Raw genomic sequence first — 288,358 nt, 5'->3', positions numbered from 1 at the left:
CTCCTCAAAGTTGCTCCAGCTGCCACTCCAGTGCCACGCCTAAAAGAAACTGGGTCTCTAGAAATTTCAAGCTGCCCAAATACTGTGCCAAACACAATTCATTCTTGTCCACAAATGCTTATTAGGGACTAACCACGTGACCAAGGATTGCACTAAGCATTGTTTTGTGCACTGCATAAAACAGACAATCTCTCCTTCCCAGAGCTTGCCCTGAACTCCCATAATACAAGTCCCAGCCGGGTCTCTACTAGTCCATATAGTGCTTTCCTGTGAAGTATAAAAAAAATCCCCACCCAGGAAGTGGTGCATAGGCTACATTTAAACTCCTCCTACACCCTGGGTTGGTCCCTTTTACAGTATAGGACCTGTATAAACAGTCACCCAGAGACTTGTTTATACAAAGCCCTTATGTTTAAACTTTGTCTTGTTTATTTCTATTTAATATGCAGTTCTCAAACTCAATTATAGGTTGTCAAATCCCACAGCATATTTCAAGGTTTTAGAGACCTTTACAAGGTTGAAGGGAAACTCAGGTACAAAGCTTGGACAATCATACTCCTCTATCCATGGGATTACTCCTCTATCCATCATGATTACTCTGTAGCAGATTCATGTTTGTATTTTGCCTCTTCATCACTGGTTTTCTCCTCTCCCCTCCCTTACAGGAAATATACTGTATTTAACAGTAATTATATGCATGTATCATTTTAATGTATGTGTATAGAAAATGTACAAACCTGTATTTCTTTAAATATAATGCATTCATGTTATTTTAAGGTCAATGTGCTTTTAATTTCCTACACTTACATTATGCTGTGGGCTTAGCCCTACTTATGTTTTTCACTCAATGCTAAATTTTTTAATTCTAATAATACAGTTAAGTGTACATCTAATTCATTACTTCTAGCTGCAGCAAAGTATTCCATGGAGTATACCCACCATATTTTGTTTTTCCATTCCCCAAGTGATGAACACTGAGTTTACCACCAACGCCCCCAATTACTTCCAACAATGTTATAATGAAAATTCTGATACACATCTCTTAGTGGACTATTTCAGGATGAAATAATTACAAAGTGAGAAGTGATGGTGGGAAACAGGTGGAAAAGACAAGAAAATTCACAACCTAGGCAGAAAATAAATTTTCAATGATTTTAGAATAAGTGTTGCTGGAGTTACCTTTTTATGGGAAGCAAAGGAAAGGCAATAAAAATTTCTTCAAGGACTGATAAATGCTTCATCACAGATGTGCTCTAATAACCACTCATAAAGAATAAACCAGAAGTATTAGAGTTCAGGGCAAGTCACTTAATGAGAAGAATTATATAAATTTAGAAAAGTGGTCATGGTAACCTAGCAAGGATTATTTTAGTATCAGCTGTGTAAGGGGAAAAAAAGCACTATTCCACTTCCTATAAGGACACTGCCCAACTGCTCCATAGGTCATAAACTTCTCACTCTGGAATAGTTCAGGAATGTTAGAAGAAAAACTGTTTTTATTACTTAGAAAAACAGAATCAATAATTGTTGTTACCAACGGTTCTTAGTGCTTGCTGCCTCACTTCAAAATCACCTATGAAAAATTCCATTGCCAGGGCTCCATGCTGGACTACTCAGCTCAAATTCTCTAAAAGTGAATTCAAGAGTGGTATATTTTTAAAAAGTGAATTCAAGGGTGGTATGTTTTTAAACTGTTCATATAACCCACATGTGCTGATAGGATCGGTAACAATCACTGAACCAACCACTTGAAGTTACAAATACTCAGTTTTCAAATCAGGATATCAACAGCAAGTAAGAGAAAACATTGCTTCAAACTGGCCTAAGTAATAAGGGAATTTATCAGCTCACCCAGCCACAAGTTCATAATGCAGACTCCTGTGAAGACACACCCAGGGCACAGCTACACATCTCCAAAGTTCTGCCACTCCTGCTCTAATGGACGCCTTCCTCCTCAGGCTGGTAACAAGATGGCTTACAGCCACCTCAATGCCACACATCCCAACATAGCCAGTAACTGTTGCTTCTGGGGGGAGGGAAAAAAAACCGTTCCTAGCAATCCCCAATGCATATATACTCATGGCTAATTGTACGAGCTGATAATAGTAACTGAATTATCAAGACCAGCTGAGACTGATCATTCTCAAATGTGAGTGTGCATTAGAATCACCTGGGAAGCTAGTTGATTCAGATCACTGCCCTCCTCCCAAGGTTTCTTTCTTAGTTCTTCTAGGGTTGTTGTCGGAGAAGGCAAGGCACCCCACTCCAGTACTCTTGCTTGGAAAATCCCATGGATGGAGGAGCCTGGTAGGCTGCAGTCCATGGGGTCGCTGAGTCAGACATGACTGAGTGACTTCACTTTCACTTTTCACTTTCATGCATTGGAGAAGGAAATGGCAACCCACTCCAGTGTTCTTGCCTGGAGAATCCCAGGGACGGCAGACCCTGGTAGGCTGCCTTCTATGGGGTCGCACAGAGTCCGACACGACTGATGTGACTTAGCAGCAGCAGCTGCAGCAGGGTTGTTGTTGTTTAGTTGCTAAGTCATATCCTACTCTTTTGTGACCCCATGGATGGCAGCCTACCAGGCTCCAAAATGGAGCAGATTGCCATTTCCTACTCCAGGGAATCTTCCCAACCCAGGGATGGAACCCACATGTTCTGCATTGGCAGGCAGATTCTTTACCACTGAGCCAACAGGAATCCCTCTTCAAAGGTAGGGCCCAAGTATTTACTTACACAGTACCCACAGCAATTGTGATGTACTTTGAAAACCATTCTGAGAAACTGCTGACAATATAAGCAGCTTTCCTTAAAACACATGGCTATGTCAAAGAGTAAACACCTGTGGTTATTTAAATATGACCACAGATTCTTGGACCCTCCTTTCAAAAGCTGGACTCTAATTTCCCTTCCTTTGTGAGTTGCACTTAGTGGCTCACTTATAACAAATAGAATAAGGTAGAAGTGATGGTGTATGACATAAATCATGAGTCATAAAACACACTGCAGTTCCCATCTTGGTCAGTGTCTCTTCTGAATTATCCACTCCAAAGGAAGCAAATGGCCATGTCATGAGGACTCTGATGAGCATCCCATATGGTAAAGAACCTCCAGACCATAGTCATGTGAACCAGTCTTCTTGGAAGCAGATGCCCCAGCTCCAGTCAGGTCATCAAATGACTGCAGACCCTGCCGTTATCCTGATTCAAACTACTAAAAGATCCTAAGCCAGAACTCCCCAAACAGACTGCTTCTGAATTCCTGATCCACAGAAATATAAGATTATAAATGTTTGTTGTCTGAAGCCACTAAATTTTGAGGATAATCTGTTATGCTGCAATAGACAACTAAGTAATAAATGAACAAAATTGTATGAGGGAAAAGAGAAACCATCTTGAGTGTCTGGTGCAGCTTGCTTCAGTTAATCAAAGTTTAGTGTAACAACAAACATACCAAGAAACTCAGGAAATCCAAACTAGATTTTTAGAAACAATGGGAAGTTAAAGGTCTGTCTATATTCAAGCAACCTCTAGGAATCTCAGCCTCAGGAGCTCAGGGATCTTTATTACAGTGCTGTTCCAAGGTTAATTAAAGAAATATTTATTCCAGGAGTTTGGGGGAGAATGGATACATGTATATGTATGACTGAGTCCCTTTGCTGTCCATCTGAAACTATCACAACATTGTTGATTGGCCATTTTCCAATATAAAATTAAAAGTTTTAAAAAAATTTGTTCAATTCTCTTCTTCCTATAGACCAGCCATCTCATTTCTATCCCATATCTTTTGTTATTAATCTCATAATCTCCATTCCTTCCTCCCGGTTTGTGCCTTCACCCAGGGCTCCTTAGACTCTCTTACTGCTATTTAAAGTGTGCTCTATGGACCAGCATCATTGGTTTCACCTGTGAACTTGTTAGACCCTGTGGATTGTAGCCCATCAGGCTCCTCTGTCCATGGGATACCCCAGGCAAGAATACTGGAGTGGGTTGCATTGCCTAGTCCAGGGGGGTCTTCCTGACCCAGGGATTGACAGGTAGATTCTTCAACATTCAGCCACCTGGGAAGCCCCAATAAATAACTTTAAAAGAGAAAGAGAGAGAAAGCATTTGATTAACCTGTGTTATCTTTTAGTACAAAAGCATGTCATAGGCAATTAACCATTCAATTGTGGGGAAGAGTGAGTATTGCAGGATTACATGACCCAAAGCATAACCCCTGCTGCTAAGAAAGGCTGTGAGGAATGTAGTTTCCTGTAGTGCAATGTTTCTCAATCTTGACTACATTAGAATAATCTGGGGATCTTAGAAATCTCAATGACTAAACCCCTCTTGAGAAAGTTGTATGCAGGTCAGGAAGCAACAGTTAGAACTGGACATGGAACAACAGACTGGTTCCAAATAGGAAAAGGAGTACGTCAAGGCTGTATATTGTCACCCTGTTTATTTAACTTATATGCAGAGTACATCATGAGAAATGCTGGACTGGAAGAAACACAAGCTAGAATCAAGATTGCCGGGAAAAATATCAATAACCTCAGATATGCAGATGACACCACCCTTATGGCAGAAAGTGAAGAGGAACTAAAAAGCCTCTTGATGAAGGTGAAAGTGGAGAGTGAAAAAGTTGGCTTAAAGCCCAACATTCAGAAAACAAAGATCATGGCATCTGGTCCCATCACTTCATGGGAAATAGATGGGGAAACAGTGGAAACAGTGTCAGACTTTATTTTTCTGGGCTCCAAAATCACTGCAGATGGTGACTGCAGCCATGAAATTAAAAGACGCTTACTCCTTGGAAGGAAAGTTATGACCAACCTAGATAGCATATTCAAAAGCAGAGACATTACTTTGCCAACAAAGGTTCGTCTAGTCAAGGCTATGGTTTTTCCAGTGGTTATGTATGGATGTGAGAGTTGGACTGTGAAGAAGGCTGAGCGCCGAAGAATTGATGCTTTTGAACTGTGGTGTTGGAGAAGACTCTTGAGAGTCCCTTGGACTACAAGGAGGTCCAACCAGTCCATTCTAAAGGAGATCAGCCCTGGGATTTCTTTGGAAGGAATGATGCTAAAGCCGAAACCCCAGTACTTTGGCCACCTCATGCAAAGAGTTGACTCATTGGAAAAGACTCTGATGCTGGGAGGGATTGGGGGCAGGAGGAGAAGGGAATGACAAAGGATGCGATGGCTGGATGACATCACTGACTCGATGGACGTGAGTCTGAGTGAACTCTGGGAGTTGGTAATGGACAGGGAGGCCTGGCGTGCTGCAATTCATGGGGTCGCAAAGAGTCAGACACGACTGAGCGACTGATCTGATCTGATCTGAAACCCCACAGAACAATCAATTCAGAATCTCTGGGTTAGATTCAGACAGTAATGGTTAATCCACCCTTGGGACTTCCCTTGTGGTCCAGTGGCTGGAGCTCCATTCTCCCCGTGCAGAGGACTCAGGCTTAATCCCTGGTTGGGGAGCTGAATACCACATGCAGCAACTGAGAGTTCATGTGCCATAACTAAAAAGATTCTACATGCTGCAGCTAAGGGATCCCACGCACAGTAACTGAAGACCCCGTGTGCCCCAACCAAGACTCAGTGCAGCTAAGTAAATAAATAATATATATTACATATATTAACTATATATGTACATACAGCTAATCCACCTAGAGTATTACAATTTGCAGCCAATATTGGAAAACACTTTTAAAATAAAGAGTGGACACAGCAGGTGACATGTCTATATAAACAGTATTACAAAACCAACACAAATCAAAATGATGTTAGCTTTAAAATCATGGTTATTTATTTTTCACCTCAATGCAAAATTAGCTGAATGAATGGAAGTATCATGTAATGAAAAGAACACAGGTTTTGAATCAAACAGACCTAATTAAATGGGGTTTAATTAACCCCTTGGTTGAGTGAATGGGGGCAAGTTTTTTAATCTTGATAAACTTCAGTTGCCTCATCCATAAAATAGACCAAAAAAACCAACTAACTCATGGGTTCTAAGAATAATAAATTTTATAATGCACATAAGACACTTTTGACATTGTGGGTAATAAAAGTTTTTTCTTTCTCTTCTATTTATGGGAAAATATTTTTTTTAGTGTAATTAGGTGTATTATTGGATGTAGACCTCTCATCAACCCCATAGGGTAGGAGAACTGTTGTTTTTCTCATTTTATAGCCAAGAAAACCCAAACTCAAATAAAGGTTAAATAATGAGCAGTGGCACTAGTGGTAAAGAACCCATCTGACAATGCGGAGGCCATAAGAGACATGGGTTCAATCCCTGGATTGGGAAGGTCCCCTGTGGGAGGGCAAGGCAACCCACTCCAGTATTCATGCCTGGAGAATCCCATGGACAGAGGAGCCCAGTGGGCTACAGTCCATGGGGTTACAGAGAGTCAGACACAACTGAAGCGACTTAGCACACACGCAATAAGCAATAAAACTGAGATTCAAACACAGGCTACCTAACCCCAAAGTCTAAATTCTTTAACATCCCATTCTACTACCTTTCAAAAGTAGCTACCCCTGGTCATGAAAGACAAATATCAGTGTGCAGACAAGGTGGAAGGAGACACTGGGCAGAGGAGAATCACATCTTAGTGATGGGGTGCGGCTCTTGTGCTACCAGCATCCTACTAATTGTTCTGCTCCTTGTCTTCCCTCAGGCCAAGTTGTCAAGTGTGGACATTTCGTCCTGCCCCAGAAGGTCACAGTGCAAGTCTTCAGAGGTGGCGCTGTCAGTACAGTTCTGAAAAATCACTAGGATGTGCTTATTGTTTCATAGACAATTCTTGCCTACACAAGCATAACACAGACTGTGCTTTCATAAACTAAAGAGTGGAAGAGATACAAACCTATAAATAACTATTGCCAATTAACCTTCTTCTAACTCTTCCCATCTTTCAATTTGATCTGAGTTCTCTTCTTCCAGAAGCCAATTACAGTTGTCACTTGATTTTTTCAGACATGTTTCTTTTATTGTTTATACTGCTTCTTCTATCTTGTAGCTAATTCCTGCAATCTCCCATGGTAAAATTCATTGACCAGACTGGTTATCAATTTAACTAAATTTTATTTCTATTTTTCTGCATCTTTTCAACACACTCATCTCTCCATAACCCTTTAGTTTAATATGCATGCAGAAAAGATGTCTATCAACACTTGAAACTAACACAATACTATAAATCAACTATCTTTCCAAATTTAAAAAGTGAGTTTGGATAGCAATGAAAGTGAAAGTGAAAGTTGCTTAGTCATGCCTGATTCTCTGCAACCCCATGGATATATAGTCCATTCAATTCTCCAGGCCAGAATACTGAAGTAGGTAGCCTTTCCCTTCTCCAGGGAATCTTCCCAACCCAGGGATCAAACCAGGGTCTCCTGCATTGCAGGTGGATTCGTTACCAACTGAGCTATCAGGGAAGCCCCTTGGATAGCAATGGATGTCTATATTTAAAATCAATTAAATCACCATTTTCTTAATAATAATATAAAAAAAAAAAAACTCAGATATAGATTTAAGAGTCAGAACTGAAGCAGGCCCAAGTCCTAAATTTCAGTTTACGTTAAAACATTGTATGTTTGGCATACTTCACTTACTCTCTTTAGTTACTAAGATCTCACATATTTCAGAACTTTTCCTATTTCTCTTTGTTGAAATGTAACCATCCCTTACTAACGCTTCTTGATTCTCTGCTAAATAACAATTATCTTCTCTGTTTTCTACATTTCTATACTCCTCTCAACTGATTCATTCCCACTGACATACAGGTAAAACAGGAGGGAAGAGGACGGGACACAGCCTTTAAAAGAATAACACAGGACAGGAGAAGATTAAACCAGTTAGAATCAACTAGGTCCAAGATGGTGGAGTATTCACAGCTAGATCTAGAGCTCATCGTATGCTTATTGTAACAAATTAGCACAAGCTAAATTGCACAACCACCAGAGCCATGACAGTTCTGATGCTGACCATCAGAGAACAAAAAGTAGACAGTGGCCCAATTCCTGAAAATCTCTGCCTGTTCCCCAAAATAGTCAGAATAATCTTCTCACTCATTAGCCTTTGAAATTACCCAGCCCATAAAAATTAATCACACCATATTTCGAGGTTGCTCTCCCCTTCTGAGACATCCCTGTAGAGTATGTTTCTCTCAAGGCCTCTTCCCTTCTGAGATGGCCCACTCTCTATCTGGAGTGTGTTACTCTCTAAATAAATCCACTTTTTTCCTATCACTCTGTCTCTAACTGAATTCTTTCTGTGATGAGACATCAAGAACCTGAGCTTCATTAAATCCTAAGACCAGATGTGTCTCAGTTAAAAGAACCTGAGTTCAAGTTACAATTTGAGTTATATATTCAATTATTTCCCATCTTAAAAAGAAATCTTCCTTGAGCCCACATTATCTTGAACCTGCTATCCCAGATTTAACACCCTGTACAATAAAATCAATTTGGAGTTGTCCATAGTCATTCTCGCCTTATTCACTCTCTAGTCTCTCTGAAACCAGTCTGAGTCAGGTAATATCTGGGCTCCAGGCTAGGCATTTACAACTAGCCTCCTGTTTACATTTTCTGAGGAAGGAGGCAGGTGGGCTCTAGGGTAGATATTTACAGCCTTCTGTTTGCACTTCAAGATGGAAATAACAAGAACAGAGTAAATAGCCAGGCTGCCTCCTTTGGACACTTTCTAAGATAACAGCTATGGCAGGAACAGTTCAGTTCAGTTGTCACTCAGTCATACCCGACTCTTTATGACCCCATGGACTGCACCACACCAGGCTTCCCTATCCATCACCAACTCCCAGAGCTTGTTCAAACTCATCTCCATCAAGTCAGAGATGCCATTCAACCATCTCATCCTCTGTCATCCCCATCTCCTCCCGCCTTCAATCTTTCCCAGCATCAGGGTCTTTTCAAATGAGTCAGCTCTTCCCATCAGGTGGCCAAAGTATTGGAGTTTCAGCTTCAATATCAGTCCTTCCAATGAATATTCAGGACCGATTTCTTTTAGGATGGACTCGTTGGATCTCCTTGCAGTTCAAAGGACTCTCAAGAGTCTTCTGCAACACCACACTTCAAAAGCATCAATTCTTTAGCACTCAGCTTTCTTTATAGTCCAGCTCTCACATCCATACATGTCTACTGGAAAAACAATAGCTTTGACTAGATGAACCTTTGTTGGCAAAGTAATGTCTCTGCTTTTTAATATGCTGTCTAGGTTGGTCATAACTTTCCTTCCAAGGAGCAAGCGTCTTTTAATTTCATGGCTGCAGTCACCATCTGCAGTGATTTTGGAGCCCAAGAAAATAAAGTCTGTCACTGTTTCCATTGTTTCCCCATCTATTTGCCATGAAGTGATGGGACTGGATGCCATGATCTTAGTTTTCTGAATGTTGAATTTTAAGCCAACATTTTTGACAGGGACAGAGAGGGGCTAAACCCTGTTTGAGTAAAAGATCAAGAGGTCACATATTTCCCATCCTTGGGAAAAGGGAGACATTGTACATGTGCAATGTCAAAATGGGATCAAAAAGGAGAGGGTGCCACCCCATAATAGGTGATGCCAATGCCCTCCATAGGCCTCTGAGGTGGAATCCATCTTGGAAAAAAGTTGTGCATGTATGCTGGGGAGGCTTCCTAGGGCAGATTAGGTGTGAAAAAGGAAGCCAGGTAATCAGCCAAAGGTAAATAAAGACCTGGAAGAACTTCCCTATATAAATGATTTACCTGTCTCTTTACCACGCATATCCTCATTAGGCAGGACCCCCACACCCTTTCTCTCTGGGTATGTATCTCTGCCTCATTTCTGTCTTAAATAAACTATTTCTCCATGTGCTCTCCCGCTTGTTGCTCTATGCTTCTAATAATAAACTTTGCACCTGTTTTTACAGTTTTTGCCTCCTTAAAACATTCTTGCTTCAAATAGAGGCAGTTCAGTTCAGTCACTCAGTCGTGTCTGACTCTGCAACCCCATGGACTACAGCACACCAGGCTTCCCTGTCCATCACCAACTTCTGGAGCTTGCTCATATCCAAACTCATATCCATTGAGTCGATGATGCCATCCAACCATCTCATCCTCTGTCATCCCCTGGCAAGAGCCATGGAAATTTTGCTTCTAGCTTCTATCTCTTGCTGGTTTAGTGGCTAGGGTTCCTGATTTTCATCCAGACTGCTAAGTCACTTCAGTCATGTCCGACTCTGTGCGACCCCATAGACGGCAGCCCACCAGACTCTGCCGTCCCTGGGATTCTCCAGGCAAGAACACTGGAGTGGGTTGCCATTTCCTTCTCCAATACATGAAAGTGAAAAGTGAAACTGAAGTAGCTCAGTCGTGTCCGACTCTTAGTGACCCCATGGACTGCAGCCCACCAGGTTCCTCCATCCATGTGATTTTTCAGGCAAGAGTACTGGAGTGGGGTGCCATTGCCTTCTCCATTCATCCAGACTACCCATGTTCAAATCCTGAACAGGGAGCTAAGATCTTGCTTCAAGCCACCCCTCACTGCTGCCTCTCTGAAATCAAGTTCAACAAACTTTCATCCCCACCACTCCACAAAACAACTCCTCTACAAAATTACCAGTTACCTCTTTCTTGCCAAATTCAATGGACAGTTATCTGCTTTCATCTTCCTCCATCTCTCAGCAGCATTTTACAGCATTATGACTACCTCCTCCCTGAAAAACATTCTGACCTTGGCTTCCATGATACCAGGCCAGGCTCCATGTGGTTTTATTTCTTCCATTAGTTGCGCTTTCATAATCTCCTTTCTAGTGTCTTCTTCCTCTGCCTAACTTCTGAGTGCTATTCTTCATGCACTTCTCTACTCAAATTCTCCCCAAAGCTATTATCATGAGAATAATATTTACATGAGAATACTATAATAGCTAGATGCTAAGCACTCCCATATTTACATCTCCAATCCTGACCTCCGCCCAGTTCAAACCTGCATATCTAATTGCAAAACTGTAAGCAGTCCACTTGATGTGAATTGTATGTTTAACAAGCATCTCAAATTTAACATCCAACACAAAACTCTAAATTTTCAAACCCAAAACCTGCACCTCTGCAAGCATTTCTATTCCACCTGGTAGCACCACCAATAGCCCTTTGCTCTTGATTCATTGACTCTTTCATCCTTCGCCTTTATCCTTGATTTGTCTCCTCATTCCCTTCATCTCCCTACCTCATCCCACATACCACTCATCAGTCCATCAGCTGATACTTTGCTTCTACCTCTGAAACATATTCCAAATCCAGCCGTCTCTCATATCTACACTGCTACCCACATTACTTCAAGCCTTTGTCAGTTTTATACAGAGTAAGTGCAGTTCAGTTCAGTTCAATCGCTCAGTCATATCCAGCTCTTTGAGACACCATGGACCACAGCACACCAGGCCTCCTTGTCCATCACCAACTCCCAGAATTTACTCAGGCTCATGTCCATTGAATTGGTGATGCCATCGAACCGTCTCATCCTCTGTCATCCCCTTCTCCTGCCTTCAATCTTTTCCAGAATCAGGGTCTCTTCAAATGAGTCAGTTTGTCACATCAGGTGGCCAAAGTATTGGAGTCTCAGCTTCAACCTCAGTCCTTCCAATGAACATTCAGGACTGACTTCCTTTAGGATGGACTGGTTGGATCTCCTTGCAGTCCAAGGGACTCCCAAGAGTCTTCTCCAACACCACACTTTAAAAGCATCAATTCTTCAGCACTCAGCTTTCTTTATGGTCCAACTCCCACATCCATACATGATACTGGGAAAACCATAGCCTTGACGAGATGGACCTTTGTTGGCAAAGTAATGTCTCTGCTTTTTAATATGCCATCTAGGTTGGTCATAACTTTTCTTCCAAGGAGTAAGCGTATTTTAATTTCATGGCTGCAATCACCATCTACAGCGATTTTGGAGCCCCAAAAATAAAGTCTGTCACTGTGTCCACTGTTTTCCCATCTATTTGCCATGAAGTGATGGGACCAGATGCCATGATCTTTGTTTTCTGAATGTTGAGCTTTAACCCAACTTTTCCACTCTCCTCTTTCACTTTCATCAAGAGACTCTTTAGTTCTTCTTTGCTTTCTCATAAGGGTAGTGTCATCCGCATATCTGAGGTCATTGATATTTCTCCTGGCAATCTTGATTCCAGCTTGCGCTTCATCCAGCCCAGCATTTCTCATGATGTAGTCTGCATTTAAGTTAATAAGCAGGGTGACAATATACAAAGTTGATGTATTCCTTTCCCTATTTGGAACCAGTCTGTTGTTCCATGTCCAGTTCTAAATGTTACTTCATGACCTGCATACAGATTTCTCAAGAGGCAGGTCAGGTGGCCTGATATTACCATGTCTTTAAGAATTATCCACAGTTTGTTGTGATTCACACAGTCAAATCTTTGGCATAGTCAATAAAGCAGAAGTAAATATTTTTCTGGAACTCTCTTGCTTTTTCAATGATCCAACAGATGTTGACAATTTCACCTCTGGTTCCTCTGCCTTTTCTAAATCCAGCTTGAACATCTGGAAGTTCATAGTTCACGTACTGTTGAAGCCTGGCTTGGAGAATTTTGAGCATTACTTTGCTAGCATGTGAGAGGAGTACAATTGTGTGGTAGTTTGAGCATTTTTTGACATTGCCTTTCTTTGAGATTGGAATGAAAACTGACCTTATCCAGTCCTGTGGCCACTGCTGAGTTTTCCAAATTTGCTGGCATATTGAATGCAGCACTTTCACAGTATCATCTTTTAGGATTTGAAATAGCTCAACTGGAATTCCATCACCTCCACTAGCTTTGTTTGTAGTGATGTGTCCTAAGGCCCACTTGACTTCACATTCCAGGATGTCTGGCTCTAGGTAAGTGATCATACCATCATGATTATCTGGGTTGTGAAGATCTTTTTTGTATAGTTCTTCTGTATTCTTGCCACCTCTTCTTAATATCTTCTGCTTTTGTTAGGTCCGTATCATTTCTGTCCTTTTTTGTGCCCATCTGTGCATGAAATATTCCCTTGCTATCTCTAATTTTCTTGAAGAGATCTCTAGTCTTTCCCATTCTGTTGTTTTCCTCTATTTCTTTGCATTGATCACTGAGGAAGGCTATCTTATCTCTCCTTGCTATTCTTGGAACTCTGCATTCAAATGGGTATATCTTTCCTTTGTGCAATGGCCTCCTAACTTGTCTCTCTGCTTTTGCTCTTGTTTCCTTCACAATCTACACTCAATTTAGCAGAGACATCAAAGAATCACTCTCCCCTGACTAAAGCCAGTGGCATTTAATTACACTTGGTATAACATTTAACTCTTTACTTTGGCCTACATCTCTGATGGTCTGATTCCTATGGTGGCCTTTTCTGCTTTTCTCCCTTACATATATTCTTTCTTCATATGACTGGCCTAAAGCCATGGCTGTCAAACTTGGGTGTCAAATCGCTGATTCTAGGACAGAAACAGGAAATATTCAAGATGATCCTGGAGCATCTTGCAGTATCATAAAGTAAGGAAGCGCTAACAGACACACACACACACTGATAGAGGCATATCAAAAAGGCACAGGAGCCACCTGAAAGATCTCCCAATGACCAACATTGGGATAATCTGAGCAAGAAAATACATTAAGTAGTATTGGGTTATAATCCAAAGAATAATATCCATGAGTCCACACCAATATAAATAAATGACTGAATAAATTAATAAATGGGGAGAAGAAACAATCTCACATGAAGAAGGATTCCAAATAAATTACAGATAACCATAAAGGAGAAATCTGAGAAGCACTACTTCAGCCAGATGATCAAGGTCAACATCAACAGTCATGAATCATTTTGATAGTATGTACTCATAATGGAAAATGGCACTTCTGTGATCTTCCAAAAACTCATAACTGCAATATAATCATGAGAAAAACATCCGACAAATTGTAGTAGCAGGGCATCCTACAATATACCTAAAAGTACTCCTCAAAATTGTCAATCAACAAAAACAAGAAAGTGTGAGAAACACAACTGGGGGCTTCAAAGGTGGCTCAGTGGTAAAAGAACCCACTTGCCAATGCAGGAAACTCAAGAGATTCTATCCCTGGGTCAGGAAGATCCCCTGGGATAGGAAATGGCAACCCCCTCCAGTATTCTTGCCTGGAAAATTCCATAGACACAGGAGGCTGGTGGGCTACAGTCCATGGAGTCCCAAAGAGTCAGACATGACTGAGCATACAGGTGCATGCAAGAAACTATCATATCCAAGAGGAACCCAACAAGACAAAAATTAATTGTAATATCAATCTGGGAACAGGAAATGGGATCCTGGAACAGGAAAAAATATTAGATAAACATAAGAAAATGTGAATAAACTATGAACTTTAGTTAACAATAATGTATCAAAACACTTCACTAGTTAAAACAAATATAGTGAACTAATGTCAATAAGAGAATAAAAGGTCAATAATAGAAGAATTTGGAGGGTGGTATATGGAAACTATCTGTACTCTGTCTTCAGTTTTCCCATAAATTTAAAATTGTTCTAAAAAATAATAACTGTCTTTTTAAGTTTTCTTTTTTTTTTTTTTTTTTTAAGAAAAAAAGAAAGATAAACCTTCTGGGGAAATTATAAACTTTCTGAGTAGGCAGTGGATTGCTCCAGGGCTTGAAATAGGAATATAAGTCAATCTTATTCAAATCCCGGGTAACTTCTGATTTACACCACAAACTCACTAGAGATGAAACACAGCTTTAATGCTCTAGGCAAAAATAAAAATCTGCTTTCCTCTCTCTGTCTCTTCAAAAGCATTGTAAAATTGGTCTGAAGTTTCCTAGACTGTGTTTACCTGAAGAAGTTCTGAAATCACTCTTCTTTGGCTTTCTCAAACTTAGGACGATGACACTATTGTCAATAAATCTCACAAGTTTATACCCTGTTCCGCTTTGAATCATTGTTGTTTAGTTGCTATGTCATGTCTGACTCTTGTGACCCCTGTGGACTCTAGCCCACCAGACTACTCTATCAGTGGGGTTTCCCAGGCAAGAAAGCTGGAATGGGTTGCCATTTCCTTCTCCAGGTGATCTTCCCATCCCAGGGATCGAACCTGAGTCTCCAGCATTGGCAGGTGGATTCTTTACCAATGAGCCACCAGGGAAGCCCTCCACTAAAATATATGTGCTTAAAACAAAAACTTGAGCAGAAATCAGAATCACCTGGTGGGCTTATGAAAACTTTGATAACTGGATGCCACCTTGAAAATTTCTGATTCCTTCAGTTCATTTCAGTTCAGTTCAGTCACTCAGTCATATCTGACTCTTTGCAACCCTATGAACCGCAGCACGCCAGGCCTCCCTGTCCATCACCAACTCCCAGAGTCCACCCAAACCCATGTCCATCAAGTTGGTGATGCCATCCAACCATCTCATCCTCTGTCATCCCCTTCTCCTCCTGCCCTCAGTCTTTCCCAGCATCAGGGTCTTTTCAAATGAGACAGCTCTTCACATCAGATGGCCAAAGTATTGGAGTTTCAGCTTCAGCATCAGTCCATCCAGTGAACACCCAGGACTGATCTCCTTTAGAATGGACTGGTTGGATCTCCTTGCAGTCCAAGGGACTCTCAAGAGTCTTCTCCAACACCACAGTTCAAAAGCATCAATTCTTCAGCACTCAGCCTTCGTCACAGTCCAACTCTCACATCCATACATGACCACTGGAAAAACCATAGCCTTGACTAGACAGACCTTTGTTGGCAAAGTAACATCTCTGCTTTTTTATATGCTGTCTAGGTTGGTCATAACTTTGCTTCCAAGGAGCAAGCATCTTCTAATTTCATGGCTGCAGTTCACCATCTGCAGTGATTTTGGAGCCCAGAAAAATAAAGTCAGCCACTGTGTCCACTGTTTCCCCATCTATTTCCCATGAAGTGATGGGACCAAATGCCATGATCTTAGTTTTCTGAATATTGAGCTTTACGCCAACTTTTTCACTCTCCTCTTTCACTTTCATCAAGAGGCTCGTTAGTTCTTCACTTTCTGCCATTAGGGTGGTGTCATCTGCATATCTGAGGTTATTGATATTTCTCCTGGCAATCTTGATTCCAGCTTGTGCTTCCTCCAGCCCAGCATTTCTCATGATGTACTCTGCATATAAGTTAAATAAGCAGGGTGACAATATACAGTCTTGATGTACTCCTTTTCCTATTTGGAACCAGTCTGTTGTTCCATGTCCAGTTCTAACTGTTGCTTCCTGGCCTGCATACAGATTTCTCAAAAGGCAGGTCAGGTGGTCTGGTATTCCCATCTCTTTCAGAATTTTCCACAGTTTATTGTGATCCACACAGTCAAAGGCTTTGGCATAGTCAATAAAGCAGAAATAGATGTTTTTCTGGAACTCTCTTGCTTTTTCCATGATCCAGCAAATGTTGGCAATTTGATCTCTGGTTCCTCTGTCTTTTCTAAAACCAGCTGGAACATCAGGAAGTTCACAGTTCACGTATTGCTGAAGCCTGGCTTGGAGAATTTTGAGCATTACCTTACTAGTGTGTGAGATGAGTGCAATTGTGCGGTAGTAGTTCGAGCATTCTTTGGCATTGCCTTTCTTTGGGATTGGAATGAAAACTGACCTTTTCCAGTCCTGCGGCCACTGCTGAGTTTTCCAAATTTGCTGGCATATTGAGTGCAACACTTTCACAGCACCATCTGATTCCTGAAGTCTTGTATTTCTGAGTGCCTACGTAACATTCATACCACTGTTACACTTTGAGAACCACTTAACAAAACCAAGCATGGTAACTCCATTGTTACCCTAGCTTTTTTAACAAAAGGATGTGAGACCAAACTTAACCAATGATATCTGAAAGGAAAATAGATGAATTGCTTCTGAGAAAGCCTTCCTCATATTGAAAGGAAGGCACAGACTCCTCTCTTCTCGTGCAAGTATTGTGCTGAAATATAGCAACCAGCTTGAGGTTAAGAGGGAAACTGCGAAAAGATGGCCTAGCAAAAGATGGGGAAACCTGACATCATTGAGCTACTGAATCAACTAACCTTGGAGTCCACCCTCGCTCCAAACATCCCACATGAGATAGATTATTTCTTAATTCTCTATGCCAACTTGAATCATAATGCTTTGTTTCTGATAATAAAGATCATCCTGAGACACTACTTCCCAAATTCTATCCCTTTCCACTCTCCTCATTGTTTACTAGTTCCAGCCACAATGGTGTTCAGCTTCTCAAACCTACAAAGCTCATTCTACATCAGGTTCTGCCATTGCTAGTCCCTCTCCCTGGACACTGGAGGAGGGCATGTCAACCCACTCCAATACTCCTGCCTGAAGAATCCCATGGACAGAGGAGCCTGGCAGGCCGCAGTCCATAGTGTCGCACAGAGTTGGACACGACTGAAGCGACTTAGCACACATGCATACTCACTCGTCACTCTGCTACTTTATATATTTTCTTGCTCAGATTATTTCAGTATTGGTCTTTGGGAGCTCTTTCAGTTGGCTCCTTGATGTGAGTCTATCAGTGTGTATCACCTTGAATGTTTCCTGTTTCCTTCAGAACAGTTACATCATCCTAAATTATGTTCTTATCTTTGTTCCATTTCAACCTCTACCACTCTCTTTTCTTTCTATTACGTTAGGTCCATGAGAATTGTGACCATCATTATCTTGTTCATCTCTGCATCTCCAGTGCCTGGAAGAGTGCCTGCTGCTGCTGCTGCTGCTAAGTCGCTTCAGTCGTGTCCGACTCTGTGCAACCCTATAGATGGCAGCCCACCAGGCTCCCCCATCCCTGGGATTCTCCAGGCAAGAATACTGGAGTGGGTTGCCATTTCCTTCTCCAATGCATGAAAGTGAAAAGTGAAAGTGAAGTCGCTCAGTCGTGTCCGATTCTTCGTGACCCCATGGACTGCAGCCTACCAGGCTCCTCCATCCATGGGATTTTCCAGGCAAGAGTACTGGAGTGGGGTGCCACTGCCTTCTCTGGGAAGAGTGCCTAGGAATGGTGTAATTAACAGATATTTGTTCAATGAGTAAAATCACCAAAAGAGCTAACATATGCTCATTTTTATATAAATATGGACTTTTTCCAAATGTGAGAATTTCAGAAAGCTTGCTAAGAGAAGATATTTAAAGGTAATTCTCATAGATTCCCTTCAAAAAGAAATGACTCCATGTAGAGACCTATGTATTGCATCTGTGTATATGGCTCAGATGGTAAAGAATCTGTGTGTAATGTGGGAGACCCACATTTAATCCCTGGGTCAGGAAGATCCCCTGGAGAAGGGACAGGCTACCCACTCCAGTATTCTTGCCTGGAGAATTCCATGGACAAAGGAGCCTGGCAGTCTACAGTCCATGAGGTCGCAAAATGTCAGACATGACTGAGAGACCAACACCTTCACAGTGCATCCACATTCTTAATGAGATCAAGCAGAGATGCCATCAAAGCTCCTGGTGTACAAAGAGAGTTGACAATGTATTCATACACCAGACTGCAGCAATGCCAGCAAAAGAAAGGAAAGTGACTTTCAAAGACAAGAGTCACTAAGAGCAGAGGAAATATCCTATCTCTAACCCAGGGAACATCCTGTAATTAACAAGATAAGGGATTATTTCATATGCTTGTGTTTTTAATAGTGATATACATTTCTATATAAGTCAGAAAGTGGAATCACTACCATTCACATGACCTGGCCCAGAAATTCAAGTCAGTTTCTTACAAGAGGAGGTAAGAGACAGGCTTAGAAAGGAGGACAGCCCAGGGGAGCTGACAAGCTTCATTCTTACTTGTTTTCAGAGAAAAACTCCATCCAAAGGGCACCCTGAGGAGCATCTGGAGCACGGTGGTGGGATCATCTGTTTCTTCCTCCAACACCTGTGAGTTCCCTGTTTCCTGGATTGATTGTCTACTTTGAACTCACAGGAAGCACCCTCCCTGACGCCTTCTGGGATATCATCACACAGGTCAGACAAATGGATTCTTCCCATATTCTGTTTTCATCTTCCTTTTGCAATTGGAAAAGCCTCTTTATCAAGGCCAGGCTGTCCTGATGAACGAGCAGAACCAGCAGCTACTGATGATGTAGAATTCATAGTTGAGAGATGATGCCTTTGACTCTTTTTGACAAATTTTTATTTGCTCCTGATTCCTATAAACACACCTACATTAGTCCTGTTTGGTCTTTGTCTCTGTTTGTCTAATGATTCGGAGCTGCTTGCCTTGTTTTCACTACTAAATTAGTTATTTTGGTTCTTTATCTGCCTGACTACTCTATTAAACGTTAACAAGAGAAAAATTTATTTTTAAAGATTAGTCTTATGTTAGTTAATTTATTAGGACTAACAGGCTTTGCCCTCACTTGTTTATTTATAGTTATCAATCACCTATGTATCGAACATTATGTTAGGCACCATAGGGAAAAATTAAAATGAAGACAGTTTCTACCCATATGTTAGTTGGAGCATGGTAAGAAATGTATGAAAACAAGTGTTTTATGAGGTAGAAAGTGGTAAATATGCTCCAGAAACTTCACTAAAATTTGACGAGAGGTCACAGATAGAATGGGTTTCCCAGGTGGCACGGTGGTAAAGATGCCACTGATCTGGATGCCAGAGATGTGGGTTTGATCCCTGGGTTGAGAAGATCCCCCCAAGTAGGAAATGGCAACCCGTTCCAGTATTCTTGCCTGGAAAATTCCATGGACAGAGGAGCCTGGTGGGTTATAGTCCATGGGGTTGCAATGAATCGGACACAACTGAGCAAGAGAGAACACAGCTAGAATATAACAGAGGAAAGAGAGACCATATTCAAGAGAAACAGCTCATTAGGACGCTAATAAAAAAATTTAAACCAACAGGAAAATTGGAGACTAGAAAGAAGCTGCTGAGCATTTGATTTTTGTAAAATACAGACTTGGAGGAGGAGTGAAAAAACTGGAAAATTATACAATAGACCACATAGCAAGCTCAGAAAATATATGAGCTATTAAATCTTGATGCATATTATAAACTTTACAGGTACAAGTTATACAAGTGACACAGACGATCAACAATCAAGACACCACATTTGGTCAAAACCTTATCTGAGAAATTCTGGACTTTGCTTCCAAAATGTGTTTCTCTCTGAAAGTATAGTCATCTGTGGAAACTGCTTACGTAACAGGAAATAAGGAGTTAATTAAATGAAAATGTCAAAACCTTGAGGAAAAGTAATCATATAACCTTGGAGTTTTGCAACAGACAGAAAAAGAGAAACTTGGCCAAATCAAGAGTATACATTATCTAGGAAGCCAGATTCCAAGACATTCAAAAGAAAGGCAAGATTGAACCCATACTCTGGTCTCCCTAAAAGAAAATTACTCACAAAGTTGGAAGATAATTTAAAATAATTTTCATTATATAGCATCAAGTCTTCATTAAAAGGACAAGAAATGTATTGAAATAAGTGTTATATGGGATTTTTTTTCAAAGTCAAAATAGGTAGGAGGAAGGCTATGTAATGAGAGAATAGATGCCCAAGAGGTTCCCTGGGGAGCTCATATTCTCACAAATTAACTTCATATTAATTTGAAAAAGTATACAAAAATTGGAAATAAGAAACATAATCAGGAATGAATAGAAAAGAAGTCTCAGAACTAGAAAAAAAGAGTGAGACATTGGCTAAATCCTGTAGTAAACTAAGGATTGAAGAAAAATTGGGACAAAGGGAAGAATAAATATAGAAAGAATGAAAGAAAACTATATAATGAAATATTTTTAATGGCAAAGGAAAGGAATCAAATAATATCAGTTGCAGCTCATAGACAAAGGGAACAGTAATAGAGTGGTGAGTTGAGTTTCAGCGAAATTGGTTTCTTGCTCCTGGAAGTATACGTTGACTTCCCTGAGTGTCCATGTTCATCTTGGTCCTACAGTATTCTTTAGACCAGAAAGTCTATTTGGATCTATACACAGGTGAGACATGTACTTGATCCACCGCCTTCTTCCCAAGACCTCCTTCCTCTAGGTAGATTGTTTTCTGTTCTCAGTCTGGCTCTTAGGCAGTCCTGATCAACCTTCTTAGAGTCCTTCTACTCAAAAGTGTTTAGGTGAAAAAGGACAAACACTGGGTTGGCCAAAGTGTTCATTCCTTAACATCCTACAGAAAAACCTGGACAAACTCTTTGGCCAACTCAACACAGCTTAAAAATAAGACAACTGACCTGGTTGAAAATGGGAGAAGAGATTTCCTTCTCCTTTTTCTTTGAGAATTTGGAATTGTAAGTATTTTCTCATCTCTTTGAAATGTATATCTATTCTTTTGAAGGCCAGATGGGCCTTTTGTCAGCAAGCCTTTTGTCTATTTTATGATTTTCTCAAGGACAGGGAAGCCATCTGTTTGAAATGCAAACATCAAAGAGGCAGCACTCTTATCTCTTAGTTTTTATTAGAAGGTATGAGCCTAATTTCAGTGGGCACCTTACTCCGAGTTACAAAACTACCTCCTTATCATAAAGAGATGAGAAGTTTGCTTTTCCTCTGAATAAAGCAATTTGGCTAATACAGATGGTCACCCCAATTATCAGGTGAAGTTAGAATGAATTGTGTGTGACAAATGGTGTTGTTGAGTCCTCTCATTTGAGGACCAATTATTCATTATCTTAAAAACATATATGTAAAGGGTTATACCTGCTTTGCTGTATAAGGAGATATGATTCCTTTCTGTCCTGAAATCTCTCAAAGCTGATTGCATGTGACACACAGGGCATTTCTAGTTTAATGCTTATTCAATAATAAAAGTGTTTTCTTTGTTTTATTACCTTTGTGAAGAGAATTTCTGGGTTGAGAGAAGATTTTGTTTTTAATCATATTCCTTCCAAAGATACCAACCTTTGCTTTCTTGATGGCTCATTGAAAATTAACATAAAAACATCCTTCAAAAGACATGTTTATGTCTACAGGGAAAGAGCTAAATTTAAAATACACATAGTTTGGGAGTATTGCTTTTTTCCTGTCAGCAGTCAACATCTTCAATGTTGTATTTATTATTGTTGGATAAAAAATTTAGAACAACTTTTTTCCCCCTTGATTCTAAGTAAATAAAGATCAAAAGTGACCTAAAGTTGAATTTCTGTCCTAAAAAAAAAAATTCTGATCCATTTATTAACATTGAAATGACAACTGGAAATTTTTCCAAATGGAAAAAAGGAATAGTCTTCAGGTATTTTCATTGGTATATCTGAATACTACTAAACATTTGCAGGCTATATAGCAGGAGAACCATTGTGTTCTACTAAAATCACCATCTTTCTATAACAAAACATTTCATTAGGTTATTGAAACCATAGAAACCATTTGGCAGCATATTCTCTCCCACCAGCTGCTATGTACTGATATCAATTTGGCCTTTGACAGATATTTGCTAGTGGAAGTGGTATGTTTCCCCATGGTGTAGGGACTAGCAGTCACATTGGAAACAGGCATCATTCTCATGCATAGTCAACAGCAAAGCAGAGATGGTCATGTGGCGACAGATACAGAGGAAATTTTAGTGAGGGTTACAAAGGGCTGAGTTCCCTGTGGTCTGTAAACAGTATGTTTTATGAATACAGAGTTAAACAGAATTGTCAGAGGTGTCATTGCAATGCTAAGATGAAGACTACAGAGGACACATGCGTTTAATTCCATGAGCCAAATTTAACTGGGAATGATTGATTGGAATGCTGTGCTGAGGAAGATTCTGAGGTTGTGCCATCATGAATGTAGAATCAGGGAACAGCAGCACATGGATTACATACTTACTTTTCTTTATATAAAGCTTCTTTTGTACTTTCTAGATGAGACCTTGTACTTAATGACCACTCTACAAAAGAGACCCAGGAAATGACTACAATTGGTTGGATGACAAATTCTGACACAGGCTAGAGCATGAGGAATGATTGGTAAGTTTTGACCATAAGAATTCAACTCACCCAAAGTCGTAATTTGGGAAAGAGACGACTGCTCAGCAATTCACCCAATTTAAGACCTGAACGGCTTAGCTTAGGGGAAAAAAAAAAAATATACATATAACATAATTCAACTAAGTTCTAAGAGAGCAAAGGGCTGTGCTAATCAGTGATCATGCAGGGCTTTTTTAAATCTCCTGGCTTGTTGATTTTTAACTTTTTCTTTGAATCCCAACAGCCTCTATTTATTGAATCCTAGACCTGGAAAGTATCCTGGAAGTTATAATTCCATCATTTTCCAGGAAAGAAAGGTGAGGTCCAGAAATGTAAACTTTTTAAAATCACACAGCTTCCAAGTGGCAGAACTAGGTCTAAAGCCCTAAGATCAGAAGAGTCCAGTGTTCCTTCAATTCACTATTCTGTGGAACTGATTCTCCTTTCTTCACTCAACCTGGAGTTCTTTTCCCAAGCAAACCCTCACCTCATGGAAGGGCTCCACAGGGTCCAGCACAGAGACTTGAAGACATGTCTTAAGTGAATACTGTTGAGCACAGGGACCTACATGGCTTAACCTCATGGGCTTCTTCTATGATTCTTGTAAGAACTAGGTACTTGTTATCTCCCAGGTGTTCTTTATTGATGCCTGCAATCCCATCAAGAGGTTGAATTTGGCTTCCATGCTAGGAAAAGGCCCCATCCCACATCTCACATATAGGGTCAATCCCATAAATAGTAGGTCCCTTCTCTCAGGGATCTCTCCATTCCTTGAGACTTTCAGTTTAGCATATCCTCAACTGTAGTCCTAATGAGTCCCATCTCCTATTCCTGACAGCTTCTGAGCAAAGGGAAAAAAAGAAATGTAGCATTCTTATTGTGCTTAGTTGCTCTATTGTGTCCAACTCTTTGCAGCCTCACAGACTAGCTCACCAGACTCCTCTGTTCATGGAACTCTCCAGGCAAGAATACTGGAGTGTGTAGCCATTCCCTTCTCCAGGGGATCTTCCTGACCCAGGGATCAAACCCAGGTCTCCTACATTGCAGGCAGGTTCTTTATTGTCTAAGCCAAGAGGGAAGCCCACAGCACTCTTATTACCTGTTATGATTTCTAGTTTCTTCTTCCTTCTTAATGAGGCTGACTAAATTAAACACTCTTGACACGGTGCTCAAGATTCTCAAGTCAAAGCCTATGAAATGGAGCTCGGTGATCAGAGACAGAAGCCGAATAGCCTGACTTCTTCCCAAGACAGGATAATGCTTTGGGGAAGAGTTTCACACTCTTTTTTAACCCGTCTTAGCTGCTTAGCAAGCTGAGGCCTCGTGGGACTTTGCACTTATTTCAAAAGATCAGGATGAGAGAACAACTTCAGATCAGACCATTCCTCTCTTTGGTCAGGTTCTGGGATCAGTGCCAAGGAGACTATTTCACACCTCTTCTGGTGCTTTACATTTGTAAAATATTTATTCTTCTCCAAGTTTATCTAAAACACAATGCTGTGTACCTTTTATCACATTGCCCACATTATGGAACAATTCAGAGCACAAGCATGAAAAGGTCAGTTTGTTAATATTTCATGATTATTCTCAGTGTATATTGGCAACCAAGACACCGTGGAATTTCAGTGCATACAAGGAGACCAATAACCACATAAATAATATCAGCAACAGGAACTCTCTTGGAAGGTGAACATTTTAAAAGTCTTATACCACATCATAGACAACAAAATTTTCTCTACTTCTATTAAGACTTTTTCAGGGTAGGCAGGGTTCTCTTGGGGCCCTAACAGAGCCAGAGTCAACAGCAGGTTATACTCGACCGTAAAGCAAACCAGGACCCCAGAGGCCCTCTACCAGGCTTCAGCCTGACAGTGTCAGAACACCTTAACTTCCTAAGTTCACCGCTGCAAGGGGGCATCAGAGAGGAGAAACAGCTGAAAGGACAGCAGTGAAGAATTACAAGCAGACAGTCCTACTACCGGAGAAGGCAATGGCACCCCACTCCAGTACTCTTGCCTGGAAAATCCCATGGACGGAGGAGCCTGGTAGGCTGCAGTCCATGGGGTCGCCAAGAGTCGGGCACGACTGAGCGACTTCACTTTCACTTTTCACTTTCATGCATTGGAGAAGGAAATGGCAACCCACTCCAGTATTCTTGCCTGGAGAATTCCAGGGACAGAGGAGCCTAGTGGGCTGCCATCTATGGGGTCGCACAATGTCGGACACAACTGAAGCGACTTAGCAGCAGCAGCAGTCCTTCTACAGCTGCTAACAGTCAGGGGTTGACACACTCCCTTTGATCTCATCTTTAAAAGTTGCTTTGAAATGAAAAGACTCAGAAATATCCTAGCAGTCATGATTTTAAAGGTCATTAATAGGAGCCCAAATATTTCACTCTAACATTATGGTTATATTGAGAGAAACAAATTGCCATTTACTTCTTGTGGATTTTGTTAAGAAGAGAGCCTCAGGACCATTATCTATATGCGTGCTTTGTCCTGAGAAGCAAAATAGAAAAACTACCTGAAGTGTGGATCATGAGAAATCAGACCCACAACAGAAATAGCACCAATGGTATGGATGAACTGACAGCTTAACATTACAATAGTACGAGGAAGAGCAAAGGGAGCAGAAGAGACCCTGCCCAAGTGAAGACAGAGCAGACATGAAATTGCCCCAAAGAAAAGAGCACACCAAGAACAAATTTGAAATTGGGTCATTTGTAGAGATGTGGATGGACCTTGAGTCTGTCATACAGAGTGAATTAAGTCAGAAAGAGAAAAACAAATGTTGTGTATTTATATATATGTAAATACATGGAATCTAGAAAAATGGTAAGATGAGCCTCTTTGCAGGGCAGGAATAGAGATGCAGACATAGAGAATGGGTGTGTGGGCATGGGACGGGGTAAAGGGAGGGGGAGATAAATTGGGAGCTCAGGTTTGACGCATATTTGCTACCACGTGTAAAACACACAGCTAGTGGGAACCTGCTGTATAGTGCAGGTCCTCAATGCTCTGTGACCTACAAGAGTAAGACTGGGGGGTGGGTAAGGTCTCAAATGGAAGGGATTATATGTACCTGCCTGACAGTGCAGGAGACGTAAGGGACATGGGTTCGACCCCTGGATTGGGAAGATGCCCTGAAGGAGGGCATGGAAACTCTAGTATTCTTGCCTGAAGAACCCCCACGGACAGAGGAGCCTGGTGGGCTATAGTCCATGGGGTCACAAAGAGTCAGACTGAGCACGCACACGTGCATAGTTGATTCACTTCATTGTACAGAAGAAAATAACACCATATTGGAAAGCAACTGTACCCTGTAAAAATGCTTCAGGATAAAAAATTGATTAAAAACCATAAGCACTTTTAAAAAAATGTTCAAATGATGAGTTTGGCAAGGAGGTCAGCAAAGCCACAGCCATACAGACATCACAGAGAAATGCTATAAACCCTTTGCAAGATCCACAGGAAAATGACAAATGAAGAGATGCCACAGCAGCTAAATGGATGCTGGCCTGGCTTTGCCTGACCCAAGTTCCTCATCTATTCAGTGTGAGGAGGTTATGCTGGTAACAACTAAATTCACTTTTGTATAACATGCCCAAAGTAAAGCTCATTCGTTAAAATTTTTAACCGTTTGACTGAATTTATTAGTCACACATCTCCCCAAAGAAGAGGTATGATTGGTCCTCTGTAGCTAATGGAAGCCCTCAGCTGTAGTATCAGCCTTTCACACCAGTATAGCTAGAGCCATCATGAGAAACCACTGGAAGCACTCGAGTGTAGAGGACGTCTCTGTTCCAGGCAGGCATTGGCTGGTGGAGCCCCAGATGGCTACCAGTTTTACTCCAATCCTTCCCTCCTTCTTGAAAACAGGGGTCAGCAAACTATAGTATCGTGTGGTCCAGGCCAGGTCAGCTGCTTGATTTTGTAAATAAGCCTTTATTGGGACACTGCCATATCAATTTGTTTACATGTTGTCTGGGCTCCTTTATTTCTCTAAGAGCAGAGTTAAGTAGCTGCAACCATCAGGACACTTTCTCCATCACTTGCCTCCCTCCTCCTCCTCATCTTTCCTCTTTCCCTTTTTTAGGACGATTATTCAGCCACAGTCTTAACATCAGGAAGTGTCTGGATCCCCATATAATCAAGCGATCTAGAACCCAGCTGCCACTAGTGTTTTGTTCTACTTTTGTTTTGGCATTTGGAGAATTTCCATTGCTATTGCTTTGAATTCATTGAATTTATTAAGTTAAAAAAATGTCTTTTGGTAGCAATCAAAAAAGGAAGAGTTAAGAATCTACACCTTGCCCTCCATTCTACCTCTTGAAACAATCCATATTAATGTTTCAATCCTTACACACTTTTCTCTAGGGGTGACTTCTAAAAATAATCTTTATTATTAAAATAAAGTTGATAGGATAAAACATTTAGTATGCAGAGCACATTTTGTCACTCAAGAAATATTTTTGAATACCTGTCTGTTTCAAGCACTATGTTAAGCACTGAAAAATCAGTGCTCTGGGCCAGATACTTGAATATCAAATAGCATCAACTGTTTCTTCTCAGAGAATGGCTAAAGAACTCCACCATGCCCCATAAAGTGATGACAGTTTGATTGCACACACCAGCTAGTCAAGTCAAAGATGGGTAACATTAGGCAAAGGGAGGACTAATAAATAGTTGAAGGCAACTCATTCTCCAGATTGAGAAAGACAATCAACTCATAATCCACAGTGATAATGAACCAGTAGATATCTTCTTATATAGTTGACCCTTGAACAACACAGGGCCACTTATACACAGATATTTTTTCAATAAATATTTTAGAAAAAAATTTGGAGATTCGCAGCAGTTTGAAAAAATCCACAGATGAACCACATAGCCAGGAAACATCAAAAAACATTAAGATTAGGTATGTCATGACTGCATAAAATATATATAGATATTAGTCTGTTTTATCGCTGTGGCTTCCCTGGTGGCTCAGACAGTAAAGAATCTGCCTGCAATGCAGAGTTCAATCCCTGGTTTGGGAAGATCCCCTGGAGAAGGAAATGGCAACCCACTCCAGTATTCTTGCCTAGGGAATTCCTTGGACAGAGGAGCCTGGCGGGCTACAGTCCAAGGGGTCTCAAAGAGTCGGACATGACTAAGTGACTAATATACACAAATGATAAAATAATGCCTTCCCTGATAGCTCAGTCGGTAAAAAATCCACCTGCAATGCAGGAGACCCCGATTCGATTCCTGGGTTGTGAAGACCCACTGGATAAACGATAGAGTACCCACTCCAGTATTCTTAGGCTGCCCTTATGGCTCAGCTGGTAAAGAATCCACTTGCAATGCGGGAGGCATGGGTTCAATCCCTGGGTTGGGAAGATCCCCTGGAGGAGGGCATGGCAACCCATTCCAGTATTCTTGCCTGGAGAATCCCCATGGACAAAGGAGCCTGGCTGGTTATAGTCCATGGGGTCACAAAGAGTCAGACACCACTGAGCGAATAAGCACATAGCACATGATAAAATATACACAAATCCATTATATAAAGTTGAAATTTATCAAAACTTACACAAACATTCAACAGATCATACATGGCACCATTCAAAGTCAAGACAAATGTAAATGTAAAGATACAGTATTTAATCATAACTGCATAAAATAAACTGCAGTACATATTGTACTACTGTACTAATTTCATGGCCACCTCATGTTATTGCTATGCTGAGCTCAAGTGTTGTGAGTATCCACTTAAGATGCCATATGACACCAGTCATCTCTATGTAAGCATTTTACCCTTTCAATAAATTGAGTACTGCAGTAAAAACTGATCTCTCACAGTTCTTTTGTATTTTTCCTTGTGCTTAGTGCATTACCGTGAACCTCAAATAACACCAGGAGATGCGTATAGAATGACACTAGTGAAGCTAGAAGTGCACCCAGGAAGCAGAGGAAAGTCTGACATTACAAGACAAGGTTGAGTTGCTTGTTATGTTCTGTAGATTGAGGTCTGTAGCTGTGGTTGCCCATCATATCAAGATAAATGAACCCAGTGTAAGGATTATTATAAAAAGATAAAAAAAAAATTTGTGAAGCCATCACAAAAGCTACACCAGCAGGCATAAAAAACTTGCACATTTCACAAAATATTTTTTATCTTGTATTGAAAATATAGTTTTTACGTGTGTGCTGGATTGTTATAAGAAAGGCATTGTTTTTGTTGTTGTTGTTTAGTTGCTAAATTGTGCATGACTCTTTTGCAACCCTTGACTGTAGCCTGCCTTGCTCCTCTGTCCATGGGATTTCCTAAGGCAAGAATACTGGAGTGGGTTGCCATTTTCTGACCCGGCGATCTAACCCACGTCTCCTGCATTGCAGGCAGATTCTTTACCACTGAGCTACCTGGGAAGCCCTAAAAAAGGCATACCTACAGACTAATACTATTTGAGAAAAAGCAAGGTTATTATATGAAAACTTAAAGCAAAAAGAAGGTGAAGGTTCTAAAGCTGGAGAATTTAATGCCAGCACAGGGTGGTTTGATATTTTTACAGAAAGGTTTAGCTTTAAAAAAAAAAAAAAGTAAAGATAACAGGAAAAGCAGCTTCTGCCAACTGAAAGGCAGCAGACGAGTTCTCGGATACCATTAAGAAAATCACTGAGAAGAAAGGATATCTCCCTGACAGGTTTTAAACGCAGATAAAAGTGCCTTATTCTTGGGGAAAAAATGCCACAGAGGACATTTATTAGTAAAGGAAGAGAAGTGAGCACCAGGATTTAAGGCAGGAACAGATAGGCTCACTCTACTGATTTGTGCAAATACAGTTGGGTTTATGATCAAGATTTGCCCTCATCTATAAAACTGCTAACATCTGAGCCCTTACAAGTAAAGATAAATGACAATGCCAGACTTCTGATTGTACAACAAGAAGGCCTGGACAACAAGAACACTTTGCGTGGATTGGTTCCATCAATGCTTTATTCCTAAAGTCAGGAAGTACCTTGCCAGTAGGGACTGCCTTTTGATAATGGACAATGACCCTGGCTACCCAGAACCCCATGAATTCGACACCTAAGGCAGTTTATTGATCTACTTGACCCCAAATACAATATCTCTAATTCAGCCTCCAGGTCAGAGAGTCATAAGGACCTTCAAGGCTCATTGCATATGGTATTCTATGGAAAGGATTATCAACACTATGGAATGAACCCCAACAGAGAGAACATAATGGAAATCTGGAAGGATTACACCATTGAAAACGCCATCTTTGTTATAGAAAATGCCATGAAAGTCATTAAGCTCAAAACAATAAATTCCTGCTGGAGAAAACTATCCAGATATGATTTCAGAGGATTTACAACAGATCCAGTCAAAGAAATCATGTAAGAAATTGTAGACATGGCAAAAAAAAAAAAATGTGGAAGGGAAGGTTTTCAAGATATCGATCTTCAGAGAACTCAAGAGTTAATAGACATGACACGGGAGAAAATAACATAGGAGTTTGATAGAGATGATAGCTTCCAAACCAGTGCCAGACGCTGATGAACAAGATGTAGAAGAATCAATGCAAAAACAAATTGACTTCTGACCATCTGGCAGAAAGGTTCTGAATATTCAAGACTGTGACTTCTTTTATGACATAGACCTTTCTACGATACAGGTACTGAAAGCAAAGCAAACAGGGGCAGAAGGATTGGTGCCACACAAAAACATTTTTAGAGAAATGAAAAAGCAAAACCCTAGACAGAAGTTACAATGTATTCCCATAAGGTTACACCAAGGACACCTGCTTCTCCTGCCTCCCCATCTCCTCTCCTCCTCCTCCTCCTCCTCCTCCTCCACCACCCCTGAGACCACAAGACCAACCCCTCCTCCTGCTCCTCTGCCTATTTAATGTGAAGATGATGAGAATGAACATCTTTATAATGACTCACATTCACTTAAAAATAGTAAATAATTATCTTGCCATACAGTTAATAAATGTGTCTGCTGCACTTGTTTGTGAAATCTATGTGAAAAACTAACAACTGTAAGGCAAGAACTGTATTCTTGTCTCATTGTTTTTATCATCACTTGAGTAGCCATTCTTTAGAATATTACATGCAAGACTTGTATTAAAGCCTATCCTTACAAAGGATAAAATATAAAATTAATAATATATATGCCTTACAATTTTATAACTTTGCTTTCCAAGAACTACATTACTATACAGTATGCCATTTCTTTCATCACTGGAGAAACTGCATATCAGACTATCATCACAGGTAAGTAGTTTTTAAAATGTAACACTGTTCCCTATACTGTACCATGAATACGACTGTAATACTGTGTGCCACAAAAATGGCATTAACAATTCATTCATTACTGTAGAGGCTAGGCTACCATGAAGCAACTGGAAAGATTATACTAGGCTACCATAAAACAATTGTATGTTATTTTATTATCTATGCATGAATTGTTATACCTGTAAATAAATATGCATTTTCTTTTCATACTAGTTTTTCATTTTTTATGTCTAGTGTTAGCAATACACATAATATCTTACAGTGCTTTGTGTCCTATAAGACATTATTGATGTAGATACTGACAAACTATTCATCTTATAAATAGATGATATGAACTTTATGATATCAATAAATATAGTACAGTATTATAAATATATTTTCTCTTCTTTACGATTTTCATAAAAACATTTTTCTCTAGTTTACTTTATTATGATTATATATACTATATAGTATATATAACGTACAAAATATGTGTTAATCAAATGTTTACGTTATCAGTGAGGCTTCTGATCAACAGAGGGCTATTGGTAGTTAAACTGGGGAAGAGTCAAAAGTTGTATGCAGATTTTTAACAGCTTTATAGTTGGTGCCCCTAACCTCCACATGTTTCAAGGGTCAACTGTACTTTTTGATAGTCATTAGTAATATTCAGCATCAAGTTTGGTTCTCTTCCTTGCAGGATCTTGGTAGGACTCCAGTATTCCACATCCTTCAAGTTAGATGGTACTGTAGCACTTTCGTTGGAGGTAGGAAATTGGGAAGAGAGAGACCTGTTATGCCTACACAGGAATTAGGTATATAACAAAGAAGCAATTAAGACAGAAAAAGGGGTGTTCTGGTAGAACATGTGTCTACTAGCAATTTTAAGATGAGAACTCTGTGCTGATAGGATGAGACACTGAGTGAGAGCAAATGTCCAGTTTCTGGCCTGCATAATTGGGTAGAAGTAGATGATGCCATTCACTAAGAGAAAGAACAGGATCATAACTGGGCAGAAGAAGGACCCTACTAAGTTGAATTTGACACAAAATGCATTTGAGGTACCATGTAAAGACACACAAAAGTTGGCTATACAGGACTAGAATGCTGGAAAGAAATCTATAAATCTATATTTACATAAGTAATAAAGTCACAAGCTTGAGTTCATTCTCTCAAAGAGAGTCTCTAGAGCAGCACAATGTAAATTTCTGTGCTGACAGAAATAGTCTGTATTTTCCAAGTCCAGTACTGTAGCAAATAGACACATGTGGCCATGGAACACTTGAAATGTGACTGGTGCAACTAAGGCACTGAATTTTTTATTCTAACTTTGATTTATTTAAATTTAAATGGCCATATGCAGCCATTGGATCCCATAATGTACCCCACAATTCTTGAATGAATAGTCTCAAGGAACATTGACAAGCCTACTCCATAAGTGTATATCTGCACATGTGCCCATATATGCACTCAGAGTTTATCTGTGTTAATAGTTTCAACTTCTGCTTCCAGCCAAGATAGAGTAACAGAGACCAGATTTACCTTCCCACTTGAAACATCTTTTAACGATGCAAATGCATATAACAATATTTTTCAAGATATTAGATCTCAGGCAGTGAAAGAACACTGATCCCTGAAAAATGAAAGAGATGAGGTGAGCTTTTTGATTACTCCCAGTTTACTGCTTGGAGGAAGTCACCAGGCAGTGATACAAAATTAGGGAATGTAGGTAGACCCTGGATGACTCTGTTAGTTAAAAGCAGACAGAGCTAGGAGGCCTGAAAGCCATGGCACCTAAAATTTACAGAGCAAAATACCAAAGAGGACAGAGCTGCCCAGAGAGACAGAGACAAAGTCAGAGAGCAAGAGCCCTCTAGAGATTAGCAGTGTTGCCTTCAGTTTTAAGTAATCAGCCCACTCATGTGAAGAAACCACGTGAGGTCAGGATTAAAAATCTGAGAGGGTTAGAAGGAACTATTCTTTGGGCTCAGACAGAGCCAGAAATAGTTTCTGTTCCCATTAACCAGAGCAGAAAACCACGTAATTCCTGAGCATTGGATGGAGTACTCAGAAAAGCTTGGCCTCAGTAGTGGAAAAAAATGAGCCCTAGATGAGAACTTCTCAATCATGTGTGCTTTTTGTCCCAGGGGACATATGGCAATGTCAGGAGACAATTTTATTTGTCACACTATGGAGATTATGTATACGGAGTATATATGTATGCATGTAGATATGTATACGGAGACTGTGTATACCACAACACTGGCATACAGTTAGTAGAGACCAGTCATTCTGCCAAACATCTCAAATAGCACCATCCTCCACAGCAAAGAATTATACAACCCAAAATGCCAAGTGACAAGGTTGAGAAAGACTCCCCTAGACTAAATGCTGCTCTTGCCCCACCTAACAAAGCTTAAAAGAAAGACCTGAAAGGATCACACTGTTTCCAAATAACTACATTCCACAACAAAGCTCAAGAATACTCATAGGAATACAAACATATACAACACCCAACAATTTAAAAATGCTTGGCATCCAATCAAAGATTATCAGGAATGTAAGCAAACAGGAAAATAGAATTCAAATGAAAAGAAAAAGCAATAAATTGAAACCAATGGAGAAAAGACACAGATAATAAAAGTAGTAGACAAGGATATTAAAGGTTAATATAACTGTATTTCATATGTTCAAGAAGCCAGAAGATTGAATATGTTAAGACATGGAGAAATAAAAAAAGACACAAATAGAATTTCTAGAGATGAAAGCTATGACTAAAATGAAAAGTGCACTACATAGGATTAACAGCAGATTAGCTATTGCAAAAGAAAAGATCAGTAAGCTTGAAGATAAAACAATAGAGTATCCAAAATGGAAAACAGAAGAGAAAAAAGCTAAAAAAAAAAAAATTAATAAAGGGTCAGTGAGCTATGGAACTCAAGTGATCTAAAGCACATATAATTCAAGTCTCTTAAAAATAGAAGAGGGGTGAATGCAAAAAGTATTTGAGGAAATAAAAGCCAAATGTTTTCCACGTCTAATGAAAGTTATAAACCCACTGATCCAAGAAGCTTGATAAATCTCAATATGAATAAAATGCAATTATTTCTGTCCAGATTTTGATACAAGCACCAAGACTGTGGATGCCAACCTTACCTACCAAACCCATCTGTCATAAGCTGATATATGTCCTCTCAAAATATCTGTTGAGTTCCTAACACTCTACTTATGAATATGACCATATTTGGAATAGGGTCCTTCAGATGGAATCAAGCTAAAATGAAGTGATGCTCAAATAGGGTAAGCCCCGATCCAGTATGATGGATGTCCTTTAAGAAGGTGAAACAGAGACACAGAGACCCACAGGAAGAATGCCATGTTACGACAGAGCCAGAGATTGAAGTAGAATCCAAGCTAAGAAACTCCAAGGACTGTTGGCAACACTAGAAAGTAAGAAAAAGTACTGGAACAGAATCTTCCCTGGATCCTTCCGAGAGAGCATGGACCTGCTAAGACCTTGTTTTTGGACTTTTTGCCTCCACAAGTGTGAGAGAGTAACTTTTTCTTATTTTAAGCCACCCAATGTATGTAATTTGTAATGGCAGCCCTAGGAAGTCAATACACTCACTATCCATGCAAGACCTGTAAGAACTGGCCCAAACTGCTTCGTCACACCCTACCCCTGCCTTGGGGGCTTCCTAGATAATGCTAGTGGTAAAGAATCTGCCTGCTAATGCAGGAGATGAAAGAGATGTGGGTTCAATCACTGGGTCTCGAAGATCCCCTGGCATAGGAAATGGCAACCCATTCCAGGATTCTTGCCTGGAGAATCCCATGGACAAAGGAGCCTGGTGGGCTACAGTCCAGAGGGTCTCACAGAGTCAGACACAACTGAAGCAACTTAGCACACATGTACCCCTGCCTTGAGAGCATAAAACTGTTTAAACTAAAAAGTGCAGGATGTGGGAGGGGAGTGAGGTTCAAGAGAAGGTGATATATATATAATCATGGCTGATTTGTATTATTGTATAGCAGAAACCATCACACATTGCAAAGCAATTTTCCTCCAATTAAAAACAAAACAAACAAACAAAAAATAGTGCAATATCTTTCCCATGTGCTCTGAGTCTCATTTCTATCATCCCTCACTCAATATCTGATGAATGAAGTGATGCAGAATAAGACTGCCTTCATGTCCAGGGTGGCATTATATCTCACCTGCCACCTACACACAGCCCCAAACCCACAAAGCTGGGCTACCAAGGCAACTGTATCAAAATGACAAGGAGTTAACATTTCTAGGAAGAGATCTACTTATTTGAGTCTCCTAAAAAAGTGCCCTCAAGTACAAGAGGACCCAGCTGATGAAACTCCTAGAAGAAATGTCAGTCAATCAGGAAAGCTAAATAATTTGTCAGGCAGCACTGCTAGAGTCAGATGCAGGGTTCAGAAAATCACAGGAGAGTGGACCCAATTGACCTCCGGCTGCCTCTCAAACACAGCGTAATTCATACCAGGCTGTGGTGGAGAGTTTTACAGCACAAAGACCCTTTAATTCTCAACAGGAATTCAATGGTAGACTCTGAGCTCTGTGATAACAAAGACCTAGAGAACAGAGGACAAGCAGGAACATATCCAGAAATGTGGGCCGCCTACAGGTCCCTAAGAGCAACTCGGCTGCCCTGTTTAGCTGCCATTGCCAGCAGGCCTCCTACTGCACACACGGCTGCTCAGCGAGGTAGCATATCTCTCAGTCCCTCTGTATGTGAGGTGTGTGTATGAGTGGGGTGAGTGTGTGATGTGTGTGGTGTGGAATGGGTGTGTGACTGTGTGTGTTCTGTGGTATGTAATGTGTGGTGTATGTTTATGTGAGCGGTATTGTGTGTGGTGTATTGGGGGAGGATTATGTACAGTGTGTGAGGTGGAAGAGTGCTGGGAGGCAGGGAAGGGGCTTTGTATGCCTGGCTTCAGGCTTCTCTAGGTTCAGATGGAGCGAAGCAAGCCTTGAGTACGTAGCTGCAACGTAAGCAGTGACTTGGAGCTGATCCACTGTCTCCACTATTTTTAGCAATGACGCCCCATGACTTTGCACTCTTCCCTAGTATAACTGACGGCAGCAGGATCCCACCGGGAGCAACTGCAGCTAAGCACTCTCTGCTTTCCAGATCACATCGTCTCATAATGCTTTTGAACAAGTCATGAAGCATTTCAGGACCCTCTGAGACATTTCAAACACTACATAATATTTTCCAAAATTTGCGGAGCTAAAGAAAAAATGATTCAATATTTCAACGCTAACTCTATGTGGGAACTTTCAACCAGTCTCTCGAGTCAACTTAAAATTTGGAAGCTAACTAAACAAATGCCAACCTAGTACAAAATCATGTGCTGGCCAAGCATCAATAAAGAAAGGAAAATGGTGCCATAATTAGCATAAATTCATTAGCCTCTAGGCCCACTGTAAAACTATAGGGCATGCAGTGAGTAAATAAAATATAATAGCTAGTATTAGTGTCCTTTTATAAAAGGATGCTGTATCACAGATATTATAAGAATCACATCAAGATTGCTAAGAGATAATAGTTGCCCCAGGAACTCTAGCTATTTCCTCTTTAGAAATGAAGTGGAAAAAAATATTACAGACAAGTTCAGGAACTCCTAGAATGCCAATCTGATAAAAAATGCAAGTCTGCACTTTAATTGCATTAATAATTAGAAAATGCCTGTGAGAATCACAGGTTAATAATGAACGCTGTAGGAGACATAGAGGTTGAGATTTTTATTTTACAGGCAAGGAAATAAATTGTCTGAGAGGTTAAATGACTTGGCTAAGGTCATATTCAATGTTAAGTGGCAGCTCTTGAATTAATCCAAATCTTCTAACTTCTTGCCAAAAGTTCTTTACACTTCCTGGACTATCTTAGAACTCTCTATGCCTGACCAATTCTAGGAGCTGTAGAAACTACAAAAATTAATAAAACCCAATTATGGCCAACTAGGAATTTACTAGAACTCTCTTGCTAGTATGGGCATCCTTAAAGAAAGAATTCTGAACTATAACCACATTATTCCCCAGGAAGAGTTGAAGTCAAATCTCCAGAATACACAAACATTAGAAAATGCTTCATGAATGGAACTTGTTGGTGACTACTTCCTGTTCCTAAGAGTATACCATGCTAGAATCCTACCACTCAAAGCCTAAATAATGAGTTGGTCTGCTCTCATAGCTCCAACTAGAGAAGGAGTTTTCTCTGGGTGAAGGAAAGCCAAATATGTAGCTAAGAGGCAAGAGGGAAAATAATTTATTTCATTTTCATTATAAATATATACTGGTCTAAGCACTAAGAATACTAACTTGAATAGCCTTTAAAGATTTTAACTAACTGATAGTTAAATGTAGTAGGTGCTATGCCAGAGGTAGGTAATAAGTCCTAATCTAAGAAGCTTTTCTGATACTGAATAGAAGCCCAAGAATACTGGAGTGGGTAGCCTATTCCCTCTCCAGGTGATCTTCCCAACCCAGGAATCGAACTGGGGTCTCCTGCATTGCAGATGGATTCCTTACCAACTGAGCTACCAGAGAAGCCCCAAAAAAGAGGAAGACATCATAAAAGACACAATCAACAGTGTGAAAAGGCACCTGGTGGAATGAGAAAAAATAGTTGCCAAACATATACCTATAAGGGGATAATACTCACAATATATAAAGAAGTTCTACGACTCAACAATGACAACTAACCTTTAAAATAGGCATACAATTTGAATAGACATTTCTCCAAATCTGTTATGCAAATGACCAACATGCATACAAAAAGATCCTGAACATCATTAATCACTATAGAAATACAAGTCAAAACCACAATGAGATATGATCTCATATCCCTTAAAACGGCTATCACTAAATAAGCAAAAAATAAGTGTTGATGAGGATGTGGAGAAGTTGGAATCTTGTGCACTGTTGGGAATGCTACAGCCACTGTAGAGGTTTATTGAAGTCTCTCAAACTAAGTAAAAATAGAATTACCATATGATTCAGCAACCCTACTTTGGGATATTTATCTAAAAGAATTAAAAGTAGGATCTCAAGAGATAATTGAGCATCCATATTCGTAGTGTGGCTTTCCTGGTGGCTCAGTGGTAAAGAATCTGTCTGCCAATGCAGGAGACACAGGTTTGATTCCTGGGTCGAGAAGATACCCTGAAGAAAGAAATAGCCACCCACTCCAGGGATGGGGGAGTCTGGTGGGCTGCCATCTATGGGGTCGCACAGAGTCAGATATGACTGACGTGACTTACCAGCAGCAGCAGCCAGTATTCTTGCCTAGAAAATCCCATGGACAGAGGAACCTGGCAAGCTACAGTCCATGGGGTTGCAAAGAGTCAGATGCTACTTAGCAACTAAACAACTGACAGCATCATTTTTCCAAACAGCCAAGGGATAGAAGCAACCCAAATGCCAGTTGACAAATACGTGGATAAATAAAATACAGTATTCACATACAATGGAATATCATTCAGCATTAAAAAGGAAGGGAATGTTGTCATATGCTACCACATGGTCAAACCTTGAAGACATTATGTTATGTGAAATCAGTTAGTCACAGAAAGATGAATTCTGTAAAATATGATATGATATGAATAATATAATATGAGGTATCTAAGGTAGTCCTACTCATAAAAACAAGCTACCAGGGACTGGGAGGTAGGAAAAATAAGGAGTTGATGTTTAACAAGTATATATATTCAGTTTTGCAAAATAAAAAAGTTCTGAAGATCTGTTGCACAATAATGTGAGTATACTTGGCACTATTCAACTGTGCACTTAGTAGTAAAAGAAGGTATATTTCATGTTATGTGTCTTTAATCATGATTAAGAAAAGAAAAAAAGAGGCAGATATAAATCTCTCAGAAGTAACAAGCTCTCCTTATTTCTTCCCACCTTCTATCACCAAAGAAATAAAGTTCACACAGAAATTGAGAGTAAAGACCTCAAGCATAATCTAATCTAACCTCAAGCCCGTAATCTAACCTTATTACTAAGACACGAGCACTGGGAAAGTGCTGTAGTCCCTGGTGAGGTTGGAGAATCTTCAGGGCTTCTTATGCTTTGATCAGGAAGGGTGGTGAGTGGGAAGGAATACTGTTGGTGAACAGAGGCAAGTCAGATCAGCCAAGGTCAGACCAGGAGACAGATGAGATGCATAACTAGGCCAGCAACAACACATCTGCAGACTTGCCCAAGAGGGAAATTGTTTCTCACCGATGCCCACAGACTGAAAAGAACATTGGATAATTGCTACCATGGGACTAGGAGATCCTATAATTTGTTTATTAGAAGAGACATAATTCTGTTGATTTTCTTTGCTTCAGTAACACTTTCTTCTGAAGCACTGCAGATTGCAAGGGGTAGAGTAAGTATCAGCTTTGGGCAACAGCCAATGAAGGAGAAAGAGCATTGTTCCTAGACTGTAAATCCAGTGGTAACACCTCCCCGTAAAGTAATTCAAGCAAATGACTTACATTTTCTCGTACACAATATGCACATTAGAAAAATGGGAGTAGTAAGGTCAACTCAAAGGTCTACTGTGAAGATAACAAGAGAGAAAGAATATAGATAAAATCACTAGTAAAGTAACTGCACACTTAGAAAAATGGATAAATTAAGCCTAGAAACTTCAGTCAGTTCAGTCACTCAGTCATGTCCAACTCTTTGCCGCCCCATGGACTGCAGCATGCCAGGCCTCCCTGTCCATCCCCAACTCCCAGAGTTTACTCAAACTCATGTCCATTGAGTCAGTGATGCCATCCAACCATCTCATCCTCTGTCGTCCCCTTCTCCTCCTGCCTTCAATCTTTCCCAGCATCAGGGTCTTTTCCAATGAGTCAGTTCTTCACATCAGGTGGCCAAAGTATTGGAGTTTCAGCTTTAGTATCAGTCCTTCCAATGAATATTCAACACTGATTTCCTTTAGGATGGACTGGTTGGATTACCGTGCTGTCCAAGGGACTCTCAAGAGTCTTCTCCAACACCACAGTTCAAAAGCATCAATTCTTCAGCGCTCAGCTTTCTTCACAGTCCAACTCTCACATCCATACATGACCACTGGAAAAACAATAGCTTTGACTAGATGAACCTTTGTTGGCAAAGTAATATCTCTGATTTTTAGTATGCTGTCTAGGTTGGTCATAAATTTTCTTTCAAGGAGTAAGTGTCTTTTAATTTCATGGCTGCAGTCACCATCTGCAGTGATTTTGGAGCCCAAAAAATAAAGACTGTCACAGTTTCCACTGTTTCCCCATCTATTTCCCATGAAGTGATGGGACCAGATGCCATGATCTTCGTTTTCTGAATGTTGAGTTTTAAGCCAACCTTTTCACTCTCCTCTTTCACTTTCATCAAGAGGCTTTTTAGTTTTTCTTTGCTTTCTGCCATAAGGGTGGTATCATCTGCATATCTGAGGTTATTAATATTTCTCCTGACAATCTTGACTCCAGCTTGTGCTTCATCCAGCCCAGCGTTTCTCATGATGTACTTTGTATATAAGTTAAATAAGCAGGGACAATATGCAGCTTTGACATACTCCTTTCCCAATATGGAGGCAGTCTGTTGTTCCATGTCCAGTTCTAACTGTTGCTTCCTGACGCATACAGCTTTCTCAGGAGGCAGGTCAGGTAGTCTGGTATTCCCATCTCTTTAAGAATTTTCCACAGTTTGTTGTGTCCCCATGGTCAAAGGCTTTGGCATAGTCAATGAAGCAGAAGTAGATGTTTTTCTGGAACTCTCTTGCTTTTTTGATGATACAATGGATACAAATATTATCTTTTCAATACATGTATGAATGTACATGACTGTATAGATCAGCACCATCCTTACTTCTGGCATTCAGTTTATGGAAACTGTCTGTGCTTCCCATCACATTAGTCAATGACTGATTGTCCTAAAAATAAGAGAAGGAAGGACAGTGAGAAGGGCACACTCACCAGGACCAGCACCATCACATCCACATTTTCATTGAAAATATTTGCATAAAATACAGCTTGAGCCTTATTATATCCTAGCTCAAAAACTTCCCATGGTTTCTGATTTGCATGCTCAAGCATTTAGGGAGAACAGTAAGATGGATTGACCCACAGACAGAAGAATAGATGTGTTTAGATATGTAATTATACATACCAGTTGCTGGTTATAAAATTATTTCAACTTTTCTCTATGGTTGAATATTTTCATAATAAAATGTTGAGGGGAAAAAAGCTGTCCACAGTTTGCTAACACAGCAGTTTATCTATAGAAGATGCTCAATACATGTTCGACTGAATAAACCACAAGTGAGTGATAAATACTTCGACAGTGACAATGCCCAGTGATGAAAACAACACAAAGCCCAAAAGGATTTAAACCCGGGTGCAGAATATAAGATCTGAGGGACATGATAACCTCTGATCCTTTTTCCAAATCTTGCCAGTATCCACTGTGAGTGGATTTGTCTTTTATCTGGTACAAGTCCTCTGGAAAGCCACTACCTAAACCCACAACCATCCACACAGATGTTACCACAGAGCTATATGTGTTTATGCCAACTTGAATTTCATATTCACTCTCTTATCACTGGTTGACTAACCAGGACACAGGAATGTGTTCAGTATAAGTTGTAGTCTCAAGTCTATTTTCAACCTTCTATAGGACATTCATCAAGTTATTCATCAGTATTGTTCTTTGGGCCCCAAAGTCACCAAACAGGAGTCATGCTGAGGATATTAGACAGCGGTGTAGCCAAAATCAACAGTGCTGCCTTGGTGACACCGCCCATGAGGCCCCTTGCTGGATGTGGTCATCAGGATCCCTGTAAGTATTACCCATATATGCACCCAGTAACAGATATGGGGTGATCACTTTGACTCCTAATCTTCAGACAGTAGTTCACCGTTCACAAAGTATTTTTCACATATATTATCTTCTCTAATACACATAACATTGCTCTTAGGTAATGTTGTCCCTGTCTTGTAGATGAATAAACTGAGGATCAGCAACATTATAAACTTCTGTCAAAGTACATATTAAAGTCAAGGACCAAGCCCAGGTCATCCCATTCTGAATCTCACTATGCTTTCCTTGCTTTGTTGTCTATCCCACTCCTTAAACCACCAGGCTGTCCCATTAGACACGGCTCTCAGAGTGATCTCTCAGGTCACAAACTTAGGGCCTTTTATCATCTCTGTACCCGATTCCTAGCTGCCATTTTTACTCCATAGCAAATGAAGAATGAACACCACTGAGGCAGGACACTGGAAAATTTTCTTCCCCTTGCTGAGGCTATCCGATCATTTATCTTTCCCACATGTCCAACTCAGCAGAGGAGAAGTTTAAACTGTACTCCAAGACCTCCTTCTAATTAAAAAGTGCAAATAGGCATCTCCATCATGCAAACAGGTACTTGTCAAAAGCTAAAATGGATCTTCAACACATGTCCTATAAAATATTGAAAGACATTTGTGCAAAGTGATGCCCACAGAACTTCAAATAAATAAACATCTGATACTTCTGAAGATATAATGAACATGTTAAACAGGAAAAATGCATCATAGGAATTTCAAAATAGATAGAAACTAAAGGGGACAGGTTTGACAGTAACTTTAACTATAGACAAAGCCTTGGTTTTTCCAGTAGTTACATACAGATGTGAGAGTTGGACCTTAAGAAAGGAAGAGCACTGAAGAGTTGATGCCTTTAAATTGTGGTGCTGGAGAAGGTCCTTTGGACAGCAAGGAGATCCAACCAGTCAATCCTAAATGAAATCAATCCTGGATATTCATTGGAATGACTGATGCTGAACCTGAAGTGTCAATATTTTGGCCACCTGATGCCAAGAGTTGACTCATTGGCAAAGACCCTGATGCTGGGAAAGATTGAAGGCAAAAGAAGAGGACAGCAGAGTATGAGATGATTAGATAGCATCACTGACTCAATGACACGAATCTGAGCAAACTCTGGGACATAGTGAAGGACAGGGAAGCCTGGAATGCTGCATGCAGTCCATGGTGTCACAAAGAGTCAAACACAAATGAGTGACTAAACAACAACAACAAAGGAAACAGGAGATGAGGAGGGTGGAATGAGAAAGAAGCAAGTGCCAAGTATTTCACATGCTTCATCTCAACAATCCTTACAACCACCTGGCCAAGTAGGTGTTATTATTCCATTTTACAATCAAAGAAACTGAGGATGAGTCCTTAGGGTATATGCCCACGGTCAACTAGTAGATGACTTGGGAATCAAACACAGGTCTGTCTGCAGTTAGTAATCATCTTACCCCTGAGGACTAGGAGAGGAAAATAGAGACATCAGGCCCCTTCTTTTAGAAAGAGACATATGTCACTTGCATGTAGAAGCATTTACTCACTATGCCTGACACTGGTGTTCTTTTTCCTTAGTATGATCATCATGGGAGTATGTACAAGAGGGAGCCTCTGTTAGTCTGGGTCCCTCAGGGGTCAATGAAGAGATGCTCATAGTCTTTCTCACCCAGCCAAACCATCAGTATCTCTACAGGCTGCACTATGTCTATTAACAGTTCTTTGCCCAACTTCTGAAACACCATCATGCTCACTAACAGGACTTCTCAGTCTCTCCCCTGTAGAGGTCACTTGAGTCCACGCAAGCATCAGTGAAGGAATTCAGCGGTAGATCTTCAGCATCATCTGCCAGTCACATTCCTGGTTCCCCAGCCAGGGATAGGTCACCTTAGCTGCCTTTGTCTTGGGGCGTCAAGGGGAAACCAGAAAGCTACATAAGATAGGCTGCACAGATTGTTCTCTAACAAGAAGCACAATGCTCACCTTACCCAGAAGTGCAAAACAGGTTTGTGAAACTGAAATTCATACTAGTCAGATTTGCTCCAGTGAGAGAGAACTTGACCAACCTGACCAGAATTAGCAGACTCTGAGCCATCCAAGAGACTTATAACATGCTAGGGCTGGACAAAACATCAGAGGTCTCCTTCCAGTGGTTTTCACTGAGAGCATCTGTCTACACACATTTACACTTTAGGTTTACTGGTGGATTTCTTTTGAAATTTACTGCTAGAAAAGAAAAATTCTTGAAAACAATCTATTCTAAATCTTTCATCTTACCCATGGGAAACTGGGGCTTCCACACATGAAGGCAATTGTTCAAGATCACCCTAATCAGCAAGATGGGCAGGGGTATAACACTGTCACAAGAACTCCAAAACTCCAAGTGGCTTAACACTGCAAAGGTATATTTTTGTCTCACACTCTTTGCCCAGCATATCTTTTCATAACCCCTGAGGGACCCAGACTAACAGAGGCTTCCTCTTTGTACATGCTTGTAGGATGACCACACCAAGGAGAAAGAAAGCCAGTTTAATTTCAGTTTAAAAGGCAAAATCCCAAGCTTAAGAGGAGATAGTACAAACTGAGCCAGGCAATGCATTTTAGCCCTATGAAGCAATGTTTGTTAAAGTGAAAATGAAAGTGAAGTCGCTCAGTCATGTTCGACTCTTTGCAACCACATGGACTGTAGCCTACCAGGCTCCTCCATCCATGGAATTTTCCAGGCAAGAGTACTGGAGTACTGGTTGCCATTTCCTTCTCTAGGGGATCTTTCTGACCCAGGGATCGAACCAGGTCTCCCGCATTGCAGGCAAACACTTGACCAACTGTTTGTTAGGTTGGATATTATTTAGTCTGTCCTGTTTTGCTTTGCTTTGTTCTACAATCAGCATTGATTCCTATTCTTCTGCTATGCTCTCTCCGTATCACAAGAGCAGGTCACCCAGAACTACAGTTTATAGGTTTCCTTGCCTGCAGAGAGATGGATGTGAATTATGTTCTGCCTCTGAGATGCATTAACATAAAATCTGAGAGGAGTAAAGGAGGCACAAGTCATTTCTTTGTCCCTCCAGCGGTAGCGCCAGATATGTGGGCTTCGCACAAACAAGTTTTTCAACAGCCTGTGCATTTCCCTGCTATTCATTCATCTCAGGATATGAAAATTCTGTGAAGTCAGCAGCAATTTCCTGCAGGTTCCTGACTCTCTCGGGTAACAGCCCTCTGACTCTGGAACATGGACATGGCAAAATTAAAAACTGATGGCTGATTCTCTTTCACTCCTCCAGGCTCCAGAGTGATTTGTAGGCACCCAAATAGCAACACAAAATTATTAAATTCCTGTTTTCCTCACTGAACTCCAACAGAAACAATCACTTACTTCTGATAATAAAAGTAAAACACAAAGTATAAGTAATAAAGCAAGTATAACCCATGACCTAGATATTATACTGTATATATATTGATATTTTTACTCTTTCTTTTCTATACAACACTGCTGTACTCAGTCACTTCAGTTGTGTCCAACTCTTTGCAAACCGCATGGACTGTAGACCGCCAGGCTCCTTTGTCCATGGGATTCTCCAGGCAAGAATACTGGAGTGGGTGCCATTTCTTCCTCCAGGGGATCTTCCCAACCCAGGGATAAAACCCATGTCTCTTATGTCTCCTGCATTGGCAGGTGGGTCCTCTTATCAACACTATTCCAGTCCTAATTCAAGGAGAATCCCATATACACACAGACAATTCCAACATCCTTAGCCTTTCAGTTCCTAGAACTCCTCTTCTCAAATGACCTTGTCCTCTGCCTTGCCTCAGTCATTCACTCCCATGATCATGTCCATAATGACCCCAACATGACTAATAACTGCTACCCCTCCATGAGCTCATTTTCATACATCTCACTCCCTGACCACCATGTTCCTTTTCTGCTCACACCCTCTGGTACCAGACTCCATCTATACTAAGACCCCAGATAAGACCTCCCATTCATTGGTCCTATCTTACTTACTCTGCCTCATCCACTGATACCCCCTCTTCCCTCCTTACCCAGCTTATTCCTTGGCAAATAATTATAATCAATCCATTCCTTTGTATTCCTTCATCTCCCTTGCCCCTCTCTCACGTTATTACACTTGTTCTGGCAAAACCACACTAGTTAAACCCAACTTGCTTCTACACTATGCCTGCTCCATGCAGCTGCATGTGACTGAAGAAAAACATACAACACATGATAACCAGTCTCACTTTAAATCCACTCCCTGGGATCACCTCTTGATAAACATCTTGTATTCTTGTCACAGAGTATGCCTTTTTAAGGAACCAAAGCCAAGAGAAGGAATTTAGATCAATGTTTGTCAAAATTGTGTGTTACATAATCCCTTAAAGTTTCCCCAAAGGTACACATGAGCACTCATAAAGTGAAATTCAGTAGGAATTCAGAAGTATCTCAAAAACCACCCAATGAGGTTTCATTTTTACCTGTTTTATGCATACTGTGGCCCCTTATAAGATCTCTAAATATTAGACATACTAAACCTTACAAAATAGAAAATTTTGGATACTGTGAAACCAGAAGATCTCTAGTGATTCCTAAGGCCCCTCTTTGTTCTAATATTTGGTCCTTCTATCAAGACACTTGTGAGTATTCACATCCAGGGAAGTTTTCCACATTCAGCCTTTGCTATAAGGTTGTTACAAGCTTCTTGGGGAGGTACCAGAAACAGGTAAATTTGGAAGGTTTCCCAGTAAACTAGTAATGCATCTATCTGGGAGCATTGCAGCACCTCATACCTGGCTGAGTGCAATTGCCTAGAGATGATCGCCTTCCTCCTGGAGAGTTCAGTGTCACTCATACCCACACAACTTGTTTCTCTCCTGTTACCTCTTACCTAAACATCACAGGCAATGATAACCTGGCCATGGGATGAATGGATTGAAAGTCAAGGAATGGGATGAAAGTCGAGGAAACTCCACTTTCCTGCTTTTTCCCCAGTCAGAATCTGGTCAAGTATTTGACATTTTGCTAGGGAGCTGAGCCACTGGTGACTTTCCACTGGGGAGTTGGCATTTCCAACAGACTCCTACTCTGCAAATGAGGGTTGTTTGTTTGATGTAATTTACATAAATTACATCATGTTTAGCTTGGCTGCAGGGTGTACCAATAAGGACAGAAATAAGTTAATAATTGCATTCCCTATTCCCCAGCACTCACAGCCTTACTGCTGATATTTGCTTGAATCCACATGCAAAAATCTAATTAAACTCTTTATCCCTGATTATATAAACCATTATAAGAATCCCCAGATTGCAAGATTGTCCCTTATTGCCAACATTCTAGTCCTAAGGCTCTACACATCTATTTCTCCCCACTTCCCATCCCGGCCATGCTCTCTGGAATTCAATCAGTCATTCTCAAAATGCCCTTGCTCGACTTTCTACCTATCATTATTATCTTGTTTTAACTAAAATAGATCTTCCATGAGGATGCTACTTCTGTGAAGCTCTCCCAATGGAGCCTATTTTTTCTTCCAGAGCCATCAAGCCACTGGACCTGGGGGTGTAGTACGTGCTATACTTGCTCTTCATTGCTATTCTAATTCTCCCTCACTCTTCCCTAAAAATCTCCAACTTTGAATCTCAAGTCATCAGATTACATCACCTCTTATACCCCACTGTCACTGCTATCAGCAACACCCAGGCCTATCTCACCTGTTTCTCACTGATGTTAGCTCTTGGTTCATTGCTATTCTAGTCTTGTTTTAATCTTTGATAATTTTAACAAATTTATAAACAATTTCCCAAATACCCTGGCCACTGTGTTCCTCAACTACCTCGTCCTCATCCCCTGTCCTTCATCCTACCTAAACCACAGACTCCCAAGATCATATGCTGGACCTTGTTGTTATCGATTGCTGAAATATTCAGACTCTATAACTTTTCAATCCGCCTGATGGCATCTCCCCTAATGGTCTTGCCTTTCACCTATTAAGAGAGTTAAACATATTTCTATCTAAAGTTTCTCCCCCAATTTCACATTAAATTCCACTCCACTCTCCAGAATTCCCCTCTCATTAATTTTTCCAAAGAGAACACACACATATCGTTAATTTCCCATCTTAAAAGAAACAGTCTATGTCAACTCACTTTCCCCACAAGTTAGTGCCTAATCCTTTACACCCTTTTTCAGCAAAATTCCTCAAAGAAGTGCTCCATAATTTGTGTCTCTAATTTGTGTCTCTAATCCTACAACTTTCTTTTTAATCCACTCCAATAAACCTTTCTAGGCCACAAAATAAGTCTCAAAAATAAGAAGACAGAAACTACATCAAGCATCTTTTCTGACCACAATGGTATGAAACTAGAAATCAATTACAGGAAGAAAACTGGGGAAAACACAACTGCAGGAAAACTAAACAACATGCTAATAAAAATTTCAGGAATCAGTGAAAAAAGTAAATAGGATATCAGAAAATATCTTGAGACAAATGAAAATAAAAACAAAACTTTCCAAAATCTATGGGATGTAGCAAAGCAGTTCTAAGGGATAAGCCTATAGGGATACAGCCATACCTCAAGAAACAAGAAAAATCTCAAATAAAAAATAATAAATGGTTATTTATGAAAAGAAAAACAAAGTCAGAAGTGAGCAGAAGAAAGGAAATAATAAAGATCACAGAGAGGAAGTAAAGAAAATAGAGACTAAGAAAATAAAATAAAATAAAAAAGATCAATGAAACCAAAAGATGGTTTTTTTGGAAAAAATAACAAAATCCATAAAACGTTAGCTAGGCTCATTGAGAAAAAAGAGAGGACCCAAATAAACAAACTAAGAAATGAAGAGGAGAAATTACAACCAATGTCACAGAAATATAAAACTATCATAAAAGAATGCTATGACTAGTTCTATGCCTACAATTTGAACAACCTATGAGAAATGGATAAATTTCTAGAAATATACAATTTTTTAAGGCTGAATCAGGAATAGAAAATCTGAACACATCAATTACTAGTAGTGAAATTGAATTAGTAATCAAAAGCTCCCAGAAAACAAAAATCCAGTACTGGATGGCTTTACAGGGGAATTCTGCCAAACATCAAAGAAGAGCTAATATCTATACTCTCAAATTATTCCAAAAAAATTGAAAAGGTGGTAATACTCCCAAATTCATTCTAGGAGGTCACCATTGCCTTGATAGTAAAACCAGATAGACACTATAAAAAAAAGAAAACTACAGGCCAATATCCCTGAGGAACACAGATGCAAAAATCCTCAACAAAATGCTAGCAAGAGGATTCTAATAATATATACAAAGGATTATACATGAGTGGGATTCATTCCAGGAATGTGATATCAACAAATCAATCAATGTGATGCACCACATTAACAAAATAAAGGATAAAAATCACATGACTATCTCGATAGACACAGATAAAAACCTTTAAGAAAAGTCAACATCCATTCATGATAAAAACTCTTATCAAAGTTGATATAGAGGGGAAAATATCTCAATATAAAAAAGGCCATATATGACAAACCCACAGCTAACACCATATTCAATGCCTGAAGAGTTGAAAGTTCTTCCTCTAAAATCAGGAATAAGACAAGAATCCTCACTCTCACCACTTCTATTTAACATACTATTGGAAGTCCCAGTCACAGCAATCAGATAAGAAAGAGAAATAAAAGGCATCAAAATTGGAAAGTAAGAAGTAAAACTGAAACTATTTGCAGATGGCATGATATTATACATAAAAAACCTTAAGTCTCCATCCAAAAACTATTAGAACCAATAAGTGAATTCAGTAAAACTGCAGAATACAAGATTAATATACTGAAACTTTCTATACAGTAATAATGAACTATCAGGAAGAAGAGGCAAGAAAGCAATCCCATTTAAAACTACATCAAAAAGAATAAAATGTACTAGGAATAAACTTAATATCAAGGAGTTGAAAGATTTTACTTTGAAAGCTATTACAGCATTGATGAAGGAAAATGAAGATTATACAAAGAAATGGAAATACATCCCATGTTCATGGATCAGAAAAATGAATATTGTTAAACTGGTCATACTACACAAAGAAATGTATAGATATAATGCAGTCCTTATTAAAAATACCTATGACATTCTTCACAGAACTAGAATAAAAAAATCCTAAAATTTATGTAGAACTATGAAAGACCCAAAATAGCCAAAGCAATCTTGAGAAAAAAGAACAAAACTGAAGGTATCACACTCCCTGACTTCAGACAAAATTACAAAACTACAGAAATCAAAACAATATGTGGACAGAGGAGCCTGGCATGCTGCAGTCCATGGGGTCAACAAAGAGTCGGACACGATTAGGCAACTAAACAACAACTGGCCCAAAACCCAACACGTAGATCAGTGGAAAAGAACAGAGAGCCCAGAAACCAACCCATGCACTTACGGTCACTTATTAAGACAAAGGAGAGAAGAATGTACAATGGAGAAAAGACAGTCTCTACAATCAATGGCCCTGGGAAAACTGGACAGCTCCATGTAAAAGAATGAAATTAGAACATTTTCTCACACCATATACAAAAATAAACTCAAAATAGAATAAAGATCCAAATGTAAGATCAGAAACCATAAAAATTCTAGAAGAAAACAGAGGCAGAACACTCAAAGAACACTCATTTACATAAATAATAGCAATATTTTTTAATATGTCTCCCAAGTCAAAACAAAAGCAAAAATAGACAAATGGGACTTAAACTTTAAAGATTTTGCTTTAAAGCAAAGGGAACCGTTAACAAAAGGAAAAGACAACCACTGAATGGGAGAAAATATTTGCAACTGATACAACCAATAAGGAGTCAATATCCAAAATACATAAACAGCTCTTACAACTTAATATCAAAAAACAAACAACTCAGTTTAAAAATGGGCAGAAGACCTGAATTCATAATTCCTAAGAAGACATACCAATGGCCAATGGGCACATCAAAAGATGCTCAACAATGCTAATCATCAGAGAAATGCAAAATGAAACCACAATGAGATATTCCTTTACACAAGGCAAAATGCCTACCATCATAAAGAACACAAATAACAAATTCCGGTAAGGATGTGGAGAAAAGGGAATCCTAATACACTGTTGGCAGGATTATGAATTAGTGCAGCCACTATAGAAAACAGTATGGAAGCTCCTCAGAAAACTGAAAAGAAAACTACTGCATGACTTAGCAATTTCACTCCTGGGTATGTAGACAAAGAAAATGAAAATACTAATTCAAAAAGACATATGCAAAAAAAAAAAAAAGACATATGCATTCCAAAGTTCACAGCAGCATTATTTACAATAGGCGAGATAGGGATGTAACCTAAGTGTCCATCTACAGATGGATGGATAAAGGAGATATATATACACATACACATACATACATATATACATGGAGTAATGAGCAATATAAAAGAAAGAAATTTTGCCATTTGTAAATCATGGATGGACTTGAAGGGTATCATGCTAAGTGAAATAAGTCAGAGAAAGACAAATACTGTATGCTATCACTTATACATGGCAAACCCCAAAATTCACAGCAACATTGTTTACAATAGCTAAGGTGTGGAAGCAACTGTCCATCAACAGATGAATGGATGAAGAAGATATATTCTATATATACAGTGGAATATTAGTCATAAAAATAATAAATTCTGCCATTTGCAACATTCAAACCTAGAGGGCATTATGCTTGGTAAAGAAAGTCAGAGAAAGATAGATACTGAATGTTACTACTTATGTGTGGAATCTAAAAAATAAGACACACAAATACGACAGAATCAGACTTAACAGGTAGAGAGAACAAACTAGTGGTTACCAATGGGGAGAGGGAATGGAGATGGACAAGATAGGGAAGGAATTAGATAAGGAATTAATTGGATAAGGAATGAAGAGATACAAGCTACTATATATAAAATAAACAGGAAATTCCCTGGTGGTCCAGTGGTTAGGACTCAGCACTTTCACCGCTGTACCCCAGGTTAAAACCCAGGGGAGGGGCAAATTAGTGGTAGGGAATTAAGAGATACAAACTACCATGTATAAAATAAATAAGCTCTAAGTATATACTGTACAGCACAGGGAATTTTATAGCTTTAAATGGAATATACTATATAAAAATATTGAATCACTATGTTGTTCACCTGAAACTAATGAATTGAACAAGATTGTAAATCAACTATATTTCAATAAAAAAAAATTTTAGAAACCAAATATATTGGGGAAAGCTAATAATAATAATAAATAGCAGAACTACTATATGATCCAGTAATCCCACTTTCAGATATTTAGGCAACAAAGAATTTAAATCAGGATCTCAAAGAGCTCCCACGTTCACTGCAGCATTAGTTACAATAGTCAAGATGTGGACACACCTAAATGGCCATCAATTAATGAATGGATCAGGAACTGTGGTTTATACATATAGTGAAATGTTATTGGGCCTTATAAAAGAAGGAAATCCTGCAATATGCAACCTCATGGATGAACCTGGAAAACACTATGTAAAGTAGAATTAGCCAATCACAGAAGAACAAAAACTGTATGATTCCAATTATGTGAGCTCTCTAAAATAGTCAACTCATAGAACCAGAGAGCACAATGGTGGTTGCCAGGGTGAAAGGGGTGGGGGAAAATGGGGAGTGCTAGTCAATGGGCATAAAAGTTCATAAAGGTTAATAAGTTCTAGAGATCTGCCATAGAACACTGTGCCTATAGCTAACAATATTGCACACTTAAAAATCTGTTGAGTGGGTAGATCTCAATGATGTGTTCTTACTATAATAAAGTAATTTAAAAAAATTAAATAGGTCAGACTCATTCCTTGGTCAAAGTCTCTACTCCATCCTTACTTACTCTGAAGTGAAGTGAAGTGAAGTCGCTCAGTTGTGTCCAATTCTTTGCGACCCCATGGACTGTAGCCTACCGGGGTCTTCCGTCCATGGGATTTTCCAGGCAAGAGTACTGGAGTGGGTTGCCGTTTCCATCTCCAGAGGATCTTTCCGACCCAGGGATCAAACCCGGGTCTCCCGCGTTGTAGGCAGATGCTTTACCGTCTGAACCTGCTGCTGCTGCTGCTGCTAAGTGGCTTCAGTCGTGTTCAACTCTGTGCGACCCCCCGTCCCTAGGATTCTCCAGGCAAGAACACTGGAGTGGGTTGCCATTTCCTTCTCCAATGCATGAAAGTGAAAAGTGAAAGTGAAGTCGCTCAGTCGTGCCCGACTCCCAGCAACCCCATGGACGGGAGCCTACCAGACTCCTCCGTCCATGGGACTCTCCAGGCAAGAGCACTGGAGTGGGGTGCCATTGCCTTCTCCACCATCTGAACCTCAGATCAGATCAGTCGCTCAGTCGTGTCCGACTCTTTGCGACCCCATGAATCGCAGCACGCCAGGCCTCCCTGTCCATCACCAACTCCCGGAGTTCACTCAGACTCATGTCCATCGAGTCGGTGATGCCATCCAGCCATCTCATCCTCTGCCGTACCCTTCTCCTCTTGCCCCCAATCCCTCCCAGCATCAGAGTCTTTTCCAATGAGTCAACTCTTCACATGAGGTGGCCAAAGTACTGGCGTTTCAGCTTTAGCATCATTCCTTCCAAAGAAATCCCAGGGCTGATCTCCTTTAGAATGGACTGGTTGGATCTCCTTGCAGTCCAAGGGACTCCCAAGAGTCTTCTCCAACACCACAGTTCAAAAGCATCAATTCTTCAGTGCTCAGCCTTCTTCACAGTCCAACTCTCACATCCATACATGACCACAGGAAAAACCATAGCCTTGACTAGACGAACCTTTGTTGGCAAAGTAATGTCTCTGCTTTTGAATATGCTATCTAGGTTGGTCATAACTTTCCTTCCAAGGAGTAAGCATCTTTTAATTTCATGGCTGCAGTCACGATCTGTAGTGATTTTGGAGCCCAGAAAAATAAAGTCTGACACTGTTTCCCCATCTATTTCCCATGAAGTGGTGGGACCGGATGCCATGATCTTCATTATCTGAATGTTGAGCTTGAAGCCAACTTTTTCACTCTCCACTTTCACTTTCATCAAGAGGCTTTTTAGTTCCTCTTCACTTTCTGCCATAAGGGTGGTGTCATCTGCATATCTGAGGTTATAGTGGTTGTCAAAGTTACATGATTTTTGAATACTATATGTCAGTGGCATTCAAATGGACATGTCATCTAAATATTTCTCCTGAACTCCAGTTTTATAAATCTAACTACTTACTTTACATCACATATACGTCTGCCTTGGTTTTCTGTTCCTATAGAACAAATAACTAGTAACAGTCACTTACAACAGTCATTTATTATTTCACAGTTTCTGTAGGTCAGAAGTTTGTGTGGCCTAGTCTGGGTTCTTTGTTCAGAGATCTAATAAGACCACATCTGGAAAGTAAAACTGTGGAATACAAACAAGCAAGATTCAGGTTAAGATTTAGACCTCTTGATAATATTAAAAGCCAGAAACTACTGAAAAACAAAAATGTTGGCTGGGGTGAGCTCTTAGCTGAAGGTTCTGGGGAAGAACTGACTTTGAGTTCGTTCAGATTACTGACAGAATTCAATTCCTTGCAGCTGTTGTACAGATGACCCTGTTGCCTTGCTGGCTGTTTGGTATAGGTTGCTCTCAGCTTCTAAGGGGCACCCACATTCCTCATCGCACTGCCCCCTCCATCTTCAAACCAACATCGGCATAGAGAAATCTTCTCATGCTTCACTTCTTTCTAGCTTCTCCTTCTGCTTTTTCCTTCTGCCACCAGCCAGAAAAACAAACAAACAAACTCTGATTTTAAAGTGCTCACGTCATTACACTGGGAGATAATCCAAGATAATCACCCTATTTTAAGGTTAATCTATTAGTATACTTAATTACATTTGCAAAATCTCCTTCCCAAGTAACATAACATATTCATGGGTAAAATATCATCGTCATAGTCCCAGGATGTAAGATGAGAGATCTAAGGGAGAGGAAAGTATTTAGAAATCTGTCTTCTGCAATATATAATTGACATCTCAAACTAGACATGTCCAAAACTGAACCTCGGCTATTCTGCCACAAAACCTGCTTCATTCTCAACTTTCCCCATCTCAATTGCTCAGGTTAAATACCATGGGGCCTCTCATGTGGCGCTAGAGGTAAAGAACTTGCCTGCCAATGCAGAAGATATAAGAAATGTGGGTTCGATCCCTGAGTTGGGAAGATCTGGAGGAAGGCATAGCAACCCTCTACAGTATTTTGCTTGGAGAATCCCATGGACAGAGAAGCCTGGCAGACTATGTCCATAAGGTCGCAAATAGTTGGACACGATGGAAGCAACTTAGCATGCATGCTCATGTACAATATAGCAACTGGAAGGGAATATTTTGATACCTAAATCAAGTTTTGTTCCTCCCCATTCTAGCTAGATTCAAAGCCAAAATCCTTACAGTTCTTACAATGTTCTCCATGATCTATTCCTTCCTTTATCACTTTGACCTCATCCCTTATTTCTCTTCCTTCCTTCCTAGGGGCTCCGTAGTGTCCAACTCTTTTGTGAACTCTTGGACTACAGCCTGCCAGGTTCCTCTGTCCATAGAATTTCCCAAGCAAGAATACTGGAGTGGGTTGCCATTTCCTTCTCCAGGGGGTCTTCCCTACCCAGGGATCAAACCCGCATCTCCTGCATTGGCAGGCAGATTCTTTACCACTGAGCCATCTGGAAACCAGCATTAACTATACATGATAGTTATATATAGATAGAGATACTATTCATTCCTAGGAGGTTAAGATGAGGCAAGATTGTAAAGAAAAGTCCACAAAGAGAGCTTTAAAATTCTACCATATGCCTACTCTTTAGGTCTCATTTGTACTCAAAACTGAACAAAATTAATAGTGAAAATATAACTCTTATCAGGCTTTCCTCTCATAATCATCATGTCTATTAGAACATCCCAATGAGCCAAAGGATACAAAAAGTTCATATCCTACTTAATTCTGTGTTCTTTCCTTATCAACTTCCTGAATGATAGGAGTAAAGCTATATTAAATCTAATAAGGACTAGGCTATAGAAGCGAACCATAGTCTAAACTCATCCCTTGCTACTTGAGCATCTCCTGAAAAATGTACATGTCTTAAATATAGAATGTCCCCAACTTGGTTTCCCATGATTAACACTTCCTTGACAACCTCTTTCAAATTCTAGGTACTAAGATACCTTTATTTTGTTACCTTGAGTCTATAACACCAATTCTCCTTCCTTTGAATAAAAAAAGTATCCAGTACTCACAGACTCTTTATTAGATGTCACATTATTTTGCAAGCCCTTTTATCATAAAAATACTAAGGTAGATATTATTATTATTATCTTCTTCCATAGATGAGAAAGTTATATGTGGAATGTAAGGGTTCCCTGGTAGCTTCCCTGGTGGCTCAGATTGTAAAGAATCCTGCCTGCAATGAGGGAGACCTGGGCTTGATCCCTGGGTTGAGAAGATCCCCTGGAGGGTGGCATGGCAACCTCCACTCAAGTATTCTTGCTAGGAGAATCTGATGGACAGAGTAGCCTGGCAGGTTACACTTTACAGGGTTGCAAAGAGTCGGACACAACTGAGTGACTAAGCACACACACAGATGAGAAAGAGAAACCCCAAGCATGCAAGTTTAAGGAATTGCCTTAAGTCCCACAGCCAGTAAAAGTGGTTGAGCCAAGCATGAAATCCAAGCAACCCTGTTTCACCCTTACATTCCACATATAACTTTCTACTTTTCTTTTTTCAATGCTAATTGTCTCCTATTGCTCTCAACAAAGTAGTTGGTAACTATCACCTTGCTTAAGGCAGCTGGCAATTTTATATAGAAGCTGACATCTTATACCATCCTGAAATCAGGCTTCTGGTAGGAGTTAGAATGAAGTAGTAGTAACCTAAAATTCTCTTTTACTGTAGGAATGTCAGGAATTGCCAAACTATTATAGGGAACTCTGCTGCTGCTGCTAAGTCACTTCAGTCGTGTCCAACTCTGTGCGACCCCATAGATGGCAGCCCACCAGGCTCCCCCGTCCCTGGGATTCTCCAGGCAAGAACACTGGAGTGAGTTGCCATTTCCTTCTCCAATGCATGAAAGTGAAAAGTGAAAGGGAAGTTGCTCAGTCGTGTCCGACTCTTCGCGACCCCATGGACTGCAGCCCACCAGGCTCCTCCGTCCATGGGATTCTCCAGGCAAGAGTACTGGAGTGGGGTGCCACTACATTAATAACTTTCAGTTATACATTGCTACATATCTCTATACCTTATATACATTATACATTGGTACATATCTCTGTACATGTTATATAAATTAAAGTCCATTTATTTATTCAAGAAATATTTGCCAAGTGTTTTGTCTATGCCAAGCACTGATAACAGTTCCATGAGGTAGGAGACTAGTTTTCATCATTCCTGTTTCACAAATGAGTTAACTGAGGCTCAGAAAAATCACACGATTTGTCCAGTACCACACAAAGTCACTTGACGACAAAGCAAGGACTAACCAAAGGCACTTGACTCAGAGTTAATGTCTTTATTATCCACACTTTCTACAAAGTATACATATTTTTCCCTGAAACTATTCAAGATGAGTTACTTTATTTGAAAATAAAATCTTACACAGTTCATGTACTCTCTCCTACAGTTCTCTGTACCCTGTGTTGTCTTTTTTTAATTCATTTATTTTTAATTGAAGGATAACTGCTTTACAGTATTGTGTTGGATTCTGCCAAACATCACCTATTTTTCCTTTTTAAAATCAGAAATTTTGAAATGAAAAAAAAAAAAAAAGTGGCTCAGCTCTAGCTAGCTGAGATCATGCTTAGAAATGAGGGGAAAGTTTTGATCACCTGAAGAAAATGAACAGAGGAAACCAGGAGAGCCTAAGAAATGCCAAGGGCCTTCATACCTTTAGAAAACAAGTCTCGTTTACTCTTCCAACACAAAGATAGCAGTGGCTGCCTGACCAGGCTCACCCTTTACCCACCAAAATATCCATTTTGTTTTAACATATCGTAACACTTGTGATATGCTATGCTGATTTACAAATATTCCCTTAAGAAGTCATCGAATTGCTCAAGCATCGCTTCAAGCATATCATCCTTCTCAGAAACCTGCAATGCTTCCAACTGCCTCTCAGACTGGAAACTCCTTATTAAGGATCTCAAACATGACATGTTCCTGCAGCTTTTTTGCAAAGTAGGAAATTCAGTGTAAGTAGAAGTTTCAACCTCCCTACCAGTTAATATTTTCCACCACACCAACTTTTCCTCTCTTGTTGTTGTTCAGTCACCCAGTCATGTCTGACTCTTTCTCACCCCAGGGACTGTAACACACCAGGCCTCTCTGTCCCTCAGCATCTCCCAAAGTTTGCCCAAGTTCATGTCCATTGCATTGGTGATGCCATCCAGCCATTTTTTCCTGTCATGCCCTCTTCTCCTTCTGCTTCCAATCTTTCCCAGCATCAGGGACTTTTCCAGTGAGTCAGTTTTTCGCCTAAGATAACCAAAATATGGGAGTTTCAACTTCAGCATCAGTACTTCCAATGAGTATTCTGGGTTGATTTCCCTTAGATCGACTGGGTTGATTTCCCTTAGATCGACTAGTTTGATCTCCTTGCTGTCCAAAGAACTCTCAGGAGTCTTCTCCAGCACCATAGTTCAAAGGCATAAATTCTTCAGCTCTCTGTCTTTACAATCCAGCTTTCACAATCATATTGACCACTGGATTTCCTCTCTAAGCAAATAAACACTTCTACCCTTTTTTTTCTTTTAACCAACTTTCCCTCCTCTCATCTCAATGCTTTCCATATGCTAATATTTTTTCAAATTCTTTGGACTTGGTAAATTTCAAAATTCTTCTTATAAGAGATCATAGCACATTTGAGAAACTCGGGAATCTCTGAGGCCATCTAGTCCAACCCTCTTAAAGGTAAGGAAACTAAGACCTAAGAAATTAAAATAATTTCCCAGTATTTAATGGCAGAACTGGAACTAGACACTGATTTCTAATCATTAGCCATTTCAGCAAAGAGAAAAATGAGCACATCTGATGAACAAATAGGAAATCTAAGCATAGATGCATCTATATAGCATTAATTTTTAATTTGGTTAAAATAGATTCATGTCAAGTAAAAATCATTTTTCTTTAAGACAATTTGTAATATTAATTTTCTTTTTAAGAATTTCTACACTACACTGTGTACCAGTATTGATTTATGCTCTGTATTTCATATTGATCCAAAAGGACACCTCCAAGGTCTGCTTTAATCTATATTTAAAGAAGAAAAGCCTCCAAAGTTAATTCCAGGCACCTTACATGCTGCTGTTTCACAATCAAATATGTTACAACAGTTTAAGGATATACTTTGTTCACTATCTCTGCTGAAAGAGAAAAATGTTTAAAATAAATGTCTAGTCATTTGAAATAACATTTCACATTTATATGCCCTCAGGTTTTGTTTAAAATGGTGCTGATTGACAGGAAAAGGGCAAGTTCACTGTAAATCTTTCCCCTTTGTCTCTTTCTGTTAGGTAAATATTCCCTGGAATTTTTTTTTAACAATAGCCAATTTAAATTCAGCAATCATATTCCTCTCTGGCACAAAGAGCTGCAGTAATTACAAGTTAAGAAAAGATTGAGCAGAAATATATAATGTGACATTCAAGGAAATTCCATCAAAAAAGTAACACTTCTCATGGATGAAGTGACTCTTGGCCTGGACCTCCAAGATTAATTAGGGACTTTTGTAGGCCAGGAAAGACAGTCTAGACAGAGGCATGAGCAGTGGTGCAAAGAGAAAAGTCATGGAACACAGGTGGGGAACACAAAAGATCCATTTGGCTGAAGCGCTAGGCAGCACCCAGGCAGTAGGAAATAGATCGAAACAGAGGTTAACATTTATTTTGCATTTTGAGAAAAGTCAGATGGTGACTCCCCACTCAGCCAAAGAGGAATGAATTCTCCTGTTTCAATCACTCTAAGAAAGGCAGGGAACATTCACTTCCTATTCTGTCTTTATCTCTTTAGTGTAGCTTAGCTTGATAAATGGCAGTGTAACATACAGTTTGAGAGCACAGGGCCAAATAGACTAGATTCAAATCTGGTCCTCACCACTTACTAGCTATGTGACATTGGGTAAGTCTCACATCTTCTCTGACTTCACTATTTTATAATAAAATGGTCTAATAAAGTGTTATTTTGAGGACTCAAGGAAATTATTGATGTTAAAGCACATAGTACATTGCTTGCCACATCACACTCATCAAACATTAGATAATAGTATGGTTTTGTTGCTATTAATTTTGCCTTCTTTAGCTGGCTTTCCTCACTCATAATTGTAAGGTATATCCATATATGCTGGGAAATACTCAAGATATTTAACAACCAGTGTGGCTTAGGCACTGGCCAGTCAGAACATACATGTACACTGGCAGGTCTCAGCCCCAGGAATATGTAAATGTGTGAAAGTGACCATGTACATTAAAACAGACTATTTCACGGGCAAGTTAAATTGAAAATTTAGATGGATGGTAAATGAAATGAAGTGTTAACTTATTAAGCAAATGCAAACTACACAGTGGGTGTGGGGGCATGAGAACTAACACAGTTATTTTTAAAGCTCATATACCAAGATCCTTCAAATGAGTACCAAATGCATAGATTCCAAGGAAGTAACAAGTATAACTTATTCAGTTTTAAAGAAACTTCTTAAGGTGCTTCAAGTCAAAGAATATTTAAAACAACAATAACAAAGCATACTATGGGATCAGGCAAAAGAGAAAGAGGAATGTTTTTAGGCAGACTGAATAAATGTATTATAGGATAATATTTTTAAATAAATAAATAGATACTTCTCTGGGGATCTAATGTACAGCATGAATGACAACAGTCAACAGCACTGTATTGTATACTTAGGAGCTGCTATGAGAGTAGGGCTTTAATAGTCTCATTATAAGAACAACAACAAAACTATAATTATGTGTGGTGAATGATGTATGAAATAATCCTATCATGGTAAACATTTTGCAATAAATGTATATCAAATCAGCACACTGTATACCTTATACTTACACAATGCTGTACATTAGATCCCCAGAACTTATTCATCTTGTAACTGAAAGTATGTACCCTTTGACTAACATCTCCCCATTTCCCCCAACCCGCAGCCCCTGGTAACCAACAATCTATTCTCCGTTCTATGAGTTCAACATTTTTAGACTACTCATAAAAGTGAGATCATATATCATACAGTATTTGTCTTTTTCTGTCTAACTTCTTTCACTGAGCATAATGCCCCTAAAGTCTACTATGTTCTTGCAAATTATTTGCAAGATACATGGGATCTAATGTACAGCATTGTGTAAGTATAAGGTATACAGTGTGCTGATCACCCTGTTTATTTAACTTATATGCAGAGTGCATCATGAGAAACTCTGGGCTGGAAGAAACACCAGCTGGAATCAAGATTGCCAGGAGAAATATCAATAACCTCAGATATGCAGATGATGCCACCCTTATGGCAGAAAGTGAAGAGGAACTAAAAAGCCTCTTGATGAAAGTGAAAGTGGAGAGTGAAAAAGTTGGCTTAAAACTCAACATTCAGAAAATGAAGATCATGGCATCTGGTCCCATCACTTCATGGGAAATAGATGGGGAAACAGTGGAAACAGTGTCAGACTTTATTTTCTGGGCTCCAAAATCACTGCAGATGGTGACTGCAGCCATGAAATTAAAAGACACTTACTCCTTGGAAGGAAAGTTATGACCAACCTAGATAGCATATTCAAGCAGAGACATTACTTTGCCAACAAAGGTTCGTCTAGTCAAGGCTATGGTTTTTCCTGTGGTCATGTATGGATGTGAGAGTTGGACTGTGAAGAAGGCTGAGTGCCAAAGAATTGATGCTTTTAAACTGTGGTGTTGGAGAAGACTCTTGAGAGTCCCTTGGACTGCAAGGAGATCCAACCAGTCCATTCTGAAGGAGATCAGCCCTGGGTGTTCTTTGGAAGGAATGATGCTAAAGCTGAAACTCCAGTACTTTGGCCACCTCATGCGAAGAGTTGACTCATTGGAAAAGACTCTGATGCTGGGAGGGATTGGGGGCAGGAGGAGAAGGGGACGACAGAGGATGAGATGACTGGATGGCATCACTGACTCGATGGACGTGAGTCTGAGTGAACTCCGGGAGTTGGTGATGGACAGGGAGGCCTGGGGTGCTGCGATTCATGGGGTCGCAAAGAGTCGGACACGACTGAGTGACTGATCTGATCTGATCTGATCTGACACACTATGGTTTCTTTATCCATTCATCTGCCAATGAACACTTCAGTTGGTTTCATGTATCAGCTATTGTGACTAATACTGAAGTGAATATGGGAGTCCAGATACCTCTTTGATAAAGTGATTTCATTTTCTGATGTGTACCCAGAAGTAGAATTAGTGAATCATACCGTAATTGTATTTTAAATTTTTTTGAGGAAACTCCAGACTGTTTTCCATACTGGCTGGACTAGTTTACATTCCTACCAATAGTACATCAGGTTTTCTTTCTCTACATCCTCACCAGCATTTGTTATCTCTATTCTATCTCTAGCCATTCTAAAAGATGTAAGGTGATACCTCACTATGGTTTTCATTTGTACTTCCTTGATGATTAATGATGTCAAGCACCATTTCACATGCTTGTTTGCCATTTATATGTCCTCTTTGGAAAAAATTCTCTTTCAAGTCCTTTGCCATTTTTAAACTGGATTGTTAGTTTTTGGGCTACTGAGTTGTATGAGTTCCTTATATATTTTGGATTATCTCCTTATCAGATAGATGGTTTGCAAATATTTTCTCCCACTCCATTGGTGATTTTTTCATTTTGTTGATTGTTTCTTTTGTGGTGCAGAAGCTTTTCTGTTTCATACTGTCACACTTGTTTTTACTTTTGTTGTCTGGGCTTGTTGTGCCATAGCCAAACAAAATTCTTGTCAAGGTCGATATCAAAGGAGCTCTTTCCTTATGCTTTCTTCCGTGAGTTTTATTATTCCTAGGTAGTATGTTTAAGACTTCAATTCATTTTCAGTTAATTTTTGTGAGTAGTATAAAATAGTGATCCAGTTTCATTTTTTCCATATGAATATCCAATTTTCCCAAAACCATTTATTAAAGACACTTTCTTTTCCCTATTAAATATTCTTGGCTTCTTTGTCAAATATTAGTTGACTATATCTGCATGGGCTTGTTTCTGCACTCTTAACTCTGTTACCTTGGTGTATGTCTATCTTTATGCCAGTAACATACTGTTTTGATTACTATAACTTTGTAAAATAGTTTGAAATCAGGAAGCATGATGCCTTTAGCTCTGCTCTTTCTCAAGACTGCTTTGACTATTCAGGATCTTTTGTGACTCGAAATGAATGTTTCAATTGTTCTTTTTCTATTTCTGTGGAATATACCATTAGAATTTTTATAAGAATTGCATTGAACCTGTAAATGGTTTTGGGTAGTATGACAATTTTAACAGTATTAGCTCTTCTGATCCATGAACATGGTATGTTTCCACTCATTCATGTCTTCTTTAATTTCTTCCACCAATGTCTTACAGTTTTTGGTGTATAAACCTTTCACTTCTTTGGATGAATTTATTCTTAAATATTTTGCTGCTTTTGATGCTATCGTAAATGTGACTATTTACATTATTTCTCTTTCTCTCTCCCTTTTTTTTGGGGGGGGGGGGCAGGGAGGGTGCGGTGCACCACCATGTGGCATGCTGGATTTTAGTTCCCTAATGAGGGGTCAAATCTGTGCCCCTTGCAGTTGAAAGCAAGAGTCCTAACCACTGGACCACCAGGAAAGTCCCCTTTATTTCTCTTTCTAATAGTTCCTATTAGTGTATAGTAACATAACTGACTTTTTGTATGCGGATTGTATAATTCAAAACTTAATTGAATTTATTAGGTCTAGCAATTTTTTGGTGGAGTGTCTAGAATTGTCTATATATAAGGCCACTGATATATAAACTTTAAAATAAGTTTTTTGTGTTCTTTATAGTTCTGCTGAAATTCTAAATTAGAACTGAATTTAATTTGTATATTAATTAGTGGGAAAATGACAAATTTATAGTGTTAAAATATTCAGTCATGAACATGGTGCTTTCCCAATTATTCAGATAATTGTTACACCCTTTATTGGGCTTCCCTGATAGCTCAGTTGGTAAGGAATCCACCTGCAATGCAGGATACCTGGTTCGATTCCTGGGTCAGGAAGATCCCCTGGAGAAGCGACAGGAAGGCTACCCACTCCAGTATTCTTGGGCTTCCCTTGTGGCTCAGCTGGTAAAGAATCTGCCTGCAATGTGGAAGACCAGGGATTGATCCCTGGGTTGGGAAGATCCCCTGGAGAAGGGAAAGGCTACCCATTCCAGTATTCTGGCCTGGAGAATTCCATGGACTACACACGCCATGGGATCACAAAAAGTCAGACACAACTGAGCAACTTTCACTTCACTTCACTTACACCCTTCATTAGAGTGGAAACAGGATTTAAAAAGCATTACCTAAGTTACCAAAAAAAATGATTTAAGGATATATTTCTCTAAAGTACTTTTTTACATATCTGATAAACTAAAAAACTTATTATCTCCAAGAAATAGTAATGTCTGAAACTATAAATAAGTTGGAATATCCACCCCCTAGGCAGTTAAAGGAAACACGGTGTGGCAGAGCACACGTCCTTTGAAGCTGGCATGAAAAAATTCTCCCATCTGATATTATGCCCTCTGCTCTATTGTCAGGCAGAATTACAGGCTTCACAGAATTCTCTGGTCTGATTCAGAGAGGCAGATATTACGCAAATGGAAGATTGTCCTAAGACATTTGTCTGTCAAGCTGTATTCACCTGAAGAAAACAAGCATGAATAACTAAAAATAGAGGTGCAAGAGAACCTGCTTCTTAGGATGCAAGAATAAACATCAGTCACTAAGTAAGGGAAGGAGAAAATGCTGAAAAATGAGGAGTCCCATGTGCTGAAAATCCATTCATTTTGTAGCTAATGCAGGGAAAGAAGAACCTAGAAAGAAAGTTAGTTTATAAAATGTTTAAAATCCCAGAACTCATCTATAATCACTGTATTACTGGTCAGTGGTAAGAAATACATTTTACCCTCCCTTATTCTTTCAACCTACTCCTAGTCGAAGAGTCATAAACCATACATACTACTTCTCTCTTAAATTTTCCTGACAGTCATTTACAACACTAAAGGATATTTGCGCTGCAACCTGAAGCCACCGTGTAATTTCATGCATTCGCTTAAGCTCTTCCTTCTGTTTGAAAAACCTTCCCCTTCCACTCTGCCTCCTATCATCCAAGAGAATTCTAATTTACTCACCAAGGCCCAGCTCAAATATTATCTCCTCTCTGTAGCTGTCCCTCATCTTCCCAACCTCACGGGGGGATTTAATTGATCCTTCATTGAGATATTTTTCCCATTTATCTCACAGAATTTTAGTTTACTGTTTAACTAGTTAACATACATATAAAGTTCTTAAAATGGTGCTGGGCACATGATAACCATTAAATAAATGCTAGCCTATCATTATAATTAGCACTGTTATTGTTATCATTACTATTTGTGTATCAGTTCAGTTCAGTTCAGTTCAGTCACTCAGTCGTGTCTGACTCTTTGCGACCCCATGAATTCCAGCATGCTAGGCCTCCCTGTCCATCACCAACTCCCAGAGTTCACTCAAACTCACGTCCATCGAGTCCGTGATGCCATCCAGCCATCTCATCCTCTGTTGTCCCCTTCTCCTCCTGCCCCCGATCCCTCCCAGCATCAGTCTTTTCCAATGAGTCAACTTTTTGCATGTGGTGGCCAAAGTACTGGAGTTTCAGCTTTAGTATCATTCCTTCCAAAGAACACCCAGGGCTGATCTCCTTTAGAATGGACTGGTTGGATCTCCTTGCAGTCCAGGGGACCCTCAAGAGTCTTCTCCAACACCACAGTTCCATAGCACCAATTCTTTGGCACTCAGCTTTCTTCATAGTCCAACTCTCACATCCATACATGGCCACTGGAAAAACCATAGCCTTGACTAGACGAACCTTTGTTGGCGAAGTAATGTCTCTGCTTTTGAATATGCTTTCTAGGTTGGTCATAACTTTCCTTCCAAGGAGTAAGTGTCTTTTAATTTCATGGCTGCAGTCCCCATCTGCAGTGATTTTGGAGCCCAGAAAAATAAAGTCTGACACTGTTTTCACTGTTTCCCCATCTATTTCCCATGAAGTGATGGGACCAGATGCCATGATCTTAGTTTTTTGAATGTTGAGTTTTAAGTCAACTTCTTCACTCTCCTCTTTCACTTTCATCAAGGGGCTCTTTAGTTCTTCTTCACTTTCTGCCATAAGGGTGGTGTCATCTGCATATCTGAGGTTATTGATATTTCTCCCAGCAATCTTGATTCCAGCTTGTGCTTCTTCCAGTCCAGTGTTTCTCATGATGTACTCTGCATATAAGTTAAATAAGCAGGGTGACAATATACAGCCTTGATATACTCCTTTCCATATTTGGAAACAGTCTGTTGTTCCATGTCCAGTTCTAACTGTTGATTCCTGACCTGCATATAGGTTTCTCAAGAGGCAGGTCAGAGGTCTGGTATTCCCATCTCTTTCAGAATTTTCCACAGTTTATTATGATCCACACAAAGGTTTTGGCATAGTCAATAAAGGAGAAATAGATGTCTTTCTGGAACTCTGTTGCTTTTTTGATGATCCAGTAGATGTTGGCAATTTGATCTCTGGTTCCTCTGCCTTTTCTAAAACCAGCTTGAACATCAGGAAGTTCACGGTTCATGCTTTGCTGAAGCTGGCTTGGAGAATTTTGAGCATTACTTTACTAACATGTGAGATGAGTGCAATTGTGTGGTAGTTTGAGCATTCTTTGGCATTGCCTTTCTTTGGGACTGGAATGAAAACTGACCTTTTCCAGTCCTGTGGCCACTGCTGAGTTTTCCAAATTTGCTGGCATATTGAGTGCAGCACTTTCACAACATCATCTTTCAGGATTTGAAAGAGCTCCACTGGAATTCCATCACCTCCACTAGCTTTGTTCATAGTGATGCTTTCTAAGGCCCACTTGACTTCACATTCCAGGATGTCTGGCTCTAGGTCAGTGATCACACCATCGTGATTATCTTGGTCGTGAAGATCTTTTTTGTACAGTTCTTCTGTGTATTCTTGCCATCTCGTCTTAATATCTTCTGCTTCTGTTAGGTCCATACCATTTCTGTCCTTTATCGAGCCCATCTTTGCATGAAATGTTCCTTTGGTATTTCTGATTTTCTTGAAGAGATCTCTAGTCTTTCCCATTCTGTTGTTTTCCTCTATTTCTTTGCACTGATTGCTGAGGAAGGCTTTCTTATCTCTTCTTGCTATTCTTTGGAACTCTGCATTCAGATGCTTATATCTTTCCTTTTGTCCTTTGCTTTTCACTTCTATTCTTTTCACAGCTATTTTTAAGGGCTCCCCAGACAGCCATTTTGCTTTTTTGCATTTCTTTTCCATGGGGATGGTCTTGATCCCTGTCTCCTGTACAATGTCACGAACCTCAGTCCATAGTTCATCAGGCACTCTATCTATCAGATCTAGGTCCTTAAATCTATTTCTCACTTCCACTGTATAATCATAAGGGATTTGATTTAGGTCATACCTGAATGATCTAATGGTTTTCCCTATTTTCTTCAATTTAAGTCTGAATTTGGCAATAAAGAGTTCATCATCTGAGCCACAGTCAGCTCCTGGTCTTGTTTTTGCTGACTGTATACAGCTTCTCCATCTTTGGCTGCAAAGAATATAATCAACCTGATTTCGGTGTTGACCATCTGGTGATGTCCATGTATAGAGTCTTTCCTTGTGTTGTTGGAAGAGGGTGTTTGCTATGACCAGTGCATTCTTTTGGCAAAACTCTATTAGCCTTTGCCCTGCTTCATTTCATATTCCAAGGCCAAGTTGTGCTGTTACTCCAGGTGTTTCCTGACTTCCTACTTTTGCATTCCAGTCCCCTATAATGTGGAGAGGGCAATGCACCCCACTCCAGTACTCTTGCCTGGAAAATCCCATGGATGGAGGAGCCTGGTGGGCTGCAGTCGATGGGGTCGCTAGGAGTCAGACACGACTGAGCGACTTCACTTTCACTTTTCACTTTTATGCACTGGAGAAAGAAATGGCAACCCACTCCAGTGTTCTTGCCTGGAGAATCCCAGGGATGGTGGAGCCTGGTGGGCTGCCATCTATGGGGTCACACAGAGTCGAACACGACTGAAGCGACTTAGCAGCAGCAGCAGCCCCTATCATGAAAAGGACATCTTTTTTTGGGTGTTAGTTCTGAAAGGTTTGTAGTTCTTCACAGAACCGTTCAACTTCAGCTTCTTCAGCGTTACTGGTTGGGGCATAGACTTAGATTACTGTGATATTGAATGGTTTGCCTTGGAAACGAAGAGAGATCATTCTGTCGTTTTTGAGATTGCATCCAAGTACTACATTCGGACTCTTTTGTTGACCATGATGGCTACTTCATTTTTTCTAAGGGATTCCTGCCCATGGTAGTAGATATAACGGCCATCTGAGTTAAATTCACCCATTCCAGTCCATCTTAGTTTGCCGATTCCTAGAATGTCAACATTCACTCTTGCCATCTCCTGTTTGACCACTTCCAATTTGCCTTGATTCATGGACCTGATATTCCAGGTTCCTATGCAATATTGCTCTTTACAGCACTGGACCTTGCTTCTATCACCAGTCCCATCCACAATTGGGTGTTGTTTTTGCTTTGGCTCCATCCCTTCATTTTTTCTAGAGTTATTTCTCCACTGATCTCCAGTAGCATATTGGGCACCTACCGACCTGGGGAGTTCCTCTTTCAGTATCGTATCATTTTGCATTTTCATACTGTTCATGGGGTTCTCAAAGCAAGAATACTGAAGTGGCTTGCCATACCCTTCTCCAGTGGACCACATTCTGTCAGACCTCTCCACCATGACCCGCCCGTCTTGGGTTGCCCCACAGGGCATGGCTTAGTTTCATTGAGTTAGACAAGGCTGTGGTCTGTGTGATTAGATTGACTAGTTTTCTGTGATTATGGTTTCAGTGTGTCTGCCCTCTGATGCCCTCTTGCAACACCTACCATCTTACTTGGGTTTCTCTTACCTTGGACATGGGGTATCTCTTCATAGCTGCTCCAGCAAAGCGCAGCCACTGCTCCTTAACTTGGACGAGGTGTATCTCCTCACGGCTGCCCCTCCTGACCTTGAATGTGGAGTAGCTCCTCTCAGCCCTCCTGTGCCCATGCAGCCACCGCTCCTTGGATGTGTATACATCTCCCCTAACAGCACTTGACATTTCTCAAGGGCTAGGACAATATCTCATTCATTTTCATTTCCCCAGTGCCTGGCACAAGATGTAGCATACAACAGAAATTCAAAAATGTTCACTGAATTAAGTTGCCTTAGGACAGTGGGAACTGCCATATCCAAAACTAGAACATGATGCTGACTCTGACATTTCCAAGCTTATTCATCTAGAACTAAACCTTTGGCTGTTCTTCCCCTCAACTGATGTAGTCAGTTGGGTAATACAACCATTGCTAGTGAAATCATCCATAATAATTGAGGTATATGAAATCTATGGTGCACAGGGATAGCTTGCCAAACATGCTCTCAGAACTCATACTCATCAGGAAAAGAACTAATTCATTTTATATTGGTTCACTGCCAGCACGCCTGAACAATCTTTACCACTGAATGACAATAAAGTTTGGTAACTTTATTTCCTGCAGGTAAAGGATTGGGTATTCTTGATTATGTCATCTTTTCTCCAAAATCAAGTGTGCCTGAGGCAGTGATAGGGAAGTGAATCACAAGTACCATATCAATATCCACAATGACTTTTTTTAATCTGGAAGAATTAAGTCTCTCTTTCCAATATCTGTCATGTTTATGACCAAAGATGTCAATATCTCATGCTTTCAACTGAGTCAATTATCTACTAAAATGAACGTACTGCCCTTATTTCTCAATTCACTTCTGTGGAACTAGTCTTGAAAATATTCTGGAAGAAAAAAAAATACATTTTAGACATTTCTCATCTAGAGATTAAAATCATATCCAGATGATTTATAAACCCAAACCAGCTTCCCAACCAAAAATATAGTCTTGAAACTATATAAGTGCATATCTTGACACTTATCAATGAAGTTGTACATACCTGTGCATCCTAAAAATACTCTGGAATACTCATTAAGCAAATGTGTAGTTTCAGAAAGGGCAATGTGGAGTTGTACAAGTAAACAAAATTACCTCTACCCACATTAACTTTAGAAACAGGCACTTGCCCATGCTGCCAGAGTCTTTGGTGCCTACTCAGGGAGCATGTCTAACACCTGCATCCTTGGTTGCAGACTACATATTTCCCAGCAAGCCCCCTGAACAGCAGGTAATATCAGAAAAGTCTATAACATGAAGAAAGACAGAGTCTTGATCCTTTCAGTCCCAGCTCTTCTTCCAATGCAGTTGCCATACAGCTCCCAAGCTGAACTTCCTTAGCCCATGACTCTTGTAGAATTTCATCTTTCTGGAGCAGGATGACACTCAGGAAATTTATATGATCATTTCAATTATGTCATACTCTCTTACTGTCCAAGAAATTGTTGAAATCTGCAAAGAAATATCCCCAATGTCAGAAATTATTCAGTCAAGAGGCTGAAACTAGCTCTGAGAAACTGCTGATCTAATTCTATCTGGGATCAGGATTTCCCTGGAACATGTACTTTTGCCAGCCTTCTTGGCCTCTTTCTCTACTACCCAGTACCATGCTGTCCATTTAAATTAGACAGAAGCTACAGAGTCCCTTGGACTGCAAGGAGATCCAACCAGTCCATTCTGAAGGAGATCAGCCCTGGGATTTCTTTGGAAGGAATGATGCTAAAGCTGAAACTCCAATACTTTGGCCACCTCATGCGAAGAGTTGACTCATTGGAAAAGACCCTGATGCTGGGAGGGACTGGGGGCAGGAGGAGAAGGGGACGACAGAGGATGAGATGGCTGGATGGCATCACCGACTCGATGGACGTGAGTCTGAGTGAACTCCGGGAGTTGGTGATGGACAGGGAGGCCTGGCGTGCTGCAATTCATGGGATCGCAAAGAGTCGGACACGACTGAGCGACTGAAGTGAACTGAACTGACACAGATTTGAGCCTTATGATTACAGGGTGAAGTCCTAAAATTGATGCAAGTCTTTATAAGACTGATCATAGGGTGAGGAACAGAAACAAATGGACTTTGAGAGATGAAGCATAAGCAGGACAGTCTAGGAGCTTGGGGGACAGTGTGGCAGAGATGGTCATTCGCTGACTTCTGCAAGGAGCCTGGCAACACTCTGGTGCCCTAAGCACTAGTATTTTGTGGGACATAAGGAGACAACATGCTCAGAGTGGACAATGCCATGCCCACAGTGGGTACTGGCAGCATAAAGAGTGGCGAGGCTCCCCCAAACATTTCTGTGCGTGTGGTCAGTAAAGCCTACTGTAAGAAATCTTGGTGGTTAAATCAATTCCATTTACAAAAATATTTAAAAAAAAAAAAAAAAACTCAGAAATAACCAAACTAAGAAGGTTAAAAACTTGTACATAGAACGTGACAAAACACTCAGTAAAAAATTAAAGACACAAATAAATGGAAAGACACCCATTATTCATGGATTGGAAGACTTAATATTAAGATATCCTTACCACTCAAAGCACTCTACAAATTCAAAGTAATCCCTGTCAAAATCCCAATCACAATTATTACATAAGTTTAAACAATTAAGTTAATGTGAAGTCTCAAGGGACTCTGAATAGCGACAACAATTTTCAACATGAACAAAGCTGGAGTCTCACACTTCCTGATTTCAAAATATATTACAAAGCTACAATAATCAAAACAGTGTAACAGTGGCATAAAGACAGAAAAATGGACCAAAGAAAAAGAAAAGAAAGCCCCCAAATAAACTCTTGTATAATGGTCAAATGATCTTCAACAAGGAAGCCAAGACCATCCATAGGGAAAGGATGGTCTTTTCAACAAATGCAGTTGGAAAAAACAGATATCTACATATGAAAAAGATGAGACTGGAACCATATCTTATACCATATATCACAATTAATTCAAATAGATCAAAAATCTAAAATGTAAGACCTAAAACTATAAAAATTCTGGAATAAAACATGACAACAGTTTCATGACATTGGATGTAGCAATAATTTCTTGTATGTGATATCAAGCATCAAAAGCAAAAAACAGATACTTTTTTTGTGCATAGGCATCAGAAGTAAAAAATAGATAAATGGGACATCAAACTAAAAAACTTTGTGTACCAAAGGACAAAATCAACAGAGTGAAAAGGAAGCATAGGAAATGGGAGAAAATATTTGCAAATCATATATCTGATAAAGAATTAATATCCAGAAGACATAGAGAATTCAAATAACTCAACAACAAAATTCAAATAATCCTATATAAAAATAGGCAATGGACTTGAATAGATTTTTCTTCAAAAATGGCATACAGTTAGCCAACAAACATATGAAAACATGCCCCAACAAATCACTAATGATATGGAAGTCAAAACTCCAATAAGATACTACCTCACACCTGTCAAAATGGCTATTATAAAAAAATAAAATCACAAATGCTGGTAAAGATGTGGAGAAATTAGAATCTTTGTGTATTACTGATGGAATTACAAAATGGGGCAAGCAGTATAGAAATCAACATTAAACTTGAGCAAAAAATTAAAAATAGAATGACTGTATGATCTAGCAATCATATTTCTTGATGTATATCTAAGAGAATTGAAAGCAGTGTCTCCAGTGACAGCCGCCGCCTGTCACGAAGATGACCATCAGTCCTAGTTCCAAACACAGTGATAACCGGTGAACCTGACCAACCGAAGAGAGGCCAACTGGCGGGCACTGATTGTACAAACACGCTGGACCATTCGTGCTAATAGATATTAGCACACCCATATTCATAGCAACACTATTCTAAGAGGTAGGCAAGCCAAATGTGCACTGATGAATGAACAGAGAAACAGAATGTGCTACATACACAAATGGAATATTATTCAACCTTATGAGATAAAGAAACCTGTCACATGCTACAACAAGTATGAAACTTGAAGACATTATGCTAAGAAAAATAAATCAATTACAAAAAGAAAAGTACTGTATGATTCTACTTACACAAGTCATCTAAACTAATAAAATTCATAGAAATAAAAAGTAGCATGTTGGTTACCAGAACCTGAGGCAGGGAAAAGGAGATGCTATTTTTAATGGACACAGAGTTTCACATCTGCAAGGAAAAAAAGTTCTGGAGATTTGTTTTATAATAATGTAAATATACTTAACATTATGAAATATTATACTTAAAAATGGTCATGATGGCAAATTTTGTGTTATATGTTATTTACCACATTTTTTTAAAAAACTGAAAAATATATTGATAGTCATTGCATTTAATGAACACGTGTATATGCACATGTGAGATGTATCTTGGAAGTGGGTCACAGAAATACCTGTAGGAACACTTTAAGGGACTGAGTTAATCCAGGGAAGACTTCAAAAATCATTTTGATTTGAGAATTAACATAAATGCATATTTGTGTAATTATAAGCAATTATAATTATGTTAGATATTGTATAGTATATAATATGCATGTATAATACAAACATAAAGATGAGCCCATTTTTCATTACATGATAAGACCAGGAGACACTTTTTGGCATCGATGGTAGTCTTCACCCAAAAGGATGAAAAGAACTTTCTTTTCCACATTTACAAATAACTCCAGATATCTGGCCAGCTCTAAACATCACAAAATGTATCCCCAAATATTTATATTTCCTTGTGTATTACAGCTCCATGTGATCATGTTATATATATATGTGTGTGTCATAACTTCTCAACACTAGGGGAGCAACTCATGGTTTCAGAATAGACACTTAAATTATTCCTGATTATAATTAATAATGTGATGGACTCAGAGGAGAAAATAATTCATGAACAAGATCTGAATTGGTGCCTTGGGGATTCTTTGGCACTAGAAGAAGATCTATTCTATATCAATCCATCACAGCTTAAGAATAATATGCCATGGGATTGTTAGCAAAAGCTAAATAATTCAAAAAGACAAGTCTCTTGGGGTATAAAGGAAAAATTAAGTTGAACTTTAAAGCAAGCCATAAAATTGGCTTTTGGATCTGTCAAGGTGTATGACAAATCCATTTACACCTTACCAATCAATCCAGTAGTTTTTAGGTCCTCAGCATAGGGGTTGTTTAAAGCCAACACCTTATCAGAATGGATAAGATTTTCCTTTATGAAGGAGAGAGAATGGAAAAAATAGAATCAAGGGCATCAATTGTGCCTTGGGGAATGCAGAGATAGATGTAGAGGAAGGGGACAGCATGGTGTCATTCTAGCTGATGAAGTGGACAATGTTTCTCACGATGGAAGAAGGTTTTGCATTCATATGCCTAGTTTCTGAGGGTTAAGTGATCATCATATAGTAGCTCCAGTCCCTGAGGAGGACCCAGGAGTGGAGTCCCAAGATATCCATGGTCAAAAATTAATAAAGTGTGAGAAAAAAAATCTTTGCCCAAGGCAGGAACCAAGTTGGGTCAGGGAAGATTAAAAACAAGGAAAAGTTGGATGAGGGAGAAGAATAAAATTTAGTCTGAATCAAGCCACAGTGAAAGGTCAAATGAGATGTAAAGATGACCCTTTGGGGACTTTCCTGATGGTCTAGTGGTTAAGACTCTCTTCTTCTAATACAGAGGGTGCAGGCTTGATCTCTGGTCAGGAAACCAAGATCCCACATGCTGTGTGGAACATCCTTCCCAAAAAAAAGGATGACCCTTTGAACAAAATTACAGACTGACTAGGGTCCTGACTTTACCAAAACCAAACACCATGTGGAAGGATTCGGTGATGCTCTACACTTCGGGGCTGACTAGCCCTGTGAGTGAACAGAGTTCCAAGGACTTCACTGTACACCATACACAGTGGTTAAGAACACCAGCTATAGCATCATATAGACTTCTAGTGCCACCCTGGATCTGTCACTTACACTCCTGTGACTTTGGAATAATAGCCTATTCTTTCCAAGACTTGGTTTTCTGATCTATAAAAGGGAGATGATGAGAGTCTACATGTCATAGAATAGTAGTAAGAATTTAATGATAATGTATGGGAAGCACTCTGGAGAAGGCACTGGCACCCCACTCCAGTACTCTTGCCTGGAAAATCCCATGGACGGAGGAGCCTGGTAGGCTGCAGTCCATGGGGTCGCTAAGAGTCAGACACGACTGAGCGACTTCACTTTCACTTTTCACTTTTCATTCATTGCAGAAGGAAATGGCAACCCACTCCAGTGTTCTTGCCTGAAGAATCCCAGAGACAGGGGAGCCTGGTGGGCTGCCGTCTATGGGGTCGCACAGAGTCGGACACGACTGAAGCGACTTGGCAGCAACAGCAGTAGCAGCAGCATGGGAAGCACTCAGTATAGTTCCTAGCACACTAGCAAATGCTCAGTAAAGCTATAAAGTAGGCTAAGCCTCACCAATTACATTTCCCCACACCAAGGGCCCTAACTCTCTCAAGTCAATTTGGGAGAAGCTATTTCTGTAATGTGTAGAGTCATAACTTTTATTTCCCAATACTTGTGAAGTGGCACACAAATCCAGTGAATCTTAGGTTGGGGAAGACAACCTATTTTGTCTGGGCATCCTCTATAATAAAGAGGAACTATCTATCTTTCGTTCTGGAAGGCTAGTGCTCTACAGTGGAAAATGCTGTCGTAAACAAGGCCATCTAATAAGCTATAAATTTCCCCAGCAACATTATTACTACTTCCAGAAAGCATGGGAGCCAAAATGAAAATCAGACCTGTCATGGCAAGTCATGAATTCTCAGAAGTAAGAAGATACTTTGGGGACCCTGGACTTACATTTGGACAACAAAGTTGCTTATATACCAGTTCATGAAAGGATATAAGGAAGAATAATCCCATTCAACAGAGGGAGAAACAGAGGCTTAATGAGATGACATGGTCTGCCCAAAGACACACCGTGTAGGTATTTGTAATGCTTTCTAGAGACCCAGCATATTTTTAACACCTTGCTATGTTTGAAAAACCTTCCAAGTCACATCTTATATCAAGGTAAAACCTAGACAATGATGTATGATATTTCCATAGTACAGATATACTTTATCCATAGTTTAGATGATGGGACTTTGTGTTGTCTCCAGTTTTTGTTGTTATGAATTGTCCTTCATTAAACATTTCTAGACAAATCATTTCAAGAAAAAAAAAAAAGGTAGAACCTAAAGAAATCTTTACCCCAACCTCCTTAAAAGATAGCACATGGACATGTGCTCTAGACTTCAGATGACACAAAGACTCAGAAGTAAGAAACTAAATAGAGGAGGACCTCATGTTTCAATTCTGTGGGTGACAGAAAAGGTATCTAGATTTGGGGGTTCGGAACAACCGGAAGGCCAAGTTTCCTGTGCAGACGTAGCACTGGTGCTGGGCAAAGTGCCAGGGTTACTGCGGTGAGGTGTGGTTCTGGACATGGTTCCTGGGAACTTAACCTCAGGCCTGTTCTCCAGTCAGGTCAATGATACTATGAGCTTCCCAGTATCCTTTGAATAAAGTATCATTTTGCTTAGTCAGCCATAGTCAGCTTCTGGTGCATGCTTCTAAGAACCTTGATGGAGTGAATCAGCAGTTAAACCTATAAAAGTCATATTACTTTCAACATAAGATGTTTCTTCTATAAGCTTATTTGCATATGATCTTAATGATAATTCTTAGTTCAGCAGAACAGACCATTCACCAACAGTTCCAAATAAGACAAGAATTTATTATAATTCACTTTATGTTGGAAAGGCTGTCCTATGGCTGTGAGTGAATTGTGTCAGAGAAGACAGCCAGTTTTGTCCAAAGCTCTGTCAACTCACCAGTGAAAAAAATAAGTCAAAATAGGTTAATTTGTTCCACTGTGTATGACCAATATATTCTCCTAATTAAATGAACTGTTCTGTTTTTCAACCAACTGTGGCACTAAGAAAAGACATAGCTTTAAAAATTATTTCCTCAATATAAATGTCAGTATGTTAAACAGTATATAATTATGGGCAATAAACTTTTATCCAAGAAAGGGAAATTGAACAGACATCTTCCTTCTGTCAACACCATATTAGATCACTGGGTAAAATAAATAGCATGTCAGCAACACCATTTGAAAACACTGTAACTTAACTCTAGCCACTCTACTACTATCTCCCTAAACTCCCCAACAATTTCCCCTAAAGATAAAAAGAGAGAGAAAGAAAACATCTCCTAAATAGTTTTTAAGACTATTTGGAAATTTTATAACATGACACCATCATCACATCTTAGGAAATCCATGACACTTTGTCTGGAAGCCCCACCACTAGAGAATCCCTTCACTCTTAGTGGGTCTACTTCTTCCATTTAACATTATCTAGGTGTCATCTTGGAGAAGGCAATGGCAACCCACTCCAGTGCTCTTGCCTGGAAAATCCCATGGACAGAGGAGCCTGGTAGGCTGCAGTCCATGGGGTCAGGTTGCTAAGAGTTGGACACGACTGAGTGACTTCACTCTCACTTTTCACTTTCCTGCATCGGAGAAGGAAATGGCAACCCACTCCAGTGTTCTTGCCTGGAGAATCCCAGGGACGGGGGAGCCTCCTGGGCTGCCGTCTATGGGGTCGCACAGAGTCGGACACGACTGACGAAACTTGGCAGCAGCAGCAGCAGCAGGTGTCATCTTCCAACATTTCCTCAATCCATGAATAATTATGCTTGCTTTGCTTCCCAGACCAGAGCCTCCTGAAAGACTTACCAACACCCAACTTGTCTCAGACTTCTGCACAAACCCCATTTTCTGCATACACCAATACCACTCTCAACATCACCTTCTCCCTTACCAAGTGGATTTAAAGCTTTCCCAGAAAAAATAAAAACTTTTGAACAGTCTTAATCCTTCTTTAAATACTGTCTAAAATTAAAAATACTAACATGGGACAAAGTACTGCTTGGTCTTCAAACTACATACTGTTGCCATTCATACTACTATTGAGAATTATTAAGTAACCAAAGACGACTGATATACCTGGGCCCTAGACTCAACACCACTCTGAATGGATGGTGACTAGGGAAAGTCTCTTTACTTTCCTGGACTTTGTTTGCTCAGTTGTGAAAAAATAATGTTAAACTAAGCTCTAAATTTTTGTTTTTATAGTACATTTATTTACTGCAAAACTACCCATTTGTTTATGTTTATGTTTATATTTATATTAATCTAAGATAAGCAGTTAAATTCATCTCAGAGAAAGTATGGTATTAATTCTTTATATTCACAGGTCAAGCGGTTGAAGGTGATCTAATTTTCTAGGAGTTTGTCCCATGATCCTATAGCATGAAGAAGCAAGCACTGAGGCCCACCATTTCTGGATCCCAAAGTAGAACCAAAGATGTCAGATTTTCTGATTTTTTACAATGCCTGGGCCACAAACAGGCATAACCAGAGTTCTGTCCTGAGCTTTCCAAAGGTGTAACAGACTATTTACAACTCTTTCAAGTAAAACTTCAGAGTCGTTACCATTGGCCTCTCTTGTGAATACATCTGGGATTGTAGACAGCACAGGAAATAATGACATTCACTTCTCACATTGATCCAGCTGCTGGAGCAGGAAGAATCAATACACATTACTGCAGTGATTTGCTGAATTTTCCATTTGAAGAAATCAGCTTCTATTTAGGCTGAGGAACGAAATTTCTATGGCTCCTCAAAAGAAGTCTGAGAGCTGGGAAGAATATTTAAGTCACAAAGGAAGTCAACGTTGGGGAAATTATATGGAAAAAGAAAAGTCTGAAAAGTAGGGCAACCAAGTTATTTGAAAGGTTCAGGGGCCTATTCTTTCTACCATGGCAGATGCCCAAGTGGTGATGACTTCTAGGTAGAACAACACTGCAGCTTAATATGGGCTCTCAGACAGGAGCAACTTCTTCTCCCAAACTGTCACCAATTGAGAATATAAACATTGTTTTTTTTTCACTTGAAAAAATTTTAATCAAAAAAATAAAATAAAAATGATAATAACAGTTACTTCTTTTACCATACTACATGGGATGTTGTTGTTGTTCAGTTGGTAAGTCATGTCTGACTCTGTGACCCCATGGACTGCAACATGCCAGTCTTCCCTGTCCTTCACTATCTCCTTGAGTTTGCTCAAACTCATGTCCATTGAGTCAGTGATGTTATCTAATTATCTCATCCTCTGCTGCTCTCTTCTCCTTTTGCCTTCAATTTTTCCTAGCATCAGCCTCTTTTCCAATGAGTCAGCTCTTCGCATCAGGTGGCCAAAGTATTGGAACTTCAGCTTCAGCATCTGTCCTTCCAATGAATATTCAGGGTTGACTTCCTTTAGGATTGACTGGTTCGATCTCCTTGCTGTCCAGGGGACTCTCAAGAGTCTTCTTCAGCAGCACAATTTGGAAGTATCATTCTTCAGTGCTCAGCCTTCTTTACGGTCCAACTCTCACATCTGTACATGACTACATGGGATACACCAGCATAATTTCCTCAAAACAAAACCATTAAATGAGAAATACAGTCCTGTTTGAAAGTGTCTTCTACTTTAAGTCTTGGGACATAAATACTTCTAGGAAAGAGGACACAAGGACCATAGCTGCCTTCATGTATTGAGAAAGTAAATATAAATACATTTACACTAAAAATGTAATCTGTGGTCTCAGGAAATCATCCTGCCTCTCAAGATCTGGGAAACTTCCCTAAATAGATAAGCATCACTCTTAGGTCAGCTGTTACTTCCAGAACTTTATTCTTCCATGTTATGCAAAAGTCTCTCAGATCATCCCTTTCTTCCCTAATGAAGGTCACTGGGTTTCCCTCTACCCTCCTGATCATGGTCTCACCTTCACTGAGAATTTTGACATCTAATTACAGTTTTCCTCTCCTCTCCTAATACCCACCATTCTGGTCGATTCCCAAATTGGTGTGCACAATCTATACAGGTCGAGGTCAATAGTTCCTTGATTTCCTCAGTACCAGGGACGTTCACCTCATCTCTACAATACCAATACCAACTTTACTGGTTGGCACACAGAATTGTTTCACCTCAAGTTAGACTCCATTATTCCATTTTCTGACCAAATACTTCAGCTTAACTACAGATCACTTACCATATGATTCCCCACCTGCTTTTCTTTTCCTTTTTTCTTTTCAATTTGACCACACCACTCGACATGTGGGATCTTAGTTCCCTGACCAGGGATTGAACCTGCAGCCCCTGCATAGGAAGCACAGACTCTTGACCACTGGACCTCCAGGAAAGTTCCTTTTCCACCTCTTTTTTTTTAAACTGTACTGCTCTCTGTAGTATCTTGAGCCCTTTAATTTTTCCCAGCTAATCACCATCTCCTAGATCCACAGCATATCCTACTAGATCCTTACAGACATGATCAAGCCTGAGAGACACAATTTAGCATCCGTATTGCTGTGATTTCCCACCTCACCTCACCCTAGATCAATCCAGCCACCTGCTTTTACTCTTAAGTATTCAGGAGCTTGATTCTGAAATGCAAAATTAAGACATTTGGCTCAGACGGCAAAGCATCTGTCTGTGGTGTGGGAAACCCAGGTTCAATCCCTGGGTTGGGAAGATCCCCTGGAGAAGGAAATGGCAACCCACTCCAGCACTCTTGCCTGGAAAATTCCATGGACTGAGGAGCCTGGTGGGCTACAGTTCATGGGGTTGCAAAGAGTCAGACACAACTGAGCAACTTCACTTTCACTTTTGTAACTAGGGTTTCCCAAGTGGCGCTAGTGGTAAAGAACCTGCCTGACAATGCAGGAGACAAAAGAGATGCAGGTTCAATCCCCGGGTTGGGAAGATCCTCTGAAGAAGGAAATGGCAATCCACTCCAGTATTCTTGCCTGAAAAATCCCATAGACAGGGGAGGCTGGTGGGCTATAGTCCATAGGGTCGCAAAGGGTTGGATACAACTGAAGCAACCTAGCACGCACACACACCTTTGTAACTACTAAGCATTAAATAAGCCACTAAATTTTGAGACACTAGATCTTAGAAATAATCTAGTTCAAGTCTGCCTCAATTTACAGATGAGGGAACAGAAACTCAAGGCAGTGAAACAACTGACAAAGGTCTCAGAGCTCATTAAGCAGCAAGGCTGGGATGAAATCCCAGGGTTCCTGGCCACCTGACTCCACGCTTAAAACTTTCCTTTATGCTGCATCACCTCCTCTGGCTAGTCACTCACTGACAACTGTCAGATAGGAGTTTGAATAAAGGACATATTATTCTCTGAGGTTGGCCATTTACACCATATAAGCATCCTTTAAGACATTAGAATACATTCTCTATGTTTTGTTTCATTCTGTTTTATCAATCACTCCCTTACCCATCTGGGAAAAATAACTTTTAAATACCAACAACACAGTGATTATAAACAATCTATAATGATCAATAAAACTAAAAATAAGCACTGAATTATAATACTAATACCCTATGTCAAGCGTTCTCAATCCCAATAGACATCAGCGTCACCAGGGAAGTTTGTCTTTTTGGTTTTTTTTTTTTTGGCTGCACTCAGGTTTCTCTAGTTGCTTCAAGCAGGGTTAGTTGACCCCAACACATGAAATCTTAGTTTCCCAACTAGGGATTGAACTTCTGTCCCCTGCATTGGAAGGTGGATTCTCAACCACTGGACCACAGAGAAGTCCTGAGGTTTTGTTTTTTTTGTTTTTTTTAACAAATAGAGATACAGGATTTTAACAAATAGAGATAGGATTCTTGTATAGTCATCCAATATAAACAATGGAACACATAATATGTGCAAATTCCAATCTTAAAAATATCTCTGCTGCTGCTGCTGCTAAGTCGCTTCAGTCGTGTCCAACTCTGTGTGACCCCATAGACAGCAGCGCACCAGGCTCCACCATCCCTGGGATTCTCCAGGCAAGAACACTGGAGTGGGTTGCCATTTCCTTCTCTGATGCGTGAAAGTGAAGTTGCTCAGTCGTGTCCAACTCTTCGCGACCCCAATGGACTGCAGCCCACCAGGCTCCTCCTTCCATGGGATTTTCCAGGCAAGAGTACTAGAGTGGGGTGCCATCACCTTCAGCATGATATTTCCATTATTTAATTTGTGTATTATAATACAGTAGTCCCTTAGTATCCACAGGGTGTTGGTTCCAGGACCCCCTGTAGATATTAAAATCCATAAATACTTAAATTCCTTATATAAAATGCCATGGTATTTGCATATAACCTACACATATCCTCCCATATACTGTGTCACCTTCAAGACTACTTATAATACCTAATACAATGTAAATGTTATGTAAATTGTTTTCAATACAATGTAAATGCTATGTAAATAGCTGCCAGCCCAAGGCAAATTCAAGTTTTGCTTTTGGGAATTTTTTGGAAATTTTTTCCATATGTTTTTCATTTTTGAAACTATAGATGCAAAACCTGTGAATACAAAGAGTCAACTGTATATATTAAAGTTATTTGGAAATTTTTAAGAAAAAGTGAGATAAAAAAATACCAAGACATTTCTCTCTCCAAGCTAAACATTAGAAGTTTTGGTAGTGAGGCCAAGTTATTTTAATTGTCCCAGGCAATCCCGATGCCCATCTTGGTTGAGAATCTTTATCATCTATGGCCATACTACCCTGAACGCACCCAATCTCTTCTGATCTCAGAAGCTAAGCAGGGTTGCGGCTGGTTAGTACTTGGATGGGAGAATCTTTATCTCATGTAGCGGCATCCTTAAAGAATGAAGTGGGTAGTGTCTTTTGGAATCCTGTTTCTTAAAGCAACCCAAATTTCTTGGCAGCTGCTGCACCTGAGCTGAAAATTCCTGAACTGGGCTTATATAGAAATCAGTCCAGGTCCAAAGTTCATACTCACTGTTACTCAGGTGGATAATTCAGTCATACAAAAAGCTTTTTAAGAACACTGTACATATACACAATGGAGTATTACTCAGCCATTAAAAAGAATACATTTGAATCAGTTCTAAGGAGGTGGATGAAACTGGAGCCTATTATACAGAGTGAAGTAAGCCAGAAAGAAAAACACCAATACAGTATACTAACGCATATATATGGAATTTAGAAAGATGGTAACAATAACCCTGTGTATGAGACAGCAAAAGAGACACTGATGTATAGAACAGTCTTATGGACTCTGTGAGAGAGGGAGAGGGTGGGAAGATTTGGGAGAATGGCATTGAAACATGTAAAATATCATGTATGAAACGAATTGCCAGTCCAGGTTCGATGCACAATACTGGATGCTTGGGGCTGGTGCACTGGGACGACCCAGAGGGATGGAATGGGGAGGGAGGAGGGAGGAGGGTTCAGGATGAGGAACACATGTACACCTGTGGCGGATTCATTTTGATATTTGGCAAAACTAATACAGTCATGTAAAGTTTAAAAATAAAATTAAATTAAAAAAAAAAGAACACTGTAATGTCATTAAATGTAATGTTAGTGGCCTCATACAATATCCTCCTATGGTTTCTTTTTATTCATTTTTGTGTAACTTTACCTGTATGACCTGTATGGGTATGTCAAAACTACCCTGAGATATTATTTTCTCACCTTAAAAATTAAAAAAAAAAAAACTTGAATTACTCTTAGTCTGAAGATCTGTATTTACTCCCAGTGATACCGAACAGGACACTGTGGGGCTGCTGGGTACAAAAACCTTTATGTGCCCCCTGTTTCTTGACTATAGGCTTCATTCAACCTTCATGACCGTCCCTGAATTCCAGTGGTCAGGGTCATACAAATGCTAATGAGGGAAGGAAGAATATGCAGAAACAGAGGAGGAGCAGTCAAAAAGAAACAATAGTGCAGCCTTGGGGCAGAGCCCTGGTTCCCCAATGGGATATACAGAACAATATCTTAGAGCTGTTTTACAGATACTGAAACCTCTACCAGGGAGGAGAAATACCCACAAGCACATAAACCCAAGATGAGACCTGGCAAACCAGAAGGTTGATGAGGCTGTTACCCACTTACCTCACCACCAACCAATCAGAAGAATGTCCATGAGCTGATCACACTCTCTTCAAACAATTACTATAAAGCTTCTTACTACCCTCTCCAGTTGGGGCACACAATTTTGAGCCTGCTGTGGCCCCTTTTGACTGACAAAGCAATATTTCTTATTGCCAAATTAGATTTAAATTGAAACTCATTATTCAAACTCCTTATTGACAAATTTAGACATACATTGAAGAAAGTAGGAAAAACCACCAGGCCATTCAGGTATGACCTAAATCAAATCTCCTATGATTATATAGTGGAAGTGACAAATAGATTCAAGAGATTGGATCTGATAGACAAAGTACCTGAAGAACTATGGACGGAGGTTCATGACATTGTACAAGAGGCACTGATCAAGACCATCCAAGAAAAAGAAATGCAAAAAGGCAAAATAGCTGTCTGAGGAGGCCTTACAAATAGCTGAGAAAAGAAGAGAAGGGAAAGGCAAAGAAGAAAAGGAAAGATATACACATCTGAATGCAGAGTTCCAAATAATAGCAAGAAAGAAAACCTTCCTCAGCGATCAATACAAGGAAATAGAGGAAAACAATAGAATGGGAAAGACTAGAGATCTCTTCAAGAAAATCAGAGATACCAAGGGAACATTTCATGCAAAGATGGGCTCGATAAAGGACAGAAATGGTATGGACCTAACAGAAGCAGAAGGTATTAAGAAGAGGTGGCTTAAAACTCAACATTCAAAAAACTAAGATCATGGCATCTGGTCCCATCACTTCATGGCAAATAGGTGGGGAAACAATGGAAACCGTGATAGACTTTATTTTCTTGGGCTCCAAAATCACTGCAGATGGTGATTGCAGCCATGAAATTAAAAGACGCTTACTCCTTGGAAGGACAGTTATGACCAACCTAGATAGCATATTCAAAAGCAGAGACACTACTTTGCCAACAGAGGTCCATCTAGTCAAGGCTATGGTTTTTCCAGTAGTCATGTATGGATGTGAGTGACTGAACTGAACTGAACTTTCTACTTCACCCAAAACTCTTGTCTCCGAGAATTAGTTCAGTGCCAAGGCACAGAGGCTGGATTCTTATTCACTAGCTGCTCTTTCCTCATATGCCCCCTAAAGGCTCCCTCCTGGCCCAAGTTTTGGTAATCAGTTCAGTTCACTTCAGTCGCTCAGTTGTGTCCGACTCTTTGCAACCCCATGAATTGCAGCACACCAGGCCTCCCTGTCCATGACCAACTCCCGGAGTTCACTCAAACTCACATCCATCAAGTCGCTGATGCCATCCAGCCATCTCATCCTCTGTTGTCCCCTTCTCCTCCTGCCCCCAATCCCTCCCAGCATCAGAGTCTTTTCCAATGAGTCAACTCTTCGCATGAGGTGGCCAAAGTACTGGAGTTTCAGCTTTAGCATCAGTCCTTCCAAAGAACACCCAGGGCTGATCTCCTTCAGAATGGACTGGTTGGATCTCCTTGCAGTCCAAGGGACTCTCAAGAGTCTTCTCCAACACCACAGTTCAAAAGCATCAGTTCTTCGGCACTCAGCTTTCTTCACAGTCCAACTCTCACATCCATACATGCCCACTGGAAAAACCATATCCTTGACTAGACGGACCTTTGTTGGCAAAGTAATGTCTCTGCTTTTCAATATGCTATCTAGGTTGGTCAAACTTTCCTTCCAAGGAGTAAGCGTGTTTTAATTTCATGGCTGCAATCACCATCTGCAGCGATCTTGGAGCCCAGAAAAATAAAGTCTGACACTGTTTCCACTGTTTCCCCATCTATTTTCCATGAAGTGATGGTAATACTGACCAGTTAAAACCATATTTTACACATACAAGACCAAACTGAAATACAAGTATTAGTATTAAGCACTCCAGTTCAGTTCATTTCAGTCGCTCAGTCTTGTCCGACTCTTTGTGACCCTGTGAATCGCAGCATGCCAGGCCTCCCTGTCCATCACCAGCTCCCGGAGTTCACTCAGACTCACGTCCATCAAGTCAGTGATGCCATCCAGCCATCTCATCCTCTGTCATCCCCTTTTCCTCCTGCCCCCAATCCCTCCCAGCTTCAGAGTCTTTTCCAATGAGTCAACTCTTCGCATGAGGTGGCCAAAGTACTGGAGTTTCAGCTTTAGCATCAGTCCTTCCAAAGAAATCCCAGGGCTGATCTCCTTCACAATGGACTGGTAGGATCTCCTTGCAGTCCAAGGGACTCTCAAGAGTCTTCTCCAACACCACAGTTCAAAAGCATCAATTCTTCGGCACTCAGCTTTCTTCACAGTCCAACTCTCATATCCATGCATGACCACTGGAAAAACCATAGCCTTGACTATACGGACCTTTGTTGGCAAAGTAATGTCTCTGCTTTTGAATATGCTATCTAGGTTGGTCATAACTTTCCTTCCAAGGAATAAGCGTCTTTTAATTTCATGGCTGCAGTCACCATGTGCAGTGATTTTGGAGCCCAGAAAAATAAAGTCTGACACTGTTTCCACTTACAACAGGACAAATACTATGCCAAGTATTTTTAAATATTATGTTACATTTAACACTTTCAAGCCCTTACAGAGACAGACATCATTATTGACCACATTTACAGATGAGGAATTAAACTTAAAGAGATTAAATAATTTTTCCCAAATGGCACAGTTAATGGCAGAACCAAGATCCAAACCATATCTGGGTGATTCCAGAGCCCTCTCTTCAGTTTTACTCTGCTTCATGTTTAGAAACTCAAGTCATTACATATTCCAGTGAGGACTGCCTCATGCTCACATTATTGAGAATTTGAATAATTGGGTTTTGGATCAATAAATTATGATTCTATGTTGTTTTTACAGAATCATAACCCTTGGTGCCTTACAGAGACCACTGTTTTCCATTACAGAAACACACACACACACACACACACACACTGGATAGCCAGTGGATACAGTCTCCAAATGTTTGAGAAGGATGCAGTCTCTTAAAGAATTACCCACTCCAACTCCTTTTTTACACATAGATGGTGAAACTGAGGCTCATAATCTTGTCTAAGATCACAAATCTAGTTGGAGGCAGAGTTGAGAATCCTCTCCACTATTCATTCTGCCTCTCACAATTAGGCATTACCAAGTTCTTTACAGCCACAAATGATTTTTTTCATATACTTATCAATTTTTTAGAGACACTGATAAAATCTCATTTACAGTATTTCTGTGCAACCAAGCTTTTTCTATGGGGCAGAGAATAGTTCAAAATCATGCTACTTTGTCCTTCAAAGTCACATACAACTTTAAGAGTACGTGAAATTCTGAAAATAAATTTTTTTTTCTGGTGTCCCCATGTGGGACAAGCCTGGCTGTGTATTTTGGTGTGTGTTGTTTCTTTTGAAATTATCTAAGCATACCAACCTTTTGGTTCTTTTACATGAAAATCAATTGCTCTTTACTAACCCTTTCTTCTCCTGAAATATCAGATCCCTTTTATCACAAGGCTGCTGCTGCTGCTGCTAAATCGCTTCAGTCGTGTCCGACTCTGTGCGACCCCATAGACGGCAGCCCACCAGGCTCTGCCATCCCTGGGATTCTCCAGGCAAGAACACTGGAGTGGGTTGCCATTTCCTCCTCCAATGCATGAAAGTGAAAAGTGAAAGTGAAGTTGCTCAGTCGTGTCTGACTCTTCGCGACCCCATTTTCTGAAGCCTACCAGGCTTCTCTGTCCATGGAATTTTCCAGGCAAGAGTGCTGGAGTGGGTTGCCATCACAAGGCTACAGAACACCAAGTCTTGCTCCTAAGAGATATTTTAAGGAGATGCCCAATGCAGAGTCAATCCTTATCATGGCTATATTTGGGAATATCCCATGCATATTTCCTATTCAAAAGAGGAGATTTCTACAATTAATTCATTGGGCTTACCATCTGTGAGCACCTCATGGATACTTTCTATAAAATTCGGTGCTGGGAGCAAAGAGATGAACAAAGCAGAAATCCTGCCTTCAGAGACCTCATAGTCAGCCAAAGAAAATGGGTGTACACAATGAAATAGAATTTAATAAGTCCAGTGACAAAGATAAACTCAGAATACATGGAATCTCAAAGAAGGGGCATTTAACTGTTTTCAAATGGCTATGAGACATGAGGTGGATCCTGAAGGATGAATACAAATTCTTTAAAACGATTAGATGAAGAAGGAAGAGGGAACACCCTATGCAAGCACAAGCAGAAGATAATACAAAAAATACTCAGGAAAGTGGAATCAGTGAAGCATGGAGTTGAAGGGTAGGAAGTGTCTTTGCCATAAACAGGTTTTAGCCTGTGGACTGTAGGAATCCTACTGACCATTCCATTCATTGATAACTTGCAGTCTCCCAATTGTCTTCTCCATCTCAAAATCCTGTTATCCTTTTGAACAACTTCTATATCCAACCCATTTAGTCTTCATTTTACTTAGCCTTTACTCAGCTCTAATGACTTTGCTTAATTTTTGTGTTAGTAACAGTCTTCACTCTTCCTTGCTGCTGCTGCTGCTGCTAAGTCGCTTCAGTCGTGTCCGACTCTGTGCAACCCCATAGACAACAGCCCACCAGGCTTCCCTGTCCCTGGGATTCTCCAGGCAAGAACACTGAAGTGGGTTGCCATTTCCTTCTCCAATGCATGAAAGTGAAAAGTGAAAGTGAAGTAGCTCAGTCGTGTCTAACTCTTAGCGAACCCATGGACTGCAGCCTACCCGGCTCCTCTGCCCGTGAGATTTTACAGGCAAGAGTACTGGAGTGGGTTGCCATTACCTTCTCCCTCACTCTTCCTCACTAGTATCTAAAAGGAAAAAAAACAAAACAAAGGTTATCCCTTCCTTTGTACTATACCATTCTTTCAACCTGGGCTTTTGAGCTTGTCCTTTCCCTGTATCTTTGAGTCACTGCCCATAAATTGTCCTCTCTCCATCTTCTTTTCAACATGTTAGTTTTAACACTTTGCTATGTATCCTCACTCGTTTTTTCAGTATGTCATGTTTACTACCAAAACCCACACTATGCATTAGAATCTCAAAAGATGAATAAGAAGGAAATGCAATCTTTAAGGAGTTCAGCCCAACAAAGAAAAGAGACATAAAAACAAATGTAACGATGGTACCAATGAATTTATTTGAAGAGCAGCAGTAGAGACACAGACACATAAAACAGACTTTAAGGATGCGGGGTGGGGGAGGAGAGGGTGGCACTCATGGAGAGAGTACCATGCAAACATATACACTACCGTGTAAAACAGATACCCAGTGGGAATTTGCTGCATGGCTCAGGGAACTCAAACTGGGGCTCTGTGACAACCTAGAGGGAGGGGAGGGGTTGGGAGGCGGGAGGAAGTTTCAAGAGGGAGGGGACATATGTATACCTATGGCTGATACATGTTGATGTATGGCAGAAACCAATACAATAGTGTAAAGCAATTATTGCTCAATAAAAAATAAATTTTAAAAAACAAATATAAGTAAGTGCAATTTATTTAGTCTATACAATATAGTATGTGACATAGTTCAATGGAATCCTGAGTACCCACAATTAGTGCAGAGTTTATTTGTATGATCCATGAAGTGCCTGGAGAAACTATTTTTATTCTTTTTTTAACCAAGAAAGAAGCAACTCTGCCCACTGAATAATATTTGTAATGATCCATCTACAGGCATTAAGAATATCATTTATAGGGTTCCAAATCTGCTGATACTTCTTTCCTCCCCAACTTAGTTAATGATACTTTCAAACCATAAATCTGGGAGTTACCCTGGATACCTACATCATCACCTATGTCTAATCTATAAAATCTTAGTCTTCAAACTATATCTTAAATCCATCTGCTATCAGCCACCTCTGTCATCAGCCTGCATGATCTTGTCTGGACACTGCAACTAATTCCAAATTGGTGTTTGCACTTCCACTGATGCTGCCTTTTGAGCCATTCTCAACTTATAAATCAAAATTATATCTTTAATTGTAAATATCATGCCAGAATTCCACTTTAAAAACTCTCAATGGTTACCTCTTTCATAAATTTAAAAGTCTTTGATATGACCAAAAAAGATCCCTGAGAGATCTTTCCTCTCCCAACTTACCAAATGTGAAATATACAACACCACCCTTGCTACCAAGCTCTGACCCACTTGCCCTTCTTTAAGAGCACCAAACTAGTTCACACCTTGGAGACCTAACACAGGCAGATCCAACTATCTAGAATGTTTTTCTACTCAATCTTCACCCAGCCAATTCCTACTTACCCTTCAGAGTTCAATTTTAAAGTCATTCCACAGGGTGTGATTCAACAATCACAAATTGAATCTGATCTACCCTACATGTTCTACAGCATCCTAGTCTTCTTTAGATTTCAGAGCACAGTATATAATCAGACATGTGTTTGTGTGAATATTTATTTAATATCTCTCTCCCCTAATAGAGTATATGCTCCATGCTCCATGTGAGCAAAACCTACAGGTGTTTTCTTTACAACTATATTAGCAGCACTGAACATAATGCTTGATAGAGTATGGGTGTTCAATAAATATTTGTAAGTGAATGAATGAAAGAAAAAGGCAGAAAGTAAGGACAAAGAGAACAACTACACTGATAATCACATTAGAGAGACAAGTAGCACATAGTCATTCCAGAGTCATTTTAATTTCTCTATACATTCTCCTCACATTTACTTGTTTTTAAACAGCTTTGTTGAGATCTAATTCACATACCATACCATTTGCCCATTTAAAGTACACAATTCGCATCGTTCTGTATATTCACAGTGGCTCAGACAGTAAAGCATCTGTCCACAATGTGGGAGACCCGGGTTCAATCCCTGGGTCGGGAGGATCCCCTGGAGAAGGAAATGGCAACCCACTCCAGTACTCTTGACTGGAGAATCCCATGGATGGAGAAGCCTGGTGGGCTACAGGCCATGGGTTCACAAAGAGTTGGACATGACTGAGCGACTTCACTTTCACTTTTTCACTTTCTGTATATTCACAGAGCTGTGTGAACACCCTAACTTCACCCCATACCCTTTTAACAGTCACTCCCAAAACCCCTCAGCCCTAGGCAACCACCAATCTACTTTCTGTCCCTATAGGTATGCCTATCCCAGACATTTCACATCATGGAATCATAAAATACATGTCCTCCTATGCCTGCCTTCTTTTACTTAATAATTTTCCAAGTTCACCCATTCATGATACACATTGTGGCACATATCATTATTTCAGTTATTTTTACCTGCCAAATAGTATTCCATTGTATGGATATATTACATTTTATTTATCCATTCATCAGTTGATGGGCATTTAGGTTTTTTTCCACTTTTGGGCTATTATCAATAATGCTGCTATGATCGTTTATATGCAATATTTTGTGTAGACATAAGTTTTCATTTCTCTTGAAGTTTTTGTGTAGACATAAATTCTCATTTCTATATAACCTAGAAGTAAAATTTCTGGATCATTAGTAACTCTGTTTAGCCTTTTAAGGAAACGCCAAACTGTTTTCCAAAGTGAGTGCTCCATCTTACAATCCTACCAGCAACACACAGGAGGGTTCCAATTTCTCCACAACCTCACTAACACTTGTTATTATCTGTTGTTGTTTTTTTTTTAATTCTAGCCTTTTAGAGTGTGAAGTAATATGTCTTCATGGTTTTCTTTTGTATTTCACTGATGGTAATGACAGTAGGCATCTTTTCATGTGATTATTGACCATCTATAGTCTCTTTGCCTTTACTTGCAAAAGCCCCAACCTATGGTAAATAGATAATGTGAACTGTGGTGTTGGAGAAGACTCTTGAGAGTCCCTTGGACTGCAAGGAGATCCAACCAGTCCATTCTGAAGGAGATCAGCCCTGGGATTTCTTTGGAAGGACTGATGCTAAAGCTGAAACTCCAGTACTTTGGCCACCTCATGCGAAGTGTTGACTCATTGGAAAAGACTCTGATGTTGGGAGGGATTGGGGGCAGGAGGAGAAGGGGACGACAGAGGATGAGATGGCTGGATGGCATCGATGACTTGATGGACGTGAGTCTCAGTGAACTCCAGGAGTTGGTGATGGACAGGGAGGCCTGGCGTGCTGTGATTCATGGGGTCTCAAAGAGTCGGACACGACTGAGCAACTGATCTGATCTGATCTGAAGTACAATCATATCCCTCGTGGAAGATAATATATATATATCCCTTTATAATACATGCATTGCACTGCTACTGATTAGCTGGCAAAATGTTATATTTTGTAAACATTTAATTAAATATGTACTGATTTCAATTTTGTGATTTTATTTTCCTATTTTTAAATCAATAGAACATCATCATTGTGGGTCATACCTATGGTTCTTAATGGTCATTTCTATTCAATGGCAAAAGAGACTACTGGCATTTTGCATCAGATAATAAGGAAATAAAAGCTGTGCCATATTGCCTGAAGGGGTTATGAATGTGTAGAAGAAGAATAATCCAGGCCAAATCAGAAGTATTGCCTTAACTTTATTCTTTACAGTTCATTTCCAGTTTTGGAGGGAGGAGAAACTAAAAAGTAATGTGATAACTCACTATATAGCCATTTTCATATGTCAAATAACTGTACATATTGTAATTTATATTTTTATTTCACAATACTAATTTTCAAAAAATTATTTTGCTATCTTCCTAACACCCCTACTTATAAACCACCTTCCCCAAAATTAGAATTTACTTAGTGCCTCTGTGCACCATGCTACATACCTGATATTCATTATTTCCCAATTTCTCCCTGGGAGGGGTCTGACTGAACATTCTCCTAACTCTGGCTTGAGGATCTGGCTTCTAATCAGCCTGCATCAGGTGCTGACCATGATGTTCCCCTTCGGGACACTAACAGGTCATGACACACTCTCAACTACTGGGAGCCACTAAGAAAAAAGCACTATCAATCTTGGCAACTAGGAATTCAGGCCCATTGATTACGTTCATCTCCTACATCAGACAAGTCTGTCAAGACTGGAAGACGTTGCCGTTTTATCTAATGTGCAGAAACCAAGAGTCAAGGAGACATTGGTGAATGCTAACTAGAGACTGACAAGAGGCTACAAAAAAAGAAGTACCGTTAGAATTCAGAGTGACTAAGGAGAGGAATTTTTCTCTATTTCAGGACTACAAAGAATCTCTGACACTACTACTCCATTACTGAGCTTGTCAGTCTACTAAACTAGTTTTTCCTTCTTTTTGACTGAAAAAGAAATAAATATAGTGAAACAGAATCCCATGTATACAATGAAAATTAAATCTCCTTCCTACTCCACATCCACCCAATTCCTTGCCCTGTAGAACTACTATTAGAAGTTTCTGGTGTACCTATTAAAATATCTTCCATTTACAGGCAACAGACACACAGCTCTGCATCTTGCTTTTCAACAATAGATTTCTATTTTAGCACAAATGTATTTATTTATATCTTACTCTTTAATAGTGGCATAATGTTTCATAGTATGAATCAACCATAATTTACTTAACTGATCGCCAGTTGATAGATACATTTTTGTATTGCTATTAGAAATGAGGTTGGAGAAATATCTTTGTTCGTAACTTCTTTGACCACCTGCCTTAACTTAGGATAAATTTCTGGATGTGGAGTTACTAGGTCACAGGATACATGTGCATCTTCAATTTTGCTAACATCTATTTGCTCTGCACCCATGTTTCACTGATCCACAACGTATGAGGTTGACAGCTTCTTCACACTTCAACCCCAGATCTTATCAACTGTCTAAATGTAGGCAATCAGGTAGGTATCTCCTTATATTGATTTGCATGTCTTTAACTGTAACGCTATTGCTTATATTTGTATAATCCATTCACATTTCTTTCTCTGTGAACAGCTTATTCTTTGCCTGTATTTTCACTAAGTTATTATTTTTTCCCCATATTAAATCATCCAGTGCTACTTTGGCTTAAAATGACTGTTATAGAAAATAATATCTTTTCTTTCTTCAAGAAATATAAGAACCACTTGAGAGTTTAAGCTGTTCTCTGTAGATTTATAAAAGCAAGATTATTTTTTTAAGTCACATATTCTGTTTTTACCACTACAAGGAAGGCCACAAAAGATATCTCATAATTTTACACTTATTGGGTTATCATTTCAAATTTGATAAGCCTGATTAGAGTCTGGAAAAACTTTCAACCCTAATCAGATGAATATTTAATATTAAGGTAGACTCCCTTGAATTTTCACTACCTCTTTGTTTTCCTGCTCTATACTCTTTTGACAAGAAGAATCCTCTCCTTCTTTGATTCCTCTGTAATTAATCTCCATTTAGTCAAGTTCTTCACCATTGAAGAGTACTTGGCTTAAGGTGGATACTCTATAAACATTTAGGGGGCTCTTGAACCTGTATGTGGGTAGCATCAGGCCTCCTTCAGAATGCCTTTTCATTCATATGTCTGCTACTCTACTGCTTACAAGGACATCAAGTGATGCCCCTCCCATTTCTTGATAATAATAAAATAATGGGGTCCATTCCCATTTTATCCTCATTGTACACTATGCAGTTACTTCAGAAAAATCCATGACATTTTGTTGCACTTAGTTTATTTGATATTTACATACCTATCTATCCTACTAGACTGGAAACTCCCTGAAAACCAAGCTATATGAAGACATAGCTTCATATCTATATTTACTGCCCAGCATAGACCCTAGCACATGGAAAGACCTCAGTAAATACACTGAATGAACAAAGAAATGAAGTTGTACTAGCTCTTCACTTACTACTAGTTAACACAAGACTAGAGGTAACATTTCCCCATTCATATTTGAAGAGCATTCTCGAATAGATCCCTTTCCCCAGAAGCAGGAGGATAATCAGGCTTTTCTGAAAATAAATCAGGAAAAGTTTTTGGAGCCTAATCAACTATTGTAAGATCTCCCTCAGTGCTTATTATAAGCTAAATTACATAAAAATCCAAGTTTGAAATATTATATAAAGTAATTTAAAACATTTAATAGGATACTGAATTCTCATAAGGCAACTGCTCTCTTTCCATGGTTATAAGATGCATTGTTTACCATCAGCCAAAAGAGGCAACTGATTATATGAAAGATAAATATATAACTAAAAGTGAAAGCTGTTATTAATAGACACTAGGATCTCTTAAGAAGCCAATCTGCCTTGGGCATATCTGTGCTGCCGTTTCTATCTCCTTCTATCCTGAGACAGTTGTATTTTTGGTTTCATAGTATAGGAAAGCCTCCAGCCAGAAGGGCATCAGTATGCAGCCCAGCATCAAGAGAGAAGTCTCCTAGGGATGCAGGAGCAGGCTTCATTCCCACCTTGAATTGTTTTCTTAGTGGAATTCTACAAGATGGAAAAAAAGTTTTTGCTCAATTCTGTATGTACTGAAGCTTGCCACAACAAACTGATTAGACTGACAGCTTCGCTTGAAGTCCTAGGAGAAATACAATTGAATAGGTGCTAGGAGACTTGAGGGGAACCAGCCAACTGCTGATGTTGAGTGACTGATAAGAGGTAGCCTGGAGTCATGGAGTTTAAACTGGAGAGGAACATCTTAATAATAACAGATGTGAACCAGGTGAGAAAACTAAACTGGTTGGCACCAGCTTTTCCTGGGTAGAACTGTAAACAGGAGCTAAAGAAATGGAGATGGTGGGGTGATTCCTCTTTTCAAAAGTTTGGTGCTGAAAAGGAAGAAGGCAATTGGAGCTCTTTAAATACTTCATGACATGGCAAGGATTGTTGTCATAAGGATCTCACCAATGGAAAAGCTGTGAATGATTTGGGATTATTTTAAGAATCACAGTCATGATGAAAGGATGATGATATAGTAAGTTACAGAAAGTCAACTATTTTGATAGCCAGAAAGATATCATTTGGGTTGCACATGCTTTGTGTTGTGCCCTCTTTGCCACCCCTTGAACTGTAGCCCTCCAGGCTCCTCTATCCATGGGGATTCTCCAGGCAAGAATACTGGAGTGGGTTGCTATGCCATCCTCCAGGGGATCTTCCCATCCTAGGGATCAAACCCAGGTCTCCTGCATTGCAGGTGGATTCTTTACCATCTGAGCACCAGGGAAGCCTGCACATGCTTTAGATATATAAGTTCATTCTGCCTCTGTCTTTGGGGATCTAAGATCATTAGTTCCTATAGAATTTATGGAAACAAAGATGTTTAAAATCTAATCCCCAAAACCTATGAATGTATTACCTTACATGGCAAAAGGAACTTGGCAGATGTGATTAAGAAATGAGATGGGAAGCATATCATGAATTATGCAGGTGGGCCCAGTGTAATTACAAGGGTCTTTATAAGAGAGAGGCAGGAGGGTCTGAGTAAGAGAAGGAGATGTGACTATAGAAGTAGAGATCAGAATGAGGTGAAGAAGGGGTCATGAGCCAAAGAATGCACACAGCCCACAGAAGCTAAAAAAGGCAAATAAATTAATGAATTCTTCCCCAGAATCTTTACAAGGAACATACCCTGTTGACACGTTGGATTTTGAAACTCCTGACCTCAAAACTGTGAGATAAATTTGTGTTGTTTTAAGCTGCTAAATTTGTAGTGATTTGTACACCAGCAATTGGACCCTAACACAGAATCTAGAGTGGATTTTGAAGAGAAGATTAATTTGCACATTTAATGGACTTCAGCCCTAGATCAGTGGGGACTATAGACATTATCGATATGCAGCTGTGCTCTGACCACCACCATTCACCAACTCAACCACAATCTTCTACAACTCTATGCCATGAGCTCATTCTGTTCCCCTGGCCTACTGTTCCCTTTTGTCCTTTTCCACCTATCATATTCCCACTCATCTTTTAAAGCAATTCAAGTGTTATGACCTTGTCTATAATGGCTTCTTGTATGCATGCTGTTAGGGACATTAAAATGGAAGTAGTCTTGTTCAGGCTTCAGAAGTAAGGGAACAGGCCTCTGACCAACTTCTGACCTTGCCTGGACCCTGCCTGGACTACCTGCCTGCTTGCAAACACATCAAGGGTTACCAGCTAGTCAAGGGGCATTTTAGATAAGAAAGAGAGAGTCTTGGAATTTCTTAAGCCCCTGGGGGCCTGGAAACCCCATGTCCCACTCCCCCAACTTCAGGGTCTAACAAAATCTTACAACTCACAAGGTGAAACAAATAGCATTGTAAAAGTTAAAGAAAAATCAGAGCATTTCTGCACTAAAACTGATGATGGCATCAGTTTTCAGCCTGCGATTATAAGCGGGAGCCCCCAGAATTGCAATCTGAAGTCTAACCTGTAGGGTGGATGCACCACCTGAGGCCTTTTCCCAGTGGAGACCCCAGACTGCTGCTAATGTGAGACTTCCCAGTGCTGTTCAAGTCTGGGTGTAGGTGTTGGCTCAATTTGGTGATGTATATGCTGTTACCTCTCTCTACCGTTTCTATTTCCCAAATGATTGAAATTAAGTTAAACAATCTTCTATTAAAAGTTGAAACTGTTTATTTGTGTGTAGCAAGTGGTTCTTTTAAGGAATTCTTCCAACCTACTACACTACCACTACTAAGTCACTTCAGTCGTGTCCGACTCTGTGCGACCCCATAGATGGCAGCCCACCAGGCTCCCGCGTCCCTGGGATTCTCCAGGCAAGAACACTGGAGTGGGTTGCCATTTCCTTCTCCAATGCATGAAAGTGAAAAGTGAAAGTGAAGTCGCTCAGTTGTGTCCGACTCCTAGCGACCCCATGAACTACAGCCTACCAGGCTCCTCTGTCCATGGGATTTTCCAGGCAAGAGTACTGGAGTGGGGTGCCATTGCCTAAAATGAAAGTAAAACACATGCCTCCAGGAAGGAAGACAAGATTTTCTCCTTTGTTTCCATCAGAACTCTGCTTTGCCCCTTGCTGTTGTCTGACTGTCATTAAATGTATTTCATGTCACCCCTACCACATCCTCTGCCCTGGTCTGAGTCTTCACAGGGGTAAATATTAATCCAATCAATAGGGCTTTTCTGGTGGTCTAGTGGTTAAGAATCCACCTCGCAATGCAAGGGACACCAGTTAGATCTGTGGTCCAGGAAGATCCTGCCTGCCACAAAGCAACTAAGCCCACGAGCCACAGCTACTGAGCTCACACGTCACAACTACTTAAGCCTGTGCACCTAGAGCCTGTGCTCTGCAACAAGAGAAACCACCGCAATGAGAAGCCCGCACACCGCAACAAAGAGTAGCCCCCACTCACCATAACTAGAGAAAAACTGTATGCAGCAATTAAGACCCACCACAGCCAAAAAATAAATTAAAAAAATAACTCTTTTTTTTAAAAATCCAATCCCCAGTTGGTAGAATATCAGGCAATTTGTTGGTGAAAGATCTCCCTGTTATTTATTACAAATACTCTTGTAAATCATTAGTACAATACTGTTTCGATTACTGTTCAGTTCAGTTCAGTTCAGTCGCTCAGTCATGTCCGACTCTTTGCAACCCCATGAATTGCAGCACGCCAGGCCTCCCTGTCCATCATCAACTCCCAGAGTTCACTCAGACTCATGTCCATCAAGTCGGTGATGCCATCCAGCCATCTCATCCTCTATCGTCCCCTTCTCCTCCTGCCCCCAATCCCTCCCAGCATCAGAGTCTTTTCCAATGAATCAACTCTTCACATGAGGTGGTCAAAGTATTGGAGTTTCAGCTTCAGCATCATTCCTTCCAATGAACACCCAGGACTGATCTCCTTTAGAATGGACTGGTTGAATCTCCTTGTGGTCCAAGGGACTCTCAAGAGTCTTCTCCAACACCACAGTTCAAAAGCATCAATTCTTCAGTGCTCAGCTTTCTTCACAGTCCAACTCTAACATCCATACATGACCACAGGAAAAACCATAGCCTTGACTAGACGAACCTTTGTTGGCAAAGTAATGTCTCTGCTTTTGAATATGCTATCTAGGTTGGTCATAACTCTCCTTCCAAGGAGTAAGGGTCTTTTAATTTCATGGCTGTAATCACCATCTGCAGTGATTTTGGAGCCCAGAAAAATAAATTCTGACACATTTCCACTGTTTCCCCATCTATTTCCCATGAAGTGATGGGACCAGATGCCATGATCTTCGTTTTCTGAATGTTGAGCTTTAAGCCAACTTTTTCACTCTCTTCTTTCACTTTCATCAAGAGGCTTTTTAGTTCCTCTTCACTTTCTGCCATAGGGGTGATGTCATCTCCATATCTGAGGTTATTGATCACTATAGTAATCAGTAAGTCACACCTCCATATGTAGGTATAGATTGAGTATTGCCTGTGAAAGGAGGTGAGTCAAGGTCTTCCTAAGTTACCATCTTGGATTCCTTTCTGGGTCACGTTTTATATCTTTAACATCTCTAACAAATTTGATCTTTCCTCTAGCCTCTTAAGTGAAGTATAGTTATAACAACTATTTTAATAGTCTTATTTACTAATTCTGTTGTGTCACTTGGGGGTCAGTTTTGATCAAATAAACATCCTCCTCAGTATGGGACATATATTGTTTTCATCACAGGGAATTTTCTATTGGAAGCCAGATACTATGAATTTAACACTGTAATGTACTGGATATTTTGTATTCCTATAAGTATTCTTGAACTTTGTTCTGGAATATAATTCATTTATTTGGAAATAAATTGATTTTCTTGAGACTTTAAAACTGTTTATATATCCTGTTTTTTGCTCCTGATTGCCACCTCACTAACTCTAGAAATAGTTCAACTTTGGATCTTAGCTAAGGCCTCTTTGAAATAATTTTATGCCTTCTTCTTTTTTTAATGTAAGAATATTAACTTCTACCTGGCATAAGGAAAGATATGATACCTTAATAATGCTTTTATGTGAGTTTATGGAAAACATTTGAGGATGATTTAGGTTTTACCTTTCCTTGAAGGGATGTACAACAGAATGACAAGTCCTTTTCACACCTTAGATTCTATTTGTGTCTACTTTGTAATCTATTTTTATGGCTACAATCCAGTTTCACCTCCCTAGGTTGTATTTAATAATGTCTTGACTTTGAGTCAGGCAGGATAGAAGAGGCTTGCTGTGGGGCGAGTTAACCTGGCCAAACACAGACTCCTGTGTCATTTAAGAGGTTGTAAGGAAGGACTCTCTCATTTTGGTATTGGATATGTTGGGTGCACATGCACACACACACATGCACGCACACACAGAGTAAATTTTATCTTCAGTTGGAGCCCTAGGGCATGTAAACAGCCATAAGAGAATCTCCTAGGCTTACAGGGTAGGGAGAGCTAACCCTCTCCTATGTATTAACAGAAGTGGCAGATGGCAGCTATCTCGCCTAATAATCACCAGATGGCATGTAGCTGTGCCCTGTGGTACAGGGAAGAGGAAACTGGGTTGATTGTGTATTTTCTACACTTAAGCTCTTCTTACTTGATTGAAATTTGTTCATGCTATGAGTCATATATCTATATAAGAAGGACTTAAAGAATGTGACCAGAACTTTTTTATGCCTGAACAGAGCATTTATCTTAATTTCATGAAGTTTTAGCATATTATACAAGATAATAACTTTCTAGTTTGCTAAGCAGCTCATAGATTTCTGTTCACATATATTCTAAGTCATGATATCTGTTTGTACCATGCTGTGATACATTCTAAAACCTTCTGCCCAGATGTTTTCAGGAATGATAAAACATCTAGAGAACTGAAGTTTAATATTTTCAGTAGCAGAATTTTTATGGTAAAATTTCAAAATAAATGTAATTGTATACTAAACATAAATTAATTTTGCTGTTAGAGACATTAGTTATGATACATGTACAGTTGATGCTGTGGAAACAAATGAGATCAAAAGCAGAATGAACCTTAATCCTAGAACAAAAGCTCACAACAAGTTGAAAAATAAGCTGTAATAGATATCCTTTTAATTAACAGATTATAATGACGGAATGGGAATGAAGAACCTAGTATTATAACCAAAACCAAACTATGACAACATTAATCTAACATGTTTCTGTGGATTTCTTAAATTATTTGGGTCCTGAATGGTAATATGTTTCTCTATATCTAATATTTTGTATGTATTTGGCTGTTAGGTTTAACTTTCTTGAATTAAATATGTAGGACCATAATGTATAGAGATGATATACAGAATTTTGAAAAGTTTCTGCATCACTGACAATAGTTTCTAAATTGCTTTTTTGTGAACACTGACATTTTACTTTGTGATTCCATTTCCTGTTTAGTGCTTTTGCCTAACAGGCTGATTGCAGCCTTTTATTCTCTATTTTAATGTATACAGGTGTTTTTTATATTTTAATATAATGTAGGTTACATGGGCACACACACATGCATCAAAGGATACAAATAACAGAATATAAAGACAACCTACAAAAGGATAGAAAATATTAGCAAATCGTATACATAATAAGGGGTTAATATTCAGAATATACAAATAACTCCTACACCTCAACAAAAGAATTGTACATTTTTCCAAAGATGATATACAAGTGGCCAACAAGCACATGAAAAGATACTCAATATCACTAATTATTAGCAAAATGAACATCAAAACTACAAGGATGGTTATTATCCCAAAAAAAGGAAGAAAAAGAAAATAACAAATGTTGGTGAGGATGCAGACAAATTTGAACCCTGTACACTATTGGTGAGAATGTAACATGGTAAAGCCGCTACAGAAAACAGTACAGCAGATTCTAAAAATAAATAAATAAAACTAGAATTACTATATGATCTATCAAGTCCCACTTCTGGGTCTTGAAGAGATATTTGTACAGGTATCCATCTGTATATCAACAGATAAGTAAATAAATAATGGGATACTATTAAGCCTTCAAAAAAATTCTGACACATGCTATAACATGGATGAGCCTTGAAGAAATTGTTCTAAATGAAATAAGTCAGTCACAAAATAAAATAAGATGTAATTCAACTTGAGGTATCTTAAGCAATCAAATTCATAAAGACAGAAAGTAGAATGGTGGTTTCCAGGGGCTGGAAGGGAAGGGGAAGACAAGTGTTACTATTTAAAGGGTATAGGATTTATGTTTTGCAAGAGGAAAAGAGTTCTGAAGGTTGGTAGCCGACACTGTGAGTATACTTATCACTACTTATAAATGGTCTGCACACTTATAAATGGTCAAGGGGGTTAACTTTGTATTACATATATTTTAACACACTTTTTAAATTTTTTTAATGTTTTAATCAATTAGTGCTATAACTTTCATGTACGGATTTATTTGTAGACATAAATTTAATTTCTTTGGAATTAAATATCCAAGACAGCAAATGCGGGGTCATATCGTAGTTTAGAAACCAAAGTAAGACAGTCTGTGTTGCAAGAGGGCATCAGAGGGCAAACACACTGAAACCATACTCACAGAAAACTAGTCAATCTAATCACACTAGGACCACAGCCTTGTCTAACTCAATGAAACTAAGCCATGCCCGTGGGGCAACCCAAGATGGGCGGGTCATGGTGGAGAGTTTTGACAGAATGTGGTCCACAGGAGAAGGGAATGGCAAACCACTTCAGTATTCTTGCCTTGAGAACCCCATGAACAGTATGAAAAGGCAAAATGATAGGATACTGAAAGAGAAACTCCCCAGGCCAGTAGGTGCCCAATATGCTACTGGAGATGAGTGGAGAAATAACTCCAGAAAGAATGAAGGTATGGAATCAAAGCAAAAACAATACCCAGCTGTGGATGTGACTGGTGATAGAAGCAAGGTCCGATGCTGTAAAGAGCAATATTGCATAGGAACCTGGAATGTCAGGTTCATGAATCAAGGCAAATTGGAAGTGGTCAAACAAGAGATGACAAGAGTGAATGTTGACATTCTAGGAATCAGCTAACTGAAATGGACTGGAATGGGTGAATTTAACTCAGATGACCATTATATCTACTACTGCGGGCAGGAATCCTTCAGAAGAAATGGAGTGGCCATCATGGTCAACAAAAGAGTCCAAAATGCAGTACTTGGATGCAATCTCAAAAACGACAGAATGATCTCTGTTCGTTTCCAAGGCAAACCATTCAATATCACAGTAATCCAAGTCTATGCCCCAATCAGTAATGCTGAAGAAGCTGAAGTTGAATGGTTGTATGAAGACCTACAAGACCTTTTAGAACTAACACCCAAAAAAGATGTCCTTTTCATTATAGGGGACTGGAATGCAAAAGTAGGAAGTCAAGAAACACCTGGAGTAACAGGCAAATTTGGCCTTGGAATACGGAATGAAGCAGGGCAAAGACTAATAGAGTTTTGCCAAGAAAATGCACTGGTCATAACAAACACCCTCTTCCAACAACACAAGGAAGACTCTATTCATGGACATCACCAGATGGTCAACACCAAAATCAGATTGATTATATTCTTTGCAGCCAAAGATGGAGAAGCTGTATACAGTCAGCAAAAACAAGACCAGGAGCTGACTGTGGCTCAGACCATGAACTCCTTATTGCCAAATTCAGACTGAAATTGAAGAAAGTAGGGAAAACCACTACACCATTCAGGTATAACCTAAATCAAATCCCTTATGATTATACAGTGGAAGTGAGAAATAGATTTAAGGGACTAGAACTGATACATGGAATGCCTGATGAACTATGGAATGAGGTTCATAACATTGTACAGGAGACAGGGATCAATACCATCCCCATGGAAAAGAAATGCAAAAAAGCAAAATGGCTGTCTGGGGAGGCCTTACAAATAGCTGTGAAAAGAAGAGAAGTGAAAAGCAAAGGAGAAAAGGAAAGATATAAACATCTGAATGCAGAGTTCCAAAGAATAGCAAGAAGAGATAAGAAAGCCTTCTTCAGCGATCAATGCAAAGAAATAGAGGAAAACAACAGAATGGGAAAGATTAGGGATCTCTTCAAAAAAATCAGAGATACCAAAGGAACATTTCATGCAAAGATGGGCTCGATAAAGGACAGAAATGATATGGACCTAACAGAAGCAGAAGATATTAAGAAGAGATGGCAAGAATACACAGAAGAACTGTACAAAAAAGATCTTCACGACCCAGATAATCACGATGGTGTGATCACTGACCTAGAGCCAGACATCCTGGAATGTGAAGTCAAGTGGGCCTTAGAAAGCATCACTACGAACAAAGCTAGTGGAGGTGATGGAATTCCAGTGGAGCTATTTCAAATCCTAAAAGGTGATGCTGTGAAAGTGCTGCACTCAATATTCCAGCAAATTTGGAAAACTCAGCAGTGGCCACAGGACTGGAAAAGGTCAGTTTTCATTCCAATCCCAAAGAAAGGCAATGCCAAAGAATGCTCAAACTACCGCACAATTGCACTCATCTCACACGCTAGTAAAGTAATGCTCAAAATTCTCCAAGCCAGGCTTCAGCAATATGTGAACTGTGAACTTCCTGATGTTCAAGCTGGTTTTAGAAAAGGCAGAGGAATCAGAGATCAAATTGCAAACATCTGCTGGATCATAGAAAAAGCAAGAGAGTTCCAGAAAAACATCTATTTCTGCTTTATTGACTATGCCAAAGCCTTTGACTGTGTGGATCACAATAAACTGTGGATAATTCTTCAAGAGATGGGAATACCAGACCACCCGATCTGCCTCTTGAGAAATTTGTATGCAGGTCAGGAAGCAACAGTTAGAACTGGACATGGAACAACAGACTGGTTCAAAATAAGAAAAGGAGTTCGTCAAGGCTGTATCTTGCCACCCTGCTTATTTAACTTATATGCAGAGTACATCATGAGAAACGCTGGACTGGAAGAAACACAAGCTGGAATCAAGATTGCTGGGAGAAATATCAATAGCCTCAGATATGCAGATGACACCACCCTTATGGCAGAAAGTGAAGAGGAACTAAAAAGCCTCTTGATGAAAGTGAAAGAAGAGGGTGAAAAAGTTGACTTAAAGCTCAACATGCAGAAAACGAAGATCATGGCATCCGGTCCCATCATTTTATGGGAAATAGATGGGGAAACAGTGGAAACAGTGTCAGACTTTATTTTTCTGGGCTCCAAAATCACTACAGATGGTGACTGCAGCCATGAAATTAAAAGACGCTTACTCCTTGGAAGGAAAGTTATGACCAACCTAGATAGCATATTCAAAAGCAGAGACATTACTTTGCCAACAAAGGTCCGTCTAGTCAAGGCTATGGTTTTTCCTGTGGTCATGTATGGGTGTGAGAGTTGGACTGTGAAGAAGGCTGAGCGCCGAAGAATTGATGCTTTTGAACTGTGGTGTTGGAGAAGACTCTTGAGAGTCCCTTGGACTACAAGGAGATCCAACCAGTCCATTGTGAAGGAGATCAGCCCTGGGATTTCTTTGGAAGGACTGATGCTAAAGCTGAAACTCCAGTACTTTGGCCACCTCATGCGAAGAGTTGACTCATTGGAAAAGACTCTGATGCTGGGAGGGATTGGGGGCAGGAGGAGAAGGGGACGACAGAGGATGAGATGGCTGGATGGCACCAGTGACTCGATGGACGTGAGTCTCAGTGAACTCCGGGAGTTGGTGATGGACAGGGACGCCTGGCATGCTGCGATTCATGGAGTCGCAAAGAGTCGGACACGAGTGAGCGACTGATCTGATCTGATCTGATCGTAGTTTTATGTTTAATTTTTAAAGAAACAGCCAAATTGTTTTCCAGAGTAACTAGACCATTTTCTAGTTACTCTAGTTATATCCAATTTCTCTGTATCTTCTCCAAAATTTTGGCATTATCACTCTACGATTTTAGCCATTCCATAGGTATACAGTGATATCTCATTGCAGTCTCAATTTGCATTTCCCTAATGGGTAATGATGTTAAACATGTTGTCACCTGCTTATTTACCATCTGTATATCCTCTTTGATGAAATATCTCTTCATGTCTTTCACCCATTTTCCAATTAGTTTTTTTTACTACTTACTTTACAAACTGTAAAATTTGGAGGAATCTCAGCAGCAAAAGTATCTTCCTATGAACAAAACAAACAGGAGCACAAATAAAATTTTTTTAACTAGACAATATATGGGTAAACAAATTTTAAAAATTACTCTGCAGCAGTCTCTTAGTGGTGAGATATAACAATTACCTGTGGTGCTAAATGTATTAGTAATTCTCTACCCGACTGAGTCACTTTGAAATGGATCCAGCAGCCTGGCTATCATCCATAGTGTGACAGCTTTCAGACCCCAAGCTCTGCGGGAATTGCTTTATTGTTAACCCCAGGGTCAGGTTCCACTGATCCTGGAATTTATCATGGTTTTCAGTCACACATGAGGCTGAAATCAGCCAGCAAACTTCATTTAAAGAGAAAGTTTGTTTCTTCATGCTCCCTACACTCTTTCCCAATTTCACCTGCAGAACAATAGTGACAATAAGAACAATAATAACTACGAGCATTGGCATAGCTTTTTCCTTTACAAAGGGTTTCAAAATCAACTTCACCCTCTGTTGACTTTCTCAGTAAAATAAAATGTAATTGCAATAAAATTAACCGATATTCTGTGGTTCTTAGGAATGCTGTAAATCCAGAAAATAATTGTTAAACCTATACTTATTCTGCTGAATCAACTGAAGCTGTTGGAAGAAGCTTCAAACCCTTCCCCATCAAAGATAGCTGTGCAGGGTTTAAAGAAACAGAGTTTATTTTCTCCAAAGACATGCCAGGAAATTTTTTTTTTTTTCTTGACCTCCCCAGGTCGATGAAGAGCTGAAATCATACTAAAAACTAAAAACATCTTCCTTCTCTGTGAGCGTCACTCTGGTTTTTCACCAAAGCTTTACAAATTCTTTTCAGTTACATCTTGAATGGGCATCTCACATTTTACTGAAGAAATGAATTCAACTTCACATTGTGCTATACTGAGTTCAGAAATGATTCAACCAAACACTCAAAATGGATTTTCATCACTGGGATTTTTTTGTTTCCCATTCCAAAGTTTTTCCACTAAACAGCTAGTGTCTGTGTCCTTCCTAGATTCAGATTGTCCATTAGATTCTTCTTGGTTAAACAACATACTTCTTCACTTTCTGAAGTTTTTCTTTCTCACTGACTTGTTTGCTTTTTGTAATCTGCATCTTAAGCTTCTTTGTAGTATTGAAGATACTATTGAGTATCCTACTGACTGTTTTAGTTAATGCCAAATAACAAATCAGTAAGCAATATAGACTGTCTTTCAAACATGAAAAGCATGGACATTCTTCAGGGTCATCATCTCTAGTAATTTTATTAAGAAACCTGGAACATTCTTCAGTACCTTCATTCATCTACTGGGTTCAGAGAACTGGGGATGCAATGATCACTCAGACAAGATCTCTGCCCTCAAGAAGTGCACATTTGAGGGAAAGATGTAAAAACCACAGCTGCAGTACAGAATGTTAACTGACATAAAAGCTGTGAGCAAAGTACCGTGAAATTCTGAGCAGGAAACTAAATTATTTGGAACACAGTAAGAATATGAATTTTACGTAAAATTCCAAGAATGGCTGGATCAAGGGAATGCATATTTTAGAAACTTGATAGATATTTACAATCTGTCTTTCAAAAGGGTTGTGTTATTCTCTCTAATGTATTTCGCTACATCCTGGTCAGCTCTCTCTGTTTTCCACAGTTTTCATCTTTGCCAGTATAATAGATGAAAAACAGTTTGGTACATCTTGGCTACTTCATTTCTCCTAAATTAAAAGAAGCAATAGGAGGACTGTTAACTCTGGACTTGACTCTGATCAACAGGGAAAAACTGGTTGAAACTGATGTGAATATTGTGAGAAAATAACCCTCTAATCCTGGGATTTATGATAATTAAAAAAAAATAATGCAGTAGGTACAATCACTGTCTTATTTCTTTATCATCGTAACTCTCAAGGTTAGAGTGTTATTTTCTCACAATATGTCCCAAAGTTTAGGAAAAGTTTGAAAGGGTTCAAAGTAAAATCATGGATGTTCTACAATAAACTCTAAAATGAAGGGGTGATGAATGGGTTCCATTTCATATTCTAATGCCAACCAGCTGTCCCCTTGGAGTCCAATAATGAGATGGACTATGAAGAGCATACAGCTCAGTGATTTAAAAAGAAATGACCACCTAGTGATTTCTGCAGTGTCTACTACATGGAAGAGTGATAATATATGTATCCCATCTCTTCCATCCTAAACTTAAAACAGCCACCGCCATTTTTAAAGATGAAACAATACTCTAGTAGTTGTGAAGTAGAAACAAATAACTCAGTGCATCTACATTTGAATTCAGGTTTTGGGGGTTTTTTGTTTGATTGCTTTCCTTTTGTAACAATTATAGCAGTGGTTTCCAACAGGGAGCAGTTTTGCCCTCCAGGAGACATGTGGCAATGTTCTGGAGACATTTTCGGTTGTCACAGGTGATGCTACTGGCATCTATTGGATAAAGGCCATAGATGCTGCTAAACATTCTATAATGCATAGGACAGCCACTATAACAAAAAATTATCGGGCTCAAATGTCAATTGTGCCACTGTGGAGAAACCCACACCTATAAAAGGAAGAGGGGTACTTAATTAGGGAACAAGTTAGAGCCACATACTTGGAAACTGTCAGCAAAACTGGCCAAGAATCAGATGAGGCTTGTGAACAGTGCTTTAAAAAAAAAAAAAAACTCGTTTTTAAGTTTTGTTGTTTGGGGTTTCTTTCTTTAGCTGCTGATGAGAAACTCAGTAAGGATGGAGGAGAATCACCAATTAGGGAAGACGATTCAAAATTGAGAAAGACATTCAACTGAATACTTATTTTGCAAATCATCTCACCAGGGAGAGCGATTTCCACACCAGAAAGCATAAAACAAATACTGAGTGGGAAGAACTGAAGTCCAACACATAAGAGAAGTCATGCTCTGCCCAGCTGTTTAGATGAACCCAACTGCTCAAATCCAGGTGAATTACCTTCAGGGCATTTAAAGTGCTTATACCATCCATGATTTGAGAAGTCATGAAGAATGAAAAAGGCTCCTGAAAGTGAGAGAGAGAGGAAATGTACCAGTTGTCCAAGAGGGATAGGGACAAGGAGAGAAAAAGGTTTGTTTCCAGAAATTATGGAACAGCAGATTTGGTGTCTCTTCAGCTGTCCTCACTTTCAAAAGGTACTTTGGTGTAGTGGCTTAGAGTATAAAGAACTTAAAGTTATTGCTGACTCTGACAATTACCTGTATGGTCCTCTCTATGTTAATATCCTCATCTATGAAGTAGGGATTTAAAGATACCACAAGAACTTAACTTACTGGATTGTTAAAAGGATTTAACGAGTTACCACATGTGCTGGCACATGGTTGATGTCACATAAACCTCAGCTATTATTATTAATGGTCCACCGGCTTCCTAATGGGAGCCTCAGAAGACATCCCCAATCCTCCTTTTTCTTTTCCTGTCCCTCACCTTCTGTAGACCAGTGCAATGCATTCCCTCTGAGAATCATGACTGCCACCACAAACAGCAAAGGAAGGGGAAAGAAGCAGACAGAGAGGGAAAAAGGGAGAAAACTGGGTGGAAAATTTACAATGAATACCAGTCCTCAGCTTCCCTTAGGCCCTAGAAGGAGGGGTTTAGATGAAGAAAACTGAAATGTTTCAAAACGAAAATAAAACTGCCACATTGAGCGTTAGAACACCTTCATGTAAATTAATAGGTATAGCACAACCTGGAAAGAAATGTCAAAATCAGAGGGAAACAGGGACTTCCCTGGTGGTCCAGTGGTTGAGACTCTGCACTCCCAATGCAGGGGGCATGGGTTCTATTCCTGGTCAGAGAACTAAGATCCCACATGCCATGCAGCATAGCCCAAAAAAAAAAAAAAAAAAAAAATCAGAGGGAAAGAGCCAGGAGTTTTGGCTGAAGTCTTTGGCCAACTGTGTGTATGAACTAGTTTATACTATACAAGAGTTCCCCATTGTCTCCAAGCCTGTCATGGGGCCTAGCACATAACAGGCATTTAAAAAAATATTTGATGGATAAATGAATGAATGGTTTATGAGAACTATCACTCAGCCACTCTGTTGCCAGAACAGGGGTTGGAGATGACCTACCTATTCATATATCTGGCCATTAATATCAGTTAAGGAGATCCTTTAAAACAGTTTTTCCTTAGGTTACCTAATCAAATCTGTACACCATTTTTGCAAGAGTTTCAACAAAGGGAAAGACAGAGGAGGGGAGGGGAAGAGAGGGGAGGGAAGTATTGGGAGCTTGGGATTAACAGATACAAACTGGTATATATAGAAAGGATAAACAAGGTCCTACCACATAGCACAGGGAACTATACTCAATATCTTGCAATAAATCATAATGGAACAGAATATGAAAAAGAATAGATATATATACCTGAGTCACTTTGCTACACAGCTATTTTGGCCACCTTATGCAAAGAGCCGACTCATTGGAAAAGACCCTGATGCTGGGAAAGATTGAAGGCAGGAAGAGAAGGTGATGACAGAGGACAAAATGGTTGGACGGCATCACTGACTCAATGGACATGAGTTTGAGCAAGCTCCAGGAGATGGTGAAGGACAGGGAAGCCTGGCATGCTGCAGTCCATGAGGTCACAAACAGTCAGACATAATTGAGCAACTGAACAACAACAACAAAATCAATAAAACTGGGGGAAAAGACAGAGGACCTTTTCAAGAAGACTGTTTATTTCTCCAATTATTTATCAGTATTTGGAGCCTGATCTAGGCTTTTCTGGGTATTTCTCACAAATTGCAATTATAACCCCAAAGAATCTTTTCCTCCAAGTTTTTAACGTTCCTTCTCTTTCCCTTAAATTTTTGTCCCTTCTTATGCCAATTTAAGAGAAAAAAACCCCATGAAGTGAGTAGACAGGAGGTAGCTGGTGCAGAAAGTGGGCTATCGGGAGGTTTCACGCCACCTTCTGTCAGCGCAGTGTTTCAAGGGGGAAATGTCAGACACTGCTAAAGTGTGGAGGAGAGGAGAGTGGTTAGACCAGGAAGTCTATATAAGCATTTTAGTCCTCACATTCAGTGGAAGCTGAGCATGAGATGTAAAAGTATTATAATAAGATTGGGCTTTTCCTTGGACTTTTAACTGGTTCTATATGCTAGACATGAACATATGCGCCCCCACTGCCACCTCCCCATCAAGGCAGGATCTGCTGCCCAGCTCTGTGACCATCAGGGCATCTTCCAGCCATCATCTCGAGCAGGGTTGGCTTCAGCTACAGGTCATGCCATTTCAGGGACAGCCTGCTTCCAGTGCTTGAGCAAGGAGGAGTAATAAATGCACACTCTCTGTGGTCTGAAGCAAAACACTCTACCAAGCAAGACTTGACCCATGGTTGACTGTCCCATGTTAGTCAAGTCTTTGTCGGGCCTGCATCTCAGTTCAATGTCTCCCTCTGCTCAATCCTGCTTTCCCCCTTCCCTTCACAGGTGTTGAGCTCTAATAAACATATATCACCTCAAACTCTGCTGGAAGTATCTGCTTCTGGCAAACCCAACCTACAACATTTTAAATGATGATCCCAAAGGATGAAGTCCTAAATTACTTGGAATAAGTATTAATAAATGACTTCCCAAGAGGGCTTTTTGAAGGAAAAAAAATGCTCAGTGAGAGAGGTAAGCCCTATTATGTCAATCTGGGAGGGAGGTGAATTGCTTCAATACTTTATGCATATTCATTTTTTAAGGAAATAACTGTTATCCTTTTTTAGGGCAAAGGACAGAATTTGTGGCAGAAAAGGAATTTGTGATTCAGAGACTTAACGAGCTAAATTTGCCCAGAGTTTTGTGTCTTTTTGATGCTGGGAGGTAATGGTATGTAGTAGGAGTACAGAATGAGGAAAATCAATGCAAATCAGTTGACTCGTGCAAACTGAAGATGGATCTGCTTGTATCTTGTCAAGGAACAAGGTGAAGTTGCCATTGCTGTTGAGAGGCAGCTCAAGGAAATGGAAAAGTTGTTTCCAAGGCAAAATAGAACAGCACCTGAGTGATCGTCACCACCTCTTTTCTACAGGGAAATCAGCAATGAGAACAGAGCTACAAAACAGAAATTTCTGAATTCGTTCCCAAATTGTCCTAAGTGCCTGCCCAAAAACCTCTCCTCAGAGAGAACCCCTTATGATGACCTTAATGATGATGAGTTCCAATTGTTGCAGAAGAAACAAAGCAGAAATTAAAAAGATTTGTACATAATGATAAGCATCATCAGAAATACATATTTATGTGTATTTATGGTTATTCTATTTAAATATATGTTAGAAAGCTTTATTAAATATAGATGGAGCTATTGTTTATAGTTGATTAGTATCAATGTTTATGGCTGTTTTTTCTCAAATGTTGTGGGGTTTTTTTGTTTGTTTTGGCCTGTGCTGAGTCTTCGTTTCTTCATGGGCTTTCTCTAGTTGCCACAAGAAGGGAATACTCTAGTTGCGGCACGCAGACTTCTCACTGAGGCAGTCTCTCTTGTTGCAGAGCATGGACTCTAGACATGCGAGCTTCAGTAGCTGCGTTACACAGGCTTAGTCGTCCTGTAGCATGTGGGATCTTCCCAGAACAGGGATCAAACCCATGACCCCTGCATTGGCAGGTGGATTCAATTAAAAGAATTTACATTTGTAAGAATATATACTTTAGACTTAACTGTGAAGATTTTTAGAAAAACTATTTTCTTAACTGGTCCCCAAAGTCATATCATTCATTAAATGTATGACTTCCTTTAAACCTGAGCTACTTGCAGATAGTCCTTTATTCACTGAATTGACTTAAGCATGTGTTAAAGTCAAAGACATCATTTGCCTCTCACTGGTGTAAAATGAAGTATTGGATTGCAAGTCTGAGCAATCTGCAGCTTCTATAAATACTTGATAAGACCTACTTTCTCAATTTAAAATGGAAAATCATTTAGACTCTGCTATAAGAGAATATATGTTCACTTGAGAAACATCTTTCCTGCTTATTCAGTTGTCTATATTATACTATTCTTAAACTTAAAAGATGGAGAAGGCAATGGCAACCCACTCCAGTACTCTTGCCTGGAAAACCCCATGGATGGAGGAGCCTGGACGGCTGCAGTCCATGGGGTCGCTAAGAGTCGGACACAACTGAGCAACTTCACTTTCACTTTTCACTTTCATGCATTGGAGAAGGCAATGGCAACCCACTCCAGTATTCTTGCCTGGAGAATCCCAGGGATGGCGGAGCCTGGTGGGCTGCCATCTATGGGGTCGCACAGAGTCAGACACGACTGAAGTGACTTAGCAGCAGCAGCAACCTTAAAAGAATTCACATTATGCAAAGGATCCCAAGTATTTCAACTTCACATCTTACCCATAAAAACACAGACCAGCAGACCTTATGTAATTTGTACAGGGTCATATAGTTATTAACTGGTGATAAATCAGAACTGGATCCAAGGGTTTTGACTACTAGTTAAAATATAAACATTCCTATACTACTCTACCACTTATTTACTGTGTGATCTTGGGCAAGTTGCTTAACCCCTTGGGGGGAGGGATCAAGATGGTAGAGTAGGAAGATCCTGAGCTCACCTCCTCCCATGGATACCCCAAAACTACAACACACATAGGAAACTCTCCCTGAGGATAACCTGAAGACTAGCAAAAAAGTGCTTCTACAACTAAGGATATAAAGAAAAAACAACAGTAGGAGAGGAGGCAGAGACACAGTTGAGTCAGAACTCACATCCCTAGCATAGTAACTCATAAGCTGGAGGGAAAAATCACACACACAGGGCTCCTCTGGAAGGAGCAAGGGGTTTGAGCCATGCATTAGGCACTCCAGCCCTGGAAATCAGCATGGTGAAGATCAGCCCCCATAGTATCTGGCTTTGAAACTCAGCAGGGCTTAGTTCCAGAGAGCAGGAGAGTTGCAGGAAACTGAGACTTCACTCTTAAAGGGCTCATGCACAAACTCACTCTGTCTGAAACTCTGAACAGAGGTAGCAGTTTAAAGTACATGGTACTCTAGCCAACCTGCATGCTGCAGCACAGCCCCCGGCAATGCCCACTCCAGCTTCAGCCACTCAGTCAAGATGATCCAGCTCAGCCTAGCATGACCTGGGACACCACCCCCCAGGCCGTATCCATCCATCTCCAGCTATACTGCCAAGGTGGCCCCAGCCTAGCATGCCCCAGGACACCCCTAGCCTATTCCCACTCCAGACCCTGCCTGCCTGCCAAAGCCACCAGAAATCACCATGTACATCTTGTGGACTTGGAGTACACAAGGTGGACTTGGAGTACATCTCTCTGCATGGATACATCAGGAATACACCTTCAGACACAGAAGTGCATGCAGAACACCAGCTGAGAGCAGACAGGAGTACCTGACCAGTGGAAAAGAATATATAGAATCACACAAAACTTGGTAGGAGGAAGGAACTAGTGGGGAAAACAGGAGTGTTAGTAGGACTGGACCTGCCCTCAGCGGGTGGGGGAACTGAAGCAGGGGTCCGATCCCCACAGTGGGGCAACTCTCTGAGTCAGAGAAACATTTAAGGCTGAAACAGCTGATTTGTGGCAGCCTAAATGGAATGAGAATCAGACAGGCCTTACCACAGCCATACACCAGACAGGAACACTGGTCTCCTGGAGGGGGCAGCAGCTGGGTCTGGAGTTAAGGGACTGTGGAGCAATCCCAGGTTGAGGGCTGCTGTTGACTGCAGAGACACAGAGTGAGGGGATGTGAGGGAGGAGATCGTGGTGGGAAATGCCAGTGGAGGAAAGCCAGGCAGCCATGGAAGCAAGGCGACATATTGTTCAGCCACAAGGAGACGGGGGAGCCGTCACCATAGCCTCTCTCTCCCCACACCACCATCAGCAACTGAACAATAGAGAGGCTGGCCCATCAAACACCTGAGGCACTAAACTACAGAGTAGGACCCCACCCAGGGTGCCCCTTTAAGTGCCTGATGTGACAATCTACAGAGTAGGACCCCAGTCAGGGGGGGCCCTTTTTGTTCCTGATGCACCAAACAACAGAGAAGGACCCCAGGCAAGGGAGCCCTCTAAGTGCCTGAACGGGCGGAGCTATGGAGAATGACTGGACAAAGAGGCCTTCTGATCGCCAGCTACAAGAGACTCAAAAAAAAAGACTCAGATGGGGCTGTAACTCCTGTGGCGGAGGCAGTTCGTGTCCCTGCACACTTGGTGCTGCCAGGGTCCCCACAAACCAAGCAGCTGCACCACCTTCATGCTCAACTCTAACTGGGGCAGAACTGCCACGGGCAAAAAAGTCTTGCATCTCTGCACACTGGGTCACTTCGGTCGTGTCCAGCTCTTTGCGACCCTGTAGACTATTGCCTGCCAGACTTCTCTGTCAGAGAGGGGGTCCTCTAGACAAGAATACTAGAGGTATTGGCCAATACTGGTTGCCATACCCTTCGAGAGCACTATATTTCCTGTTGCCCTAGCTGCCAACCCCATTGAGTACCTGGTGCTGCCAGAACCCCTGCGACCCAAGCAGCTGCACCACCTCCACACCTGGCCCTCACAGGAGCAGACCCCAGTCCTCCAGGGCAGCCTCAGGAGCAAACCCCAGTGGACGACCCACATGCAGAGGTGGAAATAAAACCACAATTGAAACCCAGGGGAAGTGTGGCTAAGGAAGGAGACCCAAAACCTTCCCACCAGCTGTACAAGCTGCAGATTAAATCCACACAATCAACTAAGCAGACTCTGTGTCTATGGAATATATAAAAGGCCACTGAGCGTTCCCACAAAAGAAAACACACTAGCTCTGATAGCTGTCGACATTGGAGGCAAGAACACACAGGAGTAGGGCCAGATTAGAATCTCAGCTGCCCCCACAGCAGGTCCAGAGATCAGCACGGTGTTGGAGGACATGCTAGGGAGGTGAGGTGGATGGTGACTCCCAGCGAGGGAAAGGACCCTGACAGCAGTGACTCAAGAAAAACATTTATTATTCTTATTTATTTATTTGTTCTGTAGATTCTTTTGGATTTTTTCTTTTCCTTTTTTTCCCTGTTGTAGTTGTCGATTTTATTGGCACGAAGAAATCCAATCAAGCTTTTAGCTTTTTTCCCCCTCAGTCACAATTTTTACTGTTGTCATAAACCTCTGCCTCTATGCTGGGCTTTTGCAGTTCTGTAGTGTTTCCCCCCTTTTTTTGCTTTTCTCTTTTTTTAATTTTAATTTTTAATTTTTTAAAACTATTATTATTTTTTCTACATTTATTCCTTTGTTTGCTTTTCCTACTGTTCTTTTCTATTTGCAGTTAATCTTTAATGTATATAAATCTTCTTTGAGTGAAGTCGCTCAGTCGTGTCCGACTCTTTGAGACCCCATGGACTGTAGCCTACCAGGCTCTTCTGTCCATGGGATTTTCCAGGCAAGAGTACTGGAGTGGGTTGCCATTTCCTTCTCCAGGGGGTCTTCCTGACCCAGGGATTGAACCCAGGTCTCCCACATTGTAGATACTTTACCATCTGAGCCACCATCTTCTTTATCTACCTCTATTTAATTTTGCATATTTATTCTTTCTTTCTCTTCTTTCTCTCCTTTCCTCTCAACATATTTGTTAGTTTTATTTTCATTGCTTTATTCCCCAGTTGGCATCTTGCTTTAGTTTTGTTTTCCAGTTTGTCCTTTAATTAGTTTTGTTCTGGTAAATATAATTTTTGGTTTCCTTTGCTCACCAGGTCAATCCATTGTACTTTATTTTTGTTGGACTGTTTTGATTTTGCTAATGGGTTATATGTATATGTGTATATTCAGTCACACTTTCTATTGTTGTTATAAACCTCTGCCTCTACATTGGGCTTTTGCAGTTCTGTGGAGTTTTCCTTTTTTTTCCCCCCCCTTTTTTCTTTCTTCTTCCAGGTTTTTTTTTTTTTTTTTTCTCTCTTTTTTATGAGTGCAGCACTTTCACAGCATCATCTTTCAGGATTTGGAATAGCTCAACTGGAATTCTATCACCTCCACTAGCTTTGTTCGTAGTTATGCTTTCTAAGGCCCACTTGACTTCACATTCCAGGATGTCTGGCTCTAGGTCAGTGATCACACCATCGTGATTATCTGGGTCGTGAAGATCTTTGTTGTACAGTTCTTCTGTGTATTCTTGCCATCTCTTCTTAATATCTTCTGCTTCTGTTAGGTCCATACCACTTCTGTCCTTTATCGAGCTCATCTTTGCATGAAATGTTCCTTTGGTATCTCTAATTTTCTTGAAGAGATCTCAAGTCTTTCCCATTCTGTTGTGTTCCTCTATTTCTTTGCATTGATCACTGAAGAAGGCTTTCTTATCTCTTCTTGCTATTCTTTGGAATTCTGCATTCAAATGTTTATATCTTTCCTTCTGCTTTTCGCTTCTCTTCTTTTCACAGCTATTTGTAAGGCCTCCTCAGACAGCCATTTTGCTTTTTTGCATTTCTTTTCCATGGGGATGGTCTTGATCCCTGTCTCCTGTACAATGTCATGAACCTCATTCCATAGTTCATCAAGCACTCTATCTATCAGATCTAGGCCCTTATATCTATTTCTCACTTCCACTGTATAGTCATAAGGGATTTGATTTAGGTCATACCTGAATGGTGTAGTGGTTTTTCCTACTTTCTTCAATTTAAGTCTGAATTTGGCAATAAGGAGTTCATGGTCTGAGCCACAGTCAGCTCCTGGTCTTGTTTTTGCTGACTGTATACAGCTTCTCCATCTTTGGCTGCAAAGAATATAATCAATCTGATTTCGGTGTTGACCATCTGGTGATGTCCATGTATAGAGTCTTCTCTTGTGTTGTTGGAAGAGGGTGTTTGTTATGACCAGTGCATTTTATTGGCAAAACTCTAGAAAGTCACAAACAAGATGAACCAAAGAAGTACACACCAAGATATATCAGAATTAAAATGGCAATGTTTAAAGATAAAGACAGAATTTTAAAGGCAAGAGAAAAACAATTAGTCACATACAAGGGAACTCCTATAAGGCTATAACCTGATTTTCTAGCAGAAATTTGTAGACCAGAGAGAGAAAGAGAGCCATGATATAAACTGTTGAAAGGAAAAAAACTAAAAGCCAAGAATACTCTACCTGGCAAGAAAATAATTCAGAGTTGAAGGACATACAAAAATTTCCAAGATAATTAAAAATTATAAGTGTTCATCACCACTAAACCAGCCTTACAAGAAATGTTAAATGATCTTCCTTAAGCAGAAAAGTCCATAACTAGAAATAAGAAAATACATGAAAGAAAAAAAAATCTCACAGTAAAGACAAACATAATAAAACCAGAGGGTTCACCACTTGAAAGACAAGCATGAAGGTTAAAAGATAAAAGTCATAAAATAAACTATATAAGTACAATAAGTAGTCAAGGGACACCAAAAAAAAAAAAAAAAAGAGGTATCCAAAAACTATGTAAAAAATGGCATCAAAAACATAAAATGTGTGCTTTTTTACACTGGTAAAAACCACCAGGAACAGAAATTAAGAAAACAGTTCTATTTAAAATAGCATCAAATAGTAAAATACCTAGGAATAAAGCTAACAAGAGGTTAAAATACCTGTACTGTACTTGGAAAACTACAAGACACTGATGAAAGAAACTGAAGGGAAAAAAAAAATGGAAAGATCTATCATGGTCATGAAGTGGAAGAAGGCAAATGGTCAACACCAAAATCAGACTGATTATATTCTTTGCAGCCAAAGATGGAGAAGCTCTATACAGTCAGCAAAAACAAGACAGGAGCTGACTGTGGCTCAGATCATGAATTCAAATTTAAATTGAAGAAAGTAGAGGAAACCACTAGACCATTAAGGTGTGACCTAAATCAAATCCCTTATGATTATACAGTAGAAATGACAAATAGATTCAAGGGATTATATTTGATAAACAGAGTGCCTGGAGAACTATGGATGAAGGTTCATGACATTGTACAAGAGGAAGGGATCAAGACCATCCCCAAGACAAAGAAATACAAGAAGGCAAAATGGATGTCTGAGGAGGACTTACAAATAGCCTGAGAAAAGAAGAGAGGTAAAAGGCAAAGGAGAAAGGGTAAGATATATCCATCTGAATGCAGAGTTCCTAACAATAGCAAGGAGAGATAAGAAAGCCTTCTTATCTGAACAATGCAAAGAAATAGAGGAAAACAATAGATTGGGAAAGACTAGAGATCTCTTCAAGAAAATTAGAGATACCAAGGGAACACTTCATGCAAAGATGAGCACAATAAAGGACAGAAATGGTATAGACCTAATAGAAGCAGAAGATATTAAGAAGAGCTGGCCAGAATACACAGAACTGTACAAAAGTGGGTCATAATGACCTGGACAACCCATCTAGAGCCAGACATCATGGACTGTGAAGTCAAGGGGGCCTTAAGAAGCATTACTATTAACAAAGCTAGCAGAGGTGATGGAATTCCAGCTGAGCTATTTCAAATTCTAAAAGATGATGCTGTGAAAGTGCTGCACTCAATATGCCAGCAAATTTGGAAAACTCAGCAGTGGCCACAGGACTGGAAAAGGTCAGTTTTCATTCCAATCCAACTCCAAAAAAAGGGCAAGGCCAAAGAATGTTCAAATGATCACACAATTGAGCTCATTTCACATGCTAGCAAGGTGATGCTCAAAATCCTTCTAGCTAGGTTTCAACAGTATGTGAACCAAGAACTTCCAGATGTACAAGCTGGATTTAGAAAAGGCAGAATAACGGGAGATTAAACTGACAACATCCATTGAATCATAGAAAAAGCACGGGAATTCCAGGAAAACATCTATTTTTGCTTAACTGACTACACTAAAGCCTTTGACTGTGTGGATCACAACAAACTGTGGAAAATTCTTAAAGAGATGGGAATACTAGACCACCTGACCTCCCTCCTGAGAAATCTGTTTGCAAGTCAGGAAGCAACAGTTAGAACTGGACATAGAACAGACTGGTTCCAAATCAGGAAAGGAGTACGTCAAGGCTGTATATTTTCACCCTGCTTATTTAACTTATATGCAGAGTACATCATGCAAAATGCAGGGCTGGATGAAACTCAAGATGGATTCAAGATTGCTGGGAGAAATATCAATAACTTCCAATATGCAGATGACACTGCCCTTATGGCAAAAAGAGAAGAGGAACTAAAGAGCCGCTTAATGAAGGTGAAAGAGGAGAGTGAAAAAACTGGCTTAAAACTCAACATTCAAAAAACTAAGATTATGGCATCTGGTCTCATCACTTCATGGCAAACAGAAGGGGGAAAAAATGGAAACAGTGAAAAACTTTATTTTCTTAGGATAGAAAATTACTACAGACAGTGAGTGCACCCATGAAATTAAAAGACATTTGCTCCTTAGAAGAAAAGCTATGACAAACCTAGACAGATTATTAAAAAGCAGAGACATCACTTTGCCAATAAAGGTCTGTATAGTCAAAGCTATGGTTTTTCCAGTAGTCATGTATGGATGTGAGAGTTAGACCATAAAGAAGTCTGAGTGCTGAAGAATTGATGCTTTCAAACTATGGTGCTGGAGAAGACTCTTGAGAGTCCCTTGGACAGCAAGGAGGTCAAACCAGTCCATTCTAAAGGAAATCAACCCTAAATATTCATTAGAAGGACTGATGGTGAAACTGAATCTCCAATACTCTGGCCATCTGATGTGACAATCCAACCCATTGGAAAAGACCCTGATGCTAGGAAAGACTGAGGACAGGAGGAGAAGGGGGTGACCGGAGGATGAGATGGTTGGATGGCATCATCGACTCAATGGCCATTAGTTTGAGCAAACTCTGGGAGACAGTGAAGGACAAGGAAGCCCGGGGTACTGTAGTACATGGGGTCACAAAGAGTCAGACACAACTGAGAGACTGAACAACAACAACTTACTGTTAAAATGACCATACTACCCAAGGCAATCTACAGATTCAATGCAATCCATACCAAAATACCAATGGCATTTTTCACAAAACTAGAACAAACAATTCTAAAATTTGTATGGAAATACTGGGTTGGCTAAAAAGTTGCTTCAGCTTTTTTAAGTAACAATTTTTTCCACATTTTTCATTTTCACAAAGAACCTAACTGAAAAATGTACTCACAACTTTGTTGCACTACCCTCTGCCATTTTTCAGGCAACTTCATAATTCTATCTTCCTTCTTATCTTTTTGAGCAAAGAACTGTTCCAGGCGCTCTTTACAATCTTCCAGGAAATTGAAATTTTTTCCATTAAGAGAATTTTGTAAAAACCAAAATAAATGGGCACCCGAAGGTGCAGTATCCAGTGAATAAAGCCTTCAGAATTTCCCAGCCTAGCTGTAACAGTGTTTGCCTGCTCATCCAAGAAATATGCAGTCTTGCATTATTCTGATGGAAGGTTATGTAATTTCTCTTGACTAATTCTGGGCACTTTTTAATGAGTGCTGCTTTCAGCTGGTCTCATTGGGAGCAGTACTTGCTGGAATTAATTGTTTGGTTTCCAGAAGGAGCTCATAATGGAGGACTCTCTTCCTATCCCACCATATATATAATGTCACCTTCTTTGAAGACCGGCCTTTGGTGTAGTTGGTAGTGGTTCATTTCACTTTGACCATGATCTCTTCTGTTCCCCAGGTTTGTACAGTATCCACTTTCCATCAACCATCACAATTTGTTTTAAAAACAAAATATTTTCATTATGTTTCAGTAGAGAATCACATGCAGAAATATGGTCAAAAAGGGTTTTTTCACTTAGGTGGAACCCAACATCAAATCAATGAACATAACTAAGCTAGTATAAGTGATTTTCAATGCTTTATTTGTATATTTTGAGTAAGTTGGCTATCTCCCATGTGGTACAACATTTATTATTCTCAATTAATATCTTAATTTGATTGCTATCAATGTCACTTGGTCTACCCAACCATGGAGCATCATCCAGCGAGAAATCTCCAGTACAAAAATTCACAAGCCATTTTGATACATTTGATCAGTCACAGCACCTTCTCCATACATTGCACAAATCTTTTTCTGTGTTTCAGTTGCATTTTCACCTTTCTTTAAATAATAAAACCTAACATGGCAAAAAATGTTGCTTTTTTCTTCCACCTTCAATAAGCAACACAAAAATTCACCAATTTTGATAAGGGTTTTTAAGTGCACACTGATATGATAACTGTCACAATACAATCTAAAAAAATTGTTTTGAATGAAGTTAAAGACAACTAAATACTACCAGAGCATCTTACGGAAAAAAACAAACAGACCTTTTGGCCAACCCAATACAAAAGATCCCAAATAGCCAAAACATCTTTGAGAAAGCAGAACAAAAATGGAAGAAACACACTTCCTGATGTCAAACTCTACTACAAAGCTATAGTAATCAAAATAGTAAGGTACTGGCACAAAACAAGCACAAATATCATGGGAAAATAATAGAAAAATGAGAAATGAACCCACACTTACATGGTCAATTAATCTATGACAAAGAAGGCAAGAATATACGGTATCAAAAAGATGGCCTCATATATAAATGGTATTGGGAAAACTGGACAGATACATGCAAAAGAATATAATGGGATTACTCAAATCATGTATAAAAATTAACTCAAAATGGATTAAAGACTTAAACATAAGACCTAAACCATAAAACTCCTATAATAATATGTAAGACATATACTCTGTAGTACTGTGCTTAAAAATATTTTTTGCCTCTGTCTCCTCAGACAAGGAAAAGAAAAGCAAAAACAAGCAAATGAGAACACATCAAACTAAAAAGCTTTTGCATGGTGAAGGAAACTGTCAATAAAATGAAAAGGCCACTTACTGATTGAAAGAAGATATTGACAAATTACATATCTGATAAGGGTTAATATCCAAAATATACAAAGAACTCATACAATTTGAATAAAAAAAAATCAATTCAAAATGGGCAAAGAACCTGAATAGACATTTTTCTGAAGAAGACCTACAGATAGCCAACAGTCACATAAAAAGGTGTTCAACATCACTAATAATCAGAGAAATGAAAATCAAAACTAAAAAATCTTATACCTCTGTCAGAATGGCTATTACCCAAAAGTCAACAAATAATAAATGCCGGTGAGGATGTAGAGAAAAAAGGAACCCTTCTGCACTCAGAATGTAACCTGGTACAACCACTACAGAAAACAGTTTGGAGGTTCCTTGTGAAATTAAAAAAATCGAACCACCATATCCCACTCTGGATATTTTTTTCCTAAGAAAACAAAACACTAATTTGAAAAGATATAAGGATCCCTGTGTGTATTAGCATTGTTCACAATAGCCAAGATACAGAAGCAACCTAATGGATAAAGAAGACGTGATATATATAAACAATGGAGTATTACTCAGCTATTAAAAAAAAATGAAATCTTGCTATTTGCAACAACACAGATGGATCTGGAAGGTATCATGCTAAGTGAAACGATTCACACAAAGAAAAAGAAGCACCATGTGAGTTCACTCACACAATGGATCTAAAAAACAAAAATCAGTTCAGATCAGTCGCTCAGCCGTGTCCGACTCTTTGTGATCCCATGGACTGCAGCATAATAGGCCTCCCTGTCTATCACCAATTCCTGGAGGTTATTTAAACTCATGTCCATTGAGTCAGTGATGCCATCCAACCATCTCATCCTCTGTTGTCCCCTTCTCCCCCGGCCTTCAATCTTTCCCAGCATCAGGCTCTTTCCAAATGAGTCAGCTCTTCGCATCAGGTGGCCAAAGTATTGGAGTTTCAGCTTCAACATCAGTCCTTCCAATGAATATTCAGGACTGAATTCCTTTAGGATGGACTGGCTGGATCTCCTTGCAGTCCCAGGGATTCTCAAGAGTCGTCTCCAACACCACACTTCAAAAGCATCAATTCTTTGGTGCTCAGCTTTCTTTATAGTCCAACTCTCACATCCATACATGACCACAGGAAAAACCATAGCCTTGACTAGATGGACCTTTGTTGGCCAAGTAATGTCTCTGCTTTTTAATATGCTGTCTAGGTTGGTCATAACTTTCCTTCAAAGGAGTAAGCATCTTTTAATTTCATGGCTGCAGTCACCATCTGCAGTGATTTTGGAGCCCCCCCCCAAAAAAAGCCTGCCACTGTTTCTCCATCTTTTTGCCATGAAGTGATGGGGCCAGATGCCATGATCTTTGTTTTCTGAATGTTGAGCTTTAAACCAACTTTTTCACTCTCCTCTTTCACTTTCATCAAGAGGCTCTTTAGTTCTTCTTCACTTTCTGCCATAAGGGTGGTGTCATCTGCATATCTGAGGTTATTGATATTTCTCCCGGCAATCTTGATTCCAGCTTGTGCTTCATCCAGCCCAGCATTTCTCATGATGTACTCTGCATATAAGTTAAATAAGCACAGCCTTGATGTACTCCTTTTCCTATTTGGAACCAGTCTGTTGTTCCATGTCCAGTTCTAACTGTTGCTTCCTGACCTGCATACAGATTTCTCAAGAGGCAGGTCACTGGAGCAGCAAGCAGAGGAGATACCCCACGTCCAAGGTCAGAGAAATCCCAGTAAGACAGTAGGCACTGGAGCGGCTGTGAGGAGATACCCCACATCCAAGGGCAAAGGAAAAGTCCCAGCAAGACGGTAGGAGGGGTGAATTCATGTTAGAATCAAACCCCATTCCTGCCAGAGACGAAGAAGGCAATGGCACCCCACTCCAGTACTCCTGCCTGGAAAATCCCATGGACGGAGGAGCCTGGTAGGCTGCAGTCCATGGGGTCGCTGAGGATCGGACACGACTGAGCGACTTCACTTTCACTTTTCACTTTCATGCATTGGAGGAGGAAATGGCAACCACTCCAGTATTCTTGCCTGGAGAATCCCAGGGATGGGGGAGCCTGGTGGGCTGCCGTCTATGGGATCGCACAGAGTTGGACATGACTGAAGCGACTTAGCAGCAGCAGCAGCCAGAGACACTCAGAGGGCTCAAACAAATCTTGTGTGCACCAAGACCCAAGGACCCCACAGAGACTGAGACAGAACTGTGTTTGAGCATCTTCTGTGGAGGTTCGGGTAAGCAGTGGTCTGCCGCAAGGACAGGGGCTCTGGGTGCAGCAGACTTGGGGATGGCATAAGCCATCTTGGAGGAGGTCTCTGTTAACCCCACCATACAGCTGCCAGAACTTACAGTGGACTGGGAAATAGACTATTGGAGGGCACAACGGAAACTTGTGCACCAAGACCAAGAAGAAAGGAGCAGTGACTCCACAACAGACTGTCCTCGACTTGCCTGTGGGTGTCTGGGAGTCTTTGGCAGAGGCGTGGATTGGTGGTGGCCTGCTGCAGGATTAGGGGCACTGAGTGTAGCAGCACATGCATGGGATCTTTTAAGGGATCACCATTATCTTCATTACCTCCACCATAGTTTGGCCCCAGGTAAATAGCAGGGAGGGAACACAGCTCCACCCATCAACAGAAAATTGGATTAAAGATTTACTGAGCATGGCCCTGCCTATCAGAACAAGACCCAGTTTCCCCCTCAGTCAGTCTCTCCTATCAGGAACTTCTATAAGCCTCTTATCCCGGCAGTCTGAAAACCACAATCACAGAAAACTAACCAATCTGATCACATGGACCACAGCCTTGTCTAACTGAATGAAACTATGAGCCATGCTGTGTAGGGTCACCCAACACGGACAGGTCATGGTGGAGAGTTCTGACAAATGTGGTCCACTGTAGAAGGGAATGGCAAACCACTTCAGTATTCTTGCCTTGAGAACCCCATGAACAAAAAACAAAAATGAATAAATTTTTGTTGTAAACAAAACAAAACAAAACAAAAAAACACATAAGAATTAGAGTCACAGATACAGAAGACAAACTGGTGCTTGTCAGAACAGGGATGAGCAAAAACGTGAGGAAGATTAAGAGGTACAAACTTCCAGGTATAAAATAAATGAGTAATAGGGATGAAATGCACTGCATGGGGAATACTGTCAATAATAATGTAACATATTTGTGTTGCAATAGATGGTAACTAGATTTATTGTGGTGATCAATTTGTAATGAATAGAAATATCAAAATCACCATAGGGTCCACAAGAAACTAATATGTAATTGACCTATAAGGTCAATTATACTTTGAAAAACAAACTCAGAAAAAAAGAGATCAGATCTGTGGTCACCAGAGGTGACAGGTAGGGGGAAGGAGAACTGGATGATGGTGATCAAAAGGTAAAAACTTCCAAGTTATAAGATTAATAAATACTAGAGATGCAATGTTCAGCAGGATTAATATAATTAGTACTGATGTATGTTATATTAGAATGCTGTTAAGGAAGTAAATCCTAGATGTTCTCACTACAAGGGAAAGAATTTATTCTTTTTCTTTTATTCTGTATCTATATGAGAGAGTGAATGCTCTCTAAGCTTATTATGATAATTATCTCATGATGTATAATAGGTAAGTCAAATCATTATGTTGTACACAAATGTATACAAAGCTGTACACCAGTCTCAATAAAACTGGAAAAAAAATTATGATAAGTACCAAAATCCACTGAATCATACCCTTTTTTCTTTGCCACACTATGTGGCATACAGGATCTTAGTTCTTCAATGAGTGATCAGACCTGCACCCGTTGCAATGGAACTGTGAAGTCTTAACCACTGGACCTCCAAGAAAGTTCTGAATTGTACACTTTAAATGCTTGAATTGTATGATATGTGGATTATATATCAAGGAGGCCCTTTAAAAAGAAACTCTGCACCTTGACCATCTCCTATTTTACTCTCCACTTCTGGTTTTCTCTATACACACTGCAAGAGGAGAAAATACATAGTTTTTACCTATATCAAGAAAGAAAGTGATGGGCAAGAGTCCAGCAAGCGTCCATAACTAAATCATATTTAGCAACCTTCTATGATGCTTTTTTCCAAAATTCCCTCTTATCATAAGAAAAAAAAGTTGAAACACTGTTATTTTTCCAGAAATCTGGGTTCTGGAATAGTATTTCAATTTGCACAATTCTAAGAAAGAAGTTATAGAATGGTATCCCAGTACATTTCCACAACAACAAGAAAAAAATAGTTCTAGTGACTGAGATCTAGGGCAAAAGGGGAACAGAGAGAGGTTTCAGATACTGTATTTTTATTCAGACTCAGGAATACAAAGTTGAGAGAATGATGAGAAAACAGTTTCAGAAGTGACACAAAATAAATGGGAATGTTTAGGAGCCTGAAATTTTTGACTTCTTGTAGATTTAATAATTTCAGTGAGCAAGAGAGGGGGGCGTCCTAACATAGACAGTCTAACACATCCTCGCTCCTACGCATTCAGTGACACAGCAGGCGAGGTAGGATGAAAGCGTATTAATTCACTTACAAGTCCTCTTCATAATCAAATGAGAGGTTGAAAAGAATGGAAGGGGTGATACTTGGAATTCAGACAGTGTTGTTTTTCAAAATAATACAATGAGAGCCCTTGTATCTCACATTATTGGTAACAATTAGTAAATGAATAAAAGCCAGTAAGGATCGGGAATTATACAAAATGATGCACTCATTAGAATTTTTGTTTTAACTTATTAAATCCATATTCATTGATCAATCTTTTGATGTAGGACCGAAGCCTTTGCTTTTAATATGATAGAAATGACAATGATCTGATAGCAATATTTATTAGTGGTTTACCTTTAGCAAATCTTTCCAAAATATTCAATGGAGCTTTCAGCAAAACAATTCTCTTTTCATACTTTGGTTTATATAATATTTAACTAAAGTACATAATTACAATATCAAGTACAACTAGTACAAAGAGCTTTGGGAACAAACGCAATTGACTCGTGGGAAGCATGTAACTCAACTGACATGGTGAGAGCCAGGCAGCAGAATTGTTTTTGAATTATTAATAGATGTTGAAGTTTATTGAAAGCTTGTACTGCATATATCAAAACAACCGTGAAAAAGTTATTAGAAAATTAAGATACTGAATTGGCATTTCTGAAGCTAAACCATCCTTACTTGATCTGATATCTGTAATATACCAATGGACTTAAGGATGATTATCTGGAATTTTCACATGGCATTCTTAAGCAGACCTATAATTATCTTTCCCTGTGCTGTCTTTATTTGGCTTAAGGTCATACTACCCTAAAAAGAAAATTAGTTGAGAGGTTTTCCTCTTTATTTCTAAAATGTATATATAACATTGATTTTCTTTCCTTGAAAATTTGGTAGAACTCTCCCATAAAGCCATTTTTGTCTAAAGCTTTTGGGAATGAGGGCCTTTAATCACCACTTCAGACTCAAAAATTCTTTCTTCTTACATCATTTTGTAATTTCACATTTTTCAAGAAACTTAGCTCATTTAATTTTTCAAAACATTTTTGAAATAGTCTTTTTAAATCACTTTTGTGAAAGAAGACTCTATGTTGTGACCTCCTGGGAACTTCAGAAATCCTCTGATATTATAGTATGTACCCCTCTTGACAGCAACCCTCAAGACCTGCCTCCTTTCATTCTAGCACATAGGTCTCAAAGTGGAGAAGGATGCTAAGAAGGGGAGAAGGCTTGAAGACCAGTATGCCTGCCTGCACCAACTGTAAACTACCACTGCCCCAGCCAGACTCACCTCTGCACTGTTAGACAGCTGTCAGGATGGCTATTATTTTCCTCCTTCATGGTAGCAATGCAGCCAACCACAAGCTACTCAGGTAAACACCAGGTCAAGGGATCTTATAGAGATGCACACCTAAAATCCTCTCTCACCCTACCTATTGCCTATAGTGCTCATTTATTTGACATTCAACCACTGTGATCAAGCTTGTATTTGTGGCAGGCTCTGTATGCAGGTCAGGAAGCAACAGTTAGAACTGGACATGGAACAACAGACTGGTTCCAAATAGGAAAAGGAGTACGTCAAGGCTGTATGTTGTCACCCTGCTTATTTTACTTATATGCAGAGTACATCATGAGAAACGCTGGGCTGGATGAAGCCCAAGCTGGAATCAAGATTGCCAGGAGAAATATCAATAACCTCAGATATGCAGATGACACCACCCTTATGGCAGAAAGCGAAGAACTAAAGAGCCTCTTGATGAAAGTGAAAGAGGAGAGTGAAAAGGTTGGTTTAAAACTCAACATTCAGAAAACTAAATCATGGCATCTGGTCCCATCACTTCATGGCAAATAGATGGGGAAACAGTAGAAACAGTGACAGACCTTATTTGGTGGGGCTCCAAAATCACTGCAGATGGTGACTACAGCCATGAAATTGAGGCATTTGCTCCTTGGAAGAAAAGTTATGACCAACCTAGATAGCATATTAAAAAGCAGAGACATTACTTTGCCAACAAAGGTCTGTTTAGTCAAGGCTATGGTTTTTCCAGTAGTCATGTATGGATGTCAGAGTTGGACTATAAAGAAAGTTGAGCACTGAAGAATTGATGCTTTTGAACTGTGGTGTTGGAGAAGACTCTTGAGAGTCCCTTGGACTGCAAGGAGATCCAACCAGTCCATTCTAAAGGAGATTAGCCCTGGGTGTTCTTTGGAAGGAATGATGCTAAAGCTGAAACTACAATGCTTTGGTCACCTGATGTGAAGAGCTGACTCATTTGAAAAGACCCTGACGCTGGGAAAGATTGATGGTGGGAGGAGAAGGGGATGACAGAGGATGAGATGGTTGGATGGCATTACCGACTCAGTGGACATGAGTTTGGGTAAACTCCGCAAGTTGGTGATGGACAGGGAGGCCTGGCGTGCTGCGGTTCATGAGGTCACTGAGTCAGACACGACTGAGCGACTGAACTGTCCAAGATGATAGGAAACTCAATTCAGTTCAGTTCAGTTCGGCTCAGTTGCTTAGTCACGTCTGACTTGTTGTGACCCCATGGACTGCAGCATGCCAGGCCTCCCTGCCCATCACCAATTCCCAGAGTTTACGCAAACTCATGTTCATTGAGTTCATTGCCATCCAACCATCTCATCTTCTGCCATCCCCTTCTCTTCCCGCCTTCAATTTTTCCCAGCATCAGGGTCTTCTCAAATGAGTCAGTTATTTGCATCAGGTGGCCAAAGTATTGGAGTTTCAACTTCAACATCAGTTTTTTCAATGAATATTCAGGACTGATTTCCTTTAGCATGGACTGGTTGGATCTCCTTGCAGTCCAAGGGACTCTCAAAAGTCCTCTCCAACACCACAGTTCAAAAGCATCAATTCTTTGGCACTCACAACATTTAAAGGAGTCTGCCCTTTTGGAGTTATAGTCTAGTGTAACCCTGTCCAACAGAAATCTAATGCAGCCACATGTATAATTTTAAATTTTATAGTAGGCACATTTTTAAAAAATAAAAAGAAACAGGTGAGTTTAATTTTAATAATAATATAGGGTGAATGAGCACCCATCCTCCAATTCATATGTTGAAATCCTAATCTCCAGTACTTCAGAATGTGACTGGATCTGGAGTTAGGACCTTTAAAGAGGTCTTATCTTAATTAAGTTAAAAGGAGGTCACTGGGATGGGCCCTACTTCAGTGAGACTAATGTCCTTACAAAAAGAGGCAATTAGGACACAGACATACAGAGGAATGACAACATGAAGATACGTGGAGAGGACAGCCATCTAAAAGCCAATACGAGAGGCCTCAGAAGAAACAGACTCCGCTGACATCTAGACCCTGGACTTCTAGGCTCCAGATCTGTAGGAAAATCCATTTCTGGTGTTTAAGTTACTCAGTCTACCCCCAAGTGGCACTGGTGGTGAAGAATCCAGCTGCCAATGCAGGAGGCACAAGGTATGTGGGTTGGGTTCCTGGGTCAGGAAGATCCCCTGGAGGAGGAAATGGTAACCCACTCCAGTATTCTTGCCTGGAAAACTGCATGGACAGAGGAGTCTGGCAAGCTACAGTCCATGTGGCCACTTTGTTACAGCAGCCCTAGAAACTAAAATAAATAATATATATTATTTAATCCAATAAATCCAAAACATTATCATCTCAGTATGTAAGCAATATAAAAATGAATTAGTGACATATATCACCTTCCCTTTTTTATAGTAAGTCTTCAAACACAAAAAAAAAAATCTGGGGGGAGGAGCCAAGATGGCGGAGGAGTAGGACGGGGAGAACACTTCCTCCCCCACAAATTCATCAAAAGAGCATTTAAACATCGAGTAAATTCCATAAAACAACTTCTGAATGCCGGCAGAGGACATCAGGCACCCAGAAAAGCAGCCCAACTCTTCGAAAGGAGGTAGGAAAAAATATAAAAGACAAAAAAAAGAGACAAAAGAGGGAGGGATGGAGTTCCGTCACGGGAAGGGAGTCTTAAAAAGAGAGAAGTTTCCAAACACCAGGAAACCTTCTCACTGCCGAATCTGTGCCGAGATTTGGAAGCACAGAGGGCAACATAAAAGGGAGGAAAAAAATAAATAAATAAACAATTAAAAATCGCAGATTGTGAGCCCTACGGTAACTCCCCCAGTGGAGAAGCAGCGCAGACGCCTGCACACGGCATTAGCAAGCGGGGGCTGGGCAGGGAAGCGCGGCGCGGGCTGTGTCCCTTAGAGTAAGAATCGGGCCGAATGTCCTGAGCGCTATCTGAGCGAAATAATTTGGGCTAGCAAACCAGACTGTGGGATATCTACCACGCGAAAAGCCAGCCCTAACCTAAGACACCGCCAGGCCCGCGCACAGAACAAAGGACTGAACAGAGATAGCCGGCTGCAGACCTTCCCCCTCCGGTGACAGGCAGCCAGAGCCGTAAGGGGGCAATCGCAGCCCAAGAGAGACACTATCTATAAAACTGTAAGCAGGCTTCTTTGCTAACTAAAACTTCTTGGGGGTCTGGACGGTCAACATCTACCTGAGAAGGTGCGCCGGTTTTACACCCAGATAACCGAGTGGCGGGGAGGCGATAAGTCGCAGCATTGGCGCCCGCCAAACACCTCATCACCTGAGCTGCTCGGATCTGGGAAGAGCACAAAACGCAGGCCCAACCGAGTCTGCGCCTCTGAGGACTACCCGAGTGCCTGAACCTGAGCGGCTTGGACCTGGGAGCTCAGCCCAGGGCCGGCCTCTGATTGTTCCTGGCGGAACAACCTAGAGCCCGAGCAGTGTGGGCAGGGAGGCTACACGCGCCGTGAGTGGGGGCAGACCCAGTGTGGCTGAGGCACTGCGAGCGCACGCCAGTGTTATCTGTTTGCAGCATCCCTCCCTCCCTCCCCACAGCGCGGCTGAACAAGTGAGCCTAAATAAAAAAAAAAAAAAAAAAAAAATTGTGTCCTCAACCGTCCCCTTTGTGTCGGGGCGGGAACCAGACACTGAAGAGACCAGCAAACAGAAGAAGCTATAACAGAGGGAAACGCCTTGGAAGCTACAGGCCATAGATTAAAACCCTGTGGTTACTACGGATTACATAGGAAGGGGCCTATAGATCTTGAGAAATATAAGTCGGACTAAGGAACTAGCCAAAAATGAACTGAACCCACAATACTCACAACAAAACCAGAGAAAGACCTAGATATATTTTTACTATTTTTACGATCAATCTTTCTTTCTTTTTTTTTTAATTTTTTTTAAAAAACATTTTAAGTCCACTATTGTCCTTTAATTTTCACTTTTATAACTATTACTTTGCAAAAAAAAAAAAAAGAACCTATTTTTTTTCTTCTTCAGCAAACTTCATATATATATTTTGTAATTTTTTGACCATTTTTTTTTGGTTTTTTTTTTTCTTTTTCTTCTTTTCTTTAACATTGTATTTTTGAAATTCCAAACTCTACTCTAGATTTTTAATTTTAGCCTTTTGGTATATGTTATCAATTTTGTACCTATAGTTTTTTTCATAATTTCTGTGACTTTTTTTTCCTCTCTTTCTTTCTCTTCTTCTTTTATATAACATCATATATCTGCAATTCCAAACTCTACTCAAGATTTTTAATTTATGCTTTTTGGTATTTGATATCAATTTTGTACCTGTATTTTCTTTATAATTTTTGCAACATTGTTTTTGTTGGTTTGTTTGTTTTCTCTCTTTATTTTTCTTCTTCTTCTTTTTTTTAACATTGTATTTTTGAAATTCCAAACTCTACTCTAGATTTTTAATTTTAGCCTTTTGGTATATGTTATCAATTTTGTACCTATAGTTTTTTTTTTTATAATTTCTGTGATTTTTTTTTTCTTTTTTTTCCCTCTGTTTCTTTCTCTTCTTCTTTTATATAACATCGTATATCTGCAATTCCAAACTCTACTCAAGGTTTTTAATTTATGCTTTTTGGTATTTGATATCAATTTTGTACCTGTATTTTCTTTATAATTTTTGCGACATTGTTTTTGTTGGTTTGTTTGTTTTCTCTCTTTATTTTTCTTCTTCTTTTTTTTTTAACGTATTTTTGAAATTCCAAACTCTACTCTAGATTTTTAATTTTTGCTTTTATGTATTTGTTATCAATTTTGTACCTTTAAGAACCCAATCTTCAGGACCCATTTTTCACTAGGGAGCAAGATTACTGGCTTGACTGCTCTCTCTCCCTTTGGACTCTCCATTTTCTCCACCGGGTCGCCTGAGTCTCCTCCCTAACCCCTCTCTACTCTACCCAACTCTGTGAATTTCTGTGTGTTCCAGACGGTGGAGAACACTGAGGGAACTGATTACTGGCTGGATCTGTCTCCCTCCTTTTCATTTCCCCCTTTTATCCTTCTGGCCACCTCTGTCTCCTGCCTCCTTCTTCTCTTCTCTGTATAACTCCATGAACATCTCTGAGCGGTCCAGTTGTGGAGTGCACATAAGGAAGTGACTACTGGCTAGCCCACTCTCTCCACTATTGATTCCACCTCATCTCATTTGGGTCACCTCTAACTCCCTCCTCCCTCTTCTCTTCTCCATGTAACGCTGTGAACCTCTCTGAGTGACCCTCACAGTAGAGAAACTTTTCATCTTTAACGTAGATGTTTTATCAATGGTGCTGTATAGAAGGAGAAGTTTTGAAACTACTGTAAAAATAAGACCAATAACTGGAAGTAGGAGGCTTAAGTCCAAACCCAGACTCCAGGGAACTCCTGACTCCAAGGAACATTAATTGACAGGAGCTCATCAAATGACTCCATACCGACACTGAAACCAAGCACCACACAAGGGCCAACAAGTTCCAGGGAAAGACATACCAAGCAAATTCTCCAGCAAAAAAGGAACACAGCCCTGAGCTTCAAGATACAGGCTGCCCAAAGTCACCCCAAAACCATAGACATCTCATAACTCATTACTGGACATTTCATTACACTCCAGAGAGAAGAAATACAGCTCCACCCACCAGAACATCGACACAAGCTTCCCTAACCAGGAAACCTTGACAAGCCACCTGTACAAACCCACACACAGCGAGGAAACGCCACAATAAAGAGAACTCCACAAACTGCCAGAATACAGAAAGGACATCCCAAACTCAGCAAGTTAAACAAGATGAAGAGACAGAGGAATACCCAGCAGATAAAGGAACAGGATAAATGCCCACCAAACCAAACAAAAGAGGAAGAGATAGGGAATCTACCTGATAAAGAATTCCGAATAATGATAGTGAAATTGATCCAAAATCTTGACATTAAAATGGAATCACAGATAAATAGCCTGGAGGCAAGGATTGAGAAGATGCAAGAAAGGTTTAACAAGGACTTAGAAGAAATAAAAAAGAGTCAATATATAATGAATAATGCAATAAGTGAAATTAAAAACACTCTGGAGGCAACAAATAGTAGAATAACAGAGGCAGAAGATAGGATTAGTGAATTAGAAGATAGAATGGTAGAAATAAATGAATCAGAGAGGACAAAAGAAAAACAAATTAAAAGAAATGAGGACAATCTCAGAGACCTCCAGGACAATATTAAACGCTATAACATTCAAATCATAGGGGTCCCAGAAGAAGAAGACAAAAAGAAAGACCATGAGAAAATACTTGAGGAGATAATAGTTGAAAACTTCCCTAAAATGGGGAAGGAAATAATCACCCAAGTCCAAGAAACCCAGAGAGTCCCAAACAGGATAAACCCAAAGCAAAACACCCCAAGACACATATTAATCAAATTAACAAAGATCAAACACAAAGAACAAATATTAAAAGCAGCAAGGGAAAAACAACAAATAACACACAAGGGAATACCCATAAGGATAACAGCTGATCTTTCAATAGAAACTCTTCAAGCCAGGAGGGAATGGCAAGACATACTTAAAGTGATGAAAGAAAATAACCTACAGCCCAGATTATTGTACCCAGCAAGGATCTCATTCAAGTATGAAAGAGAAATCAAAAGCTTTTCAGACAAGCAAAAGCTGAGAGAATTCTGCACCACCAAACCAGCTCTCCAACAAATACTAAAGGATATTCTCTAGACAGGAAACACAAATATGGTGTATAAATTCGAACCCAAAACAATAAAGTAAATGGCAACGGGGTCATACTTATCAGTAATTACCTTAAACGTAAATGGATTGAATGCCCCAACCAAAAGACAAAGACTGGCTGAATGGATACAAAAACAAGACCCCTACATAGGTTGTCTACAAGAGACCCACCTCAAAACAGGGGACACATACAGACTGAAAGTGAAGGGCTGGAAAAAGATTTTCCGTGCAAATAGGGACCAAAAGAAAGCAGGAGTAGCAATACTCATATCAGATAAAATAGACTTTAAAACAAAGACTATGAAAAGAGACAAAGATGGTCACTACATAATGATCAAAGGATCAATCCAAGAAGAAGATATAACAATTATAAATATATATGCACCCAACACGGGAGCACCACAGTATGTAAGACAAATGCTAACAAGTATGAAAGAAGAAATTAACAATAACACAATAATAGTGGGAGACTTTAATACCCCACTCACACCTATGGATAGATCAACTAAACAGAAAATTAACAAGGAAACACAAACTTTAAACGATACAATAGACCAGTTAGACCTAATTGATATCTATAGGACATTTCATCCCCAAACAATGAATTTCACCTTCTTCTCAAGCGCACATGGAACCTTCTCCAGGATAGATCACATCCTGGGCCATAAAGCTAGCCTTGGTAAATTCAAAAAAATAGAAATCATTCCAAGCATCTTTTCTGACCACAATGCAGTAAGATTAGATCTCAATTACAGGAGAAAAACTATTAAAAAATCCAACATATGGAGGCTGAACAACACGCTGCTGAATAACCAACAAATCACAGAAGAAATAAAAAAAGAAATCAAAATTTGCATAGAAACGAATGAAAATGAAAACACAACAACCCAAAACCTGTGGGACATGGTAAAAGCAGTCCTAAGGGCAAAGTTCATAGCAATACAGGCACACCTCAAGAAACAAGAAAAAAGTCAAATAAATAACCTAACTCTACATCTAAAGCAATTAGAAAAGGAAGAAATGAAGAACCCCAGGGTTAGTAGAAGGAAAGAAATCTTAAAAATTAGAGCAGAAATAAATGCAAAAGAAACGAAAGAGACCATAGCAAAAATCAACAAAACCAAAAGCTGGTTCTTTGAAAGGATAAATAAAATTGACAAACCATTAGCCAGACTCATCAAGAAACAAAGGGAGAAAAATCAAATCAATAAAATTAGAAATGAAAATGGAGAGATCACAACAGACAACACAGAAATACAAAGGATCATAAGAGACTACTATCAACAATTATATGCCAATAAAATGGACAACGTGGAAGAAATGGACAAATTCTTAGAAAAGTACAACTTTCCAAAACTCGACCAGGAAGAAATAGAAAATCTTAACAGACCCATCACAAGCACGGAAATTGAAACTGTAATCAAAAATCTTCCAGCAAACAAAAGCCCAGGTCCAGACGGTTTCACAGCTGAATTCTACCAAAAATTTAGAGAAGAGCTAACACCTATCCTGCTCAAACTCTTCCAGAAAATTGCAGAGGATGGTAAACTTCCAAACTCATTCTATGAGGCCACCATCACCCTAATACCAAAACCTGACAAAGATCCCACAAAAAAAGAAAACTACAGGCCAATATCACTGAGGAACATAGATGCAAAAATCCTTAACAAAATTCTAGCAATCAGAATCCAACAACACATTAAAAAGATCATACACCATGACCAAGTGGGCTTTATCCCAGGGATGCAAGGATTCTTCAATATCCGCAAATCAATCAATGTAATACACCACATTAACAAATTGAAAAATAAAAACCATATGATTATCTCAATAGATGCAGAGAAAGCCTTTGACAAAATTCAACATCCATTTATGATCAAAACTCTCCAGAAAGCAGGAATAGAAGGAACATACCTCAACATAATAAAAGCTATATATGACAAACCCACAGCAAACATTATCCTCAATGGTGAAAAATTGAAAGCATTTCCTCTAAAGTCAGGAACAAGACAAGGGTGCCCACTTTCACCATTACTATTCAACATAGTTTTGGAAGTTTTGGCCACAGCAATCAGAACAGAAAAAGAAATAAAAGGAATCCAAATTGGAAAAGAAGAAGTAAAGCTCTCACTGTTTGCAGATGACATGATCCTCTACATAGAAAACCCTAAAGACTCCACCAGAAAATTACTAGAACTAATCAATGACCATAGTAAAGTTGCAGGATATAAAATCAACACACAGAAATCCCTTGCATTCCTATACACTAATAATGAGAAAATAGAAAGAGAAATTAAGGGAACAATTCCATTCACCATTGCAACGGAAAGAATAAAATACTTAGGAATATATCTACCTAAAGAAACTAAAGACCTATATATAGAAAGCTATAAAACACTGGTGAAAGAAATCAAAGAGGACACTAACAGACGGAGAAATATACCATGTTCATGGATTGGAAGAATCAATATAGTGAAAATGAGTATACTACCCAAAGCAATCTATAGATTCAATGCAATCCCTATCAAGCTACCAACTGCATTCTTCACAGAGCTAGAACAAATAATTTCACAATTTGTATGGAAATACAAAAAACCTCGAATAGCCAAAGCGATCTTGAGAAAGAAGAATGGAACTGGAGGAATCAACCTACCTGACTTCAGGCTCTACTACAAAGCCACAGTTATCAAGACAGTATGGTACTGGCACAAAGACAGAAATATAGATCAATGGAACAAAATAGAAAGCCCAGAGATAAATCCACGCACATATGGACACCTTATCTTTGACAAAGGAGGCAAGAATATACAAGGGATTAAAGACAATCTCTTTAACAAGTGGTGCTGGGAAATCTGGTCAACCACTTGTAAAAGAATGAAACTAGAACACTTTCTAACACCATACACAAAAATAAACTCAAAATGGATTAAAGATCTAAACGTAAGACCAGAAACTATAAAACTCCTAGAGGAGAACATAGGCAAAACACTCTCTGACATACATCACAGCAGGATCCTCTATGACCCACCTCCCAGAATATTGGAAATAAAAGCAAAAATAAGCAAATGGGACCTAATTAACCTTAAAAGCTTCTGCACATCAAAGGAAACTATTAGAAAGGTGAAAAGACAGCCTTCAGAATGGGAGAAGATAATAGCAAATGAAGCAACTGACAAACAACTAATCTCGAGAATATACAAGCAACTCCTACAGCTCAACTCCAGAAAAATAAATGACCCAATCAAAAAATGGGCCAAAGAACTAAATAGACATTTCTCCAAAGAAGACATACAGATGGCTAACAAACACATGAAAAGATGCTCAACATCACTCATTATCAGAGAAATGCAAATCAAACCACTATGAGGTACCATTTCACACCAGTCAGAATGGCTGCGATCCAAAAGTCTACAAGTAATAAATGCTGGAGAGGGTGTGGAGAAAAGGGAACCCTCTTACACTGTTGGTGGGAATGCAAACTAGTACAGCCACTATGGAGAACAGTGTGGAGATTCCTTAAAAAACTGGAAATAGACCTGCCTTATGATCCAGCAATCCCACTGCTGGGCATACACACTGAGGAAACCAGAAGGGAAAGAGACACGTGTACCCCAATGTTCATCACAGCACTGTTTATAATAGCCAGGACATGGAAGCAACCTAGATGTCCATCAGCAGATGAATGGATAAGAAAGCAGTGGTACATATACACAATGGAGTATTATTCAGCCATTAAAAAGAATACATTTGAATCAGTTCTAATGAGGTGGATGAAACTGGAGCCTATTATACAGAGTGAAGTAAGCCAGAAAGAAAAACACCAATACAGTATACTAATGCATATATATGGAGTTTAGAAAGATGGTAACAATAACCCTGTGTACGAGACAGCAAAAGAGACACTGATGTATAGAACAGTCTTATGGACTCTGTGAGAGAGGGAGAGGGTGGGAAGATTTGGGAGAATGGCATTGAAACATGTAAAATATCATGTATGAAACGAGTTGCCAGTCCAGGTTCGATGCACGATACTGGATGCTTGGGGCTGGTGCACTGGGATGACCCAGAGGGATGGAATGGGGAGGGAGGAGGGAGGAGGGTTCAGGATGGGGAACACATGTATACCTGTGGCGGATTCATTTTGATATTTGGCAAAACTAATACAGTTATGTAAAGTTAAAAAAAAAAAAATCTGGCGGGGGTGAGGGGATGAGATCTTTTACCTTTGCAGCACATCTCAATTCAGACTGGCCACAGTGTAAGCACTCCATAGCCACCTGAGTCTAGTGGCTACCATATTGGACAGTAGACATCTGGTCCAACTCTCTTCCAAACATTGCCATTTCACACACTCTGAAACCCAGGCAAATCTTTGCTTCAGTGTTCCTTGGAGTTTGTTTGTTTATATTAGTCTACCAGACCCACTGATTTCCCTCTGGCTTCTGTAGGATGGTGGTGCAGTGGTAAAAAATCCATCTGCCAATGTAGGAGACAAAAGCAATGAGGGTTTGATCTCTAGGTTGGGAAGATCATTTGGAGTAGGAAATGGCAACCCACTCCAGTATTCTTGCCTGGAAAATTCCTGTCAGGCTACAGTCCATGGGGTAGCAGAGTCATACATGACTGAGTGACTGAGCACACATGCACACAGAAAGGGGTTCAGGAACCCAGGCTGGGTGGATCATCTTATCAGGAATCAGAAGTCTCCAAACAGGACTGAAGGTAGGGTTTGAACACACACTGCCCATGGTTAGTATTCAAATCAAAGGGCACAGTAATGACTCAGTCATCTCCTTGCTCAGCCTTCCACAAGTTTGCCCTCTCTGGATAGTTGGGATTTTCCACAGCTTCAAAAACAAAGAAATTAAGTAGGATATTCAAAGTTTTCAAATGTGCCCTCGGGGCTATGAGAAGAAATAGTGTAGAACCCCTCCACTTCCAGATTCCCCATAGAAAAGACCCACTTCTGTGAAAGACCCTCCTGAGAGACACACAAATCAGATAATTCTTTACGAAAGACAGCTTGCTTCCCATCTATTAAAAGGAAGAACCACTTAGTGCTATACTTCAAACATTCCCTTCCCCTTCATGTTGAGCACTGGAGTTTCAGCTTTCATCTTCACTTCTGAAGTTTGATACATGAACTTCTAATAAAAAATTTTTTTAAGTATATGTAATCTGGATATCAACTGGTGTTGACCTATTTCTTAATGTCTAGATAAAGACAGATTAAAATCTCCATGTTATCAACTGTAGAAAAATGCAGCAGCAGCCTTGGGATTTCTGCTCATTTCTTCAGTGGAGCTTGAGGGTAGAGGGACCCTCTAAATGGCTGACTCTGCATCTGCGTCTGTTGAGTGAATGCCAAGATCAGCAGTTCTCTCATCATCCATTCCTGTCCAGCTCAACTCTGCTCTGACATGTTGTTCTTTAGTCACTAGGTCATGTCTGACTCTGTGACTCCATGGACTAAACTCCCCAGGCTCCTCTGTCCATGGGATTTCCCAGGCAAGAATACTGAAATGGGTTACCATTTCCTTCTCCAGGGGATCTTCCTGAGCCAGGGATCGAACCCACACCTCCCGCATTGGCAGGCAGATTCTTCACCTCTGAGCCACCAGGGAAGCCACCCTACTCTGCCATGGGTTGTTCTTATCCTTAATTTCAACCCAATATGTCCCTCCAGTAAAGGCCTTTTGAACAAGGAGAAAACATTACTGAAGGTTTTGGAAAGAAAAATCTATACTGCAGCAGAAATCATTTAAAATTCAAAAACAGATATCTGTATTGCTAAAGGTTGCTTGGTCATTTCCTTGCCTTGGGCACCAGTCACCCTCCATATTGTTGCTTTTCACTCTCTTCCTTCTGCTCTTTCTTCTGTCTCTCCTTCTACCTCCAGTCCTCTCTAAATCCCTGTTCATTTCTAAGGCACCCCACTTCACTTGTCATGAGTTTGCCTCAGCTCCTGCAGATCCCCACACTCACATCTTTGCTTCAAGTAGCTTATCAAGGTATTTCAGCTCTTCAAAATGTATCTATCCCTATATCTCAAAAGGTCTCAGTTGGATCAGTTTCAAGATTTGGATACATATCTCTTTCTGTGAAATAAAATGATATCCTTTTTTCTCTTTCCTTCTATCCCATCACCTTCTGCTCTTTCTCTTCATTCTCTCTTCACTTACAGACCTATATTCCCTTCTTGCCAGCATCCCATTTTAAAAATAAAAATATGATATAATCTTCTAGTTTATTTTTATAGTTCCTTGTTTGAACTCTCTCTGGCTAAAAGCCAAAGGTGAGTCGATACTGCATTAAAGTGTTTCCTTTTTCACTGGGGCACTTGCATCCAAATAGAAGAGCTAGGACCTCACCAAGATGACCAAAGCAAGTAAAAATAAAGGCGACCTAATCTTGAGCACAAGGCACAGTTGTCTAAAAGCAGGAGTAATCTCTTGACCTTCTAGTTTTTGGTGGGGCAACACTGGACAAGAGCAGACAGTCTTCTTACAAATAAGAAATATGATTTAGAGGAGCCTAAAACCAGAAGGGAAAGAAGACAGATGATGTAACTTATTTTCGTCTCTATTAAAATCTCAGCATCTTAAACAAAGGGTACCTTAATTAGGTGCACACCCAACTACCTCGTAATGGAGGAGAATGGTCACTCTTCAAGAAAGGACCTAAGGTGTTAGAGTGTGTGTTAGCCCTCAGGAAGTGGGTTGTGCTCTTTCATTGCCCCTCCTCCCCAGCAGGTATCTTCTCTCCCTCTGACCTCACCCAGCAGTTATTTTATCCATGCATTTTTTACATCACTTACCTGTTCTACCTTCTGTTACATGAATTTACCTTTACACCTTTTTTCCTTCTTAGAAATGAATTCCCTGAGGGCCTTGGTACTTGTTCTTCCCTTAGATAAATGTTTCTCTGATCAAATGTCATTTTAATAGAGAGGCCATCCCAAACCACCCTACCTCCATCACCTCTCTCTCCATTTCCTGCTTCATTTTTCTCTATAGTTCTTACTACTACTTGCTTGACCTCACGCTTCTCAGGTGGCACCAGTGGTAAAGAACCAGCCTGCCAATGCAGGAGACATAGAGACGTGGGTTCAATCCCTGGGTCGGGAAGATCCGCTAGAGAAAAGCATGGCAACCCACTCCAGTATTATTGCCTGTAGAATCCCATGGACAGAGGAGCCTGGCAGGCTACAGTCCATAGGACTGCAAAGAGTTGGACACGACTGAAGCGACTTAGCATGCACACAGTAGTTGACATACATTTTTGTCTCACAAATACACATCCTGGGGTTTCCCTGTGGTGCAGTGGTAAAGAATTTACCTGCAATGCAGGAGACATGGGCTTGATCCCTGGGTCGGGAAGATTCCCTGGAGAAGGAAATGGCAACCCACTCCAGTATTCTTACCTGGGAAATCCCATGGACAGAGGAGCTTGGCGGGCTACAGTCCATAGGGCCACAAGATCTGGACATGACTGAGTGATGAAACCACCACCAAATACACGTCTAGGAACACAAATCACTGAGAAAAGAGACTTCATTCCTAGCTTGCAAACCAGAGCCTGGCACACCAGAGGCATTCAATAAATATTAATTAAATGGATAAACAAATCAATCATAATACTTATTCATCTAGTTACATATTTCTGTATCCCCCACAGGACTCAGTACAAGGCCTAGCATTTCTTGAGAACCTACTATTTGTTGAAAGGAGGAAAAGCAGGGGGAAGTGGAAAGGAATGAAAGAGGAAAGAAAGAAAGAAGGATGGGTGGAAGGAAGGAGAGGGGAAGGAGGCAAGAAGGAAGAGCTAGATGACTAAATGAATGAAGACATGAACAGGTTATATATAAGCAACCTGTCACCTTGGAAAATTATGGGAAAGATTGCAAATGCTATTAAAACCAACCATTGCAAGGAAGGAGGTCCAAATAGTGGCTCATTTCCTCGGTAGAGCCATTTAAGACAGAGAGTCAAGATGCAAGGAAAATTACTGTAGAAGAACGCCATTCTACAATCTGGCCAAGTGAAATATGAGATGAATTTAGGCATTAGCACTGCTTGGCCAAGAGCCACAGAGCTAATTGTTACTTGTTGTTTAGGCCTCTGAAGACTGCAGCATTAAAACTTGTATTTTAATATAATGAATAAACATCTATGAGCCCCGTAATTAGAGGATGGTCTACAAATTAGGAGATTACTTTTTTAAAAAGAGGAAATTAAGACATGGAATCAGTTCAAGAAATTATTCAACTGCCTCCATATAGGACTAGTTCATACTCTCTCTCTGCCTCTTTAAATGTCTGTTGGCTATAAAACCATCTTCAGCCTTAACTGGCTCTCATCAACCAAATCATGCTGACTAGCTTTCATGTTCCAGCTATTCAACCATTAGGCACAGATGAAGATGGGTTTATTCCCCACGAACAACAGAAGAGCACTGAAGGTGTCCATGACCCAGGAAAGTACAGTGACTGAGAGTTTGGGATCTGAAGTCAGATTTCTGGATCTTTTAATTGCTATATGATTTTGGGAAAGGTCTTTAACGTTTCAAGTCTCAGTTTTTATCAGTAAAATATGTGATGATAATAGTGCCTAGTTCATTGTGTTGTAACAAATATGATACATGCAAAAATATGGTATACTGTAAGTATATTTCCTAGCAAACAATGCATCTAATGAATGTTAATTCTTTACTGTCTTGTTTGCATTTGTCTTTTTTTCCCCTGGGACAGGATAAAGTCCTTAAAGGAAGAGACTCTGTTTTCCTTTCCTTGATAATGATACATTTTAAGTAATAAAAATGTTCACCGAAAAAAAAGTGTACTCACTTTCAGTGACTCAATCTGTCCCCAATTAGTAGTCACCACTTACATTTTCCTAAAGATAGTATCCAGTTGTGAAGCCATCAGAAAGACCTCATGGGTTTGCAGGTGGTTAATATACACCTGCGTGTTATTTTCAGCTAATATTCTGAGCCTCATTGCTCTTTTAGAAAAATTGCTCCTTTTTCTCTTTCACTCTTGCTATTATCTTTGACTTCAAACCCCTACTCCAAAAAGTTACATTGGATATTTGCAAACTCTTTCCACTGGTTTGTTGTATAGTCATCTGAAACTCAAATCACATTCTCCCATAAAACACAAATGCTTAACTGATGAAGGATAATTTAATTTCCCAAGGTTGGGACTTTGGTCTCTCTACCCCTCCTACTTTCTAAGGAGTCAAAACGCTGCCCCTCTGTTATCCAGAGGAATGGAAACAAGCATGACCGACATCACACTACTGAAGCCAGAAGGTAAGACACAGTGCTAACATCTTGGTCCTGGTCTGCAGTCCTGCTGAGTGACCTTGTCGAGCAAAGATTCTATCCTGCCAGTGAAGCTAGAAGGAACCATTCTATTAGCTCATGAAATTCAGCCCATTGATTTGTCCTGCCTTCATGCCCCGATGCATCACAAGAGGGATAACACCGCAATGGCAGAAAGGATCTCCCACCCAGTATGCACTATGATAATTCAGGGATGTCCCACAGGAAAAGAATCAAGGATTTTTTTTTTTAAAGGAGGAGAATGGCTAATGGAAGCCTGAACATGTCCTAAAAAAGGCTCCTAGGGTCAAACAGAATGCCTAGGAAGGATTATAAACTTGAGGATTCAGAAAAATAAAGGTATAGTTACTTTCTAAAGAATGACATCACATTTGGATATGGCTGGGATAATTCCATTTTGTATTCCCTGTGGAATACAAAAAAAACTGGGTTCTCAAAAAGAAATGCTACCTACTCTTCAGTATTTGAAAACTTGGATTTACTTGAATTTTTAAGTTAACCATCTGCCAAAAGTTTAAGCCTGTTTTCTTACATAATCAAAACCTGGGTTGCAGCTGGTATTAATAATACATCTGTATTACCAATAATTGCTTCAAGCTTCATTTTGGCACAATTAAGGATAGTCATAATCCTTTGAAAAGTCAATACTTTATTCTGCTTAAAGCTACTGTTAGAGTTAATGCATTTTCATTTCCCTACCTTCCATTCAATTAATCTGACATCAAATATGCATTTATTTTGACTGTGTCAACTTTTATTTTTCATTTCATATACCAAAATAATACATTTGCGTGTCTAGTAGATAGGAATATATTTATGTATTTTGAATACCAAATCCTATAAAAATCTCTAAAATATGCACAATAGTATCACATTTATGCAAAGGTCATATGCAAAATGGCTTCAGCCATCTGGATGGAAGCTAAGAACCCATGTGTATTTGAAGGTCAATGTCTCTGGCACAAAACGTAGAGATTGCTTGTTGCTTCCCAGTGGTCCGCTCCTGCTCCTTCACTGTCAGCCAGTGACTGCAACCAGCCAAAGTCAGACACAGTCTGCCAGAGGGTAGGGGTCACCACTGCCAGTACTCCAGAAAGACATGCGACCCTCAGATACCTTCTCATGCTACTAGTCTACACATTTCATGATCCTTCTGTCACTCATATCGTCCTTGGAAATGCTAAGAACTCAACAAGACTTCTTCTTTCCTACCTTTAGCAGAAGAGCTCTTGGCTCCACTCATTTCTGACTGTACTTTCAAGTACAATCTATTTCAAGGCATCCCTCTCAAGTATTCAGGGGAAGGAAGATGCCAAAGAATGAAATTATTAGCATTACTGCCCACCCACTACATACTTCTACAAAAACGTCAATTAATGACCCCAACTTACTCTCCTCTTCCCGGTGCTCAGCTTTCTGAATAGAAGGACTGTTGTCAACTCCATCTAGACTGAACTAACATGTTGGTCAAACTTCCAAAACCAAAGCATTTGTCATACCTTCCAAATCAGCAAAGCTTCCACCAGGAGGGAAATTGCTTCTGCTTGATTCCCACACTCAGCATCCCTTTTCATCTGTCCTACAAGGGCTCCCTCAGTGTCCCAGCTTTCCCCAAAGAATAGGTGGGCGGCTTGAGACCACTGAGCCTGGCAGACATTTTGACAAGTCAACTCCCCTCCTCAGTCTCTAAACACAACGCCTTGCTAAGTGCCTCCAGTGCCCTGGGTTACCCTGCTTCTCACTCAACCATGCATATCCTAAGACACAGGTCTTGCCCTACTGCATGCAGGGCACATCCCTCCCACACCATCTGTAAGACACTGACATCTGCAGCAACCATGCCTAAGACAGCCTGAGGAACCCTGCTAAAAATGAAGGTGGGGGATACCTCAGGCTCCCCTGTTTCACAGCCAAAGACTCAGGTCACAACAGACTTTCTATGGCCACCCTTCTATTATGTAAGCCAGACCATATATCAGACTCTGACACAAATGGAACCAGTGGTTATTAATAAAATGATGCATTCAAAATAGATTACTACTGAGGATTAGAATTCAAACTTTAAGAGCATACTCCACGTCTCGGTCATATTAATCTATAAAGTGAGGTCCCCTTCATGTATCAATCTGACCAACAATGACCTGACTGCCTATAGGATACAGCACTCTGTGAAGTGCAATTAAAGATGTCTTTGAAAATTCATTATAAAACAATATGTATTAAGGCATTTATTGCTAGGGAGTTGTGACATGTTAGATTTTCAGAAGAAAGTGCAGCTGTGCTTTAGGAATGGGAGAATTTTATGAAGGTTCCTAAGCTTAACACCACTTTCCTGACTTCCCTGGTCCAGTGGTTAAGCTCTTGTGCTCCCAATTCAGGAACACGAGTAAGATCCCTGGATGGGGAACTAAGATCCTGCATGCTGCACTGCGCGGCCTAAAAAACAAAAACACTACTTTACTCTCTTTTGCTGTTATCGTTGTTTAGTAGCTAAGTTGTGTCCAGCTCTTTGCGACCCCATGGACTGTAGCACGTAAGCCTCCTCTGTCCATGGCATTTTTCCAGGCCAGAATACTGGAGTGGGTTGCCATTCCCTCTCCCAGGGGATCTTCCTGACCCAGGGATCAAACTCGCATCTCCCGTGCTGGGAGGCGGATTCTTTACCACTGAGCCACCAGAGAAGACCTTACTCCCTTTACCCATTTCTTACTATCTTGGGAGAAAAGAACAATTTTTCTTTTCTTAACTCTCTATATTCATTTAATGTTGCATGAATGACATTTCTTAAAATTATTTCATAGGTATACTTTGAGATAAAGTCTGAAAAACAAACAAATCTTACTCTACATCTCTTATTTGCTTTCTCCCATTCTCCTTTCTTCTTCCTGCTGGGGGCCAAATTTACCTTTTCTCAACCTTCTCTTTTATGGATATCCTCAAGCTCTCTTTCAGTTGGTATGCTCTAGCCAACACGCCTGCCACTAGTTTCACCTGAATAAATTACCTTATAACCATCCTGGTTTAAGTCATATGCCTCTTTCCAACATAAATCATTCCAGATAAATTACTATCCCTAAAGACCTTGAGTTCAAGGATCTACCAAAGTGATTTAAGTGAACCTTTACAAAATTTTAATTGTATCAAAATGGAGATTAGTTTAATTTTTTTAAAGTGCAGATAAATTCAGAGGGAAGAGTTTAAGCATTCCCTGCTTAAGAGCAGTTTTATATCACTATCACAAATTTGAAGGTGCTGAGATATTACTAGTTTTTGCTTTTCTTTGATAATACATTTGTTAGTTGTTTTTGAGAGGCTTTAGACCTGCAGTAGTGAAAATTACGTACCTGTCAGCCAGCTGTGACAGTGATACATTATCTGAAGAGAGAAATCTGAAACAATCCCCGAAGACAACAAAGACTAGAGGCCTGAAAAACCTAATGGGGAGAGGTGCGTGAAGTGAAAAGGGAGAGAGCTCCCAGCGCTGGAGTGAAGAGGTTTGGCCATGTGCCCAAAGCAGCTGCCATGGGGTATAGAACTGAGAGGAACCCACTGAAGATGCCTTCCAAACTCAGTCAACTCCCTCCTGACCCAGCTTCCTCCCTATTCCACCCTCTTCTTAACTTTTTCTAACTGAGGTCTCTGGAGAAAGGAGAAGGAGAGAAGGCAACAGACCAGAGTCAATCACAATGTCCGACAACACAAGAGCAGGAAAGGCAGGACATAAGCTTACTAATCAGTTCCCCCAAAGAAGAAAAAAACCACCCACGCCAACTTCTGAAGGAAGATAGGAAGGAAGAAAGGAATTGAGGGAGGGAGGGAGCGAGGGAAAGAATCAGAATCCCAGAAGGAAATACAAAATGTTCCCTAGAAACTAGGTGTCGTATGATCAGCACTTTTAAAAAAAAATTTTATTGGGGATCCCCTGGAGGAAAGCATGGAAACAAATTCCAGTATTCTTGCCTGGAGAATTCCATGGTCAGAGGAGCCTGGTGGGTGGGCTACAGTGCATGGGGTCAGAGAGTCAGACATGACTCTGCACAGCACAGCATAGCACACAGTTGCTTTTCAATGTGAGTTTCTTCTGCACAGTGAGGTGAATCGGCTATGTGTGTGTGTATATGTGCGTGTATATATATATCCCCAATTTTTTTATCCTTCCCATTTAGATCGCTACAGAGGACTGAATAGAATTCCCTGTGCTATACAGTAATTCCATATCAAAAAAACCAAACAACTCAGTCAAAAAAATGGGCAGAAGACCTAAATAGACATTTCTCCAAAGAAGATATACAGATGGTCAAGAGGCACAGGAAAAGATGTTCACTATCATTAATTATTAGAGAAATGCAAATCAAAACTACAATAAGGTTACCACCTCACACCAGTCAGAATCTGCAAACATTAAAGTGCTGGAGAGGGTGTGGAGAAACAGGACCCTCTTAGAACGCTGGTGGGGTTATATTGGTACAGTCACTATGAAGAACAGTATGGAGATTCCTTAAAAGAACTAAAAATAGAACCACCATATGATCCAGCAATCTCACTCCTGGGCATCAGCGTTTCTTTTATTTCAACTGTCTTCTACAAAGTTATTTCTTACAAAACCCAATGTAATTTAAGTCCTTTACCATGACTCCCAGGAAAACTGAAATGTATCAGGTAAAGGGAGAGTGTGTGAGGTCCTCTAAGCTCTCTTTCTAAAACAGCCGACGTCTAAAACTTTCACCACATAGAATCCAGATCTAAGTATATAGCTGATGAACTTTTCCATCTTCATTTTTAAGAATCCCATTGTGCTTCTAACAGAATTAGTGAGATTAAAAAAAAAAAAAAATGCTGTGTGTTCATTCACTTTTTTCCCCCATCTAGAGGCCATGGACGGAGGAGCCTGGTAGGCTGCAGTCCATGGGGTCGAAAAGAGTCAGACACGACTGAGCTACTTCACTTTCACTTTTCACTTTCATGCATTGGAGAAGGAAATGGCAACCCACTCCAGTGTTCTTGCCTGGAGAATCCCAGGGACGGGGGAGCCTGGTGGGCTGCCTTCTCTGGGGTCGCACAGAGTCGGACACGACTGAAGCGACTTAGCAGCAGTAGCAGCAGCAGAGGCTGGTAAACAGACTTCTCCAGCCCTTCCAAAATTATTGCAAATAGCCCGGCGCCCTCTATTGGCCTTCCTGCCACGTTACTTCCCGATGGCCTCTATGATTACCCGAGCTTTTAAAACATTCTACAACCATAGCTCTGCAGATAAATCGGTGGTGTAAGAAAAGTGATGTTTGGACCGAAAATCATTTAACAAACAAAAGAAGAAATGGGTATAATAGACTTTGAAATCAAGAAGTAAAATTATTTAAGGCAGGGTCAACAGTTATGTTACTTTCCGCTTTCAAAACAAGATTTAATTTGATTTTTCTTAAAAAACAGCTTTGTTATATTGCTGAATTACCATTAATTGTGGCTTTACATGACTGGCTTCAGAAGCAGACAATGAACAAAGTCAAATCTAACCAAAGTGACCTAGCAAGCTGAAGAGAGGTGAGAGACCACGGTGCTAGCTGTTAAGGGCTGAGGGGGGAGACAGGCCAATTTTCTCCAGGCTGATATCATCTCAGACCAAGCTGGGAATGGGCTTAGGGAGTCAGATGCTATGACAAGTTCCTTGAAGAGAACAAACTGGTCACTTTTAGAAAGCAACTCTTTCAAACTCCTAGAGAACCATTTCTTGATAGGAACATTTTATATTACAGTCTTTCTCTAATTGTTTTTTTTTTCCCTTAAATAACATTATAGGGTAACCATTAATTGGTGGGTTTTTCTTTTTTTCCATTAGAAGACTTTGTCCACCATACAAAAGTTTATTTTACCCTGTGCGAAAAAAATCAGAACTTCCAAATTAGGTGGGGGAGAAAAGGAAGAAGCCCAGAATAATTTCAACTTAGGGCCTGCAAGGTCTCTGTGTGAAACAGAGAAGGGACGCCACTATGGCCCCGGCCCCATCCTGACTGGTCTGTTCCTGGGACTAGAGACCTCATAAGTGACACTGCCCTGCCACACTAGATACATACCAGAAGACAGCTACCCTTGCCACTAAAATAGGGAATTATGCTCCTGCCTCAGCAGTGTTGGATCATCTGTGTGCCAGGCATTGGACAGGGGTTGGAGAAACAGAAATAAATAAAACACAGACCCTATCTGCAAGGGTTTTCAGTCAAGCAGGATACAATACAAAGACAAGCGAACATAATTAGAACCTAACATTGTAAACCACATGATAAAAATATACATAAAGTAAGAGCAAAAAAGAGAAGGTTATAGCAGGAAAGATCCATGATTCCAAGTCACAGTTTGTCTTGTACCCCCAAATGCATCACTTCCTTCAATGAAGACTCGGGAACTGCCTGAATTCCTTTCATATCCTTTTGATGCATGGTTGCAAAGGAAAGCTGGTGATAAATACATTAAGTGAAATATGATTTACTCATATCAAAGAAGCATCAACTATAAACAACAAGCTATTCAAAAACACAGAACAGCAGACTTTCAAAGAGAGGATGGTAGGCTATGTCAGATAGAGACAAGGTTGAGGAACATTCGGACTGAACGGATTGCTGGATTTAGCAGTAAAAAGTCACTGATGACTTCAAGACAAATCACTTCAATAGAGTGATGAACACAAGAAGCCAGGCTCAAAGAAAATGTGTTTTAAAAGGAAATAAACACAGCAGGAACAGAAACTCTTGTAGGAGCAATTACTAAGTGGATGCCATGGGAGACAGCACAGGAAAGCATTTTCCTCCAGTACAATCTTCCCTGTTCCTATGGGGTAGAAGGGGGCTTCCCAGGTGGCTCACTGGTAAAGAATTTGCCTACAATGCAGGAGACACAGGTTCAGTCCCTGGGCCAGGAAGATCCCCTGGAGAAGGAAATGGTAACCCACTCCAATATTCTCAACTGGAGAATCCCATGCACAGAGGAGCCTGGTGGGTTATAGTCCACTGGGTCACAAGAGTCGGACACAACTTAGCGACTAAACAACAACAAAAACATAGGGTAGAAGATGAGAGGGTGGGCTCCCCAGTCATAGAGACTCGGGTTCATATTCAAGCTGTGCCATTTAAAGGAATTTGCCACTACAAACCTCTGTGAAGTGGGGGCAGCAGAGCACATACCTCATAGAAAAAATACCTAGCACAGAATAAACACTCATTCTGTAAACTGGGAAGTTGCCGGGGTCCAGCCCCAGTGGATCCAGGGAATTCGAAGGGGAGATGGCTTTGGCGATCAGGATACGATAGAATTAAAGATATAAAGAGTGGTTAAATAAGGATAGCTCAGTGAGGAAATTCAGTGGAGAAAAGAGGCTGAATAACTTGGTTTACGAGGAAAGCTAATAAAATTCCAAAATAAGGAATTTTGCGTCACCTACATAGGCCGCAGGCGTCCTCCTGTTCTCCCGAAGGAGAGGAGACACTAAGGCCTCCCCGGTCAGATCTTAGAAGCCCAGGCAAAATTAGTAGGCTTGATGAGCCTCCCCACCCCAGATGAAAATTCACCCAGAAGGTGAGAGAAAGAACGACATGGGGAGACCAAGTTTCGGTGAACAAGGCCCGCACTTTATTTTCCAAAGTAGTTTTTATACCTTAAGTTATGCATAGAGGATAATGGGGGAAGGGGTAGAGTCATGCAGTAAGCCAGGCTTTCTTCCTGCAAACTTATCATATGCAAAAGTTTAGATGATTTGCATCATCTTCTGGCCCGGAGGCCTGTTAACATTTTAAGACCCTTTCTTCAGAAAACTTATTTTTCTCTAAAGGTGATTAGTCAGGCACCACCCTCCAAAAGCATTAGATAAAGTTGCATTCCTATAGGGCAAAGGTGTGGTGGGCTATAACAAGAAAAACAATTAACTCAAGGGTCCAAGGTTACAAACATTAAAGCTACTACTTACACCAATTATATTAATCAATACACTGCCAGGGACACAGCAGGCAAGGGATATGGAAACTTAGCAGCAAACATTGGCCCAACAAGTGAAAAACCCTTCACCAATACAATTTCTAATCAATCTTTTAACTGCTCAAAGGAATCTGTATTCAGACAGTTTAGAACATCTCATGCCTCTCACGGTTGTGAACTAGAACACTCTTGTCACGCCCAGGACAGCCCCCCGTAAAGTCAGAGGTGTAGGTGAGAGCACAAAGCAGTAAAGTAGGCAGACTCTGGTTTTGGGGATAGATGCTCGAGAATTTCCAGGGGGACTCCTGAGGCTCGATCCCGCCTTTGCGTATGCCGAGCCTCCTTCCTCATGACCTTTGCCACGGGCGGAGTTCCTCACGCTGGCTCCCGGCAGGAAGGAGTCAGAGAAATCCATCCTATTTCTTGAATTCTAAGACTCATATTTTAATATTTCTGAAATCAGCATACATTATAGTTTGTCAGTGTTTTCCCTTCTTAGCTAATGACTCATCTAACAATCAGTGACATCTTGGATTTAAGGAGAGAGTTGGTCCCTAACCCTGGAGCAGCTGAGTAACCGACCTAACTTTATGCAAACTGGCTTATGAAGAAATGTTAAAGGGAACATTTCACTTAAATTCACAAGGGTTTCAGAAAATCTTCTGGGTCCTTGCTACTCATATTATGGCCCACAAACCAGCAGCAGCAACAGCACATGGGATCTTGTTAGAAATGAAGAATTTCAGCCTCCATCTCAGACCTAGCAATAAGAATTTTTAGTTTAACAAAGACCCCAGGTAATCTGTGTGTACAATCACGTTTTAAAAGCACTATTCTAGCTTTTTGTTTGTTTCAAGTTGGAGCTATTGATATAGTTGGACATTTGAATTCATTCCCTTAACTACTCACCCAAATTTTAATCTTTCACTAAAAATATAATGGCAAATTGGGATGAAGATGATGTTTTCAAATCTTTCAATATTTATGATGTGTCTGGAGATCAATATAATTGTACATGGAAATCAAAATCTCTGGAAATCAGAGGTAATATCAATACCAAAGTTGGAGGCTGTGAAATCAAGTTTTAATTTAAAAATAAACTGTATCTCCTACAGCAGTGCTGAACTTGGTTTTCAGTGATGTTCCAAATTGACATATTTATACTGTTAGTCAAGTGGAATACTAACCAGATTAAATACTTATAATACAACAGGATGAAAAATTTGGGGCTCTGATTAACCTGATCAACCAAGGAAAACAATACGCTGCCAAATATTTGATTGAACATCATAAAATTAGAGTGATTAGACTGTTAAGAAATTTGTTGCTTGGTGACATCTACTGTGGAAAACACAAATCACTAATACGAACTTTTGTGATGCCCTGATTGAGGATAATGCAAGTATAATCATGACCAGAGGTAGCACAGCTTTGATTATCCTATTATTCCCTATGGTGGGTTCAATAAAAGGGAATGTAAAATCAGGAAGCATGACCCTGAAATAGAATAGTTAATCCTCCACATAAAGAGTTCTCTGGATTGGCTGCCAGAATGCAGAAAGCCAATAACTGGAATGATGAATGGGGAAAGATTAGCAATCCAGAGAAAGCCCTGGACACTGTTATTTTATAGTGCAAATAAATTAGGCTTTCTATAATTAATGTAGGCAGAAGGAATTGGATTTGAATTTTTTTTTAATCTTGCTTTTATTACACTGAGCAGGCACATGTGAAAATTTCTTCCACAGCCCCCAGAAAATCTGGTGTCCACTGCCAGCTTCTTGCTGCACGAGTCCGTTCACTAGCTGACCAGAATCTAGCCAACCCACACAGGCTCTCTCTCACCCAGGCCCCTCACTCCTCCGTGGGAGACACAGTCACTCTCCTTTGCCCCAACAAACACTGAAGTGTAGGTTACTCTGGGCGCGGTAACCTGTTTGATGCCCCCATCAGCACAGCAGTCTGCCTCTTTTCTGACTCCCAGGACAGAAGTCACATTCCTGTTCCCCACACCTGGCAGCCTCAATGGACATATGTCAAGCTCTCCAGTAGCGCTGTGAAAGATCTATCTTGCCTTGGGTTCCCCCAGAAGCAGGCACTGGGACAGGTTTCAAGGGCAAGTGGTGTATTTAGGAGATTATCTCAGAAAACACTGGCAAGGAATGGGAAGCCTAGGTCTACTCAGCAGTGATGTGCAACCCAGATCCCCTCATGTAGGCAGGTGGGGTGTGTTCCAGCCATCCTTAGCTCTGGGCCCTCTTTGGAGATCTTTGGAGATCTTTGGAGGGGCTGAAGACAACTGCCCCTCTCAAGGTCAGGCCTCCTTCTAGGCACAGCACACACCCACTAATGATGCTCTGGACCCAGAAAGAAAGAAGCAGCAGACATGGAAGAGTACTAAAAATACCTACCACAATCAGGAGGGGGGTTGGAACCCAGAGAGCAGCCATAGAGCAAACACTGATCATGTGAATAATAATACCTGCCAGACTTCTACTGGGCTGTTCTCACTGCTGAATTTATTTATTCTTCACAATTCTATGAGGCTTTTCTATGTCACAAATGAGGAACTGAAATTTAGAGGAAGGAAACTTGCCCAAGTGAGAAGCTTCATCCCAAATCTAAAGCAAAGTTCCATACCCTTAGCCAGTCTATACTATCTCGGCTCTCCAGAAGTAGCTAATAGCTATCTCCAAAAGGGGTCATTTTTAGTGAAATGTTTTCACTAAAATGAAACATTCTCCAACACTCTTGGAAGCCAAAGGGCACTACCCACAAGGCTAAGCACTTCACTTTTGTGAAAAGTGAAGAACCATGTTCCCTTTTGCCCCTGCAAACAGCGAGCATTGGTCGGGCAGGGGGGCCGGGGTGAGGGTTGGAGATGGCACAGAGAGGAGAAAATGTAATGCCATAGGAAGAACCCAATGGGTACATGAAATTACTTTATGTTTTTAAAATTTTCTTTACCACACCGGATCTTAGTTCCTCAACCAGGGATCAAACCCAAGTCCCCTGCATTGGAAGCTCAGAGTCCTAATGACTGGACCTAACCAAATCAGCTTATAGACAAGCAAGCCAAGACAAAGAGTCTCTTTTTGGCCACAATCTCCAGAATTTAGGAGGTATGTGAGGCACTGCAAAGGCTCTGAGAAGAATCCTTTCCTTTATTTCTCCTCAGGCACCAGACTGAAGAAATTCTCAAATGTTCTCTCATGGTATTGATATACAGACATTTGTTAGGGCATTTTTCCAGGAATGAGGTTTTAGGCTCAAAAAAAAAAAAAAGTGAAGGGAAAAAAGTGGTGGGACCACAAAGCCAGAGGAAAAATTCGGCATGTCAGATGACAGTGAGTTGGTAAGAAGAGAAAGAAAAAAGACACATGAAGAATCAAAAGAACAAAAGTAAAAGTTTTAGGCGGAAGGAGAGAAAATAAGAAATAAAGGCAGAGCTGTTGTTTGCTCATTCTAAAAGACTATAACTCCAGACTCCATGTGAACTACTATTGATACTCTGAAAAGATTCTGTTTCTCCTCATCTCCTGCTGGAATTCGATTAACTAATAGATCACAGTTCACAGCTTATCAGCTGCTGTTTATCCATTTAAAATAATCCATGAGGAAATGTTCGCTCAAGGCACCAAACAAATGACATCTCTTAGGCTGATTACCTGGGAAGAAGTGGGGAATGCTCCCAACTCCAGTAAAGAAAAATTGCTAATCTTACAACCCCAGTAATTATGTTGTAAATCACAGGGTGGTTCTTTATTTTGGTGATGGGTAAAACCTCATCATTCATCTACAATACATCTAAATCTGGGACATCTGGCTACCCCAGCCTTGTATACTAGACAGAGCATAAATCACAGGCCAGGGAGCTATGGACAGTGAAAGGCAAAAGGTTATGAAAATTGATAGCCTTACAAACAAAACCACTTGACAACTTATATACACATGTGCTGTTTTATTTTTAGACCATCTTCCACCACTTCGTCATTTTGAATTTTGGGAAAGGCAAATTTGACACATCTGGCTCCTTATAATCAAAACTCATGTTTAAAACAGCACTCAAGAAAAGTGACAAAAACCCCAACTGCCGCCAGTAAAAGATATTATTTATCAAAGAATTGCTTTATTATTAAAACTTTTTTACAAATTTACTTCTCAGTCAAGTTTTCTTAGTTTCTCTGAATCCTGTGAATACTGGCCTTTGCATAAAAAGATTAGAAGGGGACAATGGCAGGGAACAGTAATAGGTAAAGTAATCTTTTATTTTAAATTGGCAAGAGAGAAAAAGAAACATTATGAACTTTTTGGAAAAGCAAACTGCAGAACTGGATATATATTGTGATGACTTCTTAATAAGCTATAAAATATATATGAAGAGAAAGACAACCTAGTAATGAGATGATGGCCTGGAATTGTATTTATTAAACCCTAAACAATGACCCAAGGAAAAGAAATGCAAAAAGGCAAAATGGTTGTCTGCGGAGGCCTTACAAATACTTATGAATAGAAGAGAAGCAAAAGGCAAAGGAGAAAAGGAAAGATATAAACATCTGAATGCAGAGTTCCAAAGAATAGCAAGGAGAGATAAGAAAGCCTTCCTCAACGATCAATGCCAAGAAATAGAGGAAAACAATAGAATGGGAAAGTCTAGAGATCTCTTCAAGAAAATTAGAGATACCAAGGGAACATTTCATGCAAAGATGGGCACAATAAAGGGCAGAAATGGCATGGACCTAACAAAAGCAGAAGATATTAAGAAGAGGTGCCAAGAATATACAGAAGAATTGTAAAAAAAAGACCTTCACTACCCAGATAATCACGATGGTGTGATCACCAACCTAGAGCCAGACATCCTGGAATGCGAAGTCAAGTGGGCCTTAGGAAGCATCACTACAAACAAAGCTAGTGGAAGTGATGGAATTCCAGTTGAGCTATTTCAAATCCTGAAAGATGATGCTGTGAAAGTGCTGCACTCAATATGCCAGCAAATTTGGAAAACTCAGCAGTGGCCACAGGACTGGAAAAGGTCAGTTTTCATTGCAATCCCAAAGAAAGGCAATGCCAAAGAATGCTCAAACTACTGCACAATTGCAGTCATCTCACACTCTAGTAAAGTAATGTTCAAAATTCTCCAAGCCAGGCTTCAACAGTACATGAACCATGAACTTCCAGATGTTCAAGCTGGTTTTAGGAAAGGCAAAGGAACCAGAAATCAAATTGCCAGCATCCACTGGATCATCAAAAAAGCAAGAGAGTTCCAGAAAATCATCTACTTCTGCTTTATTGACTATGCCAAAACCTTTGACTGTTTGGATCACAACAAACTGCAAAATTCTGAAAGAGATAGGAATACCAGACCACCTGACCTGCCTCTTGAGAAACCTGTATGCAGGTCAGGAAGCAACAGTTAGAACTGGACATGAAACAACAGACTGGTTCCAAATTAGGAAAGGAGTACATGAAGGCTGTATATTGTCACCCTGCTTATTTAACTTATATGCAGAGTACTTCATGAGAAATGCTGGGCTGGATTAAGCACAAGCCGGAATCAAGATTGCCAGGAGAAATATCAATAACCTCAGACATGCAGATGACACCAGCCTTATGGCAGAAAGCGAAGAACTAAAGAGCCTCTTGATGAAAGTGAAAGAGGAGAGTGAAAAGGTTGGCTTAAAACTCAACATTCAGAAAACTAAGATCATGGCATCTGGTCCCATCACATCATGTATGGATGTGAGAGTTGGACCATAAAGAAAGCTGAGTGCCGAAGAATTGATGCTTTTGAACTGTGGTGTTGGAGAAGACTCTTGAGAGTCCCTTGGACTGCAAGGAGATCCAACCAGTCCATCCTAAAGGAGATCAGTCCTGGGTGTTCATTGGAAGGACTGATGTTGAAGCTGAAACTCCAATACTTTGGCCACCTGATGCAAAGAGCTGATTCATTGAGTTCAGTCGCTCAGTTGTGTTTGACTCTTTGTGACCCCATGGACTGCAGCACGCCAGGCCTCCCTGTCCATCACCAACTCCCAGAGTTTAGCTCAAACTCATGTCCATTGAGTCAGCGATGCCATCCAACCATCTCATCCTCTGTTGTCCCCTTTTACTCCCTCCTTCAATCTTGCCCAGCATCAGGGTCTTTTCAAATTAGTTCTTTGCATCAGGTGATATGGTTGGATAGCATCACCGACTCAATGGACATGAGTTTTAGCAAACTCTGGGAGACAGTGAATGACAGGAAAGCCTGGCATGCTGCAGCCCATGGTGTCACAAGAGTTGGAATGACTGAGCAACTGAGCAACATCAGCTTCTACCAACTGCACAAACCAATTCCTTACAATAAATCTCTTTATATATACACATATAGATAAATGTATAAATATTAAATATCTATATCCATCCTATTGGTTCTGTCTCTCTGGAGAACCCTGACTAATACACATAACAACCACCTCACCTTTTGTAGGATTTTGCTGTGGCAGATAATTCTTAGATTTGGCTGTCTCCAAAGGATTAAGCAGTTTAGCCTCAAGACAAATTTCAGGGAGTCACCTGTGGTTTCGCCTACTTTTTTACTTATAAATGCTGATTAAGAAAGTAAGTTGCAACAGTAAAGCTATTTTTCATCCTTTCCTGCTACATTTGACTCAGAACTATCAGGAGGCCAAACTATTGAGAATGCATACAAATCAAATACCACAAAGCCAAGATGAAATAGATGAAGTAACATTAACCAATCTGAGATAAATATTCAAATGAGTTGAGGACAAGAATAATCAGAACAAGAATGGTGATAAAATTGCATGGTACTTTACACTGATTTCAGCAGAGACACCCCTATTGAGCACACAAAATATACTTGGACTATTTCCAAAATGAGTTTAGCAGAGGTTTAGTCGCTCAGTCATGTCCAGCTCTTTGCGACTCCATGGACTGTAGCAGGCCAGGCTCCTCTGGCCATAGGATTTTCCAGGCAAGAATACTGGAGTGGGTTGCAATTTCCTTCTCCAGGGATCTTCCCGACCCAGGGATTGAACTAGTGGCTCCTGCATCTCCTGCATTGCAGGCAGATTCTTTACCACTGAGTCACTGGAGAAGCCCTAAAATGAGTTGAGACCACTTCCAAATGCAAAGTGGAAGAAGAAATGAAGTCTAGTGTCAAACCTACAACTCTTATAAGGTTACCATCCATACACTACAACTGCAGCCCATCCGGCCCTGTGAACAATAATCTGAGCTGGTTTGCACCATTGGCAAGAACAATGACCCCGAAATAACACACATTTTAAAGCAACTCTGTTTAATTCTACTAATATGAGGCCATGTGTACTTCATTAAACATATTCGAAGAGAAAAGGGGCATTAGGTGTTTCACTGGCTTATGTGATTATTGCAAATTACAACTAACAACTCTATGTCTAAAAGAATTACACAACTGCATCATCACACAGCAACCTTGCTGGCTGTCTCTGGCTCCACCAGTGTCGGCTGCACTAGTCACCTTGGATCTGCCTTTAAACAAAAGACACAATGAAAACCAACTAGCACAACAGACTCCTACAATCCCCTACAGAACTGATCTGGAAGACAGCCCTTTCCCCACCACCAATAAAAGCTGTTCTTTTTTTTTTTTTAACTGCACCGCATGGTATCTTAGCTCCCCAACCAGGGATCGAACTTGTGCCCCCTGCAATGGAAGTGTGGAGTCTTCACCACTGGACCACCAAGGAATCCCCAAAAGCTGATCCTAATCTAACCCTCCATTGCCAAGCACCATTTCTAGCCTCTCATGAGACACTAAGTGGATCCCTCTACTTCTATGGAGGACTATGTTTTTGACCCTGGCTGATAACCATGGGTGGGAATCCTCCAGATTTTGCATGCCCTCACTCCCTCATTCTATAACAGACACTGAACCAGATCATGGGGTGCAACAGTAAATCAGATACAGAATCTGTCCCCAAGGGGCATCCTGTCTGAGTGTAAAACTAAATAATTACAACCCCTTGTTATGAGAGCTACAAGTGAGACATGTACACATGGAGAATTTGAAACTCAGAAACTGTTAAGGGTTTCTCTGGTGGTTCAGGGGTAAAGAATCTACCTGCCAATGCAGGAGACACAAAAGATGTGGGTTAGATCCCTGAGTCAGGAAGATCCCCTGGAGAAGGAAATGGTAACCCACTCCAATATCCTTGCCTGGGAAATCCCAAGGACAGAAGAGCCTGGCAGGCTACACTCCATGGGGTTGCAAAGAGCCAGACATGACTGAGTGACTGAGCACACACAAAATGTTAAAACCTCTGGCTGAGGAGAGGGAAAAAGGCATCTTCATAGGGAAGATTATTGAGTCAAGTTCAAAATTTTAAAGACTTGTTTACTCCTGTTACTTTCTAGCGCCCTATCAGTCACCTTCAATAACCATCCAACTTCTCACCTCAAGGCCCTGAAGACCAGCAAGTTCTCTTACTTCACTTCTATATGGGGTCAGAGCTTCCCTGGTAGCTCAGTCAGTAAAGAATCTGCTTTCAGTGCAGAAGACTCAGGTTCAATCCTTGGGTTGGAAAGATCCCCTGGAGAAGGAAATGGCAACCCACTCCAGTATTCTTGCATGGAAAATCCTATGGACAGAGGAGCCTGGCAGGCTACAGTCCATGGGGATACAAGAGTTGGACACGACTTAGCGACTAAACCACCATATGGGGTCAAGGGATAGTTTGTAATTGTTTTGTCCCTGGAGGCTGAAACAACAGCACTCAAGTTCCTGACAACACTATCAAACTCAGCTTCCCAAACCTGCCCTGCTGAACAAACAGCAGCAGACATTCTATTAACTGACTCCCATTTAACATTTCACCATGTGAACCAACTCTGTCCATAAAACACCGAGATGACAATGCATACCGAGCAGTCACAGTACGTGGGCCAGTCAGCTTCTCCCTGTATATAAGCCACACGTTTCTGCTCCCCTAATAAGTTAGTTGTATTTTTGTTCCCAAACCTGTTTATGCTTGTCATATTATAATCTGAATGGGGGTTATGGTAGGCAGAATGATGTTCCAAAGACGCCCTCATCCTAATCCTCAGAATTTGTGAGTATACTACCTTATGTGGCAACAAGGACTTTTGAGATGGGGAGAGATTGAATTACCCAGGTGGAACCAATCTATCATGGAACCCTTGTAAGGAGAGAAATATGATGGTGGAAAAGCAGTATTGTTAGCTTTGAAGGTGGAGGAGGTTAGTGAGCCCAGGAATGAGGACTGTCTCTAGAAGCTGAAAAAGATAAGGAAACAGACTCTCGTCTAGAGCCTATAAAAATGAATGCAGCCCTGCCAACACTTTGATGTCAGTCTAGTGAAATGCATGTCAGACTGCTGACCTACAGAACTGTAAAATAACACATCTGTATTGATTCAAGTGGCTAAATTTGTTGTGATTTGCTACAGCAATGATAGAACAATGATACTCCCTCTCTCCCCCATCCTTAGCCCGGTGGCAGCTGCGGTGGTTTCCAGTGTGTAAGGGGGACTCTGCACAGGGGCTTTCTAAGCTGCCCCCCGGAAGCCATGGCAAGGATGCCGGAATCCTGCATGGTTAAAACTCACATGGAAAATCAGAAAGCCAGTCTCTAGACTGGCGTTTATAACAGCTCTGCCAGAACAAAGCTTGTGTGCATTTCTAAGGCGGGAAAGTACAGAGCTGAGTAGAAAAATAAGTCATACTTTAGACTTGCCATACTGACAGCCTATGAATGTACAAAAAATCTAGGGGAGGCATGTAAGCTGGTGAGAAGAGTATAACCTCTGGAAATAGGCAGGACTGAGTTCCTTGAACAAATCACCTAACAGCAAAATGGGAATAAAAATTAATTCACAGAGTTGAAAAGATATCAATGATTCATGTCGATCTCCAGGCACATATGCCTTCACTACATGGGTCACCATTACTGTGACTGGCAACAGGTGCTTGTTTCTTGACTGTTTCCTGGCATCACGTAGAAACGTAACACCTGCCACGCTCAGGGTTTCAGTTTACATGTGTTGCCGTCTTTAATCTTAACATCTTTAGAAGTAGACAGAGTAAACTTTATAGAGGTAGAAAGTGATGCAGTGATTTCTAGACTACTATTGAGCAACAAAGAAAAGTGGAGAAGGCAGACAGTCTGGTACTCACCTGTCTTCCCACCTGACGTCTCCTGAGCCGTCCCTAGTTTCCATATGCAATGTGCTTCTATTTATGGAGCTTCCCAGCAAGCCCTTCGGAGCTGTTTCAATTGTGGCAGCGTCGTGATGCTCCTTTTCCCACACTTCTTGTGCTCACAGCCTCGCGCCTCCCTAAGCAGTGTCTAACAGGCTGCCTTTCCGCCAACCACCCACGGCTCAATCCTCCCACCTATATTGTGCTACAAAAGCACCTTGTCCAGACTGGCAGGCAGGGTCCAGATGTAGAGTTGCACGCTTGCTATCGGTTGGCAGTGGCAGTTCGAGCTGAGAGATCTTTAAGAGTGTAGGGTCAGCTCCATAAAGAAGTGTGACCATCCCCCCAATCACTCCACAGAGCTGTAAAATGGTCTGAGGATATATCTATGGTTGCCTCAGTTCCCCAAAATGGATCACTTTTCAGGATGCCAGTTGAAATATGGTACAAAGGCACACATCAAATGACTTGAGCAGTGTATTGTTTATGTGTATAAATACATACATACTCTTAGAGGTCTCAGTTACAACGCTTTTAGGTGTTTCTTCTAGCTAAACCTGGAATGTTCACCTTCTTAACATTTATGGAGCTCACAAGACTCTGGTACCAGGTAAGGAGTTAGAATATAGACCAGAAAGTCCACCTCCTCAATCCCTTGGTCCCCCTACTTTCACAACCCACCTTGGGGGAAGGGGAAAGAAGGGAGGACGAATGGAGACTAACATATAGTGAGTCTCGACTGCCTGGCACAATGCTGTGGGTATGGGTCACATGGCCCAGGCAAGCAGATAGGCACCGTTACCATTACAGATGAAGAGCCTGAGATTAAATTACCCAATGTCACATGGCAAATAAGTGACAGAACTGGGACCCAAGCTCAGGTTTGACTCCAAAGCTCATGCTCCCAGAAGCAACTAAAGAGTACATCTAGACTAAATGATATTGTTGTGAATAAACAGCAAGTGATACTTACAAGGCAGGCGAGCAGGAACCATCCTAAAATGTTCTGTAGTTCACTAGATGTGTGCGCCTAAGACCTTATTTTGTTTTCACACTCAGGCCTCCTCAGTTTTAGGGTTCAGGAAATGATTATGCAGGTCCACATTATGTGTATGCATGTGTATGAATGAGTTAAGATTTTTCAAGTGTCAGACATACCATTTTGCTTAGCCAGTCTTTGAAAACCCAAGTTTAATTTTCATTAAATCACTTTTTGAAATAAAATAATAAATAAATAAAGATAAAACTTATCTCACAACTTACTAGTCATCAACTACAGCTATATTATTCTAAAAGTGGTTTTCACTAGTGAACAGTTTTGCCCTCTAGGGAACATCTGGCCATGTCTGGAAATATTTTTGGTTGTCACAACTGACATGTGGTCAGGACAGGCCAAGGATGCTGCTAAACATCCTACAATACCAGATAGCCCCACAACAAAGAACTATTCCGTCCAAAATGTCAATAGTGCTGATGTTGAAACTCTGACTTGTAAGAATCAGTCTCAACACTGACATATCACTGTCCTTACTAATTTTTTTCCTGCTACCTTTCTAAGCAAACTGACCAAAAGATTCAGCATCATACCTCTACTAAATACTACTGCTACTACGATAGTCATCATTTACTGAGCACTTACTATGTGCCAGATACCAACCCTTTAATCCTCAGAACAATCCTACGAGATCGCTATTTTATGGTACTTTTATTTTCATCCCTGTTTTACAGATAAGGATACATAAACCTAGGTTATATAACTTGCTACTAGTAGAGGATGGATTTAGGATTCAAATTCAGACTAGAGCTTATTTGGGAGCCTGTGTTCTTTATTTTTAATTTTTATTGGAGCACAATTGACTTACAATGTTGTGTTAGTTTCTGCTGTACGGCAAAGTGCATCAGTTATGTATATACACATATCCACCTTTTTAAGATTCTTTTCCCATGTAGGTCATTACCAAGTATTGGGCAGAGTTCCCTGTGCTATACAGTAAGTCCTTACTATTTTATACAAGGTAGTGTGTATATGTCAATCCCAATCTCCCAATTTATCTTTCCCCAACTCTCTCCCCCTGGTAACCAAAAGGCTAGTTTCTACATCCGTGACTCTATTTCTGTTTTATAAGTAAGTTCATTTGTACCCTTTTTTAGATTCCACAAATAAGTGATATTATATATTTGTCTTTCTGTATCTGCCTTACTTCATTGAGTATGACAATCTCTAGGTCCATCCATGTTGCTGCAAACGGCATTCTTTTGTTCTTTTTTATGGCTAATATTCCTTTGTATATATGTACCACATCTTCTTTATCCATTCATCTGCTGATGGACATTTAGGTTGCTTCCATATCTTGGCAATGGTATAATTCTGCTATGAACGCTGGGGTGCTTGCATTTTCCAGAAACACATGTTTCATCTACTTACCTCCCCTACTCCTGTTACACAATCTACGGCATAAAGGCAAATATAAACAACTGGAAATGAGACTGGGTATCAGTGCTAGAAATCACAGAGGTGAAGTCAGCAAGTTTGATCCAGTTAGTGTCAAGATGATGACCTCTCAAATTTGGGGGTTGGGGAAAATATAGTACAGAAATGAGGAAACAGTGGTTTGTTATAAAGGAATTTGGTTGACAAGAAATCTTTTCTTAAAACTTATTTTAACTAGTAAGTGGACTGACCAGTTCTTAGGGCAAACAAGTGCTGCTTTTTAGTTTTTGATAACACTGTATCAGTTGCTTTTCAACTAGCCATGAAAAGTTAAAATTTCCACATTTGTATCAGTAATCCAAACTCCAAACAGGAAAACAATCACCTTTTCTACACTCTGGTGGCATCCCCATATTTGCTATGCATGTCTTTATCATTTCCTTTGAAATAAATTCATTATTTCCTATATCTTACATATGGGGTAATGAAATCAGAGCATCTGGGTTCTGAACACATCTCCACAGTTGATGACTATGAGTAAATACTATGGGCCTACATTGTCTAATCCACAAAATGCTTTCACATAACATGACTTTGATCTCTCCAGCTCTGACACTATGATAAATTGCTTGCATAAAAATTCAAACATAGTCTAGAACTAAGGCACCTGGTATTAGAAGTGAATGAAATGCAAAGAGATGAGGAGTTGAGGAGAGAAAAGCTTTACTGAAAATCCTGTTTTCTCCTCTTAAGGACTAAGCATTCAACTTTATGGGCTGAGGGAAGTTCTGCAGATTACAGTCCATGGAGAGACATTAGAAAAATCCAGAGACAGCTCTGCCTCACTGAGAGTTGAAACCATTTGATTGTGTATTGCTAGTGACTCCAATCTGGTGAATTTTTGTCTAGAAAATCCTCAAGCCTAATTAAGAGAATGAAATCCCTGTTCAGAGTATTTCACATCTCACTCACAGAACCTGAAAAAAAAAGAACACTTAGGCTCACTTCTGTGTTTACCCAGAGCTTGGTTTTTGTTTTGTTGTTTATTTGGGGGGGTTCTGTTTTGGTTTCTTTGCTTTGAGGGGCTTGTTTTTTTGTTTTGGGGAGGGGGGGTTGGCCAAGCTGTGTGGCATGTGGGATCTTAGTTCTTGACAGGGATCCAGTGCCCTTTGCGCTCCCTGTTGTGGAAACATGGAGTCTTAACCACGGGACCTCCAGGGAAGTCCCAGAGCTCGATTTTGCCATCATGTTGACCCTCTCATGTTTCATCTTCTCCAGATGTCTGGTTGCAGTTAACTCAGAAGCAGTGTCTCCATCATCGACTGGAATGGTTGTCCACTGTTGAGCCCATACAGGAGGTGTTTTTCAACTCTCTCCTTAGAAGTTGTTTTTTTTTCAATGCAGTTACTCTTTTCTTTGAACTCTTCTCCAAAATGTCTCTGCAGGCTTCCAGAGAGTCTTCTTATTCACAGCCTCTATCCTAAATCACACACTTCAACCTACCTCCTACTCAACTACCAAATTATCCTCAGTCTCCCAGCTCCTGACTCTGTTTCTTGGTTATAATATCATTTCAGCCCTTAGACCTTAGCCTCTTCCAGCTCTAAGACCTGGCCTCACCCCAGGACCATGATTTGGTCCACAACTCCCAGTTAAGATGCTTTCTGCTATTCTCAGTAAATATACTCTATATAATTCAGTTGACCCAGAGGAATACAAGTATTTATGACCAATGTTTCCCCTACTCCAGGTGAACTCACAAGCAGAATCCAGACCACTCTGAGAATCAAGCCAAGTAAGAGGAGTCTTTCAAGTTTCTCCATAAAGTTATGAAGCAGGTGAGAAAATCTGAAATCTAGTTCAGAAGAAATGACTGAGATAGTAAGGGTCAGTCCCCTGCCTGTGTCGCTGGAAGAATACCTAATGAGAATCAGCTCTTGGTTTTGAGGAAAAGGAGAGAATCATGAATATTGTTTTATCTGAAACACTTTCCCAAGTCCCCTGGCAGTGATTACTACAAACAAATGTTCCTTCTTGGATGTGAAACACTGATTGCCCTTATGGCAAATGGCCCCTAGCAGAAGACAGGAAGTCCCCACTCTAAGGTAGCTTTATAAATGGAAAACAAGAGCCCTCCAAAAATTAGGAATACCTGTGCTACCCATAGATATGATTCATAGGAAATACTACCTAGTATCTGTTGGTGCAAAAAATAAATAATAAAAGCAACATAAAGCCTTAATTCCAATATAGCTGTCTTTGACCATTCTCCTATGTACTTATGTTCTGAGTAAACATATTTTTATTCAACTAAGAAACTCAGTGCAATATTAGATCCAGAAAATTAATTGGAATTTGCTTTGTTCATTTTCTACTTACTGATATTTTGAGAAAGTGTGGTCATTTAAAACTCTCCAAGCATAATTTTGGGGAAATAAAACTATCCACCAAGAGTTCAATTGATTCAAGCCATAATTACCCTACACAATGTTGCAACCAAATGGTTTCTCTTTTTACAAAACAAAGATTTTAAGGAAGAAATGTTCACCTTCAAGTCAATTTAAACTGTCCTGTTCCTCCCATAGGAAAGATGCAGCAGTCACCTTTCTTCCACTGTTAGCCCCAAGCTATTCTTCTAAATACCATAATAGGCTGGAATCATCACCAAGGCAGATCCTGCCCCTTTTCTGAACATCTGAGTCATCTAAAAACTGGTCCAGGTCAAAGGAGAAGATGACATCTGCTGGTCATGCTAAAACAGAACTAGAGAAAATGTATTGAGAATCTGCTTCTAGGCAAAGCTCTGCCTTTAACTGGATACATGATCTTGGGCAAGTCTATTGGGCCTTTGTGAGTTTCAGTTCAGTTATCTGTAGCAGGGGAATATGTGCTCTACAGACCGTTCACGACTGCTATATACCTAAAGTGAGAGAAGTGTATGAAAATGCTTTGAAAACTTTAGAGCTCTGTACAAATACCAGATTACCATCTCTGAGTGGAATCTCATGGTAATGGAGAGACTTACTTCCAAAGCTTTCCATAATCCAAATCATACTTACCCCATTTCTAGGTGTGTAATCTGAAATTATTTCTTGATACTTCATTGAAGGGAAATACCCCAATTATAAATAGGTTTATTTCACTATTTTCTTTCACATGGGTTTTCCCTTCAAATAAAAAACTCTCTGCCTTCTCCTTCTCTTCCAGAACTCCAGTTATTCAGATGTTTGCCCCTCTGATGGAAATTGACGTTCTTATAGGCTTTCTTCCTTTTTTTTTTTTTTTTTTTAATCTTAATACAGTTAGAAGATGAGCGGGAACTACTTTTCTATTCCTATCCTCCAAGATGCTGCTGCTTTCTTTCATCTGCTCTGCCCTGCTACAGATGCTGTGTATTGCACACTTAAGTCTCATTCATTGAATTGTTCAGCTCCAGCATTCATTTAGTTCTTTTTATATTTTCATTCTCTGTGGTAAAGAACTTCTGTTCATTAATTTTATTCATTATTCATTGAATGGCCTTTCTGAGTTTTCTTGTAATTTGTTGAATTTCTTCATAACAGTTATTTCAAATCTTCATCATTTAGATCATAATATTCCATGCCTTTGAGTTTTTAGTTATGGAAGAACTACTATTTTCTTTTAGTGATAATGTATTTCCTTGATTTTTCATATCATTTGCAGTTACTTCTGCTTTTGCCTTTTGCCTCTGAAGTAGCAAACATGTTAACTCAGCTTTTATACTTTACCTGGTTCTTAATATTCACCAGATTGGCCATTTGAAACCTGCCTTTTGTATTCTAGAAGGTGGTGCTATAGCTCATTTTTGGCTTCTCACTTGCCAGCCAGCCATGGTCTATTTCCTAAGCACACTCCCTACTTACTGGAGTTTGCTCTCACAGAGGTGTTCAGGAGCACGTACAAGGATCCAGCAGTGGGTTAGGTGAGATGTGTGCTTGGCACTGGGGCTTGGGAGTACCCTGCCCAACCCTTTAAGACCAGTTGTCAGCCTGTGGCTTTCATGCATGCAAGCCCTGCTGACTTTCAAAGCTACATGCTCTAGGGGCCCAGTCTCTCACCTCCAACTCTTACAAGTTGGGGTGGCAATTTCAAACCCTGTGTTCCTCAGAGAGAATCAGAGTTGTAAGTTCCCTCCCGACTGTGAGTCACTGTGCCAAAGGTGGGATTCATGGAAAGGTTGTGTCAGTCTCTCCCACCCATTCTGATGTGAGTTTTTCCTTCCTCACTGATGTGTAGGAGTTGCTCAGCTCGTTTTGGGTTTCTTTCATAGGGAACTATTCTCTACGTAGCTGTAGATGTGGTATGTCCATGGCAGCAAGTGAGTTCAGGACCCTCCTACATTGCCATCTTGATCCAATCCCCTTTACTGTTTTGTTCTTTTCCTTTTGCTCCTTTGATTGGATATTTTCAATTGATCTATCTTCAAGCTCAATGATTCCTTCCTGCTTTTTCAGGTTTATTGGTAAAGCATACTATTGATTTTTTTTTTTTTTCAGTTCAGTCATTAAAGTCTTTAGCCCCCGAATTTCTCTTTGGTTCTTTTTTTATGTTTTCTCTTTGTTGACTGTCTCATTTTGTTCTTGTACTGTTTTCCTGATATCCTTAAATTGTGTTCTCGTATAGTTCTCTGAACATCTTTAGAACAATTATTTTGGATTCCTCATTAGGAAATTCCTGAATCTCCCTTTTGGTGGGGGAGCGAATGGTGTTATTTACTGGAGGCTTACAGTAATCTTTTGGTTGAGTTCTATTTTCCTGGTTCTTTGTGATTTTTGTAGCCTTGTACAGGTGTCTGCACATTTGAAGAAGCAATCACATCTTCCAGATTTTATGAACTAACTTTGGTAAGGAAAGACTTTTACCTGCAGGTAGGGACATACTCTGTCCATGTAACCCTCTAGGCAAAAAGCCTGGAGTGGGTAGTCACTCTCTTCTCCAATGAGTCAGACAATAAAGAATCTGCCTGCAGTACAAGAGACCCGGGTTCAACCCATACGTTGGGAAGATCCCTAGGAAAGTGAATGGCAACCCACTCCAGTACTCTTGCTTGGAGAATTCCATGGACAGAGGTACCTGGCAGGCTATAGTCCATGGGGTCACAAAGGGTCAGACTCGACTGAGTGACTAACACTTTCACTTTCTTTCAGGGACATACTGGAGCATGTTGTGACCCCAGGTCCACTGTGCAGAGCACCACGTGTTGGGGGGATGGGAGAGCAGCACTGGGTTCAGGGGGCTGTGATAAACCTTCTACTCAGGCTCCTGGGATCTGGATCATCAACAGCTGTGTAGTTTGGTGAGCACCATGGCTGTCCAGGAGCTGCAAGGGCTATCAAGGTCTGATGTGGTGCCTTCTACTCTAGCAGCCAGGGACCAGGGCAGGCAGCAGTGGTGGCTGGAGCTCGTGGTATGCACACCCTCAGCTGCAGGGGCCTGTGTAGTGGCAGGGGCTGGTAGACAGACACACACATGTAGTGGTGGGAGACATAGCAGACAGAAAAGTCTGGAGCCAACTACAAGCATGCTGGCAGCTGCAGGTGCCCTGGCTATCATTATGCAGGCCTTGACTGCTGCTTCTCACCACTGATGCAGAGCAGTGGTAGCCAGCTACCGGGACCAGGCCAGGGCTCTGCAGCTTGAAGGGCTAGCAGCAGGTGAGCACAGTGCAAGCAATGACAGAAGACAAGGCCTTCTTCAGGCCCACAAGTGCACCTGGTTTTTTTGCAGAGGGGTCTGGCAGTTGGTGTGCTCTCCCATGGCTGAACAACGTCCCCTTGGACACATGCACAGCAGTGGAGGCCCGTGACGTGTGAGGCCAGTACACAGCAGAAGGGGCTCTCCCTAAACGCACACACAGCAGAGGGGTTCAGCTGCAGGAATCTAGGCTGATGTCTTGAACTTGAGTGGCCTCACAGGCCTGGGATGGCTGCCAATACAGATCCTGGGCCCCAGCGGGGGCCGGGGCTGTGGGGTGTGAATGGAGAAGGACTCGGGCAGCTGGCATCAGTGAACATGTGAATACCTGTGGGTCAAAAGCCATGAAATCTGCAGGGGGTCAGAGGCAGCTCTGCTGGCCCTCGGTTTCCCGTGGGGAAAGCTGTCAGTTTGTCTGCAGATGAGGTCACTGGGAGCTATAATTACTCCGGCTGTGTGGTTACTCCTGGCAGCTCCTGCTTCTCCTCTTCGTTCCCGGCCATCTCTGAATGAATTGACTTTGCCGGCTGGAGTAGGGTGAAACTGGTGGAGAACATTCATGCAGTGTCCTGAAAGGGTGGGGAAACTGGTCGCTCACCCCAACAACCTATTCTGAGGCAAGCTAGCCCTGGGAAGTTTATTTTTGGTGCTGAGCAGTGCCAGCTTGGGGATGGGATGATGTACACAAATGATGAAGCTGTCTTCTTCCCCTTTTTGAGCTGTTATTCTCAGGGGTTTTATTCAACTGTGTTGCTGAAGTTTAAGTGGATTCCAGAGCTCTTTCAGAGCTCTATTTGTATATAGCTGTCAAATTGTTGATCTTTGTGGGGAGACAGAGGCTGGGGTCTCCTATGATACTGTTTTGATGAAATCATTCCTGAATTGTATTTCTGAATACTGTCCATCAGTTTCATGGTTTTAATTCAGTCTTTTCTATCTTGCTCAGTGCCTGGACTGAGGGATGACATCTCCAAGGACTAAATCAAGGACCTTCCTAGTCCCAGGTAGAATCTTTCTGATCTTTAAACACAAAATCCAAAATGACTTTGGTTGAAGTCAGTAATTATCCCTGAAATCACCAACTTCATTTGTCTGTTTTATTCTCAAAACCAAGGTGACAGGAGTGTTCTCTGGGCAGTGAGCCAGCCCTTCCAGTATCATTGCTCTCTCTTCAGTAAGCATGGAATATGGGGTTTTAGATGAGAGCCCAGATGACTCCACAATAACTTTCAGAGCTGGAAGTTCTGATAGTATTATGCGAAAGTTACCCTCTTTATTCACTGTGGGAAAGAGCTCCAGCCTACCAGATTCTTGGGCAGATAAAGCTGTCAAAAAGGATTCCTGCAATACAAATGTTTTGTATATAAAATAGGTAAACAATAAGGTCCTACTAGCTATATACAATATTTTGTAATAGACTATAATGGGAAAGGATAAATATGTGTAACTGAGTCCCTTTGCTGTACACTGAAACTCAACATTATAAGTCAACTATAATCCAATTAAAAAAAAAAGTCCCGCAGCAGCATATAGGCAAATGTATACCCCTGTCTTGATCACTACTTCCCAGAAGAACAGCCTGTCTTCTTTTATATTTATTTGGCTGCATCAGGTCTTAGTTGCGGCATGCAGGCTCAATAGTTGTGGCCAGCAAGCTCAGTTGCCCAGCGGCATGTGGGATCTTCTCAGACCAGAGATCAAACCAATGTTCCCCCATTGAAAGATAGGTTCTTAACCACTGGACCACCAGGGAAGTCCTAAGAACAGCCTGTATAATTATTTTCCAGGGCAACTTCCTCCACAGTGAGTCATAGTAGTTCGAAGGTGGCTCGAGAAAACTCATTATCTTTATTCCCAAGTTACTCTTCCAAGCAGCCCAGACAATCCCAAGTCATGCCAGCCTTTTCATCCCTTCCGGGGGGGGGGGGGGGGGGGGGTGGGGGTCTTTGCTGACATTAATGAGAACAGTTTATTCAGCTCTTGTGTAATCAGTGTGGGAATACAGATTAAAATATTTTTATAAAGCAATAGAAGAAGCCATGAAAAATACTAATATGTGCTCTCAAAGCCAGTGAAATCTCAGTACTTTGAAAAGCTTCCCTGTAGTAATATTGGTCGACATTTCACAAGGCAAGAGGGAAACCACTAAGAAGTAATTTTCTTGGTCAAAGACTAATTTGTCCTTCAGTAGAGCTGCAAGTCTGAGCAGCATTTCATAATAGAGTCCCTCAGGAATGATTTGACACAGAATAAACTCCAGTCCCTCCCTCATTGATCATTCAACAAGGATTTATTGAACATTTACTACATGCCAGGCTCTCTGGGGGCTCAGTGAGGTTTCAAAGATGAATCAGTCCTGCATCCTTCACCACATAAATTTGGCCAAACTGGCTGAAAGGAAAACAAAAGCATCAGTAGCATCACCATAATAGTTCCTATTTATCAAGCACTAGGAACTATGATAGGTATTTTCATTTCATCTTCCCCACAACTCTGCCAGAGAGAAAGAAATGACAGAAGTGAGATTCAGAGGTTCTGGTAAATTGGGCAGCATATACACAGCTAGCATGTGGCAGAGCTAAGATGAAAAGCAAGGCCACTCTGATCCCAAAGTCTCTAATTTGATGCACACCAGAGGACACAATCAGACAAAGTACAGGAAGTCCTGAAGAGAAATTACATCCCAGCCTTTTGTTCGTGGTATCAGACACCATCTTCACCTAGGCTCGGCAGTGTTCCTTTATGCACATTTAATATAAAACTTTCCTTGGCCCATGACTAAGCCCAGCAGCCCACTTCTGTTTCTCACGCCCACATCTGGACTTAACACTCTGGCTGGGACCCTTCCTCTCCTGAGCAGTCTGTCCTGGGGTAGTAAGCCCCACTCTCACCCAGACCGCTGTGTGTCCTGTCTGCCCACTTCCCTGTGTGTCCTTCCTCTTTGCTGGGGGACACCTTTGCCATATCGTTCCCTTAGGATTGATTCATATCATCCCTTTTCCCCAAGAACAGGATCTAATCCAAGTGGCCAGAATATTCCATTCCCTGGCCTGAGTGACTGGCTCAGATTATGGAATGGAACCCAACCAAATCAGTCTCCCCAGGACTTTTCTGCTACCACCAGAGTCTTTGGCCTCCAGGTGTTAAGTTGGAAAAGTATGAGTTAGGCCTCCATTTGCCACCTTGCCCAAAATAAGAGCTGAGAGACAGAGTGAAGGCCCCAGACAACGTTATTGTGATCTCAACCTTGCATATCTAGACTAGCCACATAGCAGCTGTCTGCAGAGTTCTGTGATTACACATACCTCATCACTAAAAAAACTGTGGTTCACTCTCAAAATACATACACATGCGTGAGTTTATTATATACTTGTGTTGCTGTACCAACATACAAAATAATACACAAAATATATACATCATAAAAGGTTGATTAAAAGCTAAATATAAATAAAAGTTTTGTTGACTTAAACAATATTCACAACCTACAAGTTGAAACTTATATTTTATTTGGTGGAAACTTTTAGGACTTAAGCCCAAAGGAAGCATCTCAAGCTTTGTATAGGTTGCTTTAAACAGCTGTGCATGGTAAGACCTGTAGCCTATATCTACTGCTTCAAAAGGAAAGAGACCACTTCTGATGCTTTCCCAATGACTTATTAAAATATAATAGTGAACATTCAGTGTATGTGACAAGCTCTTATATGCATCAGCTGAAAAACTACTATCGTCCACAATTTACATATATGAAAACCGAGTCTTACAAAGTTCAAATAACTTGCCTGAATTCAGAGTCAGGATTCAAACAGCATGGTGTGACTTCAAAGCTGTGCTGTATCAGCACTTCCATTTTTTAAAGCAGCATTCTCTCCCGTAGATGGCCCTGGCTTCGGTCCCTCCTGGCCAGGATCCAGGATCTAATCCCTGGATCTATAGTGAGTATAGCCCCTTTTAACCCCTTCGCTGACATTCTACCTTTCTGAGTCTCAGCTTGTCAGCACAGCACCTTTGCATGGTCCTACCCTACATGGACTCCTGAGTCTAGCAACCCTCTACTGCCCCCACCTGGCACCTAAAAGTACAGACTCCACCACTTCAATCTAATTCGTTCCTTAATGACTACTAGTTCAATCACCACGTGTATAACTAATGACATGCAATTATGAAGACATGCCTGGAAAGATACACACCCACTTTGGAATAGTGGCTCCCTGGGGATGGAAGGAAGGATATAGAGTTGACAGTGTACAAAGTGAGACTTCAACGGTATTTTCAATGATTTACCGAAGAGGAAAAAAATGTTTAAGACAGATGTCCCTTGCCTAAAGATCACTTTGTTCAGTCTCTTTGTAGTTTAGAGGAAATAAAATCAGCAAGTGAAATTCTTAATCTAGAGAGTTTCTAGATAAGCTTCCATCCAAAATCTGTTTTCCAAAGTAGCCCATCTTGCCACACGGCAAATCCTCACTTCCACAACAGTGACTTAGAAAAGGTTAGAGAATCACAGAGGAACAGCTATAAATACTGAACTTACCACCTAGACAAGTCTGGAAAGAAATGCCTTTCGAAACAATCTAATGATTTCAGTTAATGCACCATGACAAGACGTGCCTTGCCAGTTTGCTCAATCTGTAGGATTTTTACTCAGAGCTGTAGACAGCAGAAGAAAACTTAATTTTTTAAGTTTTTAAGACGTTTTTAAGAAGAGTAATTAATGCAAAGTTAATTATCATGAAGGCACTGGGAATTTAATATAGTGCTTAGAGAGGGTTTAATTCCTGGACATTTTTTTATCAACATCTCCTAAACCATCTGTGCTTCTGCAGTAAGGTTTCTAAGCTAAAATTCTATGACTGTTTCCACTTGCTCCACGATAATTAAGCAAAACTGCGTGTTTTGTTCTATCTGATCCCAGTTCAATTTAAACACCGATTAAATGGGAAATAAATTAATGTGGTACAAGTGTAGATGGAATCATCACAAGCTGGCACTTACCCACAGAAACAAACCATCCACTAATGAGATAACTGGACTCTTTATTTTGGGGAAAATACTTGATGAGATCAAACGGAGTGCACACATTCATGGGCCCCCATAAATGAGTCTGTTACAAGGAGGATAGTAGGTTAATTTGAAGAAGCTCTTCTAGCACAGGATATGCAAGCTCTAGTTAGAAAAATGAGGAGTCCAACGAAAGATTAAAACATACTATCTACGTTGCCCACATGACGATGTTTGTCCGACCAAGGTACTGTGACTTTCTTTTATTCACTACTGTATTCCCAGTGCTCAGAACTAGGCTTGGTACATAGCAGGTTTACATTAAGTATCTGCTGAATATGTGGATGAATGTTTTAAAAAAAGTAAACTCTAGTTGGACAGCAGCAATTCATCGCATTTCTATAATTTCTCTTAATACTCCTCCTCAAAATCAGATTACTCAGAAAGACCTCTTAGGCTGAACTTCTTATGACTGTAGAGATGAGATTTGTCTATGGCAGCTGACCCAATCTTTTTGGCACCAGGAACCAGTTTCATGGAAGACAGTTTTTCTACAGACCGGGGAGGGAGGAATGGATTTGGGACAGTTCAAGTGCATTATATTTATTGTGCATGTCATTTCTACTATTATTATATCAGCTCCACCTGAGATTATCAAGCATGAGATGCTGGAGGTCAGGGACACTGGTCTAGGGGAACAACAACTGCAATATATTTTTGCAAAGGGTCTGGCACTAAAATAATTTGTGGGCACTATCATCTTCCATTCAACCAATATTTAACAGGTATCTATTATGTGCTTGGGTGTATATAAAAAGATGATAGAGACCCTGCCTTTTAAGAAGCTTTAGTAAGATTATTGCTATCTATTATTACTACCTGAGATAAATAGCCCAAAAAAGTCATAACAGCACATAGCACTCAGGGTAGAGTGAATGAAGCAAAGTATTTCCAAGAGCAGTCGTCGTGAAAAACTATGTAAGAGCAGATATTTGAGATGGATCTTGAAGTATAGGTAGGATCTGACAAGTGGAGACAGATACTGCGCTACAGAGAAGCTCAAGGTAATGTGACTTTTACTCAAAGACTGGAGACAATTAATTCTCTGATGAATAAAACATGCGCATTTAAACTAATAAAAATCCCAGGTGGGCACCTGAGAAAGTGTCTGCAGACACAACTGACCTCCACAAACTAGCATAACGCCACTGGCCCTGGGTTTCCCTGCATATAAAACCTGGAGGTTCTTTAAAGGTATTTTATGGCTAATCTTTTATAGCCCATGGTAGTTTAAAAAGAAGTAGCTACAATATTTGAACCAAAAAAGACAGTTAACTATACCCAGCTTTCCTGACCAGGATGGACTGGATCTGCCAAAGTAGAGTTCTTAGCAGCTGAAGCAGTTATAGTGCACTTCTGTCTTTCTGGGACATGTGCTAAGTTAAGGGATCAAATGTCCTCTGACTTCCTCAGAATAGAACCCATGGATGTCTAAGTACATGCTATTCAAAGTATCAAACAGATGACTTTCTGGGGTGGTTATAGCTCATTACTAAGCAAGCAAGTGCATGCACTCATGTTATAGGAGTAAATGATGTCCATCACAGAAATGGAGGCACCACATTATACGATTTTGAAAACCCCAACTTTTTTACTGAAGTAGAGTTACAATCTTATATTGGTTTCAGGTATACAACACAGCAATGCAATGCTTTTATAGATTAGACTCCAGTTAGAGTTATTACAAAATAATGGCTATATCTCCCTGTATCATGCAAGAGATCCTTCTTGCTCATTAACTTTACACACAGTAGTAGTTTGTAGTTCTTAAACCCTTACCCCTGTCTTGCCTTTCCCCCTTCCCTCTCCCTACTGGTAACCAGTAGTATGTTCTATATAACTGAGTCTGTTTCTGAAACCCCCAACTGTCCCTTAACAATGTATCATATACATCTTTCTATGAAATGAGAAACATTTCTGTGGCATCTGTTTTAATGGCTTCAGAATAGTCTACTATATGATGCACTTAAATAATTTAAACAGCATCTAGCCAGTCCTTAACTTATTTAACCAGTCTTTGTATCCAGTGTTGTGCTAAAATATGATGATCTTTGTAGATACATATTCCAAAACAAGATAATTTCTTCGACTGTATTTCTTAGGATTTCTGGGTCAAAATTGGGGGGAGGTGATTTTTTAATGTCCTTACACCCCCTTGCATTAGTTTCCGTTTGAGACTAGTGTCAGCCTTTATACCTGGGACATTCTCTCCCACACTGCGCCTTGAGTTGAGAGGTTTATTTCTCTATTTTCTATATCCTATGATACCCACATATTGTCCACATTAGCGCCTCGCACATAATAGCTGCTCAATGTCCACTGAATGGATGAATGGATACATGAAAGAATGGCAGCTAAAATTTCAAACTGCTTGCAAAATGTTCCTTTGAAACATCCAAAAGGAACACATTTAAGGCTGATTCTGAAGTAATAAACAGGCTGTAAATGTATGCTGACTTCAGAGAAGAAGGAAGGGTATTAAGAGGCAAATTAAAAGTTCAAGACCTGAACATTTCAGTTTCAAGTTTGCAGTCAGAATAAAGAGATTTTGGTGAGGGATATGATGAATTATTTATTAAGTCTCCCTAGCTCTGTTGCTTCTTCAGAAGATAATACCTATTCACTGCCCCATGATTTTACAGCTTCCTTACTGGGAAGAAAATAATAATACTGAAAGTTGTCTTTGATTATTTTTGTAAATCAAGACTAAGAAATCTGGGACTTCACTGGTAGTCCTGTGGGTAAGACTCTGCACTCCCCAATGCAGGGGGCCTGGGCTCAATCCCTGGTCAGAGGAAATAGATCCTGCATGCTGCAACTAAGAGCTCACATGCTGTAAAAAGATTCCACATGCTGCAACTAAGACCCGACAAAGCCAAATAAATACTAAAAATTAAGGGGAAAAAAAAATTGGGGAGATGCCACATTGACTAAATGTTCGTGTCTTGCAATGAAAACATTCCAAAATCAGTTTGAATAGTTCATCTGCATTAACACTCTGTACCTATTTATATCTAATTAGTGGTACTCTTGCCTGGAAAATCCCATGGACGGAGGAGCCTGGTGGGCTGCAGTCCATGGGGTCGCTGAGGGTCGGATACGACTGAGCGACTTCACTTTCACTTTTCACTTTCATGCACTGGAGAAGGAAATGGCAACCCACTCCAGTGTTCTTGCCTGGAGAATCCCAGGGACGGGGGAGCCTGGTGGGCTGTCGCCTATGGGGTTGCACAGAGTCGGACACAACTGAAGCGACTTAGCAGCAGCAGCAGTGGACCTTAAACCCAAAAGTGATTGGGAAGCTATGCCTTGGAAGAAACACAAATGAAAAGTAAAGAACACGGTGAGGGCCTCATTTAGGATTCAAGAAGTCCTAGCCAGGCCATTCATAATGGTGAGAATTAAAGACGATAAAATATGTAGATCCTGGCAAATGGGCATGCCATCCTCACTGCTTAATTCCAAGGTCACATCTTTCCAGACAGAATATTAATCAAACTCTAATTTAAAAAAATGATTATCTCAGGGCCCCAATTTTGTTTTAAAACTCAAGATAACTATATATATATATATATATCTCTCTCTCTCCAGTTAACTATAATAGTGATGTCATCAGGTACTTGGAAAATTACATAATTGCTGCTGACACTATATACACATAATGCTAAAAATGTTTCCTTCTGATTTTTGGCTTAGTTTATCCAATTCCTTCACATGAAAGACTGGATTGTTTGAGATCTTGCTTTTTCTTAATGTAGGCATGTAGTATGACAGTCATCCCTCAGTATCAATGGGAGATCAGTTCCAAGATTACAGATACCAAAATGAGTAGATACTGAAAGTCCCAGGGTCAGCCCTCTGTATTTTCAGATTCTGCATCCATGGAGTCAACCAATCATGGGCTGTAAACACAATACTCAATCCAAAGTTGTCTGAGTCCACAGATGTGGATCCCATAGATACAGAGAGCCAACTCTTTTGGAAAAAATATCTAGGTACTCCAAAAAATGTCTAGGTATTCAAACCTGTTATTCAAGGGTAAACTGCATATATAAACTTTCCTCTTTCAACTGCTTTTGCTGCATCTCATTAAGTTTTATTGTCTTTCCATTTTGTCTCAAAATATTTTTATTTCCCTATGATTTCTTATTTGACCTATTGGTTATTCTGGAGCATGCTGTTTAATTTTCTTTTATTTGTGGGGTTGTTTCCCCTAGTTTTCTTCCTGGAACTGATCCCTAGTTTCATATCGAGGACGGAAAGGAAGCTTGATATGTTTTTAATATTTTTTCCTCCAGTAGTTATGCTGTAACTGCTTGTACTGCTAAACTAATTTTTGAATTTAAAAAAAAAACAACCTTCATTTCATTCAACTCGCTGTCTGAATTAGATTCACTGTGGGACAGATGATCACCTGTCAGTCCTAGAACTGGTAGGAAAAAGTGTCCATTCTAGAGTCACAAGTTAAACTACTCCATGAAATTTATCCTGTTCTCCCAGACACTTTCTTTATCTGCTAGATTTTGTTCCATAATGAATAAAGGTATGTATACTGGACACCTCATAGCTTCCCTCATAGTTCAGTCGGTAAAAGAATCTGCCTGCAATACAGGAGACCTGGGTTCGATTCCTGGGTTGGTAAGATCCCCTGGAGAAGGAAAAGGCAACCCACTCCAGTATTCTTGCCTGGAGAATCCCATGGACAGAGGAGCCTGGCGGGCTACAGTCCATGGGGTCCCAAGTGTCAGACGTGACTTAGTGACTAAAGAGAGAGAGATACTGGGCACCAATAAGCTAGATGTGGTTTAGAATTTCAGCTAGTGATTGTCGGAGCTTGAATTTGAGTTCTGCTACTTGTTAGTGATAAATATATAGATGAAGCTATTGAGTTTCATATTCTTATGTTCCTCATTTGCAAAATAAAGACTAACTTAAAGGGTTATGAATATTATGACAGAATATATGCAATATACCTGGCTATAATAATTCCTGTATCACTGAGTTCTCACAACTCTGGAATAAGGTGGTACTACCTCTTGGCAAACATGTGATCAAAGGAACTGAAAGGTTAAGACCTAGATATTTTCTCCTTTGAGATATTTTCCCCTACATACAGTGGAATATACAGTGGAAATAAATGTAATGTATCTTCTGGAAATGGGAAAACCGTGTCTCTAAAAAATAAAAAATGTTTTGGCAGCACAAAGATATGATGAGAAATGCAGAGGACAGCAATGTAGTTTAACACTGTATGAGTCTGCTTATCATTTACTTTTAAATGTAGAGTCCTTTTAATCAGGTAGACTGCCTTTAACTACTTGCTCACTGTCTATACAGCATTCTCTGATATCAGAAGAGCTAATATGAAACCATCATTAAGTGTACACTGGAAAACAGTGTGGGGTAACTCACTGACTAGAATGGCATGCTTTTCATTGCTGTTCTTCCTAAGACTCCACAGCTTGGTGTCGAACCACACACACACACACACTCACACACACTCACACACACACTGGAATATATCAAACAAATCAAGTATTTAAAGCTGGCATTCTGAAAGCAAAGAGTTCCTCAAAATGCTAAGGGATCAGTCTTCTAGGGAGACTAAACAAGGGATCAGTTGGTTAGTTACCGTTAAAGAAACAGTAACAAATTCACCCCAAATAATTGTCCTTATTTCCTTAGGCTCTGTGGTTCCTGAAGTAAGGCACTACTTCTATCAGCAAAGCAAGTTCCATGCAAAATTTCCTCAAGAAACCTGCCAAAACCATGGCTTGGGATCAGATCTTCCTGGGATTTCTTGACATGGGAATGCTCTAGCCAGACCCAGAAATGGAGGACAGTGTAATACCACTAGATTAGACCTAAGCAGCAAAGTCAGTTTTGCAACACAAGGCAAGCACTGTTGTTCAGCAAATCTTCCCAACAGTGCAGATACAATTAATGTCAAAATCACAATGTGTCTCTCTGCTAATATTCTTTATATCTTCCAAGTTACTAGCTATCTTAAAAATAAACTGGAGTAAAATTTAGTCACATTTATTGAACATCTTCAATACAACAGGTACCTAATATGTGCCTGGTATAAAAAACAGTCCCTGTACTCTTAAGGGATTATGATAGAAAATGGGTTACCCAGACTTGCTGGAGAAAAATGGAGATGTCTATCAATCAAGATTTTTGGTTACAAATGCTGGCAAAAGGAATTTATTGGCAGGATCAAACAGAAGTCACAGAATCAGTGAAAGCCTAGAGAATCAGTTCAGGTAACTGGTACCCGATGGAAGGTCATATAGTAGAAACATCACCTCCAACCTGTGCATAACAGCTTGAATTAAGATACAAAACGTAGGGAGAGTGTTTAAGCAGGAGAGCTTAAGTTAGAGGCTCACCCCAGAGCACCAGAAACTAGAGATTGCTATTAACACACCCAGAATGTAAGATAAGAAAAAAGTCTCTCCTTTAAAAAGAAATTCCAATAATAATTCAAATCAACATGAGGCTGAGGGTTTCCTTGGTGGCTTAGTGGTAAAGAATTCGCCTGCCAATGCAGGAGACATGGGTTTGATCCCCGATCTGGGAAGATCCTACATGTCACGGACTAACTGAGCCCATGTGCCCCAACTACCGAGTCTGTGCTTTAGAGCCAGTAAGCCACAACTACTGAAGCCTGAGCACCCTGGACCCCATGCTCTGCAACGAGAGAGGCCACGGCAACGAGAAGCCCAAACACCACAACCAGATGGTAGTCCCCACTCAGCACAACCACAGAAGAGCCTGCACAGGAACAAAGACCCAGCAAAGCCAAAAATAAGTAAATAAGTAAAATTATACACACACAGGCAAAAAAGCCATGAGGCTAATATACTCAGTATAAACACATACAGGGTAAAAGCTGTGGATTACCTTTTCCACTTTGCTTTATGTCTCAATAGACTCCTTGGAAAATTCTTCCTATAGCCTTTAAAATTGATTTTTAATATATTTTCCCCTATTTTTCCAACACTCTTATTTCAGCAGGCTGATAAGTTAATTTTTACAAAGTGTAGTCTTCATTCAATATTAAAATTTACACTGAGTGACTGAAGTCTGATTTTTTTTTCCAGATATCCATTTAAAATGTAAGCTAAAGGACAAAGGGAAAAAATAATTTCTCTTATATCATTAAATATAACATTTAATTTAGCCCTTAAAATTATGGGTGATTATTTTTTTTAACTAATGCTCATGAACCAGAAATGTATTTCTCCCTCCCAATCTTCACAGCAGACAATGTTTGGGGGATGAGATGTTCTTAATAAATGAACCTGCCAGCTGACATAAAGGCTGAAATTAAATTCTAAATCATGTCCCTTTGTAGACCAAGTACACTGCACTCAATTGAGCACAGCTATCCTCACACCCTAAGACCCTCCACCTTCTTCCCAAGTCAAACTCCTTTGCTGTTACTGAGTTTTGTATAGTCACACACCCAATCCTAACATTTTAACAGGAGCTTACCATGGTGGTGGGCTTGAAATGACTATTTTAGATATATTAACTAATTAGAGGAAAGGAAAGTTAGTCACACAGTCATGTGTGACTCTGCGATCCCATGGACTGTAGCCTGCCAGGTCCTCTGTCCAAGGAATTCTCCAGGCAAGAGTACTGGAGTGGGTTGCCATTCCCCTTGCCAGGGGATGTTCCCGACCCAGGGATCGAACCTGGGTCTCCTGCATTGCAGGCAGATTCTTTACCAACTGAGCTACTAGGGAAGCCCCATATTAACCAATTAGGTCCTCATAAAACTCCTGAGGGATTATCATCTCCATTTTTTCTTTTTTCTAGATGAAGAAACCAAAGCACAGTCAAGTCAGTTTACAGCCATCACCTGGACTTGTGAAGACGGGATCTGAGAGGTTCTGAATAAATCCCTTCTATATAAATGCAGGGCAATGCTTGAAACAGACTGGTAAGGACACAGATCCCGCCTCCTTCATCCTCTGTTACGTGCTATGAAAGGGCAAGTTACCTACACCCAAGATTTTGCCATTTATAAAACGAGAAAATGCTGACTGCTTCACAAGATATGGGCTAGTCCTTCTCAAACTTTCTTCTATAGAGTAACCATCTTCCTAGGGTTTCTATTTTTAAGCAATGAGTTTTTTTTTTCCCATGTGAGAATTTCTTTCTCCATCTTACAAGGTTTTTTAAGAGACGTTAAAAAAAAATTCTCTGACTTACAGACGATACTGCTTTTAGTATTTTCTGTGCAGTGAGTGCCTGGACAATTTATGCTTTTGTGCTATGCTAACTGCCCAGCAGAGGTCTCAACCAGACAAGTTAAAACAATAGTAACCTAAAAGCTCTGTACCACGCAACTCTCAAGCAAACTTTAAAGGGACAATTCATCCTTAGTGGTCCAACTACACTTAGAAAGCAGAGGGTGAATAAGATCACTGCATTTGCATCCAAATACTTTATGAGATCTAGTATCTCATAATAATATGAAATTCTGACAGCTAAGAGAACTGCCTGAATGTTAAACCTGAGATACAATGTCAGCTTTTTGTTTCAGATCAGTTTCCCCAAATTAATGATCTCAAAGCAATAGCCAAGCTGCTATCTAACTAGCACAGTAGGAAATTTGTTTCTTAACAGTATGTGATTTTAAAACAAGTTTATATTAAAACAAACACAAATGTAGTATGGGATGAAAACTTCAATTTTACAAATGTTTTTACACATGTATTCCCTTTACAAGTAAGTTTCACTTTATCAACAAGAACAAAGCTGGATTCAGGTCTTCTAACACCTGATTCAGTGATCAGTCCAGTTTTCTACTATCTAATATTGAAATAAAAGTTTAGCCATTACCATATGTAACCCTAAGGATGTGTAATTTATTCTAAATTTTGTCCTAAAAAACTGAATTACTTAATACTCTTAACATACTCATAAATAATCTAAGTTTAAGTATACATTTCTCTTTAAACAACTTCAGTAGTATGTGTGAACAAAATAATTTTCTTCCAAGCAATTGACACTTCATACGTTTTGTCTGATGCTGTGCTGTGCTCAGTTGTGTCCAACTCTCTGCGACCCCACAGACTGTAGCTCCCCAGGCTCCTCTGTTCATGGAATTTTCCCCACAAGAATACTGGAGTGGGTTCCCATTTCCTTCTCCGGGGATCTTTCCAACCTAGGAATTGAACTCATATCTCCTGCATCTCCTGTTTGGCAAGTGGATTATTTACCACTGAGCCACCTGGGAATATCTATCTTTTGTTTAGTACTTTTAAGAAAATATGTAGGCGGTTACTTTAGAAACAATTTTATGTGCAAATAATTTATGTGCTACTCATACATCCCATTTTCCAAAAACAATTAGGAATTTTTGAAAAGAAAACCACACCAAAAATTTTAATAGGCACTGAAGTCATGGAAAAATAAAGTTTATTCTACTAGGAATGTCAACTTATCACTGAGTATTCTCCAAAGTGGAAATTACACAGTGCCATTTCAGGAACAAACTGTTCAACTCACCCTCAACATCCACAAATGACTATCACAATAGTTAAACCACATCAAAACAGTCCAACATAATTAGGCTTCAACATATTGGGCCATTATGTTCTTCTAAGATGCTAATAAACCATTACCAGAAATATTAAAATCAAAAGAAAAGATATTACTTGAGGCTAATTATCATACAGATTGTTAGTTCCTTGCTGTATCCCATCCAGAACATTAATAAAGGAAATATTTTACTGCAAAGAAAATTTTATTTTATATATATTACTAGTCATGAATTTGTCATTATTACATAAATGCTGCCCAGTGCCATTAACCAAATGGCATGACCATTTTATGTCCACAATTCACTTCGGTATTTACATAGTTTTCATAATTTATAAAAGTGTATCTTTCACTGAAGGTTTAACATTGAGATGCAACCTAGCATCCATAATATCTGCTGTTCTGCAAATATCAATGTAGGACAGAAGTGTTTACTCCCCTTTCATCTGAGTGACCTTACATGGAAAAAAAAAAAAAAAAAAAAATTCAATAATTTACAAGTTCTAAGTTTCCAAAGGAGATTTCCAGATGCACTTAAAAGAAATGCTTACAGACAGTTAGGGTTTTAAGAAACATCTTCCATGTCCACATCCTCTTGTAATTTCTGTACCATTTTGTCTTCCAGCTGCTTTCCTTTGCCTTGAAAAAAGAAATTAAACTCTTACTGATTTGGTGTGACCTTGTGGAAGTCATATCCACACTTTATAAAGAATCTTGGCTATTTTAAAATAACATTAAATATTCCTAAATAATTTAAGAATAGTAACTAAACTCACGCAGGTCTTATGACTTGCCACACATTTGCTCATCTCACCTTCGTGACAACCTACATCTTAAAAATGAGAAAACTGAGGTACAGAGACAAATCAATCAGTGACCCAGTCACTTGGCTAGTAAGTCCAGTAAGACAAAGGGGTTGGATGTAAAATCTCTGCTCTCAACACTGCAGTCTCTACCTCAAAAAGGGCTACCTAAAATCTTATATAATAACAGTTCCTTTCTATTGTTTTTGGGGTGTCAGTCCATATAATCTATATGTGAAACAATGCTCCAGGCTTCTTTTTTTTTAATTTGGTACAAAAAAGTCCTAGCTGGGACTTTTGCATAAATCTACCCAATATGTTGTTACAGAATTTAACTTAACTAAGGTTTAGGCATAGCTAAATCCCACCAAAATCTCTCTCCTTCTGATAGACTGTACTCGGTGCCAGCTGAGGAAAAATACTGGTTTCTTAGCACCTCACAAAAGAAATTATGCACACAAACAACTGCCCAAGTGAGTGCCTACCTGTAAGTTACAGAAGCACAAGCAAGGCTTTAGTACAAAACTGCAGTTCTCAAACTGAGGTATCAGAATTACCTGGAGAGCTACTGAAGCACAGAGGTCCAGATCCAAGAGGCTTGAACCTCTGTGCTTAGTAAGTCCCCCAAGTAATTCCCACACCAGATGAAGTTTGGGAACTATTAATATGAAACATTGTCCTTTTAATCAAAACAGGTATAAGGCAAAATCATCTATTTAATTATGACTCAAATAATTTTGATTAACTTGGAAAATGTTTTTACAGAAGCTAGGATTTTACGAAAGGGAGAAAAGAAACACCACATGCAATAAACTGAATGGAACTCAGAAATGCACTGAATCAATATTTTTTATAAATTACTAAGTCATATCCTAAATGAGAGAGAATATTTACATGAAAAAAAAAATTTATCCTCAAAAAGTTGGCTGGTACCCAATTACATGGACCACAAAAGCTTTCCATTTCTCTGCTGAAGGCAGCAGCTCCTGTGTATGCTTGCTTACCTGCAAGAGGGGCCCGGATAAGATGGATGTTTTGCTTGACCTCTTTAACGTCCTGAACTTTCTGTAGTTCTTTATTTTTCTTCAACCTAGGATAAAACACATCAAGGCCAAAAGCTCAGTTACTAAAACCTCTTTAAAAGACATTAATTCGTAATTTTTTAAAATTATATTTAGTTAACCACACAGATGAGAAATGGGAATACAATCTGTTTCTTGTTCCTTATTAGCTTAATGGTTCCTACACTCCCAATTTGTTCATTCACTGTTATTTCTAGTGCCTAGTCAGGAATAAACTGGGGGTTGAATATGTATTTGCTCAGTGAACGAAGGAATGTAACTGCAACAAAGAATTAACAAGCCTTAGAGATCACAGACACAGAATACAAACCTCTAATCATTAAAGTAGCTGTTCTCTATTTGAGGAGAAAGATATAATCTCTGTGTTATCTATTTTTTAAAATCATTCAATAATTACAAGAGCATGAAACACATAAAACATTCAACAACAACAACAACAAGTCAACAGACTAGTTCTCAAGCATTTGTGCCCCCTTTTTTTCATAATTAAAAAGGTTTAAAGCCAAAAAGCTGTTGACACATGCTTTTCTATGACAGACGTTTATGATGACTAGATCAAAAGTGATGTCTCTTCTAAAGAAATAGCCAGTTTCAAGCTGGGGCAGGGAAAGTGCAAGATGGTACCAGAAAATCTTATTAGCCATAAAGCAAAAAACACCCAAAGAATGATGAGGAATTGTCAAAATGACACAGAGCCTGCCTGAAGAACTCTCACTGGCCAACTTAGGGTACTTAGAACATCAAAATAAATAATGATAAAGAACTGTAACACACTGAAAACAGTAATAATTAGTGTACACACATACACATATGATATGAATAAATGAATAAAATAATAAATGTGGAACTGGGGGAAAAGAAAAATGCTCTTTCTTGGATAAAAAAGCCAACTAATAAATAGGAAAGGATGAAATTAGAAAAATCACCACTTGGCAATAATAACAATAGTAACAGATTCAGGCAGAACACTAATGGATGCTAAAACCAGTAGATACCACTTTGAGGAGTAACAGGTTCTTTGCTGAGTGTGTCTCCCCCAAGATGCACTGATTAGAAAGAGGGGAATAAAACAGTAAAGTAGTTTCCTCCATTCCAAACTAGCAGACACTACTTTAACCAAGTGATAAAAGTTAACATCACCAGTAAGAGGCAACATGTACCTGGAAGACACATTTCTGTGACAGTCTGGCCAAAGGTGCCTACCCTGAATCTAATCATGAAGAAAACAACAAACACAAAATGAGAAACATCCTGTAAAATAACTAACCTGTACTCTTCAAAAATGTCAATGTCATTTAAGACAAAGGTGAGAAACTGTCTGGATTAAAGAAGCTTGAGGAGACATGACTGCCAAATGCAAAGCATGATAACATGATTTTCTGCTGTGATGAAGGACATTATTGGAACAATTGGTAAAATCAAGTAAGGTCTACAGATTAAATAAAAATATTTTATCAGTGATAATTGTCTGATTTGATAACTATACTGTGATTATGTAAGAGCATGTTTTTATGTTGTATACCTGATACTAAAATAATGTTGTGTGTCAACTATACCTCAATTTTAAAAACCACACAGAAAAATAACATACTATTTTTAGGATATATATACACTGAAGTATACTTAAGAGGAAAAGGCATCATGTCTTCAACTTATACACACAGAGTTAAACACAAAGTAAATCTGGTAAAATGCTAACAGAATATAGAGTTCTTTATACTATCTTAATTGTTTCTGAAAGTCAGAAGTTATGTGAAAATAAAAATATTTTAAAATATTCATACCTGTTCATTATAAATTTAGCTTGTCGCTTCTGTTTGATCTCTTCAACTCTCTTCATTGCATCAACTATTTAAAAAAATTCATTAAAGTTAACAAATTTATGTACATTCAAGCCGGATGATTATAATCAACAAGAGCTTTAACAATCACCTCTTTATTCTGATTTAGAAACGGTCTAAACCAAACAAAAAAACTCACTGCAAAAATAATTCCTACTAAAGCTGACAAAGGTACATACTCTTGGTTAACATCACTTTTGACTCATTCCCAAGTATCATTTCTTTAATCTTTATTTTGCAAAAGCCTTTACCACTAATAAATTTTCCTTGTACTTGAAACCAGTCCAACACTTTTCAAATTTTATTCTACACAGAACTTGGATTTATGACATTAATCCCATTCTTAGTTTGTCATCTCCATAAATAAAGAGCCCTTTCCTGGTAATAAAATCTACTTTTTCTTCAAGTACCTGAGCTATGATCTCATTATGAATCACATTATATACCTGAGATAAGATCACATTTACGAATGTTGGTAGAATCAACCTGTCAATTTGCCACATTCTTAATCACTAAAATCCAACAACTGTTTTGGAAAATTTATACAAGACCCTTGGTTATAAGGAAGTTGAGTCCAACTATACTCTAGAATCTGTATGAGTACTATACAATGTAAGATAAATCACGTATGTAATTTACATTTTCCAGTAGCCACATTTTTTTCAAAAAGTAAATGGAAACAGTTCAGAATTAAATTTAAGGTACATTTTGTTTAACCCAACATATTCAAATTACCGTCACTTCAACATGTAATTAATATAAAGAATTATTTACTGAGATTTTATGCTTGTTGTCACACTAAGTGTTCAAAATCCAGCATGTATTTTACATTCACAGCACATCTCAATTCAGACCAGTCACATTTAATTGCTCGGTAGCCCCTGTGACTGGTGGCTACCATACCGAGCAGCACAATTCCCAACCAGATTCTTAAAGTGTAGTCTGTGTATCTGAGTGGGACAAACGAATGAGGCTCTGTAATAATACCTGAACCAACTACTGTCTAACAAATAACAAAATAGGAGTTCTCAGTAAAATGCACTGAGAGTATATGCCCTGTTCATCTTCATATACCAGAATCAGTGGTTACTGATTATAAAGGATACAATATCTTAGAGAACACACAGTATTTCTCAGGAACAATAAAAACATCATGATACCAGCACAGAGGGTCTCAGTAACTGAATATCCACAGATGATTAAACTAAGATATGCACCTCAGTTTCCACATCAAGCTGAATACCCACCAAATAAAAGTAGTTATAGATAAAAACGGTCTGGAGCTGCTATCTTCAAGTAGGAACAAAAAAGAAAACAAAGGCCAAAATGAAATAAAACTCAATGGAGTCCAGAAATGCTTTAGAATCTTTCAACAAAGTCCCTGCCAAAAGTGCCTCCAGGAATCAACTTAATAATCCTGTGAAAAATGTATAGCTCCATATGGGATTGATGTGTTTGGGCATATTGTGAAATGATCAGCACAGTAAGTCTGGTAGAATTCTAAGTCTTACAGAGACTTCTAGTTAACAAACTACCTCACCTCCACACCAAAGACTAGAAGAGGCTAAGGCTGCATAAGCAGGCATGGGGGAAGAAGAAAAGGCAGGGCCAAGGGCCTCACACTATACATATACATGGTAAAATCTTTAAGCTAGATTAAGATATTAAGTTTTACTACATATGAGAATTTTTTTTAGATGGCCTCTGCCTAACTTAAATAAGTAAATGGACAGAAAGAGCTAGTAGGTATGCAGACAGGTAAGAACTAAACATCACTGCTTGTAGTTTAGTAGCCTCTAACTTCATTTCCACTCAGGTCAAACACTTAGAAATTCTCTTAGAAAATTTGTAATTATCATGCTTACATGCTGTATTTTTGAACTTTACAGAATCACTAAGTTTCATGAGGTATACAATACTTGTATCCCTAACACTATTTATATCCCTAAACCAAATTATCTAAACTGGCAAAGTACGTTAAGTTTTTGTATATCTTAACTATGTCACACCTCCACAAAGTATTCTACATCTCTATTTTTTTGTTGAGATATTTGACTGCTTTTAGATCTCTGTGCAGGCACTTCAAATAACAGCAAATTTAATAACTATGCTACTTTAATAATGGATACATCAATCAATTCTGAGACGAGTTGGGATAGCTTATAATAAAAAACACAATTACAGCAGAGCCATTGAAATAAGGATAAAACTATAAAAACTAACCAATTAAAAGAATAAATTTAATATTTAAACAATCAACTGATATTAAAGCTATGGTAATATCCCAAACCAGTGTCTCCTGAAAACTCCTCATATTCCCTTGTGACTTACTGGTTTTATTCCACAGTTCTCGCTGGTATTTGACAGGTTCATTCCTACGTTTTTCAAATTCAAATGAATTATCCTGTAAAAAGAGGAAAAATATGGTTTTAAGAGAGATAGAAAAGAAGCATTTCTTAAAACTTTTTCTCCTTTTCACAGAAGTTCTAAGTATTTCAAGTTACTGTTGTTGCTCAGTTGCTCAGTCATGGCCGACTCTTTGTGACCCCATGGACTACAGCATGCTTCCCTGTCCTTCACCATCTCCGGGAGTTTGCTCAAACTCATATCCATTGAGTCGGTGATGCCATCCAACCATCCCGTCCTCTGTTGTCCCCTTCTCCTCCTGCCTTCAACCTTTCCCAGGATGAGGGTCTTTTCCAATGAGTTGGTGCTTCGCATCAGGTGGCCAAAGTATTGGAGCTTCAGCTTCACCATCAATCCTTCCAATGAACATTCAGGGTTAATTTCCTTTAGGATAGGCTGGTTTGATCTCTTTGCAGTCCAAGGGACTCTCAAGAGTCTTCTCCAACAGCACAGTTAAAAAGCATAATTTCTTCGGTGCTCAGCCTTCTTTATGATCCAACTCTCACATCCCTACATGACTACTAGAAAAACCACAGCCTTTTGACTACACAGACCTTTGTCAGCAAAGCAACGTCTCTACTTTTGAATATGCTGTCTAGGTTTGTCACGGCTATGGAAACATACTAAGATTTTCCCCAAGATGATCTCAGAGAATATAAGTTTTCAAACTTTTTCTCCATTAAACACAACATACAAGACAGTCCTAATGAAAAAATTTCTCTACATATTAGTGATTCTCAAGGGGTGGGAGGGGAGATGGGCCTATAACCATCATGAGGATTATAAATAAACTCAAAAGGCTTCCCTAATTTCCTGTTCCTAGCTGAGTCTAACAGTCATAAAACATATTAGACTGAACCATTTGAAACTGCCTTTTCCCACAGATCAAAAAGAGTCAAATATTGAGAATTTTATATGGTTCAACAAAAATACCTAGCCTGTTCATCTATTTGAACTATATACCTTTGTGTTACAGCACAGAGTTGAAACTACACATCCTCAAATAATGTGGTGCTACTCTGCCTGATGTAAGCTTCATCCTGAAATTCTTTAGGTCCCCTCCAAATGTAGTCGGTATTTTGACAATTAACAACTTTACTTATCTCAAAACATGCAAAATAATTTTGGGAAAAAACCCAGATATTTCTTGGTTTTCAAATCTATCAGATTCAGACTCAGTTAATGTGAACATTAACTCTGCACTTAGCTATTTCATTCAGATACACAAGACTCTGTTCAGATCACAGTAACCTCAGCCATGACAAGGTAACTGGTCACCAGCAAATGAATATGACCTAGCATTCTTCCTTCACTCATACAGTTGCCACCTGTATTTGAGATGCTACAGTTCTATTCATCCATACTGAAAATTATTTTTGTGACAACAATCATGATCTAGCCTTACAAGTTGTCAAAAAATATTCTTTACATTCACTGAAAAACCTCAGGTGTTAAGAAAGCCAGAAAAGGACTTCATAGCAACTACTTAAGACACTGCCTTTATGGAGTGGAAAGGTGGGAAAAAGTCCGGGGTTTGGTGGAAGAGAAAGTGCAGCAGGGAGAAGACAGCTGAAAGATCTCCCACCCTCAAAAACAACCTGTGCAACAGTTTCTCCTTCCTTTTCAAGGAAAGAGAGCGGACAAGCTTCGGTGGGACCTCACACCAACTCAGTAAGAGCAATACTTGGGGGGGCTCGTCTCATGAAACTCCCTCACCCCAATTCCTCATTATTCGTCCTTACACCAATATCATTAACTAAGTTCTCTGCTCTCAGACACAAAGTCCAGCTAAAGAAATTGAAAAACTGATCAACAAGCTTATTACAAACCTCATCCGAGCCCTCACTGCTACTCAAACATCCTTTTATCTCTTAACTTCCTTTCAAAATCCTTAAGTAACAATTTCCAACTTCAATCCATTTAAATAATTATCCCCTTTGTTACAAGAGCTAAAATACTTTTTGGAGAATAAGAAAAATCATTTCTACAAGCTAGATTAGGAATCTTTTTTTTTTTTCCTTTTCAGAATTCTACAGATTTATAGTTTTGGGGATCGTGTGAGAATGAGATTGCCAAAGCCAAATACAAGTCAGTCAGTCATTAATCACTCTATGGGAAGCCTTATTAGAGTTAATTGATGTTAACTCTAATTAACATCAATTGTTCCCCATCCAAAAACTAAAATTTTGAAAACTATAAAAACTATAGTGATAGCTAAGTGTACTCACCACCGTGAGCTCTTTACCAGCTGCTTTCCGGAACGCTTTAGTCCATCTGACCTTGCGAGGATTGCGCTTCTTTTTGAAGTTTTTATGGCACTTGGATTTACAGAATCTGAACACCTATTTTAAAAAGTGTTAAAATAGTGAAAAGACAATATTAAAAACTTTTATGCCATAGGACATTACCCCACCAGACAAAATATACTATAAAGTCTGAGAAATAACAATGGTTCTCACTTACAACTGCTTCTACTTAAACAGCACCATTTAGAAACACGAGACATTATCACATAAAACGCAAATTGAACTATTTTTTGACTATCAAACATCATTATGACTAAAAACTGAGGTCCCCCAAAATATGGTTAAAAACTAGCATTTTTATAGAATAACAGTAAAACCTTTACTATGATCTTGAATGAAGGGAACAATTTTAATTAAGTCATTTATTTAAATCCGTTTGCAATTCAGAATAATTCTCAAAATTCACTTTGTATATATCTCAATGAGGGGGGAGGGGTAAAGTTCCAAACAACCATTCTGAAATGTCCTTTGCTTCTTTTCACTGTTGCACAAAATAATTTCCCAAAAAAGCAACTAAAACTGGCTATAGATTTGTTTTTCTAAAGAATTTATTCAGAGATCTACTAGGAAGATTCTTCACTACTTTAATTCTACACTTTCATCTCCAAAGATGTGATTCTTCAATAGTGTTTACAATTTAATGATGATTCAAAGTGCTCCTAAAGTGACTTACTGGGATTTATACATCTAAAATGCATCATTTCATTACTCTGTCTTAGAAAAAGTTACACTTTGTATTACTAGATAAAACCTGAGAGAAAAAGTATTATAATTGAATCTGTGGACCTTGGCAAAGAAAATTAAATTGAATAATCGCGCTTAGATGTGACCCATTCAAAAAAAGGCCAAACTAAGGTACAGACATTTCAAGCTAAGAGACTCAGTGATAAGGAAATCACCTGCCAAAGCAGGAGATGGGTTTGATCCCTAGGTTGAGAAAATTCCCTAGAGAAGGAAATAGCAACCTATTCCAATATTCTTGCCTGGGAAATTCCATGGACAGGGAAGCCTGGTAGGTCCATGCAGTTGCAAAGAGTCAGACAGAACTTAGCGACTAAAACAACAATAAAGCCTCTGTGTGCGTGTGTGTGTGTACACATAAATCACAATACTTTTCATTTTATGTACACTGCTCTATGAGGACCTTCAAACAGGTCACTAATCACATTAGGACATAGATTTCTTAGAAATGGTCAATACTAGAGAATTCCCTAGTGGCCCAGTGGTTAGAACTTGGCGTTTCACTGGGATGGCCCTGTGATGGATCCATGGTCCAAGAACTAAGATCCCACAAGCAGTATGGCAAGGATAAAAAGAAAAGGAAGAAACAAATGGTCAATGTTAGATCAATTTAATCGAGGGCCAGACTTCCTGGAGAGCCCTCTCTACGTTCTTGAATTAATTTCAAACAGCTAGAAAATATGTGAACTACAGTAGTTTTCTGGAATAATTCACTATAAAATCATTATTGGTAAAACTTCTTTTGCAGATTTCCAGCCCAAAGTACTACTACCTTTTTAAGTAAAAGCCCTCCTTGTTTAGTATCTACTAGACAACTCCTACAAAAGTCCTCATTGAGAAGTTTGAACTTTTCTAGGTCTTCTCAGTTCAAAGAAAGCCAATGGGAAGATACAGGGAAGCCTACTTAAACTCTGTATCTAACAGACTCACTTGAAAAAGCATGATGAAGTATCTGAAGAGACTGGAGTCACTGAGATGGGATGGGGATTCCCAAATAAAGAGCGACTACTATGTGCTGAATGTTGCAGTAGGTGCAAGAAGTACAAGAATAATTAAAACACAATGCTCTACCCTGAGAAGCTTAGTCCAGTATTGTGATAAAGTCTCACTTTGCAAACAAGAGAAATAAAGATCAGACTAGGATATAAATAATGGGATATGGCTATACACAATAATCAAGTATAAAGTAACATGTAAATATACATTAAGGAGTGATTAAATCTCTACTGGGGTAGGTGGTGGATGATTCTGTGTGAGACAAAGCTTCATAGGCTCAAATTTCCCTTCTAATCTAGTCCTTGAGCACTATCCTCAGTCTTCAACATGCAAACAAATGATCCATCTGAGATTCACAGTTCAATACTTTTTATGCCACTAATTCAACAAAGATTTATTAAGCACACCTTAAGAGTGTACATGTTTCTGTTTGCAAACTATGAAAATACAGAGCAGTAATATTTTATCGTGGTGGCTCAGACCGAAAAGAATCTGCCTGCAATGCAGGAAACCCGGGTTCAATCCCTGGGTTGGGAATATCCCTTGGAGAAGGGAATAGCTATCCACTCCAGTATTCGTTCCTGGAAAATCACATGCACAGAGAAGCCTGGTAGGCTACACCGTCCATGGAATCACAAACAGCCAGACACAACTAAGCAACTAATATTTTCACTTTTTCCAGTATTTTAATTAGTAACACACTAATTCTGGTTTCCCTGGTGGCTCAGCAGTAAAGAATCCTCCTGCAATGCAGGAGATGCAGGTTCAATCCTCTGTCAGGAAGGACCCCTGGAGAAGGAAATGGCAACCTACTCCAGCAGTTTCATCAAGGAAATCCCATGGACAGAGGAGCCTGATGGGCTACAGTCCATAGAGTCACGAAAGAGTCGGACACAACTTAGTGACTAAACAACAACACACTAATTCTACTCTTAAGAAGCTACCTGAGAAGCTTAGGAGGGGAGATGTCTGTGAAAGATGGTCTCCAAAGCTACAAGCATAAATGGAGAAAAAATAGTTAGGAGGCTACAAAAGTGACAAGTGCCTAATCTGGGACTAGGAAGGCAGGAAAAAAGCTAAGACACCACTATCCTTTGCAAAGGCAGCATGGATAGGACCTATAGCTAGATACAAAGAGTGAAAAGATTCAAAGGTAACTCTCAGTTTCTAGAACTATCTATGTACATGACTATTAATTCTGAGAGCAAAAAGAGCTGAGGTAATAAGAACTCTCTTTCAGGAGGCTCACTGTTAGGTACAAAAAGAAGTTTCTCTGTCAAGTGGGAAATTCAAAACTGGAACTAGGATATAAAGATATGGGAAATATCAACAAAGCAAAAAATGAGGTGCTTGGTCTTCATTAGTGCTTCTGGGCCTCTACATCTTATTTCCCCAATCGACTCTGTTCTGGATACACCAGTCTTCCCTAGAGCAAGCGAGCTTCCAGCTAACTCAACACCATTCTTGCTAGCAACACAGACTTCCTCATCAACCTGAACTCCCACTGTATCTGCCAGGTCAACGCCCAACTTTAGACAGCTCCCACTGTCCTTTCTAATTTCCATATCCAGCTGACAAACACTGATGGACAAAACATAAAATTATGATCACCAGATCATCTACAATGCCATAATGCCTACTGTGAATTACACCCCAACCCGGCGATCATTTCATTCACTGCTATAAATTCTTTGTCATGTTCCTGAGAGGAGGAATTAAGAATCACTTACATACTCTTTCAGGTTCCCAAATACAGCTTTGGTGCCTCAGTTCAGCAAGACCTCTTACTCCTAATTTAGTGAGGTCAGTATTTTTCATACAGAATACACATACAAGGTGAAGAAGTACAAACTGTAATTCCTGAGCGTGTCAAAATCACCTCATTGAATATAGATTCCTAGAGCCTCTTCCCTTCCCCCTAGACATTCCAATTCAACAGATCTGGTGGGAATCAGGAGTCAGTTTTTTTCCACAAGTGTCCAGTGATTCTGAAGCAAATATAAGAGCTCAAATTATGAGAAACAATATTTTGAACAAAGGAATGAGATTCATTCCAGCATGAAAGGCAAATTCATATATTATTCCTAGAGCCTTTCACAATGAGGCCTTATAATGACCATGCCCAACTTAAGATGGTTCAACTTTACAATGGTGCAAAAGTGATACACATTCAGTGGAAATCATACTTCCAATTTTGATCTTTCCCAGGCTAGCCATGCAGTAAAATTCTCTCTGATGCTGGGCATCTGGCAGCAAACCAAAGCTCCGAGTCCACAGAGTGAACAACTTAATAGAATCATTCTGTTTTTCAATTCCAGTAGAGTATATCATAAATTACATGAGATATTCAACACTTCATTATAATAGAGGCTTTGCGTTAGATTATTCTGCCCAATTGTAAGCTAATGTGTTCTAAGCATGTTTAAAGAAGGCTAGGCTATATACAATATTCAGTAGGTTAGGCTTTTGCATCTTCGACTTACAATAGGTTTGCCCAGAAGCATCTCCATTGAAAGTCCGGTAAGATCTGTATCTATCTTCTGTTTTCAGACGTACCTTTTTAAAATAGATTTATATTTGTATTTATAGCCCTACTCCAAGCCTCTATCACCATCTGCAATCCGTCACTTCCTTAAACAGAGAAGTAACTGCTCCTCTGTGCCTTTGCTCAAATTGTTCACTTCCCTTCCGCCTAAAATGCTTTCTCCTCTTGCTCTTAAACAAAATGCAAGATACAGGATAAAAGCACCTTCTTCCTGTGTATTTTCACATACGTCCTTCTCCAAATCACCTTCAATCACTTCATAAAACCTAACTCTGCTATTAAGTCATACCCAACATTTCTATCAACCTCTACACACTACGGCTGACCGCAAGTCTTACACATTTGTATAGAGGTGGACCTCGGCAAAGATGCTTGACCCGGCACGCGTTCAGCAAGGTTTACTGAATTGAAGAATGTGGCCCACATACAACAGTGGGCCAACAGACTCCCAGCTTCCCGTGGGCTCTGGCTGGAATCGCTCCTCAACCTCATTACTGCCGGCCTCTCCCAAGAGCGGCCTAGTGACCAGCTCTGCTCGGACCGCCTAAAGGAGAAACTCCCCCAGCGGGAGTTGGAGGTCCGACCCTGTGTAAAGCCAGCCTCACGCGCCAGAATCCAAGGCCAAACCCCACGCCAAATTGGTAGGCGCAGAGTAACCCCGCGCCGAGTGGGCACGGCTTCAGCCCGGCGGGACAGCAGCTAAAAGAGCCCCACTCCCCGCCGGCTCACCTTGCAATCGTTACGAACGAACATCATGCCGTGGCCTGGGTAGATAGGGCCCGAACAGAAATAACACTTTTCAATCCGCATGTTGAATGCGCGTGGGGACTCGCCTCCCTAACACCCAGCTGAAGAGGAAGTGACGTAGCCCCGCCACAGGAAGTGATTCTCTTCCCAGTTCTCCAGAAAGAGCATCCGGAAAAGGCGGTGCTCTTCAGGGCTTCTGGAAAGCGAGGCGAACGTGACCGCGCCTCCCCGTGGCCGCGCGGGAAAAAGCGCTGACGTTTGGGGCAGGCGCAGAAATGCAGTCCGGCTGGCAGCTGTCAGTCTGGGCAAGTGCAGGGTTCTGCGTCTTCTGAACTGGCTGTTAGAGCGTCTAGTTTTTCCACCTACCGTATCATATTAAGTCAGCATTTACTCATGTCTTATATATCCTGTCTCTAGTTTGTGCTGTTCCCAGGCGGCTCTCCACACTTGGCTAGTCTCTAGGAACTCATTTCTCGACACCTCGAGCCCCGCCGGATTCCCTAGAGGACTTGCCTGGTGTCCACTGCGGGAACTTGCTGCCCCGCACGGCAACCGAAGCTGCTGAGTCTCAGGCTCGCAGGACTTAACCAGCGGTGTTTTAAAAACTTGTAGTGGTGGTCTTCTCCACCTTTACTCCCTCTCCGCCTTTTAATTACTAGACATTAAAAAAAACCCCACCATTTGTACAGGAAATTGATGCTTTTGAACGTGGTGTTGGAGAAGACTCTTGGGAGTCCCTTGGACTGCAAGGAGATCCAACCAGTCCATCCTAAAGGAGATCAGTCCTGGGTGTTCATTAGAAGGACAGATGTTGAAGCTGAAACTCCAATACTTTGGCCACTTGATGCAAAGAGCTGACTCATTTGAAAAGACCTTGATGATGGGAAAGATTGAGGGCAGGAGGAGAAGGGGACGACAGAGGATGAGATGGCTGGACGGCATCACCGACTCAATGGACATGGGTTTGGGTGGACTCCGGGAGTTGGTGATGGACAGGGAGGCCTGGTGTGCTGCAGTACATGGAGTCGCAAAGAGTCGGACACGACTGAGCAACTGAACTGAACTGAACTGGAGCCCTAATACTCCCTCTCTCTCGCTCTCTTAACCTCTCTGTACCTTATCTCTCTCTGCTGAAGTCTGTGTAATTTCCTCCAGTCTATCTTCTAGTTTACCCATTCTCTTTTCAGACTTACCATTTAACCGCTAACCATTATATTCTGAATGCCAGTGGCTACATTTTCCATACATGGAAGTCTTTTTCTAAATTCAAACCAGTCATGTATCTTTAATGAAGTCTTCTTTTCCCAGATATTTCAATTCCTTTTATGTTTGTAATTATTTTATGATCTCCATCTGGTAAGCATATTATTTGAGGTTCTTAAGTGCCATATTGCTGGATTTTGGTTCACAGCCCTTGCTCATGTCTGGGGCTGAAGCGGGTGGGGAAGGAACGGGTTTTCATTTTAAATAGCGAGCTCACCTTAGTAGGTGTTTTCTGTAAAAATTTTGTAAATTCTGGGTGGAAATTTTCCCTCTGAAGAGATTCTGTTTGCTTCTCCCAAGTAATCCAGAAGTACTGCTGCTGCTGCTGCTGCTAAGTCGCTTCAGTCGTGTCCGACTCTGTGCGACCCCATAGACGGCAGCCCACCAGGCTCCCCCGTCCCTGGGATTCTCCAGGCAAGAACACACAAATTATTTTATGTTAGCTTATGTTAATTTTTTGGCTTAACCATTCCCAGAAAAAAAAAAAAAAAAAAAACAAAAACAGGAGAGGAGTAACATAAACTTGAATCTTATACCTGTGTAAAAGCACACTTATGGTTATAAATTTGTAGCGGAGATTAAGACATAGACCAGGCCCCAGGTTTGCGTGTGTTTGGGGTTAGGAGGCCCTCCATTCCAGCGTCCTACCTCCAAGGAATCCGAAGTTTTCTCTCATGATGGCATGTAGCCATTAAAGCTGAGCACCTTGATTACTGATCTTGCAAAATCCAAACCAAAAGCAAACCACATCCAGTATCAGTTTGTTACAAGATCCCACTGTTGTTGCTGATGTTGTTGTTGTCTGTTTTGTGGAGGAAGAGGGATGGTCTCTAGGTATTATCCTTACTTTCTTAAGAGATCAATAGTTCATTTAAAAACTACATTCATTATATTTTATCCAGCATTATCAAGTGCTTTATATTAGAAGAGTTCTATAGTTCTAAACTCATCCATCTTGCCAAAAATAGAAGACCTGGAAATACTATATAGAGTTTTCCGGGTTACAAGAAGCCAAGCAAAGCATTCTTTATTGTGCAAAAATAAACAAATGAGGACTAATCAAACATATAAGCTTTTGCATAGCAAAGGAAATCATAAAACAAAAAGACAACCTATAAAATGGGAGAAAATACTAGTAAACAATGTGACTAACAAGGGATTAATTTTCAAAATATACAGACAGCTCCTACAACTCAATATAAAAAAAAAGCAATCAAAAAATGGACAGAAGATCAGAATAGACATTTCTCTAAAGAAGACAGGCATGTGAAAAGACGCTCAACATCACTAATCATTAGAGAAATGCAAATCAGAACTACAATGACATATCACCTCACACCAGTCAGAATGGCTATCATCTAAAAGCCTACAAATAATAAATGCTGGGGAGGGGGTGGAGAAAAAAGAATCTTTCAACATGGTTTTTGGGAAAGTAAATCCGTGCAGCCACTATGGAAAACAGTATTGAGATTTCCTTTAAAAACTAAAAATAGTTATCATATGACCCAGCAATCCCACTCCTGGGCATATATGGAAAGGACAAAAACTAATTTGAAAAGATACTTGCACTCCACTGCTCAGAGCAGCACTGTTTAACAGTCAAGACATGGAAGCAGCCTGCCCCCATTGACAGATATATGAATAAAGAAGATGTGATATATATATATATATGTGTGTGTGTGTATATATATATTCACACACAGTGGAATATTACTTGGCCATAAAAAGAATGAAATAATGCCATTTGCAGCAACATGGATGGACCTAGATATTATCATACTAAAGAAATTAAGTCAGGCGGAGAAAGATAAATACTATATGATATGTCTTAAATATGGAATCTAAGAAACAGTACAAATGAATTTATTTATAAATCAGAAACAGACCCACAGACATAGGAAACAAACTTATGGTTACCAAAGGGGAAAGGAGGAAGGAGGATGAGGAATATATTAGAAGTATGGGATTAACAAATACACACACTACTGTATATAAAGTAAACAACAAGGCCCTACTATAGAGCACAGGGAACTATATTCAATAGCTTGCAATAACCTATAGTGGAAGAGAATCTGAAAAAGAATAGACACATGTATGTTATATATTAATATATACTTATATAATGTATACATAATGTTAGCAAAGAATTACTTTGCCAAAACAGATTGTAAATAAACTACAGTTCAGTTTTTAAAAACTCCTAATTGGGAATTTCCTGTTCTGTCCAGTGGTTAGGGCTCCACACTTCCACTGTGGGGGCAAGGGTTTGATCCCTGGTCAGGGAACTAAGATCCTGCATGCCACTTGGAACGGCCAAAAGCAAAAAACAAAAAAACCCCCAAAAGTCCATATTGAACATTTCTTCAATGGATCGTTAGCTATCTTGGTATCAACTTCAAAAGATCAAGAGTATACCTCTCAGAGTTCCTAATTTCTTATAATAAACCAATATGGACTTATTATTTGAGAACCTTTCTAAACATTTTGAAGTCTTGGAGTCTTACTTTGAAAACTCTTTCATTTGACCCTGCTGCATCTTAAGTCCTCTATTCAGTCCAATAGCCATTTGAGGACCTACCATGTTCCAGGCCTTTTCCGGGTAGCAGCAACACAGTTTTGAAGAAAACTTCCCATGTCCCTGTCCTCATGGAGCTTACATCTTAGTGGATACAGACAAACATACAAAGATATTGACTGGTGACAAGTGACATGTACAAAAACAGAGCAGAATAACAAGGCAGCGGGGGACAATCTGATAGGGGCCATGAGAGGGAGTGACTGCTGTTTTATAGAAGGTGATCAGCAAAGTCCTTTTGGACAACACGACATTTGAATTGTCCTACAGGGTGGGAGAGGGAGCCATGTAGATATATGGAAGACAAGCATTCCAGGCAGAGGGAACAGCAGATATTCCAGGAACACACCTGACTGCTCCAGGGAGGCCAGTATGCTCACAGAGGAGTGAGTGAGGTAGACAGGGTGGCAGGAAATAAGGTCAGAGAGTCCATCTCCGCGTATTCCCTCCTCATCCAGTTAAGTACCACACCCTCCCCAATGCTTCTTGCATCCCATCTCTCAGCCCCAGTCTTAGTTCAAGCCCCTACCATCCTTGCTTTGTTCGCCTGTCAACAGCCAGCACAACACTTCATGCACTGTCGGTGCTCCATCTGTGTTTGATGATGACATGTGTGAGTTACCTTCTCCAGAACATGTTATCTTGGCTGGTCCCTCATCAAGTACCTAACGGAATTTGTGTCTCTGAATGTGCTTTGCTTGAGCATTACATCCTCTGGGTTGAAACTTTCTTGTAAAGGGAAATGAAGTTATGTTCACACATAAATGACAGATTAGACCACTTTTTTATTATAAGCTTATCTGGCACAAAATTCACTGAAGATACACTTCACTTTTACACAAGCCTGTAAATAGAAAAATACACTGACACAGAAAAAAAGTTTATGTTGGTGCTTCAAAGTAAATTTAAACACATGATTTCCAAAGAGAATACAGGTTATTGATGTCAATAACTAAAAATGGCTCTTGTGTGTGCACTGTCTCGTGTATATGTTTCACTGTGTATTATGTTTAAGGCCAATAGAATCTGTATGAATTGCTCGTTTGGTTCCTGATAGGCTGACACAATACAGATATTGTTTTCTTTTTCACTCTACAAATAAATCATATAAAATGTTCCCTGGTACATAGCTATAAAATTATTTTCTCCACTTCATTCTTACAGCAATTTTACAAGGCACTGCTTATAATGAGGACTCTGATCCAGAAATAGCTGGACCTTTTATCACTAGGATACACAATTCAAATGCATAGGACTCAGTGACTTCTTAGTATTTTAAAAAGTCTAAATTTTAAGGATAGAAATATATAAGATCTTACAAAGCACAACTAAGTTTCTTAAGCAGATGGTGGGAGGGCAGTGGCAAAAAAAAAAAACAGGACAGATGGTCCATAAAAAGCCGTTTGAAAATTATCATGTACCAGTAGCTACTTTTCATCACAGTTTTATTTTTCTAATTACAGTTATGCCATCACAAAATACATTTATTTTTATTCTTTATTTAAATTATAATGAGTGGTATTTCTTCCTAAATAGCCATTAAGTTCTTTGGAAATCTTAATCCACTTAAACTACTTTAATAAATAAGAATTTTCCCCTTTGAGTTTTATAAACAACTGCCATGAAGCATATTTTGAAACACACCTTTAATTTGGTAAAAAAGACATCTTGGCAGTGTGGAAGAGTACATGACCTTGGCAAGATCCAGCAAGTATAGTAAATACCCATGATCTCAGTGAAAACTACAGGCCATAGAATATTTTGTTTTTCTATTTTGAGACAGAATACGAATGTAATTGCTTAAATACAAACATCCATCTTCCACCAAACAGTATAAACAGACATGTTATGTAATTATAAACTAATTCCTTCAATTCCACCCGTATGAAAATAAAACAAGTTTCAAAGATCAAGATAGAGCCTGATGGTGAAAAAAAATGAGGAGTCGTTCATAAGCTAATTGAAACTGCAGCCTGAGGATGCCAGACCAACATTATAAATATAAAGAAAAAGAAGCTAAATATTTGCTTATCACAAATAACTTCAGCATAAGCACCAGCTATGTTCAATATGGCCAGCACATAGGCCAAGTATAAATGCACATATCACTGTGAACTAAAGGCATAAAAATCTAATTCCCTGACCCTTCAATCAACCTTTCAGAGCAAAGGGAATTGGGCAGGGAGCCAGAAGTCCCCACTTCAGTCACTTACACAACACTAAACCACCCTAGTCCTTACTCTCAAGGCCCTTCCCACCAAAAATAGTCACAGTGAGCATGAAATTGATCAATCCAGTTTATCCAGGGCCTATAGATATGGCCAATCATTTCTCCTATATTCATTTTAAAGAGAATGCTTACATAAATTATACTCAAGACATTGAACCATCATTTGTGTATATTCTTATTTAATATTTAAATTGTTTAGATGACATTTTAGAAAGTCCCCTGTGGTGCAAGAAGTGTCTTAAATTTGCGTTAAAGACCGATATTACATCTACGATCTTAAAGGTGAGACTCTGGGCCTATCTATGGTAAAGCAGGGATGGTATCTTCAGTCATTATACATAATAAATGCACTGTTCTGTGGCTACAAAATCCTGAATCCTTGAACAATCTACTGCCATGGGGCTAATGTTTTATAAGGCACTTTTGGCTATGTGAGATATTTTGCCTCTCAGGCTGAAACTTAAAGAATATTTACAAAGCTGCAGCAAAGTAATTTTAAAACGGGATGCTTTACTGATAGGTCTAATTGCGATGGTGAGAAGCAGTTTGCACGCAAGGCCTGTTTGCCTCTCTCTGAGTCATGTATCACCATAGGGAAGGTCACAGACATGGGCCCCTCGAATGGCTGTTCAGCTCACTAAGCCCCCTCAACAGCCACATGACCCCTTCTCCTTTTCTTCATTCAGCTGATCTGCAGAGGTGTGACCGTTGGAACGCACCACGCCTTCGGGAATCCAGGACTTGTCCACACACCGTTCCATTCGCTTCATTATCAGGTCCAGGAGCGTCTCAATAGCCTGGTTTATGTTTGTCCCATTGGCAGCACTAGTTTCAAAGTAGGGGACTCTGAAAGAAGCAACAACCTGGGTTACAGCGTGTGGCGGGAAAGGTCAGTGACCTTTGCCCTTGATAATTCAACTTAGAAAATCAGAAGAATATAAATATATTTATATTTATATAATATATATATAAATATATATATATATAATAAATATATAAGACAAGAAAGGCATTTTAGCACATTGAAAAGTAAAATAATAACTGACACTGCATTCCTAACAGAGATGTAAAACTTCCTGGAGTTTTTATCCCCATTTCACAAATGATGAAACTATAGCTCAGAAAGATGAAGTAATGTGCCCAATTTCATAATGCTAGAAAGGAGTGGAACCAGGCTTTGAATCCACAGCTATTCAAGTGTAACCAACTCAACCATAGCCTCTACTGATTCCAAATTTACATGATGTTGTATGAAGTTCTCCAAAATAGAGAACTCTCACTTGCTGTCAATGGGGGAAAAAAAAATACAAGCCGACATGAGACATCAGAGATCCCTGGCCGTATTCGTCAAGGGCTTGGCCACTTGTCAGCTCCAGGCGGTATTCCTGGACCACACCCTTGAAGACAAGACATTCTGAATTTCATAGCACTTGAGGGTTCCTCAAGCATATCAATCTTAAGTGTGTTTATTTTGTTATCCCAGGACCTGAGATTAGGTATAATTCTTTAGTAACTCACAAAGCATCGTTTCAAAACTATAAGGTTATTTTCACGTGTTCTTAAGACATCATCAGTCTTCTTGAGGTGGTCACCATTCATACTTGGTCTTTGCAAGGGGATTAATCAATTACCTGCCAGATTCTTCCCCCTTCTTAATAAAGTCATGAAAATAATGACATAGTTATATTTTCTTCAAACTGTTAACTTCATTCCCACCACTTAGTAAGGAGTCTGACCAAAAATACTCTTAGATATAAAAACTACAAAAGAAAGTTGTTTAGCCCCTTCAGGAGTCCTGCAATTGAATTCAGTAAAATATTCTTTACATTTATAGATACTTTAACATCCATCTCTATTACTCTTGCTGAAGAATATCTGTTTTCCTGTGTTCTCATAGCATGTTAACACTCCATCAATGACTCGGATTACAATTCATTACTTCCTGACTAGGAGCAGCTTCCACAGGAGAGCTTTAACAGAATTATTTTAACCTTCTTAGTGCTTTGACAGATATTTTCAGAACTGTTCTGCTTCCTAAGAATCACAGTAGGGGTGCATGTGGAGGCATGAAGGTTATCATGAAGGTCCATTACGATTCCTCAAGATGATGCCTTATTATCTGCTTGCTTCCTACAGGAACTAACAGGCCTTGCAACTGGACTCTATATTCTTTCCTGTTGGAGTGTAGCTCATAAAAACTGCTTGAGGAACCATCTCTTCATTTGAGCATCTATCCATCTATCTGTGAGGTCTGATGGACATAGTTGTTCCACTGATTCTACCATGCCCATGTTCATAGCCCTTCATATGCTGACTCTAAAATACCTTCATCAGGTGCTTCCCTGGTGGTCCAGGGGCTAAGAATCTGCCTGCCAAGGCAGGGGACATGGGTTCAATTCCTGATCCAAGAGGATCCCACATGCCAAGGAGAAACTAAGCCCATGTGCCACAACTACTTAAACCCTGATGCCCTAGAGCCTGTGTGCTCAACAGGAGAAGCCACCACAATGAGAAGCCCGTGCACCACAACCAGGGAGTAGCCCCCACTCAGCACATCTGGAGAAAGCCTGTGTAAAGCACCAGAGGCCCAGCACAGCCATAAATAAATAAATCTTTTTAAAAATAAAGTAAATATCTTAATCAGAGAAGGTCTCACTGGGCAAATTACATAATCTTAGTGATTTTTAAACCTCTTGCCTGGCTATCTCTTTGGTTACTTTCAGTCTTTTTTTTTTCCTATATCTTCATCTAGTGTCTTAGCCACAAAATGAAGGAAATGCATTTTCCCCATCCCCCTGGTCACATGTAGTATTTCTCTACCAAGTTTGAAGATGACATTCTTTGTGGAAACTCAATAAATACTTATTTATCAACTATCTATGTTATTAAGTCCCAGGGACACTTTTTGATGCTGCCATTTTTATATGAACTGAATTTTAGATTAAGAATTCTCAAAATTTAAATACTTAGATTTTCTCCATCATGCTCTTTCTCAGTTACACCCAAGGAGAATCATTTAATGTCTAAGAATATTGCTTATATTTAAGGAGAAGTCTTGATCATTCTATCACCATTCAGAAAGCTATTGTTTCATGAAAAAGCAACTGAAAAATTCATCTCTCCCTATAAGAATAATGGGTTGAAATTGGAAATACAAAAATAAAAAAGTAGTTGAGCAGAAAATTTTCTTGTAAACACTGGTTACAATGGTTCACATCTCATTTTTAACATTTCCTCAAAGCCCATCATAAATATCTTTCCAACCATAGAGTCCTCAGCCTCACTGAATTCCTCAACAGGATCTCTCTCCATTACGCTATTTCTACTTTACATAGTTTCTTCCATCTCAGCTCCTAATATCCCATAACCATTTAAAGGCATAAATGAAAAAAATATAAATAGTCTAAAAATGATAGAACCTATACATGAGGGCTTCCCTGGTGGCTTAGATGGTAAAGAATCCGCCTGCAATGCAGGAGACCAGGGTTTGATCCCTGGGTCAGGAAGATCCCCTGGAGAAGGGAATGGCTACCCAGTTAAAACTACGGTTTTTCCAGTAGTCATGTATGGATGTGAAAGTTGGACCATAAAAAGGGCTGAGCACCAAAGAATTCATGCTTTGAACTGTGGTGCTGGAGAAGACTCTTGAGAGCCCCTTGGACAGTAAGGAGATTAAACCAGTCATTCCTAAAGGAAATCGACCCTGAATATTCATTGGAAGGATTGGTGCTGAAGCTGAAACTACAATACTTTGGCCACCTGATGCAAAGAGCTGACTCATTAGAAAAGACCCTGATGCTGGGAAAGATTGAGACCAAGAGGAGAAGGGGGAAACAGAGGATGAGATGGTTGGAGGGCATCACTGACTCAATGGACAAGAATTTGGGGAAACTCTGGGAGATAGTGAAGGACACGGAAGACTGGCATACAGTCTTCATGGGGTCACAAAAAGTCGGACATGACTTAGCAACTGAACAACAACACCCGCTCCAGTATTCTTGCCTGGAGAATTCCATGCACAGAAGTACCCAGTGGGCTAAATAAAGGGGACCCCATTTGTACATGGGGTCGCAAAGAGTCAGACACTTAAAGACAGTCTGGACAATGGTTAACAGCCATAACTTCTGGAGCCAGGTTGCCTGGATTCAAATCCTATTACAACTCCATCCTAACTGTGTAGCACTGGCAAACTATAAATATCTGTGCCTCAGTTGCTTTATCCATAAAACCAGAAACTATCACTATCTTCCTATTAAGGATTAATTGACTTCTAAAGGAAGTCATCTAAAGGACTTAGACTGGAGTCTGACACATAAGAAATGTGTCGTTTCTGACAAATCTGTCATTAATAAACATTTTCTATTTCAAACACAGTAATGGGTTACAAAAGTTTGTTTTTAACTTTGTTGTTTAAAACTCAGAATATATAGAATCACTGAATTGTGGAAAATCATAGCTCCAAGAGACCTTACCAAGATTATAAACATTAACTTTCCAGACTAGCCCACAAAAATTGATTCCATCCACTATGAAGCTGATCTATAGTCTTGCCCTAAATTCTAGTAGTCTGAATTATGCTTCCCTACATTAGAGATGGCTCACTCAGATCTGTCCTAGCCAAAGCGTTTCATGCTCCAAAGCATTTGTTTCCCTCCAGTTCTTGTCAAACCATACTTACTACCATTCCTTACTATCATAAGTGATCATCATTAAATGCTGAGAGAAAACAGATCTTACTTTACTGATTAATACCATAAAGAAGGCTGAGTGCTGAAGAACTGATGTTTTGGAAATGTGGTGTGGGAGAAGACTCTTGAGAGGCCTTTGGACTGCAAGGAGATCAAACCAGTCAATAAATCCTAAAGGAAATCAGTCCTTAGTAGTCACTGGAAGGACTGATGCTGAAGTTGAAGCTCCAATACTTTGGCCACCTGATGCAAAGAGCCGACTCATTGGAAAAGACCCCGATGCTGGAAAGATTGAAGGCAGGAGAAGAAGGGAAAGACAGGACAAGATGGTTGGATGGCATCACCAACTCAATGGACATGAGTTTGAGTAGGCTCTGGGAGATGGAGGAGGACAGGGAAGCCTGCAATGCTGCAGTCCATGGGGTCACAGAGTCAGGCACAACTGAGCAACTGAACAACAAATGACTGACGCTTCTAGCAGAACTATGAGCTATTCTCTAATGTTTACTAACTTAAGTAAATACTTACTTGACAGAATTTCAGGGTATATGAGTGAAAGCATACATTTTGAAGTCACTCATATTAAAAGAGGTACAATATTAAGAAGATATAGAGTTTTAATCTCAAATTCTACTAACAAACTAAAAATTAAAAGTGTATTTTCTGATCGTTTGTGAACTTCCAGGTGATGTGACCCGGAGTCAGGTTAACAACCTTAAAATCTTCAGACTAATTATTCAGAGTCTTCTAAGCAACTGAGGCACCCCACTCCAGTATGCTTGCTTGGAAAATCACATGGATGGAGGAGCCTGGAAGGCTGCAGTCCTTGGGGTCGCTGAGGGTCGGACACGACTTAGCAACTTCACTTTCACTTTTCACTTTCATGCATTGGAGAAGGAAATGGCAACCCACTCCAGTGTTCTTGCCTGGAGAATCCCAGGGAAAGGGGAGCCTGGTGGGCTGCTGTCTATGGGGTCGCACGGAGTCAGACAAAACTGAAGCGACTTAGCAGCAGCAGCAGCAAGCAACTGAGGTAATACAGTTTTTATTCCTATAGGAATAAATGAATGATAGAGATCACTCCTTGCCACCCTCAGCTCTTTGAGCTGCCAGACAAAAAGTAAACTAAATGAGATGGACAGCAAAGATCCTGAATTAAGACTTTCTTTCCATCATAAAATGATGTCTCTGGGAATTCCCTGGCAGTCCGGTGGTTAGGACTCTGAGCTTTCACTGCTGAGGACGTGAGTTCAATCCCTGATCAGGGAACTAAAATCCTGCAAGCTATGTGGTGTGACCAAACAAACAAAAAATGATGCCCTGTGCTCACATTTGAAAATTGGACTGCTCAGCTTGTCCTAACGGCATAGAAATTCTAGCATAGAGTCAGACATATTTTTATGTCCATTATCTTCTTGATGTTCACTTTTAGAAGGTACTTGGGCTACTTTATCCGAACAGTTCTCTGTATTTGTAAAGAGGTATAACAGTGCTTCATGGGGTCTTAATAAAGAAGCAATAAGATAATACAGGTAAAGGGCTTAACACAAGCTTAGCGTCCAGCAAGTGCTCAATGGATGTTCACCCAATGGGATTCTCTTCTTCTCTAAACATAATGTTCTGCTTTTCCTAAAACTTTCCAGGCAAAAATTTAGTACTCTTAGCTTAAATTCAAGTGGAGCAACTGCCCCACTGTCAAGCATAGAGACAGGTGTACTGTTCCTTCTTGCCACACGATGGTGCTAGTGCAGAACAACTAGGAAGCAGCTCGTCAAACCTTCAGAAAAAATCCTGTGCAGCTGATATCCCTCCATACATGTGCGCTAAATGGATTTTGGAACACTTGCAGAACACCAATTTTGATGCACTTCTAATAAATAGATACATCACAAATTTTTAAATTTAAGAAAATGAGGGGGACATGACCATTTGCAGTCTTTCACCAAGATACCTATATCCAGCTCATGTCATAGTTTAGGATCCAATTTTAGGTGTTCTCTCTTCTCTTACTTATTTCTACAAAACGAGAATATCCCAGGTCCCAGTTAGAGGTTCCCAGGAATGAAAAGCAAGCGTATTTGGTGATTCCGTGCAACGGTTTTAGATATTTGGCTCACATGTGTATCCACAAATGATGGAGGAATTTTTCACTAAACTAAAAAGCGAGTCTCACTACTTTTTATAGCCTGCCGGCTGCTGAGTGAACAAGCCTCTAGAGGGAAGGGTGAGGCACACGCTGCTGCACCCTGGGAGACAGTGCCAAACGAAAGCCAGATCATCCTCTGAGCTCTGCGGGGCCCTGGAAATCAGTCTTGTCTGTTTAGTTGCAGCTTCTGTGTGTGGTTTTAAAATGTGCCCAATGATAAGTCATTATTTATTTCTTGAATAAAGAGAAGATATCATCAAGTTTTCAAAGAATCAAAGCACCAGAGATCAAGCTATTCATACATTTCATCTAGTTCAGACTAGATGAAATACTGAGTGCCGCCTGCTGAGCGAAACCACTGGGAATCCCAGAAACGGTCTGTACTCATATTATTAATGTTGTAAATAAAAGTTTTTAACACATCCTCCGTTCCAGAAACTCTTGAGCACCTTTCTCATCATTAGCCAGTAGTCTCCAGTTGTGGGGGGTTGGGGGGGGGGCGGAGTTGTCTTCTGTATGCTGTCCCTAAGAATAGATCCTAAAAGTCCTCATCATCACAAGAAAAAAAAAAAAAATTGTAACTACAGGGGACTTCCCTGGCAGGACTGTGGTTAAGACTCCATGCTTCCACAGCAGGGTGTCCAGTTTCCACCCCTCGTCTGGAAACTAAGATCCCAAATGCCTTGAGGTTCAGTAAAAAAAGAAAAAACAAACAAACTGTAATTACACCGGTGATGGATGTTAACTAAACTTATTGTGGTGATCATTTCACAACATACACATAAATCAAACCATTAAGTCATATACCTAAAATGAATACAATGTTATATGACAGTTTTATCTCATTCTGTGAAAATTTACTGCTTATTTCTTTGCACAGCACATGTGATATGCATACATTCAATTACCATACTTTCATCATATTCATTATGTCCTCTATTTCCCTTAACCCTGAATTGAGAACAAAAGGCTTATACTGACCAACACCTATCTTCTGTGAGTAAAGAAGAGGACAGAAGGACACTCAGATGCAACCATTTTCACTTACAGTGAAGTCTTTGCCTATAAGCTTATGGCTCGTGCTCGCTTGGTAACAATCCATGTCCTTGCCCCATCTATAGCACAGCTGATATCATTAACTGTGTAAGAGAAAAAATCCTCCTGGACTTAGCGTGGATTTCCCAGTGATCAGTCGGTGAGCACATGTCCATCCCCAAATGTGGCACAAGTAGACACCTGCTTCATATTCTGTTGCACCATCATTTTGTCCAGTTCTGTGGGCAAGGAAAATATCTGCCAGCATGCACAGCTCACGGTAACCTGACACCTACACGGGTGCTTCTCAAAGTGCTATCCTCAGTCACTAGTAGCAGCAACATCTAGGAATCAGCTAGAAATGCAAAATGTGGGGCTTCATCCCAGTCCCACTAAATGAGAAACTCAGTGGGACCCAGAGTTCAGGTGATGCTGTGGCACACTTAAGTCTGAGATCTAATAGTATCATCTAAAGGAGGAATGTTGCCAATATGCTTTCTGCTTTTTCTTCTAACATATTTGTCACTGACTTCGCAGATATTTTTTAAAGTGTTTCAGCAACAAAGTAAATATCATGGTTTTGACTGGCAGAAGTACAAATCTGAATAACCCTCTCTGATTGCTCTCTTCTCTGATTTCATTGTCAATATTATTCAATATTGGAAAGTATTATTTTGTAGTTGCTCTAAAAAAGCTGGTTTATGGGCCACATTGCTTCGTTGTATTAGAAAGTGACCTAAGAGCTTCATGTTACAATTTAAACAAATGCTATAGCAAAGAAAGGCAGGGGAGTGGATTAGGGGTAAAGGGATTCTTAGTCTACTAAAAATAAATTTTCCAATATTCATCATCATGCATCCAATTCACCCTTTCTATTCTGGGCTGCCGCATGAAGTTCTCATTCTCAAATTTACTTGTCCCAGCAGACACACCTTTATATTTCTTATTTGCACTGCAGCATGTTTTTATTAGGTTTGCAAAGTTTTTCTGAGACATAGTCTTTCATTCTTAAATACACATATATTTCAGAGAGCCACTTGTGAACCAACAACCCATTCTTATGAACTAAGGATAGATGGTAATGCAACAGTAACAAAAACCACAAATTTATCAGATAACATACAAATGATATGAAGATATCCCATAAACTACTGTTTTCTGATTGTTAGCACATAGATGGATTAACCAATATAGTATTTTAGTGCATGTGCAACCAATGAAAATATTACAATTATTAAAAATGAAAAAAAAAGATTTCTGTGAAAATAATCATTAAACTTAAATGTCAAATCTGTCCAATCCATGTGAACCAAATTCTCTTTTACACCTTCTTCTGAAACTCCCAATAGCCTACAGAACTCTATTTTATGCTTCTTAAATCCTAAGGGAAGTCTGCTTCTATCCCTTCCCATCTTCAATAACCTCCACTATTTTATCTGCTAATCTCTCCTCTGCTCATTTTAACCCAGTTCAGAAACTTTACACTGAGCCTCTCTTACAAAATACTGCCCAGATCTTCTGAGCTGAGCACCGAGGAAAGGCGGCCCCTTTTGTACCCAGAGTCTCCATATAGTTAGAAGGTAACGGCAGGCTCTCCAATACTGGGCAGGATGTGGAATCCTGAGAATGGGCACAGAGGAAACAAGCAAAGGGCAGGTAAAGCCCAGAGAGGGAATGAGTCAATCCAGACCCCCTACAACACTTGACAATATAATTGTTGGGTCTAGCTAACTTTCCTAGCTGCCCTATTTTATTTTTTCTTGTCTTTGCAAATACACTTCTCAAAAGCCTGGTCTAGCTAGGTCCACAGCTTCCATTGCTTCATCACTTACTTCCTCCTCACCCCATTGCAACACAGCCCCCAGCTTCAACACTTCAGAATCCACCATGGTATCTGATCCCTCTTCCTTCCACTACTTTACAAAAGTGACTATCAAGATAGAAGTGGGCATATCAGGTGATCAGAATCGTCCGTGGAGCTTGGTCAGCCCCCACTTCAGAATCACCTCAGTCAGAGGTTCTCAAGTTCTGCTCCAAAAATCATATGGAGGGATTTCCCTGGTGGTCCAATGGTTAAGAATTCACCTGCCAATGCAAGGGATGTGGTTCAATCCCTGGTCTAAGAAGATAGCACATGCCATGGGCAACTAAGCCCAAGGGCCACAACTACTGGGCCCATGTGCCACAGCTACTGAAGCCCGTGAACCTAGAGCCCGTGCTCCCCGACAAGAGAGGACACTGTAATGAGAAGCCTGTGCACCGCAACTAAAGAGTAGCTCCTACTTGCTGCAACTAGAGAAAGCCCACATGCTGCAATGAAGGCAAAGTGCAGCCAAAAATTAAATTAATTAAAAATACATAAATAAATAAAAGTCAGTGGGACCATTGCTTTAAAAAAAAAATCACATGGAGAGTTTTTAAAAGACACCAATGCCCAGCCCCACTCTCTATCTGTGGTAGCTTTATGATCTGTCAACTTGTCTAGATTGAATAACACTTCCCAGAACTCCCTTTGCAGTTAAGGCGGACCACAGAGAGACACAGGGCAGAAGTGAAGCAGCAGCCATTCTGTGGCACTCACATTTTGTCGTTTATGTGCTGACTCATCTCATTGGCACAAATCAGCAACCAGACCTGTCTCCTTTTCCACCTTCCCCTAGATCCTCCTTTAGCTTCTCCAGCTCCTGGGCCAGGTGTGTTTGTGTTTAGCTCTGTGCAAAGAGCATTGGCTTCTGTTGGCCACCCATACCATCCAGGTCAGAAGCAACAGGGACTGACACAGCTTCAGTCCGTGGTCATGGTCCCAGCTGGTTCTGGCTCTCCCCACTTCAAATCCACCTTCCCTTCTGACTGCCCATCCTAAGGGCCTCAGCATCAGACACTCAGCAACCCTTCACAGGGACTGCCCAGGAGCTCTCCACTCCATCCTCCCCATCGCCCCAGACCGACCTGGGGAAGTACTCATAACAGCACTCCATGTTCAAAGGCCTTCAGCAACTTCCTGAGCCCCTGAGATCAAGTCTACTCTTCTTCCCTAGTATTCAAATCTCTCCAGACTCTTGGCTCCTTCCTGCCCAGTCAACCTATCCTTCCACTCCCTCTCCAGTGTAAACCCCATTCTTGAGTGCCTTCGGAACTGTATCAGCCCCAAAAAGAAAAACGCAGGGTTCACACGATAAAAAGGCCAAGTCCCTCCTATAGCTTCCTTGGATTTGTCTAACGACAGAGGCCACTAGGCAGTAACACCCTCTACACACAGTACACCACCCACACCACCCTTCTCTCTACCTTTCTCCTTCTCCCTCCCTCCCCTTCCTTCTCTACCCTACTTGCTGTCTCCCATTGATAATAAGAGTATTACATGTGCATTTGCATTCTCATTATATTGGAGGAAGAAAGTACAGCACAAATTGCTTTGTAGTACTTTATTGAGCAGTGGCTGACCCCTTCTATCATGTCCATTAATGCTGCTGCTACTATGATCCTACCCCCTGAGCTCAAGAAGGAAGACAATATTTAGCTGACTCTCCACCACAAAAATGGGGCATCCCCAGTGGCTCAGTGGTAAAGAATCCCTGCAGTACAGGAGACACGGGTTCAATCCCTGGGTCAGGAAGATTCCCTGGAGGAGGGCATGGCCACTCAATCCAGTATCTCTGCTCCAGAAAATCCCATAGACAGAGGAGCCTGGAGGGCTACAATCCATGGGGCCTTCAAGTCAGACATGACTGAAGTGACTAAGCACACACAACAAAAAAACAGCTTAAACCAAAGGAGATCTTCACACTCCTCCACCAGCATAGGTATTTCAAGGCCAAGAAGGCCTTCTTGTATCCTGGAACTCGCCAAAGCAGAATATGGATTGGCTTTGAATTTTCCTCACTGAATAAATATACAGAATTTCCTTAACCTGGGCATCTTGTACCTGCATCTTGGAAAAGAGGCCTTACACAGTTAGGGTGTTTGTCCTTGAAGCTGTCTTTCTTTAAATACCAAGAGATTGAGAAAATGGTACTGAAGCACTGAATGAAGGCCCTCACCAATGGCTTTTTCTATGGTTCCCAAATCATGTAATACTAATATGCAAAGGAGGTGTTTGACACCTTCTCCCGAGGCCTACATCCCTCAGTTTTTTGCTTTTGCCCTTTTTGTTACCCATTCACGTGCCAATGCTTGCATCGGAAATTTGTGCTGTAGATCCTCCCCAAAAATACTCACCCGTATTTCTCTGCAAGTCCTCTGGCTTCTTCCTCTTTTACTACTCTTTGGTCTTCCAGATCACTCTTATTTCCACATAACACTATATCTGGGTTTTCACAATATGCATGCATTTGTAGCTGACCTATTAGTAGAAGAAGATAAGAAAATTTGTTATAGTTAAGTAATATAAGTCTATGATCAGTGCATAATATATGCAAAACTGCTTTAAAACTGTAAATGGATATACAGATATAAGGAAGTGCATAATTCTCTATAATGCTTTCAAAACACCAATACCCCAAGCTATAAAACTAAATGGATGGGGCAGAGATGTAAAACTAATCCTGCCCTTATGCACATACTCCAGCTTATTTATATTGGAGAGGAATGGGAGAAATTGTTATCCCTCCAAAACTTATGTATACACACACACACACACACACACACACACACACATATAACACATAGTTATCTTCTTTATGAAGATCATTTGAAAAGAAAAAAGCACACTTGGAGGATTTCCTAGTGCTCATGACTAACCTTAAAGCTCTGTTTTTCATATATTTTCTCTCCACAGCAGTGGCATTTTTAAAATGAATTGTCTTTCTATAAACCTATTTCTATCTGAAATATTTTTCACATTTTTCTATTATCCTAAGGCAGAATCAATTTATCTAAAACAAACAAAATAGAGGATCAAATGAAGACAGAAAACCCAGAATATATAGTCAATGATTCTGTCACCAGACCCAAGAAGCGCAAGACTACAATTCTCACTCTGTAGCTTCTATTTCTTTTCACATGAAAATCTGTTAGTAGGCATATTAACAGTAATAAAAGCAAGGGAACTTCAACTAAGCTAAAGAGTTTAATCTCCCAAATAAGGAAAATAAGTCTTATTTCATACTCATCATGCCTCACAGTGAAATTAAAGTAACCCAAACTTGCACAATAAGACATCCTCAAAAATGTATGGCCTAATTTATTTTTTATCATGGTTAACCATTAGTTCCTCATTATCAAGTCATGTTCATTATATCTTATCATGAGAAAGTCAAGTCAGTTAGTATTTACTGAGCAATAACGGAGGCCTGATACTTGGTGCAGAATTTCAGGGCACTGCCCTTTGCCCTCACGGGACGGAAGTGGGGAACAGGACCTATACAGGCAAGACCAAACTGTACCATTTCCAACAGCCACATCCTTTCTGTCTCCAGGCTGTTATACATTCTGTCCCTAGACCCTGAATAACCAAACACAGCCTTCCTTCAGGGACATCCCCTACTTCCTTTACAACTTGCCTCTCAGTCACTTCTACTGTGAAAACTTTCTGGCCTCCAGGGAGGTTCAGTGCTCTGTTAACACCTTACCTGTTCAGTGTCAAAGTTATGGAAATGAACTCAGGACTGAAGGTGTTTAAAGCTGAATCCTGGCTATGCCATTTACTAGCTGCGTGGCCTTGAGAAAGTTGCATGGCCACTCTGTGCCTCAGTTTCCCCATCTTTAAATGAAGACAATGACAGTATTTACTTCATAGGGGTAAGGTAAAGGTTAAATGAGTTAATTCAGTTAGTCTTCAGGTAAGGTCCATGGACCAGCAGCCTAACAACCATCACCTGGGAACTTGCTAGAAATGTAAATTCTCAGGTACCACCCCATATCTACTGAAGCAGGAAGGCTGGGTTTGAGGTCTGGAATCTGTTTTAACAAGTTCTCTGGGGGGATCTAGATGCGTGCTCACACATGAAAATCATTCTTTTAATGCAATAAAGCATTTAGAGATGTTGTTTATTACCTGTAATGATGTTTAATAGTATTTATTTTGAGGAGTCTGGGAAGTATGATAATTGATCATTTTTCTTTTTTCCTAACTTTTCTACAAAGGTTGTGAATTATTTATATAAAAAATAAATTTATGAATTCTTTTAAAATATCTCACACAAAAAAAGCACATACATAAATAACTACAACTTGATATGGTATCAGGTAAGGATCATGTGTAAGTAATACAAAACACAATAGGAGGCTTAACTCCAATTGAGAGGAATAAAACTGACATACACACCCCACTGGCTCAGATGGTAAAGAATCTGCCTGCAATGTGGGAGACCTGGGTTCAATCCCTGGTTGGGAAGGTCCCCTGGAAGAGGGCATGGCAATCCACTCCAGTATTCTTGCCTGGAGAATCCCCATGGACAGAGGAGCCTGGTAGGCTGCAGTCCATGGGGTTGCAAAGAGTCGGACATGACTGAGCAACTAAGCACAGCACAGGATATATAAAATAGATAATAAGAGTCTGCTGTATACCACAGGGAACTCAACTCAATATTCTGTAATGGCCTATATGAAGAAAGATCTTTAAAAAATAAAGAATGGATACATGTACAACTGATTCATTTTTCTGTACACTTGAAACTAATACAACATTGTAAATCAACTATATTTTAATATAATATTTTTAAAGAGGAGATAAAAAATTTAATTCAACAAAGTTATCACAGAAAATTTCATGGGGGCCATATTTTGTCAGATTTTAAAGAGTAAATTGAACTCTAAATTTTTAAGACAATGGGAGTGAGTATGGAGAGGACTTTTCAGACAGAGGGAATAATAGGAATAAAAATATAAAGGCAAAAATATGTTAAAAATATACTTGTTGGGCTCTTGTCCCACTTGTGAGGCTACAGAAGAACAGTTTAGAAATATAGGCTACTTTGGAGTTTCCCTACAAAATATGGTGCCCGTGGGCACAACTGGTTCATCCTCAAGCTCCAGAAAGACAGGTGAGTGATACAACACTATCCGATTCCTCTTTGATTTCAAATTCAGGCCCAGAGGACACAGATCTCTGTTCAGTCTCCTAAGTTCAGCAGGGATCAACTTGGGACTCTTACTTGGGATCAACTTGGGACTCTTTCCCACGTTGCAGAAAGGACTGCAATGCATCTCTGGAGAAGCAGAGAGTGCAGACCTGGTCTCTGCCTTCAGCACCCAGGACTCAGTTACCTGTTCAATGCAATACTGCCTCTGTTCTGCTATCCACCATTGGTGTACGTATATATGTGTACACATATATATATGCTTGTGTGTGTATATATAATTTATATATATTAAATACATTAAACATACAAAATACATTAAATATTAAAATATACATTAAATATATAATATATAATTTGACCCCCCAAAGAAGAATGATCCCCTTAATATTCAAACTACTAACAGGCAGAGGAAAAATAAAAAATATATATAATTAACAAATTTTTATTCCTAATTAAGATTTGTTATTACTACCTCTGACACTGAATCTTTCTGAGAGCAAATACTTTACACTGAAGACGTGAAATCTCCAATATGTATGTTTTCTTTGCCTAACTGAGCAAGAAGAATTCTTTTACGCTATAAGGAAAACACAAAATAATACACAGAATTTCACATGATTTTATCCTTCATGTAAATAGCCATGAAGCCCAAATGGACGAGATTTACCTTGTCCAGAGTTTTGGTTTCTCCCAGTGAAAAATAGGTGGGTTGATGCTCTTCCTGTACTAAGATTCTATGAGCCCATCTCTAACAACAATTCTTAGAAAGTGCTTAAGAAAGCCCCAGAACTGAACGAGGATAAGTGATTAGAAACAGTCACTGCCGTTCAGCCAAAAGGGTGTGTGACTCAGACAGGCACTTAACAAAGTGAAGCCCAGTAAGCATGACTAACCCGGGGAACCTATATTTAAAGTACGAAATAGCTCTTCAACTCTTAGTGAATAGCTTAGTTGAGAAACAGCATAAAAAGCCACTGAATCCCCCATCCCCAAAAAGGCCAGTGAATCAAAAGCCAAAAGCTCCATGTCCTTGGGCAAGCCTATTACTCCATAAGGCTAAGCATTTTTATCCTAAAATGAGGATACACCACCTCCCTGGATCTCCTCATGGGGGAACATGGGGACTGGACACAAACTATGTGAAAATGCTTTGAAAACCACAAGGCATTCATCAATTACTTATTTAAAAACTCATTTTTAGAAACAAGGTTTTCTACTATAAAAATTACAGCCCATTACCCTTTCATAACACTGAAACTATAAGAAATTGTTATGTAGTAGGGGTTTATAAATAAGTTCATTCTAAAGATTTGGCTGTTAGGAATTTAATATCACAGGCCTCTCCAGTAGGTTCTCTATGATTCCACCAATACAGCCAACAGAGGAAAATGTACGTTTGGTCAAGTAGTAGGATTCTAAATGACTACTAACCAATACTGTAAGCTATCAGGCTGTCTCCAAAGAACCAAATGCAGGTTCATGTATACTGTGCTGGGGACCACTCTGGCCAAGGCAGCTCTAAAGGTTTCTATGACAAGATCCTCCTGGCAAGTGCTTTGGCCCTTTAAACACAGAAGAGACCTTGAGACAGGGTTAGGATCCATTAATTTTTCAAGAGTCAATGTACTACATGTTTTGAACCCTGGGATGGTATCAGACTCGATAGCACTTCTCTAGGCTTCTATCTCCTCATCTATAAAATGGGGATAAGGGTCCTCTTTGTGGGAAAGACTGGTGAAGAGATTACACAGAAAACACTCCATGGATCTAGAATGCAAGATGCACTCAACGAATGCAGGTTAGCATGACCAGGGAAAGCAGAGGACTTCAGTTATCTTTGCTCCTGAACTAAGAGCCGTGCTCCTTTAAATAGCATTTTAAACAGCATTATGAGCTCTTACAAAACAACTTACAAAAGAAGTAGAATATAAGAGAGATTCTGTTTCAGGGAGTGGGAAGAAACAGGCAGGGAGACAATACTACTTACTTATCCAGTTTCTGACATTGAGAAAACTCTGCTCATTTGTCAGATCAAAAAGCAGAAGAAAGCCCATAGCATCTCTGAAGAAGGCAGTTGTCAAGCTACGAAACCTGGGAACATAAAAGCAGATTGGTCACCTAAACCACACCCCTACTCTGAAACATAAAGCCACCAGCAGTCCCCTCAAGCCTTTTACAAAAGTTCATCAATAACAAGTCAGATGTTAAACAACATGCCACCGTTTCTACTAACATCACATTATACATGCACACTATGCATAGATCTTACTTGCACAAGGTTTACTGAATTATGCTATTATATAATAGATAGTTTCAACAGTGTAAAATTAGGTACATAATCAATGACATTGAGTATCTTAAAAATATAGTAAATAGGTATTTAGAACAAGAAAAAATATTTGAAAACATACACAGACTTTCAAAAATGCCAACAGTTATTGCAATTTTCTTTTAAAATAAAAACTAATTTTTTTTAATTTAACAAATTAGATGATATTCCAAATGTATATAATAAGTTATTTATCTAACTGGTAGAAGTTTATGTGTTAATAAGCCATGTGATTTGAAAAACCAGCCTTCTGGACAGGGATGGCAAGAACTAGCTCATGATCTCTTTGTCTCAGCCAAGAATTTATTGTACAATTAAAAGTTAAATAGGCCAAAAGCAGTGGTGCTTGCTGTGTATGTGTCTTCCCTGTCCTGTGAAAGCCTGACTTGATTTAACATCACAATGTGTTCCATGCATGACCTTTTAATTTCAGTCTCTACAGAAATCTCTTATCCCTGAGAATCATTCTTTGGCTTTAGGGTGATGGTAGTCAGACTCAATTTCCCCTTTCTTTGTACCTTCTCCAAGGATTTGGGCTTCCCAAGTGGCCCAGTGGTAAAGAATCTGCCTGCCAATGCAGAAGATGCAAAAGATGCAGCTTCGATTCCTGGGTGGGAAAGATCCCCTGACATAGGAAACGGTAACCTGCTCCAATATTCTTGCCTGGAAAATTCCTTGGACAGAGGAGCCTGGTGGGCCATAGTCCATGAGGTCACAAAAAGTTGGACACAACTGAGCACACACATGCATGCATGCACCAAGGATTTATCCTGCCATCTCTGTGCCTCTCTCTCTCGTAGTAGGTTTTCTCTCATTTTGCCTTTATGCAAAGCCTGCAACTGACAGGCATGGGCTCCAGAGAAGAAAATACTGGTTAAGAATTTGTCCTTTAATTAGCTATTTTAAGTGTTCTCAAACATTTCTAATCCACGTTTTTACAAAAAGAGTACTCATCTTTCAGAGATGTGTACCAAAATAGTTACAAAAGAAAACAGTTTGATATTTGGAATTTGCTTCAGAATAATTGTGGGGCGGGGGTAGTGAGAAGAGGTGAAGGATATACACGAAGTAAGATGGGCCACAACCTGATGTTTGTTGAAACTGGGAAGTCAGTACCTGATTTCACTGTACTCGCCTCTCTACTTCCATATATACTTGGAGTTTTCCACAAGAAAAAGTTAAACAAACAAATGAAATCCTTTAAGGAAATTGTGAGAGATAACACAGCTGTAGCTAACTGAAACCAACTTTATTTTTATTTTATTTTTTTTTTATATTTTCTTTTACCAACTTTAAACAGACCTGTGGTAGCCAAGGGAGGGGTAGGTGGCAGAGGGATGGATTGGGAGTTTGGGACTAGCAGATCCAAACTATTATACCGACAATGGATAATCAACAAGGTTCTGTTATATAGTGCAGGGAACTATACTCAATACCCTGTGATAAACCATAATGGAAAATAATATAAAAAAGAATGTATATAATTGTATAACTGTATCACTTTACTGTACAGCAGAAATTAACACACTGTAAATCAACTATATTTCAATCAAAAAAAGTAACTTTATATGAAGATTTCATGTGACATTTTTGTCAAGCAACCTCTGATCATATAAATTAATTCCAACAAGATTTTTATGCTAGGTTCCAATAATCAGGTAAGGAAATGCATGCAACTCTAGCTTTCTTCGTGGTTGAGTAAACAAAAGTAAATGGAGACAAGTATACAGGTTTTTTAAAAAGGGGGAGAAAAAGAAAGAAGTCCATAAGTAAAAGCATCCATTTTTAAAAGGATTCATTTTCCCTTTGACCTTGTATGAAATAAAGCCACTATTATCATTTCAGACTGATAAATTTCCTGCTAATTTGGCAGCATGGCTTATCCAGGTGCACATCAACGGATCAGTTGGCCTTTTCCTGCTCAGGTCACTGTGTGAACAGTGCAATTGTTATTCCCCTTTGTTCCAGCAAGGAGCACATGACTGAAGATCTCATACCTCTCTTGTCCAGCTGTGTCCCATAACTGCAGATGGATTCTCTGACCTCTGCCAACAGCTCCATCTGGCCCATTGGCTCTGTACACCTAAAATGGCAAAATGAAAAAGAAAAGAGAACTTCTGAGACTGGTGAACTCTTCTAAATTAGCTATTCAGTACAACTCCCCTAAGTATCTAAACTTCTAAAGAAAATTCCATCTGGAATACAATCTTATTTATATTTTATTTCAAATAATTGTCCCTGGATAACACAATAATTTGTATTAAATGATGTAAGCACATTTTTGTTGTTTAATCACTCAGCTGTGTCTCTTTGTGACCCCATGAACTACAGCATGCCAGGGTTCCCTGTCCTTCACTATCTCCTGGTGCTTGCTCAAACTCATGTCTGTTGAATCGATGATGCCATCCAATCATCTCATCCTCTGTTGCCCCTTTCTCCCCTGCTCTCAATCTTTCACAGAATTAGGGTCTTTTTCATTGAATTGGCTCTTCATTATAATGTGTAAGCACATTATATATCTTTATAAATATATTAAAAAATGTACAAGTAATATATTATTTGGTGGGGTGGGGGGAGAGACAGAAAGAGGCATAAAAAATACTTCTGGAAATAATAGCCAAAAACTCCCAAAATCTGATGAAAAATATTCATGTGCATATTCAAGAAACTCAATGAACTTCAAGAAGCATAAACTTTCTGATACTGACTAGACATATCACCAAACTGTCAAAAATCAAAAGACAGAATTTTTAAAGCAGCGAGAGAAAAGTGATTCAATACATATAAGGGATCTCAATAAAACTAAGAACTGATTTATCATTAAGAAACAAATAAATAAAAATGGAGGCCAAAAGGCAGTAGGACAATAAAAAGTACTGAAAGGAAAAAGACTACAAACCGAGAATCCTATTTCCAGCAAAGCTATCCCTCAAATTAAAAGGGAACTTAAAACATCCTCTGATAAACAAAAACACAAAATTCATTGCCAGCAGACCTGCCCTGCAAGAAATAACAAAGACTGAGCTTCAGGCTGAGATGAAAAGACACTAGGCAGTAATTCAAATTCACACTAAGAAATAAAGAGCACCAGGAAAGGTAACTACATGGGGCAATACAAAAGACAATATAAATGGTTTTTCATAACTCTTTCCTGCATCTGATAAAACACAATTTCATAAAGCAATAATTATAAACTCGTGTAGACAGGTACACAGTACATAAAGATGCAATATGTATGCAATTTGTATGACAATAACAGTGAAAAGGAATTGGCAGGATATGGAGCCATATAAGAGCAGAGTATGGCACTGAAATTAAGTGGGTATTAATCCAAACTATGGAGAAGGCAACGGCCCTCACTCCAGCACTCTTGCCTGGAAAATCCCATGGATGGAGGAGCCTGGTAGGCCGCAGTCCATGGGGTCGCTAAGAGTCGGACACGACTGAGTGACTTCACTTTGACCTTTCATTTTCATGCATTGGAGAAGGAAATGGCAACCCACTCCAGTGTTCTTGCCTGGAGAATCCCAGGGACAGGGGAGCCTAGTGGGCTGCTGTCTATGGGGTCTCACAGAGTCAGACACGACTGAAGCAACTTAGCAGCAGCAGCAGCAATCCAAACTAAACTGTTAAAAATTAAGACGACAATTTTAATCCTCAGGGGAACTATTAAGAAAACAATTCAAAAAATAAAAAGTGAGAAGGGAATTTAAATGGTATACTAGAAAATGTCTATATAACACAAAATAAAGAGGGTGCCAAGAAGTAACAGAACAACAAAAAAAAAGACAAGACATATAGAAAATAAGTAGCAAAATGGCAGACATAAACCCTCCTTTTTTAGTAATTATATTGAATGTAAATGGATTGAAGATTCCAACTGAAAGGCAAGGGTTAGCAGAATAGATTTAAAGATGTGATCCAACTATATGCTATCTACAAAAGACATACTTTAGACTCAAAGACACAAAAAGGTTGTTAGGAAAAGAATGAAAAAAATACAATGTCATGCAAACAATAACCAAAAGAGAGCTAGAGTTATACTAATATGAGACAAAATAGACTTGAAGACAAAAAGAGACAAAAAAGGATATTTTATAATGATAAAAGGGTCATGTATTTACCATTAAGAATACATACAGATAAAAAGAGAGAAATAAACAATTTGACAATATTTAGAAACTTCAACACTCTTTTGATAATGGATAAAACAAGCAAGCAGATGAACAAGGAAACAGAAGAGCTGCAGAACACTCTAAGTCAACTAGTCATAATATAGACATCTATAGAGGACCTCACCCAACAACTGCAAAACACACATTCTTCTCAAGCACATATGAAATATTCTCAAGGACAGACCTTAGGTTAGGTCATCGAACAAGTCGTGACAAGTTTAAGAGACTGAAGTTATATAAAATATATTTTCTAACCATAATGTGGTTTTTAAAAAAGATTAGAAATCACTTACAGAAAGGAATTTGGGGAATTCATAGGTATGTGGAAATTCAACAATACAGTCTTAAACAGCCAATGGGTCAAAGAAGAAACATAATGGGAACTAGAAAGCATTTTTAGATGAGTGAAAAGCACAACATACAAAAAGTAGCTTCACTGCTAAAACAGTGCTCAGAGGTAAATGTATAGCAGTAAACACCTATATTAAAAAACAAGAAAGATCTCAAATCAATAATTTAAACTTCAACCTTAAAAAACTAGAAAAATAAAAGTAAACTAAATCCAAAGCAAACAGAAGGAAAGAATAATAAAGATTAGAGTGGAAATAAATTATCTTTTCTTTGAAAAGCTTAAGAAAATTGATAAACCTTTAGTTAGACTAAGAATAAAAATAGGAGATTCAAATTCTTAAAATCAGAAATGAAAGGACAACACTACCAACTTTAAATATATAAAAAGATTATAAAGGAATAGTATGAACAACCGTATGTCAAAAAATTGGATAGCTTAGAAGAAATGGAGAAATTTCTAAACACAAACAATTGAAACTAACTCAAGAAAAAATAGAAAATCTAAAGAGACATATAGCCAGTAAGAAGACTGAATTCATAATAAAAGTAACTTCTCACAGAGAAAAGACCAGGCCCAAATGTCTTCATTAGTGAATCTTATCAAATGTTTAGAATTAACAACAATCCTTCTGAAACTCTTTCAAAATACAGAAAAGAAGGAAATTTTCCCCACTTCATTCTATGAGGGCTTTATTATCCTGACACCAAAAACAAAGCTATGAGGGGAAAAAAAAACTATAGACCAATATCCATTTTGAATACAGACACCAAAATACCAGCAAACAGAATCCAACAACATATAAAAAGGATTATATACCATGACTGAGTGGAATTTATCATAAGAACAAGGTTGGGTTAACATACAAAAACAAATCAATATTGATTTATAATGGAACAGAACAGTTCTAGAATAAAGGACTAAAACCACACAATCATCTCAACAGATACAGAAAAAGCACTTGAAAAAAATCCAACACCTTTCATAATAAAAATGCTCAACAATTAGGAATAGATGATAACATCCTGGACCTGAAGAACACCATCTATGAAAAACGCACAGCTTCTATTATACTTTATGGTGACTGAATGTTTTCTCCTTAAATCAAAGACAAGACAAAGAAGTTCTCCTTCAACATTTCTACTCAACATTTTACTGGAGGCACTCATCACAGCAATTAGACAAAAAAAAAAAAGAAAAGAAAAGAAAGTGTATCCAACTTGGAAAGGAAGAAATATAACAGAAGATAGGAGGATCTTGTATATTGGAAATCCTAAGGAATAAACACACAGATACACACACAGATACAGACACCCCCTACACTGGCACACATGCAGGTTATATTAGAAACAATAAACAAGTTCAGTAGTGTTCCAGTATACAAGCTCAACTTACAAAATAAGTTGTATTTCTATACACTGGCAAAGAATAATTCAAAAATAAAATTAAGGAAACAATTGACAGTAGCATAAAAAAATTAAGATACTTAGGAATAAATTTAATTTAAAAAGTATAAAATATATTCTGAAAGCTACAAAATATTGTTGAAAGAAATTAAAGAAGATCTAAATGGCAAAAAAATCCATGTTCACAAATCAGAAGACTTAATATTATTAAGATATGAATGCTTCCTAGGTGGCAGAGTGGTAAAGAATTTGCCTGCCAATGCAGGAGATGAGGGTTCAATCCCTGGGTCAGGAAGATCCCTTGGAGTAGGAAATGGCAACCCACTTCAGTATTCTTGCCTGGAAAATTCCATGGACAGAGGAACCTGGTGGACTATACAGGCCATGGGGCCACAAAGAGTCTGACACAGCTGAGCACACATGCACTCCCCAAATTGTTCTACAGATTCCGTGCAATCCCTGTCAGAATTTCAGCTGGTTTCTTTGTAGACATTAATAAAATGACCCTAAAATTCGTTTGAAATTGCAAGCATCCCAAAATAATCATGAAAAAGACAAAGGTATAAAATAAGCTACAAGGATATATTGTACAACACAGAGAATATAGCCAATATTTTATAACTATAAATGGAATATAACCTTTAAAAATTGTAAATCACTATATGGTACACCTGAAACTTATACAATACTGTATATCAACTATACCTTAATTTAAAAATAATTTTAAAACAAAACAAAACAGTGGTCATAGAAGAAAAGAATTCTGGTAGTGGAATAAAAGACTTGGGGTGGATCAGAAAGAATGAATTCTTCTGTCCTCGAAGCCAGAAACTGCTTATTTCCCAAGTAGAATGTGCTCCACCAAAGCCTCTTTGTCCTTAGTCTTCCTGACTACTTGTGACCTGCTTTACGGGAATGGTTGCTTTTTTAGTAAGAAATGTAGTTCCTGGACACACCAACCTCCTGACTTCCTCTCTACCCCCAGAATAACTTGTCTTGCAGTCCTTTAAAAAAAATAAATACAATTGTTAAAAAGAACCTCTTCTCTTATTCTGCAGAACCCTACTGTTCTTTTGGTACCTCCCGGATCCACATGCACACTCATTCCCATCCGTACTTCAACCTCACATCCCTGGTGGGGTCAGTGAGTTCTGCCACCTAGTGAATGGGACTGCTGAGGCCTTAATTACGAGAAAAGCCATTAAAATGAGCAGGGTGGTTTGCAAGCTTCATAATAAAGGTAGACAAATCACTTTTTAGAATTCAGAAGGAAGATACCAGCCAGAAGTACATCAAGAAAATTTTTTAAAAATCTTCACTTTTACTTTGAAGTGTCCTCAGTTACAGCCTTTAATCACATTGCTCAGACTGAACATAATACACTTTCATATGCACCCTTTAATTTTAGATTCCAACTTTTGTCCTCCTAATTCCTATGAAGTAAATAAAACAGACAGGCAAAGGTTGACTCAGAGGTTACATTTTTATATGGAAGGATGCAGAACTTACCACTCTCTTTTCCCTGAAATCAATGCCGACTGTTGTGATGAATTTGGAGTTAAATTTACCATCTGTGTACTGATAAAGCACACTGGTCTTCCCTACTCCCGAGTCTCCCAGAGCTAAAAACTTGATGAGGTAATCATAGTCTCCATCAGACATAATGAAGAACTCAGTGGGTCACCTGAAAAATACAAACAAATGCATATTTACCAAAAACTCATCAGAAAATATCAGAATCCTCTGCTAATAAAGTGACTTCTTTTAATATGCAGTTCAACAAGTACTCCTACATAACACCTATATGCCCAAGGGTTCTGTGAAGAAAGGGTTAGATATTATTCACTGTCCCAAAGACTTAATCATTTGCTAGATAAGATGCTACTAAACCGTGCTGTGCTATTATAGTACCCTTAAGACAAAAATTCCAACTGAGAATGAAAATCAAGAAGATAATGGTCACTATCTTACATGAATATCATGTATAATAAAAGTAACAAAACAAAGGAAGAAAGAGAATGTTTGTTGTTGTTTAGTCCTTAAGTTGTATCTGACTCTTTTTGGACCCCATGGACTGTATAGCTTGCAAGGCTCCTCTGTCCATGGGATTTCCCAGGCAAGAATACTGGAGTAAATTGCCATTTCCTTCTCCAAAGAGAATGTTACAGGAATAATAATAATTCTTAGAGTGCAAGTGGTTCCAACTGTACCTCCTTTTTCAAAGTCTCCTAGTGCTATATCCTTGGCTTCTCTTTGGACATCTAGGCAATTTCATTTATCCTATGCATTTTCACATGTCATTACAGTTCCTTCAAAGATAATGCTAATAAAACTTGGTTTGCAGCTTCCTCACATGTTATTATTGTCACCTGCTGCTGCTGCTGCTAAGTCGCTTCAGTCATGTCAACTCTGTGCGACCCCATAGACGGCAGCCCACCAGGCTCTCCCATCCCTGGGATTCTCCAGGCAAGAACACTGGAGTGGGTTGCCATATTCTTCTCCAATGCATGAAAGTGAAAAGTGAAAGTGAAGTCGCTCAGTTGTGTCCGACTCTTAGCGACCCCATGGACTGCAGCCTACCAGGCTCCTCTGTCCATAGGATCTTCCAGGCAAGAGTACTAGAGTGGGTTGCCATTGCCTTCTTCTACTACATATTAAATTAGATTTTTCTGGAATATCACTGCTTACTTGAGAACTGAGTTCCACCATGAAAGGCTCATTTACCTACACTTGCCTTGATAGCCTATAGGAAATGCTACCAATTCAGCTCTTCAGCACTGGCCAAAACAAGTCTACCTTTGAGAATAAATATTCTTGTTTGTATAGCAAGACCTAACCATGGTTACCTTTTATTTTTTGCAATCAGCACTTTTCAAAATTTATTTTTAATCCTTTAAATAGATTCAAACTATTCAAAGTATTAATCTGACTGGAAACATAGTCTATCTTCAGGGAAAGCTTACTTCTTTTTATCCTCCCATTTCTAATACCAATAAACCCTCTTGAAAATCAGAAAACCAATCATCCTGTTATCACTGACAATGCTATCTGCCCATTCAACATACACATTTACCTATCCACATACACATTATAAGTCCTCCATTAAACTCTGCTGGTTTGGGGGACCTCTCCCGTGGTTAAGAATCACCTTCCAATGTAGGGGACACAGGTTTGATCCCTGGTGGGGGAGCTAAAATCCCACATGTTGCCAGGCAACTAAGCCCATGTGCTGCAACTAGAGAAGCCCCTGCATGCCACAACTAGAGAAAGCCCACACGTGGCAACGAAGAGCCCATGCACTGCAATAAAGACTCAGTGTAGCCAAAATAAAGGAAAAAAAATGCTGCTGATTTCCCTCTCATTGTCCCCTTTTCATCCAGTCAGCTCCTATCCAGAAACTTTACCACAATTCTCAATGCTTCCTATTGTATTATTCCTATAGATACATAAAATTAATAAAAGCTCAGGCAAGGACATTCACTGACTTTTCAAGGTTGCCTCCCCTAGCCCATCCTCAATTTGGTGACTCACCTTATGCTCAAAAATCCTGAATTCTGATTCCCAAGAGCGGCTGCAGCCTTAGTGCAGAGCTACAACCTCACATTCAGATATGCCTGGTCAGTCACTAAGGGCAAAGCCTCTACAAACATCCAGCTCTGTTTGCACACTGTAAAGAGAGACACAGCGCAGATGATGGCTTTCCATTTACAGCGTCTGTACTCACAGGTGCAGGTTGCCAGTATCGATGGTGTGCAAGAGAACACTTCTCCAGAAGATGACCACTTGGGTACAAATAAAGACTAGCATGTCTCATCACAGCATCTGACTGGCTCCAAGTTATTCATAAATAAAGAGATAAGAATTGAAAAGTAGGTCCAGATAACATCAAACCATTTGGGGGGGGGGGTTCCCCTCCAAATAAATGAGAAAGCAGAAAGCAACTCCAAAGTCTGCAAGGAGAGTGATGTAAGAAGTTTCTGTGGCTACCTTGTCTCCTCTTTATTTTTATTTTGAAAAAAAGTTGGTCATTTCTATAAATATGTTTTTGTATCATTTTAGGTACAGGAGAAAATGTTGTCATCAATGGCACACTCTTCTAGAACGTTAAACCTACTTAAATGGAATTCAAAGATAGATGAATGTATCTTTAGGGCCCCCAAATTTAAAGTGTTTAGTTATCATGGGAGAAGAATTACACACCTAAGTCTATAAATGGTCTTCATGGGTTTTGTTTTCTATTCATGGTAACAGCAATACATAACAGTCTGTTCAAAACCAAACCATCATAAAAGAAGTGTTAACAAACGAAATACCACAACTGACGGTACACACACCACTGTTGGTATTAATCATAGTTTATATTCTTTAGACTACACCTTTAGATAATTATCTGCCTTGTTTACCTGAAAATAAATGTTCAGACCTTCCATTTCCTGGGTTGTTTGCTAAAGAATAAAACAGAACCCAGAGCGTTTAACTCATTTGCACAGTCTAGAACAAATGTCTCCTAATTTCAAGTCCAATGTCTATTCTACCCCAAGCTTTGTGGCCATTCCTCAAATTTTTACAAATGCATGTTGGACTTAGAAGCTACCAGGTATGGGGGACTTCCCTGGTAGTTCAGTGGTTAAGAATCTACCTTGCAATGCTGGGGATGTGCATCCAATTCCTGGACAGGAAACTAAGATCCCACATGCCATGGAACTCCTGAGCCCACGTGCCACAACTAGAGAATCTGTGTGCTGCAATGAAAGATCCTACTTTACCATGATTAAGACCTGACAAAGCCAAATACATGAATAAATATATATATTTTTTAAGTGGCCAGGTTTGGTATCATACAAGGTAGCCTAACAGGAAACACGTGACTTCTGAAGTCAAGCAGAGCTAGACTGATTCCACGTCTCCCACCTACTGGCTACTCTGATGTTTTTCAACCTTGGATTTTCAGGTTTCCATTCTATGAAAAAGAAGATAATGTACACTACTTCACCCCCATTGTTCTAAGGATTGAAAGAGACACTCTTTGTGGAGTGCCCAGCACAATGCTTGGGAGACGCTGGGTACTCAGTAAATGCTGGCTTAAGCTCCTCTCCCCATCTGGACAGATCCGACAGGGCTCTGAAGACCTAAAACAATTCTGAAATAGCCTCTGGGAAGCTTGAAACATGCATTTCTGACACAAAAGATTACTGACTGGCTCAGAGTAGTGCACTAAGTCAGACCCTCTTTTTTGGCTAAATCTAACCATTTTCAATTAATTTTAAGTAGATATGTCATTTTCAAAAGAGTTGGAACTAGCCTAAAATCAGGTTTAAATTACATAAAACAACTCAATCTATTCTAACCAATTCACACTTGTTCAAAAGAACCTCAATGGTTCATTCTGGTTGAGAATGAAAGAGTTAAGTTCAAAGACGTTCTACTTACAAAACCATTTCTGATTGATCTAAAGCCACTTTGGCTAAAACCACATGTATCTAACCATTTAGGTCTGGTTTCAAGAGCTCAAATAGGCTTCAGGCTGGTTTTAGCTAGCTCAAATAAGCTCTCATGTGGACAAGCAGGTTCTGACTGACTCACATGAGGTTTGATTCGTTCAGAATAAATTTCACTGAATCAAGTTAGCACTGACCAATTAAATCTATCTCTAACTGGGCCACAGTTGCTCTAAGTTTATCAAACCACTTGTAACTAGTTTAAGGTAAAAACTGATTCAAAACAGTCCAAGTTGAGACTTCCCTGGTGGTCCATAGGCAAAGACTCGGTGTTCCCTATGCAGGGGTCCTGGATATGATCCCTAGTCAAGGAACACGGGGCTTCCCTTGTGGCTCAGCCAGTAAAGAATCTGCCTGCAATGTGGAAAACCTGGGTTTGATCCCCCGGTTGGGAAGATCCCCTGGAGAAGGGAAAGGCTACACATTCCAGTTATTCTGGCCTGGAGAATTCCATGGACTGTATAGTCCATGGAGTTGTAAAGAGTCGGACACAACTGCACAACTTTCACTTTCACTTTCAGGGAACTAGATCCCACAGGCCACAACTAAGAGTTTGCATGCCACAACGAAGACTGACAATCCCACGTGTTGTAACTAAGACCCAGTGCAGCCAAAAAATAAACATCAAAAAAAAAAAGTCCAAGTTGACTGATCAGATGTTCAGTTTAGACTAAAAAAGTAAAATGATAATCAGAAGCACCAAAAGCAATGGTTTGGTGTTTTAAACTTATGCCAAATCAATAAATTTAAATTTTTATTTATAATCACCTCAATTGTAGACAACCTGTACTCAAAAATGTATCTCTACCACAGTATAGTATCTTTTGACAACTGAACAGTTTGTCCATGTTGGAGTACAGTATACTGGTTGGGAGAAAGGACACTGTCTGAGGAGAAAATGATAAACAATAGGAAAAGGCATGATGAGTGACACCGGCGTCTTGGGTTGAGAACTCACCTCCTGACTTATCTCAAGGATCTGGCAGCAAAACATTGATTTGTGATCCAACAATGAAATATAAATTTCAGTTGGGTGGAACATTCAGCAAATTGAGAGGCTATTTAGAGTTTGTCCTAAATTGGACACAATGACCAGGCTGGTTTGGGTTAACAGAGACCAGAATTCTAAACAGTAAGGAAGCTGCAAGGAAATACAAGGTTTCAGGGAACAGGCAGGTCTTCAAATTGTTAATAGAAATTTTTCAGGGTTTTGGTAGGATACTGATGGTAACAGGTTTCTTATCTGAGATTCTGGTAGGTCTTCACATAGAATCATCTTCGTACGAAAAATTACTTTTGTTACTCAAGTCCTGAGTAGTGTCTCTGGAGCCTATTCTTCAGGAGAAAAAAAAATATTATATTCTTCAATTATGGAAATAATGAATTATTTTTCAGTATCAGTTCAGTTGCTCAGTCATGTCTGACTCCTTGCAACCCCATGAACCGCAGCACACCAGGCCTCCCTGTCCATCATCAACTCCTGGAGTTCACCCAAACCCATGTCCATTGAGCCGGCGATGCCATCCAACCATCTCATCCTCTGTCATCCCCTTCTCCTCCTGCCCTCAATCTTTCCCAGCATCGGGGTCTTTTCCAATGAGTCAGCTCTTCATATCAGGTGGCCAAAGTATTGGAGTTTCAGCTTCAACATCAGTCCTTCCAATGAACACCCAGAACTGGTCTCCTTTAGGATGGACTGGTTGGATCTCCTTGCAGTCCAATGGACTCTCAAGAGTCTTCTCCAACACCACACTTCAAAAGCATCAATTCTTTGATGCTCAGCTTTCTTTATAGTTCAACTCTCACATCCATTCATGACCACTGGAAAAACCATAGCCTTGACTAGACGGACTTTTGTTGACAAAGTAATGTCTGCTTTTTAATATGCTATCTAGGTTGGTCATAACTTTCCTTCCAAGGAGTAATTTCATGGCTTTTTCTTTTAATTTCATGGCTGCAATCACCATCTGCAGTGATTTTGGAGCCCAAAAAAATAAAGTCTGACACTGTTTCCACTGTTTCCCCATCTATTTGCCATGAAGTGATGGGACCGGATGCCATGATCTTTGTTTTCTCAATGTTGAGCTTTAAGCCAGCTTTTTCACTCTCTTTCACTTTCATCAAGGGGCTCTTTAGTTCTTCTTCACTTTCTGCCATAAGGGTGGTATCATCACCATTATCTGAGGTTATTGATATTTCTCCTGGCAATCTTGATTCCAGCTTGTGCTTCTTCCAGCCCAGCATTTCTCATGATGTACTCTGCATAGAAGTTAAATAAGCAGGGTGACAATATACAGCCTTGACGTACTCCTTTTCCTATTTGGAACCAATCTGTTGTTCCGTGTCCAGTTCTAACTGTTGCTTCCTGACCTGCATACAGGTTTCTCAAGAGGCAGGTCAGGTGGTCTAGTATTCCCTTGTCTTTTTATGTTGGTATTTTAGCGCACAAAGGGGAACAGAATAAAATACCCAATGCAGAATTTGAGGCACCCAAACAGCATGTTGTGCACACAATTTCCAGCAAGTACTCCAACCTACTGATCTTTGGAAAGCCAGTTCATAAAGGCCTCCCAATTGCATTGCTCTTACTAAAAACATGTCAGATGCCCACATGTCAAGCACTTTGCATGCATTAGGGCAAAACCCTCATCACAGCCCTCAAGATACACATCATACATACTTCCTCCCTTGGAAAAATCTCGGTGCCATTCTATCATGAATGCCACAATAAAAGGATGAGTAAGTGGGTCTTGGGCAGTCTATCACATGTCAGCATGGGCTCAATTCCAACGTATTGTTGAGAGACAGAACGAAGTGGAGGTTAAGAGCATGGACTCTAGAATCACAACACATATGAGTTCAGTCATGTCACTTTAGAAAACTTAATGTCTTTTGCCTCAGGGTCTCCATTTTAAAAATGGGAATGATATCCTATTTTATTAATACTATTGGTATATGCTTTGTTATTTTAACTTTTTTATAAGTAGGGTATATCTTATATTTCACAGTTTTACAACCTATGACAACTTGCAATTGTTTGTAAATAAAATGGCACTAGAAATACAGTGTGTGAAAACCTTTCAATAGCATCTTCTAGCAAAATCAAGATACAGCATCAACACATTTAGATTTGATGAGGCACAATAGTAAATCTATCTCAAACATCTGTTGTGTGGTTTGAGTTAGTGTATACATATAAACTTTAGAATAGTGCTTGGCACACAATAACTGCTATTAGCATCATTACCTAGCAGTCTAGTTCTGAAGGGTCAATACCCAGGCAATCTTCCTCCCTAGAAATCTAAAAACAGAACTGAATCCCTAAAGTAAAAATAAGACACAAAATAAGAATCTATGGAGAGCGTTTGAATATAAGGTCACTTCTTTAAACACAATGCCTCCTGGAGGAAGTAGCATCTAAACCTCAAGGAAATGTCTTCTATTAATAAAAGTCAAGAATGCCCTCAATTTTGGATAGGCAAAAGACTTTCTTATCCAGCTCACTTCTTTCTCTCCTCCTTACACAAATATTTTTTCAAAGTGCTCTCCACCCTCACTCTCATCAGAGTAACAATAGAAAGCAAGGAACACCCACTACTTCAACAAGTATCATGTGGTGATAAATGGCTGGTAAGAGAAAGTCAATGATCTTCTTCCTTATTTGAAAAATAAAATATATTTTAATTGCTCTTCAGGAAATAAGATAGAAGAAAATGGTTTGGCTAAAACAAAAGGGAAAGATCTCTCTGTGTGTGTGAATCTGTGTCTCTGTGTGTCTCTCTCTCCCTCACACACACACACAACAGAGTCCAAATTCTCCATGAAGAGAATTCAGAATTCTCCATGAAGAGAATTCTCAATGAAGAGAATTATCTCCCTATTAAATTCAGTCATAGATTCCAGTCTTAGGATTCCCTATCACAAGGCAGAGTCATTCTAAAGTTATCCCAGACAACCCAGCCAGTTTTTGAAAGCCAATTTTCCCTCTATCAACCATATTTAGTACAGAGAGTAACAAAGCAGGGAGAGATACTATTACCTGAACCACTACCATATGCCACAAATGATACTAGACAGTCATGACTTTTTGTCATCATCCTTAAGGAGAACTTCAAGTCGGTATAAGAAAGGGATGTTTTCTTAACAGCGTGGTAAGTAGGTTTGGGTTCAAATTCTGAACCCTTGTTGGTGTGACTTGGTCCAAGTTCTCCACACTAAGCCTCCATTCTTAAACTACAAAGTAGAAATAACATTACAAACCTCACTGAGTTACTTTAAGGATAAAGTGACATAAACCACAGAAAATTTTAGCACACTGCTTGGTTTGCATTGTGTTCAATAACTGAAATTTCTGTTTATCAATACTATTACTAAAGCATAGCCTCATCACATTCTTATTAGGCAAAGCATACAATTTTACAACCAGTGCCTGAACCTTCTGGAAAAGATTGAAAAATTCAATTTAGGTGCAGTCATGTACAAGGTCTTTATCACAAAAGTTACCTTGGCATTCTGATCTAACAGTGAGTTTTAACTGGGTGATTTCAGCATTGTCAGAGCTAGAGTGTTCATCACCACAGCATTTTATAATATACCAAGATCTGTGTAGGCGCAACTTGTGTTTACCAAATGAGCTCTGGCTACCACTGTCTTCAGTTCAGTTTAGTCGCTCAGTCGAATCCGACTTTTTGTGACCCCATGAATTGCAGCACACCAGGCCTCCCTGTCCATCACCAACTCCTGGAGTTCATCCAAACTCATGTCCATTGAGTCGGTGATGCCATCCAGCCATCTCATCCTGTCGTCCCCTTCTCCTCCTGCTCCCAGTCCCTCCCAGCATCAGGGTCTTTTCCAATGAGTCAGCTCTTCGCATTAGATGGCCAAAGTATTGGAGTTTCAGCTTCAGCATCAGTCCTTCCAATGAACACCCAGGAGTGATCTCCTTTAGAATGGACTGGTTGGATCTCCTTGCAGTCCAAGGGACTCTCAAGAGTCTTCTCCAACACCACAGTTCAAAAGCATCAATTCTTCGGTGCTCAGCTTTCTTCACAGTCCAACTCTCACATCCTTACATGACCACTGGAAAAACCATACCCTTGACTAGACGGACCTTTGTTGGCAAAGTAATGTCTCTGCTTTTTAATATGGCTATCTAGGTTGGTCATAACTTTCCTTCCAAGGAGTAATTTCATGGCTTTTTCTTTTAATTTCATGGCTGCAATCACCATCTGCAGTGATTTTGGAGCCCCCAAAAATAAAGTCTGACACTGTTTCCACTGTCTTAGGTCACTGCAATTGCTACACCCTGAAGTGAAACACATTTACTTTTACTGGGAAAGCAAGCTGTGTACTGCCCAAGAGTGGGGCTCCCCATTTCTACAGTAGGAGACATCCTCTGCTCTCTGTGCACATGACTTTCCTCTTCTCAATTTCTGGTCTAGTTTGAATGGATACGTTTCCGCCCTCCTGAATACATTGATAGTGAAATAGATGAAATTATAAACAAAGAGTTTATCTTGTTTGTGAAAAGATCTTAGGTAGGGACTTGCCTGATGATCTGGTAGCTAAGATTCTGAGCTCCCAGTGCAAGGAGCCAAGGTTCAATTCCTGGTCAGGGAACTAGATCCCACATGTGGCAAGTAAGACACAGTGCAGACAAATAAATAAAAGTAAATATTAAAAACATTAAAAGAAAAAAAAAGATTTCATGTGCCATAACAAAGATCAAAGATCCCATGTGCTACAACTAAGACTTGGTGTAAACAAATAATTATTCTTTTCAAGAAGATCTTAGGTAGGGAGAAGTCAAGTAGAAATGTAATGGGCTTTGAAAAATAGACAGAAACAGGAATCTCTTTCTTCCTTGTCTCCTTATTGAAAGATGAGTTTGGCTTTATCCAATTTCAGAATATTAGATTATAAGTGCATTACATATTCACCTACAACCTATGATTTGTAAATGGATTCTTCTCAATATACCGTTTTATAGTAATATCATACATCTACCATTGATGAAAAGAGAGGCATGTGACTAAAAACTGACAGAATCTAAATTTACATATCTTAATAATAGGAGATCCAACCAGTCCATTCTGAAGGAGATCAGCCCTGGGATTTCTTTGGAAGGAATGATGCTAAAGCTGAAACTCCAGTACTTTGGCCACCTCATGCAAAGAGTTGACTCATTGGAAAAGACTCTGATGCTGTGAGGGATTGAGGGCAAGAGGAGAAGAGGATGACAGAGGACGAGATGGCTGGATGGCATCACTGACTTGATGGACGTGAGTGAACTCCGGGAGTTGGTGATGGACAGGGAGGCCTGGTGTGCTGCGATTCATGGGGTCACAAAGAGTTGGACACGACTGAGTGACTGAACTGAACTGAATATTTATACATGTGCCTGTTACATACGAATATTCCATTTTCCCTATTTAAACAAAGTGAAAAGACTAACTTCTAGCAGATGATGATATCTAAATGCCATTTAGATGATATCTAAAGTGTCAAATGAGTCAAAGAAAAAAAAAGAATTATCTACAAAACTGTTGAATTAAATATACATCCCAAATATTGCCAGGACATCCAAATATATCATTTTTAAAAGCATCCTTCACACATTTGCAATTCTTTATGAGTATTAAAGAGAAGGTCCAGAATAAAGAAAAAATAAACAATCCCAACTCAAGAGTTGACCTACTATTTCTGAGATGTTACCATCACTTCTGTAGGTAACCAACATAAACCAGTAGACCAATAACTCAAGCAACTACAAAAAGAAGAGGCACCAGAATGTTTCATGGAAGTAGAAAATGTTCTTCTGGAAGACCACTGTCAACAACTCAAATGAGATATAGGCTTTTTTGTTTTTTTAAGCTATAGAGATCATTGATTCATTTATTCCAAAGACATTATTTGTTGTCCACACCTCTTTTAGGATCAGAATATGAATGTTTACTGAAATTTATGAAAAGTAAACACTGGGTGCTGTATTACTCACAGTTTGTGACAAGTACATCTTGTTTTATAGACACAGGGTAACAGGAATAAAGGTGTACTACAGAATCTGTCACTTGTAAAATATAGGCAATACCGTGGTAATAGGAGTGGCTGTTTGGTTTGCTGACTAATATCTCAAATAATGGAAAGCATCCCCATAATGGTCACAACCACATGTCCTGTCAATGGAATGTCTCTCCCGTGGCTAAATGTGCTTCTTAAAGACGCCATGAAGCAAGGAAGACTCCAAGAATTACAAAGAAGTGCAATACCTGTGAAGTCTACTCCCTCGAAGACAATGAAACATAGGTGCCAGAGTCAAGGACTCCTAAATTCAATGGGACACCACCACCCACCTGTGTAAAGTGAGTAGCAAAATCCATGATGGAAATCGATATATCGTAGCTCTTCTAATGACTACAACGCATTAAGGTTTGAAAACTGATATTATGACATTAAGACTGGTGTTTTTTCCATATCTTAAGAGGGACACTGAACCTAATAAAGCTCCCAAAGAATGGAGTAAAAATATTTTCTGAAAATGGAAAAGGAGGAGTGACCTAAGCTTGGTTCAGTTCAGTTGCTCAGTTGTGTCTGACTCTTTGCAACCCCATGGACTGCAGCATGCCAGGCTTCCCTGTCCATCACCAACTCCCAGAGTTTACTCAAACTCATATCTGTTGAGTCAGTGATGCCATCCAACCATCTTATCCTCTGTCGTCCCCTTTTCCTCCTTCCTTCAATCTTTCCCAGCATCAGGGTCTTTTCAAATGAGTCAGTTCTTCGCATCAGGTGGCCAAAGTATTGGAGTTTCAGCTTAAGCATCAGTCCTTCCAGTGAGTATTCAGGACTGGAGAAGGGAATGGCAAACCACTTCAGTATTCTTGCCTTGAGAACCCCATGAAAAGTATGAAAAGACCTAAGCTACCTGGAAGGCATATATTTGTAAGACTAACTGATTCATAGAGGAAATCCTGCTATTAAGTTTTAAAGAAGTAGAAGTGAAGAGTTGTTGGCTATGCCAGAGTGATGCCAAGCTCCCAGGGCCAAGACTCAAAGATGGAAAGATGAAGAGTGAGCATGTTGCTACCACAGCCATGACTGGAAGGATTACAAATGAAGAAGCACTCAAAGGACCTGAAACTAAAGAATGCATTTCCAAGGTTGCAAAACACAGAATACCCTTCCATTTATGACTGAGAAACAGAGTTGAGGATTCTGCCAAGTCTGGTCCTACTGGAATGTGGGAGGGCTGGAAGGCCTTTGGCCAACACAACCTGCCTGTCCATGTGCATCTCACCTGCCTCAAAGCTTTTCATGTGAGGTAGCACAGGGAAGATGCTGATTTCTCAGAGGAAATACACCCAATCGAGAAGAGAATCACCTCACTTTGTGATGGAGCAACAATGCTTCTTTTACAACAAGAAAATTTTAGGATGAAAAAAAATTGTGAATTAAAAGAATCCAGACCTGTTGAAGATGACTGTCCAAACAATAAAAACAACTGGGTAAATATCCCTGAGTTGGCAGTAGCTGGGGAAGAGAGGGTTCCTTCATCATTGCCTTTTTAAAAAACTAGGACAAAAACTCTATATTTATTCATGTAGAGAAACTGTGTCCAGAGTACACCACCGTCCTGCCTTTCTAGACTCCTTCATTTGCATACTAGGACATCATTGTCACTGTTGTTTTGTAAGTGTGATTTTTTACAGTGTACTGTAACATTTCCCTGACTTCTTTACCAAAGGGCACAGACTGTACCTCATCTTTTCTGTGATGAGATGCACTGTGCCCCAGTGGCTCAGTGGTAAAGAATCCACCTGCCAAGGCAGGAGATGCGGATTCCCTGGGTCAGGAAGATCCCCTGGAGGAGGAAATGGCAATCCACTACAGTATTCTTGCCTGGAAAATTCCAAGAACAGAAGAGTCTGGTGGGCTACAGTCCATGGGGTCACAAAGAGTCAGACACAACTGAGCGCGCACGCACTGTATGTAAGTGCATACTTTGAGGAACTGTGAATGGTGAGGGCTCCTATTACACACACCCTATTGGGGCGAAGCACTGGTCTGGCATACAGATTCTCCCAAAGGCCACTAAGATGCTCTGGGTATGTCTTTATGTCTCCCTCATTCTGCCGACCCCATAGCCTTGCCTGCGCTGACCACATCAGAGCACAGCTGTTCTCTGCCCCAGGGATATGCTTCTCAGATGCAGGCTGACTTATGAAAGCACATCATCTCTTCACAGCTGGTTTTCTTTTCCACAGTCTCCTATCCACCCTATGATTCCCTCCTGTTGGGTTCTAACAGTTCCACTTCTATTCATTACCCTGAGTCATGACCCCTCTTCCCTCTCTCCTTTTCTGGCTTTCCTGTCCTTCATCTCCAGGTACTCGTCCTAAACTTCAGCTTGTGCGAGCAAAAACTGACCTTACACCAACAACGCCAGTCAGTGAATACTGGTGCTCTCCTTATAACGGTGAGCGGCTAGGTCAATTTTAAGGTATTGGACCCCCCTTCACAAGCTCATGCGCTACTCTGTCTTTAGGGACTTCTGCTTTTCCAATAAGGAAAGGAGTTTTCCTCCAGCTAAGTCTGGGAACAGGGCCATTTCTGAAACCCAAGTGCTTCTCCATGGTGCCAGCTTGGGTTTTATCATATATTGATGAAAAGGCAGCATACAGAGACAAGTTGATCATGAGTTGAAAACACTATAGTCTGAAAACAAAACAAAACAAAACACTATTGTCTGTAAATATCCCACCATATGTTAACTTAGTTCTTTTAAAAACAGTAAAATAGGCTCAGAAAAAAAATCAAACTATTTCCTGACGTTTTAGCAGCACCAGACAACAGTACTAGGATTCTCAGCCTCTCTCGTTTAGTGCCCATAAGCTCTAAACAGCCGGCTATAGGTCTTTCTAGCCTTTGTCAGATCCACTCTCTCTGTTAATATATTTACAACACATGTTTAGCTGCATATCATATTCTTTAACAGTTAAATCAAAAGGGAGAAAAAAAAGAAACTCACCTATGGCCCAGGTCCAGTGGGATATACTTCTTATTGATTCTCAAGAAGTCTTGCCCAGTTCCACCTATTCAGTAGGCAGTCTTAGCAAGGGACTGTTTGCATTTCTATCAACAGCTGTGTATAGACTAGGGTGTGCCTTGAGTTTACTTATGCAAAAGAGGACAGAAGTACTTGCAGTCATCCAGCCTATTTCTAAATCAGCCTGTCAGATCACTGTTGGCTTTTTTTGTGATTATTGTTGTCGTTTTCTAATTTTATTACCTATGGATCAGTAAATGTGGTCTGCTTAATATCAAATTGGGGGGAGGGGTGTTAAGTATGAAAATAATCTGTGTTCCCTGTTTGTTCCATGCAGAATTAGATACTTGCTAGTTCAAGCTGCTGCTGCTGCTGCTGCTAAGTCACTTCAGTCATGTCTGACTCTGTGCGACCCCATAGACGGTAGCCCACCAGGCTCCCCCGTCCCTGGGATTCTCCAGGCAAGAACACTGGAGTGGGTTGCCATTTCCTTATCCGATGCATGAAAGTGAAAAGTGAAAGTGAAGTCGCTCAGTCGTGTCCGACTGTAGCGACCCCATGGACTGCAGCCTACCAGGCTCCTCCGTTCATGGGATTTTCCAGGCAAGAGTACTGGAGTGGGGTGCCATTGCCTTCTCCGAGTTCAAGCTAGTTAGTTGCATTTTTCAATCTGTTATATCCTTGTTTATGGATATAAACTACTTCCAAGGAAATAATGTTAGGTTCCAAGGAAATAATGTATCTTATTTTAGAAAATTAAGCACAAGACAATGTCTTGAAGGAGATGAAAATAACACATCATAAACGAACAAGGCACTGCAGTCCTTATGAGAGTCCTCAAGTCTGTGGGATCTCAAGTCTTCTGGGATCCATGGAGGTGGTTTAAGAGTCTAAAAACTTTTATTCAAATGCCTTTTTTCCTCTTTATTATTATTTTTTAAACTGGAATAAAAATCTACAGTCAAATGAGTTATAATCCACACTCAGAGATCTCCAAACTGCTCACTGACACTGCCTGGCAAAGTTATTTGCTAGACTAGTGCACATGACAACCCTCTCAATTAATGATACATTTACAAGAGAATTCCAAATACTATTCCAAATAGTATATAGTATTAGGTATTCTCATAAATGTGTCATTAATTGAAAAGGTTGTAATGCATACTAGTCTTTCTTTATTTTCTTTCATTTTTAAAAATCTGGAGTGAATTCACATGTCCACTCTTGTGAGAGTAGTTAAGGAAGCATGTGTGAGCCATACTCTGTAAGTGACAGCAAGGCTCAGGCATGTCTGTTCAGCACACAGTGGCTTTTTTCCTGTTAGGACAGTCAATTGAGCAATAAGGAATGAACACATTATGCTGCATCCTAACCTTTTATTACAGCTACAGAGCTGATTTTATGTTTGGGAAGCTTCTTGGCTGACTTAGAGCAGTTGTAAGTTTGGGTTTCTTTTATTACAGCTACAGAGCTGATTTTATGTTTGGGAAGCTTCTTGGCTGACTTAGAGCAGTTGTAAGTTTGGGTTACTTTTTGTCCCTAGCAGGTCAGCATCTTCACAGCCAGTGGGACGCTCTGGCACTGGGGCTCAGAAAAACTACCTCATGTCACTGCCACAGATCCTTCACTCCCTCCGAAAAGTGTTATTGTCCAGCTGGTTGCAAACCTTCCTTAGCAAGTTTCTTCAAATGAAATCTAACCTGGCACTCTAATATATAAAACAGGTGAATTTAGAACCACTCTGGTAAAAGAAGTGAAGGTAAGCCCACCTCCAAGGCCTGTGAACCCAACAAGGTCCTAACAAAAGCTCCACCGCACACATGTGGAAAACCAGTGAGGAAAGCTCAACCTCAAATGGCTCTGAATCATCTCACTTGCCTTCAACTTTGTACCCAACACTTTCTTTCTCCCTAAACACCTCAGACTGACAGCTCATTACAAGGTCTGCGAGGCTTTTTCATTCAACATCTCCTAAACACACCATCTCTCAAATCTTGCCCACTTAACCACAACCTTAGGACTCTTCTTATCTGGGAGCGAAAATCTGGAATGTACTGAAAGACCCTGGTAAGAATTCCAAAAAGGGCTAACTGGAGCTTCAGAAAATAAGGAAAGAGTTTTGGAAACAATGATAATTGAGTCACTCAAAGGGAAAGCAGAGCTGTGGATCTAAGGCAGAATAGTCCAGGGAAAATCTAGACCAAACTGGCCAGAGATGTACCAAGGAGTAGCATCTTCCTTGGGACAGAAAACCAGTGTACTTGCAAAATGGAACTACTGGAAGGATACTTATAACCAGCTACACTGTTGATTTTTTCCTAAAGGGCATTACAAAGTACAACCACATTATTCTTGATGGACTCAACAACCTATGCTTGGGCAGAACCCTCAGAAGTCAAAATATGCTTTGAAGAACACAATGAAATGATATAGCAAACTTACTATGTGATACAGCAAAATAACTGAAAATATATTCTTTTGCTCTGTATCATAAGCCACTGTGTACTAAAGTACAGCAGAGAATAACAGAGCAGATGGGAGAAAAATCTAAAATCCTCTGCACTAACTTGACTTTTTCCATAAATTTAAAAGGAATTACTAGTATTGTATTTTCTCCACAGGACCCCTTGTTCCAGCTAATGGCTGTATCATGAGGAAAGCTACACATGCAAGGACTGCTACTTAGAACCATCGGGAAGTTCCAGGGAAGGAGGAAAGGGCACAGGTAAGATGGGAACAGAGCAACCCCTAGTGTTCCCTACCCAAGAAGGCAGCCTCATATGAAGGTGGCACAGAACCCACTTCAGTTCAGAAGGGGTAAATGCAAATGGAGGTCCCAGACAGGTGGACAGAGTCACGCCAAAGTTGAACACCAAAAAAGTAAGGAGTAGATCAAAAAGGCGGAGAGGTGGCTTATGAATTTGAGGAATCAGGAGGATACCTACCCATATACACTGGGAAGACCACTTAGCTCATCAGGAACAACACTTAGAACCTAAGACCCAGGTAGTAGTTACTTTATCAAAAGCCAGAAAGATTCTTAGCTAAGTCAGGGAAATTATTCCACCTATTTGCTCCCTCCTGCTTAACCCATGCAATTTCCAAGCCTCCCTAATCTACCCAAGTAGGTTCCTGCCCTGCGCAAATGGAAAACTCAAGCATTCAGGTTAGAACTTGGTCCCCAAACCTGCACCTGTCTTTGTCATCAACCAGGTAGTAAGGACACCTATGGGAACCAAGCTCCTATTTTCTTTTTTGGCCATACTGTGTAGCATGTGTTCGTTCCCACCCTGAACCCATGCCCCCTGCTTTGGAAGTTTGGAGTCATAACCACTGGGCCACAAGGGAAGTTCCAAGTTCTATTTTCTGAATGCACCTATTAGAAAGACATTTGAAGGGAGGGGACTAAGAATATAGGGGCCAAAGTCAGTGAGCAAGATGGTCACTGAGAAAGAATCTACAGGGCCTTATTAAAAGAAAGAGTGAATAAAGAGACCGCAATATAGGTATGCTAAGGCAAAATAAAGATTCTGTGTTAGCAAGGAAACTATGAATCTGCAGGAGAACAAGCCAAGAGGGGAAAGAAAATTACAGACAAGAGGAGCATAAAACACATGAAAGGAACACCGTGAGGATGTAAGTAGTTGTGCATGAATAACAGATTGACAAGCAACAACTTTAGAAACTTTGTTTGAGGGTTTGGAGGATACTGAAGAAACGTGTAATACTGTACTTCATCTTAATGAGGATAAAATGAGAATCTATATAAGAAAGAGGTGACTTCAAACTAGTAAAAAAAAAGTTTTATAAGCTACACATGAAATCATTCTCATAATTCTATAATCATGCTTTAATAAACACACTTGTTAAAAGTATAAAGTTAGCCCTCACATGGGCTTCCCTTGTGGCTCATTTGGTAAGGAATCCGAGAGATGGGAATACCAGACCACCTGACCTGCCTCTTGAGAAATCTGTATGGAGGTCAAGAAGCAACAGAACTGGACATGGAACAACAGACTGGTTCCAAATAGGAAAAGGAGTACGTCACGGCTGTATGTTGTCACCCTGCTTATTTAACTTATATGCAGAGTACATCATGAGAAATGCTGGGCTGGATGAAGCACAAGCTGGAATCAAGATTGGCGGGAGAAATATCAATAACCTCAGATACGCAGACGACACCACCCTTATGGCAGAAAGTGAAGAGGAACTGAAGAGCTTCCTGATGAAAGTGAAAGAGGAGAGTGAAAAAGTTGGCTCAAAGCTCAACATACTAAGATCATGGCATCCTGTCCCATCACTTGACGGCAAATATATGGGGAAACAATGGAAACAGTGACGACTTTTATTTTTTCGGGATCCAAAATCACTGCAGATGCTGACAGCAGTCATGAATTTAAAAGACTCTTGCTCCTTGGAAGAAAAGCTATGACCAACCTAGACAGCATATTAGAAAGCAGAGACATTACTTTACCAACAAAGGTCCATCTAGTCAAAGCTATGGTTTATCCAGTAGTCATGTATGGATGTGAGTGTTGGACTACAAAGAAAGCTGAACACCGAAGAATTGATGCTTTTGAAGTGTGGTGTTGGAAAAGACTCTTGAGAGTCCCTTGGACTGCAAGGAGATCCAACCAGTCAATCCTAAAGGAAATTAGTCCTGAATATTCATTGGAAGGGCTGATGCTGAAGCTGAAACTCCAATACTTAAGCCACCTGATGTGAAGAACCAACTCATTTGAAAAGACCCTGATGCTGGAAAGATTGAAGGAGGGAGGAGAAGGGGACGACAGAGGACAAGATGGTTGGATGGCATCACTGACACGATAGACATGAGTTTGAGTAAGCTCTGGGAGTTGGTGATGGACAGGGAGGCCTGGTGTGCTGCAGTCCATGGGGTCACAAAGAGTCAGACACAACAGAGCAACTGAACTGAACTAGCCCTCACATACCAACAAATTTGATTGCAAAAATTAGTAAGTTGAGCGCTTTGACCCCAAGAATTACCTTTCCATTAAAATAATGATGTTGTCACTGATATCACTTTAATTTAGAACTTTCCTATTTATTTGTACATCATGGAAAAATACAATTGCTATATAGCTATCAAACACTGAAAATAAACCAAAACTCGTAACAATGATACTGAAATTTTCCTGGAAATGAGTATCACCTTAAAAGTTCATATGCAAATGTTCAAGAAAAGCTTTTCCATATTTACATTTTAGATAGAACATGATAAAGAAAGTTATTCTACATAGAAATTACAATTTTTTATTTGAAATAATTTCCCTTAACTTCTAAGCAGTTGAGGTACATATAGCTTTAGCTTTTATAAAATAGTTCTAAATTGAACATTTCTGACACAGAAAAGAACAGACTCAACTTCTATTACTTCTCCTCTAAAAGCTCTTGATCTTGATCTCTGTAGGAGACAGAACTTCACAAAAGAACATGTGCAGGCTTCTCTGAGGAAACTGGACATTTACCACATGCATTCTAATGCAAGAGGCTTCATATCTAGTTCAGATGCAAAATGATTGTTAACTCAGGAGATGCAGTGTGACTTTCCAAACCAAAATCTGGAGCATGTGGTCTGTCAGTGGATTTTTATGACCCTTTTGGGAAAAGGCAGAATTGGAAATACAGTTTAGCTGTCAAAGAACTGGAATTTCTAACGCACCTCACTAACTTTCAGGGCAATGCAAAGAAAAGAAAGTAAAATGAAGCAATACCAGAACAGCCATGGTGCTGGTCATCACAACACATCTCTGGGCACAGAGGACACGTGCAGTCATTTGAATTCCCTTCACTTCTGACCATCAGGGCTCAGGACTGAGACCCTACTGATCACTATAGTAGAGAAAAGGGGAGGGAAGTTGTTTCACCAGCAACAACCTCGTCGACTTATATTCCTTTTCTCACGGCCTCAGTAATTAACAGAATGATCACAAACTAAGCCCAAAGCTTCTCTACCCATTCAAATCTCACCCTCGAAATCAGTCCTCCAAAGCCACATCAAGGTCTGGATATTCCTTTAATCAACGTTTTCTCAATGTATCTGAGTGCTCTATCTTCATTAACCTGGACAGCTGTTAGGCTGCTTCTGAGTACTCCTCTCCCATCCCTCATCCCCGCAGTAAACTTTCATGTTGCCTGGACTGTGTTCTTGTGCGCAGCTTCCCCTCCGCCGCTCACCACCGGTCTGACAGCAGGCCAGCTGCCACTCCATTGCTAATTGTGTCTACCATCTGACTTTCTCTGACAGCTCATCCCTCCTCCGCTTCCCTCTGTTCCCTGCTGATTACATTCAGGAATGACTCAAAAAGTGTCTTAGAGCGCCACTGACAGCTGCTCTTTTTGGTAAATTAAGTTACATTTGCATTCAATTTAACAGTATTTGATAAGCAATTTCTACATGCCCAGTATTGTGTTGGCAACTACAAATGGCACAGGAGAAATATGTGATCTCACCACTCTCCTCAAGAAGCTAGCAATCAGGATAAGGAAACAAAATGAACTCATTTTCCACAAAAGACACATGAAACAAGATCCTCAGGAAGCAAGATGTCACCCAGCACAGGATATCAAACATGAAATGGGGCTTTGTCGCTTCCAGCTGTGTGATCCATGGCAAGTCGTGTAACCTCTCTCAGCCTGTTTCTTCAATATGAGAGATTTTATCTATCAAGATCACTGGGAAGACTGAAGACCCCGAGAAGTCAGAAACAGGGCACAATCTGACCAAGGCTTCAAACAGGGGCCAGGTCTTGAGGTGAACACCTTCAAAGTGGTGAGGAGTAGGAAAATGGCATGTCTGTTACAAGAGCATGTTTTGACTGCAATTTAACAGGTACTGAGAAGCCCAGTTAACTACTTCAAAGGCAACAAATGTAAATAAGATATACTCCTTCCCCTCAGAATTTACAGTCAGAGAAACATAAGACAAATACACAAATAACTATAAAGCTGGCTATAAATTCAAAGGAACGCTTAGGAGGTAATGTGGCAAGTTGAAGAGGGCTGGACAACTAACCGTCAGTGTGCCGATATTAGTTTTAGCTCTGCTACCACCTGTGTGTGATCCAACACTTTCCAGGCCTTGCTTCCTCAAATATGAAATAAGAGGGCTGAACTCAATGGTCTCTCCCTCACACAGTTCTCAGTCCAAAGAGTTTGGCCATGAGAAGCTTACATGGGGTCCTGGTGGCAGCTGCCTCTTGTATCACCTCTCACGCCTTAAAAATGAGAGCCTAGACATGAGAATAAGATGGAACAGAAATAGAGTGGACAATAGAATGGGAAAGACTAGCGATCTCTTCAAGAAAGTTAGAGATAACAAGGGAATATTACATGCAAAGATGGGCACAATAAAGGACAGAAACGATAAGGATCTAACAGAAGAGATTAAGAAGAGATGACAAGAATATGCAGAAGAATTATACAAAAAAGGTCTTAAAGATCCAGGTAGCTACAATGGTGTTGTCACTCACCTACAGCCAGACATCTTGGAGTGTGAAGTCAAGTGGGCCTTAGGAAGCATTACTACAAACAAAGCTAGTGGAGGTGATTAACTGAGCTATTTCAAATCCTAAAAGATGATGCTGTGAAAGTGCTTCACTCAATATGCCAGCAAATTTGGAAAACTCAACAATAGCCACAGGACTGGAAAAAGTCAGTTTTTATTTCAATCCCAAGGAAAGGCAATGCCAAAGAATGTTCAAAATAATGCACAACTGTGCTCATTTCACATGCTAGCAAGTTGATGTTCAAAATCCTTCAAGCTAGGCTTTAACCGTATGCGAACCAAGAATTTCCAGATGTACAAGCTAGATTTAGAAGAGGCAGAGGAACCAGAGATCAAATTGATAACATTCATTAGATCATAGAAAATGCAAGAGAATTCCTGAAAAACATCTACTTCTGCTTCACTGAGTACACTAAAATCTTTGTGTGGATCACAACAAACCAAGGAAACTTCTGAAAGAGACGGGAATACCAGATGACCTAATCTGCCTCCTGAGAAACCTGTATGTAGGTCAAGAAGCAACATCAATTAGAATCAGTCATGGAACAACAGACTGGTTCCAAATTGGGAAAGGAGTACATCAAGGCTATATATTGTCACCTTGCTTATTTAACTTAAATGCAGAGTAGTGAAGTAACAGAGAAGGCAATGGCACCCCACTCCAGCATTCTTGCCTGGAAAATCCCATGGACGGATGAGCCTGGAAGGCTGCAGACCATGGGGTCGCTAAGAGTTGGACATCACTGAGTGACTTCACTTTCACTTTTCACTTTCATGCATTGGAGAAGGAAATGGCAGCCCACTCCAGTGTTCTTGCCTGAAGAATCCCAGGGACAGCGGAGCCTGGTGGGCTGCCATCTATGGGGTCTCACAGAGTCAGACACGACTGAAGTGACTTAGCATAGCATAGCATAGTGAAGTAAAGTGAAAGTCACTCGGCCATGTCCAACTCTTTGCAACCACATGGACTGTTGCCCACGAGGCTCCTCTGTCCATAGAATTCTCCAGGCAAGAATACTGGAGTGGGTTGCCATTTCCTTCCAGAGAGGAACTTCCCTACTCAGGGATTGGACCCAGGTCTCCTACATTAGAGGCAGATTCTTTACCATCTGAGCCACCACGGAAGCCTCAGAGTACAAGATCCTAGGCTGGATGACTCCCAAGCTGGAATCAAGATTGCTGAGAGAAATATCAACAACCTCAGACATGCACATGATACCACCCTAATAGAGAAAGCAAAGAGGAACTAAAGAGCCTTTTGATGAAGGTACACTAAAGCTGGCTTAAAACTCAATATTTAAAAACTAATATCATGGCATCCATACTCATCACTTCACAGCAAATAGAAGGGGAAAAGTAGAAGCAGTGACAGACTGTTTTCTGGGGCTCCAAAATCACCATTAACACTGATATCAGATTGATTATATTCTTTGCAGCCAAAGATGGAGAAGCTCTATACAAGTACCAAAAGCAAGACCAGGAGTTGACTGTGGCTCAGATCATGAACTCCTTATTGCCAATTTAGATCTAAATTGAAGAAAGTAGGGAAAACCACTAGACCATTCAGGTGTGACCTAAATCAAATCCCTTACAATTATACAATGGAAGTGAGAAATAGATTTAAGGGACTAAATCTGATAGAGTGACTGATGAACTCTGGACAGAGATTTGTGACACAGTACAGGAGACAGGGATCAAGACCATTCCAAAGAAAAAGAAATGCAAAAGAGCAAAACGGTTGTCTGAGGAGGCCTTACAAATAGCTGTGAAAAGAAGAGAAGTGAAAAGCAAAGGAGAAAAGGAAATATATACCCATTTGAATGCAGAGTTCCAAAAACTAGCAAGGAGAGATAAGAAAGCCTTCCTCAGTGATCAGTGCAAAGCACTGAAAGAAAGCCTTCCTCAGTGATCAGTGCAAAGCACTGAAATAGAGGAAAACAACAGAATGGAAGATACCAGAGATCTCTTCAAGAAAATCAGAGATACCAAGGGAACATTTCATGCAAAGATGAGCACAATAAAGGACAGAAGTGGTATGGACCTAACAGAAGCAGAAGATATTAAGAAGAGGTGGCAAGAATACACAGAAGAACTGTACAAAAAAGATCTTCATGACCCAGATAATCATGATGGTGTGATCAGTCAACTAGAGCCAGACATCCTGGAATGTGAAGTCCAGTGGGCCTTAGGAAGCATCACTGCGAACAAAGCTAATGGAGGTGATGGAATTCCAGTTGAGCCTTTTCAAATCCTAAAAGATGAGGCTGTGAAAGTGCTGCACTCAATATGCCAGCAAATTTGGAAGACTCAGCAATAGCCACAGGACTGGAAAAGGTCAGTTTTCATTCCATCCCAAAGAAAGGCAATGCCAAAGAATGCTCAAACTACTGCACAATTGCACTCATCTCACACGCTAGTAAAGTCATGCTCAAAATTCTCCAAGCCAGGCTTCAGCAATATGTGAACCATGAACTTGCTGATGTTCAAGCTGGTTTTAGAAAAGGCAAAAGAACCAGAGATCAAATTGCCAACATCCGCTGGATCATGGAAAAAAGGAAGAGAGTTCCAAAATAACATCTATTTCTGCTTTATTGACTATGCCAAAACCTTTGACTATGTGGATCACAATAAACTGTGGAAAATTCTGAAAGAGATGGGAAAACCAGACCACCTGACCTGCCTCTTGAGACATCTGTATGCAGGTCAGGAAGCAACAGTTAGAACTGGACATGGAACAACAGACTGGTTCCAAATAGGAAAGGGAGTATGTCATGGCTGTATATTGTCACCCTGCTTATTTAACTTATATGCAGAGTACATCATGAGAAATGCTGGGCTGGATGAAGCACAAGCTGGAATCAAGATTGCCGGGAGAAATATCAATAACCTCAGATATGCAGATGACATAAACCTTATGGCAGAAAATGAAGAAGAACTGATAAGCCTCTTGATGAAAGTGAAAGAGGAGAGTGAAAAAGTCGGCTTAAAGCTCAACATTCAGAAAACAAAGATCATGGCATCTTTTCCCATCACTTCATGGGAAATAGATGGGGAAACAGTGGAAACAGTGTCAGACTTTTTATTTTGTGAGGGCTCCAAAATCACTGCAGATGGTGACTGCAGCCATGAAATTAAAAGACGCTTACTCCTTGGAAGGAAAGTTATGACCAACGTAGATAGCATATTCAAAAGCAGAGACATTACTTTGCCAACAAAGGTCCATCTAGTAAAGGCTATGGTTTTTCCAGTAGTCATGTATGGATGTGAGAGTTGGAGTACAAAGAAAGCTCAGCACCAAAGAATTGATGCTTTTGAACTGTGGTGTTGGAAAAGACTCTTGAGAGTCCCTTGGACTGCAAGGAGATCCAAACAGTCCATCCTAAAGGAAATCAGTCCTGAATATTCATTGGAAAGACTGTTGCTGAAGCTGAAATTCCAATACTTTTGCCATCTGATGTGAAGAACTAACTCATTTGAAAAGACCCTGATGCTGGAAAGATTGAAGGAGGGAGGAGAAGGGGACGACAGAGGATGAGATGGTTGGATGGCATCACTGACTCAATTGACATGAGTTTGAGCTGAACTCCGGGAGTTGGTGATGAACAGGGTGGCCTGGTGTGGTGCAGTCCATGGGGTCGCAAAGAGTCCTGAACTGAACTGAAAATTACTGTGGACAGTTGATTGCAGCCATGAAATTATAAGACACCTGCCCCTTGGAAGAAAAGCTATGACAAACCCACATACTGTATTAAAAGTCAGAGCCATCATTTTGTCAACAAAGATCTGTATAGTCAAAGGTATGGTTTTCTCCAGTACTCACATACAGCTGTGAGAGCTGGACCATAAAGAAAGATAAGCACCGAAGGATTGATGCTTTCGAATTGTAGTGCTGGAAAAGACTCTTGAAAGTCCCTTGGACAGCAAGGAAATCAAACCAGTCAATCCTACAGGAAATCAACCCTGAATACTCACTGGGAGGAATGATACTGAAGCTAAAGCTCCAATATTTTGGTCACCTAATAAGAAGAGCCGACTCACTGGAAAAGACCTTGATGCTGGGAAAGATTGAGGGCAAGAGGAGAAGGAGATGACAGAGAATAAAATGGTTGGATGGCATTACCAATTTAATGGACATGGGTCTGAGCAAACTCTGGGAGATGGTGAAGGACAGGGAAGCCTGGCATGCTATAGTCCATGGAGTTGAAAAGAGTCAGACATGACTTAGTGACTGAACAACAACTCTCCCCTGTGGGGAGCCTTTATTAGTACAGCAACTCAGATTCAAAAACTTAGATATCAGATTCAAAACATTATCCTACACCACCCATCGGACCACATGGTAATAAAAATATAGCCAGGAATATATATACTGGCCAGGAGTATATCATTTTCCCTCAGCTTTCTTCTCTGCCTCTCTCATTTGGCTTGAAATAATTACCACGTTTACCACTGATATCAAGAAATGACAAGTCAAAACCCTTTCTAATTACTTAATGCCTGTGGCTGTTCAGAAGAGAATTAGCTAACTGAACTGTATTTCCTAAGTTTTTGTTCTCATTTAAAATAAAACAATACTTTTCTTTTTTTATAAATATGCATGTGCACCGTCTCCTGATACACGCCAGCAAGAGCATCTCCAGGAAATTGCTTCCCAACCATTTTCATGCTATTTGTTTGACAAACTAGCCAAATGCTCATAATCAAAGATGACAGATCTGGGTATTTCAGCAATGTCAGGCCCTGCCTAGTAACCCTGAGGGAAGAAGGGTTTAGTATCTCAATACAGCTATGGTTTTTCCAGTAGTCATGTATGGATGTGAGAGTTGGACTATAATGAAAGCTGAGAGCCGAAGAATTGATTCTTTGAAACTGTGGTGTTGGAGAAGACTCTTGAGAGTCCCTTGGACAGCAAGGAGATCCAACCAGTCCATCCTAAAGGAAATCAGTCCTGAATATTCATTAGAAGGACTGATGCTGAAGCTGAAACTCCAATACTTTGGCCACCTGCTGTGAAGAACTGATTCATTTGAAAAGACTCTGATGCTGGGAAAGATTGAAGGTTGGAGGAGAAGGGGACGACAGAGGATGAGATGGTTGGATGGCATCACCGACTCAATGGACATGACTTTGAGGTAAATTCTGGGAGTTGGTTATGGACAGGGAGGCCTGGTATGCTGCAGTCCATGGGGTCTCAAAGAGTCAGACACAACTGAGCGACTGAACTGAACTGAACTGACATCTGAACCAATTCAGAACATACCAAAGGAAAAGGATGGGTACCAAAGAATGACATTCCTGGGACATTGGTATGTACATGTTCAATAATACAAGACAATGCCAAACTGGGGGCTTCTCCAGTGGCTAAGTGGTAAAGAATCTGCCTGTAATGTAGGAGCCATGGATATGATCCCTGGGTCTGGAAGATTCCCTGGAGAAGAAAACGGCAACTCACTCCAATAATCTTGCCTGGAAAATCCCATGGACAGAGGAACCTGGCTGGCTACTGTCCATGAGGTCACAAAGAGTTGGACATGACTGAGCAACTCAACTGCCACAGTTGTTTTACACTCCCAACTTCACATCTTCACCAACATCAGGTGTTTATTGTCAGACTTCTCAAAACGGTACCACACTGTAATCGAAATTGGCATTTATTTGATTTTCTAATGTGGTTGAGCAATTCAATTTCTTTTCTTTTTTCTTTAGTTTGTTGGCCATTCAGTTTCTTCTTGTGGAAAAGCATAGTCATGTCCTTTCCCTTTTTTTCTATTGGGTTGTCTTTTTCTTATGAACATGCAGGAATTCTTTTGAGAAGAATGTTCTAGGTACTCCTCCTTTGACAGTTACAGTGGTTGCAAATATCTTCCTCCTATTTGTGGTTTGTCTTTTTACTTTTTAAAATTGAAATATAGTTGGATTTGCAATGTTGTATAAATTTCTGCTGTACAGTAAAGTGACAATTATTATATATATGTGTGTGTGTGTGTGTGTGTGTGTGCGCGCGCGTGCGCGCATGCGCACATGTGCTAAGTCGCTTCAGTCGTGTCTGACTCTCTGTGACCCCATGGACTATAGCCCACCAGGCTTCTCTGTCCATGGGATTTCCCAGGCAAGAGTACTGGAGTGGGTTGCCATTTCCTACTACAGGAGATCTTCCTGACCCAGGGATTGAACCCACGTCTTCTGCATCGGCAGTGGGTTCTTCACCACTGAGCCACCAGGAACACTCTCTCTCTCTCTCTCTCTCTCTATATATATATATATATATTTTTTTTTTTTAATATTCTTTTCCATTTTGGTTTACCTCTGGATATTGACTATATAGTTCCCTGTGCTATACAGTAGGACCTAGTCATTTGTCCTTCCTCCTTTTCAATAGCTCAATCTTCAAGTAATCATACCTATCAATCTTTGATACATAGTTTTCTTTATATAATATAAAACAAATCCATGGACTTCCTTCATGGTCCAGTGATTAAGGCTCCACACTTCCACTTTGTGGGGTGCAGGTTGGATCCCTTATCAGGGAACCTCTGCATACCTCGTGATGTGACCAAAAACAAAACAAAAATACAGCTAAGAAATCCTTCTTTACCTAAAGTGATAAAGATATTCACCTATATTATTTTTCAAAAGATTTTACCTTTCACATTGTCTTCAACCCAGTGGTAATTTTTAAGGTGCATGTAGGAATCCAATTTCACTAATTTTCCCTGAAAAACACCTATTTATCATAGTACCATTTATCAAGAAAAATTACTCTTTTCCTAGTGAGTCACCGTATCGGGGCAGATATGTTTCAGGATTCACTCTTTTGTTCTTTTGGTCATTTTCATTACCCATGGGCCAATGTCATAAGGCCTTAGCTCCTGTGACTTTATAACGGAGCTTTATACCTGAGTTATAAAGGTATACCTGGGAGGACCAGATCCCGCTGCCTCACTGAGGACATTCTTGACCTTTCACACTTCCATCCAAGTTCCTCAGAATGTGAGCATGTTGGATTAAACTGAGAAGACTTACATATTCATAATATTGAATCTTTCTATCCATGTATATGTATAATCTCTACATTTATTGATGCCTTCTTTAATGCCTTTACAAATGTCAAAGTAAATTCCCTTCATAAAGACCTTGTACGGTTTTAGACTTATGATGCTTTATATTTTTGTTACTATTATAAGTGATATCTTTTAAATATATATACTTACATGTGTATTACCATCTATTTATTAGTCACACTATTCTAATGATTTGTTATACATAGCTGAAAATAAATACATCTTTTTTTTTCTTTTCTAATCTTTATACATTTTATTTATATTCCTTCTCTTACTGTGCTAGTTAGGACCTCCAAAAGTACTGAATAAACATCTTGATTCTAATGTTTCACTGTTAAGAATAACATTTGCTGTAGGTTTTTGGTAAACACTCTTATCAGGATAAGGAAGTACTCCACCTATTCCTTGTTTTCTAAGAATAAGTATTACAGATATACATCAATTTTATCAAATTTTGCTTCTAAATCTACTGAGAAAAATATGTGATTTTTTTCTCCTTTAATTTGTTAATTTACAAGCTTTTACAATTATTCTGCCTTTGATCTTTATTTTTATTTACTTTTAGTTTTCTAACTTTCCTAATTTCTTCTTATTGATAACCTGTACCCAGGACTTCTCTTTCAAACTCATTGCTTCTTCCAAGTCCATTCTTGAGGAAAGGACGCTATAATTCTCAGAGTCATTAATAAATATTTGGATGAATAAAAAATGAATTGTATATTAAGTTCCATGTAATTGAGATGATTTACTCAAAGTTCAGTTCAGTTCAGTTCAGTTCAGTCACTCAGTCGTGTCTGACTCTTTGCGACCCCATGAAAAACCAACCTTCAAATATAACACATCACATTTTACATAAGTTGCTCTAGTTTGGGGCCAAAAGAAAAAGGGTCACTCAAGATGCAGTCACTTAGAGACAGAAGTAATTATCACAGAAAGTTTTTCAACTGAAATAGTCTTTTATTACCTAGAGTAACATCAGAAAATCATTAGCTAGCTTTTGAATTTTCTTTTCAATACTATGTTGGACTTTTAAGTACTGGGGTTCAAGCACACACACACCCCATTATAACACTAAGCATTGAGGGTAACACATTTAAAAAATAGCATCTTAAAAGAGATAAAAAGTGAAGCTTATATATATTTTGCAATTCAGCACAATCAGCCAAAGGAGCCAGTCCATGCCTCAAAACCTTGGTTCCAAACCTAAACCAGACCAGCCATGATGATCATTTAATTTGTACAATCTGAAGACAGAGGGGAAAATGTAGCTATACCCTTTTGTTTAAAGCAGGAGGAACAAATCTAGTTCATGGAATGCTGCATCAAAGGGAAGTTATACGTCTACAAAAGACTGGACAGGTTCTGTCTTAGTAAAAGGTGATCACATGTTTGTTTTGTTCATTCATTTAACAGTTGAGTGCCCACACCCATCACTGTGCAAGGTGACAGAAATGCAAATAAGACAGATACAGCATCTGCATCCCCCCACCAAATTTACCATCTAACGGACAATATTGACCACTGAAGCAAAACTCCAAGCATGGTAAGTACCTATGGCTGGCATAATAAAAGGAGCACATGAAATTAACACCTCATCTAGATATGGGGGAGGTGAGTTCTGAGAGAAAGCACACAAAAGGTTTGGTGTCTGGAAATGGATAAATTCTCGAAGTAATATGCAGTCCTAAACAGTACATTAAAGCTGGGGTTCCCTGGGAGGCAAGCACTCTAAAGTGTACAGCAGGAGAGAATAGAAAAGCTAAAAGATCCAAAGACCCTCATCCATACTCTCCCCTCGTCCCACCTCGTTGCCTCCCACATACACAACTGTGTGACTCACCAAAAGGTTATAGCTTAAAAAAAAAGTCAATGTATTCCCCAGATACTTGGAGAAATGGCTGTGACAGTGAATATGAAACAGGTTCCTCACCTTTCTTGCCTTATCATAAATCTCTTGGTATGCACTAGACCCCACCCAATCTGCCATCTCCCTCTGCTAGTCAAAAACTGTGATCTTCATGTGGTGGTTTAGTTGCTCAGTTGTATCCAACTCTTTGCGACCCCATAGACTATATAGCCTGCCAGGCTCCTCTGTCCATGGGATTTTCCAGGCAAGAATACTGGAGTGGGTTCCCATTTCCTTCACAAGGGGATCTTCCCAGTCCAGGGATCGAACCCATGGCTCCTGCATCTCCTACACTGCAGGCAGATTCTTTACTGCTAAGCCACCAGAGAAGCCCCTGACCTTCATGCTGCTGCTGCTGCTAAGTTGCTTCAGTCGTGTATGACTCTGTGTGACCCCACAGACAGCAGCCCACCAGGCTCCCCTGTCCCTGGGATTCTCCAGGCAAGAATACTGGAGTGGGTTGCCATTTCCTTCTCCAATGCATGCATGCATGCTAAGGCGCTTCAGTTGTGTCCGACTCTGTGTGACCCCATGGACAGCAGCCCACCAGGCTCCTCTGTCCACAGGAGTTTCTAGGCAAGAATACTGGAGTGGGTTGCCATTTCCTTCTCCACCTGACCTTCATACACATGGCCAAAAAGCACATAAAAAGGTGCTCAACATCACTAATTATCAGAGAAATACAAATCAAAACTACAGTGAGTTATCATCTCACATCAGTCAGAATGGTCATTATCTATCAAAAAAAAAAATCTACAAACAATAAATGCTGGAGAGAGTGTGGAGAAAAAGGAACCCTGCTACACTGTTGGTGGGAATGTAAATTGGTGCAGCCACTATGGAGAACAGTATGGAGGTTCCTTAAAAACTAAAAATAGAACTACCACATGACTCAGCAATCCCACTCCTGGGCATCTATCTGGAGAAAAATCATAATTCGAAAAGTTAAATGCATCCCTATATTCAGTGCAGCACTATTTACAGTAGCCAGGACATGGAAGCAACCTAAGTGTCCATCACCAGAGGAATGAGTAAAGATGTGGTAGAAACATACAACAGAGTATTACTCAGCCATTAAAAAAGAACAAAATAGTGCCATTTGTAGCAATATGGATGGACCTAGAGATTATCATACTAAGTGGAGTAAGTCAGACAGAGAAAGACAAATATATGATATCACTCATATGTGGAATCTAATTTTTAAAAATGATAAAAATCAACTTATGTACAAAACAGAAAGATATTTACAGATACTGCAAACAAACATGGTGACCAAAGGGGAAAGGTGGGGGAGGGAGGATAAATCAGGAACTGGAGATTAACAAACACATGCTACTATATATACAAGAGAGATAACCAACAAGGACCTACTGTGTAGCACAGGGAACTCTACTCAATATTCTGTGATAATCAATATGAGGAAAGAATCTGAAAAAGAGCAGATATATGTATAACTGAATCACTTTGCTGTACACCTGCAACTAACACAAAGTTGTAAATCAACTATAAACCAATAACATTTTTAATGTGACCTTACCACTTTTTAAAAAGTGATGTCTTCATTTTAAAATTAAAGCAGCTGAAGCTACATTTCTATACTCTGGCTAATTATTTACGATGAATTTTTGAAAAAACTTTTTTCCAAGATTTTTTTTTTTCAATTGGTCTCTACAGTTATACTAAAGTCTGTATTTAACTCTATAAAATACAGCTATTTTACCAATATTGTTAGATGAGGCATGATCTAGAAATGAAAAAGGGCAATTAAAAGAAACAGAAATCAGCAAGCAGCTCTCAAACAAACTTCAAGTTCTTGTCCTAAGAAAAGTAAATTAAAAATCACAAGAATATACAGAATTGTAGTTTATACCTGACTCCAAAGAGCCACAAGGCCATTGCCAGCAGTTATGTTTTAAAACACCATTTAAAAAATTTAAAAAGAAAACAGTCTATTTTCATTCTGTGAGTTCTATAAACACTCACTTTTAGTTTTTAAACACTTTCAGAACTATAAAAACTAGACTAGATGGAAATGTATGTATTTATTTTCTGGCTGTGCCATGTAGCATGTGGGATCTTAGTTTCCTGAATAAGGAGGAAACCCATGCCCCCTGCATTGGGAGCACGTCTTAACCACTGGGCCACCATGGAAGTCCCAAGAATCTAATTTTTTTAACAGCACTTTTTAGTGGCTTTAGAGGAAAAACCTGGCTCAAGAGACCAACGCAAAATTGCAAACATTATAAAGCACAGGATGACAAGGGGAATGGGCTGTGACAGACACAGAGGTAGTTCCCAAGAATTATACATAAACCCAATGTCCTCAAGTATACCTGAAACTAAATGCAAAATGATATACAAATGTCAATCCAAAAGTTGTTAATAATTTTAAATGAAATCTGACAAGTGGACTGTCCTACACCAACGATCGAAAGATATACCGGCAAAGCCTGAAGACACTGAGGAGAGAGAAGCTAGGATGAATGACAGAAATGCAGGTGGTAGCTGATGAGCACATCAGTTCAATCATGCACGTACCAAGTGAGCACTGAGAACAGCCCCTGCACGTGTCACTATGCCAAGCACCTAGAATGAGGCTACAGAAAAGCAAGTCTAATAGAAGAGCTGCACGTGAACATGAGCAATGAAGATGCAGTGGAATGAGAACCGTAACAGAAATATGCACACAGGACTGGGCAGCTGGGAGACGTGGGGCAGAGAGGGCCAGGGCAGTGGGGGAGCCCACCAAGTCACCTCACAGAGGGGTACCCCAGCCACGGACTTTTATCAGCACGCAGAGGGATAAGTGACAAACGGAAAAGAACAAAATTACACAGTTCACAGATGATGTGGTAAAGAACTTTACCTCACAGGTCAGATAAGCCTTATCCTTTAAAGATAACAGAAACCATCAACAAAAATATTATCGATGCCAATGTGAAAGGTGTAACTGAGTTTTGATGGAACTAGGTAAGTGCTGTCTGACATCTGAAGTACAAAACACAGACAAGGCTTGGAGCCACGAGAAGGGAACACATAACAGACTGGGAGGGTGGGAGTCAGGGAAGAGCATCTATATTTGCAAAGGTCTAAGAGGGAAAAGGTTGTGATGCATTTAGGGAACCTCAGCAGATGCCTGCCATTAGTGGACTATACCGGGATGGGAGAGGAGGCGTCCAGACAGGCTGAAAAGATGGGAGAGGGTTTGGGACCTGGGCCTGAAAGGACTCTTATATGACACTAGAAAGTCTGTGTGTTATCCTCTGGGCAACGGAAAGTCACTGCAGGCTTTATGAAGGAGAGGAACACGAGGTCTGTGCCTGAAAGTGATCTTTCTGGGGATACACAGAGGACCAGGAAGCTATGCTGAGAGATGGTGAGTGACTTGTGTTGGTGACAGTGGGATTCAGAGAAAGGGATTAATTCAAGATAGATTTAGGAGGTAGAAAATCAGTATAGCTCCTTAACTGACTGGTACAGAAGTTAAAGATAATCAAAACTTTCAGTTTATTAACTGAATGGAAGATACTATCATTAATTAAGAGAGGAAAGGGCTTCCCAGGTGACTTAGTGGTAAAGAATCTACCTGCCAATGCAGGAGATGCAGGTTCGATCCCTGGGTTGGGAAGATCCCCTGGCGTTGAAAATGGCAACCCACTCCAGTAATCTTGCCTGGAAAATCCCATGGACAGAGAAGTCTGGTGGGCTACAGTCCATGAGGTCACAGAGAGTCAGACACAATTGAGCACCCACACACAAGCACACAAGCAGGAGAGGAAAAGCTGGTTTGAGATGATTATAACAAACACTTACTAAGTACTTTTCTAAGCCCTTTAATATATTAACTCACTAGAGGCTCACAACAACCCTATGAACTCTTTAATTTACAGATAAGAAAACTAACAGTCAATAAAAGGTGAAGTCAAGGTTTGAACCCAGACACACTCTGAATGACTATGTAATCCTGTATGGAATATGACCAATTACATGTCCCTCATGTCACAGGGATATCCAGGGAAATGTGTTTAATTGGCATTCTGAAAACAGAATATTAGGGCTCGAAACAAAAATAAGGGTTAACAAGATGGATTTTAGATTCATCAACCAAGTTGATTTCCTGAGGCCATGCGAGAGAGAAGGCATTTTAGAAGGAAGACGGCCAAAATGTAAGGCTCAGCAAGAGAGATCCAAAAATGACACTAGAAAGATTTTTCAAACAATAGTACATACCCTGCATCAGTCACCACCGCAGAGTGCTATCAGCTTAAAGCTGTCTGGGCTTTCTTCTTGTGAAAACAGAGGATCCACTTAACATTTACAGTGTGATAAATCCAGCACTTGGAGCTAAAGGATCCCCTTACAGGTTACATCAGGGAGAGGAAAAGCCTAATAGAAAATGAAATGGGCGAAAGCAAGAAAACAGGCAAAAAACAAAACAAAACAAAAAAAACAACCGCTCTCAGCTCTTGGGCAATTTGCATCTGTGTTTGAGCAAAGTGGCTCCTGCCTTCAGAAAAACAGCAGCAAGGCAAGCTCTCCTCCCAAGCAGCGTCTCATAACCACCTCCCTACCCTCCAACCCCCACTGAACCTGGCCTCTGCTCTGCCAAGGGGGCAGGGCCCCAGCCACGCCAGCAACAATGGGAACGCCAAAAAAAGCAGGAAGGTGCCCTCTTGCAAGGACAGCCCTAAACAAGGATGGCTTCTGCAGAAATCAGCTTTTGTTTTTAATGGGCCTGTTCCAGCAGCTAGCACATGTGGTGCGCCCTGGCTCAAACTATAAATCAACCAAGTGCAGAGGGAGGAAGAAGGGAATAGTAGCAAAAGAGAAAAGAGAAACAGAGCAAAGTGTGGAGCATGTCCTCTGTGAGCACTCAGGTTCTGAGAGACCGGACGGGGCAGATGCTGAAATGGCAGCAGAGGCAGCCCTGGGCTCCCAGCCCTGCCAGACATGGGCAGGTCCTGGTTGCCATGGTGCCACCCTGCTGGCCGACAATGTTTCATCAGCGCTGTCTTTCTGCCGCAGTTCCTGTCTTGTGGGCGGCGGCAGCAGCAGCAAGAAAGAAGGAAAAATGTTGTTTGTATTCTAATGGCTGCTGGGTCACTGAACAGTATGTCTGAAAAGAATAAAGAGAACTTGGTAAGAGACAGACTAGCCAAGGTGGGAGCAATCTCCTTCGGGATGTATTAGGTACAAACTGGACATTCTGTGGATGAAATCCTCTCAGTCTTTTTTTTCTTTTTTTTTGGTACTTAAAATCCAAGAATTTCAACAGAGATTGTCAGCTTTTAATCAAGGCTCTTTCTCATCTGATTTCTAAAGAGACTTTGGGTTCACTCCTAGGTGAAAGCATGAACTTATGACCAAGAAAACAAAATGATGTACTGGAGTAATAATTAGAAGACAAATTTAAGTGACAGAAGAAACACACCTTACACTAAAACACAGACTTACATAATCTCCACTAGAACTATCAGCTGGGAAGCTATTAGGGCTTCCCAGGTGGCGCTAGTGGTAAAGAACCTGCCTGCCAACTCAGGAGGTGCAGGTTCAATCCCTGAGTCGGGAAGATCCCCTGGAGGAGGTAATGGCAACCCACTCCAGTATTCTTGCCTGGAAAATCCCATGCAAAGAGGAGCCTGGTGGGCTACAATCCATAGGGTCACAAAGAGTCATACACAACTGAAGAAACTTACCATACAGAGCACAGAGCTATCAACAGCATTAACAACAAAATCCCAATTGAATTTTTGTGGGTAAAATGCTCAGAAGATGAGCAGGACTCTTAGAGCTATTCAATTCCGTTATCAGCTCTCTTATTCCACATATTACCTGAGAATAAAAGCCTCTGTTACTTTGTTAAAGTACAGAAAAGAAAGGAAGAAAGCAGTCAGTATTCATGCCCACTCTCTGGTAACTGAAAATGCACTTTTCAAATTAAACATAAGAAATTTAGCAGACATCTTGAAGTCTTTGTTTGAAAAAAATTAATGTGTGCAGTGGTGTTTTATGTTAAATTGCACTATTTTAAGTACCTGAAAACTGGCACCTCAGCACTCGAAGCCTCTACCTCCCCACCACCACCAAAAAAAAAAAAAAAAAGGCATAATCGTACCTTGACAAAGTATAAATCCTGGTTGATTTTCCCAAAACTTTAGAGACTGGAGTTTCCAACACTTCAACAATTAGGCAACTTGTAATCACATGTCCTCTTCTAAAAAGATATTGTTGTCTATTACAAAGAGAAAGGTTAAAATCAGAACAGTCTACTTACAAAAGTTTTTCAAAAGAGTCTTTTGAAAAGCAGTTCGCTTCATCAACTTTCAAAATCAGTCATCTCTGGAAAAACCCACAATCCAGCTAATTAGTCTCAGCTGTTTGTCATATGGCCCGCAAACCAGTCAAGTGATTTTGCCCCTTTCAAGCTTTTACTAAAACCCAATCTCCTGGTCTCTCAGACAGAAGGCAGCTGTATTAACCTCTTCCAGTGTTAGAAGACTTACACTTCAACTTTTTCTTTTCCCCTCAACCAAACAAGTAGAATATTTGTTTTCTTGATAAAACATATTAAAAGCATTGCATTCTAAAGGTCCTTAAGGGTTATATCAATATTGTGTGTGAGTGTTTAGTTGCTCAGTCATGTCCAATTCTTTCAGACCCCATGGACTGTAGCCCGCCAGGCTCTTCCATCCATGAGATTTTCTAGGCAAGGATACTGGAGTGGGTATCCATTTCTTCCTCCAGGGGGAATCTTTCCAACCCAGGGATTGAACCCATGGCTCCCACCACATCTCCTGCATTGCAGGCAGATTTTTTTTTCTTTTAAACTGCTGAGCCACTGGAGAAACCCTTACATTAATATTGCTTCTTTATTAACAATTAGCAATATTTTATTAATATTGCTTTCTTGTATTTACAAGGCCTGATTCAAGCAAACACTACAGGAGATCAGTGTAAGCTGAGGAAGTGAAGGGACTTCCCACACATCTCACTCTGGCCTCCAGACCCACAAGGAAAACTCTCTGCCTGGCAGTCCACCCAAATACCTTGCTGGCATCTTAAATTCAATATGTCCGGCCCTCCACTTACCTTCTGAGCTCTTCTCTGTAGACCCTGCTTCACACCTACTTCTCCTCCTGTGTCTTGAGTAACACAATCCCAAAGCACAGCCAGCCAGACATCTGATGGTCTTCAATGACTCCTCCCTCCCTCCCCTCCCACTTCCATTGACCACTGGAATCTTTCCCCCTCTAGTCTTTATTCCAAGTGTTTAGCATTTCTCATCTGGATGGCTATAGTCAACCACACATTTGATTTTCTGGCCCCCAACCTGGCCTCTCCACTGACCCATCCTCCACACTGCACCCAAACTGATCTTTCCACAAGGTAAGTGGGTCTCCATCACTCTCCTCTGTAAAACTAGTCAGTGGCTCCCCACAATCTTCTCAGAAACATCCCCAGTCCCTAGGCCTCTGCCTTCCCTGTCATCTACTGTTCCCAGCCTCCTGACTCCAGCCACCAGAGCTAGTTGGAATTCTCTAAAACCAGTGATTTTCAAAATGGAAAAGCAATGTCATCAGCATCGCTTTGGAAGCTGTTAGAAATGCACATTCATGGGCCCACTCCAAGCCTACAGAGTCAGAAGTTCTAAGGATGAGGGCAGATGTCTATGGTTTAACAAGGCCGCCAGGTGACTTTGATACACTCACCTGAGTGCGCCTGCTCTAAACCCACAGGCTCTGTTCACCGAGAGACTTAGCCCTTCGGTTCCCTCTGCCAGGAATGCTGCCTCAGATGTCCTTTCTCTGTGCTCCCTCTTTCCTAAGGCAGGTCAACCCTGTATGATAATTATCCAGTTGATTCCTTGCTGGTTGGTGCATACCTCAAAGACAGGAACTGTGTCTTATTTGACTCACTCATTCCACAAGTCTCTAGTTAAACACAGGCCTTTCACTGGGTAGGTGTTGGGCATAAAAACAAATGATGTATCCTTTACCTCACGGGGCAGCCACCCTCTCATTTGACCACTCCAAGTGTGACTGAAGACTCCACTGATGCAATCTAAAACCTCTCACCAACCTGCAAAACTGTGAGCAACTGAAAAAGCCTGAACAGAACCAGTCTGACATCATCTGGTAAAAGAAAACCTCTGGGCCACAGACCGATACCTCGTGTCAGATCAGCAACAGCATCAGATGAGAAATAAAGTGCACAATAAATGTGACGTGCTTGAATCACCCTGAAACCATTTCCCTCCCCCACCCCACTCCATGGAAGAAGAGTCTCCCACCAAGCCCGTACCTAATGCCAAAAAGGTTGGGGACCACTGCTCTAGAATTTGGAGAATAATTTAGTAAGGGAAAGTATCAAAATGTGTAAATCCCACATGAAAATTCATTACAGTTAGTTTATTCTAAATTACAGTAGAAGTTGAGGAAAGTTTGATATTAGCACTTCTCAATCTTCAATCCCTAGGAGTCTCCCAGGGATTTTTTGTTAAAATGCTAATTCTGATTCAACAGGCCCAGGTAAAGCCCAGGATTTCTGCACTTCTAAATAGCACCCAAGTGATACCCAGGTAACAGTGATGTTCCTAGTCCTAGAACTACACTATGAGTAGCAAGCAAAACTTCGACAACCCCCTTTTTCATAGAACTGTATCAGTCTTCTCCTTCATGCAACACCGCCTTTTTATGACCCCTTTGCATTGAAAGCTTTCTCCAGTGCCTTTCAGGCTTCAGGATAAAGATAGCACACTAAATACATTTAGTTCTATGACTAAATGCCTTATAAAGCAACTACACTCCAATAAAAATTTTAAAGATAAATATAAGAGCTTTAAACTGTAACATTTTATATTGACTTACAGAAGTTACCTTTGCTAACTGCACACTGTGTGGTGTTTCTGTTTCCTGAAAGATGGATTGGTTTAAATATATATGCAGTGATTAAAATAATCAAAAAATATAAGAAAAAAAATAAGAAAAAAAAAAAGAAAGTAGATGAACAAGAGGTAATTGATTAGCAAACTCAGGAAACCAGACTCCTTATCTGCCAGTAAAGAAACACAAGGAGCAACTCATCACAGAATCTCCAGAAAGGGCTTAGGCAGTCAGAGCCCCAGTACCTCTGGGGGAGGGGAGAGCATAAAGTGAGGCTAAAATAATGGAAGTCTGTTTACACCCCAAACCCCAGCGTTGCCAGCCTTGTGATTCCTCTAGCTCCAGAAGAAGTCGAACGTCTATTCTCCGGAGAGAGTAAAACTCCAAGAATCAAACTCGCAGGGGGTCTCTGAGTCATACCAAGTTCAGTGGAGGCAGGGGAGGAGTTGCACAGTATTAATAAATATGAAGACACCTCCACTCCACACCTCCATGCTGGACTTCCAAAAGGCAGGCTTACTCCACAGACAAGTGGTTCAAGTCGTCTTCTCGGGAGACTGCCCAACCCAGAAGGGAAGCCTAAACATAAATAGAAGCCCATCACATACTGAGCTAGCTACAACTATAATGTAACTGCTGGGAGAAGGAGGAGATGGAAATCTTATGCGTGTGTGGTTGGGGTGGGTGGAAAAACAAACTAAAATTTTCTTTTTCCATAGTAATGCATCAGTAGAAGATGCCTAAAACTGAAAATCAATCGTACAGAAGTACAAGTATGTCATTAGAGACAGAGGACACAACAACCAGCAAGTGTCAACTCATTGCAAGAACTGAAAGCAGTTGACTCTGGGGAGCAGGAAATGAGCCGCGGGCGGAGATTCTGATAGCTTCTACTAACAGTCCTTGCAGAACTATGCCCTGATAAAATTTTATAAATTAATTAATACAAAAAGACATGTAATGCCCAACCTTAAAGTTTTATTTTCCCCCCTTTGGATGATTCAGGCCATGACAATAAACACCACTAATGTGCGCTACACTCTCAGGACCTAAGGCTACATGGAAACAGGATGCTGAGGACCTGGGCCCTGGACTCAGGCTGCCTGGGTCTGAATCCCAGCTTTACTACTCACTGGCTGTGTGACCTTCACCAAGTTACCTAACCACTCTGTGCCTCAGTTTCCTCACTGGTGGAACAATAGGATTATTTTGTAAAAATGAGTCATGTTATACCATAAAGTGCTTAAAGCAGTGTTCGGCACCTAGTACATGTTCAATAATAGCTGCTCTCTTTTAAGGTATGTTTGCCACTATATTAAAGCCTCCTGACACTGTATTGATTTTGTCTTTTATTAGTCTATGTTTCATTTTCCCTGCCTTCACCTTCTCTGTCAGTCAGCCAGCTGTCCCTACTCACAGTAATCAGAGGGCCTTTCCAGGGTCACTCCTCGCCCCACCAATGCACAGCTTCTAACTGACAAGGCATCTGGAAACCAAATAACCAAGATCAGAATTATATGCAATGGAGAAAAATATGTACCACGAAGTGTTGGGAAGGTCTCTCTGTGAGGCGAATCGGCACACTTCCATATATGTACCATCTATTAGACAACTGAGAATCCTTTGGGCTTACTTCCTAGCCATCAGCTGTAGGTCAGTGAGCTGGGTGACACTCAGGGTAACTAACTATCCTAGTTTACCCGGGCCTGCACTTTAGCAAAGCCCTGCATACCTGGAAACCCCAGTTTCAACAATGGTCCAATTACACAATCCTTTTGAGACTGTTTCATCAGCTGTAAAATGAAGGATGATATTTACTTTGAAAGTCTATTGAAGAGTAAATGAGAGAATGTTCGTATGACTCTTGACACACAGTAAGCTTGCAATAAATGGTAGCTCTAGCTACTGTACTCAGTTACCTATTGGTATTTCCAACTCTGATATCAGCAGCAAAATAAATTATCCTTAGAAACTTAACCTATACCTTAATTAATTTCTTACCAGAAAAATAATTTACCTTATACACAGTGGATTCCAGGAAGCTGAAATGTTTGCTTTCCCAAATTTCCTTCCAACCTTTTCCTAATAATTTGTTTCAGGGACTAGGCCTTATTAAAGAAATGTAATATTTCACCAATGCTGACTTATCCACTGGGCAAAAGCCTGAGAGGTCTCCACCAGCTCTGGATATATGCACTGTTTTCACTACGGGGATCCTGGGGTACTTAGGTAAACTTCTGGAGGAGAAATCAGCATTCTAACTCACACAAAAAAAGGACATCAGGCATCATACCTGAAATTATTTTTAAATTTGCATCTCACTTTTTCCCTTCATAATAGCACCAAGTCATTGTCTCCTGATGGATTGACAGTTTATTCACTAAATATGTCCATTCTATGCCTGAAAAATAATGGATCATATCATCAAACAGATGAAATGCCATTTCTTGCCTCAAAAGCCGAAGCAACTCAGTACTCGACAGATACTTATTTCAGCCTGGAGGAAATGGCTCACTTTGGGGCAGTTCACCAACACATGGGTGAAGTTGTTACATGAAAAGTTGCACAATTTTGGGGTAGATAACTGAAAGGATCACAAGTTACTCAAAGCCAAAACATGGCCTGCAAACACCGAGGCAGCAGAGAGAGCAGGAACAGCCAGGCATATAAGAAGCTTCTCTGGGGGCTTCCCTGGGGGCCCAGTGAATAAGAATCCACCTGCCAATGCAGGGGACACTGGCTCGGGAAGATTCCACATGCCTCGGAGCATTAACTAACCTGGTGTGCCACAACTATTGAGCCTGTGCTCTAAAGGCCTGGAGCCGCGCTACTGAGTCCAAGTGCCCACGAGCCAGCAAGTCGCAACTACTGAGCTCGAGTGCTTCAGCTGCTGAAGCCTGTGCTCCTAGAGCCTGTGCTCCTAGAGCCTGTGCTCCGCAACAAGAGAAGCCACTACAATGAAAGCCATGCCCTGCAACTAGATAGCGGTCCCCACTCTACAACTAGAGAAAGCCCACGTGTAGCAATGAAGACCCAGTGCAGCCAAAAATAAATAAATAAAGCAGTGGGTACACGTCAAAAAAAAAAAGATCTTTCTCTATATGAGCTACCAAGCTCCTTCCTCCATGCTCATATTTCTTTGCCATCCATTGCTCAAGGTCTGTGAGCACAAAACACTGGCGAACCACATAAACTCTGAGGAGCCCTGAGAGACATCTGCTCCAACTATTGAAGCAAGAGTGAATGAGTCCAGGAGAGAACTTTCTCCAAGTATGGTCTGATGCCCACTGGCACCAGAATCTCCTAGAGTACCTGGTGAAAATCCAAAGTCCTGGGTTCCATCAGGCCCCTCAATGAAGCCCTCTGGGAAGGCAGCAAGGGAATCTGCATTAATGACAAGATTCTCCAAAGGACTCCCAATTGTGCATAAAAAGGTTGGAGAGCAACTGCTCTGGGGAGACAACAGATAGCAAAATGCACAAGCATAGCTGGGCAAATAACTGTTATTTAACCTCCATCAGCCTCAGATTCCAAATCTGTAAAATAGGGATAATAATACCTACACAGCAGGATTCCTGGTTGAGAATGATGTGAGAATTACATGAGAAAAGTAATAGCTTCCAACACACAGCTTCACATGCAGCAGGTGTTCAACAAGTATTAATCCACCCCACCTTGTGTAGCAGACTAATGAAGATTTATAACAAAAGTCCCTATTTTGAGCAACTGTTACCAAGGAAAGCAGATGGCTAGCTTAAGTTAAGGCCTCCATGTTAATGAGTCACCAACTAAAAGGCCGAGGCCAGCAGCTTTAACCACTGGTTGGGTTGTAAAAAGTACAAGCTTCAGTGGGCATGAGAATCTCCTGGATGGCTTGAAAACACAGCCCACTGGGCCATCTCTGGAGTACAGAATCTGCAGTTCTGGGCTGAACTGAGAATCTGTATTTCTAACAAGTTCTTGGGGGTTGATGGTGGTGTTGGTCTCGGAACCACACTTTGGTCATCACTCTATTAAACTCAAACTGATCTGACACCTTGTAATAAAAAAGGACAGCAACGCTAGATGCATTTCCTGTTTGACACCAGACTGGTTAGTTACATGTCAATAAAGAAAAAAGTAATAAACCCACAATTTCCGAGGCAGCCCCACCTCTGTCCCTGAGAATCTTTCTCACTACATTTTTGAATGGTGCAGAAAGAAGGCTGGGAGACTTGAGTGCCATCTCCCAGCCACTCATGTGGGTACCCCTGAATGAGACACCTGATCTCTTTGAGCCTCAGTGTACTCACCTGGGGACAGAGTTGGGCTCAGTCACTGGTTCCCAAACCTGGTAGTGCACCATCCATTGCTACAGCAGCATTTAGATAAAACATGAATTCCCTAGCCCTAAAGCCAAGCCTAACAAATGAGAATCTCCTAAGAAGAGACTGAAAAACATGTGGTTTTGCCTATGTTTTAAATAAAAGCTCGCTATGTGATTTTTGGGCTTCCCTGGTAGCTCAGCTGGTAAAGAATCCACCTGCAATGCAGGAGACCCCAGTTTGATTCCTGGGTGGGAAAGATACCCTGGAGAAGGGATAGGCTACCCACTCCAGTATTCTTGGGCTTCCCTGGTGGCTCAGATGGTAAAGAATCTGCCTGCAACGCGGGAGACCTGGGTTCAATCCATGGGTTGGGAAGATCCCCTGGAGGAGGGCATAGCAACCCACTCCAGTATTCTTGCCTAGAGAATCCCCATGGATAGAGGAGCCTGGCAGGCTGCAGTCCATGGGGTCGCAAAGAGTCGGACCCATCTGAGCAACGAAGCACAGCACAGCACATGTGATTTTCATGGGCAGCCAGTTCTAAGCAACTATCCCCAAGGTGATCTTTGAGGCCCCTTCCAGGACTAAAGCCTGGATCTTTTGATTTCTAAGCCCCTATGCCAGAGTCTGTGCTTACCAAGTAGCTCTGTCCTTTTATTTGTTTCCCACAGAGTTCACACTAGAGGATCTGAATACATTCATCTTAAAAGAAAAGAAACTAGTCTGCTTAACACTTCCATTTTTCTCATGTATCAAACTGATATTTAGGTTTTAATTTTAAAAAATAAAGTCCAATCCTTAACAGCACAAAATAAACAACCCAATCAAAAACTCAGCAGAAGACCCAAATAGACATTCTTCCAAAGAAGACATACAAATGGCCAAGAGGCCCATGAAAAGATGTTCAACATTGCTAATTATTAGAGAAAAACAAATCAAAACTACAATGAGATATTACCACACACTGCTAGAATGGCTGTTATCAAAAATTCACAAGCAATAAATACCAGAGAGGGTATTGAGAGAAGGGAATCCTCCTATATTGTTGGTGGGAATGTAAACTGGTACAGCAAGCATGCAGAACAGTAGGGAGGTTCATTAAAAAATAGAGCATCCACTCCTGAGCATATATCTGGAGAAAAACATGATTAAAAAGGTTGCATGCACCCCAGTGTTCACTGCAGCGCTGTTTACAACAGGCAAGACATGGAAGCAATTTAAACACCCATTGGCATTGGAATGGATAAAGATGATGTGGTACATATCAATATATGGAATATTACTCAGCCATTACAAAGAATGAAATAATGCCATTTGCCACAACATGGATGGACCTAGAGATTGTCATATTCAGTGAAGCCAGACAGAGAAGGAAAATATATGACATCCCTTATATGTGGAATCTAAAAAGAAATGATACCAACAAACTTACAAAACAGAAAGAGACTCTCAGAGAATGAACTTATGGTTGCCAGGGGAAGGATGGGGAGAAGGGTTAGATGGCGAGTTTGGGACGGACATGTACACATTGCTATATTTAAAATGGATAATCAGCAAGGACTTACTGTAGCACATGCGACTCTGCTCAGTGTTATGTGGCAGCAGTGTTAAGGATGGGAGGGAAGTTGGGGGGAGAATGGATACATACTCCCTTCTGTGTTCACCTGAAACTATCACAACACTGTTAATCAGCTATACCCCAATACAAAATAAAAAGTTTAAAAACAATTTGGCCACAGCAGGGAAGGGAGAAGGTAGGAAGACCTGAGAGAGTAGTACTGAAACATATGTATTACCATATGTAAAATAGATAGCCAGTGGGGATTTGCTGTGTGATGCAGGGAACCCAAAGCCGGTGCTCTGTGACAACCTAGAGGGGCGGGATGGGGAGGGAGGTGGGAGGGAGGTTTAAGAGAGAGGGGACATGTGTATGCCTGTGGCTGATTCATGTTGATGTATGGCAGAAACCATCACTATACCGCAAAGTAGTCATCCTCCAATTAAAAAACAAATAGTAAAAAGTGTAAAAACAACAACAAAACATAGTCAATGTAGGAAAAAACAGGAATTAACACAGGCCATGCAATCTTCTCTCACACCAACTTCCTAGTTACCTGCTCCATCATTCACTCACCATCACCTTAGCATCTCCCACATGCCAGGCATTATTTTAGGTGACAAGTACCCAGAATTTCACAAAACAAAGTCCCTGCTGTCACATAGAGAACAATCAGCAGAAAGAGAAAGATAATGTTAACATGGAGATAAAATAATTTCAAACAGTAAGAAGTCCTGTGAAGACCATAAAGTATAACAGGATGGAGGCTGACTAAAGACTACTCCCAACAGAGTGATTAGGGATGACTCTACTGCCAAGGGACCACCCAGGTGAGAATCTAGAGAAAAGAATTGTGGGCAAGTGCAGATGCTCTGAGGAGGGCAAGAGGTTGGCGTTTTTAAGGAATAGATGGGAAGGAGGCACAGGGATGAGCTGAGGACAAGGAGGCCAACAGGGCTCAGATCATGGAGACACTTACAGATCATGGTTAGAACATTTGGATCTTACACCAGTCACAGTGGTAAGAGACTGGGGAATTTCAAACAGAAGAAGGATATGATCTGATTTACATTTTTAAAAATATCACTGGCTTTGCATGAGGAATGGGTTACGGGGAGCTGGGGTTAGCTAGAATGAGACCAGAAAAACAGCAGACCAGGCAGGAAACAATGGTGGCCTTTAACTGGCAGCTAGTACATAGCCATAGCAGATGCTCAGACATTTCTGGACCACTTTAAATAGGTGAAAATCTTTAATATATTTGTTTCACTTCCTGTGATATTTCACAGGAGTCCAAGGGAGAGACACTGCTGGTTACAATTGGGAAACATTAGCACAGGGGCATAGAAAGAACCAGCAGACTTGTCTTCTGGAACCCTCTCTGCCATCAGTTTGTCATGTGACCGTGGGCACAGCTCTGAATCTGTCAGACGGAGGAGAGGCTGGGCTCCCTGGTTTCTAAGATGTCCACCAGCCCTTAAGTTACATGATGCTGTAAGTGTAGTGAGTGAGGTTTCCTTATCTGGGTGGCAAGAGGGGCTGCTGACTCAGGGTTGGGGTTTCTGCCGTTGACTTTGAATCTCCCAGAAAGGCTCAAACTAAGCAGGAGATGGAGTTTCCATGAAGAAACTGTCCAGTCTTGCTATATCCTTTGGAAACTCTGGGATCTGGGGCACCTCTAGTACAAGGGTATAGTGATCAGCTGGGACTCTGCGGAGTAGACACTCCCGGGCATGTGAGAGCCCGCTGTGCTGAGGGGCTGGGGGCCCCATCTCTGAGGAATTCAGGGGTCAAGCCCTCAGTCACAGCCCTCCCTGAGGACTTGCTGGCAGACTTCCACCTGCACTCAATCACAGGGCAGCCAGGCCCTGCCGCCTGGCTCTTGCTTCCTACTGGCAGACTGTCCCCACACTGTTCACTCCCCTCACATGGCCCACTGGGCACCTTGGCGAGGCCCTCAGCCCAGGATCCCTAAGGGCAGGGCCCTCAATCCTAACTGCCCATCAGAATCCCCAGTGGAGATGTAAAATACATACACATGGATGTAAAATACATACACATAGATGTATGTAAAATATATACACACAGATATAAAATACATTGGAGAAGGCAATGGCACCCCACTCCAATACTCTTGCCTGGAAAATCCCATGGATGGTGGAGTCTGGTAGGCTGCAGTCCACGGGGTCGCTAAGAGTCGGGCACGACTGAGCGACTTCACTTTCACTTTTCACTTTAATGCACTGGAGAAGGAAATGGCAACCCACTCCAGTATTCTTGCCTGGAGAATCCCAGGGACGGGGGAGCCTGGTGGGCTGCCGTCTCTGGGGTCGCACAGAGTCAGACACGACTGAAGCGACTTAGCAGCATAAAATACATACAAATAGAGATGCTGGGGCCCTATCTCATATCTGATGACTCACTCAGAATTGGGGGTAAGGGAGAGGTTAGAAAGACCACAGAAGTGGAGTTAGGCTTAGTTCACTTTACATGATGGAGAGAATGTGGACTTTAGGAAACTGCAGGCCAGAGAGGTTCCACAACATGTCTAATGCAGGGTTTCTCTGCCCTGACCCACTGACATGGTGGGCAGGATGATTCTTTGTATTGAGGGGCTGTCCTGTGCACTTTGGGGTGTTTAGAGGCATCCCAGGTCTCTGCCCACTAAATACCAGCAACTCCCCAGGTATGGCAACCAGCCACATCTCCAGATGTTGCTCAATGCCCCCTTGAGGAAGAAGGAGCTGAAAACAGCCTAATTAAGAACCGCCAGTGTAATACCACTTAGTTAATTATTGGCAAAGTTAGAAACTAAAAACTGATCCACTAGTTCCTGGCGGAGTCAGTTCCTCCACACTGAAGCAGGAATTCTGGAACACATGGCTGAGTCACCCCCCAAGGAAATACCACAACCCGCTCTGCGGCCCTCTGTGCCTAAGTGGAGCGGGGCGATGAAGAGCTGACCTTGCCCCTGACAAAGGAAGTCCAGCCTAGAATGGCCAGCAGCTGATCTGGCCATGTTTGGTCTCTAGCATCTGATTGGAAGGACGACACCTTATCTTCTCAAGGGCTGCTAGACCTCTTTACTCATCCCTGGGGTTGCTCCCTTGCAACGGTGAGATTCATTATGAAAATTAATCACACTGCAGGAAACAAAGGAAATCCTGACCGCACCCTTGGATTATATTTTAAAATTCTCAGGTATCTCAAACGGACATTTAAGTCAAGACCTATTTCTGTATATCTCATTCCTTCCCATATTAGGACTAATACAGCAAGAAGAATAATAATCAAAAAAACCTTACCATAAGCTTCCGTTAGCTGATTGAGGCCCTGTTTTTGTGTCAAATGATAAAAATACACAGGCGATAAGTAACCAGCCATATGCAGATAAGACTCGACCAGCTGCCCACGTGGTGGGATCAGAGCAAGATAGATGAGTAGCAGTTAATAAGAATGAACAGATTTTTCAGTCTCTTGGCAACCAATTTTATTATTATGCTTTGACCTGGCAGCTGGTAAGGCTTTATATGAATTAATCAACAGGCTATGAAAAAACAGGGTTAGTGGCTCTGAAATATGGTATTCTCACAGTAGTCAGAGGAAGGATGCTTTTTTCTAAGGCTACTTTCTTAAATAAGTACAGGTAACTGTAAAACAGTAAGCAAACTGTGTTTTAAAAGAACACATCTCTAAAGAGGAAGTTACATACACCTATCTACTGCATCAATCCTTACCATGTATCTTCCATATCTGTTCTACCAAATTACAAGAAGATACAGAGTGTCAAAGGACTTGGCCACTCAAAGCAGGCGCCCTTCAGTGAGACAATACTTGGTGGTTGTGGAATTATTCTCAGCCAAGTCCTCCTGAATCAAAGCATCTTACAGTAAGCACTCAAAGGGGATGAGAATAATAACCAGACCTTAGAAGGAATAAAAACACATGGAAAGATGGGATTTCTGGCATCACCACAGGCATACAACCAACGGTGGCTTTCAACGGCCCTGCGGTTCTCAGAGAAAAGTCAAGTGTGTCCTTGAGGGTAGCTTTGCCTGCCACACAGCAGATCCAAGGGCCAGAAGGGCAGCAGGACAGTGCAGCGATATGGGAGGGAGGCAACAGAAGTGACTAAAGATCAGCATGAAAACATAAGCAACTACGTGTGATCTCTCAAGGGAAGATTCTATGCAGCAGACTAACCACTGGACCCGGAGTTCCAGTTCCGGCTCTACCACTAACTGTGTGATCTTAGAAAATGACAACATCTCTGGAGAAAAATTTCCTTCACCACAAAACATTAGAGGAAAATGGAATCTTCTCCCACTGTCCTCTAATTCTAATAATCCTTGAGTTTACACGCCCTCTCCTTCCTAAAATGGAGACATGTGCAATTAGCAAAATGAGCCATAGCTCAGTTATTCTGTGGACATTATCATGATCAACACATTTCCTGCCCAAAAACATAAATTTATCAGACCAGAGTTACCACATTAAATCCAAGACACCGGTTAACTCTGCCACTCATAGGAAAAAAACTACTAATTTTTTAGTATAAGTGTGTCCCAAAGATTGCATGGGACATACTTATAGTAAAATAGTATTTGTTGTTCATCCAATTTTTAAAATCTGGCACACTACCTCTAACCTCACATTCAAAGTGTAATCTCAGCTCTCAAAAGTCTGATTTCATACAGGTGGGTGGTTCCAAGTGTGGCTGAAGCACTAAATGTGAGGCCTTCTCATGGGTGACATACACAGAGGCAAAAAATAAAACAAAACAAAAGCAGGCAAGGAAGAATGACTTGCAACATTTGTTTTGAGTAGGTGAGGCATCAAACTTTATTAAACAGTGAGTAGAATATCAATGTTAGTAGACCTCAATCATACAGGGAAAAGAATGTGGTATACTTCCTGACCAGACAGGAGGCCAAAACACAGTGGATGGAACAAGATGGATGCTCACAGCTCCGCACCTCTCACCTTCTGGACACAAAGTTAATTGCAAACCTTTTATCTCTTCCTGCAACTCAGTGCTCATGTCTGCTCCCCAGATAATCAGCTTAGGGAAACCAGACCATAAACTGGAACTTCCTGACTACAAGGCAGAGGAATAAATTTGATCAAGCGAAACCTGCACACAGCGTATAAAGCAAAGGCAGTGAGAGGGAAAAATTCCTCTCTTCAGAAGGCAATCTTGTTCTAACAATAACAAGACAATCTTGCTGCATAGAGGCTCACAATTCATTTGTTTTTTAAATTGTGGGCCACTTTTTTAAAATATATAATTTTATTTTCTTATTTATTTTTGGCTCCAAAGCACAGGCTCAATAATTATGTCACACGGGCTTAGTTGCTTGGCAGCATGTGGGATCCTCCTGGACCAGAGATCGAACCCGAATCTCCTGCATTGGCAGGCGGATTCTTTACCACTGTGCCATCAAGGAATCCCGTCAGCCAACTTTATTGAGGTATAATTGAGATATAACATTGTAAGATATTTAAAGCGTACATCACGGTGATTTGACATATGTATACGTTTTGAAAAGGATTCCCCCACCCATCAAGTTAACTAGGGCTCACGTTATTTACACCCACACACATATACATGCCATGGGTTTAAAAATACTCCTTTCTCATAGTTTGTAGTGAATATATAGATATGGCATATTCCAAGATAAGTTTTACAATGGAAAGCTAGTTCAATTTTTAAAATACCACAGTGATTACTATACTCTCCAGGCCAGTTAATTCAATTCTCAGTGAGAAAGGTCCGCAGGAAACCTCTCTCAACTCTAGCCAATACTGCTTTATCAGCAACAGCAGGATGAGGCGGACTAAAACAAGATACTTAATATCTACAGGCTGAGAAAAATTAAATATATGGACTAGAGGTTTCTAATGATGAAAACAAATCCAAGGTTATTCATTAACTTATGGGCACATTCAGCAAGAGTTTATTGAACACTTCCTTTGTCTATGATAGCTTGCAGTACAGGAATCATAAAGGAGATGAAGACATGCTCTGCCTCCAGGCTATTACAATCTCATCATGGAAATAAGGCTACATATGCATAATCAGTTGACAGTCTGAAGTCATTATGCAATTAAAAGTCAAAACAAGTCTCATAATTGGAAATTTCAGTTAGAAGCCAGAGAAAAATTAAATTCACTGCACTGCAAAATATTCATCAGGAAATGAAACTCCATTTTCTCAAATTTCCAAGGAATTTCACTCTCCCTAGATCAGCACAAGAAACCAAGTCACTAGAGACAGGCGCTGAAGGCCTCCTCACAGTCTGTCAGCGTCCTGCCCTCAGGAAGGACCCAAAGTCCTCACCTTTCTGCTTTGTTTGACCTTTCCCTTCCTTTGTTTGACCTTTCCCTTTCCAAGAAGAGTAAGGCCATTCTCTCCAGGGAAAAAAGTAGATAGAAAAGGAGAGAAGGAGGAGTTGCTGGTGTAGCTATGGACACTGCAAATGGGAAGGAAGAGTGAGAAAGAAATAGCAGAGTGATCCCCATTTCTCAGCTTCTCATTCCCTTTTCATTCACTCAACATATTTTTTTTTTGGGGGGGGGGGGTGTTTAATATGTGCCAAAAACCATTCCAGGTGCTACCTCCACCAGAGCAAACAAGACAAATTCCGGACCTTCATGGAGCTTGTAGTCTACCAGTGGGAGACAGATGTGTGTGTGCAATGACAAAAAATGCTACAGATACTCTAAAGAAAAATAAGGTCAAGGGAAGAAAATGCTGGGGTTGGGGGATGGGGGATGCTAATTTAGAAGGGATGGGACAAGAAAGCATCTCTAAAGAAATGACTTGATTTGAATGAAATGAGTGAGTAAGCAGTGCAGACTTTTGAAGGAGGTTCGATGCAGGATACTGGATAAGCATCCAGGGCTGGTGCACTGGGATGGTATGGGGAGGGAGGAGGGAGGAGGGTTCAGGATGGGGAACATATGTATACCTGTGGCGGATTCATTTTGATGTTTGGCAAAACTAATACAATTATGTAAAATTTAAAAATTAAATTAAATTAAAAAAAATAAAAAAATAAAAGTGAAAAATGAGGCAAAAAAAAAAAAAAAGAACATTTCAAACAGAGGAAACAGCAAAGGTCCTGAGGTGTGGCTGGAGGGGAGTGATGGAAGATGAAGCCACACACCACGTAAGGGATTGCAGGCGACAGAGGTTTCCCTCTGGTATAACAAGCCACCGGTGAGTTTTGAGCACAGGACTGAGTGATATTAAGTGGCTTCGGCAACTTTGTTAAGAACAGACCACAGAGTGGTGAAGGTGGAAGCAGGCTGGGCCTGCAGGAGGCTTTGGAGTAATCCAGGTTGACAAAACAAAAGGAAATGGTGGGAGCGGTGAAAATGTTACAAAATGATTCCTATCCTAGATATAGTTTCAAAGCAGAACTAATGAACTCTGCTGAGAGACTAGATGTCCGATATGAGACAAAGAAAAGAATCAGGGGTGACCCCAGGGTGTTTAGTCTGAGCACCTGTAATAATGAAGTTGCCATTAACTGAGACAGGGGAGATGGAGGGAAAAGCAGGTTTGGAAGAGGAAAATCAAGAGTCTGGTTCCTAGAGACTGTTGCCCACTTCAACACCCATTGCATCTGTTGTAAAATCAGGCAACAGCAATTGAGACGCTGATCCTAAATTACAGATGGAAATTCAAGGGACCCAGAATAGCCAGAACAGTCTCAAAAAAGAAAAACAAAGTGGGAGGACTCACACTTCCGCATCTCAAAACCTCTCGCGTACATAGTTAATAGAGGAGAGTATGATACTAGCATAAGGATAGACATGCAGCTCAATGGAGTAGGGCTGAGAGTCTAGGAATAAACTCTCACATTTCCTGACAATTTATTCTCAACACAGGCACCAATGGTATTAAAAGGGGGAAAAATAATCTTTTCAACAAATGGTGCTGGGAGAACCTGATGCCCACATGCAAAAAATTGTTAACACTCCTACCTCACACCATGTACAAAATTAACTTAAAGCAAGCCAAAGATGGAAATGTAAGAGCTAAAACTAACAACTCTTAGAAGAAAACATAGGCATAAATCTTCAGGACTTTGGATTGAGCAATGCTTTCTTAGATTTGACACCAAAAGCGCAGCAAGAAAAGAAAAAATTAGTTATACTTCATCAAAATTAGTAAAACCAAGGCAGGTCATGGAAATTAAGGAAGGGAGGGAGTAAGGAAGAAAGAATAAAGGAAAGAAAGTAGGAAGGAAAACTAACATAAAATACAGATCCTCAGTCTAGTTTTTTCAGCACTACATAAACCTTTCTTTACTTGTAACCATCTGCAAAAATTCTGTCTTCCAGACCGTGTTTTCCCCCTAAAACAAGTTTCTAAGAAGGCATAAATAAATCAATAAAACAGAACAGTGGAGCACCAACAAACTAAATCACTGATAATTATAGAAACTTTATACAGCATAAGAGGATACACCCAACCTCTGACTGATGAGCCAATCCCAAAGTTAAGAATCCATCCAGTAGGGGAAAATAGCTGTTAGCCCACAGAAGACCCCTGAGACAGAGGATCTAACAGATGATGCTGAGGCCATGCAGGGGGCCCGCAGGAGCCAAAATGATGGGAAGGCAAAGTCATGGGTTCACAAGATTTCCTTCACTTCAGGCCTGACTTTGCTTAATCCGTGATCTATTGGGACAGAGACAAAAGCTTTGGCAAGAGTTACCGAAACCTGTCATCACATCGGCTCTACCGCCAGTCAAGACAGAAGGGCCTGACTGCCTGGTAGGGTTTTCTGTCTGACTGGCAGGGCAAGGAATGGGGGACCCTCTCCCACTCAGTTTGCCGTCCAGACCCCGCCCAACAAAGGTGTCAAGACTTTAAATCATTCAACTGACAAAACCGGAGGAAGGAAAAAATTAGAGAGGCCGTGCAGGAGCCTCCTCTCCTGCCTGAGAAGTTTCCTTCCTCCCACCCGGCCACCTCCATGCGGCCCCTAGCACCTGGATGCCGCCGGAAGGTGACCTCAGCCCCATCCCAACCTGGGACTCCACCTAATCGGCACCTCGCCCAAGCTGACCCCTACCCCCGCGATTGTCATCGTAGAGTTTGTGCTGAGGGCCTGGGAGAAGCAAAGAAGCTTCTCCGGTGGGCTCTGCCTCCCAGAGAGCGGAGAGGAGCTGCAACCCCAACACCCGGCCCCAGGGCCAGACCCTCTGTGCGCCCGCTCCGTCGCGCTGCCCCGCGGGGTGACCGGCGCCCCGAGCCCGAGCGCGCCTCCCAGCCCGCGCCTCCGCCTCACCTGCTCCGCCCGCGGTCCCCACGCCGCTCTGTCTCTGCGCGCGCCGCGCCCACCCGCTGCCGGCCTTTTCGGGTCCTTGGCGGGTATTTTCCGTCTGGCCCCACATCACTTCCCGTAAAGGAGCGCGAGGTGGGGGCGGGACCTCCTCCCCGCCCTCCACCTCCCGCTTCCTCCTGTCACTTCGGGGCGCACCCCCGCCCGACAGGGCGAGCGCGCCGCCCCCAGCCCCTACTTACCTGCCCAGGGGGCCGACACAAACTTCCCCACTCGCCTCTTTTAGCCCAAACCCAGTCTCCACTGTCCTTTCCTGGAAGGTGCCAAACCTTAAGGGGTTGTTTTCGTTTTGAGACACAGGGATGACATTTAAAGACTGCTCTGGGGACGGGGCACTATAAGGTATAGTTTGGTGCCGCTCCCCAAATCTCCTCCCCCAAAGCCATTTTCTGCAGGTGTTTTTCATGGCGTCAGGTCAGTGTCTGTCTCTGGTCGCCACATGTGCTGAGCGGTTGCAAAGTCGGCCCTGAGACCGACGGCTCCTGAGGCCCTAAACGGGGATCTGAGGGGCGGGCTCCCAGCTTGCAGTGACTGCCCACTTCGTCTGGCTTCCCCGGGGGCCAGATCCGCACTGGGCGTCCTGGCTTTGCCACTGTCCATCCGGCCCCGCCTGCTCTTCACTCGGGTAGCCTGGCATTGGTGTTCCTGGAGTGAGGGAAAGCTCTGGGATACTTGAGAATGACTGGATGACTGGAGCGGGGTGGGGGGGTGGGCCATCAAAAAGGGTAGTTAAGTGGGGTAGTAAACAGGGTCTCTACTCTTGAACAGTCGAGTTCAGATTACAAAATCTCTCTTATTTAAATTTCCAAGTATTAGAGCAATTCGTTAAAATTAAAAAAAAAAAACTTGAAAGACTAGCTCCTGTAGCGAGACACCTGCGAGCCTCTGCTGCCCCCTAGCGGCTTCCCTCTCTCAGTGCCGGCGGCTTTCTGTGGGCCCCTTGGACCTGTGGCTGTGAGGCAGAGATGGGAAGCTTCAGGCCCGCAGTTCTCACTGCTGCTGCTGCTGCTGCTAAGTCGCTTCAGTCGTGTCCGACTCTGTGCGACCCCATAGACGGCAGCCCACCAGGCTCCGCCGTCCCTGGGATTCTCCAGGCAAGAACACTGGAGTGGGCTGCCATATTCTTCTCCAATGCATGAAAGTGAAAAGTGAAAGTGAAGTCGCTCAGTAAGTGTCCGACTCTTCGTGACCCTACGGACTGCCCCCTACCAGGCTCCTCCGTCCATGGGATTTTCCAGGCAAGATTACTGGAGTGGGTTGCTATTGCCTTCTCCAGCAGGTTCTCACTAGAAGCGCCAAATTCCTCCTCCAGCGCCCTCAAGGTCTGAACAGCAACTTTTGGGCCTACCGCTGTGAGCTTTCAGGCAAAGCATTTTTTATTTATTATTTTTTAAATTTTTGACCACATCAGGAGGTATCTGGGATCTTAGTTCCTGATCAGAGACCCTGCATTGGAAGAGCAGAGTCTTAACCACTGGACTGCCAGGGAAGTCCTTAGGCAAAGCACCTCTCAACCAAATAAGTCTACTTCTAAGCAAAGCAAAATGTTTGGAAGTCCTAGTCCACCGGCTCCTCCTATCTGTTCTATCTCACAGATTCTTCTTGGATCACAAATTCCAGCTGTCTCAAGGATACCTGCCCAATTCCATTATCCTTTCAGACTACTCAGTTTGCATTACAGCACAATGAGCTTCTCAGATTACTTTAAAAAATCACATATAGGATGAATCATATGAAGTTGCTAAATATTGAATACATATTCATTTTAATAGTTCCAGGCAAATATAATGCAGTAATCGCAGAGTTAGGGATAACAGATTCACTATAGGGTGATGGTTTCAAGGGATATTCCTTAGAGAAAAGCCATCAAACTGTTGTCAGTGGAGGTTAAAACAGGGAAAGTAGTTCCATGTTCATGTGTAGAGGAAGTCTTGGGAATCACTGATGCGCTAAGATCTGTTGAGGGTGGGGGGAAGGGTGCCAACAATACAGCAACTGCTAATGGTTCACATGATTCAAGGAGCGCTCAGCCCTCCCCACTCCTACAGCCAGGCTGGGCTGTCACCAGGACTTCACCAGGCAGGAGATCAGAAAACAGCGATGCTGTGGCTCATACATCACCCATTTTGTTCTTTCATTCTTCAAGTCAAACACTGTGTTAGGTCCTAGAAATGCAATAGTGAACAAGGCAAACTGGTCCTTGCCCTCAGTGATCCTGTCCTCAAAGAGATCAAGTTAACTTCTGTGCAGTGAGATAAGATCCTTGATAAGGGAAGTTGTTGTTCAGTGGCTAAGTCTGACTAATTGGAACACAAGTTAATTGATACCAGATCAGTACTTCCCAGAGACAAGTGATGTATAGATTCAGTTCAGTTCAGTTCAGTCACTCAGTTGTGTCCAGCTCTTTGCGACCCCATGAATTGCAGCATGCCAAGCCTCCCTGTCCATTACCAACTCCTGGAGTTCACTCAGACTCACATCCATCAAGTCCGTGATGCCATCCAGCTATCTCATCCTCTGTCGTCCCCTTCTCTTCCTGCCCCCAATCCCTCCCAGCATCAGAGGCTTTTCCAATGAGTCAACTCTTCGCATGAGGTGGCCAAAGGACTGGAGTTTCAGCTTTAGCATCATTCCTTCCAAAGAACATCCAGGACTGATCTCCATCAGAATGGACTGGTTGGATCTCCTTGCAGTCCATGGGACTCTCAAGAGTCTTCTCCAACACCACAGTTCAAAAGCATCAATTCTTTGGCGCTCAGCTTTCTTCACAGTCCAACTCTCACATCCATACATGACTACTGGAAAAAACATAACCTTGACTAGACAGACCTTTGTTGGCAAAGTAATGTCTCTGCTTTTGAATATGCCATCTAGGTTGGTCATAACTTTCCTTCCAAGGAGTAAGTGTCTTTTAATTTCATGGCTGCAATCACCATCTGCCGTGATTTTGGAGCCCAAAGGAATAAATTCTGACACTGTTTCCACTGTTTCCCCATCTATTTCCCATGAAGCAATGGGACCAGATGTCATGATCTTTGTTTTCTGAATGTTGAGCTTTAAGCCAACTTTTTCACTCTCCTCTTTCACCTTCATCAAGAGGCTTTTGAGTTCCTCTTCACTTTCTGCCATAAGGGTGGTGTCATCTGCATGTCTGAGGTTATCGATATTTCTCCCAGCAATCTTGATTCCAGCTTGTGTTTCTTCCAGCCCAGCGTTTCTCATGATGTACTCTGCATAGAAGTTAAACAAACAGGGTGACAATATACAGCCTTGATGTACTCCTTTTCCTATTTGGAACCAGTCTGTTGTTCCATGTCCAGTCCTAACTGTTGCTTCCTGACCTGCATATAGGTTTCTCAAGAGGCAGATCAGGTGGTCTGGTATTCCCATCTCTTTCAGAATTTTCCACAGTTTATTGTGATCCACACAGTCAAAGGTTTTGGCATAGTCAATAAAGCAGAAATAGATGTTTTTCTGGAACTCTCTTGCTTTTTCCATGATCCAGAGGATGTTGGCAATTTGACCTCTGGTTCCTCTGCCTTTTCTAAAACCAGCTTGAACATCTGGAAGTTCACCGTTCATGTATTGCTGAAGCCTGGCTTGGAGAATTTTGAGCATGACTTTACTAGCGTGTGAGATGAGTGCAATAGTGTGGTAGTTTGAGCATTCTTTGGCATTGTCTTTCTTGGAATTGGAATGAAAACTGACCTTTTCCAGTCCTGTGGCCACTGCTGAGTTTTCCAAATTTGCTGGCATATTGA

The 288,358-nt window shown here is 40.3% G+C and overlaps 2 protein-coding genes and 1 long non-coding RNA gene across 8 annotated transcripts; 1 reads left to right on the top strand and 2 right to left on the bottom strand.

Annotated features, from left to right (window-relative positions):
• Window positions 1-173,423: 173,423 nt before the first annotated feature.
• Window positions 173,424-199,405, bottom strand: RSL24D1 (ribosomal L24 domain containing 1). Of its 3 annotated transcripts, none has more exons than XM_055537909.1 (7): window positions 199,218-199,405; window positions 194,129-194,242; window positions 191,826-191,898; window positions 189,438-189,501; window positions 187,576-187,661; window positions 186,320-186,407; window positions 173,424-173,543 (listed from the first exon to the last, which is right to left on the bottom strand). In XM_055537909.1, the coding sequence occupies exons 1-6, from the start codon at window positions 199,296-199,298 to the stop codon at window positions 186,334-186,336; spliced, it is 492 nt and encodes a 163-aa protein (XP_055393884.1). In that variant the 5' UTR covers window positions 199,299-199,405; the 3' UTR covers window positions 173,424-173,543; window positions 186,320-186,333. The 3 variants fall into 3 exon arrangements, with proteins under 3 accessions (XP_055393884.1, XP_055393886.1, XP_055393883.1); XM_055537911.1 differs by having other exon boundaries at window positions 173,424-173,539; XM_055537908.1 differs by lacking the exon at window positions 173,424-173,543 and adding an exon at window positions 185,629-186,223 and having other exon boundaries at window positions 199,218-199,404.
• Window positions 199,406-203,838: 4,433 nt separating this feature from the next.
• Window positions 203,839-284,587, bottom strand: RAB27A (RAB27A, member RAS oncogene family). Of its 4 annotated transcripts, none has more exons than XM_055537901.1 (7): window positions 284,544-284,587; window positions 266,607-266,723; window positions 229,963-230,137; window positions 224,521-224,606; window positions 222,182-222,285; window positions 217,391-217,514; window positions 203,839-206,149 (listed from the first exon to the last, which is right to left on the bottom strand). In XM_055537901.1, the coding sequence occupies exons 3-7, from the start codon at window positions 230,113-230,115 to the stop codon at window positions 205,951-205,953; spliced, it is 666 nt and encodes a 221-aa protein (XP_055393876.1). In that variant the 5' UTR covers window positions 230,116-230,137; window positions 266,607-266,723; window positions 284,544-284,587; the 3' UTR covers window positions 203,839-205,950. The 4 variants fall into 4 exon arrangements, with proteins under 4 accessions (XP_055393876.1, XP_055393875.1, XP_055393878.1 ...); XM_055537900.1 differs by lacking the exon at window positions 284,544-284,587 and adding an exon at window positions 267,581-267,712; XM_055537903.1 differs by lacking the exons at window positions 266,607-266,723; window positions 284,544-284,587 and adding an exon at window positions 266,766-266,909.
• On the top strand, window positions 267,768-268,713 carry LOC129621443 (uncharacterized). The gene is made up of 2 exons (XR_008699362.1): window positions 267,768-267,877; window positions 268,500-268,713. It is a non-coding gene; the product is annotated as an uncharacterized LOC129621443 (long non-coding RNA).
• Window positions 284,588-288,358: the final 3,771 nt, after the last annotated feature.

This window comes from Bubalus kerabau, chromosome 10 (assembly GCF_029407905.1).
Source record: "Bubalus kerabau isolate K-KA32 ecotype Philippines breed swamp buffalo chromosome 10, PCC_UOA_SB_1v2, whole genome shotgun sequence".
Lineage (NCBI taxonomy): Eukaryota > Metazoa > Chordata > Mammalia > Artiodactyla > Bovidae > Bubalus > Bubalus kerabau.
The sequence above is the reverse complement of the archived record's forward strand: the minus strand, read 5'-3'. Positions and strand labels throughout refer to the sequence as shown.

Coding starts and splice junctions, on each gene's coding strand:
- RSL24D1 (XM_055537909.1), bottom strand. CDS start 199,298: ATGCGGATTGAAAAGTGTTATTTCTGTTCGGGCCCTATCTACCCAGGC. Junction 191,899..194,128: donor CTGGTAAAGAGCTCACGGTG/GTGAGTACACTT, acceptor CTCTTTTTACAG/GATAATTCATTTGAATTTGA. Junction 187,662..189,437: donor GCTAAATTTATAATGAACAG/GTATGAATATTT, acceptor GTTTTATCCTAG/GTTGAAGAAAAATAAAGAAC.
- RAB27A (XM_055537901.1), bottom strand. CDS start 230,115: ATGTCTGATGGAGACTATGATTACCTCATCAAGTTTTTAGCTCTGGGA. Junction 224,607..229,962: donor ATTTCAGGGAAAAGAGAGTG/GTAAGTTCTGCA, acceptor TTGCCATTTTAG/GTGTACAGAGCCAATGGGCC. Junction 206,150..217,390: donor GGACTTGCAGAGAAATACGG/GTGAGTATTTTT, acceptor TGCTTCTTTCAG/AGTCCCCTACTTTGAAACTA.